We start from the raw sequence: 288,358 nt of genomic DNA, 5'->3' as shown, positions 1-288,358 counted from the left end.
TAATTTCATTATTTACAAACATTTTGTGTATCCACAGACAAATTCATTGTTAAACGTCTGCTGTGATGGGAACAGTTTATTTTATCTCTGTATCTCATCAACCTGGAATGCACAACATGGATACACAGATATCATTGTAGTAAAATGATTTAATAAAAACATGTAAAATAAAAAAAACATTGCTGGTGATTGGAGGAGCTTTTCAGTTAATCATTTAAAAAGCTTTACAGTATGTGTCATTGTAAAATGCATTGTCAAACATTCAAATGAGTTGGGAAAAAAATATACTGACTTGATTGTAGGATTTGGGAAATTAGGAATTTACTTACAGCCACATTGATTTTAATTTCTGAATTAAATTGACCTTTGATAGATCTTCCCCCATAGACAAGAACAACAACGTGGTTTGGTGCACAAGTAACAAACCAAAAAGTCACTACCATAAGTGATAATGAGAAATAAAAATAATCAGGCAAAAGAAACAGGAAGATGCTGGGTGCTATAGCCCAGTGATCGATCTGATTGGCCACCGATTATTGACATGTGAAGCTCATTGGGGGAAATTTAATTCAGTGCGATACCACAGCAATGTTTGACTCTCCACATTACAGATTCATATTTAATAACTGGCCATTGCTAAATTTACTGTGCATCTCTATTGGAAATGAGGGAAAATTGGTGACATTACTGGTGGCTTCATCTTACCTTTGATGACACTTTGGATCCCCTCCTTCTCCTCCTGTAGTCATTACAAATCCCTTGGAATAGTCCGCCCAGTTGAGCTGGGTCCCTGCAACATGTGTACAGGCAATCGGCTGGGCGCCCGTACATACCAGCAGATGTACCGATATACCTGAAGACATATCGGCCATCTGCTGTGCTGCACAGTCAATGCGATATGTCTGTGAAGGACGTCTTCCACAGACATATAGCGGATACACATCCGCCGACGAGCTCGCAATATATCAGCCGTTCGATGGAGTAGCCTATATATCGCCCAATGTGTACCCAGCTTAAGAACTGCAAAGGTGCCCCAATGGCAGACGCACAAGACAAAGGACCAGCAATACATAGTCCAGGGTCTTTGGTATTATGCCCATGCTATCTAATGTGAATTGTATAGCTTTCACAATATTTCCTAGTGATCAGCTGCTAACCACTGAACTCCTTGTACTGTACATTATTCCACTTCTCTGTGATTGACTGCTTTCCTAATGTATGAGGTAAACTATCCTTACTACACCCTAACTAAGTAATGTAATGTAATCTGAATATGAAAGGCAAACAAGGGATTGGAAAACTCTAGAAAGTGCGGAACTTGGGTCTGAAAATGAGATGAGCAAAATTTTCAAAAACTCTTCCACAAAATTTTTGCCTTAAAATTTGCCATTGTGTTTGTTTTTTACAAGTTGTTTATAATAGTCAGATAATTATTTTTCATTTTACAATATATATTTCATAAAATATTTCACTTATCTCGACCTGCTGTACCGGCTCTAATAACGACACTATAATGACTTAATAACTGAGCTATTAAGGATAATTTGCTTAATTCTGGAATGGTTCTGGCTATATCAGATCCCAGTGTTGCAAGTTTTCTTGTGGTCTTGGTTGCCACACCACCTTGTGCAGCAAAGATAATCTCTCAGGAAACATTGAAGATTAATGGTGCTTCACGAACACAAAACGAAAAAGCAAATAACAAGTCATATTCACACAGCAAAATGTGTTTTCCTTTCTGGTACAGAGTATATTTATGTCAATACACATATCTACAAGATGTATTATTATGCTTGTTTATGAAGTGCATTGGAGCTTTATTTATCCGTGGTGCAAGAAGGTACTCTGTAAACACGAAACTCTAGTTACATATTAATTAATGACGATGTACACTCCATTGGCCTACAGATATAGCTCAATGTGCAAGGTATTATTTATTACCAGTTATGTATATAGCGCACACATATTACGCAGCGATTTATAGAGAATACCGCTGAGAACCTCTTAGAAAAACTCAGGGAAATCATTGCTAAATGGCTTATCCCACTTGGGCTCTCCTCGGGATTTGTGATTTCGGACAATGCCACCAATATAGTGAGAGCATTACATCTGGGCGAATTCCAACACGTCCCATGTTTTGCTCACACAATTAATTTGGTGGTGCAACATGTTTTAAAAAATGACAGTGGCGTGCAGGTGATGCTCTCCGTGGCCCGCAAAATATCCGGACATTTTAGACATTCGGCAAACGCTTGTCGAAGATTGCATGATCAGCTGGTACAGTTAAATTTGCCCTGCCATCAGCTGAAGCAAGAGGTAGTAACTCGATGGAATTCTACCCTCTATATGCTTTAGCGGATGGAGGAATAGCAAAAGGCCATCCAGGGCTATACAACGGCCTATGACATAGGCCGTGGAGGGGGAATGCACCTTACTCAAGCACAGTGGAGAATAATTTCCGTGTTGTGCAAGGTTCTCAAACCCTTTGAACTTGCCAAATGTGAAGTTAGTTCAGACACTGCCAGCTTGAGTCAGGTCATTCCCCTCATCAGACTTTTGCAAAAACAGCTGGAGAATCTGAAGGAGGAGGTGAAACGGAGCGATTGCGCAAAGTATGTCGGACTGGTGGATCAAGCCCTTGATTCACTTCACCAGGATCCAAAAGTCGTCAATCTATTGAAATCTGAAAAATATATTTTGGCCACCATTCTGGATCCTAGGTTTAAGTCCTACCTTGTGAGTTTTTTTCCAACAGACCGAAATCTAAAACTGTGAAAAGAGATGTTGGTAAAAAAAATTGTCAGCTGCAGCCGCACGTGAAATGCCATCATCTCCTCCTTCAGTTTCAACAGCTGCCAGGGAAAAACTCAATTTTCCTTACAGAATGCCTGCTGGTCATGCAGATCTTTCACCAAAAAATTACATCTGGTCGGGCCTGAGAGAACTACCTACTAGTGACATGTCTTCTACCGTGACTATGTGTAATACGGTCTCCATTCAAAGAATGGTGGAGGACTATATCAGAGATAACATCCTAATAGGCATGTCAGACAGTCCCTTTCAGTACTGGCAGAAAAAAGAGGCAATTTGGAGTCCCATACACAAACTGGTTTTACATTACTTAAGTTAAAAGTTTTCAGTGCAGCTGGCAACTTTGTCAGTGATCGGCGTAGGAGGTTACTTCCTCAAAATGTGGAAAAGATGATGTTCATTAAAATGAATTACAAATTCCACAAGGAAGACCTCTATCAACAATTACATGAAAAAATTACAGAGGCACCTATGGTGGATTCCAGCAGGGACAAATTAATATTGTGTGAAGAAGAGGATGTACACACTTTTGGCAATGACGAGGACGAGGATGATGACAACTAGTAAGGTAAAGTCAGTTTGTGTATGGGATCATTTCCATGTCCATATCACATTGGCAGCTTGTTTTATGGGGGTCCAAACAAACCAATAATTTCAGCCACAATTGGCAGTCCTTGTCACTGAAATGATTGGTTTGTTAAACTGTTCTGTTTCGTATACAACATAAGGGTGGGTGGGAGGGCCCATGGACAATTCCATCTTACACCTTTTTCCATTCCATTATATGCTGGTTGGGGCATTGCTGTTTTTTAATTAATTTATTATCAATTGTACAGCCATGGGCTGCACCAATGAATTGTTTTTAATTAATTTATTAGCAATTTTACAGCCCCGGGCTGCACCAACTATCAACTGTCAATTCTTCAATCCTCAAGGGTATCCCAACCATCATCTTTGCACAGTCCTCAACTCTATTAATAATTATATCAATCAGTTTTGAGCCAGCAAGCTGGATGCAACCTTTTGGCCCTATAACCAGATGAAAAAATCAATATTGTCAGCTGTGAGGTGGTCAAAACTGACTGTAAACAAGTGGAAATAAATGTTATTGAGGTTATTAATATTGTAGGACCAAAAAAAGGCCCATTTTATGTGATTTTAGCAGTTTTTTTATTTTTTTAAGAAAAATTCCAGATCCAAAACCAAAACACGAAAACAAAACACGGAGGTGAGGTTTAGTCAAAACCAAACCGGATCCAAAACCAGGGGAGATAGAGATCCAAAACCAAAACACGGGGGTCGGTGCACATCTCTACTTTTAACCAATTTGTCTGAACAACCATTTTTGGCTATTAACAAGTGTTTGTGAGCAAATGGACGATAGTCATTTGCTCCCATACATTACCAGCTTTCAGTCTAACCAGCCAGATTGGACAGATATCTGACATAAAATTGTATAGTGGATGGCCAGCTTTAGTTTTGTGTTTACATCAAACAGCTGATCTGTGTTTATTTACACACAGTGGGAGGACTTAATTTTGTTTTCTTCCATAAGGAATCATTGCGGTTCAGCTTTATTTTTTTTGCAAAGGATCATTTGTGGTTGCACAAATAGTGCCACCTTGTTGATGAACAGAGACTGTTATAGAACAGCTGACACTTTTTAAAAAAAAATATATAAATCAGGTTATAAAAACAAGCAATTATTGGAAAGCTAATCGCTACATAATTTCATAGACTGGTTACTAACAACTCAATTGCCATTTCTTGCTGAAATCTTTATATAGTAGTGTAAGCTGTGTTGTGAGGATTGAATATATGACCTTGAAATTAAGGAGCTTTCTCTGTACATTTAACACAATATATTATAAATTTTTTGGCAGGACTGCTGTTTGTTTTTTTTATGTGGAATATGTTTTATTACGTATGTGATTACATGTGAATTAAATACCGGTATATGCCATCTAAATGTGTAATAATTGATAGCGCCTTGAATACTTGAGGTTCTTCAAGTATAAATAAGGCAAAGGAGGTGAGGACATAAACTGAAGCAAGATGGGCCATGCTCATGAGACCTTGCAGTCTAGAGAGAGGGGGTGTTAGTATACAGCATGTCATTCCCATTGAGCCACTGCATACAATCTCTGGGTCTCAGCCAGTTGTCTAGCGACACTCATGTGTGTTTAGCTTCTCATTGGATCACACTGGGATAAATAGGCAGTGAGGACTCATTATCGGTTATAGCTTTAGCTTCAGTCATGATTCCCTGATTTAGGTTATGGTTGTACTGTTCCTATGGTTATGACCTCTGCTGGCTTGTGACTAAGATTGTTTGCTGCCTGTCCTGACCTTGGATTATTTGACCATGCAATTTAACTGGTGTTTTTGACCTTGCTATTGTTTGCTCTAACCCAGTTATCTTTTATTCTATACTACATTTTTATACTGTGGTATTATCAGACTAAGGGCAGAATGTAACATGCATCATATATTGCATGCGATACATCCTGCCGCTTATCGCATGCATAGCTGCGTTTATTAACGCTGTGCAGATGAATAATTGCAAATATAAATTCAAAGGACAGCTCTTCCATAACACAATCACATCTGCAGCAGGTTACAGAGTCTCACCTGCAACAGACAGCAGGGGTGTAACCAGAGGTATGGGGGCCACATAGCAAAATTTCCTCAGGGCCGCTATAGGTCTATCTATGCCCCCCATCAGCCCCCCATCACCACCCTCCAGCCTTCCACTACTTACCTCCTCCTGAGCCCGGCGCGCTGCTCCATCTCTCCTCACTGAAGCTGGGAGGAGGAGTGGCCATGGTCCAGGGATGTCATCATTGCCATGTCTCCTCCCAGTTTCTCTTAGACGTATCACAGGAGAGCTGATACCAGTTTTAATCAGGCGTCGGTCGCGAGCCAATCGGAACTCGCGGACCAGCAGCTGTTGCTGATTGGCTGCTGGTCCACGAGTTCTTATTGGCTCACGACCGACGCCTGATTAAAAATGACATTGGCGCTGTACTTGGCAGGGTGCAGGGTTGCTGCTTGCTGGGCTGGTGGGCCCCCTAAGCCGCCAGACCCCATAGCAAACGCACAACTTGCAACCTCTATATAGTAGTTACGCCACTGGCAGACAGTGGGATGAAATCTGAATCAGGTCTATTACTGAAGCGCAGAGAATACAAGGTTAAAATAGAAAGTTAAAATAATAATAATTATGAAATAAACAAATGTCAATGTAACAGTCACTTTGTCAGTCCTGACATCCAGTGCAGTTCAGTGTTTGCAAATAATAGGTGAGACTGCGGGATCATGTACAACCTGTTCCCAATGCACACAAACTGTAAAACACACAGGCTAAAGTCAATGGAAAATGAAAAATGAAGTGTTGAGTTTCTCATTGGTACGCACGCTATACAGTATGGTAAATATAAGACTAGCTGAGAGTGGGAAATGGATACTTTCAGGATACCTCAATCTTTAGGCTAGCATGGCAACAATAGGGGAAAGGAAAACACATAAAGAAATGTGAGCAAATCCTAAAAAGAATATCATATGCTGTAACCATTAAACTTAGTGAATGAGAAATTTCTCACTTTCTGAAAGTTAATTCGATTAAGCATTAAAAGAAAAAAAAAAACCTCTTATAAAAGAAGATGCAGCACAGGAACATTGAAAGCAATAAAACACTGAAGCTGAACAGGCATTTAGGGGCCAGAAGAAATTAGGGGTGAGCGGGTTCGGTTTTACTCGGATCTTTTTATTGGCTATCGCCGAACACGTGTTTTGGATAGCGAATGAAATCGAGCCGAAATTGCGGTAAAGTGGCGATAAGAACCGAGTAAAACCGAACCCGCTCACCCCTAGAAGAAATGTGTATAGTATGTGTACACTGGACCCGATTCAGACCCGCTCGCTAGGCTGCGTTCGCACGTAGCTGCCGATGTTTCGCAATGTGCACATGCATCACAATGCGCAAACTAGTCCATGCGATCGGGAAGCGTTCACTCGCTGCGCATAGCCAGCTCGCTAGAATGAGTGACAGGACAAACCGTTTATGGGAGGTGACAGGGTTGGTCGATGGAAATGGGGGAGTGGTGGTGCGAACGCAGGCGTGTCTGAGCATCTTAGCGCCATTTCAGAGGCGTGCATAATTATTATGGAGCGTCATAGTACACGTCACTTGGTTGAATTTCACACTGAAGCACTCACAGTGCTTGCGGTAGAGTATGGTCAACCACAAGTGCTGCGTTTGCTTCCGATGGTAATCGATGTTACTGATGGTTGCATACACTTCCTGGAGATGACGTGCATAGGTGGGCATCTTAAGACAGGCTGGTGGGCGTCTAAATAAATACACACCACGATCGCACGCCAAGACATAGTGGGCGTCCTAATGCCTTGCTGTGCGATCGCATACTTTGGCTGCGTGCGAACACATCTAGCGAGCGGGTCTGAATCTAGCCCACTGGCCCAAAAAGAGGGAACAAAGGAATTAAAGAGAGCCAAGGAGATAGAGGTTACATTAAAGATAGGCAAATCCCATTTTTCCAATTCACCCATAAAAAATGTGCTTTAGCAAACTCAGGGGGTATTTCAGACCCGGTCGCGAGCGCTGAGCTGACCGGGTCGATGTTCCCGCACTGGGCATGCGCACGTCGGAGCTGGCTCCGACGTGTGCATGCGCGAGACCCGGCTAGCGACGGGAGCTCCGTCGCTAGGGGTCTTGCACCAAAGGGGGCGAGCTGTCGATGGTGAGTGACAGCTCGCCTCATTTGGGAGGCGGACAGGGGGCATGGCCAGCCAAACAGAGGCGTTCCCGACGGAACGCTTGCCGTTTGGTGGCGGCCCCACTGATATCAGCAGTGATGTCAGTGGGGAACTTCCTGCTCGATCAGAGCAGGAAGCTCCCTGGGGCTTGCGAGTGCAGAGACCCAACCTTAGGGCCTCGTCGCAAGCCCCGATGGTCGCAATGGTCTTGACCATCGCGACCATCACCCTGGTCGCTCGCTAGAGCTGTGGGTGGTAACCCACAAGCTTAGCGATCGACCAAGAGGCGGCACTACAGGATGCAAGCGGCCGCCTTCATTCAGAGCGACCGTTTGCATCTAACGACCGCCTCTGAATGAGGTCCTCAATTTGTCAGTTATCATCATCATTACCACCTGCAGGAGATATATATTATCACTGATATACTGTCCATCATGTTTAATAAAATAAAATCATTCCAAATGGACAATTTTCTCTTTCATGCTTCTTAAATGAAGTACAGTATGAGATTAACATTATTGGCACCTGTTTAACTGGCAGTTGTGGCAGCTTTTATGGCAGGACCATTTATATCAATTGTCCAAAGTGGCCTATTGGGCCTGAATTAGAGATGTATGTTACTGTATTTCAATGTTTACACAGTTGAGCAATAATCGTCAATCTTCGCACATGCATAATAGCAGTTCAAGCATTATTCATATTACGTCCTGTTCAACCAAAGCACTGACATGATAATTACAATATATTGCGCTGTTTTACAAGTACAAAGCATAATCTACATACAGTATAAGCCTTAACAGGAGAAAATGTTGGTAACAATTGGTGTAATGTACAATATATTACAATAATTTGAACTACCTGTTGTAGTATTAATTTAAATTTAAAAAATAAAGTTTTACAAAAAAATAGACACATTTTGGATGCAGTTAGTTAGTTATTAAACTAATTTAAACCACATTTTTGTATAATCTCAGGTATACAGTATATACAGAAGGTGTACAAATTGGGACTTATATAGACATATGTAGAATGGGATGCATTTGCACACTGAAATACCTAGAAAAGACGCATGCAAAAACAAAAACCCTCAGTTGCATGCATAGGTTTAGTTGAACACATCTCAACATGTGACCTGTTCAAACAAAGCAACGTTTATGATGGACAAAGGTACAAGAGTGTATACTTACTCCCCATTAAAGCTTAGCAGAAGAAGCGCTGAGATAAGACTTGGATAGTGTTATTAGAAAGGGCTATATTCACATTACTCTACTTGTACATCAACATAATTTATTTGTAAGGCACCTGTCACGCTGGGCTCTAAGTGATCCCTTTCTGAGGGGTTGAAAGCTGAGGTCCCTGGGCGAAGAAGGTACCGGAGGCGAGGGGCCTGGATATATGTTCTCCTCATCCACAAGTATCAGATGTTTGCAAGACCCGACCAAAGACCCGGAGTTTAACCTGCCGAGAGATGTTCTCCAGTGACCCCTTCAAGCAGGATATGGGTTTCGCTGCTCCCGACAAGCAAGTCGCAGTCCTTTCATCAGGTATCTGATACAAGTGGGAACTGGAGAAAAGTTCCAGTGGCCCAGTGAGGCACTTAGGAGAAGTACACAGGATAGAGTTTCCAGAGAAATTATTAGAGTCCACAGAGAAGGAGGGAACTTCACTGACACTGGAGGTGGATGGTGATTGCACCAGAGGATGGTGTGGTGATTGTACACAAAGTTTTGTTCCAAGTACACAACGTGCGACTCCTGACGCACCAGAGTTTAGTGAGGTGATTGTACACAGAGTTGTGTATAATTTACACAACTTGCGACTCCTGACGCACTAGAGGGTAGTATGGTGATTGTACACTGAGTTGTGTACAATTTACACAACGTGCAACTCCTGACGCCTTGGAGGGTATTGTGGTGATTGTACACAAAGGACGTTTGGATGCACAGATGTACTCAGGAAATGACACTTGTAATAGCACACAGGCAAGATGTTAGACGCACTGTTGCACAAGGAGATGGTATTTGTATTTGCACACAGGCTGGATGTTAGACGCTCTGTTGCACAAGGAGATGGTACTTGAATCACTGGAAGGATTAACAACAAGGGAACCTGGAACAAAGTGACGGCAAGCATACACTAGAAGTACAACGTTGTTCAGGCAACTTCCTGGTGTCCTGGGGCCGGTATATACCCAGGGGTAGCAGTTGATAGGAGGACAGCGTCAGCTGACCCAGAACATGCTACCATTGGTTAGAGGTACTGTCACATGAGAAGGACTGTCATGACGGCGCCCATGACGGGAACCACAATACCCAAGACACAGGGCCATCCATGGAAGTCCACAAGCACCTAAGGCAGAATCCTCAGCGCGTCACCGGCCGCCGCACCTGACATCTGACTGCACGGGAAGTCAGGGGAAGCCGGTGCAGAGGTGAGCAACAGCTGATGCTAGGCTAATCCCTGACAGCACCACAACACTCCACAGGGCCGGGCAGTCAGAGTTACGAATCACCATACAAAATACAATCATTTATATAGATCTGTCCTCATACACAGTGGCTTCAGTCAGGCCATACAGCCCATCTCGGAGCACCAGGTCAGGGGTGTATCTAGGGGTCCGAGCGCCCCTGGCAAAGTAATGGACTGGCGCCCCCCCTCCCCCCCATATTTTCTGAATAATTACTCTGTACTTCTAACGTCTCTACAGCCAGCCCTCCTTCTGTATCCCTAGCCAAATGTTTTATCAGCCAGCACCCCCTTCTGTTTCTTCAGGCAGCCCCCTTTTTGTCTCCCCAACATCCCCATCCTGTCTCCCTAGTCCCACTATCCCACTTCTGTCTCCCCAGCCATCACCCTCCTGTCTCCCCAGCCATTAGCCTGCCTGTAATACTGGGCTCCAGTCCCTGGCCCCCCGGATTCAGGCCCCTGCTCCAGTCCCTGACCCCCCGCATCCAGTCCCTGGCCCCCACCATCCAGCCACCAGTCACCCGCAGCCCAAAAATTCTTACAGACTTCTTCAGCTTGCAGTTTGGCGGCTCCTCAGTGCAGCAGCAGAGATGAGGTGCACATGATGTCATGACGTCACGCGCGCCTTGTTAAAAAAAACAAAAGAAAAAACTTTATTTATTCTATGTACCTACAAGGCCTTGACATCTAGGAAGTTCCTAGATGTCAAGGTCCGTGCAGCTGCCATCGCTCGCCAGTGGCTGCCTGGTACATAGAATAAATAAAGCTTTTTTTTTTTTTTTTTTAATAAGGCGCGCGTGACATCATTACGTCATGTGAGACTCATTGCTGCTATTGCTGCTGCACTGAGGAGCCGCCGAGCCACAGACGGCCCTATCTTGATTCTACCCACTGGCAACGGATGGCACCCCCGGATGGTGCCCCCCATTGGCTGGCGCCCCTGGCGAGTGCCATCCTGGCCAATGGGTAGATACGCCCCTGCACCAGGTCCCAGATAACTCGGCCATCACGAGCGTCTTTTACACTATAAATGTACGCCTTATTTGCATAAATAAAGCAACTCTACTCTGCTAGATTTCACTGATCAATTTGTTGTGTGACATTTGTACAGTGTGAGTCTGAAGGGGCTATTTATCAAGCAGTGAAAAGCGTGGAAAAGTGAACCAGTGGAGAAGTTGCCCATAGCAACCAATCAGCTTTGAAGTAGCATTTATCAAGTACAGTCTATAAAATAATAGATAGGAGCTGATTGGTTGCTATGGGCAACTTCTCCACTGGCCCACTTCTCCATGCTTTTTACTGCTTGATAAATAGACTCCTGAATCTGTATACAAAGTGCTACATTGCAGCGGCCACGGCTTTTTCTCACACCAAGTTCCCCTGTGCTTCATCTGCGACTTTATACATGTTTATAACTAATTCCTGTGTGGTTAAAGTCGCAGTTCTGTGTCTCTAGTACACTTTGTGTGCCATCACACAGGGGGCAGGAATCAGGCATACTCACCCGCAGCCGCAACCTGTGCCCTGCTCTGTATTTTTGGCTCCTGCACTGTTTGTGGAGAAACTTCATGACATCTCTAACAGTGCCAGAGGATCTGTCTTTAGATTTCCAACCACCCACCCCCTGAGGGGAGCAGGGTTATGATGGTATAGTTGCTGCTTAGGGGCCGGGTGCAGCACAGAGAGCACCGGTGCCTTGTTACGGGGCTGCATCTACATGTCTTTGAATTTTTATTTTAGACAGTATGGATTATATTTTAGTAACAGTAAATGTATTACGAAATGGGTTCCATTTTGAAGGTATGTTATTATTATCTTTAATCACGTCACCCACATCTGTTTGTTTTGTGCACTTGCAATATCATGGCTTTTTAATGGCACTTCCAGTAAAGATTGTACAAAACAATAGTGCTATTTCCCTCATGTTTTATTATGCTTAATGCTTGCAGAAAAAAAATCCAGTCTGGATATGAACTAGCACAGAGGAATTAAGATAAGGAAAGCTTTTGTGTCCAGGAACAAACCAAGGCCTTACAATAAGGAATCATTATTAAAATGAGAGTCTGTTGTGTAAAATGAATGTACAGTTTGAGCCAACTCTTTGCTGTTATGTACTTAGTGTAACCACATACTCCATGTTTACTGCGCAACCTTAATGTCCTACCCCGAAAATATTTACTCTACTGTGGAAACTAGCAACACTTAGCCCATTAAAAACTTGTTGCAAATTGTCATGTGTATATATATATATATATATATATATATATACATATATACACATACATACATACTGTATATATATATATATATATATATATATACACATACATAACAGGCAGTATATATATATATATATTGTGATATAGTTGGGGTAGGGGGTTCCTCTCCTGGGGTAGATGGACACCACCTTACTCACAGCAGCCAGGAAACGGCACATCAGTCCAGGGTTTTCGTGCAAGCTGGTCGGAACCAGTTTTATTGTGCAATATAAACAACAAAATAAACAAAACATAAAATAAATCCTAGCCCGTCTGGGCACTAACTAGGCAGGTTATTCTCTCTGTACAAGTGGCAGGGCCTACTGCCTTACCACAAACACAGCACTTCCAAATATCACAGTGTCTCTGTCTGAACAAACCTCAATGTCTGTGCTCCCCAGGGTATGTGAGCCACTGAACCAAAACCTTAACACAGCTATATGAACCACTCGCAGGTGCAACTACTAATCAGCCTGCTCCCAGACTGAAAGGCAAAACACCTGAAATTGCCTGTGGATGGAGCCCTCCCTTCTCTTCTCACATCCACACCCCTAGGGCCCATTATCAGGCTTTTACCAAAAGCCGACACTTCTGGTCTGTTAGGCATAACAGACTTTTCCTGGGGTTTTTAAAACACATATGATAGGAATCTGGGACACACATATATGCCATCCCAGACTTCTCCAGTGCTTCTATCACATATCCTCCCCCTTTGTTTCGACCTGTGGGGCGTAACAACTGCAGCCCCCAAACAATGAACACGCGACAAAGCACCTGCATTGGCCAGCTGGCTTCCTGACCTGTGTTCGACTGTAAACTTAAAGTTCTGCAATGCCAAGAACCACCTTGATATTCTCCCATTGCTCACTTTGTTCTCTGACATCCATTTCAAAGGGGCATGGTCAGTGATCAGCCTGAACTTCCTTCCCACCAAGTAGTACCTGAGAGTTTCTAATGCCCACTTTATGGCCAATGCTTCTTTCTTGACCGTAGCATAGTTTCTCTCATGTACATGAAACTTCCTGCTTAAGAAACAAATAGGGTGTTCTTCACCTTCTTTACTCTGGGACAGGATCGCTCCTATGCCACAACAAACTCCCTGTGAAAATCATGGGTCATCAGAACTGGTTGGGTACACAATGCAATTTTTAACCCCTGAAAAGCCTTCTCTGCTTCAGGACTCCATTTAACTATGACTTCCTGTTTGCCTTTGGTAAGGTCAGTTAGTGGGACTGCAATGGTGGAAAAATTGGGTATAAATCTCCTATAATACCCAGTAATCCCTAAGAAGGCTCTCACCTGCTTCTTATTCAGGGGTCGTGGCCAGTTTTGTATTGCCTCAGTTTTATTAAGCTATGGGTTTATCAAACCTCTGCCAATGGTGTATCCAAGATACTTTACTTCTTCCATCCCTAGGCAACATTTGTTGGGTTGGCTGTCAATCCTGCCCTAGAGAAGGAGTCCAACACTGCTTGCACTCTGGGCAAGTGAGACTGCCAATCAGGACTATGAATGACCATATCACCTAGGTAAGCAGCAGCATACGGTCTATGGGGCCTTATAATTCTATCCATCACCCTTTGAAAGGTAGCCAGTGCACCATGTAACCCAAAGGGCAACATCTTGTATTTGACCAACCCTTCTTGTACAGAAAAGGCTGTCTTTTCTTTGGCATTCTCAGTTAACAGCATTTGCCAATACCCTTTGGTTAAGTCTAGAGTGGTTAAATACCTGGCTGTTCCTAGTTTTTCAATTAGTTCATCCACCCTAGGCATAGGGTAGGCATTGAACTTTGACACACTGTTCAATTTTTGTAAATTGTTGCGGAATCGCACACACTCCCGTCAGGCTTTGGAATAAGCTCAATGGGACTTGACCACTCACTATGCGATTCTTCAATTACACCTAATTCCAAAATTTTTTACATTTCTTTATATACAAATTCTCTTTGGGCTTCTGGTATCCTATAGGGCTTTAGGTTAATCTTAACTCCTGGGTCAGTGATTATGTCATGTTTAATGACTGTGGTTTTGCCCGGTTTATCTGAAAACAACACTCTATTTCTGCTAAGAAATTCCTTAACTTCCTGCTGTCGAACTGCCGACAGGGTTTTAGCTACTGTCACTTCGGGAACCAAGGGCCCTGGGCTTACTGGAGGGGCTGGGATGGCTCACAGAGCTGCTCTATCCTTCCAAGGTTTTATAAAATTTGCATGGTATATCTGTTCTGGCTTTCTTTTCCCCGGCTGGTAAACTTTACAATTAACCTCCCCCACTTTTACATTTTCCCCAGCTTTTACCAGAGTAGGGTAATTTAACTGCTCCAAGGCAAAGACCTCTTTTCTGACTTCAAGATCAGGCAGACGACCAACTGGCTTAAAAACGTTTACCATCTCAGTAGGAAGCACATCACTTGGTGAGCCACCATAATTCAAAAAATATGGTAGTTGCTCAAATCAGCTAAATTACATACCACAGGTGCTTGTAAAGGGCGGGGTTTACACTGAACACAGAAAAAAGGGATTTGCCCCCCAGCACACTGTAGCAAAATCAAAAATACTTAAATCCTACATGATAATAGAGATTCAGAGGTATTAGTTACATACATTTGTAAATATATGAATAAGCGCCAGGCCAATCGTCAAGGCTCCTCTATACTGGCGTCCCTAACATTAAGGGGTTCACAGAATCTAACAGAGCCTACTTGGTTGCCTTCTACAGTAACTATACACATTTGCTTATCTGTCCCAGCCTGTCGATCAGCAGCACAGGCTGGTTGTGCAAAGAAAGACATTCTGCGATTGACATAAGTAGTATCACATTGCATAGGTTCAGAGGTAAGTGAACAATTAGCAGAAATATGGCCCAAACCACCACATCGGAAACATTGAATCATACTATTATCAAGTCTATTACGGGGTAGGAACCTTCCTGGCCTGGCTGGCCTATCTCCAGATTCCAAACCCTCAGTCTTAAGTGCATTCCACCGCCCAGAACCGTTCTCCCCTGGAACAGTCTTACCAGTGATCATGGGAGATTGCCGTTGTGGAATCAGGGCTTGGTGGGGCACACTCAACAGTTCCTCAGTCGCCACTTACCTCTCCACCAGTTCAACCAATTGGTCTGCTGTTTTAGGGTCTGCATAGCTCACCCACTTGCGCAGAGTTGCAGGTAGAGACCGCAGATATCGATCCATAATGAATCTTTCCACGATCTGTGGTCCTGTTAGAGTCTCTGGCTGCAGCCATTGGACAAGGTCATGCATTTGCGGGCGTGGAGGCTTTTCTGTTTGGAACTCCCGGCGATGGACTCGTTGGGCGCGAACAAATACTGTGACTCCCAATCGAGTTAAGATTTCCTGTTTCAATTTAACATAGTCTTTCACATCAGCCAGGCATAAGTCATAGTATGCTTTCTGTGGTTCTCCAGACAGGAAGGGTGCCACAAGACTTGCCCACTGCTCTTTAGGCTAATTCTCTCTTTCCGCGGTTCTTTCAAGGCCGTAAGATACGCTTCCACATGATTGTTCTGGGTCATCTTTTGCAGAAAGTGACTGACCTGTATGGTGTGAGTGTTAGTTGGAAGAACAGTGGAGGCATCTCCAGACCAGACTACTAGCTGTTGTACCACCTCTTTTAAGGCCTGGCGGGTTTCTTATATGGCGACTTGTTGTTGCCTCTGGGCTGTCTCCATGGCCAATAGTTGCACATTGGTGGATTCCTGCTGAGCCCCGGTAGCTTCTTGCTGAGCAGCCGTAGCCTGGAGCAAGGCTTTAACAACGTCCTCCATGTTGTCTTTCGGTGTAGGTTGGAAGCAGAATCTGGCTTCTCTAAGCATCTGTTGATGCCACCTTTATGGATTCCATACAAAATTAGTTTATATCCAAAATAACAATTTAGTGTCTGTCCCTTTAAATTTCCAATGTAAAACTTTTCCTCTTGCTGCAATTTTCTGTGTGTGTTGCCCCCATTCTCCACCACTTGTGATATAGTCAGGGTAGGGGGTTCCTCTCCTGGGGTAGATGGAAACCTCCTTACATACAGCAGCCAGAAAACAGCACACCAGTCCAGGGTTTTCATGCAAGCTGGTCAGAACCAGTTTTATTGTGCAATATAAACAACAAAATAAACAAAACATAAAATAAATCTTAGCCCATCTGGGCACTAACTAGACAGGTTATTCCCTCTCTACAAGTGGCAGGGCCTACTGCCTTACCACAAACACAAACACAGTACTTCCAAATATCACAGTGTCTCTGAATAAACCTCAATGTCTGTTCTCCCAAGGGTATGTGAGCCACTGAACTAAAACCTTAACACAGCTATATGAACCACTTGCAGGTGCAACTACTAATCAGCCTGCTTCCAGACTGAAAGGCTAAACACCTGAAATGGCCTGTGGATGGAGCCCTCCCTTCTCTTCTCACATCCAGACACCTAGGACCCATTATCCAGCTTTTACCAAAAGCCGACACTTCTGGTCTGTTAGGCATAACAGACATTTCCTGGGGTTTTTAAAACACATATGATAGGAATCCTAGACACACATATATGCCATCCTAGACTTTTCCAGTGCTTCTACTACAATATATATATATATATAAGAAAGTGTCAGAGAAGAGGCCCAACTTATCATTATTCCTTTAATTTGTTCACCAAAATGCCCATTAATGTTTATAGATGTAGTTTCCTATTAATGTTGTAAATGTTTACTGTGTAATCCTATATAAATAAATGGTAATAAAATATGATTGGAAATGTTGCTACAGTAAGCTAAAGTATCCCATTATGGTTCACAGTTGCAAAACCATTCCACTAGATGTAACTAATGCCGCGTACACACTTGGTCAATTTGGTGTGTATGCAGGTGTGCATACACACTTAATGACCGACTGATGTATCTGGCCACAAGAACTGGTAGGGATGTCATTGTTGACGGCTCCTGCGTCCAGATGTGGTTCGTTCAGATGGTCGTGAATTCACACAGATGAATGTGCATGATATATCTGAAAGTTATATCTCATCTGCCGTGCTGCACAACCAACTTGATGATAAATCTGTGAAAAACTTAGTTCACAGATATATCGGCTGTACACACTGGTCGATTGTCAGATGTATGAACGATATATCGGCCAGTATGTACCCAGCATTACACTGCTTAGCTTCATCCTCTTCCTCTGTTCCTAATTTACTGTCAATCCTCTCAATTGCACCTCAGTGGGCAAGTTGTGGAAAGCTCCAAACAAGACAAATGCTGTCTTGGCCCCAGCTGAAAGCCCCAGTGTTTTTGTGCAGTACTAATAGGGAGAGCCTGGTCCTGGGGTCAAGAGGATAATTGCCCCCTGAGCTGTTCCAATTAGCGGCTGTTTGAGCAGATCAACTCAGCCCTTATGTAACTTACTCTATGGTGGAATCAGTCATTATAGTTCTGTCAGGCCTTGACCTAGTTAATCGGGAGCTTGAAGGGATGGACAGGGCTAGATGGGCTTGTGCAGCCCCAAAGACATAATGGATATAATGACAGGTGGACATCAACAAGGTGAGAGGGAGAGGCTGAGAACTTTCTGCCCCCACCACCCCACCACCGGCACCCAGGACACAACTCCTGCCAGTTCCCCTTCCAGTTTCACCTCTGCATGAGTCAGACATTTTGAAGTGCTTGGTGTCAATGTGGTGCTTCCCTGAGGCAAAACAATTGTTTTGTTTGTATGTCTATACTCATGCACAGGGACGGACTGGATACAATAGGCCTTGGCATTCTTCCAATGCGAGGCATAGGCTCACGGATGAGGAAAATAGTACGTGGCGCACGTCAATTGGGCATGCCGCTGGTCACGGGTATATGGTCTTGCATCACGCCCCGAGTAAACATGCCAGCTGACCAGATCTCAAGGAGGAGGAGCTGCTCGACCAGGCCTCCAGATGGCCAGAATGGCCCATCAGCCCTTCTGGGATTTGCCAGAATTGCTAGATGGCCAATGGGCCGTGCTTATGCACTGTTAAACAGAAAAATACAACTCTTTGATAGAATAATATTGCAATAGAAATTCACAAATAGTTTCATACTTTAATCTCATGGATACATTGTAGTTATTTGCTGTTTGTAATACTGAATCATGGCTATCAAATAGCAGCCTCCCAGATCTCTGAAAGGACACTTGGGCTCTGGCTTGTTTATTACATGGGAAACCAATTTAATGTCAGAAGTGGGAACACTACTCCCTTACAACACCCAAGCCCCTTTACCAGTATACAGTTCCGCCCAATCTATGTGGTTAATTTTACCAAGTTTTGTGCCCGGTCCGTTTTTAAACACAAGTAGGAATGATCAGGATTGCGATGTTTTTAAAATAAATTTGGGAATTTACCAAGCTTCTGTGTTTGTCAGGATCGTTATTTCCGATGGTGTACATGATCATTCCTACCCGTGTTAAATTCCCATGTTTCCTGCCTGTGTTTCCCTCCCGAACAAGCAGACTGTAGATATCAGTGAAATACGTGCATGCTGCTTGTGTGTGTGTTATTTATTAAAGGGTTAAAACTTAAAAAAAAAATTGATGTGGGCCCCCCTCCCCCAAAAGCATAACCAGCCCCGGGCTCCTTACCCAGTCCTAGATCTTTAAATACGGGGAAAAAAACATGAAGGTTCCCCCGTATTTTAGGAACCAGCTCTGGGCTCCCAGAGCCAGCCCTGGTTTTAAAAAATAGAGGGAAAAAATGGCGTGGGGTTCCCCCTATTTTTAAAACCAGCACTGGACTCAAATCTAGCCGGGGTGTAATGCCACAGCCAGATGACCTTTTCACCGGGTCACCCCGGCCAAAGTATTAACACCCTAAGCTAGTCAGCACAAGCTGGAGATCTCAGGGAAGGTGGGGGCACCCCTTTCTCCTCAGCAACCCAGGCTTACGCTGAAGCCCGGGGCTCTTTCCTGCACCCCTGACCAGTGGGTGCAGGGGTAATAGTGTGAAAAATAGAATTATACTATTGTTTTTTTACAGTGGAACTACAGGTGCATTTTTTTCCCCTATTTTCAAAACCTGGCTCTGGGAGCCCAGTGCTGGTTCCTGTTTTCCCCGTATATTTAGAACCAGCACTGGGTCAGGAGCCCGGGGCTGGTTATGCTTGGGGGGGAGGGGGATCGCCTCAATATATTTTTTTTAATGTAACCATTTATATAACAACAAAAAGCAGAAACATACATGGATCACACTGATCTCTGTATGTTTCTGCTAGACACACTGCTCAGGAGGGGGTCTATTTGTAAGTTCTGTTTTTACACCTTGTCTGAGGTAACTTTTCTGACACCTCCTGCTTAAAACCCAAAAAGTCAGATTGATCGTGATTCTAGTCATGTTTTTAGGTAAATTCCTGTGTTGTATTCCTGTCTATGGGAAGTACTGCCATGTTCACACCATGGTGTATTCAATTCTAGTTGTATTTTCGGGTGCATTTTAACTTCAAAATCGGCTGTGATCACCTCTAAAGATACAGAAAATACCCCCGTTTTTTTCTATGTAAATTCCCATGTTTGGAGAAATGACAAAATACTTCCGTACATGCAAATACGGCCAAACACGAATCTTAGTAAATATACCCCTATGAGGGAAGTGAATATAACATACCCTTGTCGGGAAGAGGACAAGAGGGAATTATTATCAATATTATATTTCTTGGTGTCACAACCTTTTTCTCAGTAAATATAAAAGGGTTAAAAGCAAAACGAGGCCAGTATTTTATTTACATAAAGGCAGTCAAACAGATAAAATGAGGCTTTACTACTATTAGTACTCTGTGCACTGTCTACTGTAGCTAATGCATCCTTATCTAGGCTTTTAGAAAATAAATCTATTTTGCTAAGTATTATTCTTCCAAACTACTCTACAAATAGGGGGTATATTTACTAAACTGCGGGTTTTCAGAAGTGGAGATGTTGCCTTTAACAACCAACCAGATTATGGGCAGGATCTACTAAGCATCGCATACGCGATGCGGTATATCCACCGTCTTTGGGTACATACATACATACAAACAAATCCCCCCTGTCTTCGGGTACATACATAAATACAAGGTATGTACTAAGAATATCACAAAGGACAGCTCTACTGATAAGAGCTTTACTTTACGATGGCTTCGGACAGAGGGACTTCTGGGTTTAAGTAGCCCATAGGCTTCTATTGGGTAATGCCACCTGAAGGTGGCCTTACCCATCCAGACGAAGCACCGGTATGCATCAAATTCCGGTGATTAGTACATTTGGGGAATGCAGTAAAATCCCAGATAACGCAGTTTTACCACATTTTCGCCTTCGCCCTCTAGATATTATGTTCTAGATGGTGCTAAATAAATGTTAAATAGAATCCGAACATCCCCACTTCTAAAAATCTGCACTTAGTAAATATACCCCCTAAGAATCTGTTCACAACTAATTCTACCATAACAGCAGTAAAACATCTCTCCATTTCAGAAATCCAATCCCACCTTGTATTTATTTTGTATTCACCCGTATAAGGTTATTTTCTGACGGACACAGATGTACAAGGTCAGCATTGTGCAAGTCACAAACTAATGTTATAGGATAAGCAGCTCAGACAGGTTATAAGAAACGTTGTTCAATCTGACATTGAGAACTGCGCTATTGTTAGGGAACATGTTGTGTGGTTTCTTAAATGGAAAAAAAAAACACTTTATTGTATCATTTACATAAATGATTACAAACTTAAATAGACTTTTCCATTAAAGGATAAATAGGCATTTTTTTGTATATTCGTGTTACAATATATTGCATCAATAAGAAATTTAAATTAGTTATCTGGCAAAGTATAAATAAAATACATGTAATGGACATGTGTAGGAGCCGTCCAGCGAAGTGAAAAAAGTTCCTGCTGTTTTCTGCTGCTCCGGCCCAGGACTCCGGTAATGTAAGAATAATATAAAGTATGTGTGCAGGCCCTAGGGTGTGTGCTATGGGCCCCCCTGGACCATTGGTGTATCTATAATGGGTGCAGAGAGTGCAGAAGACACAGGTCCTTGGGTCCAGGAAGGCCCACCTTGCAAACCCTGCACCCATGTTTAATAGTTACTTCTCCGGAATCCCGAGTCGGCGCTGCAGCAGCCGCACAAATCACTGGGAAAATGGCGCTGTGGCCATTTTCCTGGAGATTTGTGCATTTTCAGTAGAGACGTCTACGGGATCATGGAGCGGGCACCATGTTAACGGAGACCTACACAAGCGCAGAGTCTACTGCACTGCAGAGAGGAGGGGGCAAGCACAGTGTCTGCACATGGGCCCCCTCCTTTTTTAAACACCCCTGCCTTCGATCCAAGGGCCCGTGTACAGAGCATACCGTGCACCCATTATAAATATATCCATGACATACTTACCAACATCTGAGATTCCCTTCCCTGGTGAGGAGAAGCAGGTGGGCGGTGTAGGGGGCCGGACAGATCACGTCATTAAGCCCCACCCCTCACTGGGATTCGCAGTGGATCCATATATTTAATTAGGGGGCCAGGCATTTCATTGCATCATAAGAAACTGCCACTTATGCATGGACCCGCAGATCCCCATTCTCCCCACTTCACTAGGAAGTGGGCAGAATGCAGGAGAAGTCCCTACACTTCGGGGTTGCGGGGGGTTACCCGAAAAATTGGGAGCCTCCTGCAGGTCCCGGGAGGGTAGGCAAGTATGTGTGACTTGTTAATATATTTTGTACTTAATATCCTAAAAGTATAGCCCATGACTGGGGTGTGACTGGTTAATATATTTTGTATCTAATTATATTCATTTATGCAGAAATGTTTGTATACTAATCCAGTGGTTCCCAAACTTTTTTGAATCATGGCGCCCTAGAGTATCAGCACTGTTTTCACGGCACTCCTAAGTTTAACGTTATTATTGATAAATTCAGAAACAAACAAAATAAAGTGGTAAAGTGAAGTAAATTGTGCTTAAATGTCATACTTAGGCTCAGTTATGTGGTTGTGGACAGGTTTGTGCTTCTGTTTGTCCACATATTTACATTACATTGACGATAAATAAGTTGATTTGGTGTTGGACCACCAACCTGAGGCACCCCTGCAAGTGTCCTGAGGCACCCCAGGGTGCCGCGGCACACAGTTTGGGAACCACTGTACTAATCTATACAGTAAAAAAGCATTTCTCCTCACATTTATGACAAATAGTGACCATAGTTTTAGCAGCAGTAGCCGCAGTCTCTCCACTGGCTGTGCAGGGTGGGAAGTGGGGAGCAATCACACTGATTGCGCTCACCCTGGATATGCCCCTGTCTGAGGGGCATAACGGCACCTCCCTACATTAGGCCATGCCCCTTGGCAGTCCCCGGGCCTAGTTAGGCTCTCTACGGTCCTGCACAGAAATCCAGAAGCCATGCTAGCCCCAAAACAGCATGCTAATGGTGTACAGATTGATCCCTGCACATAATGTAACAGTTAAAAAGGGAAAATTACTGTTTCCTCAACTTGCTTATACGTTCCTTGTAAATGCTCCCTTTATATTTATCTAATTCTGAAGAAATAAATGTACTAAGGCATTTTTAAGGTTTGCTTGGAAGGGCAAAAAACCCAGAATAGCCAAGACCAAATTGATGCAGCCAAAAACTAGACGTGGACTAGGTCTCCCTGATATACAGACATTCTCTCAGGCCGCTGCCTTTCGTTATATCTCTGACTGGTGTCTGCAATCAAATCATTTTACTAATTTGAAATTGGAGGAGGCACTGTTCGCCCCTTTTTCTCCAGCTGCCCTTCTCCATACTCCGCGTGCCAAGATCCTAAAGGGAGTAATGTCAAACCTATTATTTAGGGACACGTACAAGGCTTGGCTTACTATACACAAACGTATGCATACTGACCCTCATTTAACTAAATATTTGCCTCTCTGGGGTAATCCTGAATTCTCCCCTTCACTCACCATCTCCCACTATGTCACCTGGAAAGAGAAGGGTATTACTGCGATTCGTGATATTTTTGACCTGGGAGGCAATCTTTATTCATTTCAACAGCTAAGAGACGATATCCCACATTCCCAATTCTTTCATTATTTGCAGGCTAGGCACTATACATACAGTCAATTACCACAACATTCCCATTGTTTACCTATGACCCCATGTCCCCTACATTCTCTGTTTGCACTATCCAGTTTAACTCAATTCAAACTCCGTATTCTTTACTCTGATTTGCTACCCAACAATGTTGATCACCTTTGGACCACAGTCTGGTCTTCTTGGACAAAAGACTTCCCAGATTTCAACTCAGCAGATCACCTGTTGAACTCTTTACCAGCTACAATTAAATATTTGGGCTCCGCAAAATTACAGGAGGTCCATATAAAATGTATAAATAGGGCCTATTTCTCTCAAGCTCAAAGAAAGCATGTGGTTAGCTCGGAAACTGGGATCTGGTCCAAATGTAAGGCAACTTCAGCAACCTTTGCGCATAATGTCTGGTATTGTCCTAAGATTAAACGATTCTGGTCTAAATTCCACTCTTTCATTAGACAAATAACAGGTATTGCAGTGTCTGTTGCCTGGGAGGGGTTTTTCTTTTGACTGACTTTCATTCCTGGTCTATTTCTTCTACACCTCCTACTGACCTCCCATTTCTCACCACCCTAGTTACTATTGCTAGGAAGGCTATCTTGCATTAATGGGTTTCCCCACAGGTTCCTTCCTTAGGTATAGTCAAACAAGATCTGCTTACAATTCTATACTTTGATAGACACTTAGTGTCAATAGATATTGAGAAGGGAGTTGCTAAATCTTATGATCGCTGGGGTACTTATATTAATTACTTACCTAAGTCTCAATCTGAGCTAATCATGAAAGTAATTGAAAACACGACTTCAGTAGTATAGAGGGTTGTTTATGGCACCACTGCAAACGCGCTCTCCTTGGATATCCACAATATATTTGTAGGCTTCCTTTCCCCCTCTTCCCTCTCTTCTCCCTCTCTCTATTTTCTTCTTCTTTCTTTTCTCTTTCAGTCCATTGCTATTTCTCTAATAACTCTAATGGTCTTATTTACATTTTTGTATGTTAATTAAATATAAAATGGAATGTATTATATTGAGACGACAACTGTTCCACTTTTTCTATGTTGCATTATTTATTTATGTATTTATTTTTCATTGTCATATCTATTCTTGACCATACCGTATTGTATGTGTTATTTACTCTACACAATTTATACTTTACAGTAATTAAGGATCTTTGCAACTCATTGTAATCATTATGTACTATCTCTGAGTCATGTTCTAGTATTAACCTATTCATTGTTCTTTTATGTGCATTTTGTGATATATATGGTTGTCCTCACTTTGTACCATTACATTTCCTAATAAAATTGTATTTAAAAAAAAAAACAAAGGGAAAATTACAAGAAAAAGTTTTCCAAAAACAGAGCTAAGAAGTGTCTAGACTTAATTCACACAGATGTATGTGGTTGTGTACCAACGAAAAATGGAACCCTAAAACATAATAAATATTTCCTCACATTCATCGATGATTACTCAAAATTTGCAACGCTGTTACCTGATGCACAGTAAACAGGAAGTCTCTGAAATACTTGAAAAATATCTTGCTCAAGGAAACAAGTTTGGATGTTTTTCCAAAAACACTACGTGCAGATAATGGGACAGAATATACACGTGGCAAGACACAAGCCATTCTAAAAAGATATGGAATTATGGGCCTGCTTCAGAGCTGTACGCAAGTGGCTTGAAAACGAGCGAGAAAATGTAAATTCAAGCGCTCGCTCGTAAGTTCGCTCGTAGCTAATCTTCCGCCCCAAAGTCTCCCAACCCCTCCTATAGCTAACGAACGAGCAAAATTGCGACCGTCCATCTCCAAATTTGGTTGCAGGGAACGCCCGCACAAGTCCAAACCGGAAGTGGGCCTGTCAGATTTCGATTACCTGCTCGTTCATTCTGCATACATACTTTAATCGTATCATGCCAATCAATATATTAATTAGCTTAATTGCTCTTCACATGTTTGCAATCCGTTTTTTTTTTCATTTTCAATAAACTTTATTGTTGTCCGTGTGTGTCATTTTTCCCGCAGAATACGTACGGTTTCACCAATGGTTTACTTTATCAAAAATACATGTTGTAACCAATTATCCTATTGTTTTCCTGTGTTTAGGATATTCCTATTTTCAGATTTAAATTTCTTTATTTAAATTAGCTTACGCATGTCACTGCATGAAGCCTATCATAACTCACATTATATTTTGGAGCCTTTAGGACACATGACTCATACAATAACTAATACAATGGTTCCTGTTAATTTACAAAGTACATTAGCCAATCAAAAGTTTTCTCTGGCCTTTATTAAAACTGTTTGTTGGTAAAAAAATCATTGCCATCATGAGAGCCTCCGCATTTACCACACGGGAGCTGTTGGTCCTCACCGAGGTCATGGACCGGAGGATCAACAGCCAGCCTCCCCCCATCACCAACCGGGCCAAGCGATCGGCCTATGCGGAGGTTCGCCACCACCTGCGCTCCTTCGGCTCACGCCGTAATATCAGGCAATTAGAGCGCAGGTGGTCGGATCTGCGGTGCCGCACCCCCCGCTTGCTGGCATGTTTTCGGCTGCGGATCGCTGCAAGTAAGTGTTTTTTTTTTTTTTTAGGATTTGTTTTCGGCCCTATCTGCGTGTGCTTGTTTCCAGTATAGCCCTGTTTGTTTATTGCGGCCCTATCTGTGTGTGCATGTTTGTTTTCAGTATAGCCCTGTTTGTTTTTTGCAGCCCTATCTGCGTGTGCATGTTTGTTTTCAGGATAGCCCTGTTTGTTTATTGCGGCCCTATCTGCGTGTGCATGTTTGTTTTCAGTATAGCCCTGTTTGTTTATTGCGGCCCTATCTGCGTGTGCATGTTTGTTTTCAGTATAGCCCTGTTTGTTTTTTGCGGCCCTATCTGCGTGTGCATGTTTGTTTCAGTATAGCCCTGTTTGTTGATTTTTGACATGTCTGTGTGTGCATGTTTGTTTTCAGTATAGCCCTGTTTTGTTTGTTTTTTACATGTCTGTGTGTGCATGTTTTCCTTTTTTTGAATGTTTGTAATTTTTTTGTGTTGTAAATTTGTGTTCCACCCCCCCTCCAAAAAAATAAAAAAACATTTTTCATTAATCATTTAGGGGCTGAACGCAGAAGCCGGCCTCGCCGCAGACTTCGCCGCCGGGCTCGGCCCCTGACGCCGACGACCAGTCCCAGCCCATCTCCCAAACCTTCCCCCAATTCCGCCTCCACCCCTGCCCGGCCAATAGCTGAGTCCCCTCCCTCTCCCAATTTGCACCACCCCCAAAATTCCCCCTCCCCTCCACCCCCCCTCTCTTTTCTTCCCCCTCCCCTCCACCACCCCCTCGATTTTCCGCCCCGTCAACCGTTTCCGCCATCTCCTCTCCCTCAACCCACCAGCACAGGCCCACCTCCGAGGAGGAGGAGGATGGAGGGCCTCCAAGACCATCAAGCCCAATGACCGGTATGTTTCCCTTTCTTTTGTTGTAAAAATACATTTTGAATTGGATATACAATGTCTTGGATATTTTCCACTGATACATATCACACATTGGGGTTTTTTGGTTTACCCTAACAAGGGTACTTCGTCCTTTTTGGGTCGCCTTTTTGTGTGTTCATTTATAATTTAGTATTGATACCATCTTAGCATTTGCCAGTACTTGGTACTTTTCCGCAAAACTGGATCTTGTTTGCAACTAGATTTATTTGTTTAGTTTGTTTATTAAACTTATAACGTATGGTGTCATTTCATTAAGGATCCCTTTTTTTTTTATACCAACAGAGGACCAGAGGCGGATGCATGGTATGCAGGAGGGCTTGGCTGCCTTGCGTGGCCATGTCATTGCCATGCTAGTGGTCCTGGACCACATGGCGGCGCTCCTTCGGAGCTGATTTTTTTTTTGTTTTTAATTCTGTTTTGTATTATTTATAAAATAAAATAGTATTCTATGTTAACGAGTCTCATTTCTTGACTGAAAATATTACATTGTTTAACCTTCCATAAGTCCACTATTTGGTCATGTTCTTTAAAGTAAGGTAAATTAGATTGTACAAAGCGCTAGAAAGTATGTAAGCTGCCACATTAAACACCTCACCATACCAATAGGTTTGTTGAAAAACCAACAGTTTGTTGATGGGTAATGTAAATAGAAACTGAAACCTGCTTAGGCCTATTTTTAACAAACTACTGATTCACCCTAATACTTTTGTTGTTTTTTCAAAGCCACAAAGCATGTTCAAAGACTTAACCATTTCACACATTACAGGATTCGGCATTATGAAAGGTGGCATTTTTTGAGCCAGGTTACACGTGCTTGTAATGTGTAAATAAACAGTCTTTTTAACGGAAAATAAAACTTTAATACACAGCAAACACAAACAGAAAGTGAATTGTGACAAGCAATTCACACAGTGAAAACACACTACAAAAAACAACCTACACCAAACTCAAAAAAAAAAAAAACAACACTCAAGAACTGTTGAAATAAGTAGCAGGCCAACATGAATCCACAAATGCGGCGATGAAATAATTTTTCCACAAGTTAGTTCCAATGTGGCCACATGTAGACAATTTAGTGGATCAGGTAGTAGGCATCGTTTTTACATGGTTTGAAAAGGAAGACAAGAAGAAAAAAAGGAAAACAAGATTAAAAAGGCACATTACAATCGTATATGTAGACATTGGGACAATTCAGTAAATGTTTGTCAATAATTACCTGAAAAATCTGGCCACCACATCATCGCGTATGGCCCCCACATACTGACCTCCGACCAACCTCGGGGGGGGCCATCCTCAGGTAAGGCATCCTCTGGCTGCATTGGGACACCACTCCTTATGGCGATGTTGTGAAAGATCCCACACAGGACCACAATTTTCGAAACCATAGCCGGCAAATACATGAGTTCGCCACCAGAGCGGTGGAGGCATCTGAATCGGCCTTTTAAAAGGCCGATACAGCGCTCCACCACCTGCCTGGTGGCTGTAAGTGCGGAATTGTGGCCCTGGTGTGGGAGCCAAATAAGGAGTGAGCAGCCAGGGCGTGCAAGGGTAGCCACTGTCTCCTGTGAAAAAACAAATACAACAATCAGGATCACTGTGTATCAAGCTTTGCATTGGTTTCAACTAAAGGACTCCACTTACCCAGAAGCCACGCATCACCAGCTTGTAGGTTGTCTAATTTATGCCAAATCCCTGATTGCCAGATGATGAATGAGTCATGTGCACTCCCGGGTAATTTTGCATTCAGGGACAGGATCTGGAGGGAGGCATCACATACCACCATTACATTCAGTGAGTGATAGTGCTTGCGGTTCCTAAAAATTGCCTCCAGCCGTGCTGGAGGCTGAAGTGGTATGTGAGTACCATCCACAACCCCTATGATGTGTGGGAAGCCAGCTATTTGGTAAAAATTGGCCTTCGCCACACTAAGGGAACCCATATCCAATCCAATTAATAAAATGATGGAGGTGCTTGAAAAGGGCCTCCATCACTGCCCTCAGGATCCTTGAAAAGGAGGATTGGGAGATTCCGGCCACTATTCCCACCGTGGTTTGAAAGGATCCTGAGGCACAGAAATGTAACACCGCCATTAATTGCGTAAGTGGTGGTATTGCTGTAGGACTGTCAATTTGCCGCTCCAGATCACTCTCTATTAATGAGAGTGTCTATGATGATTTGTGGAGGAAGACAGTATCGTCTTAAAACCTCATCATCGGGCATTCCAAAAAGGGTGACATGTGTTCTATATATCTTGGGCCTTGCACGCCTATGATGCCTACGCCTGGGACGAGGTTGAGGTTGGTCGGGTTCCGGAAGCATGGCCAAAATAAGACGACCAACATCAACCTGAAATGGTAAGCCAGGTAGTTAATGTTTGTTGAAAATGATCTTTCCAAAAAATACTTATCTTTGCCGCAAAATCCAAAGATGCTTACATGCCGGGGTATTGTCATGAGTGCAACAACCTACAGTTCAAAATTAGAAATTCGTTTTAGAATTTTGGGGGTCAGATTTGAATTTTTTTAAATTTGGCAAAATGCGTTCAAAGATAGGGTGGAGCACACATTATTTGGAAAATGCACCCTACATTGAGTGGACAAACCAGAATGCCCAAATTTATAATATAAAAATCATTCTTGCGCTAAATATTTCGCATTTTTACATGGGGAATAAGGAAACATTAGTGCGCTAAATAGTTCGCATTTTTACATGGGGAATAAGGAAACATTAGTGCGCTAAATATTTCGCATTTTTACATGGGGAATAAGGAAACATTAGTGCGCTAAATAGTTCGCATTTTTACATGGGGAATACGGAAACATTAGTGCGCTAAATAGTTCACATTTTTAAGGGATAAACAAAGGAAATATATTTGGCTAAACATTACGCTATATTTAGTGTTAATACATGATTGTTAAACTTAGAAATAAAACAGTAATGTACAAAATATATGCAAAAACCAACACATCAAAATTGGAAAATCAGGAAAAAAGATAAACTTACAGAAATTTGACTAAGAAGTCACAGTCCAAAAACTTCAATGGGGCCCAGCCAAAATAACTGTAAAAAAGTAAAAATAAAATAAAAAAAAAGAACATTTGGTTTGTTGATCCCTTATTTTTTAAAGGAGTTGTAAAAAATACTTACTCCAAAAATAATCGACAAAGAAAATAACCGCAATAAAAAAAAGCGAACGGAAAATAAGGAAAAAACAACAACAACCAACTCCTACTCCAAAAACCCGCCTCAATCCACTAATCCCGCCAACAATCCACGACTACACACGAAACCTCCAACAATCATCACCCGCCACCTCGACTCGAGTCGCCCAAAGCCATAAATAGTCTTTATTTTCCCGCTCAAATTAAGGACGGATCATAGGAGCGCACAATCAATGATGCGGACGAATAATAAGGACGCATGTATAAATATGTCACGGAAAAATCAAAACGGTCTGCTGTAGTTCAAGTTGTTGTTCTCAAAATGGCTAGAGAGCAGCAAAACAATGGCCAAGAGGCGCCCGGTAAGTATTTGACTCTTTTGGCTTAAATGATTATTTTGAACCAGAATTTAAAGAAAATTGAACATCTAAATTTAAACAATGTTTTGGCAAAAAGGTGTTGAGGATGCCATGGAAGAGGCTGCTGGGCTGAGTAGGCCCACAAAAGAAGCCAAAAAAAAAAAGGCAGCCACAGTTCACAAGAAAGGAGATGGAGGTTTTGGTCCAAATGTGTGTTGACATCCTGCCACAGGCAGATCGGGATATGGGTGCAAGCCAGAAGTGGAAAATGTGGGAGGATATAGCCAGTGCTGTCAATAGGGTGGGTGAGTTTGAACGTCTACCCCGGGATGTCAAACGCCGGTACGTAAAAACTAAATTTTTTGAAAAAGTGGTTACAGGGCCAAATACTGCAGGAATAATGCCAGACTTTGCGGCTCCTCATGTTGTCCCAGGTAAATGTTGTTATGTTACCAACTCTGAAATGTGTTTGTGACAATATGTAGATTCTAATGTTACTCTTTTCTCATTTTTCGCACAGAGACACAGGCGGAGTCTGCTCCAGAGGGGAGCCTTGGCCGCAGAATTTCTGCTGGCTCTGCAGGGGAGGAAGCAGTAGATCCGGCTGGGGACCCTGCAGAAGCCAGTCCAGGGCAATCCCCCTCCCAGGCAGTGGCCCTCCTCACGGATCTCAATTTTAAATCGGATCACCACATGGAGATTCTGCTGAGGATGGACGCCAGTCTGCTACGGGTGGCGGAGGCCATGAAGCAAAATGCTGCGGCCAACGTGACCATTGGTCAGGCCCTGGCAGAAAATACCAGGGCCAACATCCGAATTGCTAATGCCCTGGAGCAGCTCGTTCGCCAGCACATGGTGGAGCCGCCCTCCCTTCCTGCCGGAACATCAGGATCCTCCACCTCTGGCACAACAACAGCCATCCCTCCAAATGTGCCTAGCCCTCTGCCTACTCCAGAGGCCCCAACATCTGCCTCTGGAGAGGCCAGCCAAAGAACATCCCGGACCCGGTCAGGCTCCCACCCTACCCCAGCCAAACGGGGCAAAAAGCCTTAAGGGCCAAAACTTCCCTCTCCTTTCTTGTGAATTGTTTTTAATGTGTGTTATTTTATTTTTGCAAAATGCCACTAATTTTGTGGTTTCAATTTTTGGCACAATTATTGACGTAAGCCAGAACTGCAAACTGGCAAATGCACATGAAAATATAAAAATGTGTGTAAAAAATAAAAACAATTCAAAATCTGCTCCATTGTAATGTGACATTATTCTCAATATGGTTTTTAGGTAATCCCGGCCCCAAAAAATAAAAAATAAATAAAAATAAAACAAGATTACAAAGGGTTAAAAACCATTTAGGAGTTTAAAGGAACCCTTTGCCCAAACAAAATGGATAAGACATTTCTGGGACCATTAAAAATGTTGCTAAAACACAAACATGATGACAATATTGTGGCAATAACACAAAACCCCCCAAAAAATAAAAAATAAAAATAAAAATAGAAAAATTGGTACTCTAATTGATTGTCTAAGACAGAAATTAGCAGCTGAGTACTTCACCTGCGTACGGTTTTGTGCTACTAAAAAAGAAATAGTTGCTAGACATATTACAAGCTTGTTTTCAATTCTAAGTTGATTGCTTTTCTGGCATGAAATGACAAATCGAAGAAACATCGAAGAGGCACAGGAAGGAGGACGAGACCATCGACATTGTGGTAGAGTATACCAGACCACAAGCTGTGCGAGCAGTTTGAACGAAAAGTGGATCAGACAGTGACGTATGACTTGTTCCGATCACATTTGCCGTTCGCATGAGATAATTTAGGGACGCCCACAAAATGCCTCACCACGCCTGCGTTTTCGCATCTCCACCCCCGTCACCGCCCAAAAACGGCCTGTTCTGTCAATCACATTTGACATGTCACTTCCTGTTCGCTATTCGACGACCGACTTAAAAAAGCTCGCAATCAGCCGTACGCACATGCGCAGTGTAACATCGGCGCATGCGTGGTTTCACAACATCGGAACGTCCCTGAGAGGACGGAGCTTAACCCGACCCTCCGGTCCCCATTTTTTATTGGCCCACGGCCTGCCATGCCCCTCAGCAGCGGTCGTCATCAAGGGGTTGCAAACCAACAAAGGTTCACCATAGATGGTTTTTGTGCTGTCAATGATAGTCACTGATAGGCCCATCAATGGTGACCATCGATGGACACACCACCGATGGCAACTCCAACCCTCCCCCTAGTGCCTAACCTTAACTATCCCCTTTCACAGCCTAACCCTAACCCTCCGGCAAGTGCCTAACTCTAACCCTAATCTTTAAAATGTTGAAAAAACATGTTGACCATTTTGTGTCAAGCATTTGTCCCTGTCGACCTTTTGTACTGTCGACCATTTGTGAAGCATCATTACCTTCTCATTCTAGTGGAGCAAGATGTGATTCTGCTTACATATTGTGAGACTGAAAATATGTTGGCATATGTTTTGACAAAGCCAATTCCAACGCCAGTTTGAGGACATTAGATCCAAGATGGGACTAGTTTGGGAAGCAGTTGTTGAGTGTGGGTGTTAGACATGCGTTATTTTGATATTGAAACCACGTTCTCAACTGTGTTTATTGTACATGCAGATGTCAGTGTTTGGCTGCTGATAAAGGCCCTCATTCAGAGCCGTACGCTCTGAGCAGAGCGCACGCTCTGAATGAGGGCCGGGCTCCATTTTCATGGAGCGTCCTCCTGGACGCTCGTATAGCTGTGGGTCACCACCCACAGGCTATACGAGCGTGCATTTTGATGGCCGCGATGGTCGTGACCATCGCGACCATCGAAATTGCGAGCCGGAGCCTGCGGTTGAGGTTTTCAACCGCAAGCTCCGGAGTGATTTTGGCTCTATCAGAGCCAAAATCACTCCCACTGACATCACTAGTGATGTCAGTGGGCCGGCTTCTGACGGGAGGCGTTCCCGTGGGAACGCCCCCGTCAGGGAGGCACGCCCCCGGCACGCCCACCAAAGGGGGCGTGCTGTCAATCAACATTGACAGCACGCCCCCTTTGATCGGACACAACGAGCGAAGGAAAGTCCTTTGCTCGTCGTGTCTGGCGCATGCGCACGACGGAGCTCCCTCCGTCGTGCGCATGCTCAGTGCAGACCATCGACCCACTTGCGAGCGGACAGCCGCTCGCGAGTGGGTCTGAATCAGGCCCAAAGTTAGATAAAAAAAGAAGATAGCTCTGTATAGAAGGATGTGTTACCTTCTTTTCTCCTACATGTAGGGTTGGCCATCAATGATTACCATCCATGGGTCCATAGGTGATTACCATTGATGGCACAAAAACCATCTATGGTGAACCATAGATGGTTTGCACCCCTCAATGGCCCCCACTTCTGGGGGCATGGTGGGCCATTCAAAAATAGGGGCGGGGCTTATTGGTCGCTGGGACGGGGCTATCCTCCATCCTGTCAATAAAAATATATTCCCATCGGATCCCGCTTGTCCATCGATGGCAGAGAACTATTGGCTCTTTGCCATCGATGGCAAAACCATCAGCCATCTCTATTCCATGTTGAAAGCAGCATGTTAAGTTTGTAGTATGAGTTTATTCCACTTTATACATAAAAAGTTCATGTTTTATTATACTATCTGCTATTCCTCTATAGTGTATCTGCTAACACTAATAAAGTTTGTTTTGTTTTGTTTTTGCAATGATAAATGGCAATTAATAATTTTTAGCCAACTCGGTAGTAAAGATAAGAGGTCCATGAAATCATGTACCATTATGCAAATACAGTAATATAATGTAAATACAAACTCCCTGAATCCTCATTCACCAATGTATTTATTTTCAAGCTGATCTTCTTATTGTATCCTAAGGGGTATATTAACTAAAGGTCGATTTTAATTGATTTAAAAATGATCAAAATTTATCAACATTGATGTTGTGCTTCTGGGGCTAAATCACACATTTACTAACACTTAAAGAACCATATCAAAAATTGTCTTGATCAATTTTGATTAATTAAAATCGATCTTTAGTAAATATACACCTAAATATAATATTTTTGTTATCCACCGAAAAATATTATTAAAAAATCCTTAATTCATAATCCAAGTAATTCTCTTGATCTTGTAAATCACAGGAAATATCCTTAATTTGTAATCCACGGATATTCTTGTTGTTGTAGACTGTAGGAAATCTTCTTCATGGAATCCACAGGAAAATCTTCTTGGAATTCATGGGAAAAGAAAACTGTCATAAAGTAAGACGCAGACTGCTGGACTGAAAATTGTGCTGCAGAATGAGTGAACTGTTTGACCTGGACTCCCATTGCCGCAGTTTCCCACCCTTCCTGCAGTATGATTGGCTGGTATTATGGGGTTTTTCACATACTTCCTGTTTTTAACTAATTGAATCTCTATTGATGTTGAACAAAATAATATTAACAATGCTTGGGCATTCCATTCATGTAGATGGTTCATTCATTTCAATATTCTATTCACACTGCACCATTGAAATAAGTGGGCCATTGCCATAAATAGGAAGATACAGCACAATACTTATTAAACTGATTATTTTGAACCCCAGTTGGTGTGTGCCTAATGCACTCTCATAGAGATCAATTTACATATCCAAGGGCCTGATTCAGAGATGGACGCTGGACCAATTCAGTCACAGCTGTCCAAAGGCATCTCCTTGTATATTGTTGTACAGCTGCTGTGTACGAAGACAGCGGTGTCAATAGCGTCCATCTTTGAATCAGACCCTAAGTGAGACGGAAATGAAACTAAGTGCATCCATAAACGGTTCCACAATGTAAAAATCCCTGGACACAAATTATTATGCAACATAGCGCCGTATTCAATTTGAGGCGTTAAGTCCGGATTTGCGGTAATTTACCGTCGATGATGTCATTATCGCCTGTTTTAGTTTTACCCCGTATTCAATTTGAAAGACTTTCCGCCTAGGCGTTAAGTCAATGCAATGTAATAGGCGGTAAAGTATCGCCTATGAATGGCAGGCGTTAAAAAGTGCAGAATTGGGGTTTTGGGGTGCAACATTTCGGGAATCCCCGTGCAGCCTTCAAACAGTCCCCCAAAGGTAATCTGTGTCAAAAAAAAAATTAAGGACACCCCAAAAATTGACTTTGAAAAAGGGGGCGAAAAAAAAAAAAGTTGGGCTACAAACTTAAAAAAATAGCGAACAACACATATACTGATAGCTAGTGCGTGGATCGGGTAAACTCGTTTTTTTGTTTTTCCAAGTCCCGGGGATGCTGCGGTGACCAGCGCCAGGATATAGGTGAGCATGAATTCTTCTTTGCAGTGCCATGTTTTAAGGATATTCTACTGGAGAAGGGGACAGATTTATCTGGTATAGGTAAGTATGTGTGAATGGGTAGGTGTGTGTAATAAAGTTATACTGTCACAGTGTGTGTATTTTGTCTTTTTTTAACTATTTATTTTACAGTGAAGTTGCAGGTGCCACATGTCTGCTGGCACTTGTTGTTCTACAAGTGCAAAATGGCAGACATGCTGGCACTTGTAGTTCCACTGTAAAACACAATAGTTTTACATTATTTGGCTCCCCCATTACCTCCATACCCACCAAGCCAGGGCTATGGGGAAGAGCCCCGGGCTTCAGCGTTAGCCTGTGGTGCTCGGGAGGGGGGGGACCCTTTTTTGGGGTTCCCTGACTCCCCTGAAATCACCGGCTTGCGCTGACTGATTTGGGGTGCTAATGCTTAGAACCTGTAGCCCCCGTGATTGGGTCTCTGGGCTGTGACATTACACCCCGGTCGGTTGGGTCTGGTGCTGGTCTAAAATATAGGGGGTACCCCACGTCTTTTTTGCCCCCTATATAGAACTGGTCCCTGCAGCCTTGGGTTGGTTTCTAAAATACGGTGGAACCCTACAGTTTTTGTTCCCCATATTTTTAGAAACCACCACTGGCTGGCAAGCCTGGGGCTGGTTTGGCTTTTGGGGGTGGACCTTATGTAATTTTTTTTGTCAATTTTTACTTCTTTTTTTTTACAGGTACAACACAATGAGAATTTTCGGGAAATATTCTAGGGACCCCCATAAAGATGTGTAGACATGGGGGATCACTATGGGTACCCCCATTTTTAACTCCTGAAGGAAGTCGGGGTTTCAAATAGCCGTGGCAGGTGCATTTTTGCAGAATTTAAAAAAAATGCATTTTGGGGCTTAAAAATATGCTAGTACCCATTTTCATGTACCCCAAATTTGATGGGACCATTTTTAAAAATGAAAAAAATAAGCTAAGTGCTCTTCTGCATCACTTCTTCAAAGTCGGTAAAAAAAACACCTGCCGCTGCTATTTGAAAACCCGACTTTCTTTTGCAGCCAAAAACGGGGGTACCCATAGTGATCCCCCATGTCTGGACATCTTTAGGGGTGTCCTAGGATTATTTCCCGAAAATTTCCGTTTTTTACCGCCAATCCAAGTATCACCAGGTTCCGTTTTCGCCTACTTTCAAATTGAATACGGGGATACGCGGGCACGCGCGCAATACATTAATGCCTGGAAAACAGGCAAAGTCGGCATTAAGTCCGGGCCGCGTTAAGTTAACGCGGCACGGCTCAAATTGAATACGGGCTTATGTATACAACAGACTTTCTTATATTCACATTTTCATGTGCTTGTATGCATTGGACTTATTTTAAGACTGCAAGACAGGAGAAGTGCTTACATACCAATGGCTTAAGCCTTACAGACAAACTTGACCCTATTTTTGCATCACTACACAAAATTTCAACAAACAAAAGTATATTTGCTTGTGAGAGATGTAGGATTAGCAGCATATTCTGCAGGTTCCACTTGCTGATCAATGTAGATAAAGTTGCACATTTACACTCTTGTCTTGTTTCAAAAAAGAGGCTATTTAATAATTATCCAGAAGTCTGCCCACATAGGGATGAATAACTTTGTTTTAGGAAGTGTTGGGATTAAAGAGAAACAATGTGATTTTGCTGATAAGCACCGTTCGTGTGCGTGCGTGTGTGCATGTGAGTGTGTCTGTGCATGTGTGTATGTGACTGTGAGTGTGCCTGTGCATGTGTGTGTGTGCATGCGTGTGAGTGTGTCTGTGTATGTGACTGTGCGTGTGTGACTGTGAGTGTGCCTGTGCATGTGTGTGTGTATGTGACTGTGTGTGCGTGCGTGCGTGACTGTGTGTGTGTATGTATGTGACTGTGTGCACGTGTGTGTGCTTGCGTGTGTGACTGTGTGCGTGTGTGTGCATGTGACTGTGCGTGTGTGTGTATGTGACTGTGTGTGCTTGCGTGTGTGACTGTGTGCGTGTGTGCGTGTGTGACTGTACGTGTGTGTGCATGTGACTGTGCGTGTGTGTGTATGTGACTGTGTGTGCTTGCGTGTGTGACTGTGTGCGTGTGTGTGCGTGTGTGTAGGGCCTGACTCAGAGCTGTACGCTAATGGGGCCACTACTGCAAATGTATTCGTAGCTACTGTGTGAAAATATGCAGATGTCGCAGCCACCGGGAGATGCATTGAGAAGCCGACCTGCGGCTTTGCAAATCCAATCATGTGAGTACAAAGACGCAGCATTGGTCACAGATTAGTCGATTATCGCAATCCTGCAGAATGGTCGCGTGAACTGGGATGCCGGAACCCTATGTCTTGCGTATGGGATGGTGACACACCACTGAGACAGTTGTGACACGTCTGCATTCTTTGCCGCCACTCCCAGGGGCATATTAAGAGCCCTGTGTTCATTCCCAGTCTGGGGCCCCCTCTTCTCTACCCAGTGGCTGGCAGCGCACTGACGAAGCAGTAGACTGTGGGCACTAGTCTGTGCCCAGAGTCTACTGCATATGCGCTCCCGTGCCATTTTCCCAGCAATCTCCCTACTGCACATGCGCAAAATGACAGAAAAATGGCATCCGCAGCCATTTTCCAGGGGTTTTGTGTAGCGCTGCTACAGCCGTCGCCAGAGGTAAACTAAGTGGTGACAGGTTACGTGGTGGACTGGTAAGTTTTGACTGAACAAGTGCGTTTCTAGCGTCCGTTTGAAGGACAATAGTTTTGGTGGTGTCCTACGAGAGGTAGGGTCGGATGTGAGGAATGTATTACCTAACATTAAAAGCATTTGCAATGGGATATTCTATAACTATATGTCCCAAATAAAGAGAGTTGTGCTGAGTATAAGGTAAATTGATCATTGCAAATAACATAAGGAAATGAAACTTTCAAATACTGTATACCATATTGCCATCTATTTCTCCTGATATATCTATAGGCATTGTCGGCTGCTGCCATCCAATATACCTTGTTAGTAATCTGCCTTGGATTGTGGAGGAATGGGAGTGGTTAGAGATTTAGGGGTCTATTTACTAAGCAGTGTTAGGAGAAGTGAAGAGTGAAATGCGATAAGGTGCCAGCCAATCAGCTCCTAACTGCCATCTCACAGGCTGTGTTTGAAAAATTACAGTTGGGAGCTGATTGGCTGGCACCTTATCACTCTTCAATTTTCACTTCTCCTAACACTGCTTAGTAAATAGACCCCTTAGTGGTCTATTTACTAAGCAGTGTTAGGAGACAGAGTGAAAAGTGATATGGTGCCAGCCAATCAGCTCCAAACCAGTGGCGTAACTAGGGCAGGGTGAGCGGGGCACGTGCCCTGGGCGCCGTGGAACCGGCGTTGCGAGGGGCCCCCCCGCTGCTGGCCACGGTACCGGCCCGCCCTAGTTAGCCAGTATAGCGCCGACCGCAGTGAGTGCGGTCAGTGCTACACATTTACACAGGACTGGCGCTAGGCTTCCAGCGCCGGTCCTGTGCTGCACAGCCGAGCCCCTTTCTTCCCCCTGAGCGCTTGCCCAATAGCGCCAGGAGGAGGGTGGCAGGTGGGCTCAGGCTGTGCTAACACACACATCGCCGCCAGTGCGGGGCACTGCATTATATCGTTATCGTTCAGTCGTCCACTTTATCGCCCAGTGTGTACGCACCTTAACACTTCTTAGTAAATAGACACCCTAGTGATCATAGGGCCTGATTCAGCAACATGCATGTGCACTGCTGAATGCAGATTCCAGATTATGGGGAATCTACGTATGCGCAGGACCCATTCTGCGAGTGTGCTATGGGCAACATCTCCACTTCTAATAACTCTCACTTTAGTAAATATACCTTTAGGGCTTTCTCCAATAGCACTTTTTACAAATATTGGTTGCTCACAGTTTTTAATTAATATTGTTCTTTAACCTCTTAGCTGACAAAAATTTTTTTCTAAAAACGCCCAGAAATTGTTGTTTGTTTGTTTTTATGAGTGAATTAGAACATCTATTTCAATTTATCCAAACTGATTTAATGAAAACAAAAAAATATATATATTTTATTTATAAAAAAACAAAAAAAAATTTTTCCTCAAACATCGGAACATCGGGCCACCACCACCAGAACATTGGGAACATCGGCAACATCACGACCATTGCGACTTTCCATTTCACAGTGGCTTCAAGCACCATTTACACTTTAGGGGGTGAGGGGGGAGGTTAATTTACTTTTTCCCAGTGGCTGCTGCTCTCTGCAGCCACTGGGTGGGAGGTCCTGTTGTGCTGACCAATCAGCAGTGATTGGCAGCATGGCAGACACTGGAGGAGGCTGCAGGCTAGCAGAGGGACCTGCAGCCACCCACACTGTTTGTCTGACTGGTCGAAATATTGCCAGGCAGGTGGTTAATGTGTATGTGAATTTATTATACAATATTTTTTTATGATCTTTTAATAATAAATGTATTTCCTTATTAAATAGCAGACTCCTATGTTTTGCATTGCCATTGCATAAACAGATCAGCGCAATTTCATTTTCTTTTGTTTTTCTCCAGCAAGTACTGTAGGTGAGGAAGAAGGAAAAATTTGGGAAAGTGCCACAAAGGTGTAATACCAACAATAATATAACTTATAGGATGTTTCCTTAACTTGGGAGGAAATGGAGCTTTTAGCTATGCCTAATCTGATATCTTCCCAGAGCTCCTTAATGAGAGGGGACCATACTCTCTCTTTCCCATGCTTTTTTCATGACAGTTTTGTTTAGGGAGAGCAGCATTAAGGAAGATACCATAAACCTCAGAGATCATTAAGGAAGATACCATAAACCTCAGAGATCATGCCTATAGGGTGATGTCTACACAGTGGTTCCAAAGGAATAAGTTCTCGAAAGAGCAGAGTTTGGGGGAGGAAGTTCAGAAAATGTTGTGTTTGGAAGTATTGGTAAGCAGTATTATTAATAGGGGTGTGCACCGGCCACTTTTCGTGTTTTGGTTTTGGATCTGGATCTTTCTTCGTGTTTTGGATCTGGATTGGTTTTGCCAAAACCACCCTTCCGTGTTTTGGGTTCTGGGTTTTGTGTTTTGGATCTGTATTTTTTTTTAAAAAAGCATAAAAACAGCTAAAATCACAGAATTTGTTGGTTTCTCTGCTCCTATGCTATTATTAACCTCAATAACCTTAATTTCCACTCATTTCCAGTCTATTCTGAACACCTCACACCTCACAATAGTGTTTTCATGTCCAAAAGGTTGCACCGAGGTAGCTGGATGACTATGCTAAGCGACACGAGTGGGCGGCACAAACACGTGACCCATCTAGGAGTGACACTGCAGTGGCAGACAGGATGGCAGTTAGAAAAACTAGGCCCCAAACTGTACATAATGCAAAGAAAAAAAAGAAGTGCAAGATGGAATTGTCATTGGGCCCTCCCACCCACCCTTATGTTGTATAAACAGGACATGCACACTTTAACAAATCAATCATTTCAGCGCCAGGGTCTGCCACACAACTGTGGCTGAAATGATTGGTTCGTTTGGGCCCCCACAAAACAAGCTGGCAATTAATGTGTCCCTGCACAAACTGGCTCTACGGAGGCAAGATGTCATCCTCATCCTCCTCATCCACCGATTCCTCACCCTCTTCAGTGTGTACATCCTCATCCTCACAAAGTATTAACTCGTCCCCACTTGAATCCACCACCACAGGTCCCTCTGTACCTTCTGGAGGCTGGTCTCCCTGGAAGAGCTGATAATTCATTTTGATGAACATCATCTTCTCCACATTCTGTGGAAGCAACCTCCTACGCCTTTCGCTGACAAGGTTCCCGGCTGCACTAAACACTCTTTCGGAATACACACTGGAGGGGGGGCAACTCAGGTAAAATAGAGCCAGCTTGTACAGGGGCCTCCAAATTGCCTCTTTTTCCTGCCAGTACAGGTATGGACTGTCTAACATGCCTACTTGGATGCTGTCACCGATGTAATCCTCCACCATTCTGTCAATGGTGACAGTATCATATGCAGTGACAGTAGACATGTCAGAAATTGTTGCCAGGTCCTTCAGTCCGGACCAGATGTCCAAACTTGGTCCTGCCTGCCCTGCATCACCGCCAGCGGGTTGCTTAGGATACCTAAGTTTTTTCCTGGCAGCCCCAGTTGCGGGAGAAAATGAAGAAGGAGCCGTTGACGTGTCACGTTCCGCTTCAGCTGACAGTGTGTTCACCAGCAGGTCTTTGCACCTCTGCAGGCTTGTGTCGGCCGGAAAGAGAGACACCACATAGGCTTTAAACCTAGGATCAAGCACGGTGGCCAAAATGTAGTGGTCTGATTTCAACAGATTGACCACCCTGGAATCCTGGCAAAGCGAATGAAGGGCTTCATCCACAAGTCCCACATGCCGAGCGGAATCGCTCCGTCTTAGCTCCTCCTTCACTTTCTCCAGCTGCTTCTGCAAAAGCCTGATGAGGGGAATGACCTGACTCAAGCTGGCTGTGTCTGAACTGACTTCACGTGTGGCAAGTTCGAAGGGCTGGAGAACCTTGCACAACACGGAAATCATTCTCCACTGTGCTTGAGTCAGGTGCATACCCCCTCCTTTGCCTATGTCATAGGTGGATGTATAGGCTTGTATGGCCTTTTGCTGCTCCTCCATCCTCTGAAGCATATAGAGGGTTGAGTTCCACCGCGTCACAACCTCTTGCTTCAGGTGATGGCGGGGTAGGTTCAAGAGTGTTTGCTGGCGCTCCAGTCTTCGGCACGCAGTCGCTGAATGGCGAAAGTGGCCAGAAATTTTTCGGGCCACCCAAAGCGTCTCCTGCACGCCCCTGTCGCTTTTCAGAAAATTCTGCACCACCAAGTTTATTGTGTGAGCAAAACATGGGACGTGCTGGAATTTGCCCAGATGTAATGCCCGCACAATATTGGTGGCGTTGTCAGATATCACAAATCCCCAGGAGAGTCTAAGTGGGGTAAGCCACTGGGCGATGATTTCCCTCAGTTTCTCTAAGAGGTTGTCGGCGGTGTGCCTCTTACTGAAACCGGTGATACACAGCGTAGCCTGCCTTGTAACGAGCTGGCGTTTCTGAGATGCTGCTACTGGTGACGCTGCTGCTGTTGCTGCGTAAGGTGATACATCTACCCAGTGGGCTGTCACAGTCATATAGTCCTTAGTCTGCCCTGTTCCACTTGTCCACATGTCCGTGGTTAAGTGGACATTGTGTACAACGGCATTTTTCAGGACACTGAGGACACTTTTTCTGACGTTTCTGTACAGTCTCGGTATCGCCTGCCTAGTGAAGTGGAATCTAGACGGGATTTGGAACCGGGGACACACTACCTCCATCAATTGTCTAAATCCCACTGCACTAATGGCGGATACCGGACGCACGTCTAACACCAACATAGCAGTCAAGGCCTCAGTTATACGTTTTGCTTCAGGATGACTGCTGTCGTACTTCATCCTCCTCGCTAAGGACTGTTGGAGGGTCAATTGTTTAGTAAAAGTAGTGGTGTTCCTACTTCCTCTCTGGGATGATGAACGACTCCCAGCAGCAGCAACAGCAGCAGCGGCAGCAGTAGGCGTAGCAATGCAGGATCCTCCAGAGGAATCCCGGATAGGAGAGTCAGTCATGCCAGTGACATGGCCTGCAGGACTACTTCCGATCCTGACTAAGGAGGAAATTGACGAGGAGGGAGTTGACGGTGTGGTTTGCAGGCGCTTGGATACAACAGGACAACGGGATTTAGGTGTCCCTGGACTGCTTACGGTCTTAGCCAAAGTTTCTGAACTTGACAGTAACTTTTTATGAATGCGCTGCAGGTGCCGTATAAGGGAGGATGTTCCTAGGTGGTTGACGTCCCTACCCCTACTTATTTCACCTTTACATATGGTACATATGGCAAGACAGTTGTTGTCCGGATTTGGATAGAAATATTGCCAGACCAAAGAGGTGGAATGTTTGGTCTTCTGCCCAGGCATGACCGTGATGGGCTTTTTCATCCCACGGACAACAACTGTCTCCCCCGGAGCCTGATTTAAACAAACCACATCACCATCAGAATCCTCCTCGCCAACTTCCTCCTCAGCGCCAGCTACACCAGTATCCTCATCCTGTTGTACTTCAACAGTGACATCTTCAATTTGCATATCAGCAAGTGGACTGTGGGTGCTCCTTTCAGCACTTGCAGGGGGCGTGCAAATGGTGGAAAGAGCCACCTCTTCCCGTCCAGTGCTGGGAAGGTCAGGCATCGCAACCACCACCACACTTGGACTCTCCTTGGGGATTTGTGATATCTTCTTAGAAAGCACAGTTCTTCGCTGTGCTTTTGCCAGCTTAACTCTTTTGATTTTTTTAGTGGGAGGAGGGCTTCCATCGTCATGTGAAGCTGAACCACTAGTCATGAACATACTAGGGATCGACCTTAACCGTTCCTTGCCACTCCGTGTCGTAAATGGCATATTGGCAAGTTTACGTTTCTCTTCAGCTGATTTAAATGTCTTTTTCAAGGTCATTTTCCTGAACTTTGCCATTTGGGATTGTATGTGCCCTCTACTATGACATTGGGCATCGGCCTTGGCAGACGACGTTGATGGCATGTTATCGTCTATGTCATGACTAGTGGCAGCAGCTTCAGCACTAGGAGGAAGTGGTTCTTGATCTTTCTCTATTTTATTTTTATCGGAGAAAGTTTGGTCCTCCATTTATGTTATATCGATTTGATATATACGTGCGGCTAAACCCAGAAAATAATTTTTTTTTTGGTTTGGACTGGAGTGTACTTTCAGGGGTTACAGCACCCTTTAACGGTCAAGCCAGCCGGCCCTTTACTTATGACACAGGCGCACGCTTGGCACTACTTTGTTGATGCACGTGCGGCTACTGCGCACACAATTCACAAACACAGAAAATAATTTTTTTTTTGGTTTGGACTGGAGTGTACTTTGGGGGTTACAGCACCCTTTAACGGTCAAGCCAGCCGGCCCTTTACTTATGACACAGGCGCACTCTTGGCACTACTTTGTTGATGCACGTGCGGCTACTGCGCACACAATTCACAAACACAGAAAATCATTTTTTTTTTGGTTTGGACTGGAGTGTACTTTCGGGGGTTACAGCACCCTTTAACGGTCAAGCCAGCCGGCCCTTTACTTATGACACAGGCGCACGCTTGGCACTACTTTGTTGATGCACGTGCGGCTACTGCGCACACAATTCACAAACACAGAAAATAATTTTTTTTTTGGTTTGGACTGGAGTGTACTTTGGGGGTTACAGCACCCTTTAACGGTCAAGCCAGCCGGCCCTTTACTTATGACACAGGCGCACTCTTGGCACTACTTTGTTGATGCACGTGCGGCTACTGCGCACACAATTCACAAACACAGAAAATAATTTTTTTTTTGGTTTGGACTGGAGTGTACTTTCGGGGGTTACAGCACCCTTAACGGTCAAGCCAGCCGGCCCTTTACTTATGACACAGGCGCACGCTTGGCACTACTTTGTTGATGCACGTGCGGCTACTGCGCACACAATTCACAAACACAGAAAATAATTTTTTTTTTGGTTTGGACTGGAGTGTACTTTGGGGGTTACAGCACCCTTTAACGGTCAAGCCAGCCGGCCCTTTACTTATGACACAGGCGCACTCTTGGCACTACTTTGTTGATGCACGTGCGGCAACTGCGCACACAATTCACAAACACAGAAAATAATTTTTTTTTTTGTTTGGACTGGAGTGTACTTTCGGGGGTTACAGCACCCTTAACGGTCAAGCCAGCCGGCCCTTTACTTATGACACAGGCGCACGCTTGGCACTACTTTGTTGATGCACGTGCGGCTACTGCGCACACAATTCACAAACACAGAAAATAATTTTTTTTTTGGTTTGGACTGGAGTGTACTTTGGGGGTTACAGCACCCTTTAACGGTCAAGCCAGCCGGCCCTTTACTTATGACACAGGCGCACGCTTGGCACTACTTTGTTGATGCACGTGCGGCTACTGCGCACACAATTCACAAACACAGAAAATAATTTTTTTTTTTGTTTGGACTGGAGTGTACTTTCGGGGGTTACAGCACCCTTAACGGTCAAGCCAGCCGGCCCTTTACTTATGACACAGGCGCACGCTTGGCACTACTTTGTTGATGCACGTGCGGCTACTGCGCACACAATTCACAAACACAGAAAATAATTTTTTTTTTGGTTTGGACTGGAGTGTACTTTCGGGGGTTACAGCACCCTTAACGGTCAAGCCAGCCGGCCCTTTACTTATGACACAGGCGCACGCTTGGCACTACTTTGTTGATGCACGTGCGGCTACTGCGCACACAATTCACAAACACAGAAAATAATTTTTTTTTGGTTTGGACTGGAGTGTACTTTCGGGGGTTACAGCACCCTTTAACGGTCAAGCCAGCCGGCCCTTTACTTATGACACAGGCGCACGCTTGGCACTACTTTGTTGATGCACGTGCGGCTACTGCGCACACAATTCACAAACACAGAAAATATATTATTTTTTTAGCACTTGGGGGGAGCACCCCTGATGGACAGAGCACCCCCTGGACAACACTACAGCACTCCTTTAGGACTGGGACACTGCACAGGACTTTGGAGTGGACACAGCCCCTATGGAGAACTGACTGCACAACACAGTCCAGCCAGCCCCTATGGACTTTGAAGTAGTGGACACAGCCCCTATTAACAACAGCAGCACAGCACAACACAGCCAGCCCCTATGGACTTTGAAGTAGTGGACAACAGCAGCACTACACTACACTACACAGCCCTAACTCCCACCCTCCCTCTTCACTGTCCACAGCCGAGTGAGAAAATGGCGCCGACGCGGGTACCTTATATAGGATCCAAAACCCGCGAGACTCGGAAGGCGGGATGATGACGTTTTGCCTCGATTTCAGATCCGAGTCAGGCGGGAAAAGTCGAGCCTGACTCGGATCAGACTCGGATCGGGGGGGTTCGGGGGGGTTCGGATTTCAGAAATCCGAACCCGCTCACCCCTAATTATTAATATACCTTAACCGGATGACCTCACTCGCTGGCTGATCAAAGATTGGGTTTGAGCCCCACTGGATCTTGGGGTATCATGGATTCCCGCTTACCGTCATTAACCGCATGTTACTGACACCGCCCACTGCGCCGTGAGCATATAACGATGCTGCCACCACCAAACTCTACCATCGGTGTTTGGAACTGCTTCTAACATACAACCAAGCTCCTACCGCCGGCACCTGGAACTGCTTCTGCTGCGTATGCGTTGACGAGCTGCGGACGCACCTCCTGATTGGTGTTGACTGATTCCTCCTGATCCCTCTCAATGGACCAGGCTCTGCATGGTAGCTGGCAGAGGGCTTGAGCTTTGGAGACGCTTGGCTCAATCCAGAATAGCTGCAGAACGGAATAGCATTTTGGCAATTCTGTTGCTCACAAGATTCATATGCAGTCGTAAAGGCAAAGATGTTTATTTCTCAGTAGTCTTGAAAAAGACCCTTCCCCCCAGCTTCAAGGGGGTACAGCATACAGATGTTACAGCAGTTGATGTCCACAAAGATACACACAAAACCAGACTCACATGCTTTCTTTTATGCCACTCCAATACACATTATCACAGGCAGTGGCGGTTCTAGGGGTGGGCTAACAGGGCCGTCGCCCGGGGCGCCGGCCCCTAGAGGGCGCCACTGAGTCCCCAGAAGGTAAAAAAATAATAATCCCATAATAAAAAAAAAACAGCTCCGGTCCCCCCGCGTTGCCGGGTGCCCGCTGATATTTGTTATCAGCGGGCACCTGGCTCCTTCCCTGCAAAGGCAGCCGAAGCTCACTCCAGAGTTCCGGCTCTAGCAGAGAGCACTATGGGAGGGATGTCATGACGTCTCTCCCATAGATCCGTGGTGGAGCTGTGGTCGGACCGGACAGCAGCGGACGCAGGAGCAGGGCCTAAGGTAAGTATTGTGTTTGTATTTTTTATTTTCAGAAGGGAGGCATGGGGGCATTACTACTAGGGGCATGTCTATAAGGGGGCATTAATACTGGGGGCATATCTATAAGGGGGCATTACTACTGGGGGCATGTCTATAAGGGGGCATTACTACTGGGGGCATGTCTATAAGGGGCATTACTACTGGGGACATGTCTATAGGGGGGCATTACTACTGGGAGCGTCTATAAGGGGCATTACTACTGGGGGCATGTCTATAATGGGCATTACTACTATTACTACTGGGAGTATATATATACAGGGGCATTACTACTGGGGGCATGTCTATAAGGGGGCATTACTACTGGGGGCATGTGTATAGGGGGGCATTACTACTGGGAGCATGTCTATAAGGGGGCATTACTACTGGGGGCATGTCTATAAGGGGACATTACTACTGGGGCATGTATATAAGGAGGCATTACTACTGGGGACATGTCTATAAGGGGTCATTCCTACTGGGGGCACTACTATAGGGGGCACTAATGGGGGCATTCCAACTTTGGGCACTACTATAGCGGGCATTCCTACTGTGGACACTACTATAGGGGGCATTACTAATGTGGGCACTACTAAAGGGGCACTACTACTGTGGGCATTGTACTAGGGGCACTACTACTCAGTACTGTGGGCCTTGTGTATAAGGGGCACTAATTTGGGCATTGTGTAAAAGGGGCACAACTGTGTGTCATAACATGAATAAGGGACTAATGTGTGGCGTAATTTGAATTGGGGATACTGTATTATAAAGGGAATTACTGCATGTGGCATAATGTGCTATACAGGGCATTACTGCATGTGGCATAATGTGCTATACAGGGCATTACTGCAAGTGGCATAATGTGCTATACAGGGCATTACTGCATGTGGCATAATGTGCTATACAGGGCATTACTGCAAGTGGCATAATGTGCTATACAGGGCATTACTGCATGTGGCATAATGTGTTATACAGGGCATTACTGCATATGGCCTAATGTGTTATAAAAGCCATTACTGCATGTGGTATATGTGTTATACAGGGCATTACTGCGTATGGCATAATGTGTTATAAAGGCCATTACTGCGTGTGGCATAATGTGTTATACAGGGCATTACTGCATGTGGCATACTGTGTTATACAGGGCATTACTGCGTGTGGCATAATGTGTTATAAAGGTCATTACTGTGCGTGGCATAATGTGCTATACAGGGCATTACTGTGTGTGGCATAATGTGTTATACAGGGCATTACTGCGTGTGGCATAATGTGTTTATAAAGGGCATTACTGCGTGTGGCATAATGTGTTATACAGGGCATTATTGCGTGTGGCATAATGTGTTATAAAGGCCATTACTGCGTGTGGCATAATGTGTTATACAGGGCATTACTGCATGTGGCATAATTTGTTTATAAAGGGCATTACTGCATGTGGCATAATGTATTTATAAAGGGCATTACTGCACATGGCAATTATTTGCCACGAGGGGAGAGCTTGGGGGAAGCCCAGCACCTTCATAAGTGCTGGGCACGCTCCACAGTGTGATGAATTGGGGGTGTTCCACAAGGACACGCCCCCTTTACGGAAGCGCGTGTGCATTCAGCGCGTGCAGAGGAACGTCATCTACAAAAAGTTGTTTTTGTTTTTCTTTTGGGGGGGTAGGGGGGGCGCAACTGTGAACTTTCGCCCTGAGCTCCACAATGTCTAGAACCGGCCCTGATCACAGGGGGTAAGTCCACCCTGTGCTCCTTTTACCCAATCATGCCATCTCACAAAAAATAAATAAACACATCTTACAATTTGAAGGAACTAACAAAATGTCCTCGTTACCACCCAAATAAAATGTTGGTTTTCCTAAAGCACAAACGGAGTCAGCATATACTGCCTCTGATAAGGTAAATACAAATGCAAATTTTCAATGGCATTTGTCCTTTCACATGTCTATTACTAAAACCAGTTTGGCTTATTTACAATCTTAACACTTCTAAGTTCTTAGGAAGTTCCACCCAATAGGAGCTTCTTAAGCACAAAGAAATTGTTTTTCCTAAACTTGATGGGTATTTTACACACCAGAGACCTCTGCAGTGCATTTCAATGAAAGTGCTGTAAACGAAGGGTTTGGCCATTACGTCAGGATAATTAACGTATCACTAGGAGGTGAGAATGTCTCAAAAGCCATTTGGTTCTAAATGTTACAGCCTTCTAAAACTAAATAACTTATACATTCCTTATAAGTGGCTGTACATTAAAAGTACATTTCCACAACTGCGCACAGCACATTGAATATAACATGTTCAAAAACATTACATATACATTCGCAGTACGTGGCGCCCTGCGCCTAAAGGTCCTTTTAAAAATGGTGCCACAGCATGAGGGTTAATCTTATACTAATAATAACTACACTGAGACAGATGTTGCGTTTTAATTGTTCGGCCTTTTTATTAATTATCAATAAAAAACTTTACTATGGTGGCAACCGAAAGAAACAGCAGCTGTCAGGAGTCAGTGACTACCAAATCAAACGACTAAAAAAAACTTGCAGGGCTAATTGCCCACTCACCAAGTTCATAAGTTACATGAGACTCCCCCATACCTTAAAATGCCCGGTTATCCAACCAGGGGCTGGTTTCAAATAGGCCAATTTTTGCCGATTTGTTTCGCCGATGTTATCGCCAAAAAACAGGTGAAAAGTTTTCTCCATTTCAGACCAGGAGAAAGAAAATGCAAAATCCTATTGTTGCCTAAAAATGTGGAGATTTCTTTTAAAACCCATTGGGCACCCCGCCCTAGCGATACTTGCGAGATCCCGCGCATGCTCAGTGGAGCCAGCCGGGACTAATACACAGCACATCAGCACTAAGCCGATGCGCTGTGTACTCAGACAGGGATCGCCGGAGGGGGGAGATAACACTCCCCTGCTCCGGCCGATGAGATGTTCATACATCTCATTGTTAGTGCTTCCTGCTTCATCTCGGTAAAAAGGCGAAGCAGGAAGCGATATAGCGGCCCTTCCACTCCCCTGCTCCGGCCGATGAGATGTTCATACATCTCATTGTTAGTGCTTCCTGCTTCATCTCGGTAAAAAGGCGAAGCAGGAAGCGATATAGCGGCCCTTCCAACCTTTCCTCCCTGTGGGTACACTACAGCCAATGGGTGGGACAGAACCCGAAGAGCAGGGCTATCATGATAAAATCAGTATGGTTGGGGGTATGCATACATATACAGTCACACACATAGTCACACGCATATATACATACAGTCAGGGGCGTCTTTAGAGAGAAGGGGGCCCCCTCCTCTCACCCTGGCAGCTGGCAGCCCACTGATGCGGCTGGCCGCCTACCGCAGAATTAGTAGAGTGTGCCCAGAGTCTACTGTGCATGTACAGATCGCTGGGGAAATGGAGCGGCTGCCATTTTACCGGCAATTTCCTCACAGCGCATGCGCAAAATGTGGGAAAAATGGTTGCGGCGGCCATTTTGTAGCATTTTGAGCAGCACTGAGAGACATGACACGGGACCTTGGAGAGGTATGTTTTAGATAATATGGGTGCACCGCACACCCTGCACCCATTATAGATACGCCCCTGCATACAGTCACACACATACTTTACATACAGACAGACAATATACTGTTCCCCACCCTGAGTCCCTTTTACCTTATAGAGTGGGTGCTGGATAGTCATCATCACTCTGGGTATACTGTTTGCAGCTGCTCCTCCCCTCTCTCCTATGCTGTTTCCACTGACTGTACAGTGCGTGCAACCCCGCCCCCTGCTTGGACTCCACCTGCCTCTCCAGCTCGCAGTACAATCTTACTCTGCATATGCAGCTGTAATTAAAGCTTGGGGGGCTGAGAGAGGGGGACCCAGGGCATGTGCCCCCTGTGTCCTCTTCTAATCCAACTCTGCTACTCTTGTATATATGAATGTGTGTAACTTCTGAAAAATGTGCCACTATTTATGACATTGGAACATTGGAATGTATATACACACACATATATATATATCTTTTGCGGATCTCCCTGATTTACCTTTAGATTGTGTCTTATGTTCGGTGGACGTATGTAGCCTATACACGTGTATCCCCCATGGGGAAGGTTTACATGCCACCAGGAATTTAATACATGATTATCCCTTATTCAAGGGCATCAATGAGGAATTATTTTTACAGTTGTTAGAATTAACACTCACTAGAAATTACTTTATGTTTAATGGCGCTTATTACTTGCAGCTGTCTGGTTGCGCTATGGGGTCTAATGTGGCCCCTTCATATGCTAATTCGTATATGTTCGCCATTGAACATGAAGTATTTTTTTCTGATCCCAATATTTCTAAAAACATATTGGCTTTTTACCGATATATCGACGATTTGTTGATTGTGTGGGGAGATACCACACAGGCACTTGTCAATTTGATTGAGCAATATAATAATTTGCATAGACCTGTGAGATTCACGTACCACACCAGTCTCACTTCGGTGAATTTCTTAGATGTTACGGTTACCAAGTGTGGAGGTAGATTAGTTCCCTCTTTATTTACCAAGGCCACTGACAGGAACAACATGTTACTGGCCAGTAGTGCACATCCAGCACCATTAAAAAAACTCTTTACCATTCTCACAGTTTTTACGTGCTTTGCGTATAGCGAAAGATCGAGAGGAAGGGATCAAACAACTAGATAGGATGCTGACTAATTTTTTACAAAGAGGGTACAGTTTGGCAACTTTGAGCCAAGCCAAACTTAAAGCGTTGGCAATTCCAGCAGATAAACTGCTTGGTGTTCCTAGTACCGTTAAGAATGCTCAGTCTAACACGCATATATGGGTTAACAACTTTAACCACATGAGTTCCTCCATCAATCGACAAGCTAAACGTCTGTGGCCAATCATCAGCACAGATAAGTACCTTCAACCCCTCATCAATTCATCTCTTATGTCTTGTTATCGCAGAGGTAGAAACCTCAAAGACCTTTTAGTGCGTAATGACATCACCCAATTGGGTAAATCCAAGAAAAGCAGCTTTTTGGGTAATCCTAAATTGGGTTGCTATAAATGTTCCAACTGCACCACTTGCAGCTATTTACAGACAGGGCCTTCGTTTTTCCATCCATTCACAGGTGTGAAATATAATATACGCTATCACCTTACATGCACTAGTTCATACATTGTTTATGCGATTATCTGCCCTTGTTCCAAAATGTACATAGGGAAGACAGAGTGTACACTCCGAGTCCGTATGGCGCAACACAGGTCAGCTATTAGGGCTGCTATTGTTAGCGGCACCAGTGAACAGCCTGTAGCCAGACATTTTTCTGAGGCCAAACATAGCATTGCGACGTTACGCTATCGCATTATTGACCATGTGCCTCCTCTACAGAGAGGTGGTGATCGTGGCAAGAAACTGTTACAGTGTGAAGCCAATTGGATAATGAGGTTAGAGACATTGGCTCCTCGTGGTTTGAATGAGACTTTAGGTCTTCAATGCTTTGTATAAACATCTATAGAGTCTATCATTTAACAGTTAGTGGTGCTTGCCGTAGCGGTTAATAGATTATTGCTTCCAAGGGGGCTGTTTGATATGTTCGGACACTATTTTACATCTTAGTGTAGTCTTTGTTAATTTTTGGGCTTGATTATAGTCATAATAAGTTTTTTGTGGGTTGATACAAGGTGGGTACATATCTGTTGCTGTTCGTCTGTTTATTGTGTGCATTAATATTTTGTTGTACATTGTAAATTGACATCGTTTTATGTGTCCAATGTCATATATGTTAAGGTACGTCGTGTTGATGTTGTCGGTCATGTATGTATAGGTGTAGGTAGTGGTCATGGTGCTTTTAGCATAATTACGGCAGTCTGCCGAGAGTAAGTTTTAGAGTATTGGTGTTTTCATTCATTTTCACTTAATGGTGCATATTCTGTTTCAGGCCGCTTAGCGGTTTTGACACAGAGTTTGCTTTTATCTTATGATCATTCGATGAGCAGTCACAGTGAGTATTAGTGTGCATTCACATCACTATGGTTACACCAGCGGCTGACCATGACGTCATGTCCTGTGCGACTGCTGTCTGGCAGCGCACGTGTGCTACATCGGAGGTTTGGCCTGCTGGGTGGTGAGCTATTTAAGTCTGTTATTCACATTTGTATTACTGTATATGCTTGATAAAAGCGCTGATTAAAGGCGCTGAAACCAGCTAAGTGTCCGTATTGTTTGTTATCCGGAGTGCCGCCATTGGTTGGAATATATATATATATATATATATATATATATATATATGGTTTGTAAGGAGTGTATAGACCGGCGCACTGGTTAAAGTCTTATAAATGTGTTGCACTGCTTGTGCTATAGGTGTGTTTCAAGACAAAGTACAGTCCATATAGTGCTGGCACATATGACACTTTTAATCCCTCTGGTGGAGGTGGCAGCAGTCTTCCCAGGTTCCTGAGCGGCGATCAGGATAGATAAGATCTGAAAGTGGAATTGGGAAAAAGCATGCGCCTAATAGTGTAGTATTTAAAAACAGTGATGTACGTGCTCAAAATGAAATGTGCGTACCAAATAATAAATCTTTAAAGCTTATCTGTGATTTCTTTACTGGGGTTCCATATGGTGGGGTGTGTATGGTCCTCCAACAAATCAGGAAAACCTTAATAGGAAAGGCTCAACCAGAGCCAGATAGAACACAAATATAGTGTAGTATTTTTGTTTAAATATAGCACATATAATTAAATATATATTGCGTACCAGAAAGATACTTGGACATCTGCATGTAATACTCTGATATTCCTCTAGGATCCCATGGACAACCTCATGGTCTGTGCACTGGTGGATAAGGTTTAGCCTCAAATAAGCAAAAAATTACCCTTATCACAGGTGTGCTTTTCCACAGAAAGGGGGGGTTTTAATCACATTTACAGGGATACAGAGTAAACAGGGGTTAACACAACATAAGTAATAGGAAAAGTAAAAATGCTTATCTGCAATAAATTCAGCAGAGTGGAGAGATGCTGGAGCAAGGTCCCAACGCGTTTCGTCTATTCAGACTTCCTCAGGGGTGTTGGTGAGGTTTTTGGGGTGCCCTTTATATACTGTACAGAGCAGGGTATTGATTAGCGCTATTTTCGGCTTTTTGCCGTTCTGCGCATGCGCATACCCCCGCGGCCATCTTGTCTGACGTCATCAATGACGTCCGGTATTTCCCATAGAGCCGCGCAGTAAGGAGTGCGCATGCGCAGATCGCGGCGGCCAGTTAACAGGCTCTGCCGCGATCGCGCTGCTTAATAATATCAGCGAGATAGGATGTTTAAACCGGCATTCTATTGCAATGGGTAATAGGTGCAGGAAGCCAAGCCACCGTGTTTAGATGGCAAATAAACAGCGGCGGCCATTTTTCTGGATTCCTGAATAGGAAGTAGACGGGCGGCCATTTTGTTGGTGGATAATGCCCATGGTGTGACATAAAGTGGCCATTTTCTTCAGAATAAACGGGGCATATACATAAGTCTAATGATTAATCTTAGTACAATAAAACAGTCGATAGATAGTTACAGCTTCTATGTAAGAGGGTTATATACAAAAAACATCTCATGACATAATATAATGATTAATACTGTAGAAATGTCTCATACATGGTGGCAGCCATCTTTTTGGTTGTAAACACATAATAAGAACAGGCGGCCATATTTTTTGTATTAGATTTCCCACAGAATGGTTATTGTAATTTCCTAATACAGTTAGAGACAATGAGACATATACAGTAAACAAGATAAGTAAAAAGAGCAGCATAAGCAACAGTGCATGGAACCATAAAATAGCATTAATATCATATAGGTCCTTAAAATTAAAAATTATTAAAAAAAGGGGTTTTTTTTATTATTACAATAAAATAATGATGGCGGAGGCATGATATATAGAGGGAGAGCAGGAAACAATACGGGGACTAAAATGACTATTAGAAAACTGAGATGCACTAAAAAATAAGCTGAAAAACAAACTAAAAGATATATAAATCTAAAAGAATGTTTAAAAGCCTATAAAAACGGAGCAATCTCGTAACTATCGTTAAGGCCATGTGGTAAACACGTTAATACCACATGGCCTTAACGATAGTTACGAGATTGCTCTGTTTTTATAGGCTTTTAAACATTCTTTTAGATTTATATATCTTTTAGTTTGTTTTTTAGCCTATTTTTTAGTGCATCTCAGTTTTTTAATAGTCATTTTAGTCCCCGTATTGTTTCCTGCTCTCCCTCTATATATCATGCCTCCGCCATCATTATTTTATTGTAATAATAAAAAAAACCCTTTTTTTTAATAATTTTTAATTTTAAGGACCTATATGATATTAATGCTATTTTATGGTTCCATGCACTGTTGCTTATGCTGCTCTTTTTACTTACGGTATCTTGTTTACTGTATATGTCTCATTGTCTCTAACTGTATTAGGAAATTACAATAACCATTCTGTGGGAAATCTAATACAAAAAATATGGCCGCCTGTTCTTATTATGTGTTTACAACCAAAAAGATGGCTGCCACCATGTATGAGACATTTCTACAGTATTAATCATTATATTATGTCATGAGATGTTTTTTGTATATAACCCTCTTACATAGAAGCTGTAACTATCTATCGACTGTTTTATTGTACTAAGATTAATCATTAGACTTATGTATATGCCCCGTTTATTCTGAAGAAAATGGCCACTTTATGTCACACCATGGGCATTATCCACCAACAAAATGGCCGCCCGTCTACTTCCTATTCAGGAATCCAGAAAAATGGCCGCCGCTGTTTATTTGCCATCTAAACACGGTGGCTTGGCTTCCTGCACCTATTACCCATTGCAATAGAATGCCGGTTTAAACATCCTATCTCGCTGATATTATTAAGCAGCGCGATCGCGGCAGAGCCTGTTAACTGGCCGCCGCGATCTGCGCATGCGCACTCCTTACTGCGCGGCTCTATGGGAAATACCGGACGTCATTGATGACGTCAGACAAGATGGCCGCGGGGGTATGCGCATGCGCAGAACGGCAAAAAGCCGAAAATAGCGCTAATCAATACCCTGCTCTGTACAGTATATAAAGGGCACCCCAAAAACCTCACCAACACCCCTGAGGAAGTCTGAATAGACGAAATGCGTTGGGACCTTGCTCCAGCATCTCTCCACTCTGCTGAATTTATTGCAGATAAGCATTTTTATTTTTCCTATTACTTATGTTGTGTTAACCCCTGTTTACTCTGTATCCCTGTAAATGTGATTAAACCCCCCCTTTCTGTGGAAAAGCACACCTGTGATAAGGGTAATTTTTTGCTTATTTGAGGCTAAACCTTATCCACCAGTGCACAGACCATGAGGTTGTCCATGGGATCCTAGAGGAATATCAGAGTATTACATGCAGATGTCCAAGTATCTTTCTGGTACGCAATATATATTTAATTATATGTGCTATATTTAAACAAAAATACTACACTATATTTGTGTTCTATCTGGCTCTGGTTGAGCCTTTCCTATTAAGTTTTCCTGATTTGTTGGAGGACCATACACACCCCACCATATGGAACCCCAGTAAAGAAATCACAGATAAGCTTTAAAGATTTATTATTTGGTACGCACATTTCATTTTGAGCACGTACATCACTGTTTTTAAATACTATACTATTAGGCGCATGCTTTTTCCCAATTCCACTTTCATATATATATATATATATATATATATATATATATATATATATATATATATATACACACACATTATATATAAAATATTGTACTGCTCTATTTATTCACACCATTATCAAAACCTTATAATTTGTCCTACTTTCAAATAGTGTGGCAGTACTTTCCCTGTTGAACTGCTTATGGCTGGTATTCCCATAGCTATTACTATATATTAAAAATTAACTGTTGTACCCGAGTTTGAAATAAATCTTCAAATTATTACATTTTATTATGTGATGTTGTCCAGATCCATCCAGTGGAAGGCTCAGAACAGGCTCCTCAGTTAAAGTTCTGTCCAGCGTACCTAAACCCCCTAGTATATCTTCTGGGATCCAATGTTACCACTCTGTAAAGTTTTCGTCCAATTATGTGATGTTGTCCAAATCCATCCAGTGAAAGGCCCAGACCTGGGTCCATGACTCAAAGTTCTGCTCGGCGCACTCCGCTGTGAGCAGGGCCGGATTAAGCCTTCAGGGATCCCGGGGCAGCACCGCCCTCCTGACTGTGTCTGCTACGTGTGTGCCTCCTCCCACAGCACCTTCATGAGGTCCTACTTGCACTCCTGCAGTGGGGTCGGACTTCATAGCCTCCACTTGGGCAGCGCGTGGCCAGATTCACCAGGAGTAAACACAGGATTTTAAGTGGGATATATATATATATATATATATATATATATACACACACACACACATAGGAAAAGTAATGCACACTGAGGCTGCCTACAAGTATGAAGATAAGACACACAATTATCTCTCTATGCAGTTCAACATCTTCCCAGGTCAGTGATATAGGAAATTCTGCACCACATCATAGTATAATAGTCAGGAGGAGAATTATGGAGTATATTGTATGTAGTGCAAAATGCTGTAGTCATTACCCTGGATGGACATCCATTTCCTAGACAGTGACAGAGCTCACTGTCTGAGAAGCTGCCGCACATGCGCATGCACCACAGCCCCCGGCCAGTGTTGAGAAGGAGATGAAAGTGTCTCCGTTGTCTCAAAAAATAAAATTATCTGTCACTGCGTACAGCAGCACCATAACTAGGTAGGAGCAGCTCAGGCCAGGGGGCCCCTAAGAGAGGGGTGCCCGGGGGGACTCCCACCCTTCTTAATCTGGTTCTGGCTGTGAAGTCTAACTGGGACCCCAACCATTCCATTAGGCATTCCAGACCAGTTGCCACCCCTCTGTGAAGTTTTCATCCAAATCCATCCAGTGAAAGGCCCAGAAGAGGCTCCCCGGGTCAAAGTTCTGCCCAGCGTCCAGCAACGGCCAGGACCTCAACCCCCTAGTATGTCTTCTGGGATCCATTGTTACCACTGTGTTAAGTTTTGGTCCATATCCAGCCAGTGGAAGGCTCAGAACAGACTCCCCGGTTCAAAGTTCTGCCCAGCGTACAACAAAGGGAGGTCTGACCACGACCTAAAACCTGGCCAGGATCCCACTGGACCACCTTGTATTGGTTCTGAATTGGTGCAGGGGTGTCCAAATGCGAAACCGTACAAACAATCAAAAAACAAACAAGACCAATGAATTTTATATATACGATTATATTCCCTTCATTCCTTTCCGCACTTTTGTACTATACAGCCTCTGCCATCGTGCCATGCATAGTCTCATAAACATACCCCCTCTGGGCAGCTCAGTGTACTATAGGTTCCACCTGTGGTACACTACATGTCCTATGGCACTAGACATGCCCCTTGGGCTGAGAGAGACATGCCGCCTAAGTGGTACATGCACAATCTTCCTGAAAGGATTTTTTTAAAGTAAGCAAGTAAGATATAAATGCTTTGATGAGTGAGTTACCCTGGTATTTTGTTTTTCACCAAATTAATTTTTTGAAAACCGCTAAAAAACACTTAAGTCATGTAACTTTGAGCTGTCTTTTGTTCCCACGTTAGTATTTATATTATTTCCATGCATTCTCCTACTAAACAGACTATTTATATTCTCTGTTAACTGAGGGACTTCCTGTTTATGCCAATTTCTCGCATTGCACTACTTTGATGACAGCAGCAGTAGTATAGCAATATATATACGATTGTGACTCTTATCTTAATCTATTTTCATCATCAGAAATATCCCAGCATTACACACTGTAAACACAGGTAAAACACATCAAGCTCCTGATTCAGAGTTAGGAGCAAGTCAAGAAGGAGACATTTGCATTTTGGCAAAACCATGTTGCACTGCAGATAGGACAGATTGAAAATGAGAGATATAGAGTTGGGAAGGGGTGTTGGAAGGGGAATGTGCCAGCTTAATTCTAAGTTTCACTGTAAAAACAGAGCTGCCCAAGGTTTTCGATCCTGGAGGAAATTTATGTCAGTTCTCTGCACTTAAAGAAAAGTTTGATCTCCCACAAACTAATTTCTATATACAGTATATTTGCAAACTCAACATTATCTTAATTCTCTCCCCTCATCAGGGATGTGCAACTCAAAATCTACACCAGATCCAGTAAATAACATTCTTATTCTTTGTGAACGCTTTTAATACAGAATTAAATATGTGTATTCTTTATTGAATGATATCAACCAGAACAATAATTGGGATAGGCTACTGGTGCAGTGGCGCAGATATATTCCTTCCCTTTCGGAGGGTTCGCAACTACTGAAATACTATGAGTCGACAATGAAGATACTTGGGTCCTGATTCAGACCCACTCGCGAGCGGCTGTCCGCTCGCAAGTGGGTCGATGGTGTGCACTGAGCATGCGCACGACGGAGGGAGCTCCGTCGTGCGCATGCGCGAGACGCGACGAGCGAAGGACTTTCCTTCGCTCGTTGTGTCTGATCAAAGGGGGCGTGCTGTCGATGTTGATTGACAGCACGCCCCCTTTGGTGGGCGTGCCGGGGGCGTGCCTCCCAGACGGGGGCGTTCCCAAGGGAACGCCTACCGTCAGAAGCCGGCCCACTGACATCACTAGTGATGTCAGTGGGAGTGATTTTGGCTCTGATAGAGCCAAAATCACTCCGGGCCTTGTGGTTGAGAAACTCAACCGCAGGCTCCGGCTCGCAGTGGCGATGGTCGCGATGGTCAAGACCATCGCCACCATCAACCTGCACGCTCGTATAGGCTGTGGGTGGTGACCCACAGCTATACGAGCGTCCAGGAGGAAGCTCCATAATTATGGAGGTGGGCCCTGATTCAGAGCGAGCGCTCTGGTCAGAGCGTCCGGCTCTGAATCAGGGCCTTAGTTCTTCCTATCTTCAGGAGGTACATGTCACAACCCTGGCTAGTGTTTCACCTTTTGCCTTGAAACTTACCACTGTCAGCTGTCCCGTGGATCTGTGGGCCTGATTCAGAGCCGGACGCTATTTGCGGACGGTCGTTCAGGAAAAGGGGGTGGCTATTCAAATGAACCGTTCGCTCTTTGCGGTCTGTTCACGCCTCTATGTCTGAACGAGCGAACAAAACTTGCGGTCATTTTTTTGATAACTACGCCCCCTGGCCACTCGCATCCTACGTCATGTCCGCTATTTATTAGATTAATCGAGTACATCGACCAGCGTATGAACTGCTCGCTATTGTTGTGGTTGGTTTTTGCTACCACAAATTTGCGAGCAGTTCTGACTATAAAATAACCCAGTGACGTGGTCAATAACGCTGCTGTATTAATTATGCACACCCATAAAACGCCCGTTTTGACCTTTAAGCACGCCTGCGTTCGGATCTCCACTCCCCGTTTTCAAGCACCTTCCCCTGTTACCACCCACAAACGCCTCATTCTGTCACTCAAAGTAGCAGGCATTCGCTATATAGCGAACAAACGATTTTCGGCCGCACTGACTGGTTCGCGCATGCGTATTATAAACCGTACGCATGTGCAGAAGTGCGAACATCGCTCGGAACGAGAGTACTGCCGCTTACGAGTGGCTCTGAATCAGGGCCTGTGTGTATAATTTGCCTGGGAGACTGTCCTGGTCATGCTGGCTGCAGCAATTCTGTATATGCATTTGGATTGTGCTCTCCTTTCCACAGTGATTGTTCACCTGGGTCCTCCTCTGTCTGTGAACACTGCTAGCCTTCATTGGAATCGCAGGTGTGGTTCTGACTCTCAGTACTGCAGAAATGATCGCTCCCTCTGCATGTTGTGCCCTCCACCACTCAGAGTGCTACTACCAGACCACCTGTCCGTATCCACCAATTGCTGCCAGACCTAGGGTATATATATCCTCCTCTGATAGCATTCTGGGCCTGAACATCTCGTTACTTCCCATGGTGTATAGTTTGTGCTACTTCAGAGTACAAGGGTATCCCAGGCTCCTGCTCCTACTGGTTCCTAGATCAGTTCATGTGGAAATCCAGCAACCCTACTAACAGCAATACCTGGTATATCCAGCAACCCTGCTAACAGCAATACCTGGTATATACAGCAACCCTGCTAACAGCAATACCTGGTATATCTAGCAACCCTGGTAACAGCAATACCTGGTATATCCAGCAACCCTGCTAACAGCAATACCTGGTATATCCAGCAACCCTGCTAACAGTAATACCTGGTATATCCAGCAACCCTGCTAACATCAATACCTGGTATATCTAGCAACCCAGCTAACAGCAATACCTGGTATATCCAGCAACCCTGCTAACAGCAATACCTGGTATATATAGCAATCCCACTAACTGCAATACCTGGTGTATCCAGAAATCCTGCTGACAGCAGCAGTGGCGTAACTAGGGTATTTGGTTTGGAGCCCTGGGCAAATGTAAATATGGAGCCCCCCCTATGTGCGCGCACGGCGAAAAATGGGCGTGGTCACCTAAAAATGGGGTGTGTCAACAAGACACACCCCTTTATCATCGCATTACTTTCCATATGCACCTTAACCCCAGTAGTGCCCCTTAAACAGTACCCCCAGTATGCAATGTCCCCAGTTGTGGTCCCTCTTACGCAGGCCCATAGTAGTGCCCCTTATACAGTACCCCCAGTAGTGGTCCCCCTTATGCAGCCCCTCATTAGTTCCCCTTATTAAGTGCCTCCAGTAGTGGTCCCCCTTATGCAGACCCCCAGCAGTGATCCCCCCCATCCAGTGCCCCTTATACAGTGCCCCCTGTAGTTGTCCTCCCTATTTAGTGCCCCCAGTAGTGGTCCCCTAGTAGTAAGCCCCTTATATAGTGCCCTCAGCAGTAGCCCCCCCATGCAGTGCCCCCAGTAGTGGTCACACTTATGCAGGCCCCCAGCAGTGATCCCCCCTATCCAGTGCCCCTTATACAGTGTCCCCTGTAGTTGTCCTCCCTATTTAGTGCCCCCAGTAGTGGTCCCCTAGTAGTAAGCCCCTTAAATAGTGCCACCAGTAGTAGTCCCCCCCCAGTAGACATTCCCCCTCCTGATGCAGTGCCCCCAGTAGTAGCTTACCCCAGTAATGGTGCCCCCAGTAGTAGCTCCCCCCCAGTAATGGTGCCTCCAGTAGTAGCTCCCACCCAGTAATAGTGTCCCCAGTAGTAGAAGCTCCCCCCAGTAATAGTGTCCCTAGTAGTAGTAGCCCCCAGTAATAGTGTCCCCGGTAGTAGTAGCTCCCCCCAGTAATAGTGTCCCCAATAGTAGTAGCCCCCCAAGTGATAGTGTCCCCAGTAATAGTAGCCCCCCCAAGTGATAGTGTCCCCAGTAATAGTAGCCCCCAAATGATAGTGTCCCCAGTAGTAGTAGCCCCCCAAGTGATAGTGTCCCCAGTAGTAGTAGTAGCCCCCCCAAGTAATAGTGTCCCCAGTAGTAGTAGCCCCCCCCCGTAGTGCAGACACACAAGTTACAAAAAAATAAATAAAAAAAATACACTTACCTGAATCCACGCTCCTGCTCAGGCCACCGCTCCCACCACGGCACGTCAGTCCTCCCAGGCTAGCGCGCTATGCATTATGGGAGAGACATCATGACCTCATGACGTCTCTCCCATTACCCCCTGCAGGAGCCAGACGGAAGCCCGGCTCTTGCAGTGGGCACGCATCAAACAATGAGAGTCTATCTGACTCTCATTGGCTGCTGATTCACACACATCTCTGCCAGCGCTGGCGGAGGATGTGTGTGCAGCAGCAGCCAATGAGAGTCTGTCTGACTCTCATTGGCTGCTGAATAACACACACATAGCTGCCATGCTGGCGGCGATGTGTGTGTTAGCACAGCCTGAGCCCGCCCGCCTGCCACCCTCCTCCTGGCGCTATTGGGCAAGCACTCAGGGGGAGGGAAGGGGCTCAGCTGTGCAGCACAGGACCGGCGCTGGAAGCCTAGTGCCGGTCCTGTGTAAATGTGTAGCGCTGACCGCACACACTGCGGTCGGCACTACACTGGCTAACTAGGGCAGGCTGGTACCGTGGCCGGCGGTGCCCCCCCGCGCCACCGGTCCCACGGCACCCAGGGCACGTACCCCGCTCGCCCTGCCCTAGCTACGCCACTGGACAGCAGTACCTGGCATGTCCAGAGATCCTGCTGCAGCATGACATGTGTTCCTGAGCTCCCCGTGTGAAACCTTTGCTTCCTTGCACTACAAGTTCATTCCACGCTACTCCAGTGCGGAGCCAGTTCCAAGTTGCAAGTTCATTCCATGCTACTCCAGTGCGGAGTCAGTTCCAAGTTACAAGTGTATTCCGCGCTACTCCAGTCTGGAGTCAGATCCAAGGTCCAAGTTCCAAGTTACCCATTCCACGCTACTCCAGTGCGGAGTCAGATCCAAGATCCAAGTTACCCATTCCACTCTACTCCAGTCCGGAGTCAGATCCAAGATCCAAGTTCCAAGTTACCCATTCCACTCTACTCCAGTCCGGAGTCAGATCCAAGATCCAAGTTACCCATTCCACTCTACTCCAGTCCGGAGTCAGATCCAAGATCCAAGTTCCAAGTTACCCATTCCACTCTACTCCAGTCCGGAGTCAGATCCAAGATCCAAGTTACTCATTCCACACTACTCCAGTCCGGAGTCAGATCCAAGTTACAAGTTACCCAATCCACTCTACTCCAGTCCAGAGTCAGATCCAAGATCTAAGTTCCAAGTTCATTCCACATTACTCCAGTCCGGAGTCAGTTTCAAGTTCCAAGTTCATTTCACATTACTTCAGTCCGGAGTCAATTCCAAGTTCCAAGTTCAATCCACATTATTCCAGTACAGAGCCAATTCCAAGTTCGTTCTCCATACGGCTTCCCAGCCACACCAAGTCTAACTACTGATATCCCATCCAGCTTAGCAAGCCTTCCTGCCGGTCCCAGTTCGGTTCCTCCAAGTGTTCTGCTGGTTCCACTCCAGTGTTAGATGTTCCTGTCATTTATCATCAAAGGCAGTTCTCACTGCCATACAATTCTTATGCAAACTGAGTTATTTACATTATCCATGGTTCCAGTCAAGCTGGTCTCCACTGAATCCAGTTCAATACCTGAATCATGTAACACTGAGAAGCCAATCGTGACAGTATGTTCAGGCCTAACGATGGTGGCAGATCAAGCATCTAATATTGGACCAAATGCTTTCCGTAACCTGGTCACTTGCTTGGATTCACAGGAGGCCGTACAGCATCAAGTGCTACAGCTTTTGCAAATTCTGACTAATCGGCTAGATGATACTCGAATCATACCTGAACCCCTAACTACCTTCCATCAACTGCTGGAACAGCTACAAGCTCTACTCATTAAAATTTTTCGGATCATTCCAGAGTTTCTTAGAGCTACCTCTGTCTCAACTAAAATCTCTGCTTTGGAATCCCTCAGAACCAAAGATTCTTCCATACCAAGTAAAGTGAGACATCGAAGTTACCCACGCCCCAAGCTCTCTGTGGCTGAACGCCAGCGGCGCAAAGATTTACTGCTCTGTCTCTATTGTGGGGTTCTGACCATTTCATTAAAGACTGTTCCCTTTGCAACTCCAACAGTAAATTCCAAGTGTCAACGTCTCAGTGCCCGTTGCGGTTCCACCCCGGACTCTGCCCATTCTGGTTCCAGCCCAGATTCTGCCTGTTCCGGTTCCAGCCCGGGTCCTGCCTGTTTCGGTTCCAACCCAGATTTCCCCCGTTCCGGTTCCAGACCAGATTCTGCCCGTTCTGGTTCCAGCCCGGATTCTGCCCATTACGGTTCCAGCCCGGATTCTGACCGTTCTGGTTCCAACCCGGATTTTCCCCATTCCGGTTTCAGCCCAGATTCTGCCTGTTCCGGTTCCAGCCCGGATTCTGCCCGTTCCGGTTCCAGCTTGGATTCTGCCCGTTCCGGTTCCAGCGGGGATTCTGCCCGTTCCGGTTTCAGCCTGAATTCTCCCCATTCTGGTTCCAGCCGGATTCTGCTTCTCCCAGCAGGGAACCCCAGTCGGCAACCCCAGGAGGGGTATCTAAACCACTGATCCCAGAAAGGGTCTCCAGAGCCTCAGCCCCAGGAAGGGTCTCAAGTCTCACACCCCAGGAAGGGGTTTCAAGTCTCACACCCCAGCAGGGAGCCTCAAGTCTTGTAACTCAAGAGGGGGTTTTGAGTCACTCACCCCAGGAGAAAGTCTCTGTACTCACATCCCAAACGGGGGGTTCATGTTCCATACCCCAAAAGGAAAAGCTGAGTCAGCTTCCCCAGAAGGGGATTTTAGGTCCCATACTCCAACAGGGAGTGTCAAGGAGGGGAACTTAAGTCTCTCACCCCAGGAGAGGGTTACAAGAATTACGCCCCAGGAAGGGGTCTCAAATATCTTACCCAATGATGGGGTTCCCAGTGTTATACCCTAGGATGAGGTTCATAGAGCTATTCCCCAGCAGGGGGTTTCAAATCTCGCACCCCAGGAGCGAGTTTCAGAATCCAGTCCCCAGGGAGCAGTGTCTTGTACTTCTAATTCTGATCATGGTTCCTGTTCTGCATCTCCAGAGAATATCATTCCAGTGGATAACAATCTCTGTAGTCTGTTTTCAGCTGTGGTTGTTGGCCCTACTGTCTCTAGCTCCTCTGGACTCCTTCCAGTTCCATCAATTGGTCCAAATACCATCATGGTTAAGTTGCTTTTCATGTCCTTTAGAGGTAAGGCATTGGACTGGGTCAATCCTATCATCAAGTCTAGTGATCCAATGCCTCTAAATATAAAGACTTTCACTGAAGCTGTTATTAAAGAATTTGGCCCTAAACCTGTGAAATGAAATTCTACTATTTTCATTCTAGTGAAGTTCCCAGTTCCAAAATTCTATCCAAGCACTCTGTTGGTTCTGCCACTTCCCTGAAAACTGAACAAGGTCAATCTTCCAAGGGCCATTGTGATGAACTCCAAGTATCCAAGGAAAGCAATGTGATAGAATCGGCATCCATGAATAGGAGATGTGCACACACCTCCGTGTCCCCTTTGTATGACTGTACATCCCAAAAGAAAGACTCTGATAAAGTTTCTAGTGAGAAGTGGTCACCATCTGATGTTATGCTCCTATATACCGCTTGTATGGTACAGAATCAAACACTTAGAGAGAAGAAGTCTCAAGGCACCTTTAGGAACCAACCATCTAACACCATCAGAATTAGTCATATCTCGCTTAGTTCCTCCCAGGAGTCCTATCAGTCTTCAAGCCATATTAATTCTTGTATTCTACCTTTAGATAGTGACTCAGAATCTGAGCTCGATCATGCATATGATAATTCTCCATTCCCTGAAGACCATCTGTCATTTGGCTCTGTCCTTCCCAGTCACGTATTTCCTCAGGAGCTACCCGAGAGAGCTACAGCTTTCCGGGGGAGACGATCATCTTTCCACCAGCTAAATAATGTCGGCTCTACATCTTCTCATACCAAATCTTTGTGTACTACATTTCCAAGAGAGTGTCCTCATGTTGAGACTACTAAAGACTTCCTAGGTGATGAAGGTTCCACCTGTAGTGAGGAAGAATGGTCTACTTACTCTGAGGATGAAGATGTCTAAAGAGATGTTTCAAGAGTGATGGTGTCCCTATGTTTGAAGCTCATGGAATGTCATGTTTGGAAGAAAGTTTTCTGGTGTATAATTTTTCATGTGCTCTTATATATTTATTTGGGTGTTCAGAGTCCACCCATAAAGAGGGGGGTACTGTCACAACCCTGGCTAGTTTTTCACCTTTTGCCTTGAGACTTACCCCTGTCAGTTGTCCTGTGGATCTGTGTGTATAATTCGCCTGGGAGATCTGTCCTGGTCACGCTGGCTGCAGCACTTCTGTGTATGCATTTGGATTGTGCTCTCCTTTCCACAGTGATTGTTCACCTGGGTCCTCCTCTGTCTGTGAACACTGCTAGCCTTGATTGGATCGCAGGTGTGGTTCTGACTCTCAGTACTGCAGAAATGATCGCTCCCTCTGCATGTTGTGCCCTCCACCACTCAGAGTGCTACTACCAGACCACCTGTCCGTATCCACCAATTGCTGCCAGACCCAGGGTATATATATCCTCCTCTGATAGCATTCTGGGCCTGAACATCTTGTTACTTCCCGTGGTGTATAGTTCGTGCTACTTCAGAGTACAAGGGTATCCCAGGCTCCTGCTCCTACTGGTTCCTAGATCAGTTCATCCGGAAATCCAGCAACCCTACTAACAGAAATACCTGGTATATCCAGCAACCCCGCTAACAGCAATACCTGGTATATCCAGCAATCCTGCTAACAGCAATACCTGGTATATCCAGCAACTCTGCTAACAGCAATACCTGGTATATCCAGCAATCCCGCTAACTGCAATACCTGGTATATCCAGAAATCCTGCTGATAGCAGTACCTGGCATGTCCAGAGATCCTGCTGCAGCATGACATGTTTCCAGTCAAGCCGGTCTCCGCTGAATCCAGTTCAACACCTGAATCAGGTAACGCTGAGATGCCAATCGTGACAGTACATCTTCGCTCTATTCAGAGGGCATATATCTCTCCGGCACAACACGCTCGTTTTAATCCGTTACAGAATGAGAATGTTACAAATGTCATGTTAGTTCAGCTACCTTTTTTCATTGCATGTGGACCTGTAGGAAAATCAAATATTTCTGGAACAAAGTAATAGCATTTGTCAATGAGATTTTTGCAGTTAGAGTCACTCCCGACCCGATTGTATGTTTATGTACAAACTTCACTGATTGGGACTTGGGGTCAGCTCGAAAATTACTGATACCTATACAGTACTTACCATACTAATTACTGTTTCCAAAAAAATAATTCTTATGCACTGGATACCTTGCTCTTCCCCTTCCCTGGCTGAGGTGAAGAGGGAAATGATTCAGATATTGTATTTTGATAGGAGAACTGCTCATTCTGACTCAGATAGAGGAGTTATAGGATTCTATAAAAAATTGGGCCTCTACCTAGAAAAATTAGATCATTCTACACAAACTCATTTAGTATATTTGAAAAGACAGAATGGTATTTGCACAGACAATTGTTACAGGACTCTTAACTGGATTTATTTGGAAGTCTCATGACTATTGTAAAAAGATCATGACACTACAGATATTGACTATATGGGAACCAGAAGCAGGCAATTTTCCCAACTCCCCGTCTTCCCTCGTGTGTGATCCTCCCCATACCCCCCCATCTTATTTTACCTTTCTTATATTTTTATTTTTGTTCTATATTGATTTAATGTAAAATTTGTGCTATATGTATTATGTGTAATGGTCCGAAAGACCTCTTTAATGGCACAAAACTCTCTATTCCCTTGGACTATGGGCCTGATTCAGACCCGCTCGCGAGCGCTGAGCGCTCGCAAGCGGGTCGATGGTGCCCTAGTGCGCATGTGCATGATGGAGGGAGCTCCGTTGTGCGCATGCGCAAGACCTGCATAGCGATGGCCAAGCCGTCGCTATGGGTCTCGTAGCAAAGGGTGCGTGCTGTTGATGGTGAGTGACAGCACGCCCCCTTTGGTGGGCATGCCGGGGGCGTTGCTGCCCAGACGGAGGCGTTCCCACGGGAACGCCTACCGTCTGGGGCTGGCCCCACTGTCATCACTAGTGATGTCAGTGGTAGTGCTTTTGGCTCTGATAGAGCCAAAAGCACCCCTGGGCTTGCGGCAGTGAGACCCTACCGCAGGGTCTCATCGCAAGCCCGATAATCGCGATGGTCTTGACCATCGCGACCATCATTTTGGCCGCTACAATTTTAGGTAGGAGGGCCCCGATTCAGAGCGAGCGCTCTTGTCAGAGTGTCCGGCTCTGAATCAGGCCCAATGTGTATACCCCTTATTATACCTGTTTCGAGGCTATGGTAGCCAATTGTTTGATGTATATTTGTTACACCTATCCCAATGGATTGCTTGATACTTGATATTTCATTGCCATACTTTATTGTTATTCAGAAAATGCTAATAAAACAGCTGCCCAGTATTTATTCGCTGCATGCGGAAGCAGTCTGTATTTTCCTGCAGGCAAAAAACATAAATGCATTTCTACCCCTTGCATTGCAACGTGGTTTGTTCCAGGTGAAAATTGCTCCTCTTCATCTCCTTTATTTATTTGCTCCTTACTCTACATCAGGCCCCAAATGTCACCATCATAAATATATTACAGAAGCACAGTTATTTCACATTGTATTTTATCATCATCACCACCATCACAAATATCCAAATAGTCAGTATTACATACTGTAAGCACAGGTATATCACATCAAATGTCATCAACAACATTACAAATATCACAATAGTCAGCATTAAATAATATAAGTACAGGTATTTCACATCAAATGTCACCGTCATCACAAACATCACAATAGTCAGTATTGCCTACTATAAGCACAGGTACTTTACATCACGTCATGACCATCATCACAAATATCCCACTAGACAGCATTACATACTGTGCACAGTTATTTGACATCAAATGTCATCATCATCACAACTATCCCACTAATCAGCATTACATACTGTAAGCACAGGTATTTTACATCAAATGTCATAATCATCACAACTATCCCACTAGTCAGCATTACATACTGTAAGCACAGGTATTCCACATCAAATGTCATCATCATCACAACTATCCAACTAGTCAGCATTACATACTGTAAGCACAGGTATTCCACATCAAATGTCATCATCATCACAACTATCCCACTAGTCAGCATTACATACTGTAAGCACAGGTATTTCACATCAAATGTCATCTTCATAAGCACAAGGATCCCACTAGTCAGTTCTACATACTTTACGCACAAGTATTTCACATCAAATTATGTCATCATCATATCGTCATCACAAATACCACAATAGTCAGCATTACATACAGTAGGCACACATATTCCACATCAAATGTCATCATCATCACAAATATCACAATATTCAGCATTATCAGTGGAGGAAAAAAAAACAAAAACTGGTGCATACAATTGGCCAGATTCAGAGGTGGACGTAGTGACGATGTTTGCGCAGCTGAGCTATTTTCTACTGCGAATGCGCAAAAAGTCCAAGGAACCCTAATCGTGCATGCGTACCACTGAGTGTACGCAGAGGCCGTTGTTGCAAAGGGAGTTAATTATAACAGAGTTGGTGGCGGACAGTCATGTGCATCCTGGGTGGTAAACAATAGATGGCTTGCAGTGAACAAAACAAACAGGCCATTTCATGGGCGTATCATGAAAGTGTCAGAGCGCGTGTCAGTGAATTCGGCTGTGTTCTCAAATGCAGAGCCGCAGCCACAGAGCCCATGATTAGAGAAAGTTCAGAAGGAGTCACTGCGCCAGCCATAGGGAGTCATATGTGTCGATGGTCATTGCGATGGTAGGCCAATGGTGGAGCATTTAGGACACCAGAAGATTTCCACTGTCCACGGGCACTGAAAGTGGGCACCTCAGGGCTTGCAATCTCTGGCACTCACAATTGCAGAAGGGAATGGCTGAGACTAGCATTTGCATTGTTTTTCCGAAAGAAATCACAGCCACGCAGGCATTAGCGTCCACCTCTGAATGAGGCCCAGTGTTACTAATATACAAATGTATCAATACACTCATCATTTTTCTAGGTAAGGGGAAACTGACAGTAATTGTGTAAGCACGTCCGCTCTATGGATTACTCTCAGAAAAGAAGGGATAAAATTTAGAGGTCACTGTGTTATAATATCAATATAATATACTTACAACAAATATACTATAAAGTTAATCAATATATAAATGAGTAATATAAAACCTCTACATTCAATATCCACCGATGACTCTGTGGATAATGCACTTAGAGGTTGTATATCACTTGTCAAGAACTCCAGCAAGTATTCTTGATGGTTTGCCCCCTGACTATGGCAGGAGGAAGTAATTTGATTCACCTTGATTGTATCACACTAGTGTCAGGACTGCGATCGCACAGATCACCACATGATGATGCAGTGAGGGCAAAGACAAATATAATACTCAAATTGAATATTTTATCTATCTGCCCTTTGTACCATAAACCTCTCTTTTCTGTCACCACCCCTAGTAAATACACAAAGCGGCCTCAGGTCCCCAAACGCACAATTGTGCAGACTCAACAAAACAAACTACCACGCAGTTAGTCTGGTCTCCCCCTGTTTCAAGTAATCAATAACAGTTAGAGAGTACACTTAATCACAATTGCGCAGGATCGGTGACACAGACTACCATGCAGTTAGCTGGTCTCCCCCTTCTAGCAACAAATAACAGATAATGTATAGAGTTACCTTAGTGATCTAGTTTCTGGACCATATACTAATAAAGAACATTTTATACAAAAGAAGTACAATGCTTAGTTACAGGAATGTTATAAAGAAAAATGGTTACAAGTTACATAGATGTGTTTCAGATTAAGAGGAAAATATACACAGAACAACATGCAGCTAATCTCCCTTGGAGGAATGACAGGAAATGCAGGTACAGGCTTCATTTTAGAAATTGATCCCCCAGTCTGAACATAGAACAAAGGGTGCTCATAACTGACCACCTCACCCCATGGATGATGTCACCTAGGTCTCTGATGACTGGGTAACAAGTTAATTAAATCTGAGACACATAACTTTCCCCTGCATAGTGGCTACATAAAATATGGTATGTACACAGTAATCTCCATGATTTAAGTTATGAGTTCATACGTGACTGCAATGTGATGTGGGATTGTTTAGCTATCTAATTTCTCTAAAACCATACGTACTAGGAGTTTCCAAATCGCCCCTAACCTGCGTGCAGACTTCCAATATTTTTCTATGATTTTGAAAGCTCCTAGTGGTAAATGAAATATTAATTTTACATCAAACCCATATAACATATGATGTGGCTTTGATATCTGCTTGTGTTTAAATACCTTTTGCAGGCAGACAGCTCATTGTTTCAGAAGACAAGACTACATTCTTACTTCATTTATATGCTTATATACAAGAAAGGATTACTTACCCCCTGTTGCAGGCTCCATAAAAAGATCAAATATTAGTGGGGAGAGGGGTACCATTAAATGTGGTAAAAGGTTCTCTGGGATTAGAGTTATTTCCCGGTCCCTGAAGATTGGCCCTTATGCCAACGATGTTCTTTAAAATATTTCTAGGCCCCTGATGTCTCTGCCCACGAACTTCAGAGATCATTGACTTCTTCCTTTACTTTTCTACAAATCATCTTCTAACCCTTAATTTTCCTTTTTACCTGGCATTCCTATCACCAAACATCTTCCCTCTCTCTATAAACTCAACTTTTTCCTGCTTCTTCAAGCTGACCTTGCCTCCTGGAGCAAGCTATTTATATCTTGGATTGGTCGCATCTTGGCTGTGAAAATTAATGTGCTTTACCACATTCTCTGTTCATTACAAACCCCTACCTTCACTATAACCTCCCCTACGTTCACTTGCCTGAAGACGTTGGTTTCCTTCTTTATATGGGCGGGCAGGAGACCAGGACTCTGGGCCTCTGTCCTCTACTGGAGGTGGACTGGGGGTTCCCAAATGAAAAAAAAAATGTTATGCTACTCAACTGGCGGAATGCATTTTTCTAGTACTTCCCCTCAGGTCTAGTGTATTGGTGGATATTGAGTTGTCTGTCCTCTACTCTCTGGCAACCTCCTCAATTATTTGTTCCCCTTTCTCCAATTGGCCATCTTCTGATTGTGCTCACCCAGTAATTAACCTTTCACTGACATTATAAAACATATTAAAATTAATTCTATAGCCACTGCCCCCACTCCTCTTATGCCTCTTTGGCAAACTCCGGCGTTCCCTCCTGGTCTTATCCCCTCTGCCTTTCCCCCTGGATTGCTTCTGGTATTTGCTACCTTCACAATATTACCCATAGGGGTTGGTTCCCACTTTTACCTCTCTTAAAGAACGTTATCCTTTGCCCAGCTCTTCTCTTCATCAGTTTCTTCAAATCAGGCATTTCTACCATTCCCATCCTTCCTGACTACCCTGCTTTTTCTTAGTCCAACTGCTGCTTGTATTACAAGTCTAAAGACCTTGTTTCGCTTCTGTATAACTCTATCCTTGTTCCAACCACCGCTTCCCTTCTATGCCTTCATGAGAAACATTGGGAGATGGTTCTGGGTGGGTCTCTAGATGCTGAGGATTGATCAGACATATTGTCCTGCTGCTAAATCCTTAATCTGTGCGGGCATAATTTAGTATTCATTGGTACTTAGTGCCAACTCAATTGTATAACATTTTTCCTTCTATCTCTCCCATTTGTTGGAGAGGGCACAGGCAGGGGCGGATTGGCAATTGAAAGTGGCCCTGGAAAAAACTGTGAAATTGTCCCTTGGTGCGCGCGTGCTGAAAAGTGGGTGTGGCCTCGTGGAAAGGGGTGTGGCCTAATGTGAAACACCATGCCCGCAAGCCACTCTCCCTGTTTCAGTCAAGCTGGGGGCATGCCTACCGCTCCAGGAACTGATGGGTATGCCCACAATCCCTCTCTCCAGTGAATAAGCACAGTGAGCATGTGAATGAGTATTTTCTTACCTTTATGATTTCTCTGCAATGGGGAATCTCTGAAGAAATTGATCCTCCCTGGACAGGGAGTGTGTTGAGTTGGTATTTGCTATTTATGCACGAGATCCCATGATCTGGAAGCCGCCTGTATGTGTCCCAATAAAACCAATGTCATTATCATGCAACAGAGGTTCAACCAGATAATAAATGTGGGTTTCCCATATCAAAAATGTTATATTAATAAAATATATTTGCTCCTTTGGTACCATTTGCATCAGAATATGGTTTCATTAGAATTGTTATCTTACTGAAGATTACTGTGCCCCAGTGTTTTCTACTAATAGTATCAGCGTTCCTACCATCCTATATGTGTGTCTCCAGCACCACCGCCTTGGTGTGTCTCCAACCTATCCCCCCTCATGTGTTTCTTCAGCGTTATCTCCCTGAGCCTCTCCAGTGCCACCCCCAATTCTCTCCAGCACCATCCACCCACAGTGCCATCCTCCTGCGTCTCCAGAGCGCCATCATCCTATGTCTCTTCAGTGGTGTCCTCCTGCCCTAGCACAGAATAGCCCTTCTTTCTCACACACAGATCATCTCCCCTTAGCACAGAATACCCCATTCCCCACAGACAGATCAAACCCCCCCCGCCCCCACAGACAGATAATTTCCCCCGCCCTTAGTATAGCAGACCCCCACTTAAACATGACACTTCACAGCCTGGGGAGGGGAGAGTGGAGAGGATGTGATTAGGCTGACAGACTGCTCTGACTGGCCCCCCATCCCCACAGTAACTTACGGTTACCGCGGCCACGCTGTCACCGGTGGTCCCGCGCCACTTCACCTCACTCCTCGATGACGCTGACTGTACTCTGGCTAGGGCTTTAATAGGCTGCTGGCCGCTGGCCTCTCTTTTCGTGAGAGAGGCTCAGGCGTGGCCAGGCAGTACTGACAGGCAGCCGGGCTGCTTGTGTAAAACACAGAGGAGCCAGCTGGGTGACGCAAATCGGGGGGCGGGGCCTCAAATAACAAGTGGCCCCACAACCAATCGACCCTCCCGGAATTTTCCCCGCAAAAAGTAATGCCCAATCCGCCCCTGCCTACAGGGATTCTGAGTAGAGGTTCACTCTCTACTGACTTCTTTCCTGGGTTCCGCAGTTTCTTTCCACCACAAACATGTTTTGCTCCCACTACTGTTCCCTGATCTGTCCAAACAGCAACCAGACTTGCCAGACATGTCCTTAGCACTGCCAACTGCCTGATAGCATCTTTTTGGAAAACTCTAAACTCTCACCCACTATGTCTGCCCTCCTCCAAAAGATCTGGTTTCTTTATGAAATGGATCGTATGACCGGTTTTCTAAGAGATTCCTCAGGCTCATTTGTTAAAGTGTAGGCCCCTTGGTTCTCTCATGTTGGTGCCACAGCTCCCTTCCTTTATTGTGTATCTTCCCACTCCGGTCCTCATTGCACATTTGTGTTCCACTTCTTCCATGCATACACTTGTTCCTCACAGGATACTCTTCTTTCTTGATTACATTGATTTTGTTATGCTTCACTGTATTGCCTATATCTTTTCTTTTTTTTGTTAATTACATCCATCCTCTGTGTGGGCAGCTCAGTTTATTTGTCTTTTTGTGCTCTGTCTGTCTTGATCATGATTGGCACTCTACCAAATTCTATTAAAAAAATCAAACATACAAAGGGGCGACACAGTGTCACAGTATTAGCTTCTGTAGTCCACAAACATATAAATACAGGGCTGATGCAGGACAGAGCTTTGGAAGTGCTGTGCAGGCACTGTGGCCTGGATGACGTTGCACACTGAGAAAAGGCGCATCTGACTTGAAATATTGGGAACTATGAAAACATCACTTCTTTATGGCTAGCTCTGGCAGTGAAAGTGTTATTGTAAGTAACGTGAAAGACAAGCTCAATCTTCCTCTTTACAATCACTACTACACTATCTCACGTGATGATGCGAACTCTACAATCTGCATAGTGTTTGTGTGCGACTCTTCTCCAGTCTACTTACTTTTGACATAAGAAGGGGTTGGGAATAGTGGGAATAATTAGTATGTTTTCCATGGTACTCAGAGACTGTTCCCAGGGTTTTCTAATGGCTTGAAATGATTCATCCCAAAGGATTGTATTCAGAATGTAGAACATAATACTGTGTAAACATGGACATGGGAATTTGAAAACTGAAATAAAGGATGAAAATATCGTACTCCCGGATAGATAGATAGATAGATAGATAGATAGAGCAACTGGAACCCCCCCTTTTGTGTTTCCCAATCTCCGTCATACAGTCCAGGTTTTAAGGCTATCCATGCTTAAGCACAGGTGACAGCCCAGTTACATAATCAGTGGTATTGGTTTATTGAAAGCTAGTAATTACAGCCGTACTCACTGTTACATGCACACTAGTGATAGAGCAGAGAAGGGCTTGTGAGCCGTTGAGTCATACTTACCTACTTTTTTGTAATCCCTTCCGGGAGCAGCCCTCCCTTCCGGTGTCTTAGAATGAGATAGCTGGCGGACACTAGTAACTCAACTAAGAGAGGTTTGACCTCTGACATGTGTTACTGCACATGCGCGGCATCTTTATGCGTCTTTACTCCGCAGCATTCATGAGCACAGTTCAGACCAGGAGACTCTCACCACCAAAGAGCCCTATATTACCCTGCTGTAAGCTCTCAAGAACACTATTCCCCCACCGTTATACACTAAACTGCCAGTGTTGCTATTCACTTGGTGTCAGAACCGCAATCGCGACAGGCGCACTATAATGCCCAGCTATACCCTGAACTCCATGCTGCCACAAACAGTATATTACAGTACATCTACCGCTGTTACACCTGTGTAATTCTCTGTGTCACCTGCTACATGTTGTTCTATCTGATATAAAATAAATCTAAGAACTAGTTAACCATACCACGTGTGGACTAACTGAGACCAGCACCAAGTACTGCATCATACATCAAATCAACATCACCCACACACTGGAAAATTGTATTATTATACCTTGGTGTATCAATTCATCTGGAGAACTACAGCTCCCAGAAAACTCTGCATGTGCATCATTGTGACAGTTTACACTATCACCTATCACACTATCACCTCCTGTCACCACCATCTCTGCTAATAGGTTATGGGCCCATTAATAATGTGCTAGCTGTTACTATCTTCCCCAGATTATTAAACATCTCTCTAATCACCAGGCAAACACAAGTGGGAGCTGTTCCAAGGCCGTCACAAATCTGGCTGCCGAAGTCCAGATATCCCGGGTGCGGTATTCTGTACTCTGATATCAAGATCAACAAAGATACCGAGATCAACAGAGTCACAGACGACATGGCTTATAAAGATAAGTGTGAGTCATTTGAGGTCTGAGGTATGGGAGGCAAAGTCTTATATACTACTCATGTCGGGACAATAACACTATGCCCAAGGATGAGAGGCACAGAACACAGACGTCGCCACTGTACCTAACTTAGGAACCAATTTGATTGCTGTGAGTGTTCTTGAGCATAGAGGATACAGATAGCAGTTTGCAAAAGGTTGGTTTGTTGTGTATAACCAAAGTTGGACTGTTATTGTCACAGCTATTCGGTACCAACAACTTTATACCGTTGACATTGTGGAGTACCATGCAATGGTCGCTTAGGAGGCTTCCATCCAAATAATGGAATTGTGACACAGGCGGTTGGGACATCTAGGCTATGGTTGATTACAGAAGCTATACTATACCACCACTGTAATACACTACTAGACCATCAGTTCTACTATCAGCTGGTGTCAGAACCGCAATCACAACGGCGCACTATAATGCCCAGCAATTCCCTGAGATCCAGGCTGCCACAAACAGTGTATTACATCTACTGCTATTACATCTGTGTAATTCCCTGTGTACCATGCTACCTGTTGTTCTACATAATATATAATAATGTGGGATGGAGGTCAGTCCACACGGCAGATAAACATAACCAGGGAATGATTTACTAACCGGTAGAAGTAGGTAGTAGGATAACACAGGGTTAATATTAATGCAGCAAGTACAGGGTGCAGAGATATCCATTTGTAGCCAGGAACGTACAGGTCGCCTGCACAGTACACACATGCTGTATATACTGGAGAAATGCAGTCGGATTCATTATATGTATAATACTGCAGTGGAGTTAATTGGTGTCACTGTGGGGCCTCCCATTAATAGAGGAACTCAGGGACACATCCGCTATGGACGGAGCTAGGAGAAAGATATACGTGGTGACTTGCGCTTGTGCAGTAGTTCATTAGGTATGTCGGGTGTAGCACGTCCGGAGTCTCTGGGTCCTAGTTCCCAAGAGCTAGTAAGAGAGACAGCAGCGGGAGCTTCCCACCAACAGTATATATACACACACACTTGCACAAACGCCCAGTTTGCAAAAGTATTCAAACTCCTAAAAAGTGGACCCCCTAAAAAGTCTGGTATATATGATACTTACTGAGATTGTTCCTGGCAGTATTTTTTATTGTGAACCAGTAGGCTCTTTAAGTGAATTTTAGAGCTCATAATTAATTTTTTGTTTGAAAATTTAAAAAACAAACACCACCAGCAGAGACGCTGGTTTTGGTTAGTCCACACATGATACAGCTTAAACAGGTCTTAGGTTTATTTAACCAGGTTCAAAAACAAGTGGCATATAGACACAGGGATGAACAGGTAGAAACACAATACTGGGTGCAGCCTGAAGTATAAGGGTATTGCTGGGCATTGTAGTACGCATGATGTCATATGCCCGGGTAGTTAGTTGCAATATGCTCCTCTACACAAGCGATTGTGGTATAGGGCATTTGCGGTGATTACTGTGCTCTGTATGACTGGGCAACGCCAGTCTGGACAGCTTTACATCTGTTGGGTAAGTTTCTACCAGGTTTGAGCACAGCTTGGGAGTGATTTTTCTCATTACTCCTTTTATTATTATTATTATTATTATTATTATTATTATTATTATTATTATTATTATCCTTTATTTATATGGTGACACAAAGATCCTGCAGCGCCTTACACAGTACATAAATGAGCACACAAGAAGAACAGTTAATAGTAGTAATGCAAAACAATTCAGGACAAGGACATGGTTTATAAACATAGCTGCATAACACAAGCAGCCCGGCGTCAGCAACCAGGTGTTAGGTGCCAATTGAGGAGTTAGGAGTAAATGATAATATAAGTAGGGGGAGGAGAATCACGTCAGCTTACATTCTAAAGGGGAGGGGCAGACAGGGGTGTCACAGATGGGGTAGATAGTGAGGAAAGAGCGTTGGGCAGTGGGTTAGGATACGTGCTGCGGAATGTGTGTGATTAAGATGACCTGAAGTTATGTCAAAATTAGGTTCTTTGTTCATCTATCTCTATAACCAAAAAATAGATTTTGTTTATGTATTATTTTTTACATGAGAGATGTATAAAATAAAAAAGTTGCACTTTAATTTTTGTCTGTTACATTTTAGCATCTAAATATATCCTGCTAAAAATGCAGCTATTATGGGACTGTCCTGCCATCCTAATAGTGACTACTTTAGTCCCAGCTGCTAGGTGCTATGCCATGCTCCTGTGAGTGGGAGCATCTCACATGCTAGACCGACCCACAAATGGGTGCAGCCATGCCCAACATGATGTGGTCCCACGGGATGTTGCTGTACCCGGGCCCAGCATCTCTTTTGGCAGTCCTGGAGGTGACAGGCAGAACCAGGAGGGAATGGGGCTTAGTGGTGGGGTAACAAGGCCATGGAGGGAGGGAGGTGGATGAGAGTGGAGGAAAAGGAAATGTGGGGGAAAGAAGCAGAGGGTTGGAAGGGAGGCTGATGAGAGAAAAAATGGGGAACAGCAAGTGGAGGAGACAAGAGGGGTGGGATAGGGATGGTTAAAGTAAAGGATTATGTGGACACTGAATAAGGGGGATGTTTGAAGTAAGGGTGTCCATGCTGTGGACGAGGTAATAAGTGAGATGAAAACTGGACTGAAAGTTGTATGATGTAGAGACAGTGTGGATAAAAGTTGTTAAATGATCAAAAATACAAGTAAAAGAACAGTGCTGCTAATGTATGAGCGCAGCTCCTAAAGTGATATATAAAGAGAGGTATGTGAGTAGTGAGTGCAGAAATTAGTTCTTAAAATAAAGATTGAATAAAGTGGACAGATGTGATGCAATGGAAAAAGGCAATACAAAAAGGATTTTCAGTAGTATGAAGGCAAAAATTACAATGTACAGAGCCGATCCAGTCAGAGGTGTTTTGAACAACAAGATCAGTCAACAAGAGCAGCACGCAGATAGGGGAGTACTTGTTATGTCCAAGCCGTGAGTGCAGTAAGAAGTTTCCTGCTTGGTTTGCTCCAGGTTGTTCAGGTTGGTTGGACGATGCATGTGGACTGCGTTCAAATTATGCCACAGATTCTCTACTGGATTTAGATCTGGACTTAGACTTGGTCCTTGTAGAACATTCACTTTTTTGGCACACCAGTGCCTGTATGCCTTTTAGAATCTCCCCGTATTTTTCACCATCCGTGGAGCCTTCAATTTTAACAATATGCCCAGTCCCTGCTGAGGAAAAGCATCTCCACAACTTGGTGCTGCCACCCCCATACTTCACTGTTGGAATGGTGTTTGCTGAAGAATGGGCAGTATTAGGTTTGCAGCATTTAGAATTGTGGCCAAAAAGCTAAATTTTTGCCTCATATGAACACAAAACCTTGTCCCACACTCTGATGTTTCCTGGCAAACTCCAACGTGGTTTCATGTGGTGTTTCTTCAGTAATGGCTTCTTTCTAGCAAGCCTCCCTATATAGGACAGCTGTATGCAGAGCCCTGATATGGGTGACTGGTGCACATTCATTCCAGTCTCAGCCACTGAGCTCTGTAGTGCCTGCAAGGTGATAGGTGGCCTCTCTGGGCTTCCCTCACAAGTGCCCTTCTTGCTTTGACACTGAAGGTCCCATTTAGCACTCGCTAAAGGGGTTATGTCATCCTCTCAGTATTGAACAAACAGTGGTAATCTACTGTAAGATTTATACACATCGCACTCGTCATCTTTACACCACGAGTGATGCGGTCCCCATTGCCACCAATGGGAACCCGGGAGCAGCCTTCACGGCTTCAGTGAAGCCTTCCTGGCACTGCCATGTCCCTGCCCGATGAGCAGCTCTCCCTTGGCCATCTTCCTGTAGCCTGCGTGCAGACTGAGGATTGAGGATGGAGCAGCTATACATTTGCGGTAGCTCCAATTTGTAAGAACAGGGAGATGAGACAAAGTTGTCTGTGTCTAAGTAAAATGTTTTTGATCCTTTATATGGGGTTTCTGGGTACTCAGAAAAAACCCCTGCGTGCGCCAATGGTATATGAATTTTATTCATAAAAGATGACCTTTAATGACTCACAGGTAGAGGCTAATTGAAAGCCAGTTGTTAGAACAATATCTTTCTTCTGTGTAAACTTGAAGCTTCCACAGCAAGGTGTTGAATACTTATGCAATCAGTGTTTTTTCCTGCTGTCCTCTCCATTGTTACATTTCCTTGACAAATCTAATATTCACTTTCTGATAATTTTTATGTATAAATTGTGTCATTCTTAGCCTACATAATTCCTGACCTGCAACATGTTTCCCAATGTCAGAGTTACTGTATAACAAATTACTGAGGTATAGCAAACTGTGCTCACTAGCATTCCAATCATTCTCCTTGTATGTTTCTTGTCATATGAACTCTTTCACAAACAATGCTGTAAATGAATTTATACTATACAGTAATTTATTAAAAACATCAATAGTAGTAGGACTCTCCTCACTGCCATATTTCACGCATACTACCTACATTGTGGTCACTCACTAATAAAAAGTCCTAGTGCCAACTATTGAATATCACTTGAAATTAGTAATATGTGTATCTTTACCTAATTATTGTACCACATGTAACCTTTGCTCATCTCAGATAGGTTTTTCATCTCTGCTCCTTATCTCCAAATAATTGACAAAACTACTTAATATTGGTCCAAAATAGGTAAAGTCTAAATTCATCAGGAAACTACTGCTAACTAGCTCCCACTTCATATGCCGTGTCAAAGTAACATCCACATAAATGGCAAGATCCAAAACATTGCCCAGAGCATCACACTGCGGCCACCAGCTTGCCTTCTTCACATGCTGGTGCCATTTCTTCCCCAGGTAAACGACACACACACACTTGGCCGTCCACTTGATGGTAAATAAGTGATAGAAAAGGTGATTCATCAGACCAGGTCACCTTATTCCATGGTCCAGTTCCAACTCTCACGTGATCATTGTAGGCATTTTTGTCTGTGGACAGGGGTCATCGTGGACACTCTGACCCAGTAACGTGCGGTGAGGTAAATGGCTGGGACGGCACTGCCTAGTATCAGAGCCAGGTTTACACATACATATATGAAACCCCTACAAAGATGTAATTATGCAGGTGAAGTATTGGCAGATAGGTAAGTGTCCGGCAAAGCACAATTATCCTCTGATGTTTTTTTTGCTTCCGTCAATTATTGCCCCCGGATCTGCCGACCTCTGGACTGACTTGACTATTTGCTTTAATGCTGGGCATACCTCCATCGGCCGCCCCTTAGAGCACCCGTGGATAGATCTGACTAATTACCGCTACAGACCCGGAGGTCTGAAATCTGAGGATCAAAATTATACTTACCTTTGTGGAGATGTCCGTTGATAACTGTTTTTTTTGGACAGACTACTTCAATTAGTATGCTGATGGTTCCTTTGGGGACTTTCAAGATTTTATACATATTTGCAATTTAGTTGTTTTTGTCACTTTCTATAGATATTAATCCTTAAAGATAGTGTGATTAATGTAGAATGAGTATTGTATAGTGTTTTTATTTTGTGTAATTATTTAATGTGACACGAGTTTATATAAAGGATATATTTATTCATTATACTAAATTGGCACTTTGATCTTTATTTCTGGCGTGTCCAGTGATTATAAAGTTTATTAGAGATTCACTAGCACAACACTATTTGTAGATTTTAAATTCTGGAAATAAAAGTATGATCTGGATTAACAGAATGCATTGTCAAAGCGATGTGCTGTCGTACATCTAATAATATACTAGTTTTCCTAATAAACACTGTAATTATGATATTTTATTATTACACCTTTTAGTGTGCCAGCAGATACCTGGGCTTGTGTTACCTTGAAGTGCCGACCACACTCAACCCAGTCTGTAATGTGTAAAAATTGAAAAAACACATATTCTGGCACCACAACAAATGAACACATATAAATCTATGGATACAATTTGATCTTGGGTATGAATTGTCTATCTTCAACAAAATGATTTGTGAGTTTTTTCCTGATGGACCTTCCAAATTAGCTCACTCATCTCACATCAGATCAAATATGGGGCCTGATTCTCAGTTGGGAATAGAGAGAGAGATAGCACTTAACTGTGTACCTGGACAAACCATGTTGCAATGCAAGGGGTGAAAATAATTTTTTATTTTTTTTGCATGTAGGGTAAATACTGGCTGATTTTACATATAGCCCACAAATACTGCACAGCTTTATTTTTACACTGCAATTTAGATGTCAGTTTGGACACCTCACTCCCAAATCTAAATATCTGTGCACATTTTAAATCTGCCCCACCTGCAGTGCAGCATGGTTTCACCAAGATGATCAGTTGAGAGAGATATCGCTCTCTATTCCCAACTCTGATTCAGGCCCATGATGTTTCCATATTGGATTGTACATTAAAAATAGAAAGAACATATATAATGATGTAGAATCTTAAGGCGCACATCCACTAGACAATTTAATTGAGCAATTGAACGATAACTATATCGTTATCGTTAAATAATCGTTTGCACATCGTTTAAAAAAATGTCTAAAACGACCAGCGATGCGCGCTCCCGCTGGTCATTTAGACATCTGTCATCGGGCAAACATGCTGGACAACCTGACGATAATGTCAGGTTCAGCATGTTTGCAGATGATTGATGCTCCTACACTGAACGACTGCTCATTCAGTGTAGGCACATCACAGACTGACAAACGACTGCATGATTACAATGCCGTAATCGTGCAGTTGTTTTAATGTCTTTAAGTGGATGGGCACCTTCAGGTTCCATTGAAATAAACAACTTGTGGATATGGGGCTATAGTGAAGTGCACTAGGATATCCTACGCTTACACCATGCTATCCCCTGTAAATTTCAAACTCACAAGATAGAAGATCAAACAGGCATATCTCAGATCCCTTTGTCGCCTTCAGTCGTTGCTTTTGTTGAAATGTTTTCACACATATATGAAGGTGGTGCCCAGAAAATAATTTCATCCTGTAATTTTGTTTTAATAACATCTAATCATCCTCCCCTATCCCCCCATGAAGGAACTTGGAAAACAGACCTTGGCCGCTTGCTGGGGCCAGGCACAGGGACCTGATCCACTCTAACACTGGTTTGTCTCATGAATGGAACATATCTCTGGGCTCCTCAACAACAGAGTTGTCTGGTCCCCTTGGTTATCTCACCATGCTAAACAACACCGTTTAATGAACTATATCAACCCTCCAGCCTCTCTGTACTACCCCATTATGTCCTGGCTAGTTCCCTCCTACCCCCTGCCTTTCTTCCTTCCCTACTGCTCCACCATCTAGTTCCCTCCGCTGGTCCTCTGTAGCACCACTCCCTACCTTTTACACTATAAAGCCTATCCAATATCCTCCTGTTCCTCCCCACTTCCTGGTACCCATTTACCCCTTGCAGTTACTACCACCTACCTGCTTCTACCCTGTTAATGTTTATCTGTTTCACAACTGTTGGGCTTCTGACCCAATTATTGTTAAACGTGTCATGTCTTATTGTGTGTAGCTATTTTTTTACTCTGTCACAGATTGTTGGTTTTTATTTTTTTGAAAATAAAGAAATTTCAAAAAAGAAAAAGTAACATCCAAATCAATAACAAGCAATAAAACTTGTAAAATCAGGTCAAAAAATTACCTGTTTTGCTCTTTCATTTTCCCTTTTGTCAGTCTTTAAGATCTGGTGTACCTATATTGATGAACTTAAAGTTTATAGTATTTGGTTGTCATTGTACTGTAAACTGTGCTTAACTTTTAGAATTTTAAAGGTTGCAAGAGTATAAAAAAGCAAAAGAAATTGTGTTTTTTAAATGATAAAATAATCTGGCGTCTCTCTGGCCTCCATTCACACACATCACACAATTCAGTGTTTCATAAATCCACAAGGGATCTTTTTATGTAAAGAACAGTTAGTGAGCATAGGGAGCACACATATATCATAATTCACAATACAGTTATATTTTACATAGCTACTGTACAAATAAAATGCATATTTTAATTTACTAGTATAAATAAATATACTGATTTAATGCACTTCGTCAGCCTTGGAATCCTACACGTCACACTATGCCATAAGACCTCCAGCAATGCATACTAGTATACTATAATGTGTCCGTGTACATGATGTATGTTAAAAACAAACACAAAAAAAAAATTAATTACAATATGAAATGTAAAGCAAATGACAGTTTCGTAGTTGGTAATAAAATTGTATCAGTCGAGAAACTTTATAATGCTTCATAAAATGCAAACTTTGCGTTACTGGTATAAATACGCTGGTTTTACGACTTCCATCTACCTTAGTGCTCTAGAAAGCAGGTAACATTACTGCCACAGGGGGTGCGGTTCCTGTAGAGATTACCAGGCAGGGTATACAAAGGAAGTCTTAAAATAACTTTACTAACAAATGGCAGCCACACACTAGCTATGTTTTTCTGCAGAACAGTATTATGACAGTGATTGGGTAACAATGGAACAGATTCCAGATGTTCGGTTTAAGACAATTCTGTTTTTCCTCCCACTGGAAATCTGTAGCTCAGAATAAATATTACCCTATAATTGAGTTTCCTATTATATCTTGACAACAAGATTTGTTTCCCATAACTGCTGCAGATGTGAGTGAGTGGTGTCTGTTATGGACTGGGAGAACTTTAAGTTGCATGAGAAGCCTAGTTTTCTGCTTCAAAGTACTGTTTATATGTGCACTAATCACTGATAGCACATCAATACATCGTTATAATATAGTGTTAGCATTATGCATCTGATACACTGTACACATCAATCAAGAGGAACAGAGGGGTGTACTGTCCTGTAGTTGTGTATGCGAAGAGAGGTCCAATTGTTCAAGCCAACTGCCGGCACCTGGTCTGTCCTTAGTTCTCATGTCCACCAAGATTTTGAAGCCATGGAAGCAAAAAACACAGTCCAAATCCCCTGTAAATGTGTCTGTATTCTTTATGGCTTCTGCGACAAGTTTTTACTATATTATATTTATTGTCCATATCTGTATCTTCTTCAGTGTTGCCTGTTAACATACATCTTGTCCAGTATCTGAACTTGGCGAGCCAGGCAATGCTGGACCTTGCATGACTGATAATGGATGTTTCTCTGGCTCCTCCAGAACCTCTGGACTCTTTTTCCGCTGCCCTGTGCACCTCTGGACCCATAACTTCATTTCTCGTTTCACATTGTTGTTTAGCAGGCCATAGATGACCGGGTTAATACATGTAGAGATCACGGCAAGCAGGTGACACAATGAGAAGATCAGATTGTGGTAGCAGACATTGATTAGATTGTGGTCCCAGTCCACAATAATATTAAAAATTTGAAGCGGCAAGTAACAAACTGCAAATGCTGAAACCATAGATGCTAGCATGAGGTTAACCCGTCTCATATTACTGTAGCTTCTTCCAAATAGACCCTCCCTGTGGCGTAAGTGCACAGAGATACGACAGTAGCAGCCTGCTATGAAACACAGTGGAACCACGTACTGCAGAAGCAGTAGAGTCATGGTGTAGGCTCTCCTATGCTCTTCTGACTCCCAGTACTCAATACATGCAGACTTGTCCGCAAGGAAGTCAATGACCATTGAAATATTTTTGTGAGGACTGTTAGTCAAGTCTACTGAGTAGACTAATGGCAAAGCTAGAAGGCAAGCTAGACCCCACGCAAGAACTACCGCCGTGTAGGCCTGAGGGACACTGGGCTTCCAACCGGTGTGGTGTAGGATAAGTTGGTGCCTCTCTAAGGCAATTAGCACTAGGATCATGACGGAGACAGTGAGCGATGCACATTGTACAAAATTAGTGATCTTGCACAACCACCGACCAAAAATCCAATAGTCCATAATAGTGTAAACAACGGAGAAAGGCAAGCAGAAGATGCCTACAAGGATGTCGGAGAAGGCCAGGTTAGCAATGAGGATGTGTGTGACATTCCCCTTCTCCTTTTTCCGGCAGATGACATATATCAGGCAGCTGTTTCCTAGCAAGCAAAGAAATATCAGCAGACTGTATGACGTCCCCAGGAAGGGGGTTATGTCAGGAGAATGCCGGCATTTATTCTTTATTGAATTCTCGAACAGGAGGGCAGCAGAAGACTTGTCGAAGAAAGCTGTATGGTTCATTTCCTCCTGAGCACTGTGTAGAAAACATAAAATGTATTAGGTGCAAGCTCACAGTAACATTTCTGTATATTTCACATCCATCCTGTAGCAGCATTCTAGTGCGATCAGCCATGCAACATGGATCTTGCACGAATGATTAAATTTATATTTGAAAAAAATCAATGTACAGCAAGATTAATGTTGCACGGTTGATCCCAGTGCTCCATAAAACCTGATAAATTACTTTTAGGCTGACAGAAGACCCTCATCACATTTGTTTTTTTTCATTTTTGACCTGCAATGGTTTATTAGTTCGCCTAGTGAATCCATCACTATGGCCCAAGCACTACTAGTTGCAATAAGCACAGGATAAAGAAAAAAGTGGCTTTATTTTCTCATTAAGGGTGTAATTTACAATACTACATATAAATTCGTGTATGTTTTGTATCTTAAGATACATGCAATTTTAAATTTAACATATAGATAGATACAGTCCTCAGCGTCATCAGGCCTATGCAAAGATTGGCGTTGCTTAATTAAAAGTTGTGCTAATTTCTAACGAGTGTTGTTGGGCTGTGTCTCCATTCCCTACTGTACTGGGCTTTCACAACTGACGGCCCCGGTTCTGCTTTTTCATGCTCAAGTGAGTATAAGACACACATGTGGATTGACGTATAAGGTCAGAATGGTGACTCCAGAATGTCGACAGGTTCTGAATGTCAGCAGTCAGAATGTCGACAAGCAATATGCGACATTCTGTGTTTGGTTATTTTTTAGGGTAAGGGTTAGGTTTAGATTTAGGGTTCTGGTTATATTTAGGGTTAGGTTTAGGATTAAACTAAAGTAAGCCAAAAACTGTATGTTGACATTCTAGTGTTGACATGTTAAATGTTAACATTATGAAAATGTCGACATTTAACCATGTGACATTTTTAAAGTCCATGTCAACATTCTGACTGTCGACATTCAGAACCTGTAGACATTATGAATGTCGACCTTCTGTATGTCAGCTTTGCATACCACTCCCATTAAAATTATATGTACTATGTTAAAATAAATATATGGAGTCATAAAAATAATTGGTTCATTCAGTGGTGCCCAGAGCTTGGACAGATCCCAATGCAGGACGGGTGCATGGTTAAGTGCCCATCAGTTACCTCCATCAGGAGCCCTTTCAATAAGTGCCGAATCACGGGGTGTGGTCAAGCCATTTTGGGGCAGCAGTTATCCCTTTCAGCACTTCCTATAAACAGTGCATAACTCATTGAAGTAGTGCCACTGTTCGTGCTGTCTCTGCAGATTTCATCTTCTCCTTTATGTGTGTGTTAAAAATTCCAGCCCCCCAACTTCCTTCGTCTGCACCATTCTCCTGCCATACTGCAGACAGACTAACTTTACTTTCTAATGACAGGTTTCCTAGGGGAGAAGAAAGAAGGAAGGAACGTAAGGGACCACTCCTGACTGTCTGCTGTATGTTAGCAAACTTACTATAGTCACTTATGAAGGTCTGACCTCCTCAGCACAAATGCCATTTGTGCCTTTGTGCATCTCATTTTAAGCAGTGCTGAAATATGTGAATTGATTGTTAATGAATTCATAATTCTGCATGTCTGACAGTAGGAACTGAGGGCCTGATTCAGAGCCGGACGCTCTGAACGAGCGCCCGCTCTGAATCAGGCCGTGTTTTTTTTATTTGCGAAGCGGCCTCTTGGACGCTCGCATAGCTGTGGGTTACCACCCACAGCTTATGCGAGCGTCCATGATGATGGTCGCGATGGTCAAGACCATCGCGACCATCGGGCTTGCGACGAGACCCTTGCAGTAGGGTCTCGTTGACCGCAAGCCCTGGAGTGATTTTGGCTCTATCAGAGCCAAAATCACTCCCACTGACATCACTAGTGATGTCAGTAGGGCCGGACCCAGACGGTAGGCATGGGAACGCCTCCGTTTGGGCAGCCACGCCCCCAGCACGCCCACCAAAGGGGGCGTGCTGTCACTCACTATCGACAGCACGCCCCCTTGGGTGCGAGACCATAACGAAGGCTATCCTGTCGTTATTCGGGTCTCGTGCATGCGCACGACGGAGGCGCCTCCGTCGTGCGCATGCGCATTTGGGCAACATCAACCCGCTTGCGAGCGCTCAGCGCTCGCGAGCGGGTCTGAATCAGGCCCTGAGCTGACAGCTGTGCTCCTCACCTAAAGACCCTCATACATCAGCAATTGATTGCAGCAACTGTGCAATTTGCAATCGATTGTGTATAAAAATCTTTCCCTTTTTCAATCGATTGTGGCAATTCTGCAATCGATTGAAAAAGGGAAAGATTTTTATACACAATCGATTGCAAATTGCACAATTGCTGCAATCAATTGCTGATGTATGGGGGCCTGTACTGATACATAATGATAATGATGACTATCAGCAGCTCCATGTAACCACATCTGATTGGCTAATTGACTTCTCCATCTGATTGTACTTACATCATTAGCAGCTACATTATATGAACCCGCTGCCATAAGGTCACATTTCCTTCATTTACATTTGGCTTACTGCAGGAAGATTCCCATTCACTTTTTAAATGGAAAAACAACAGTTGTTTGTATTCAATTAAATATGTATTTGGTTTGTATTTATACTGTCCAGGGGCGACTCTCACTTGTGCATCTGCCGAACATGTTATTGTATTTCAGCTGAACTCATTTCAGCATTGAGTATTTTCCCTAAGTACCTTCTGAGTTCATCTGTAACTGGGCCCCTGAATGTGGGTCGGAAATGCGCCTACTTAAACTGTACATGTGCATGGAAAACCCCTATTTTGCTTTGTATAGAGAGATTACTTATGTTCAAGCAGTAGTACATAAAGGAGACACTTTGTACATGCAACACACTTAATGAAAGGAATATTGTAAGGTTATTGATTACAGTACTGCAGAACGGGATCCGGTCACAATCCCGACAGCCGGGATGCCATCGCTTAGAATGCCAGCGCTGGCATCCCGACAGTAAGTACTGGGGTCAGGGGAACGGTTAGGCACTAGGGGAAGGGTTAGGTTTAAGGTGCGGGGAGGGGGAGGTTAGGTTAGGCACTAGGGAGTGGTTAGGCTTAAGCACCATGAAGGGAGGGTTCGGAGTAATGGGGCCCATCCATCAGCGATGGATTGCTGCGATCCCGCTATGCGGCAGCCCGGGATCGCAGAAATTTAACATGTTGGATTTTCCCGATTTGCCGATCGCGACAAAAAATAATCGCGATCGTCAAATCGCCGACATTTAACATGGAAAATGTCTGCGATCTGGTGACGGATTGCACAACATTAATGGTGGGAAAGGAAACGCCGGCACTTCACATCGCATCACCGGATTGGAAAAAACGGTGTCTGATGTATGGCCAACCTAAAGGAGAGGGGGAGAGTTAGGAATCTGACCGACAAGACATCCTAGCCCTGTCGGGATGCCGGCCTTGGGATTCTGAACGACGGGATCCTGAGCACCGGCATCCCGTACCCAACCCCATGCCTGTATAGGTTATATACATTCCACTGGAGGATGCATGTAATGAATGATTTGCTGTAGGGTCTAATTTCCAAATGTAAACAAAATCAAGAAATGTGGAGATAATCTTTAAAGCTGCATACACACACAACGATTTTGTTACCAACCATTTTCTGAACGATTTTGTGAACGATTTTCTGTCAGATTTTTTTAAAGTGTAATGAACGATTTTTTGAACTACAAATGACTTTTGTAACTTCCCTTAATGAAAATCATTCAGTTGGTCAGTCAGAATGAACTACAAACTACAAACGGGAACGCGAATGAACGATAATCATTCATCGTTATAACTCAGAAAATGAACGATTTTTTCAACGATTGCACAATAACGACGTCGTTATAGTTAGATCGTTCAAAAAATCGTTACGTGTGTATGCACCTTTAGACTGACTATCAGACCACCTAAAAACAAGTCAACTGCTACTAATTACATGTTCTGCAGGGGTTGGTTATGGGACAAACTTAAAAACTAGCGAAACAGACTCCAGGAGGTCTCCCAAGTATGTCCAAGCTGTTTTTTTGATTCCAGGTGCTTGCTGAAGGTGTTTTTAAAACCTCACTTTAGCGACTGTTAACCATGCTTGCACCCATTTTCATGTACCCCAAATTTGCTGGGACTACTTATTTTTGCAAATAAAAACCTGCTAAATGCTATTCTTCACCACTTGTGCAAAGACGCTAAATAGCAGCTATTGAGAGCATTTCAGCACCCCAAATACCTTCAGCAGGGCTATTCTTGGGTAACCATACTGATCCCCCATGTCAGTGCATCTTTTGGGGGGTGTCAGGCTGATTTCCCCAAATCTGACAGCACTTTTCACAGTTTTGCCAGTTTAAGTTTCACTGGGATGCGAATAGGGCAAAAAGCGGCCGTGTGCACGGAAAGTGTTTTCTCCTAAAACACGCGATGTAGGTGGAGAGTCCGGCATGCGAAAAGGATGGGACTTTTCGCGGTTAATTAAATACGGCTCATAGTGTTTTATTTTGCATTTGTTGAATGCATTCACAAATAATATTCTTTCGTAAAAACAAGCTTGCCGACTTTCTGGCTGCCTAGTCTGAGAGGCAGACGCTGCAGGAGGCATGGCGGCAGCAAAGGTGGGCGGCATGGAGGCGTGATTACATCATCGCAGCCCCGCTCCCAGCTATACAATGCAGAGATTTCCGGCATTGTAAAGCAGGGTGTGAGGCTACAATGAAGCGATTCAGCGCAAATCGAGTCATGGGACCTCTCTGGCACCCCCCCCACCACTTTTGCCAGGTAAGTGGTGGGGTGGTGCAGGGGAATGCGGGGGGGGGAACATTGCGGGAGAGTCGACCAGTATTGGCAACAATCACCTGTTACCGCCACCGACTATTTTTAATAATCAAACTCCAAAATCTGCACCCCCAAGTCTATTCTACACTATGTAGACAAAAGTGATTGGACACTGACAGCAAATAGATCAACAAGATTTTATTGACGTCAGTACTATGTAGGTCCACTACGTGCAGTTATTACTGCAGACACCCTTCTTGGTAAACTGTCCACAAGTTCCTGGACAGCAGCAGGCGGTATGTTTTGCCATTCAGTCTTATGTACACTGACCAACTGTGACACTGAAGAAGATTGAATCTGCCTAGAATGCACCCATCACTCCAATTCATCCTAGAGATTCTCAATGGGGTTAAGATCTGGACTCTGAGCACGCCAGTCCATCCGGGTTACCAAATTTTCTGTATACCAGTCCAACGTCACCCTGGAAACATGACAGGTGGCATTGTCGTCCTGATAAAAACACGTGTTGTTTCTGTAGAACTACAAGTACATGGGCCTCCTTACCAAGTGTTCTTGTCAAAACTGCCATTTGGAACTCATGTGCATGGTTTTCATTTTGCTTGCGCGGGGTTGTCCAATCACTTTTGTCTACATAGTGTTTATAACTAATGTAGGGGTTTGTCCTGATGATGAATGGTTGACCTTATGACAGGTTACAGTCTGTCTGATCTGATTCAGGGTGGGAAGTATCAAACCTTGGAGAGAGTTGCCCAAAGCAACCAATCAGCTTCTAACTGTCGTTTCAAAAACTGCTAGATAAATGACAGTTAGAAGCTGATTGGTTGCTTTGGGCAACTTTTCCACTTTTTTTTTCTTTCTCAGAGGCTTGATTCATCTCCCCCTCCAGGTTTGTATGTATATTTGCTAGCATAATAACAGGTAATCTTCCAATAAAGTAGTCATTATTTTTATTATCGCCATGTGAATAGTTTTTCTAATTTGATTGTTGACATTCTAATCTGTTTGCATTAATTGTATTCTTCTTTTATCATCAGGCAGCCCATGTTCCCATGTGATACAGTGTATCAGAGTACAAGGTAACAGATTAACATTGCCCCAGCAGCATGAGAGAACACAATCCTGGATGTCACCTGGGTGACTCATGTCACAATCTCCCTTCAAAGTAACAGCTGATTTAATTATACTATTATTATCCGACCAGCTTCCTCTGAACCCTTAATAAACATGAGTAAATATTTTGCAGTAATCACAAATGTTAATAAAAAGGTTTTTGTACCTAGATAGATAGAGCTTTTATTCTTTTAATTATAAGGTAATATCCTGTAATCAGTGTTTTAAAAATAAAATGGCAAATGAATGGTATTCTTATTTTCCAGGCCATCCACAACTGAACAATGAGGACTTCATTCAGAGTCGGTCGAAGCAGCCGCACGGTCGTAGGCAGCCGATGTTCGCTAAACTGCACATGCGTACAGTTTGCAATGCGCGTGCGCAAACTAGCGGCTACGATCAGAAATTTCTCTCTCCTTGAACACAGCCAGGTCGGTAGTTTGAGTGACAGATTGCGGCGTTTGTGGGTGGTAACAGGGGAAGGTGCTTGTAAACAGGGGTGTGGAGATCCGAACGCAGGCGTGCCTAAGTATGCGAACGGCGTTTTAAGGGAGTGCATAATTAACAAAGTAGTGTCATGGCACACGTGACAGGGGAGGTTTTACACTGACATGATCGTAGAGCTTAAGAGAGGTTATGGTCAACCTTAAGCTCTACGACCAGTTCCGATGGTTTACGATGCTCGCAATTAATCCTTATATAGCCGGAGATGACGTGTAATGCGTACGAGATGGGGGCATTTTTTTAGCGAACCCACCGCATCCTCCCCTTAGTTGGCCAGCTAACGATCCGACCTTAGGGATGCAACATGCGTGTGCATCATTTGCATATCCGGCCCCTTTTCCTATACGACCGTACGGCCGCAACGACCGACTCTGAATGAAGTCCTGAGTCCTTAAAACATTTTCTTTGGGTTCTTTTTTTTTTTTTTGCTTAACATCATATGACTGCTTTTGCTCATTTACTGCATTACTCTTTTTATTGCAGTAGTAGAAGAAGAAACACGTCTGCACGGGTTGATTTACAGACAGTGGGACAGATTTTGGCATACATCCCAACATTTACAGTAGATATCTGCTGCAGTCCCACGGCACAGCAGTCTACAAAGATCTCATGGGGTGGCCAGGTGACCACGTGAAACAGCTTGGGCCTGATTGCTAACGGCATCTTTAGATCAGTGGCAAATGTCCCACTAGACACCTTTCCAAGGACGTTAGCTGCTAGGGGCTTGAAGGAGGTACGGGAGAGGTTGGGGCTACCTGCCCAATTGCTGAGAGGCTTTAGTTTCGGGACCAGCCGGCCCTGGACGTCGTAAAGTTGGTGGAGCCTGAATGGGCAGTGACACTATCATGATGTCTATGCAGAGGCGACTGTCGCTGCTTCTAGGTGGCTCTGCAGCTAATGCTTAACTGCCTGCGAATGTGGAGGCTGTGAGCAGTTGTGAAAGAGGGTACGGGCCCAATAATGTCCTCCGATTGGGGCATTCTGACCCCTAAATCCGGTTTTGCATTTGGTGGTGTTACTTTGCAGCTGATGGCCATGCATGCACATTTCAACCAACGGGTCAGAGACCTGGAAGTATCTGCATCACCAGGACAGCTGTATATCGCAAAAGAAGAGGATCATACATGCTAGGGGACACAAATGCCGATAAGTAGTTTATGACAAGGGGAGATGATTTCAAGATGATTGTAAACAATTATACATCTCTTCCATAGGCATATTTACAATTTGTACCGGGTGGGTGGTGCAGAGTTTTACTTGCCTTCTTCTCAGTGACATATTTGGGAAGATACTGTAGCTCTGCTTAGGGAAAGCAAAGACTCCGGCACCAATGCCAGAGCCTTTTCTTGCTTGTTTGCATGTGCCATCTTCCCAAATATCACTGGAGAGGTGGGACTCGCTTGCCGGCACAAGGTATATGTGGTGCTGCGCGGTCTGCAGTTCAGAGAAAGCGGCCTGCTATACATGGGCCCCCTCAGCGATAATAAGCCCCTGAGCTCCTCCCTTGTGCCTGCAAAGGAGGATCCTTTGCTCGCTAAGTGGGTGCAGGGTACGGCGGGCATTCCGGAAGACTTATCTACTCTTGCGGGGGGCACGGAGCGGCACACGATTTTCAGGATGCTCCCGTCAATCTCGGGAGAGTAGGCAAGTATGGTGCAGGGTGTGCAGTGCACACGGGTCTCTGGGACCAGGGGGGACCACACCGCACACAATGCACCCATATATAGTTATGCTTACTTCTCCAGAGTCCTCCTATGCTAGCGGCCCGGTGCTACAGAGCAAAAGGTTGTAAAGGGAGAAGATATAATTGTGTTTTAGGTTTACATATTATTTTATTTTATTCTCTCTGGACTAAGGGGGTCATTCAGACCCGGTTGTTAGCGCGATGCGCTCGGACCGGGTTGATGGCCCCCCACAGAGCATGCGCATGAAGGTCGTAGCGGGTCTCGATCCAAAGGGGGCAAGCTGTCGATGTTGATTGACAGCTCGCCCCGTTTGGAAGGCGGGCCGGGGGGGGGTGGCAGCCCAAACAGGGGCGTTCCCATGGGAACGCCTACCATTTGGGGGCGGCCCCACTGACATCACTAGTGATGTCAGTGGAGAGCTTCCGGCTCAGACAGACCCGAAAGCTCTCCGGGGCTTACCACAAGGGAGACCCTACTCTAGGGTCTCGTCGTAAGCCCCGATGGTCGCGATGGTCTTGACCATCGCAACCATCACCTTAGGCGGTCGTAAGGCTGTGGGTGTTAACCCACAGCCTTACCACCGCAAAGGAGGATGTCTTGAAAATTCAAGACGTCCTCCCCTCATTCAGACCGACCGCACGCTCTGTGCGACCGGCTCTGAATGAGGTCCTAAGTCATGGAAGAATATTACATTTAATAAAGTGGTAAAACAGGATTTCAGGGAGTCTTACTTTTAAATAACGGTTTATTTGACCCTTTGTGGGTGTGTATTTGTTTTCTCTATTTCAGTAATTGTTAAACTTTATATTCCACAGACATCTCTTGGAATGCTGGTGATTATGGTTCTACAAACTCCAGCTTGGACTTCAGTCAATGAGGGCTAGCACATCTTGGGACACAAGATAAACCAGATGCACAAATTCAGCTTAACAACACCAATATATTTATACAGATAAAACATTTAGCAGGGCCATACTGGCTGCATATAAAATAATATAGGGCTTAAGTTATGAAGCAGCAGCATTTGTAGGCCACTGCTCCTAGCGGGTTGTAGCTGAAAATTTTAAACGGCATCCACAGTCAGTATAAAACTTGCTGTGGCTTTACACTGATTGCGGGTGCCGTTTTAAATTTTCAGCTGCAACCTGCCAGGAAACAGCAGCTTCGCAAATATAGCCTATAGGCAGGGGTGTATCTGCCCATTAACCAGGATGGCACTCGCCATGGGCGCCGGCCAAGGGGGTGCGCCATCCCAGGGGTGCCTCCCGCGGCCAGGGGTAGAATCAAGACAAGGCCACTAGGACTGCAGTCCCATGTACACCCCTGGGATAGCAGCGATGAGGTGCACATGACGTCACGCGCGCCTTGTTCAAAAAAAAAAAAAAAAAAAAGCTTTATTTATTCTATGTACCAGGCAGCCGCCGACAATCGATGATGGCTGCTCGGACCTTGACATCTAGGAACATCCTAGATGTCAAGGTTCGGGCAGCTGCCATCGCATACCGGTGGCTGCCTGGTAGATACATAGAATAAATAAAGCTTTTTTTTTTTTTTAACAAGGTTCGCGTGACGTCATGCCGTCTTGTGCGCCTCATCGCTGTTGCTGCACTGAGGAGCCGCAGGCTGAAGTTGGTAAGTATTTATGGGCTGCAGGGGAGTCGGTGGCTGTATGGTGGGGGTCAGGGACTGGGGGGACAGGGACTGGAGCACCGCATTACAGGCAGGCTAATGGCTCGGGAGACTGGAGGGGGGTGACTGGGGAGATAGAAGTAGGATGGTGGGGCTGGGGAGACAGGAGGGTGATGACTGGGGCGACAGGAGGGTGATGGCTGGGGAGACAGAAGTAGGGTGGTGGGGCTGGGGAGACAGGAGGGTGATGACTGGGGCGACAGGAGGGTGATGGCTGGGGAGACAGAAGTAGGATGGTGGGGCTGGGGAGACAGGAGGGTGATGACTGGGGCGACAGGAGGGTGATGGCTGGGGAGAAGGATGGCTGGGGATGGTGGGGCTGGGGAGACAGGAGAGGGATGGTGGGGCTGGGGAGACAGGATGGGGATGCTGGGGAGACAAAAAGGGGGCTGCCTGAAGAAACAGAAGGGGGTGCTGGCTGATAAAACAAGGGGGTTGGCTGGGGATACTGAAGGAGGGTTGTCTGTAGAGACGTTATTAGTACAGAGTAATTATTTAGAAAATATGGGGGGGAGGGGGCGCCGTCCATTACTTTGCCGCTCGGACCCCTATATACACAAAGCTGATTGGTTGCTATGGCCACTTCTCCACCTGTCCTAAATGTGACACTTTTGCAAATTCAGTGCAAAATGAAGAAAAAGAAAGAACAGCAACGAATGAAGTTATAACTACAGTATATTGACAGTTAAATATAAGTAGAATGTAATTGCAACCATCATGTCCTGCCCTTATATAGACTAGAAATCCCATATCCCTTGATTGCCATTTCTTTGAGCACTTTCTTCTTGCATGTAAATAGCCGCTGGTACCAGAAGAACACCGGCTGGCTATTTCCATTGGAGCCGGGTGCCTGGCAGGGTACAGAAATTAAGATTTTATGCCAATGGCAGCAAAATAGTGAGTGTTTTGGGCACAGTCTGGAAAGAATGCAGAGAGGAGACCTAAGACTTAAACATCACCCAGGGGCAATAGCAGTTTCAGTTTGCCACTGACGGCAGAAGCTACTCCCCCACATTTCCTGCCCTTTCTGTACTACAGTATAATGTTCCAGAAGAAGATTGATATGAAGGATGTCCTGCTGTAATACAGCACAATCTCCCTGCCCGTGGAGCTTACAATCTATGAGGGAGATGTATCAAACCTCAGAGAGAGATAAAGTACACACACACATATAAACATGTCTACTACAGTATGTTAAAAGGTATGAAGCGATTGCAACAAGTAAGGATTCTGCAACTTTATCATTCTGGATGTGAATCAAGGCTGAGACTATTTTCTCTGTTAATATGTACAAGGACAAGGGGAGAGGGATATCCTAAGCACTTGTTGGACTGCTAACAAAATCAGGTGTGGTAGGTATGTTCCAAGGTAAGTTCTATATATGGATCAAATCCAGTAAGATCTCATTATGGAGGTGCACCCATGAGAGTAAAATATATATGAGAGGGGAGAAAGAAGGAAAGGTACTCTTTTTGTGGGGCACTCAACCTACTACAGATATAAAATGTAACTTTTAATCATATGCTAATAAAATAGTATAATAATATTGAGGACAAACATCTTTACATAGACCACTGAACGAACAAAACAGACAAAACATATAATCTGGACCAAGGTAGGTCCAGTAGTAGGTGGCTGAAAAGAGATAGGGCCAACAATGTATCTCCAATCTCTAGGTCCCAATGATTATGGGTCAGACACACTAGTTATGACACTATGGTCAGATTATTGGCGAAAATAATATACAGTAAAGGGATTAAAGGATAAATAATAAATACATACCCACCCTCCACTGTAGACGTTGGTGGCTACCTAATTAACTCCCTGAATTTCAGGGTAGTTCAAAACGGGCTGTCCCTTTAGATAAATTTCACATATGGGACATTATCAATGTGGGGATACAAAAGAGTATCATTATAATACCGTACGCGAGCAGAGAATTACACAAACAGATATATCACATTAATGACAGTAGTTCTCCTATGATGACTGATAATCAATTAAGTAAGTGATAAACAGGAAAATACAAGAATTAATGTGCGAGCAGCAAATTAGACAGATAGATATACCATATTGGTGGCAGTTGTTCTCCTGAAAGAGTGATAGATTATAATTATTGATAATCAGGTGAGTATCTTAGTATAAGTCATGTGTACTTTATAGACAGGTTCCAATGATATCCTGACATAGCAAATGTGATATAATATATTCACTGGTAAGGATTCTGCAACTTTACCATTCTGGATGTGAATCAAGGCTGAGACTATTTTCTCTGTTGTAAGAAATGATATCATATCTATACAGCACCATTACAGGAAAACGCTGACATGGATTGAGTGTGCAGCCAACAAGTTAAGTATTACACCGACCTAGTTTTAAAGTAACAAAACATTTTAAAAAAGTGCTCATTTCCTTTGCCCTGACCACCAATTCCTGCCTTTACCTTCCTGATGGCCCTTCGCTGTCAGATCCCTATCCTAATAAAAGCTTTGGCAATTGGCATGTGAAAGAAGCAAGACTGGATCATCCAATTTATTTCATTTCCCTATGGAAGTTTACAATCTGTGTAGCAATTAGGAATAAAATCATTCAGTAACACATATATAATAATAACTGGAGATGTAGGCAAACAGCTCGGTCATGGTACTGCGTGGTTTTTCATGCAGGGTAAGGGCACCATGAGAACGTGCCTGAAGTTATGTTGTGCTTATTTTCATTACCTGACTAGCCATAACATCTGCCTATTCCCACATATACAGTATATGAGTATGTTCTCCGGCCGCTGGTGTAGTGCAATCATGTAGGTCCTGCTAGTTGGGCTGACCATGTCCATTCAAGATAACAGTACAAATATTATTATTCTGGTACAGGGTTCTCTGTAATAATTTGATTTTACATCCTGCCCTTTATTTAAAATTCACTTTGCATCCCAATGAGACGTGCATGTATACACACACACACACACACACACACACATATATATATATATATATATATATGTATATACAGTATATATATAATAATTGTTCTGCATTATGACAATATAGCACCTATAATACATCACATATCTGATTTATGTTCTGAGAGCTATGCCTATATGAACTGCTGTCTTATCAACCTGAGCATGGTAACACTGCAGATAGGTGAAACGAGAAATTACAAATAATTCATAGCTATATTAACAGTTATAGTGCCAGCATATTCCATATTATGCTTTCCAACTGACAGAGCACTGGTAGCATAAGGACAAAGTTTACTTCTAGGCTTAAGGAGCATATGTATCAAAGCTTGATGTGAGATATATATCACCAACCAATCAGCTTCTAATTTACCTTTTGCAGGCTGTGTATAAGAAATGATAGTTTGGAGCTGATTGGTTGGTGATATATATCTCACATCGAGCTTTGATACATATGCCCTTAAATTCAGTAAATAAAAATTACCAAAAATAATGCTCACTACAGACTCATCGCAGCACAGCTACATGTTAGGGTGCTAGGACTTTTTCAGTTAAATACAAAAATTGCCTGTATGTAATATTTATTTCTCTTACCTTGTACTTAGACCAGTGAATTGGATTCAGAAGACAGAAAACTGGAGCAGAGTCTGTGAGATTGCTGACTCCCTGATTGTGTGTTTGTTTATACAGTGCAAGTGGGCGTAGAGCTATCAATCCCTGTCCATCTCCATCTATATTATTTGCACAGTGGTAGAGCACTCTCTGTTGGTGGAAAGACAGCATGTGTGTGTGTGTCTGTGTGTGTATCTATGTGGCAGTGTGTACAAGCATTCCGGGGACCCACTGCTGCTACTGGATGATCTGAGTGTGGGAGGCAGGTAGTGCCATTCACCAATTTCCGAGCAGGTGTCTACATAATATTGATCCACAGGGTGAATGTATAGAATTTTCTATACAAAGTACAAATAAACAAAGAATGTTAACCCACAAAGTCCCATATTCGATCACTAATTGTGCCTGTCTGCCACTTGTATTAGTCTGCAAGCGTACAGCACTGACGTTGCGCATACATTCACCATAAACCTTGTGACTGGAATTAAGACAGGAATGCAAAATATTTAATTTGTAATTAGCTGAATATGAGAACATTACAGAAAAACAAGGGCACCGTGATATAAATAAGTTGCAATAAATATTTGTGTTACTAGTTTGTTGATGGTTTTATAGTATGTATACATTATATTACTAATTGATATCAGCGGTTCTCAACCTGGGACACATGTACTACCGGTGGTACAATTAGCAAGGCTGGGTGGTACTCAAACCCAGGTATCACCTACACAGCCTTGGGACCTCAACCGCCTGCTTCCAATCTGGCAGGAGCTGCTGCCTTTCACATTAGCTTCATGCAGTTAAAACAGGGGAGATATGCCAGACAGCAGTAGTCACTAGATCCCTTTTTTCGGAAGGACTTGGTGACAATAGGCGCTGGGCAGAGCCACAGGCAACATCAGAAATGGTGACTGGAGTGTACAGTATCAGTACAGAATCTGATGTGCTACGTGCTGCACACAGTGGCAGATCTGGGGGAAGTGGTGACGTCTCACATTCAGACTAGCGCAGCCACAGTGACACGTCATGCAGGGAGAGAGGGGAGACTAGCATGGGGCTGTTACAAGCCCCAATGCTGCTTCTGATGGTTGCGGCCACAGACACTCTAAGTGGGCATCATAGGACTTACACATTCACACTTGTACACCAGTATCCAGTCCAAATATCAGTCAACCAATGCGTTTTATCCTGAGGAAGTCATACTGCACACGTTGGTGTGACAAGACGAAACGCGTTGGTTGACTGATATTTGGACTGGTGAATATAGTTGTCCTACATCAGATGTTTTATCAGATAAGCCTTCTATATTTTAATTTATTGTACATATTGAATTAGCATACCATACATTAAATGGCAATTTTTTATGAGATGAGCTATGTTTCCTTCTCTTACTTTTGAGCATTGAAAATCCACTTTGAAGAACTATGGGATGATTTGCTGTCTTATATTTGCCTACTAATATAAGCTATAAAGTTTTATTTTTTGGTACAGGGCTAATTTAGTGTCACATTTGCTTATATTTATTTTATATATTTTCACATTGTTGTATTATTTTGAAAATATTGCACATGGAGGCACCCATTGTTTTTTGCATTGCAGATATATTTACACTGAAGTGCCAAATGTCATGGGATAGATGACTAGTATCATGTAGAACCCCCTCAAACCCAGCGAAGTGGACCAGCTCGACAGGGCATCGATTCACAAGTTGACGAAAGACCCATGCCGTCTGGAAAGCTTCCCACAGCTCCCTGATATTTTAAGGTGCAGGATCTTTTAGTGTGAATGGACATCTTCACCAAGTCCCATAAATGCTTGATTGGGTTCACGTCGGGTGAAAGTGGTGGTCACACCATTTGTCGGAACTCTCCAGAATGCTTCATGAACCAATTCTGGACAACTTGGGACCAATGACAGAGCACATTATCCTGATGGAATATTCCATCATTGTTGGGGTATATGAAGTCCATGAAAGGCTGCAAATGGTCATCAAGCAATGCAGCAATGCAGACAAGTGGCGTAAGTTCATCCCAGATGCCCGAAGGCAAGTTATAATTTGGTGCCCCACCTTCACAGCCGCTGACACTGTAATGTAGCAATTCGCATGCAGACAGGCTATAGATAGACGAAGGCAGCAGCTGATGGTCTGACATGGAGCTCTCCACTAGTGTATGGTGGCTTCTCAGGTGCCGGCAAGGGGTGCCATGTATTGGGCGGCCATGACGGTACACTTCGGGTACATAGTTACAGCCCTAAGTGGGGTGAATATGTTGTTGGCAATGTAGGATGTGCCCCTTCAGTGCTGGAGCCCAGTGGCAGGTGCCTCCATTGTCTCCCATAGTTCTGCCCCTGGGCCAGACACCACTGGTCATGATCATTAAACACCCATGGTTGACCACTGTGCTGTCCACGGTGAGTGGTAATGCCTTCCATGAGGTATTCCTGGTACACATGTGACACTGTAGATCAAGGAATGTTTAATGTCTGCAAAACTTTGGAAATGGAATGTCCCCTCCGTCGGGCATCCACTATAATGCCCTGTTAGAACTTTGATCACGTCACCTTGCCATGAGCAGCCTAGCCGGTGCTTAAACTGGCTCACGAAAAGTCAGATTAGAACTGATGCAGGTATAAGCATTTCCAAGACGTCGCAGTACGGTTACGCCACCTACCATTACCTTTACACACTGCTATCTCATGACTTTTGGCATGGCTCTTATATGTATGCATGTATATACAGTTATACACATATACATACATAGATTATGAACATTTACTTATATAGGACCAGTATATTCTGTTGTCTGTTATGCTTTACAATTGTGAACAAAACAGTAAGAAGACAAGGTTACATATAGAGATTTTATTATGAAAACCTACGTGTAGATTCTGCCTTTTGGTGTTTCGGAAGGGTGGATTAATCATACTTGCCGATTTTCTTTATGCCCCCTCCAAGAGAGACCTAGAGGTGGCAAACCTCCGATAGGTGAGCCACCTTCTCCTTCTTCACCTTCTCTGATAGGTGTAGCCGCCACATTCTCGTCATTGTGGCTTCACCCCTCATTGCTCAAAGCCGCAATTTGCTGCACTTTACAATGGCGGGATCGGGTCTAATATGACATAATTCAATGCAAATCGCACCAGCTAACCTCCTGGCCAACCACTTCAGCAGGTAAGTGGGCGGCAGCGGGAGACTGTCTAATTCTGTAGGGAGGCTAAGAACTCTTTCCTGGAGAGTTGGGAAGTATGGGATTAATGTCAAAGCATGGGCCAAAGTATTTATTTGTGGATATTATAATAATTTTCTTACAATATTTGGCTATTGTGGGTAGTTTTTATTTGTGAGGATGTATTAAATAATTTAAAGATATTTGCTAAATATTCAAAATCTTCTAAAAAATACTGCGGCCGCACCATTTTCCCGGTGACCTGCTCACGCACAGTAGACTCCGAGCACGGACTAGTGCCCGGAGTCTACTGCTGCTGTCAGTTCGCTGGCAGCCGCCGGGGAGAGAGGAAGGGATTCCGGACGGGGAATGCACACGGGCCCCCTTCTTTCCTAATACTCTGCTGCCCTGATCACACCCTATAGAATATAGCATCTTATCTCTGACCAATAAAATACAAGCATTTAAAGTCTTTCCACTTATTGGAGAATGTTGAAACTTCCTTACTCATGTAGGGCCTGATACAGAGAGCCGTATTCAATTTGAGCCGAGCCGCGATACTTTTTCGCGGCCCGGACTTTCCGCCTGCTTCACCTGTTTTGTAGGCGGAAAAGTATCGTGGCCGAGCCGGCTTTACCCCGTATTCAATATGGAAGTACGCGACAACGGTACCCGGAAAAACTTGAACAGGTGGAAAGTACTGTCAGTTTTGGGGAAATCAGCCTGACACCCCCAGAAGATGCTCTGACATGGGGGTTCCCTATGATACCCCCCGATTTGGCTTGCTGAAGGTATTTGGGGGTTTTAAACGGGCTCAATAGCTGCTAAATAGCGTTTTTGTACAAGTGGTGAAGAATAGTATTTAGGAGTATTTTTTCCTGAAAATAACTTATCCCAGCAAATTTGGGGTACTTGAAAATGGGGGCCAGCAAATTTAAAAGTTGCTAAAGTGAAGTTGAAAAAATCATGAAAAATCCACCTGGCGCAAGCACCTGCAATCAAAAAAACATCAGGGGCATACTTGGGGACCCCCCCAGAGTCAAGTTCGCTAGTTTTTAAGTTTGTACCCCCACATTTTTTTTCCGCCCCCTTTTTCAAAGTCATTTTTTGGGGTGTCCTTAAGTGGTTTTTTTACATTTTTGACACAGTTTACCTTTGGGGGACTGTCTGAAGACTGCACAGGGGTTCCCGCAACGTTGCACCCCAAAACCCCAATTTTGCACTTTTTTCCCGCCTCCCATTCATAGGCGAAATGTTTCCGCCTATTACATTGCATTGACTTTCTGCCTAGGCGGAAAGTCTTTTAAATTGAATATGGAGTAAAAGCCAAACAGGCGAAAATGACATCATCAGCGAAAAGTTTCCGCCAAAAACACGTGAAAACGGACTTTTCGCCTCAAATTGAATACGGCCCAGAGTCGGAGAAAAGCTGAGTAGCAAAACGTGCCTAAAAAAGTTGCCTTCTTGTAACCTATTCCAAGTTAGTTGTACTCCCAAGTCTGTAGCTGCGGTTCCCTCCCCTTCTTATACCTGAGTGTGATATGTCTGGTCTATGACTGGAGGTGTGGGTTCCTTGTGAAAACTGAAAATGCTAAAAATCACAGTGCACAGTGGATACACAGTACAGTTAATGACCGGATAATGTAAATAAAGTACCCCAGTGGATTGGTGCATCTGATATGTTAAGTGAAGCAGAGATACAAAAAGGAAATTTTACTCAGGGAGCTTCGTTTGGGACTTTTCAATGCTCATTTTATTTGAATTTCCTGACTATGCTCATACACCACGATCTTAATGTACTTTGGTCACTGCTGCAGGCTTACTGCTTGCATCTGTATGCCCATTTCAGCCGCGACCCTGGCCCCCTAGTCATATGCAGTGGAACATCTGGCATACGACTGAAAAAGGACACATATTGCTAAAAGATGAGCTCACTACTCACTAAAAAATAATTCAACTTGGGGCTGAAAAAAAAGCCACAAATCGCGTGTCAGACGCTGAATAAAAAAGCCAGAAATTTTTACATTATACATGTACATCGCCATCTTGTGGTACCAAAATGTATTGCAACTTTAACTCATTAAATTAGGTGCCACTTTTTTAATTTGATACAAGAAGGGGGGAGAAATGAGCTTTACGTCGTCCTCATCTGTTGAAAATGTAATTTATGTGTTCTATTTTGGTTATTGTCTGGTGGTCAATTGGTGTTCATCTTCCACAGCGAAGGGGTTAATAACAATTCTCATTTCTTTCAATAAAACTTTGACGTTTAATACCATATAATTAATTATAGATAAGGAGTTTCTCATATATTATTGATTTTAGCATGCACCTGTCACTATGCATTTTCATATACAAAAAAAACATTTATACATTATTTATAGATTATTTTTATCATGCTCCTTTTTTGTTATTTATTAAGTTATTTCCTATCTGGGAGGTGCACGTTACATTTTTGGGCAGTGCCAGATTAAGGTCCAAATGGACCTATTGTGTGCTGCTACATTGGGTGTGACCAGAGCTGTGTTGGTTTGACGAGTGATGAGGGGGCGTGGCCAGTGCTGTGTGGGTGTGGTCTGCACAATAGTTTAGGTTATTAAAAAATAAAAATTGTCCACTGTTGCCATATTTTTTATAAGTGTTCACCCCCCTCATCTCTAGCCACTGTAAAAAATTAATAAACAGCCTTCTTAGCTGTAGCCTTTTAAAAAATAAAAAATAAATAGATGCAATCACAATACTGGACCAGAACAGTAATGCTGGGTACCAGTGACCGAGGTGAGCAAAAAAAAAATTGTGGGTCCCAGGGACCCCTCACTTTAAAAAACTGGGGTTCTACTCCACAGTTTCTGGGTCCCATCACATATTATGGCAGGTGAGGGCAGTCAGCAGTTGGGACACTGCTGGGGGCAGTCAGCAGTTGGGGTAGAGCTGTGAGTATAGGCAGGAAGAAGTTGGGGTAGAGGGGAGTAAGGGCGGTTAGTGTCATGGGTAGGTGCAGACAGCAGTTGTGACAGTGCTGGGAGGGGCAAGGAGGGGGCTAGGGACAGGCAGTGCTGGGGGAGCAAGGGTAGAAAGCAGCTGGCGCAATACTGGCGGGGCAAGGAGTTGGTTAGGGGCATGCAGTACTGGGGGTATGGAGTGGGCAAAGGTTCCTAGCAGCTAGGACAGTACTGGAGGCAAGAAGGATCAGTGCGATATCATGAGCGGCAGGACCTGGTGGGTTGCATACACACTTGCCGATGCTGGCAGCAATGGAACGAGAGCGGTGACAATGCTGCATCCGGCAGCAAGGCCCCCACTGACGATATCGCCCGTCGGACCTGACCGGCATGCAGGTCCGACGTGTGGTGCCGCTGACGATGTGCGGGAACGCAAATCATCAGCGACATAGCTGGTACACACTGCCTGATGTGGATATGTTGTCTGGTCCGCCGGATCGGATGACATATCATCTAGTGTGTACCCGGCTTAAGAGTTGCCTGCTATGGCCTGTATTCAATTAGTTTCACACCCGTGATACTTTTTTCGTCTGCCGGACTTTTTGCCTACATCGCGGATTTTAGCCACGGAAACTTATCGTGCGCGTACCCGCGATTTGCCCTATTCAATTCCAAAAGACACGGAAACGGAGATATGCGATGTCAGAACAGGCGAAAAGTGGTGTCAGAATCTGGGAAACCAGCCTGAACCCCCCATAAAGATGCAGAAACATTGGGGATCAATGTAGTAGTGCCCGATTAGCCCTAATGAGACAGTTTGGGGTACTTAAGTTTGCACAATTGCCACTAATTAGCGTCTTTGCACGAGTGGTGAAGAATGGCATAAAGCAGTTTTTTAAGGAGAAAATAAGTATTGTATTCCTTTCAAATTTGGGGTACTTGAAAATGGGTGCTAGCATATATAAAAGTTGCTAAAGTGAAGGTATAAGAAACTTAAAAAACATATCTTCAGCAAACAAATGCAATCAAAATAACACCTCACCCATACTTGCAGACCCCCAAAAGTCTATTTTGCTGCTTTTTATGTTTGTACCCCCACTTTGCACTTTTTCACCCCTTTTTCAAAGTGCTTTTTTGGGGTGTTCCTCACTTGGGGGGGGGGGGGGGGGTTGACACAGTTATACTTTGGGCAGCTGTCCCAAGGGTGCTGAGTGGTTTCCCCACATTTGCACCCCAAAATGGTGATTTTGCACTTTTTTTCTCCACCTATTCATAGTTGAATCTTTTTAGCCTATTACATTGCATCGCGTTTTTGCGTAATGGGCTATGCTTTTTAGCTGATTCCAACTTTTCGCGGCTAATTGGTTACGGGCCTATGTTTTAGAAACCATCAGAAAAATGTTATGGTTGCTGTCACCTATACACATCCATAGTACCACTACAGGGATGCTGAGGAACCATTGCTGCCCACACGATACACTGACAGAGGGAAGCCAGAAGGACCATGCTATACCCTGTCTGCTCACAGTGAGGAGGGAATGCATACAGGAGAAAAGTAGCAGGAGAAAGTGTTGCTGATCTTGCAGAAGTGCTCCCTCTCCAGCCTCTCCTTCTCCTCTGGGCTCTTGTGCTGCCTTTGCATGGTGTGGGGTGTGTGAGCCAGACACCCTGTGGTCGCCTTGCTGCACTCTGCTCCCGGCTCTCACCTGTTCCAATGGTGAGTGGCCACGTGTGGACATCGCTCGGAGTCCGGCTTAGCAGCGGGGGAGGCGCTGCTTCTGCTCCCAGGCAGTGGGCGGGGGCTGGTGGTCCCGGGATGCAGCAGCCTGCTGATTGGATGAGGATCGCTTACCCTGTCTAGTACCACCTAGTGCAGGAGGAACACTCCCCATTGTCCAAATTTCATAGGGAAATTAAACTGCGGGGTCAAAACTAATAAATTTTTTTTTACTTGTGCTAACTCCTTTTCTCTTCACTAGGCTCCTCCAGTCCTCAGGTGGCTGAGTGGCTCTGCTTTACAACTGGAAGCTGTGTCGATTCAGACAAGGACAATCGGTAGGGCTTCATGTAGGAGGGGCGGGGCTTAGGGCACCCAGCGGGGAGGGCGGAGCTTCGGTAAGGGGGGGTTGAATAGGCAGAGCTTCGGAAGGCCAGAGGGACTGGGCTAGGCTTAGCAAAATGAGTGGGTGGAGCCATGGTTGGGCTTAAAACATCCGCAAGTGAGTGGGCGGGGCTTTGGAAATCCGGCAGTGTAAGTCACAGTGATATTTTTGAATTGGCCAGGGATGAATGGGGTGGGCTATAGATGGCCGCTGGTGGTGACAGGAAAACATTTTTTTCCTGACAACACCATCTGCAGGGGATCCTGTGGGCCTATTTTCAATGGGGGCCTGGAGCTGCAGCTCCATCTGCCCCATTGTTAATCCAGCCCTGCTTGTAGTTCCATATTGGAGGACCCTGGGGTGCCTCCAGGTGAGTTGTCTCTCAATTTAAAATACATAAATGTATGACCAAAAGTGTTGCTAATATCATGTAGTGTAGGATCACCAGAGCAGAGACACCTTGACATGACTTATGGCTTAACATATATTTGTGCCAATGTATGTATTGTGGTAGAAGCACTGGAGAAGTCTGGGATGGCATATATGTGTGTCCCAGATTCCTATCATATGTGTTTTAAAAACCCCAGGAAAAGTATGTTATGCCAAACAGACCAGAAGTGTCGGCTTTTGGTAAAAGCCAGATAATGGGTCCTAGGGGTGTGGATGGGAGAAGAGAAGGGAGGGCTCCATCCACAGATGTTGGGCCTTTCAGTTTGAGAGCAGGCTGATTAGTAGTTGCACCTGGAAGTGGCTTAGATAAGCTGTGTTAGGTTTTGGTTCAGTGTCTCACATACCCTGGGGAGAACAGACACTGAGGTTTGTTCAGAGACACTGTGATATTTGAAAGTGCTGTGTTTGTGGTAAGGTAGTAGGCCTTGCCACTTGTAGAGAGGGAATAACCTGTCTAGTTAGTGCCCAGATGGGCTAGGACTTATTTTTATGTTTTGTTTATTTTGTTGTTTATGTTGCACAATAAAACTGTTTCCGACCAGCTTGCATGAAAACCCTGGACTGGTGTGCTGTTTCCTGGCTATTGTGTGTAAGGAGGTGTCCATCTACCCCAGGAGAGGGACCCCTACCCCGACTATATCACAAGTGGTGGAGAATGCGGGCAGACACACAGAAAACTGCAGCAAGAGGAAAAGTTTTGCAATTAAAATTTAAAGAGACAGACACCAATTTGTTGTTTGGATGTCAATCTGTGTTTCGTGGAATCCTGCTTAGAGAAGCAAGATTCCACTTCCAACCTACACCTAAAGACAACATGGAGGACATTGTTAAGGTGGATCTCGCACTGATTTACAAATCCTTGGCAGCGTCTGGGGTTGCCGTCAAACCTCTCCGATGTTGCTAGCTGAAGGCAGAGTTTGGTGATCGGAGCCCCCTGCAGTAGAACCGGAGGAGGGGGAGCAGGAGCTGCAGCCGGAGGAGCCGGGAGAATAGAAGCCAGCGTGGTTTGAATAGAAACCAGCTGTCTCAAGAGTTCCTGTAAGTACTGAGCCACTTGCTGTTGGGCCACCTCTTGGTTGTCCATCTGAGAGGTCAACTCTTGAAGGGACCCAGTTTCTTGGGACCCCGCAGCCTCCATTGGGCCTGAACAACCTGTCACGTCTGTAGCTGACGTATGGGATGTTGTGGGTCTTAGTTGTGGGAGGAAGCGGAGTCAGGGGACCTGGATATATGTTCTCCTCATCCACAGATCTTGGGTGTTGGCGAGACCTGGGCAAAGGTGCGGAGTCTAACCCACAGGATGGTGTTCGCCAGTGACCCCTCCAAGCGGGATTTGGGCTTAGCTGCACCCTGTGAGCAGGTCGCGGTCCTTTGACGAGGTACCCAAGCCCGTGGGAATAGAGACACAGATAACCATGGCCCTGAGAGAGAAATGCCTGGAGTAAGGCACTAAACAGTATCACCATTAATGAGGTTTAGGATGTAGTTTAAACACTTGACACGGAGATCACTAGGAATGTTAGATACACAGGTAGAGATGTAACGCACGGTTGCACGGAGGGTCACCAGAGACGTTTGGGCACACAGGCGGAGGTGGAAACAACACTGCTGCACGGAGAATTCACCAGAGATGTTAGGGCACACAGGTGGAGCTGAAAACACACTGCTGCACAGAGAATTCACCAGAGACGTTCGGGCACACAGGTAGAGATGGTAACACACTGCTGCACAGAGAATCACCAGAAAACGGAAGGCACACAGGTAGAGATGGTAACACACTGCTGCTGCTGACGAGATAGATCAGGAACCTGGACCGGGAACTCAACTAAGGCACTAGGAGACAACCGTTGTTCAGGCAACTTCCAGTAACCTGTGGGATCATAATATACCAAGTGGAACCCTGTGATAGGTGCATAGCATCAGCTGACCACTCACCTATCCAGGGACGAAGATACTGTAACATTGGCCGACTGTCATGGCGGCGCCCATGTCAGGAACCTGGACCGGGAACTCAACTAAGGCACTAGGAGACAACCGTTGTTCAGGCAACTTCCAGTAACCTGTGGGATCATAATATACCAAGTGGAACCCTGTGATAGGTGCATAGCATCAGCTGACCACTCACCTATCCAGGGACGAAGATACTGTAACATTGGCCGACTGTCATGGCGGCGCCCATGTCAAGAACCGCGATCCCCAACACCGGACCACCTGCAGACCACTGCATGCGGGGAGAATTATCAGCTTCTCCCCCGCCGCCACGCCAGCCGCTCGACTGCCCGGGATGTCAGAGGAAGCTGGCGGGACGGTAAGAGAGAGCCGATCCCCGTCTGAGCCCTGACATAAGGCCTTGCTCTAAGCTACGGCAGCTCAGCAGGAAACTAACAAAGCTCAGCAAGAAGTTACCAGAGCTCAGCAAGAAGTTACCAGAGCTCAGCAAGAAACTAACAAAGCTCAGCAAGAAGCTACCAGAGCTCAGCAGGAAACTAACAAAGCTCAGCAAGAAGCTACCAGAGCTCAGCAGGAATCCACCAATGTGCAATTAATGGCCTTGGAGACTGCCCAGAGACAACAATAGAGGAAACCCACCATAGAGGAAACCCGCCAGGCCTTCAGAGAGGTGGTACAAAAGCTAGTAGTCTGGTCTGGAGATGCTTCCCCTGCTCTTCCAACTAACACTCACACCATACGGGCCAGTCACTTTCTGCAAAAGATGACCAAGAATGATGATGTGGAAGCGTATCTTACGGCCTTTGAAAGAACCGCAGAAAGAGAGAATTGGCCTAAAGAGCAGTGGGCAAATCTTTTGGCACCCTTCCTGTCTGGAGAACCACAGAAAGCCTACTTTGACTTGTTAAATTGAAACAGGAAATCTTAACTCGATTGGGAGTCACAGTATTTGTTCGCGCCCAACGAGTCCACCGCTGGGAGTTCCAAACAGAAAATCCTCCACGCTCGCAAATGCATGACCTCGTCCATCTTACTACAAAATAGCTGCAGCCAGAGACTATAACAGGACCACAGATCATGGAAAGGGTCGTTATGGATTGATATCTGCGGTCTCTACCTGCAACTCTGCGCAAGTGGGTGAGCTATGCAGACCCTAAAACAGCAGACCAATTGGTTGAACTGGTGGAGAGGTATGTGGCAGCTGAGGAACTGTTGAGTGTGCCCCACGAGCCCCGATTCCGCAACGGCGATCTCCCGTGATCACTGGTAAGACTGTTCCAGGGGGGAGAAGGGTGCTGGGCGGTGGAATGTACTTAAGACTGATGGTTTGGAACCTGGAAATAGGCCAGCCAGGCCAGGAAGGTTCCTACCCCGTAATAGACTTGATAATAGTATGATTCAATGTTTCCGATGTGGTGGTTTGCACCATATTTATGCTAATTGTTCACTTACCTCTGATCCTATGCAATGTGATACTGCTTACGTCAATCACAGAATGTCTTTCTTTGCACTGCCAGTTGTACTGCTGACCGACAGGCTGGGACAGATAAGCAAATGTGTATAGTTACTGTAGAAGGCAACCGAGTAGATGCTCTGTTAGATTCTGGTAACCTGGTTACACTTGTGAAAGCTGAACTGGTGAACCCCTTGAAGCGTAAGGGAAAAACTGTTGGTGTGACCAGCATACATGAGGATACTCGCTATTATGTTACTGCAGAGGTCAACATAGAAACACAATGTGGTTCCGCAATAGTCTCTGTGGGTTTGGTGCATGGCTTGATGTATGATGCAATCTTGGGGAGATACTGTACTTTGCTCACTTGTGGAAGTTGTGGGAAAGCCGATTTGTTATAGAAGTAAATAACCCTGACCCATTTGAGAAGGTTACTGATGCAGTAGCAGAGGGAGTTTCTTCAGTGTCTGAGAATGATGGTGGCTCACCAAGTGATATGCCTCCTACTGAGATGGGAAACGTTATTGAGCCAGTTGGTCGTCTGCCTGATCTGGAAGTCAGAAAAGAGGTCTTTGCCGTGGAACAGTTAAATGACCCTACTCTGGTTAAAGCCGGGGAAAATTTAAAAGTGGGGGAGGTTAATTATAAAGTTTACCAGCCGGGGAAAAGAAAGCCAGAACCAATATGCCATGTAAATCTTATAAAACCTTGGAAGGATAGAGCAGCTCTGTCAGCCGTCCAAGCCCCTCCAGTAAACCCAGGGCCCTTGGTTCCCGCAGTGAGTAGCTAAAACCCTGTCGGCAGTTCGACAGCAGGAAGTTAAGGAATTTCTTAGCAGAAATAGGGTTTTGTTTTCAGATAAACCGGGCAAAACCAAAGTCATTAAACATGACATAATCACTGACCCAGGGGTTAAGATTAACCTAAAGCCCTATAGGTTACCAGAAGCCCAAAGAGAATCTGTATCTATAGAAATTAAAAAAAAATTGGCATTGGGTGTAATTGAAGAATCACATAGTGAGTGGTCAAGTCCCATTGTGCTTATTCCAAAGCCTGACGGGAGTGTGTGTTTCTGCAACGATTTCCGAAAATTGAACAGTGTGTTAAAGTTTGATGCCTACCCTATGCCTAGGGTGGATGTACTATTTGAAAAACTAGGAACAGCCAGGTATTTAACCACTCTAGACTTAACCAAAGGGTATTGGCAAGTGCCGTTAACTGAGAATGCAAAGAAAAGACAGCCTTTTCTGTACCAGAAGGGTTGTTCCAATACAAGATGTTGCCCTTTGGGTTACATGGGGCACTAGCTACCTTCCAAAGGATGATGGATAGAATTTTAAGGCCCCATAGACGGTATGCTACTGCTTATCTAGATGGTGTGGTCATTCATAGTCCTGATTGGCAGTCTCACTTGCCCAGAGTGCAAGCAGTGTTGGACTCCATCTATAGGACAGGATTGACAGCCAACCCAAAAGGATGTTGCCTAGGGATGGAAGAAGTAATGTATCTCACATACACCATTGGCGGGGCTTTGATAAAGCCACAGCTTAATAAAATTGAGGCAATACAAAACTGGCCACAACCCCTGAATAAGAAGCAGGTGAGAGCCTTCTTAGGGATTACTGGATATTATAGGAGATTTATACCCAATTTGCCACCATTGCAGTCCCACTAACTGACCTTGCCAAAGGCAAACAGGAAGTCATGGTTAAATGGAAGCAGAGAAGGCTTTTCAGGGTTTAAAAATTGCATTGTGTACCCAACCAGTTCTGATGACCCCTGATTTTGACAAGGAGTTTGTTGTGCAAACTGATGCATCAGATGTAGGCAAAGAAGCGATCGTGTCCCAGAGTAAAGAAGAAGAAGAACACCCTATTTGTTGCTTAAGCAGGAAATTGAATGTACATGAGAGAAACTATGTTACGGTCGAGAAAGAAGCATTGGCCATAAAGTGGGCATTAGAAACTCTCAGGTACTACTTGATGGGAAGGAAGTTCAGGTTGATCACTGACCATGCCTCTTTGAGATGGATGTCAGAGAACAAAGTGAGCAATGGGAGAATAACAAGGTGGTTCTTGGCACTGCAAAAGCCAGCTGGCCAATGCAGATACTTTGTCGCGTGTTCATTGTTTGGGGGCTGCAGTTGTTCTGCCCCACAGGTCGAAACAAAGGGGGGATATGTGGTAGAAGCACTGGAGAAGTCTGGGATGGCATATATGTGTGTCCCAGATTCCTATCATATGTGTTTTAAAACCCCCAGGAAAAGTCTGTTGTGCCAAACAGACCAGAAGTGTCGGCTTTTGGTAAAAGCCGGATAATGGGTCCTAGGGGTGTGGATGTGAGAAGAGAAGGGAGGGCCCCATCCACAGACCATTCCAGGTGTTGGGCCTTTCAGTCTGAGAGCAGGATGATTAGCAGTTGCACCTGGAAGTGGCTCAGATAAGCTGTGTTAGGCTTTGGTTCAGTGGCTCACATACCCTGGGGAGAACAGACACTGAGGTTTGTTCAGAGACACTGTGATATTTGAAAGTGCTGTGTTTGTATTTGTGGTAAGGCAGTACGCCTTGCCACTTGTAGAGAGGGAATAACCTGTCTAGTTAGTGCCCAGACGGGCTAGGACTTATTTTTATTTTGTTTTTTATGTTGCACAATAAAACTGTTTCCGACCAGCTAGCACAAAAACCCTGGACTGGTGTGCTGTTTCCTGGCTGCTGTGTGTAAGGAGGTGTCCATCTACCCCAGGAAAGGGACCCCTACCCCGACTATATCACAGTATCTAAGGGGCCTTTTTTCAACGAGTTTTAAAATTCATTGCATATGATAAATGGTGCTCAAGCCAATCAGCTCCCAACTGTAATTTTTCAAACAGATGACAGTTAGGAGCTAATTGGCTGGAGTACCATTACCATAGGCAAATCACTAGTTGCTTATGATAAAACTCTTTCATAATGGGCCCCTAAGTCCTCTAGGAATTAATTGGAGTGAGCTCACCCACTATAACTAATCAGAGCGCTCCAATTCATTTCTATGACAGTGGCCGGTGAACTCACTCCGTTAAGTGTAGTCCTTTGTCGCCAATGTGGTTTTTATTTTGCCAAGATGCAGTGGATACATGGAATATAGAGGACTCTTCCCAAAGGAATTAAGTTAAATAAAATGGTGATTAAAGGTTCTTGGAGATTTTTTTTTTTAATAAAGCATTTACTTATTGCAAGTAAGTTTGTAATCTTGACAAAGGTTGCATATGGGGATCAAAACTTTGATGTATACCTTAATTGCTGGTGGTATGTAATGAATTGAAACTATTTTCTATGAACTCTGAGAGTGCCTATATACTGTGTATATCACACCACTGTAGCTTTGAGAAATGTAGAAATAGACCAGTGGTAGAGCAGCACTCTTGAAATTCCAAAACCAGCAAAGAACCAAATTCTTCTATAAAAAAAAAAAAAAAAAACAGAACAAGAAGCTCTCGTGGTGTAAAACCATATGATACAATGGGAACAGGGGTATAGATTAATACTGCGTACTTTTATATGAATGATTATTACTTATCTGAATACATAGACTCCAGAAGCCAGGAGAATTCACAGCATGGGGAGTGAAACAATTTCTTCATCCACATAAATGGATTATTTATAATAAACAATGCAGGCCACATGTAACATCTTAATGATATATATATTAATGTGGGATCTCAATAAATACACATAAATAGACATAAAGCAGTTATCTATAACATCAGCAAGGATTAGTGGACACCAGTGTCTCAGTCATCCATGTCTTTGGTCCTAAGCATGTGCTGCAGGGAGCAGACCAGGGGTACAAAGGACCATTACAAAAACTGTGTATGGGGAGGCCATCCAACAAGTTTAATTTTGGAAAACTTTGTCAGGTGTGTGTATATTCATTGTAAAAGTTTTTATTGAGATCCTATATAAAGGGGCCTATTTATCAATGTTTTTTTTTTTAATAACAGCAGTTTCTACATCATTTTATGCATAATCACTATACATTATTTGTGCCAGAAGACATCGGTATACGGAAAATGTAAGGATACAGATACAGGCAGGGGCGTGGCTACGGCGGCGAGGGAGTGAGACGCGAGTGTGACGCGAGTCCGGAGAGCTCCCCGGCTTAACTTCCTGGGAATCTATCCTGACCCCACTGTCCCGGTGTCTGCAGGTCCCCCTGGACCTTTCTGTGTACCTGATACCTGTAGCCACACTCCGGTCTGGTTTCTGACAGCCGCTGCTGTCGAGAGCCGCGTACTTGTGTGCCTGCTGTGTTGGGAGACTGTGCGCCTGCGTCAGGGCTCTGGCCGGGGTTGCAGTGTTCCCTCCTGTCTTCTGTCCTCCTGTCAGCTCGCTGTGCCCAGGCTGACAGCGGGGATATCGGTGGGGAACCCGGGGACTCCTGAGGGCAACCTGCCTGTCTTTGCCTATGACCCTCTTTCTCATCTCCCATTTGTAAAATAGTGGGCGTGGCTTGAATGACCCGGCGGCCATCTTTTCATCTTCCTCCACTCCTCCTTGCTTGCATATATCTTGTCTTCTGCTGGACTCCTGCCGTGACTGTGTTATCTAAGTGTTGTCAGTATGGGGAAATCTGGGCAAGCCGCTGATAGAGCTAACTGAAAAATACGCACGCACTTCTACCTCTCAGGCTCCACAGCCCACATCACCCAGTGAATCCTCTCCTCCAGATGCTACAGATAATCCGCAGGGGACGACCTCTACTGCCCCACATGTGGTCACTTTGCAGCAGGTGCTAGAGGCGATAGCGGCTAGTGAAAAGCGCCTTTCGGATAAAATTGAAAAGGTACAATGAGATTTGTCTCTGCTGTGGCAGGATGTACAGCGGGTCAGGGAGCGTGTGGGTGAGGTGGAAACTCGTATATCCACTTTGGAAAATTCGCATGGTTCCGTGAAAGATAACGTGTCTTCTATGAGTCAACAAATTTCCACTATACAAAATAAATTGCTGGACATGGAGGGCCGTCTGCATCGAAATAATGTCCGCTTCGTTGGGCTACCGGAGGGGGGGAGGGTTCCTCTCCTGAATCATTCCTGGAAACATGGCTAATTGAATCTTATGGCAAGGACTCATTTTCCTTACAATTTGCTGTGGAAAGGGCTCACCGTGTCACCACTCGCCGTCATCCACCTGGCGCTTCGCCTCGTACCTTAATAGCGAGGTTCCTGCATTATAAACACCGGAATGCAGTGCTGCGTCTGGGATGCATTAAAGGCCCCTTGGTCAGAAATGGCGTGAAGATCTCTGCTTTTCCAGACTTTGCTATGGAGGTCCAAAAGGATAGGGCCCAATTCTTGCCTATTAAGCGCACTCCGAGACTTAAATATATCGTATGCTATGTTTTTTCCATCCAAGCTCAGGGTCGTGGCAAATGGAGAATCAAATCTTTTCTCAACTCCGCGGGAGGCGGGTGCTTGGCTTTACCAATATGCTCCTGGTGGCCGGCAACTGGCTCCAGCCTGAGCTCCTTTGTTTATATAATGCCGGTATTATATTCTGTTTATCGATGATACAGGTTTATATTTGCTAAGTCACACAATTCTAACATTTAATATGTGTTCAGTGTTTTTATTTAATATTTTTCTGTTGCGAATGACACCGGTTTTTATTGCCGGGGGGCTCCCCTGCAATGGTAGTTGCTGCAATATATTGCCCTGTTGTTGTATTGCTATTAGTTTAGTTACATAAACTACAATACTGTTGTATTTCTGAGTTTGGGATATAGGTATGCCGAAGTTGGGGGTGGTATACGGGGTGGAGGGTGAGGGTGGATTGGGGATTCTGGGAGGATTGGTTACTGTTATTATTTATTTTTTGTTTTTGTGTTATTTCTTTTCTTTTCTTTTATGGCCACACCTGGATGCATTTTAAAGTATTATTGTGTGTTGGGTTCGAGGGAGGAGGTTACATGTACTATACTGCTATGGTTTTTTTTTTAATTGTTGTATGTCTCTCTTAAATTTTCTTACGTGGAATGTCCGCGGAGTGAACGATAAAGTGAAGCGCTCTTTAGTATTAAAGCTGCTTAAACAGTATAACTCTGACATTATTTGTCTCACTGAGACCCATTTAGTTGGTAGTAGGCTTCTTTCTCTTAGGCGGCCGTGGGTCGGATGGGCGTATCACGCCTCCCACACATCATCGTCGAGGGGAGTCTCGGTTCTTATTAAGAAATCTGTCTCATTTGTACTAAACTCAGTTAAGTCAGATCCCTATGGTAGATATGTATTTCTGGATTGTAAAATACATTCTATGCCGCTATATACAGTATACTGGCCGTATATATACCTCCCCCTTTTACCTATGAAGTGCTGAAGCGTGCAGCTGAATTTGTGGCTGTGTCTCCTGGTACTCCAATAATCTATTTAGGGGATTTCACCAATCTTGTTGATCCTTCTTTAGATAAATGGCGGAAACCTCCAGTACACAGTTAGGTGGAGGAAGGTCGGGCTTTGCTAAATTTATAGATAGTTTAGGGTGGGTGGACGCTTAGAGGGTTAGAAATCCAGGTGTGCAACAGTTCTCATGTTTTCTGCAACTTATCATTCCTTTTCTGGCATTGAATTGGCCCTAGTTTCACCCAGTTTGCTCCCTAAAATTTGTCATATGACCTATAAGGCTAGAGGGGTGTCAGATCATTCTCCACTTCTGATGTCTTTGGAGGTAGCTAGTTCTAGGGGGCAGGTATTTTGGAAACTCCACCCCTTCTGGCTTAATCATACGAAGGCGGGCTCTGAGTTAGAGGCCTTGTGGGATGGCTAATTTGCGGAGAATGTTGGATCTGCCTCGGCGCCTATTGTGTGCGATTCATTTAAGGCATATATGCGTGGTACTCTGATTAAACGTGTAGCTGAATTGAAATTATTCTACAGGAGGAAAGAGACTGAATTAGAGTCAGAAACCCCGTCGTTTGGAACTTGTTTACTTGAGGGACAAGTTGGATACATCTAGGGTACAGTGGTTAGCAGCTCAATCTACATGGAAAGCTCACCTATTGGATAGCAATATGCGGAGTTTATTGTTTAAACCACATGCACATTATGCGCATGCGGATAGGACAGGCAGTTATCTGGCACATTTAGTACACGCTGATCGCCCAACTGTGACCGTTGCTGAGCTTGTACGGCCGGATGGTACGGTGGTCACGTCTACTCCAGATATAGCTGATACTTATCTCACATTCTATAAGAATATATATAGTACACAGTTGTCCTGTTCCATGGTTGAACTGCAGTCATATGTTTCTGCTATTAGATTACCATCACTCTCGTCTGAGGCTCATGCCTTCTTAGATGCCCCATTCTCCCTAGCAGAGATAGAGGCTGCTGTCAAATCCTTCCCGGGTGGCAAGGCTCCAGGTAGTGACGGCATACCGATAGAATTATATAAAAAACATGCTGGGATATTTATGCTTAGATTGCTCAAGTTATTCAGTGATTTATATTAGGATGGTGTGTTCCAGTCTTCTATGTCTGAGGCTGTCATTATTGTATTGCCAAAACCTGGGAAGGATCCTAGATTCCCTGAAGCTCATAGGCCAATCTCACTGATTCCCACAGATGCCAAAATTCTAGCCAAAATTTTGTCTTTAAGACTTAACCAGGTCATAGCCTCAATAGTGCACCTGGATCAGACCGACTTCATGCCAGGTAAATCGACCTCGATAAATATTAGACGTTTATTTACTCATTTGCAGGCTTCTCATGAGGAGGAATCGGCCTCGGTTGTTGTGTCTTTAGACGCAGCGAAAGCCTTTGATTCTGTAGAGTGGGCCTATCTTTGGGAAGTCATGAGTGGTATGGGTGTGGGACCTGTTTTTATCAAATGGGTGCAACTATTATATGATAGACCCAGTGCTAGGATTTCTGTTAATGGTTTTATTTCCCCCTTTTTTTCCCTTTTTCGTGGCACTAGACAGGGTTGCCCGTTATCCCCTGCCCTGTTTGCCATAGAACCACTGGCTTGTATTATTCGGGCTCATCCTGATATTATGGGGTTTCAGTTGGGGAACAAAGTGGATAAAATTGCTTTATACGCAGATGATTTATTATTGTTCCTTAGCGATTATAAGGTGGCAATGCCAGTAGTTCTAAATATAATTTAGTAGTTATTCAGGCTTTACTACTAATTGGGGTAAATCTTCTATTTTACCTTTGCGGGGTGCTCTCCCTACTGTGTCGGTGTTTCCTTTGCATCTTTGCTGGGTCCCAAGATTTATATATTTAGGGGTTTGGAAATCTAATCGATCAGAAGAAAAGGAAAAGATTGGTTCCTGGAGTAGACTCCCTCTTACAGTTATGGGCAGGGTGAACCTAATAAAAATGGTAGTACAACCCAAATTTCTCTACATATTGCAACAATCCCATTTATATTCCTGCAGCTGTATTTCGTAAATTGAATAGTATGCTCTCATCTCTTATTTGGGCAGGTAAGCGGCCTCGTTTGAGATTTTATGTACTTACTAGGCCCAGAGGGAGTGGTGGTATGGCCCTTCCTCATTTCCGTTTATATTACTATGCTGCTCAGTTGGCTCATGTTCGGTCTTGGATACAGGATAGCCACTTTGACCCCCTGCCTGCTTTTCTTATTTCACAGGCAACGCCAGGACATAGGACCTCATTCAGACCCGCTCGCAAGCGGGTCGATGTTTTTGCCGTGCGCACACGCAGTGGCCGCACTGCGCGCGCGCAAGCCCTGGAGCGAGAGAAATTCTTTCGCTCCGGGGCTCACTACAAAAGGGACGGCTGTCGATGTTGATCGACAGCTCGCCCCGTTTTGTGGGCGTGGCGGGTGGTTTCACAAACGGAGGTTTCACATCGCAACCATCATCCTGGTCGCTCGTTTAAGCTGTGGGTGGAAACCCACAGCCTAGCGAGCGGCCAGGAGGCCGGCTCAGAAAATGGAAGCGGCCGCCCTCATTCAGAGCGAGCGCTCGCTCTGAATGAGGTCCATACTCCCTTACAGGCGCTGTTAAGTGGTAAGATTTCTAGGGGTGGTCCCCCATTGCTTATTCAAGCAGTTAAAATATGGCGGGAAATACATACATAAATCCAATTTACTGATATAGACCCGGATACCCCCTTGTGGTATTCGTGTCGATTTTCTGAACTGGCCTCTCTTCCTTTAAGACAGGTTTGGGATAAAAGGGGAATTGGTACAGTAGGGCAATTATACTCCAATGAAGTTTTGAAATCTTTTACTCAATTAATGAATGAATTTAAACTTCCAGCTGCTTATTTTTGCAGGTTTTTGAAACTCAGACATGCGCTTGAGGCCCAATTTAAGGATGGTCCTCAGTCTGTTGCCCTATCCCCAGGGAAAGAGTTTGTGTTAAAGTTGGGGCCTGTAAAATCATTGTCTCTAGCTTACCCCTTTATGCTGTCCTCATATCATAGTGAAATCCTGTCTACTCTGCATTGTGGTTGGGAATCTATGGTTGGTATCATTAGTGATGAGGAGTGGGAAGCAGCTTTGGAATTTCCAAGTAAGGCTACCGTGTCTATATGATTTCAGCAAACACAGCTATTTATTTTACACAGAGCATATTTAACCCCCGTTAGATTGGTACGTTTTGGAGGCAGACAGTCTGATATCTGTCCCAAATGTGGCAATGTTCAGGGGACTTTCTGGCATTTGTTGTGGGAATGCTGTGTGATTCAAGTATTTTGGGCCAAGGTTAGGTCCGCTCTGTCCCATACCGGTATTCCACTTCCAATACTTACACCTCAGTTTTGTAGCATAGGAGCTAGAGAAGATGATGAGCTGGACCGTTATAGCACTCAATATGCTATTCATTTATGTGCACTTGCCAAAGTATGCCTGGCTCGATCATGGTTGGCTCCTACTGGCCGGACTTTCAAGAGTGGGTTTCTTTAGTAAATTTGACTGTGGACCATGAGCGATATTTGTATCTTGCCCGTAATGCAGAAACTAAATTTGATAGTATATGGATCAGGTGGATAGAGTCAAATTATGCATCCCCTCGACCTTATAGTAATTGGTGTGAAAACAAACATTTACTTTTAATTTGTTTTTGTTTTTTCTGTCAAGTATATACCAAGTGTGGCGGTTGTTATTGTTTTAATTTAATTTTATTTTTATTTATTTTTTATTTTATGTGTGAAAATATAATTGGATTGCGGTTTTTCTTTTTTATGCTTATGTTATATAAATGTAATAAAAATAACTTTATTTAAAAAAAAAAAAAGGATACAGGAAACCTGTGGTGCTACATGCTCTTGTGGCCACAGATTGACAAATAAAGTCATAAAACTTGTTAATTTAAGTTCAGAAAAACCGCTAACAATTCTGTTAAAACATTACATCTCCCATTGTCCTTGTCTTAGCCTGATGATATAAGCCAGGACTTCCAAAATCTGTGACAGGCCGTAGTGCTGACTGATCTTCTGATCATTGCGCCTGAAGCCTTACGCCATTACTTCCAGAATTTGTAAAAGTCCACCTACAGAAAAAGTCTTCCAATAAAAAACATATGGAGCATAGGGGGTGATTCTGAGGTAATCACTATTGCAGTGAGGACTGCATTTTTTGTTGCAGCCACTAGTACATCTTTATTCTAATGTTACGGCTGATATGCGTCCTACTGAGATGCCCACCGGCTGTAGTGCGATTCCGCCGATGTGAGTACAAAGATGCACTATCAGCATATCATTGGCCACACCACTGGACATTGTATCAGCCCTATGGCAGATGCAGAAAGGCCAACTGAACATGGCTGCCGGTGTCAATACAACTGTGTCTTTAGACACAGTCGTTGACACCAACACACCCGTGTCTGGTAGCTACACCCCCACCACCCACTTACCACTCTGAAACACTCATCGAAATTGCATGAAACGCCATGCAAATTTCATTCTGCGCCTCTGTGCGGCATCCATCAGGATCAGCAGCAGCTCCTGCCCTCTTACCTAAAGGGGGGCTGCCACTGCTTCTGATACCGGTGCCTGCGCAATAAATGTCAGGCACCGGACTTGCGCATGTGCATGAGCGTAACACCAGACCAGCTTCTCAGGGCTGCATTGGTAGCAGCCCCGAGAAACCCTGTAGGGCTGCCTGAAAGGCAGATCAGCGCTCTCTGCTTATGGCAGGCCGGACTGTCAGTCCCAGGGGGAGGACAAAGACACCTTCCCCAGGGGCTGTCTGTCCTGTGCGTGACTGGCAGTTGGTGCTTCCAATGGGAAGCCACCTCCAGTCACAGTGTAGCCAGTGCAGTCAAGGACTGCATTGGCTCACTGAAGTGGCGGATTTTACTGGGGGGGCTGCAGCCTAGCAGCCACTAGGTAAAAGCTGCCACTGATCAGGATGCAAGCACAGTGCGACCATCGGCCACTTGTTCCCACCTCTGACTCCCATATAGTCTTCTATAACACTAGACATAGGGAGAGTGAGATACACAGATTATACAACTATCTCTTCTGTGTTGTAACATGAATTAACCGCATGATAAAGTAAAGCATCAAAGCAGTCTATGTTTTGTTGTAGGTGAAGATAACACTTTTACAAATAATGTTGCATATTTGTTTTTTTCCCAGGAACCTTCAAATAGTGTTCCAAGAGTATTGACACTATGTAATAATGACAGAGCCATAAATGATTCCAGCATCTTTAGTATTTACATCTGACTTATAATAATATTGTGTCACAGTGATAGAATAGTGTACAGTATAATGCAGTATCTGATTCTATTATTATCTTCCATTTATATGGCATGACAAGGGTTCCATAACATCATATACTAGATAGGCATGCAGCAAATATTACCATTATATTATCTAATAATAATATAGTAGCAATATAGAGTGCCAGCAATTTAATTGTCTTTAATCTTTCACATCAGTCCCTGCTCCAGTGGAGCTTACAGTATAAATTCAGTTAGCTCATGCCCCTTTCACACCAAAATCCTGTATCGAATCCGGGATTATGAACACAGGGCCAGATTCAGACCCGCTCGCGAGCGAAGGACGCTCGCAAGCGGGTCGATGTTGGCCGAATGCGCACGACGGAGGGAGCTCCATCGTGCGCATGCGCGAGACCCGGCGAGCGACGAGGAATACGTCGCTCGGGGTCTCGCACCAAAGGGGGTGTGCTGTCGATGTGGTGAGTGACAGCATGCCCCCTTTGGTGGGCGTGCCTGCCAGACGGAGGCGTTCCCACTGACATCAGTAGTGTGATGTCAGTGGGAGTGATTTTGGCTCTGAGAGCCAAAAGCACTCCAGGGCTTGCGGCAGCGAGACCCTACCGCAGGGTCTCGTCGCAAACCTGATGGTCGCGATGGTCTTGACCATCGCGACCATCATCATGGACGCTCGCATAAGCTGTGGGTGGTAACCCACAGCTATGCGAGCGTCCAAGAGGCCGCTCCATTTTTAGGGAGGAGGGCCCTGATTCAGAGCGAGCGCTCTGGTCAGAGCGTTCGGCTCTGAATCAGGCCCACAGGTCAGACCCCATTAATACCCTTTTCACACCGTAGCTAAAATCCGGGTTATTGATGATGTCATCTCCAAGCGCCGCCAGAACAGTTCCACAGTGTGAGCAGTGTGTACGACGCCAACCCAGAAATAACCCAGGTCAGCGCAGCAGTCTGAAGGGGGTCAGCCCCGGTTTGGTACTATGTTCCAAATACTAGGTCAAAACAAGGACTTTAGTGTAAAAGGAGTATTACAGTGCACCTTCGGCCCGTGTGAGGTCACTGCTCCACAGCCGCTAATCAGCTCATTTTAGGCATGACCTTGGTTGGACTGTACATACAGCCCCATAGCGCAGGTCGTTACTGTGTCCAACCCTGCTCGCTACCCAGTTTGGATTAGTGGGGCAGTAAACCCGGGTTATTTTTCAAGGACCCTTTTACCACTTTTACACTAAATCCCGGGTCTGACCCGGTATTTGGAACATGGTTCAGAACTGGCAGAAACCAGTGGGACCCAGTTACATACATCTACTGTTCGGAGAAGTCTGTCCAGAAGTGGTCTTCATAGAAGAATTGCGGAAAAAAGCCATACCTTCAACATGGAAACAAGGCCAAGCGACTCAACTATGCACGAAAACATAGGAACTGGGGTGCAGAAACATGGCAGCAGGTGCTCTGGACTGATGAGTTAAAATGTGAAATATTTGGCTGTAACAGAAGGCAGTTTGTTCGCTGAAGGACTGGACAGCGGTACAATAATGAGTGTCTGCAGGTAACAGTGAAGCATGGGGAGGTTCCTTGCAAGTTTGGGGCTGCATTTCAGCAAATGGAGTTGGGGATTTGGGCCCTCATTCAGAGCCGTACGCTCTGAGCAGAGCGCACGCTCTGAATGAGGGCCGGGCTCCATGAAAATGGAGCATCCTCCTGGACGCTCGTATAGCTGTGGGTCACCACCCACAGGCTATACGAGCGTGCATTGTGATGGCCGCGATGGTCGTGACCATCGAAATTGCGAGCCGGAGCCTGCGGTTGAGGTTTTCAACCGCAAGCTCCGGAGTGATTTTGGCTCTATCAGAGCCAAAATCACTCCCACTGACATCACTAGTGATGTCAGTGGGCCGGCTTCTGACGGGAGGCGTTCCCGTGGGAACGCCCCCGTCAGGGAGGCACGCCCCCGGCACGCCCACCAAAGGGGGCGTGCTGTCAATCAACATTGACAACACGCCCCCTTTGATCGGACACAACGAGCGAAGGACTTTCCTTCGCTCGTCGCGTCTGGCGCATGCGCACGACGGAGCTCCCTCCGTCGTGCGCATGCTCAGTCCATAACATCGACCCACTTGCGAGCGGACAGCCGCTCGCGAGTGGGTCTGAATCAGGCCCTTGGTCAGGATTATCCATAATCCATCACTTATCCATCATGCAATACCATCAGGGAGGCGTATGTACCTAGAAGAATTGATGCTGTTTTGAAGGTAAAGGGTGGTCACACCAAATATTGCTTTGATTTAGATTTGTCTTCTGTTCATTCACTTTGCATTTTGATAATAAAAAACTATTAACACTTCTTTTTATGAAACATTCTTACTTTGCAGCATTTTTTCCACACCTGTCTAAAACTTTTGAACAGTACTGTATAAAAATGTAGGGACATGCAGTCAGAGTAGGCAAAGCCTACACTGTCTTACTCCTGAGATTTGATATAAAATTGATTAGAATAATACAAAGAAGATATTTATAACTTATAAACATATTTGTTTATTGTAATAATTTTTTTCAGTTAACTCTCACTAGCTTTGTGGAGCTCCCTGGGACTGCAGGGAGATGAGAGAAAAGGCAGCAACAGCTCAGCCTCGCTTCTGTATAGTCAGACGCTACTTGTAGAACTGGGGGCAGGGCCACCCCACAGGCAAAAAACTGCACAGAAAGAGAGCTAATAGAGGCATGCCTCTGAGTATGGGGGGCCGTACCTGCACTGATAGTCACCTTGGCTGTGTCATGTGACCAGAAAATGCACTGCAGTGTTCAGAGATCGGAACTCATTCAGCAGCAGCAAGAGAAGACAGTGATGCAGGTAGGAGAATCAAGTAGGGGGTGAGACAGGCTCCCAGCACTCAGACCAATCTCCATATGTGCCTCCACAAAGGGGCGTCTTTAGAGAGGGGGCGCGTGTGCAATCCCCATCCGAGGCCTCCACCTCTCTTCCCGGCGGCCAGCAGCCAACTGACGCGGCTGGCCGGCCACCTGAGCATTAGTAGACTCTGGGAACTAGAGTGTGCCCGGAGTCTACTGCGCATGCGCAAAACGCCAGAATAATTGCCGCGGCTGCCATTTATCCGGCTTTTTGCACAGCGCTGACACCCAGCACGAGACCTCAGAGAAATTTTAAATAATATGGGTGCAGGGTGTGTGATGCAGGCCCCCCGTTAACCCAGGGGCCCATGTGCATCGCACACCCTGCACCCATTATAGATAGCCATTGACTTCACCGCACGTCACTGTAAACTGTACATAAAATTAATGTGATATTTGAATCCTGTTCTAAATTAATGTAAGATTATTTTTTGACTGAACTAATCCATATGCCTTTCCCTCGAGTCTGGTTGTGACTGTCTGAGATACATAGATGGTCACTGCCTAAGTATTCTGCCATGTATCCTTAATATTATATGTACATACTTTCCATTTTATTTACTATATTTGTTTAACTGAATAGAAAAGAGCGGAAAGTAGAATTTTTTTTCTGTGGCAGTAAATAATATCATTTGACATTTAGAAAATGAGGGGAATTAGAAAGTCCAGGCCTCACTGCCAGTGTGAGCTTACCCATACTTGCCAACTCTCCCTGACTGTCAGGGAGACTCCCTAAAATAGCAGCAATATCTCTGTCGAGTCAGCAATCTATCTGATTGCATCTTACCCACATTATAATGCATACTTACCTACTCTCCCGATTTGGTCAGCAGCCTCCTCTCGGCAGCCGCCAGGACCATCAGCGCCGCCCCCCAACCCAGTGTAATCACCTGGCGGCTGCTTTTCCTCTCTGCAGCTGCTGGCACAAGGAATGTACCGCTCCCCAATGCCTGGAGCAGCTTACCTGGTAAGGGAGCGCAGGATGGTGGACATAGCCCTGAGATCCTGGCCTTATCCTTGCTCTGGCTGCAGCCTGGATCCGCCGGTGTCAGTGCGCGGTCTGCTGTGTACACACACGCCGGTCACCTGGTCCCAGTATTATATAACAGTGCAGAAACCCCCACCCTTGCGCGACTGCCTGCAGCGCTTCCCCCTCCCTCCACTGTGATGACCTTCAGTGCTGGCCTCTCCCCCCCCACCTGCGTGTGTGAACCAAACATCGATGTTCGAAACATCGATGGTTGATAGATGCTGGCAACCATCAATTGTTTTACGCATCAACTGATGTTGACCGATGGTAACCATCGATGTTTCTAGAAACATCAATTGCTGATTGATTTGGAACAACCATCGATGTATTTAAGAAAAAAAAATCAATTGTTGATGGCTGTCAACTACTTTTGCCATCGGTGGCAGAGAACCAATGGTTCGATGGTCACCCTGCCAATGGTCCCTAACTCCCACAGACCAGTCCCAATCATTGTTAGTATCGATTTTCCTGATACATTGGATTCAGTTATGTGGAACTCAACCATCGATTGTTTAAAGCAATCAGCCATTGATGTTACAGCCGTCGATGGTCATTACTACAGTATACCATATAAATTGCTATTTTTATGGTATACTGTTTTTAAAAAAATATATATATTTTTTATATAAAATTCTGTTGGATAAGTTTTAAATAGATCTTCTTGACCTAATTCAATCATTAAAAAAAACTACAATTTGTGAGCGGTTTTTGGAAAAAAAAATTGTCAGTTAAGTGGTTAAATAGAAGCTGATTGGTTGCTATGGGCAACATCTCCAATTCTAAAAACTCGCACTTACCCCATGGACTCAGCTGCTATGATAGCAACCAATTAATAGTGAGCTCTTGGTCTTCTCTTCTTAAGTTCTGTTGTATCAGGCCGGAGTATAGTATAGATAAAGTTTTCTCCAGATCTTTCTCTTTCAAACACTAGAGTTATTGTTGTCACACACAAAAAAACAGCTTGCCGGCCATTTTCCTGGAGACCAACTGTGCCTGAGACACACTCACACTCCTGCAGCAAATGGCGCCTTCACGAAAGACAGCACGAAACCACAGTCTATCCCCCTCTGAAATCTCATGTGTCAGGTACCGGGAAGCAGTGTCTGAAGCAGATGGAGGAGAGTTTTCAGTGATCTGCTCACTGGCATGTCAGTCTCGTCTGAACCTCACGGAGTAGTCACACAGGAGACAGAGGCTGAAATTATAGAGAAGGTGTGTGGTCTGTATATAATGTACATGTGTGCTGTGTATAATGCTGGCTGTAAGTCAGGGGGGGCGCTGCTGTACCTGTATATAATGTGCTGTGTATAATGCTGGCTGTAAGTCAGGGGACGCTGCTGTATCTGTATATAATGTACATGTGTGTTCTGTATAATGTTGGCTGTAAGTCAGGGGGGCGCTGCTGTACCTGTATATAATGTCCATGTGTGCTGTGTATAATGCTGGCTGTAAGTCAGGGGGCGCTGCTGTACCTTTATATAATGTACATGTGTGCTGTGTATAATGCTGGCTGTAAGTCAGGGGGCTCTGCTATACCTGTATATAATGTACATGTGTGTTGTGTATAATGCTGGCTGTAAGTCAGGGGGCTCTTTATACCTGTATATAATGTACATGTGTGTTGTGTATAATGCTGGCTGTAAGTCAGGGGGCTCTTTATACCTGTATATAATGTACATGTGTACTGTGTATAATGCTGGCTGTAAGTCAGGGGGCGCTGCTGTGCCTGCATATAATGTACATGTGTGCTGTGTATAATGCTGGCTGTAAGTCAGATGGTGCTACCTGTATATAATGTACATGTGTGCTCTGTATAATGCTGGCTGTAAGTCAGGGGGCGCTGCTGTAAGTCAGTGTTCCTGTGCTGATTTAGACTGTGACATCTGATAATGCAAGTGACAGAAACAATTATCTTTTTCATGTCTGTGTTGATCACACTGACCAACATTCACTGATATATACAAACATTTACATTTACCAACTGGTGGCACAATACAGGATTAATGATTGCATACTGTCATTGCTCCTACACAGCCCCTAATGATAGTGTGCTCATGCTGTAACTGTACGCTGCTGCTGAAATGTACCATACAACAGAATCCAAAATACACATCACAGCAGACAGATCTACTGAATTAGTCCAATAATAATAAGTTCTGTCTTCTATTGTGTTCATAGGTGCTGAAAATCTATTTTCTGACCTTTTGTTTAGTTACCACACTGGGTGATGTTTATCCAGGACAGGCTGGGGCTATGGATGGTTCATATTATGGGTTTGAGCTGCTATAGTCCCATATTAGGATTGTTCTGTACAGTCTTTTGTTATTGTGCAACAAATAATTGCTGCTTTTAATCCTGCATAATTGCCTAAAAATTAGCGCTTGTACTAACTTGGACCCTATTACATTTCTCCCCCAAGGGGCTGGTGCAGATTTCTTTTGAAGACCAAAACAAAATAAAAAAACAGGTTATTTCAACACGTATGCACAGCTGTACACATATTGAGAAGCCTATGCATCTGGTTCATCTATTTATCATCATCGTGCTGCATTTGTTCTCATCTGCTCTAAAGCAGGCACAATAGATATTTTCTGGTCATGTACATATCCTGTTCACGCAGTATACAGTACACAAACTGGCATACGTCTCACACTGCATTGGGGAGAGTCTGTGATTGTTTTCCCTTTTTGTTTTTTCTTTCCTTCATTCTTTCCAGTCACAGATTAGTGTAGTTTCCCCAGCCTTCAGTTTTGGGGGTAGATTTACTAAAGCTTCTAAAACAGACAAGTGGAGATGTTACCCATAGCAACCAGTAATATTCTGCCTATCGTTTTCTAAAATGAAGTAAAGAAATTCTAGGTATAATCTGGTTGCTATGGGCAACACCACCACTTGTCTGTTTTAGAAGCTTTAGTAAATCTACCCCTTGGTGTCTGAAATTGAAATATGTTACAAATAGAGAGTGCTTGTGAATAAACATGTATAAGTGTAACGCAATACCTGTAAAAAGAAAAAATTAGTAAAGATGTTTAAAACCCTTTTTTAATATTTAGGAAAGTCCATGATTGACACCAGGGTTCCGATTAAATACCGTGCGGTGTGATAATGGAGTCAGAAGTGAATACTAACTGTCTCTCCCTATTTCTGCCTACCTTTAGCGGCTTCCGCTCCGTCCGGCTGGTTCCTTGCACGGGGTGATCGTCTTCTTCGTCCGTGTAAACGGCACGATGCTGCAAAGGTGCAGTGTTATGACGTCACTCTGTCTCCGCTGTGTGTCAGATGTGCGCTAAAACCAACGCGTTTCAGGCTCCTGGCCCTTTTTCAAGGATAGCGCTCCTATCCTGTGTGCTCCATTTTATTGAAAGATTTAATTGATTCAATTAAAAACCTAATTCTGTAATTAGGTATAATTTCCTTTTAAAAAGTAATTGAGTCACTGCTGCTGGGATACGACTGCAACTGAAGCAGATATGTTGGATGGTGTTTCTACTAATGCAGTGGTTCTCAAACTCGGCCCTCAGGACCCCACACAGGTCACATTTTGCAGCTCACCCAGCAGGTGCACAGGTGTATTCATTACTCACTGACACATTTTGAAAGATCCACAGGTGAAGCTAATTATTTCACTTGTGATTGTGAGGAGACCTGGAAAACATGCACCGTGTGGGGTCCTGAGGACCGAGTTTGAGAACCTGTGTACTAATGAAATAAGTCTATAGGGTTGAGCTACCAAAACAAAGTAGAGCTATCATTTTCTAGTACATTATAGATGATAGCTAAAATCTGATTTGTTGCTATGGCCAACATGAAGTTCCGACAGAACCGAGGGGGAGATGTATTATAGCAGCCGCTATAACTCTTCCTATTTCACCTCTTTACCGAGGCGAAGCAGTAGCGATGAGATGTATGAACATCTCATCTGCCGGAGTGGGGGAGTGAAAACGCGTCCCTCCAGCGATCCCTGACAGAGCTTACATCGCATCAGCCTAGTGCTCATGCACTGTGTCTCACCTGCTGGCCGCTCCACTGAACATGCATGAGATCTCGCAAGGTCTCACATGCAGCCGCCACATCTATGAACAGTGCTGTAGCTGTGCACTCTGGTGATAGGGCAGCTGCCGGAACGGTCAGTGAGACTGTTCATACATAGCGCACCTTTGTGCCAGGCAATCTTGTTATTCCAGTTAGTGCACATATAATACAGTTAGCAAGGTTATATGTATTATCTACTTATTTGGGATTATTATATAAGGTTACTGTTCCACTGGATTTAATGGGTTCAGGTATATCAGGCACAATCATCGTGCACCTGTTAGTACAGCCTGTAGAGCTGCGCACAGAAATCAGTGAGTCCAGGGCGAGATCGGCCCACAAGGCGGGAGTTCGGCATTTCTACAACATTTTGAACAGCAATTCGCCCCCTAGCATACAGAGGCGAGTTAATTGGGTTCCCCCCCAATGTTTGATAAAAATAAAGTTAGAAGCCTATATGTAAGGAAAAATTTCCATCTCTCTCATGAATAATACGATTATTTTTTATAATTAAGAGCTTGGATTAAAGAGAGCATTGCACGGGTTGACATTCTCTAACCATTATCAAGGTATCGCTCTCCCTTCTAATGGGTTCATTATAATGAAGGTATCACACCCCCCTTTGGTGATGGTCAGCCCCAGGATGCACTTAGCAGAAATCCTGTCCATATCTCATATTTTCCTTGGTATTAAGACCATGATAGGGCAGAAGTATCTACATTGTGCCTATATTGTTGGTTGGTTGCAACATAAATAACCCACATGCAGCACTGACACTTATTATAACACTTTGATCTAAATTGAATACAAAAAGTATATATGTATTAAATAACTTGGATATGATTTGGCCTAATCCTTATTTCTGTATTTGCAGTGGTTCCCAGCTTTAGCACCTAAGAGCTACAGAGCTGTCGGCGACAAACATGGGTGCAGGAGTAAAGTGCATTATTACCGGAGCCAACATTAAGGGTGAGCTGAATGATACTTGTATCTCTGTGTGTTCTGTGTAAGGCAGGCCTGACCTAGTACCTGACTTCTCTGTCTTTTAGCACTTGGACGCGCCATTCACTCCCTCTCGCGAATCGGAGAAGAGTTATATTTTGAACCTTTAGATGATGGGGTAAGAAACATTCCATCTCCTTTATACCCTAGAGTCAGTGGTGTCTACACTGAGGCAATGTGCAGAGAGAATACGTATGTGTAGTTGGGACATAACACCCTATTTTACAATATCTAGTTTTATCTATTTTTCTATCATTGTTTAGTAAAACTATTATTCTGACATTTTGGCTTTTAGTAACCTGAGCTGTTGCTCTGCTGAAATAAAATACATTATTATTATAAAGAGGCAGCAATGGGTCAGTGTGAGCACATATTGGTCACTATGACAGGCATCGCTAGCCCAGCAGAAAACCGTGTATTCTAGACACCAAGAGAGAAAGCAGGAGGTATCGGACATAAGTGCTTCTTTCCAGTCATCAGCTCTCGCAGCAGCGTCCGCATAGTTTTCTTTGGGGACAGTATGTAAGAAGATCTTCAAAGCGTAGCTTTTCTGATATTGCCTGTGTGGGCTTACGCCATCTTCAACTCCCGTTATCCTGTTTACCGCAATGGGGCAGCCCAGCTGGGGAGGGATCTTGCGATCCCTCTCTAGTGAGCTGGAAGTGATCATGATGCCAAACGTGATATTTTACATGGTGCACGCTCAGTTGTGCTGCAGAGGGCTGAAACGGGAAGTAAAGTGGACAAGTATGTATCAATAAGGACAATGTGCCTTTAAGGGGCTGAATGTATTAGAATACACGCTCAGGGGCGGTTCCTGCGGTGTGTTAGCAGTAATGCAATCACTTTGCTTCTCCTCCAAGTCCCCGCTGCGCTACTGTACATGCGAGGTCTGCTGACCATGCATGTGCGAGTGGCCATTGCCCACAGGTCCCTCTCCCGGTAAATGTAGTGATGTGTAGCCTATAGGCTACAATGGCTGACGCCATATGAAGATAGCGTTAGCTACCGGGGCCAAGCACCAGAATGTTTTGCATTCTGGAGCTTGGTAAAGTCAGCTTTTGCAATCGGAAGGGGGGAACACAGAAGCAGCATATCTCCTATATCTGCTGCAGTCCCCCATAGATATAGTCAGGTGGTAATCAATCAATATCTGTATCCTACAAATCTGCTTTCATAAATAGCCCCGGAAGAGAGATCATCATAGTGGCTGCCCGGTAAGTGCAAATTACCAATTTATCATTTTCATGTATGAAATGCTTACATTTATTATTTTATTTCCACTTTAATGACCACATAACCTTAAAATAAAATTTTCTTTATTTGAAGTAGCTGGATCTGTGCTAAGCATGTGTCACATGGCCTTAATAATGAGTTACAATCTTAAGGATATCGCATGATAGAGTGCACAATCAGTTATTAGCAGCGGTATGTTGAGGCTGTATATCCTGTTCATACTCCTTGTATTGTCTCTTCAGCTCTGCCTGCGCTCGGTGAACTCCTCGCGGTCAGCCTACGCCTCTTTCACATTTGCGCCACTCTTCTTCCACAGCTATGAGGCAACGGGAGGAGCCGTTCACTGCAAGATCCACATGAAGGTAACTGGCGCTCCAGTAGTGGCGCTCCAGTAGGCACACACACAGGCAGCAGGGCATTCCCCTGGGGATGTATCTGAAAAAGTGCACCGTGGTTGTATAGTAGGTAGTATACATATTGCCAGCTCATTTACTCCTTGTTTTTCTGCCAGTCAGTGGTGAGTGTCTTCCGCTCCCTCCCATCTCTGGAGAAGACGGTAGAAAAATGCCTGATTAGCCTGAATACTGCCCGCAGTCGCTTAGTCATCCAGTTACTCTGCAAATATGGTGAGTATCCCACAATCTGTACCTGCATTTATTAGTGAAACAATCTAACAGTGTATATTGTTCTTATAGCCTACAATACGTCATGCTGGGTGGCCAGGACGTTGGTTATCATTATACTTACAACCCCTTACCGATACCCCTGTGATGGTATTGCAGTAGGCTTCCTATACAGTACTGCAAATGAGCTGCATCATGTATTTCATGTGCGAGCAGAGCGCGTGGGCATGTAAGCTAAGAGTGAGTGATCCATTTGTAGAAGTGAGGCCTGTACAGACAGGGATTAATGACAATACATGGATGGGGAAGAATGGTGCATGATGCTTCCAGGCTCTGCTTGCAGCTTCTATCCAGCCGTCAGAGATCTGTAATTAGATGTGTACTGGGCTACACTTATCAGTGATACACAGTGAGGTTCATTGTATAGTGGACAGCACATTATATGGCTACTGATTCATTTAAAAAGCAAATGGAACTATTATTGGACATTGAACATATATGCATCTATTATATTGACTTTAGAATATTTGTAAAATAACTATGGAGTTTATAAATGAGTAAATGTCTCCGCCATGCTCTCCTTCACTCCTCCTGTAGGCTGCTGTAACAGGAGTGTGGTGGCTACTAATGGAATAGACAGATGGTGACTAGGCAGCTAGTTAAATGTACAGTAGAAATACTATGTGGATTGTTTGCTTTATGCATAAAAGCAAGGCCAATAATCACACAGTATTGGAATCTCTTAATGTCTCTGTTTTTTCACCTGTATAAGATCCCATTCGGAGACTGTCCTAGAGATTTGGGGGAGATGAAACTTTCTGTAGTGGACTGGGGTTGGTAATACTTTAGAATGAAAGCTCTTATGAGCAGGACCCTCTACCCTCTTGTGCTTCTCTTTACTTTATTTTCATCTACTCCATACTCTACACTAGGGCACCTAACACTTGGTTGCTTATGCTGTTGCTATTTGGGTGTTATGGTCACCAATGTAGCAATGTATATTATCCATGTCCTGCACTGTATTGTACGGTAAGTCATTGGTCCCTTATTTTTTTATGTTCTATGTAAGGCGCTGCGGAGCACTTGTGGCACCATATAAATAAATGGTAATGATAATATTATTATTATTATTAACAGCTGTACTAGAATTCAGCTGTTAATAATAATAATAATATTCAGTTTGGAGCGAAAAGCCGTTTTCGGCGCAACGTGTTTCCCGATGACGTAATTTTTGCAGATTTCACTTATCCCCGTATTCAATTTTAGCGTCTTTTCTCCGGTGCGAAAACGCAATGCAGTGTAATAGGCGATAACGTTTCGCCTATGAATCCCCGGCGGAAAAGAATGCAGTTTTGGGGTGCAGAGGTGCGGAAACCACTCTGTACCCTTTGTACACCCCCTTGACACTAGCTGTGTAAAAAACGCTAAAAAACCCCACAAAGGACACCCCAAAAAAGCACTTTGAAAAAGTGGGCGAATAATTTCAAAGTGGGGGTGCAACTTCAAAAACTAGCGAAATAGCTTTTGGTGGGGGGGGGTCTGCAAGTATGGGGGAGGGTTTTTTTTTTTATTTGCAGCTGCTTGCTGAAGGTGCAGTTTTTGGTGCACTTTAAAGCTTTATTTTAGTGATTTTGTACTATGCTTGCACCCATTTTCATGTACCCCAAATTAATGAGAATACTTATTTTGGCAAAAAAAAAGTTGCTAAATGCTATTCTTCACCACTCTCCCAAAGACGCTAAATTGTTCCTATTGAGACCATTTAAAGAACCCAACCCCCATGTCAGAGCATCTTTAAGGGGGTGTCAAGCTGATTTCCCCCAAAATTACAGGACTTTTCGTCGATTTAGTTTTCACCGGGTCCTGTTTGCACCAATTTGGAATTGAATACGGAGATACGCAGGGACGCGTGCGATAAGTTTTTGACAGCAAAACCTCCGATAACGGCCAAAAGTCCGGCAACGGACTTTTCGCTCCAAATTGAATATGGCCCTAAACGTTGTATTTTACCATAATGGGTCATATTTTAAAAGTTCAGTTTTAGGGTTTAGCGACATTTTAACTTATTTGAAATGAATTATTCATATTTTGGAAAGATCCTTTAGCAACAAATATTGTGTTCTCTTTCATGACATTAGAGGGCTGTCAGCCTTGTTTTTACTTGTAGAACCACTAGATGGCACCGTATATTTGTCTTATGCTGGAAACCTGGGTACCAATGTGAGGTTTGTGTACACCTTTATTGTCTTTTACCTGCTGTATGTAAGCATAGAAACTGAGCCTTATATAAGCTTCAAACCCAACTTCCTTTATGTTTTTATGAAGTATTTGCGTAGCTGGATAATTCTGCATGGTCACACAATCTGTTGTGGGGTAATCCTATATTCTGTTGGATGTAGGCCTAATCATTTCTTATTTATTTTTTGAGAAAAGTGTACTGTGGTGACACTGACCGATCATTGATGCCATGAAATAATATGGTTTAAAATGTAAAGAACCCTGTCAGAGAAATGAATCCTTTCTCGTATGTACACAGGTACAGTCTCTAAAGTCTGAGGGTGCATACACACGAGGACGATATCGGCATGATGCACGACAAATCGTGTATATCGCCTAGTGTGTATGCACTATTGCACGCTCCATCTGGTCGCGTGCGTTATCGTGTGATTGACTGTGCTGCACAGCCAATCACACTATATCGCATACGGCGCCATACATATTAATGAAGGACGGTACAAGTAATTGTTTCGTCGTTCATTAAATTGTGCAGCGTGTATCGGCAATCATGCCATGTCCAGGGTGAAGGCGAATCGCCCTGAACATCGGCACAATTACCGGTCGTTTAGCTGTGTACCCAGCCTTGGGGCAAACTGAATTAGCCACTAGTGTTCATTGGAGCCTTGTGCACTGTGTGCTTGCCCTCACTTCCCAGTGCTGTGATAGGGAAGTAAAATGAGCAATATTTTACCTAGCATTCCAGAGTACTTACCAGCCGCTGGCACTTACTGCTATGTGGCATCTGTAAAGGGCATTGCTGTGTGGTATAATGTGTAAGGGGCATTACTGTGTAGTGTAAAGAGCATTACTGTGTGGCACAATGTATAAGGGGCACTACTACTTCATGGCATAATGTGTATAAGGGGTACTACTGTGTGGCATGGGCCCTGTGTGGGGGCAAATGTATGCGTTTTTGTTTTACCTTCAGAGGGGGGGGGGGTCTTTTAAGATCTTTCTATGTAGCCCCCAAAGTTGTAGTAGAGGGCTGACTAATATATATGGTCACTTTAAAAAGGACTAACTGGATTTAATATGAACTTGCATGAGCCATAGATGTATATTCACTAAAGTGAGCGTATTTAGAAGTGGAGATGTTGCCCATAGCAACCAATCTGATTCTAGCTATTATCTTCTAGAAGGTGCTAGATAAATGTTAAGTTGAATCTGATTGGTTGCTATGGGCAATATCTCCATTTCTAAAAACTCTCACTTAAGTAAATATGCCCCATAAAGTTTGAAACTTGCTCAGACTGAGGTTTAAAGAATACTTTTGTAGCTTTGATACAGGTTTTTTGGCAGACTGCCAATTACCACTTGAGCCAGCCCCAGAACCTGTGTAATTTAAGTGTGTCCCCATTTTTAGGGATTGTGTGACAATGTGTGGCCCCGACGAAGTTCAAACAGACATGCTTTCTCGCTTATTATATCCGAGGGCGAGTCAAAAATTGTCTGCACTATGGCTGTAGAATTTATTTAAATCAACTCTCAGACAATTGCATTATTTTTTCACATAACCTCCCTGCTTTTCAATACACTTTGTCTATCTGTCAACACGCTTTCGTATTCTCTCATTACAAAATGGTTTAGGCTGAGCTGCGAGCCACGAATGCACCGCTGTCTTCACATCTTCATCAAATGTGAATCTGCGTCCTCTTAGTGCTTCTTTCAGGGGATCAAACAGGTGATAGTCTGATGGGGCAAGATCAGGACTATAGGGAGGATGCTTTAACACCTCAAAATGAAGTTTTTGGAGAGTGTCGACAGTATGAACAGTGGTTTGTCATGCAACAACACAACACCCTTGGATAGCAGTCCTCTGCATTTTGTTTGAATTTTAGGCTTCAGCTCTTCAGTGAGCATCTCACTGTAACGAGCACTGTTGATTTTTGAACCTTTTTCCTGATAATGTTCCAATACTGGCCCTTCCAGAAAACTGTAAGCATCAATTTTCCAGCTGATGGTTGACTTTTGAACTTTTTCTTGGTCGGCGATTGAGGATGTTTCCATTCCATACTCTGCCGTTCTCTCTTAAGGTGCGTACACACGGTACGATATCTTTGAACGATATATCGTTCAGTTTGTATGCAATGGACGATATATCAGTATATGCAGGCCAGTATGACGATATCGTCAATAATTGCCTATTCAGAGATGTGGCAGGATGACTTCATTGAAAGATATCTGTCAAAGGTATCTTTCAGTGTCTACCCCCAATATTGTTTGTCCTGCACTACAGAAAGTTCAAGGGAAATCTTTCAACAGTATCGTTCATACAGCACATCGTCTAGTGTGTATGAGCCTTTAGGCTTGTAGTGGTGAATCTATGTCTCGTCGCCAGTAATGATTCTTAATAAGAAACTTTCATCTTCCTTAGTGTTTGGTTAAAATTTTGCTTGCAGATATCCAAACGCTTCTGTTTGTGCTCTTCGTGAGTTGTTTCGGTACCCATCTCACGCAAACCTTTTGAAACCCAAGTCTGTCGTAGATTATTGCAAAGGCAGAACCATGGCTGATTTGCAACATAATCCACTGTCACTCATCTATCCAAAAGAATCAGTTCACATGCACGCTCAATGTTCTCCTCGGTCGTGGACTGGTGTCTGTCTCCTTCTTCATGGCTGACACTTGTGTGACCTTCTTTGAACTTCTCTATCCATTCATACACTTTTTTGCAACAAAACACTTAATCCATACTGTGCACAAAATCTACGATAAATATTGGCACCAGACACAAATCAGAAGTGGCACAGCCATCACTGCAGTCACAAATGAACTGACGTAACACGTTCATACCTGCACAGCAGTGACTGGTGAGACAGCGACTTAGTACAGAAAGCGTTGATAAGACAGTGCGGCCAACAGAAGTTTTAAAGTGCAAATAATTTCTGACTCACCCTCATAGATATATATTTTTTAAATGATGCATAGTTATTGAGACATTTTAGCTTTGTACTTGAAGTTGAGGAAAACTTTAGCACTGTATAATATATATATATATATATATATATATATATATATATTATACAGTGCTAGAGAGGGCAACCATGTGCGTGCGTCTGAAAAGGGGCGTGGTCATGAAAAGGGGGCGTGTCTAAAAGACGCGTCCTCTTTTCGTAATACTTGGGGGCGTGCCCGGCACTTACGGACACGCCGGGCAGCCCCCAAGCGCTGCAGAGAGGGAGAATAGATGCCGGGCGCCTATTCTCCGGCGGTGACCGGGTCACCGCACATTTCTCCGCCCGCGGGACGGCACCCGCAGGCTGTAAGGGCAGGGTGCTTTTTGCCCTCCAGAAGGAGGGCAGGGCGCCGTGCCCCGCTAAAACAGCCTAGCGGGAATGCTGTGTGTGTGTGTGTGTGTGTGTGTGTGTATACACACACACACCTGAAGCACCATCAGGGGAAGGTGCTTCAGGCAGGGGACAATGATATAGAAAAATCATTGTCCCCTGCCTGAAACACATTCCCCTGATTCAGCGCTGGATTGACAATACGTAGCATAGCATATATTTGTGAGCACATTTGCACAGTGGACCCGATTCAGACCTGGCCGCTAAGGAGCGATCGCTCGCTGCAGGGCGATTGTTGCTCAGAGCGCATGCGTATAATTCGCTGTGCGCAAGCCAGTCTCAGTGATGGGGAATCGTGCGCTCGTAGCACACAGACTGCCCACTACTTTGAGTGACCGTGCCGTTTGTGGGTGGTAACAAGGGAAGGTGCTTGTAAACTGGGGAATAGTGTTGCGAACGCAGGCATGTCAGGCCAACAAAACGCAGTTTAAAGGACGTGCATAATTAGCAAAGTAGCGTCATTGTACACATCACCTGCATGTTTTTCAGCCAGCGCTGATCGCTGTGCTTGCGGCGGGCTAAGGCTACCTCAAGGGCTGCGAGCAGCTCCGATGGCTCTCGATGTTACTGATTAATCAAACAATTCCAGGAGATGACGTGTGTTGCGAGAGTAAAGGAGGCGTCTTTATACACTTGCAAGCGCTCAGGGCCGTAGCTCGCTCAGACACAAAGGGCGTCCTTATGCCACGCAGTGCAAGCATTTAATTTAAATATCCAGGCCCCTTTTTGCCAGCGAGCGGCCAAATCTTGCAAGCAGGTCTGAATGAGCTCCTGTGTCCATTAAATTGGTAGATTACTTTGGTGCTCCCTGGATTATCAGTCATTGAATTTTGTTGTTTGAACCTGACTCTACGATATTCAAATTCCACACTCAATAAAATATACAGGCAGTCCAATTACCCCCAAAAAATAAAAAAAAAAAAGCATTGATTTTAACATTCTGTTGTAACATGTACTTTAATACTAACATAACAGTCAAAAATGATCCACACTCCAGGTATCCACAACAATTTTAAAGAAAATAAAATGGATATAGAACCAGGTTACACTGAATCTAACAGTGAGCATAGTGGTGTTTGAAGCACTTCTAAAGGAATCCTGTAAGATCATGGTGCCATTGCTAGGTTTCCTAGCACTCTCCCTGTGTTTAATGCTAAAAGCTAATTTTGAACACTGCTCTCATGTTGAGTCGCGTGTCTCTGCGGATGGAGGGGCTGGATCCAAGTCAGGAGACAGGCACAGCTTTTTCTTACCCGCCAGTGAGATCCAAATTAATTTCTCGCTGTGCAGATCCGTAAATAGCGTCTCCAGTCCCAACAGAAATAGATTCTTCTTAAGTCTCACAAACCAATATTAACATTGGATGGTAGGTGGCAGTAGTTCTCAAAGTATAAAATGTGTATATATTGTTAAATGATATAGTTGATAGCTTTATATGGTGCTTATTTGTAATGGGGGGGGGGGGAGACAATCCATAGCCCAATTCAGTTTTATTTCTAAGTGGTTTTATAGCATTTTTATTCTGACCTTTGTCTATAAAACAAAAATATATCCAATCTGAAACAAAATGAATTGACCATGGGGCTGTTACTGTTACCTCAGTACAAATAATCAAAATATACAACTATGAGCACATATCTGACCCATGTTAATCCATGTATAATCCAGGTCCCAAAGTGCTTTATAATGGTAAGTATATAACAAATGTATTAAATCTGCTTAAATATACATACCATACAAAAACATGTAAACATAATCCAACTGCTGTACACTTTCCTATTCATTTGTATAAAAATAACTGTTGGTGATACGTTTTGCATATGTTAAAAAAAATCTGTGAATAAAATTTCCCAGTAACTTTATGGTATTTCGCTCACATTCGATAGAAGGGGATGGGCCCCTTTTAAGAATTCCTTGGTCATGAGCTGGAAGGATTTAGGTCCTTCTAGAGATTGGGTGTCTTTCCTGCTATACTCTACACTATGGTATTCCTGTAAACTAGGGACACCAGGGATGTATCAGTCGGCATCCCTACTGTCTAATCCCGGCAAGGGTCTAATGACAGGCGTTGAAATCCCGACGCCGGGAGTCCGACGCCCGGCATCCCGAACGAAGGTAAGCTGGGCGCAGACAGCCGTGGGTTAGGTTAGGGGCTCCCGGTGGGGGATTTAGGGTTAGGCACCCCCCCCCCTCCGGGTGAGTTAGGCTAGGGGAAGGGGGGGTTAGGGTTAGGCACCCCTGGGGGGAGGTTAGGGTTAGGCACCCTCCTCGGGAGATTTAGGTTTAGGCTGCGGGGAAGGGGGGGTTAGGTTTAGCCACTTACAGGGGAGGTTAGGGTTAGGCACCCCTAAGGGAGGGTTGGGGGGGTGTTAGGTAAGTATTTTTCTATTCACTAACCTTTCGGGATTAGAACTGCCGGTCTTCCAGCGTCCCCAACTCCCTGCTTAATAGGGTCTTTAGGAGGCGGGGATGTTGGCGCCGCCCGGCCATTAGAAGTTAGGAGGGGCCAGGCCGCGGTTGAGCCAATACCAGCTATGTCAGTATGATGCAGGGAGGGAGGCCACACCATGAGCAGGGACCGGTGAGAGGGCTGGTGGCCACGTCATACAGCAGCCTGGATTACTGCTGGCTGCTCTCCCTGCTCTGGGCTAGTGGGCCCCTCCTCGCATATCACCCCTGGCACCTTGCTTCCAGGCATGAGAGAAGCTGTCCTTCCTGTGCCTGCAATGCCAGCCCTCACGGTCACATCAGCGGCTGCATTCTGTAAGGTAGGCACTATAGTGTGTATAAGGGCACTACTGTGTGTGGCTGTGTCTAAGGGCACTACTGTGGTTGTGTATAAGGTCACCACTGTGTGTGGCTGTGTATATAAGGGCACCACTGTGTATGGCTGTGTATATAAGGGCACTACTGTGTGTGGCTGTGTCTAAGGGCACGACTGTGGCTGTGTATAAGGGCACCACTGTGTGTGGCTGTGTATATAAGGGCACCACTGTGTGTGGCTGTGTATATAAGGGCATCACTGTGTGTGGCATAATGTGAATTGGGGGCATTATACTACAGTAGTGTTCACGCTAGACCATTTTAGTAGGGTGCTGCGCCCTGCCCGATTTTTAAAGGGCAAACTGCACCCTGCCCCTTTTAGCGGTGCCCAGCTAACACAGCCTGGCTGCTGTAGTTCTTCCGCCACGTCATCTATTCACATTAAGGAACAGGGAAGCCCAGCACCTCCTATTAATGATGCCGCTGGCTTGTCACGCCTCCATCCAACAGTGATGTCGGCAAGGCCGTGCCCCCTTCACCGGCCAGCCAAACCCACTTTTTCTGGTGCGTGTTAGTGCCCCCGGTCATCGGCACCATGTCCACTGATCCTAGCGGGAACATAATTACAGTACATATAATGTAACATGGACCTGGCTTTTTCAATGTATTTTATGTGGATCACGGGGCACACTAACCTAACATATGTAAACTCCTATAATATAACCTAAGTAAACTTTACTATATGTCTATATAGTGCTGGGCACGTTCCCAAGAGTGACATATTGGGTACGTGTCACAAGGCTACGCCTCCTCCCAAGTCGGCCATGCCCCCTTTTCGGGAGCGCGCACAGGGAAGCTCTGCCCGCACCTCAGCACCCTGCCCCCGGTCTGCCGTGAACACTTATTGCGCCATTTTTTAATTTGCCCTGGGCGCCAAAAACCCTAGTTACGCTTCTGTGGAGCACCCTTGTAAATGTCCCCTCTCCACTCATTGAGTATCATCAATAGCTTCAAAACAAAATATTGTTTTTGTCTGCGTTGAGGTCACATGGGTACATGGTCATCAACGCCCTGATTGCGGGGAGTGTGTTTGTCATAAAGCCTGTAGCTGGCTTCAAAATAATTTATTGTGCCAAGTTGGCAGATAAAAGAGATCTGATGCAATGTATGTGCCTATTAGCATGTCATACAGAGTAAGCTGACAATGTAAAGCAGCTGTTACTAAGACAGTAGGTGGCAGTAGAACTACATTCCACACAATGTTTAAAGTGTCTTTACCCTATATCTTAATCATAAGTTATTATATCTATCACGGGTCACCCTTCCTAGGATTCCTGCAGCGACATATATTTTTGGGAGACATAGCTTAATATTTGTCATATATCATAATAGGGGATTAAGTCATGTGAGGTCACCATCTCGACAGCGGAATGCCGGCTAGGGATTTCTGACTGACGTCGAAATACCGACGGCTAACATATTCCCGACGCCGAGGATGCCATCCCGAACGAAGGTAAATCCGGGGAGTCCTTAGCGTTAGCCACCGGGAGGGGGGGGTTAGGATTAGGGAGTCTAGTGGGGTTATGTTTGGGGGGGGAGGATTAGGGTTAGGCACCCCCAGGGGGGAGGGTTAGGGTTAGGCACCCCTATGGGGGAGGTTTAGGGTTAGGCACCCACCTGAGAAAGTTAGGTTTAGGGAGCAGTAAGGAGGTTTAGGGTTAGGCACCCCCGGGGGTAGGTTAAGGTTAGGCACCACTAAGGGAGGCTTAGGGTACTTACCTGCCCCTGTCTGGATCTTGATCCTATCGGGCATCCACTGCCGCCGGCATTTCAATCCCATTCCCATAAAAGAGTGAGGGGTAATCAGCTGTCATCTATAGGCATAATATATAATGAATAACATTCCCATCCTTTCTACTGTTTCCTTCCTGGTAACTAAATTAATTATTTTTAACTTTTCACAGCATATATGAAGATAAAATGGCATATATGATTTTTTTTTATCAATATCTAATGGCATGCCTAAATATACAGAATGTATCACCATCAGCAAACTCTACACATGTTTCATAAAAACAGACACATTCATCAAAACCCGGGAACAAACAGCATTTGCACTAATTTTTGCGCTCTTTATTAGTGTTCTTACAGTAACCTTCAAATTGAATGATTTGACTAAAGTGGCTGGAGCCTGTGCTCAAGTTCATACCGTTCAAGAGAGCACAACAAGTATTTTCCATATAGCGAGCCATACCTAAAAATGTTCCCATATAACAAAGACTCAAGTATCTTGCAGACGATCTCCGTCTACCAATAATTTCCTTCCTAGTAGAATGGTGACCATTATTATTATTATTATTTTTATTATCATTTATTTATATGGCGCCACAAGTGTTCCGCAGCGCCTTACAAAGTACATAAACAAGAAGGTGACCAGTGACTTACAGAACAATACAATACAGGACAAGGATATTATACATAGCTACATTAGCAACTATAACACCCACCTAAGCAGCCGAGCATAAGCAACCAAGTGTTAGGTGCCCTAGTGGTGAGTAAAAAGTAGATGAAAGTAAAATAGGGAGAAGCAGAAGAGGGTAGAGGGCCCTGCTTACATTCTAAAAGGGAGGGGCAGACAAACAGGTGTGACACAAATGGGGTAGACAGGGAGGAAGGAACATGTAGCAGCGAGTTAGGATGACAGCTGGAAGGCTGTGATGAAGTAGTGGGTCTTGAGAGCCTGTTTGAATGATTGTAGAGAGGTGAAGAGCCTGCTGAGGAGAGGGAGAGAGTTCCAAAGGTGGGGAGCATCGCGGGCAAAATCTTGGAGGCGGGAGTGGGAGGAAGTAATCAGTTGGCATGAAAGGTGGCTTGCAAATCCAAATCCGTGATAAGAAGCATACATAGGTCCGCGACTATTCGTGAGAAAATCGGCAATTTTTTGGGCGTAAAAAATGGGGTTTAATTGGATGCCGCAAAAAACCCAGTTGTTTTGCGTCCTACAAAATGTCACTGCTAATAGGGTACCAGCCTTATGCTTGGTACACACCTAACAGATATATCTGCAGATGATGGTTGTTCATAAACACTGAACAGCCATCATCTGGCTGGGGGGCATATCGCGGCCACTGCAGCAAGTGTACGGGCTATTGGCTGACCACCCATACACATAGCACGATGCCCCAATATGTCTGCAGATATATTGGGCATCAGCTGTGCAGCACAGCCAACGTGATATGTCTGTGAACGACCACGTTCACAGACATATCGCTAATACACACTAGCAACGCACACAAGATATATTGACTGATTAATTGATATTGAATGTACGGCTGTTTGCTGAGTGCCTTCAGCACTGCACATGCTCCAGAGTGGCATTTATACTTGCAAATGAGGAGGCGTAACTGGGAGTTCTCATTTAGTCAAAGTTCGGTGAGGGCTTAACGACGCTGATTGGTTGCTATGGGCAACATCTCCACTTCTAAAAACCTGCACTTAAATAAATATGTGTGTTTGGTGACAGTAGTGAAACAGAAATCCTGGAAGTGTGAGTTAGGGTGGATGATCAACGAGGAAGAGAAAATGTAATCGTGTAGAGCAGAGGTGCTACTTATTACTATCATTTATTTATATGGTGCCACAAGTGTTCCACAGCACCTTACATAGTACATACACTCGCCTAGCTGTCTGGTAATACAGCCTGTCCACTGTCTTTCTCAGCTGAATATGTGGGTTAGTGGAGAAATGTTTGTCTGGCAGTGCTTCTGACAGCATCCCGGCTAGGAGTGTAGGGGACATCTTAGGAAGGGGGTATTTTAAATACAAATATTTACTAGCATTTTAGAGGGGATGCAGTCTGGATACCGACGGGCGCTATTCTGCCCGTCGATATCCCAACACTGGCAGCCCGACAGGGGATGAAAGATAGGCGTCGAAATACCGACGCCTATCATTAGCCCCACTACACAATACCGAATGAAGGTAAGCCGGATGTCTTATCGTGTAGCCGCACGGGGGGAGGTTTAGGGACCCCTGGGGGAACTTAGGGTTAGGCACTCCCCTGGGAAGGTTAGGGTAGGGAAAGGGAGGGTTAGGGCTAGGCACCCCCCCTGGGATGGTTAGGTTTATGTTGCGGCGAGGGGGGGTGGGGGTTAGGTTTAGGCACTAATTGGGGGGAGGTTAGGGTTAGGCACCACTAAGGGAGGGTTAGGGGGGGAGAGGAGAAGTTGTGTCTGTTTGTTCCAAGTTTGCGCAAAGACTACTGAAAACCACATTATTGTGTTGTGGAAACTCGTAGAAATAACCTGCACTTTGTTTCATCTCGATCCGTCAAGTTAAAGCTGAGCAATAACAAAAACAAAATGTATTGACATCATCAATGTAAGAGATAGGTGTGGCACCATGCGCGCAGCTGGTAAGGGTTGGGAGGAGAGGTGCTTTGGGCCCACGGTCACTTGTATAGGATAGGTTACATAGCAGTCTGTGCACAGAGCACACAGTTACATTGGTGTGAGTGGTGGGTGAAGGTGCTGCTGCCACCAGTCTGTATAGCGCTGCTGGGGACGTGGGCAATTCCCGTGACACAGCCCCTGTGCAAAGCAATACAACTAGAACACCTTGTTTTATTTTTACTTCTACAAAAGCTGATGAACTACACTACACATTTAGTACATACTAGTTGTAGCATATTTACCACTAAACCCCCAAATTACTCCATGTACACCATACCCTTCCATCCACCTGTCCACAACTTATTCATATTTAGTGACAAAATACTAATGTAACCAATGAAATCAATTGGCCATATAATAATAATCTAGCTTTTCATGCCATTATAACTGGATTGAGAGACTGTACTGGTTAATCACGTAGGTTGTATAACAAGGAACGCTAAAGCAGCCCATACACGGTGCGATTTTTCTTGCACGATATGGCCGATTTAGATCAATTGTATTGACAAATCGTGTATATCGTGTGCGGTATTTGTACGATTACAATGACCATGCACGTCCCCACCGTCGTAACTCTGCATTGTAGATCTTATGGAAAGCTGTAAGATTTCGACCTATCGTGTGTGTGCTCGTATGTACAATCGTGTACACCATTTGATAAATCGTATAGAGAATTTCAAGGGAGATCGTTCAAGACATCTGAACGTTAGGAAATTGCACCGTGTATGTCTGGCTTTAGTAATCAAACAAGCATGTTGTCAGTGTCCTGACATAACCAGCAGGGGACCTAACACTTGTTTAATGATTGTACTGTGTGGTTAAACATGTATTTGGTTTTTGTGCATACACCATTTCCATTTTAATGCTAATTTCTTATGTCTGTTTCAGGTGTTACAAAGACCCATAACTTATCGTACCAAGACTGTGAGTCCCTACAAGCTGTGTACAACCCAGACAGCTGTCCTAATGTGCTCAGAGCACCAGCCAGGTAACAGCACTAGTCATCTAGGAAAAGGGGAAAAGGCAGTCACTGCAAGAGGAACCTATATGGACTTTATGCTCATCATGTTCCATAATACAGTAATCAACAGCCATGACATGTCAGATATGCTGGGAGTTGTAGTCCTGATATTGCACAGACGTCTCATTAGTTACCATTAAAGGCATTCACAGAGGTGTATCTATAATGGGTGCAGCTTGTGCGGTACATATGGGCTCCACCACATACCCTGTACCCACTTATTCAATACTCACCTCTCCAGAGTCCCGCATTTCCCGCCGTTTTGCGCATACGCAGTAGGGAGATCACCGGAGAAATGGCTGCCGCGCCATTTCCCCGGTGACCTGCACATGCAAAATAGACTCTGGTACAGACTAGGGTAGAGAGGAGGGGGCCTCGGGTCGGAGACTGCACATGGACCACCAATACGCCCCTGAGCATGCAGTCTTTTGTCTGAAACCTTGCTGTACAAAGTGTTTCTTCGAGAAGTCATTATGATGACTTCTACTAAATACAGTATGTTAATAAGCTGGGAAATGCCATAGGGCAGTGTAACAAAATATTGTGTGTTTTACCATGTTTTGTTTTCTCATGCATATAATTGGGGGACACTGGACCTTGGGGATACAGAGCCTCATTAAGGACTTTGGCACTTTCAGTAAAATGAATATTGTTGAGGTCCTTCCTCTCCTGCATTCCTATCCTGCAGAGAATTTATTTATTACCAGTTATTTATATAGCGCACACATATTACGCAGCGCTTTACAGAGAATATATGACCATTCACATCAGTCCCTGCACCAGTGGAGCTTACAGTCTATATTCCCTATCACATGTACACACACTTACACACTAGGGGTAATTTGTGTTATGAGCCAATTAACCTACCAGTATATTTTTGGAGTGTGGGAGGAAACCGGAGTACCCGGAGGAAACCCACGCAAGCATAGGGAGAATATACAAACTCCGCACAGGTAGGGCCGTGGTGGGAATTGAACCCCCGACATCAGTACTGTGAGGCAGTAATGCTGACCATTACACCGTCTGTAATGCCCGACAGGGCAGGGTGCTCCTTTCTGCGCTGCTCCCATTGTCTGAATTCTTGGTTTATTGTTTGTTTAAGTTGCAGTTTGGCGATTATCTGGAGCTGACCATACCTCGGCCACACACACTAGGTACAAATCAGTCAGAAGGGGATCAGGACAGTGTTTTTTGGTGACCTCGGTAGAAATGCATTCTCTGGTAGTATTACACCTCTTCCTTGGCAAGCTTTGGTTCATAGACTGAAGCTGCCAAAACAGAGAATATTGCAACCACAGTTCTACCGTTCCTCTCCAAGGTTCATTTATTTTGTGTGTCCTCTATCTGCCTCATACTCCTACTTATCGGTCATGACTGTGAAGGGAAGTAATTCAAGGTCCAAGTTTGGAGATGTCTCATTAGTAATTTTTTATACTTTTGTAAAATACCAGTCTGAATGGTCCAGTGAACAGTTGGGCACTGTGACGCTGATTTGGTAGAACTGGCTTGGACTAAATCCCTGGACCAATCTATATCTGAGTTCATACCGCTCATTGTGCATTCTCAGGAATCGGGTGAAGGAATTCCACCTTCCGCATCTTTTGCCGATGCTTCAACTACAGTACTGAGCCTTGCATCTGAGTGTGTTTATCTGGTCTCTCAGTGGCAACACTAGTAAAGTCTGTTTGGGTGCGAGATCTGGTCAGGTCCGTTCAGGGCTTGATTAACGTTTCATCCTTTCCAGAGGGATTTTTGGAGAACTCCATCAGGGGCTATGTATACCTTCCAGGAGAGGGGTGAAGTAGTAGTATACAGAGGACTCCTTGTGTTTGACGAGAACGTTACAAAATGATATGTTGGCTAATTCACATACAGGACAGCAAAGAGACTGCTTAGCCTGACAGTATCCTGCTGAATAGGAGGAAGGAATCTTTTTTTTTTTTTTTTTTTTTTTTTTTCCTTCGTCCCTACAGTCAAGCTGGGTACACACATAAACAATATCGGCCCGGGTTGTCGTTCCGGGCTAATCTGAAGGACAAATCGGGCATATCGTTAAGTGTGTATGGCCGATTTGCGCGCGTGGTCACATGAGTATCTTCTGGATGGCCGTGCTGCACGGGCAACCAGAAGATATCGTGTACGATGCCATGCTGCCAAATGCAGCATGGCATCCTACATTGTGCCGCTGCCCCCTGCATTGTGCAAGTGTGTATTCACTTGCTGATGCAGGGTCCCAACGCATCGGCCGGCTACACATCGTTCGGCTTCAGATTCTTTGTTCTGAAAGAAAGTTTACAGTGTTGGTCTTTGAAAAATATATTAAATAGATATGGACTAATCCTGAACAAAAGTTTACTCATCGATTTATTGTCTTTATCCTCCCCTTTTTAAGGGGGTTGCAGATCAATAGTAGATTCCACCTAACAAGGATGAGAGCGTAAGTGCATTTGTCCAAAGCTATCACTATTCTAATACCAAATGCCACTTAAGAATGGCGCAGACAGGAAGATAGAGCCAGTTTTATGTGGCAGCAGGTCCTTTCCTGAGACCTATATTAGTTTTTGCTTGAGTCAGCTAGTCTGTAGTGAAGTGGTTGGAGCAGCTCCTGGGGGGGTCTGAGGTCAGGGATGCATAGGTCAGAATTAGTCATGCTCACTGAGCACATCCGAGAGGTGTCAATAGGATGCCAGTCTTATTGGTTCTAAAACTTCAGCTTCAGTGGCTTCTGTTCACAGAACTTAGTGCTTGGGTGGTGGCTTCGGAGACTGGAATTTTTGCCTTTTTCTGGTGATGTATAATTTGGCCCAGGACTGGAGCGGAAAGATTCCATCCCCACCACTGTACATTTAACTGAGGTAAAATTCAGATGTCAAGAAAATATATTCTGTCCCTCAGGCTATGCAGCATCTAGAAACCAGACATGGTCCACTAATAAGCACCCAATTAAGCACTCATGACAGGCATTCAGTCTGCTTGGTGGCTGTCGTGGCAGCTTGTTAGTTTTTCTACCAGGTTCAGTGATTCAATTGCTCTTCAGATTTCTGTGAGAGGGATAATACGGACCAGGGATGTAGTGAAACCAGACCATTCATTTCACATAACTATAAACCTCCACACCCTCAACTCCTTCCGTCAGATGGACAAGTTCTAACTGGAATCATTGAGATTTGTCATCCGCACCATGGAAAGGGGTAAGTTCATAGTGTCCATGCATGTCAAGGATACATGCTTGCATGTCCCAATTTTCTTTGGGTTGTGGATTGATTCCATCATTTCCAGTTTCAAGCTTTGCCCTTTTGGTCTGACCACGGTCCCATGAGTATTCATGACTGTTTTGGCTACCATGGCCGCACTTCTGAGGTTCAAGGGGAGTAATGATCACCCCCGTACTTGGACAAGGTGAACTCCCTGACTTTGCTTCAAGCACATTTCCAGGAAATAGCACAGATATTTGAGTCCCATGGTTGTATTATCCTTTATCAGTTCAATCTAGTTCCTACCTAGAGCTGGTCTTCCTGGCTGTTTTTCTCTAGGAGACTAAACAAACAGACTGTTAAGGTGTGTATTGCCTCGATGGATGGATCTTTCTTATATTCTGTATGAAGTTCCTTTGGAAGGTGGACGTTGAGGCTGTGCAGTTTGCACAATTTCATTCAAGGGCATTTCAGATCAAATTTGTAAGTCTCACTAGCACTTGAACACACAACAGGTTTATCCCTGTGAGGATGCCTTGCTCGCTTTTCTGATGGTTGTAGGTTGTCCTATTGCCAGGGCAAACTGAACAATTATGATGATGGATGTCAGTCTTTAGGGCTGAGGGGCTGTCGTTCTCTGGGACTGGTTTAATGGTCTGTAGTCCCTGGCAAATGCCAATCTTCCATTAAATGTCCTAGAGTTAGGGGTAAAAAGCCTCATCTCTTGTGTAGAAAGCTCTTTATAGTTCTGTCAGAGAATGCCACCTCGCTTATCTGACTAAAACCATTAGTGATTAACCATCAGGCTTGCAAGAAAATCAGGATCATGTATTGGGGAGAATAAAATGTTCTGGCAATATTATCAGTTCTTAAACTGGGAGTCTAGCTGGCACATACCTCATCCAGAGGAATGGTTTCTCAACCAGGACACATTTTGAAGTATTTATCTTTCCCTGCCAATGATGATGCTGCCACACATTGTTAAAAAGATAAAAAGGGAAGGATTTAATGTACTGTTGGTGGCACTGAACTGACAGTCATGGTACATGGACACTTTCAGAATGTCAGCGAGTCTGACTTGGTATCTTCTCTTAACCTCTTCGCTTCGGCGCACCCTGACTGCACCGATCTGTAAAGAAAAGAAAAATGCATGAGAAAAGTGATTGGAGGGACTTTTAAGTCTGTCTGTCTCCCCCACCATATAAGATACAAAGATAGGGGTACTCTTGTTTGAAAGAGGGTAATAATTGCTCTCAAACTATGTGTCAAACTATGTGCCCCCATAGAAATTTATGCCTGTTGATCAGTGTCATTCCCAGACATTAAGACTTGCACTACAGAAAAATGTTGGGAGCCCTGGGCTGGGGGAAGGTCTCCCCCCAACCTGGCAGTTTTTGAAAATACAAAGTCTCCAAAAAAAGGTATAAATTATGTGGGTACTGCATAAAAAAAAAAACATTCATATGGATGTTGGAATGGGAAAAGTGCAAATGTGAAAAAATGACCTCAGCACAAGGGTGATAAAACCCTCAGCAGTAAACAAAGGGTCTACTAATCCAGGCACTGTTTTACCATAAGATCTTAGTGTGACTGGTAGCTGAAGCCATGATTCCTAAGAAGGGATTCTCTCATAGGGTAATGGAGACAATGTTGAGGGGGCAAAATCATGGAGTCTGGAAAACCTTTGTTTGTGTAGTAATAGGATGTTTCTAATCATCAATGGTCAATGGCCATCCCTACAAGTGTCGCATTTCAAATTAATCAGCACAGTCTTCTGTTGCTTCCTAGTTGCGCCTTAGAGGCATTTCCTACAAAAAAGACGCCCAATGCAAGCAGAGTATCACTGGACCTGGCGCATCAAGAGGGACATTGTAGAATGACTGCAGCAAATATATCTAAGGCCACATCTATACTTTTTAAAAATCAAGTGTTTTACATCTAAGGACGCCATTTGGCCGAAAAGTGCTGCGCGACCTCTCCTCGGTGAGTGTACCCACCTGGTGGAGCAATATGCTCCAATGCCCATCATTGGATGATTTTCTCTGAAACCAATGGGAGCGCCAAACACTTTTCCACCCTCGTTCTCCATTCAAAAATATACCAGAATTCAATTATTTTCCGTTTTTTCTTGGTTTTGTTTCTTCCTGGTTCTGTCCTTTGGATCTTTGTTCCGTGTAGGATGGGGATACAGAGCAAGGAGGAGCTTAAGATGTTTGGTTTTATTTAAAGTGCCAATGTCCTGGCGGATTCTGTATCTCAGTGGTAGTGTGGACCATTGGATCAAAAGTAAAGGATTTAATGTAGGTGTCAGGACCCCATATTAGGCATGGTGCTGCAAAATCTCCCATCATACGTTTTCTGTATAGATCCTGTACATATGCTTACACACACATACATAATGGGAGTAAGGATTCCTATAAGACTTTGTTGGTATTAGGGTATTACAGAATCAGAAAATGAGTGGCTGATTACAGATGTTATGCAGACTGCATAGTACTTGGGATGCAAAGTCTATAGCATAATGTAATGGAAAATCAGAGGGATTACAGTAATCAACATGGGAGCAAATCTCTTTTCTAGATTGGATAACTGGCAGGGGATGTCTCTGCACTGATCTGTTCTCTTCATATATGTCTGTGCAAGATAACCATTGTATTGCTGGTGACCTCTTTTCCCCAGGCTGCTGTCAGATGCTGTGGTGCACTTCCCGCTGACCCTTGCTGAGGTGACGCTAATGGCAAGCCCCTGTGGGAAGGTCACTCTGAGGAATTATGTGGAGGAGGTGATAGGTAAGCAGAAGAGCCCCATTTAGAGGAGAGGACATGTCCATTTCCTGGTGCTGCCCTGTAATACAGCATTTCATTGCTAATTATTTGGCAATATTCCAGCTGTCACATTTTATTAAATCATTGATGTTCTCCCTTTTATTGGAATAGAAACAAAGAGACTGGAAAATATTTTTTGTGTATTTTAATCCATTAGTGTGTAGTGCATGTATAGTAATATATTATATATAATAACGTATGTATATTGTGCTATTTGTGCATTTGCATACACGTTTGTATCTAACGTCCTTACAGTTATTCTATATCAGAAGAGAGAAACTCCGTATTTTCAGTTCCGTCGTTATAATTTTTTTTCCACGGACCTGTCGCATGCCCCCGTAGAAAGAAACGACTAATTTATAATTGCAGGTCTTTCCACATACACACATCACATCACAATGGATGTTTTCAGTGATAAGTTTTATGTTAACGCTTGGTTAGACTGTTAATACAATTATACCCCTTCCACACCGCACCTTGAACCCGGGATATTGCCAGGGCAACCCGGGATGTTTGTCCCGGGACCCCGGCTGCTAATTCCTGGGTCTGATCTTTGTGAGCCGGCAAAAAGGGCCACTTCTAATAACTCACACACTTGGCAGAGCAGACACGTGTCCAGTGTGAAAGGATTGACCTGGGAACAACCTGGGTCCAATTTGCGATGTGAAAGGGATGTGAGCAGCTGTAACTGCTTGAAACAGTGTTCAAAAATCCGGGGTGGACCTGGGATTTTGGTCTGAAAGTAGTATGTCAGCTGTTATAAAATGGTTTACTCGTTACACAATTACAAATAGACCCTACCTATTGTAATATCGTGATTAAACCTTGGTGCAATCCTGCCTATACCTTCTAAAATTGTTGCTATTAGCGTAATGAGTCATACAGTAAATAAATGCCTTCAGACTTTGAATGTGTTTCCAACGCACAAAAGGTTATTATTCAACATAAAAACAGTAGGTTACACGCTGTGATCTAAAGACAATTTAGCGCACATAAATCATTCAGATCCAAGGTACAGTTATATACACACGCGCTCTGGCCCAGATACCGGCATCAGCAAGAAACCTCCGTCAACAGCATCAGTAAGAAGACTCCCGATTGTGGTCAGAGCGCACATATATATCCTTACAGAGATAGGCAATAAAATAGGCAAGTTTGGCATGATTCCATTGGTTCTCCGTCATGTTGCTTCTGTTACAGGACATTTAACAGGTCACTTCAAATGGACACAGGTCAGCCTCCAACAGCCTTTTGTCTCCTTTTTCTTGGTGCATGCAAATCTAAGCTGCTAACATTACATAGTACATTTTAGTGTTTTAACTCTCTACAGTCCATATGTTGCGGACGCATGTTGCGATCTTCTCACCAATGACACCAGGAAGTTGTTGAGACAGAGTAGATCAGTACAACACCAAACACGGTCTGCTTATCATGTACTAAACCCTAGATATCAAATAACCTTTATTACACAACATTAATAATCCCTGAATAAACCTTGAATATTACACTTTAGTACTAGGGAACCTTTCATGTAATTTGTGTAAGAGAATATTGCATAAAGTTGCTAATATGCGTGGTGCGTTTATTTGTAGAGTGAAACAGCGCAACTGTGCGTAATGTGCGGTGTTTATGCATGTGCGTCTATTTATGATGGATTTTATACACACACACCATACCCTTCCAACATATGTTTTTTTTTTTTTAAAACTACAATGCAAGATGTCATGAGCAGTGAGTTTCACTCTCAAACAGGGTGGAGGCCCCCAGCTGACTGCTGGTGCCATCTTGTCTGACAGTGAATTCAAAGGTTTTCTTCTGCCTATTTAGGATACCTGTGTCAGTTCTTTTTTTTAAGCAGATTTCTTACCATTGTTCATTCAGCCAAATTCAATTGTGCAGATCAGTGTCTGCGCCATATTTCAATTGCCACAGCTACACCTGCCTACATGTGGGGTCTCTCCATTTACATTCAAAAACACCCACAGTATCCTGGTGTATTGTTTTTCTAATTACTTTTCTCAGGAAGCTGTTTTACTAAACCCTGTGTGAATACTGTTTGTTATGGTATTTTTTATGCAAGGTTGTCCTTAGAATGGGCTTGTATACACCAGGGTATGGTTTCTGAAAGGATTATTAAAACATTGCCATATGTACTTAGCTTGTGAGTTGTAACTTAAAATGGCGCTGGGTGATCAGTTGCAAAATGGCGTCTTGCAGATTCCGATTGTAAACAGATTCTGTCTCAGTCAATCATCCGGCATCGACATTATCCATAGTAACAGGATTAAGAAAACTATACTATGGGGTTAAGTTCCCCAGTAATGGTTGCTATATATTGTGACTACAGTATATAATATTTCTTATAATAAAGACAACCCGTGTTTTTCTCATTCTGGGACTAATAAATTGCTGTCTATCTCTTGAAACATAAGCCACTTGGATTTTTCTCCAGACATGTTTAAGAATTTCTGGTCCCTCTTTTCTTGGTATGCTGATGGGAAATGAGGGGCTATTGATACTAGAACATTCTTCTGTTCACAATGGTGGGAGAAAAGGGCGATGAGTTATGTAGAGGAAGCGTTGACTGGTCTTCCCACTACTTCTGTCTTTTTTTTATTTTCTTACCCTGGAGCTTGGATGGCATTTATGGGGTACCGTTTTCCCTTGTGTTTAGGCATTGTGTTATACTGTAATTTTTTTATATAGTTTATTTTCCTCAAGTCGTGTGCAAATTGTTGAATGTGTTAGGGGGTTTTCAGCAGGGATCTAATTTTTAGAGGTGTTTTTAATTTTGGCACAATAATTGGACTCCCCTCTGCTGAATATTCCCATAATCCAAGCTTTCGTCTTTTTACAGTATCATTTTAAATGTGCTTTTAATCCCTGGAAAATGCATCCACTTTTTCTTTTTAAATAAAGGTCGAGCAGTTCTTGCCAATTTTTGTAAAATGTTAACATTATGTGCCAAAATTTTGGCCAGTCCTTTTGGAACCCTTATTGCCAGACATAATCAGTTATGACCAAGTGGGATTTGTCCTTGGAGTGGACTGGAAGTCCAGACCAGATAAATTATCTTAATATATTGTTGATTTTAAAATGAACCTCTATATACCCCTGCCTATACCTTTCTAAAATCCTTCCTATAAACCTCTAAGAATAACACCAATTTGCGTACGTAGTCTGACCGCAAATAAAGACAGTAGTGGAATCTGTGGTTTCAAAACACAAGTATTATTCAGGTAAAAGTTCAGTCAGTTACACGCAATTGATACATACACAATTTAGGCGTAAAAGGAAATTATACAGACCCAAGTACAGTATACATACGCTGCGCCTCCGGACACGGAGATAGGCATCAGTAAGAGACCTTCAGTTCATACAGCATTCAGCATGGACTAAAAAACCAGTATCCGGGCACACACATTTATCCCCCCCAGACTAAAACAGGACAATGGGGAAGTTTCTTGCTGATGTCATTGGTTCCCAGAGGAGAAGCATATGTTACAGCACATTTAACAGGCTGGTTCAAATAGACTCCCTGCCTCTAACAACAGGGGAATCTTTCTAGTAACGCCCTCTGTAACATTTAAACATTTTGTTGCTTGTAAGTTCTGCGATCCATAACTTGAGTTTGCATGATGCGATCTCTCCACCGATAACACCAGAATACTGTAAAAAGCGTACGCATCAGAACAAAACCAAACACAACTTGCTTATCATGTATAATACCTTAGTTATCAAATACCTTTATTTCTCAGCATTTAAACTAACTTAACCAACTTAAATCATACATTTTGATGCTTATTGAACCTTATGTGTGAATATGAAATGTGTGAGTATTCGAGGTTTGATATAAAGACATATTTAATGTGTGTATGAAGATGAGTGCATTTGTCTCTAACATTTTCTAGATAGTTCTACATGTCCTGTCAACAGGCCCTCCCACCTTTCCTGTGTTCAAAGGAAAGATACCTCTGTCGGTCTCTTGTGTGAAAATGCAAAATATCCCAACTACAAGAGACAGACCCAAGGTGACACTACAGCCCCCAAAATCATGTCATTGCAGGAAGCCTGCTTATTTATTATAGCCAGACCACCCGTAGTGGGCAAACACTATGCAGGAAGCTTATCTACACAAGCCAGTTGTCACCTGGCCACTTGCTTAATGCAATACTGTAAAGCCATTTCTGGAATATATCCCTTATAATACGTAAAGTAATGAAATAGGCTTTTAGTGAATCGCCGCAACATATGATGATGGTCACAGATGCATTCGCATTACGCGAATGGCACCATCGCCACATATACTAAAATGTGAGTCCATCCAAAATGGCGTCTTGAGGCCAGTCGCAAGATGGTGTCGCTGCGATTCAATTTTAAACTGATCTTGTCTCAGCCAATAATCCAGCTTCGACAATATCATACAAAACGGCAAGGGGAATACATTTATCAGTTGGATTTTTTTCAAATAAATAAGGACATTTGAGTTGATTAATTGGAACTTTATTTTTCAGGGTCCACAGGGATCACCATGGGGGTATGTGGTTGGAGTGACCCAGGCACCAAACAGTTAAGCTTTTAGCTCCCAGGATGCCTTGGTCCTCCTCCACATATACCGTGCCCCGCCACAGGCATTCAGTTTTTGGTTTGGTGCAACAGGATCAGGCTGCACTTTTTAACAGGAGGGACTGCTTTGCAGTCCCAAGATTTTAATTTTATGATTTATTTTATTTATTTTTACTTCAGAGCAAGCAGCGCTGGCCGTCCTAATGGACGCCGGGGCTGCTGCTACATCTACATCTGCCAGCGCCGCAACACCAGTAACTGGACTGGTGATTTTGGCTGTCCCCAGTAGAGCTCCGCTAGCGGCGATGCTGGGACACTGAGATGCAGGTAATTGGGACTTTTCGTATGGTGTCTATAAATTTTGATCTCTATTGGATAATTTCTCTTTACAATGCTCTTCAACTACAAACCAAATTATTAGATAGCTACTAAAAGACGCCACCATACAGGTGGTATGTAGTTTAAATGTCGGCGCCGGAATCCCGATATCTGTCAGAATCCCAGCGCAGGCATCTAAGTAGTGGGGTTAACGGGAAAGTTAGGGTTAGGCTTTAGGGAAGGGAGGGTTAGGTTTAGGCTGCGGAGCGGTAAGGTTAGGATACTTACCGACAGGTGTCTGTATCCTTACCGTGTCGTGATGCTGGCGTTGGGATTCTGACCGCAGGGATCCTGATCACCACCATCCCGTACCCAACCCATACAATTCTGTTAGTTTTAGGTGTTACCAATAAAATTGCTGTTTGTGTCTTCTTTTACAATAATAATATAGCTGCCCAACATCATTTGGAATTTGATCATTTCGGATACTGATCTAATTTTAAAATGAATGCCATTAAGTCAGAGATTCTAAACCAGTAATTTGTGACCAAACTAAAAACAAATTTCCCTTGTTCAACTGGATTTACCTTACATTAGTCATCTGGAACTAACCTCTCAAGTGATTTGTCTTAGCTGAAGGAGTAAAATTTTGGCCCATCTTTGACCTCATCAAAAATGTTTAGTCTATAAAAAAACATTAAAGTTTCCTGGATGGGCTCTGAACAATGTTGTAAATATGAACCATGGAGCTTGCCCTGGGGTAATTTACCTATCAGATGATGCCATAATTTTACCCATAGTTATACGTAGCTATTCGCAAACAATGACTACATATTCTGTTTGGGCAGATAGGTAACCAAGACTAAATACACCATCCTTTCATCTTTTAAACTTTTATTTTATTATAAAAACTACCCATATAAATCTATGTGTAGATCTAAGGGTCTATCAATCCTCATTCTAAACACTGGATTACATAAGTGGTCTTTCTTCTGGGTCCATAGGGGATCCACAGGGATACCATGGGGTATGTGTGGTTGGAGTGTCTGGGCACCAAACACTCAAAGCCTTAGCTCCCAGGATGCACCTGTCCTCCTCCACATATACCCCGCCCCCAGCCACAGGCAAATCGTTTCACGTTTGGTGTCTGCAGGCCTGGTCTCACCTTTTGACGGGGACTACTTGGGCAGTCCTAAACCTTGAGTTTCTTTACTTTATTGTTTTCAGAGCAAGCAGCGAGACGTCCTGATGGGCGCCTGCGCTACTGCTCCATCTACCCCTGCTGGTGCCGAAACACCAGTGAGCTATCCTGTGATTACGGCGGGCGCCAGCGGGGCTTGGCTAGCCTCTCCACTGGATACCAGGGCTGCAGCCGGATAAACGGGGAAGACCGGTAAGGCTATTCCCCGCTCGCGGGGAATCGCGTGTTTATGCAGTCCTTACCTCCGGTTGTGGAGACCAGCCTGAGGACGCTGTAGTGAGGCATCTGGTTCGTCCACACCCCCACTAGATCACCGTGGCAAGTTAAATCTGGTGTCCAGGACCATTTGAGGCCAGCGGTACCAGGCGGTTGATACAGCAGTGGGGAGGTAAGCTCTCCCCCAGTCCAGAGCGCGATCCCTCACAAGAGGTTTCCCGTCTCCTCCTCCTCACCCTCCTCCCTATACGAGATGCTCAGCAGCCATTAATCAGGGCTTTTCTGAAGCTACAGGTCTCAGGAGATTCGGGTCCAGTCTCCCTAATCTTACCAGCCCTTTGAGGCTTGATTCAGTGCCCATTATAAGTATATTTATATGCATTGTATGTGACTTCTGCTGTTGTGATATACTGTACTGTCTTAAAACTTTCTGACTGTCGGTTATATCAATCCCTGCTGTTTATTATTACTTCAGTTACCTGTATTTGTGAAGGATGTCACACTGCATTACTAACAATACACTGGCTGGCTGGTTATTACTATGTCTTCTAAGGGTAAACAGGAGTCTGCTGGTTACTTGAAGATCCTGTCCACCGGGCTTGTGACCCCAGGATTCCGTGCAAGACTTTCTGTGTGCTATTTGTTATGTACCACCTCTCCAATACACTGTACCAGCCCCTGTCCAGGAGCCACCTTGGGTGTCCTCCTTATCCCAGGTTATGACGCAGCTAGTGGGTGGCATATCAGCCCCCATGCTGCCTCCCACCATGGGGTACCCACAGCTGTTACAGCCTACTATGTTGGTACCCCCATGCACCCTCCCTGGATGGATATTTATGTCTCAGTTCAGAAAATGGCTCAAACGTCTGCCGCCTATCAGCAACGGTTACAGGTGGACAAACTGTTAGCCACCAAGGCACTCTCAGTCCACCCAGCTTTTCTGTCGCATCATCTGAGGAGGCAGATGACACACAAGGTTCTCTCTCAGAGTTTCACTCGGGCGAGGAGCACCGTCATTTAACAGTGAATGTCCCTTTAGCGAGGGCGGTTTAAATTAATCATAAATATAGAGGATGATGAACCGGCCCCTAAGCCTAAAACCCTGATGTTTAAACTTCAAAAGGTGTTTATGGGATACAGCAGATGTTGCCTACTCTACGTCTGCTTCTTCGCCATTGATGCTATGGTTTAAATGGCATGAATATGTAACTGTTGGTGAGGGTGCAGACCTTCTGCTTAGAGATATGCCCTCTGTATGAAAAACATTTCTATTATTAGATTCTACTCTGATTTAGGTATTTTGAATATGATATAATGTATATGCATTGTATATTTTTGTGTATTGTGGTACTTTCCCTATTGTTGTTTTGGTTTTATATTTATTTTCTCCCCTTGTTTTATTTTATGTTACATATTCGCAACTATTACAATTGTCAGTATTGTGATTTTATTTCTATTTTGTTACTGTAATTGTGTTTTCTTTTTGAAAAATTAATACAAAATTATTGAGGAAAAAAAAGGGGGTTTATGGATGAATTTCCTCAATCAGAACAGCTCACTTAGCTCATGGGAGAAGCTTGGGGGGAGAAGTTTGCTACCTGGCAAACTGTTCCAAGTAGCAAAAAGACTAGCATTTTTTACCCTCTCCCTACTAAGGAGTGTACGAAGTGGGAAGTCCCTCTCACTGTTGATTTGCATGTGGCACATGGCACACTAAGAAGCTCTATGCTGCCTTTACCGTCTACATCCTCCCTTAAGGATGCCAAAGATAGAAAACTAGATACTTGTCTCAAGGTAGTCTACTAGCTTTCTGGTGCTATCATAAGGTCGGCTATGGCTGCGGCCTGGGGACCTGGGTGGCTAAGGCTATCGAAGGATGGGCAGAGACACTGGAAGAGAGACTGCCATCAGACACTACCAGGGAACAACTGGCATACATCCCCCATATTCAGGAAGCGGCCTCTTATTTGGGAAAAGCTGCATTGGATACTGGACTCCTTGCCTCTAAGGCATCTGCGACCTCGGTAGTTGCCTGCCGGGTCCTTTGGCTATAGTCCTGGAAGGCGGACACGGGATCCAAGAAGGCATGCGAATCCTTACCTTCTGGAGACAGGCTGTTCGGCGCAGAATTGGACAAGATTGTGGCTACTGTGGCAGTCTCAAAATCTGCCTTTCTGCCATCAGCACCTGCCGCTACCCTAGGCTGTCCTCATCTCGGTCCTTTTGCCCCCAGGATAAGGCAAGAGGACAGTCCATTCCCAGGCAGTCTAGTTCTCACAAGACCATCAAGCTGCGATCCAAGCAGTCTTGGTCGGCCAGGCATCCAGCTTCCATGTCTGACGACAAAACCTCTGCCTGGGGGGTCCCAAGGTGGGAGGCAGACTTCTTCAGTTTTCCGACACGGCATCAAACAACAACAGATGCCTGGGTCCGAGAAGTGGTCTCTCAGGGGTACGCCCTCACTTTTCTGAGGCGTCCTCCCCAACAATTTTTTGTACAGGTCCCCCATAAGACCCTATCAAAGCCCTGGCCATCCAGGAGGCCATTCACTCTCTGCTGCGTTCAGGTGTGATTATGCCAGTTTCTTTGGCTCAGAGAGGAACTGGTTTTTATTACACTCTTTTGATTCAGTAGTTGAATGGGTCTCTTTGGCCTTTTCTGAATCTCAAACCCCTCAACAAATTAATCAGAGTGCCCAAGTTCCGCATGGAAGCTCTATGTTCAATTGTCTTGACATTGGAGCCTGGGGATTTCATGGTTTCTCTGGACATTACTCCAACCCACCAACGACTCCTACGGTTTGCTGTTCTGCAGCAACACTACCAGTTTCGGGCTCTGCCATTTGGTCTGTCAACAGCCCCTTGGGTCTTTACCAAAATAATGGCAGTTATGGCGGCCCACCTCAGGCCCCAGGGATTCAGAATCCTACCATACCTAGACAGCCTCTTAATCACTCACCGGTTGTGTTACAACGCCATCTCCAGCTGAACGTGGACTGCCTGCAGACACACGGTTGGCTCATCAATTGGAAAAAGTCCTCCCTATCTCCGACACAGCGGATGGTACATCTGGGAGTACTCCTGGATTCTCTAATGCAGAGGATCTTTTCTGCGAGTGGACAAGGTTTTGACACTACACTTGCGTTTGCGCAACTTGCTCCACAATCACAGGGTATCCATTCACACAGCAATGCAGGTCTTGTGGTCGATGGTATTCACCTTCGATATGGTGGAATATGCCTAGCTCCACTCCAGGCCCCTTCAACAACTGATTCTCTCCTGGTGGACCGGGCAGTATCGTCTGATCCGGTACCAGACGATCCTCCTCTCTCTGGAGGTTTGGCTTTCCCTCGCATGGTGGCTGTGGACGTTCCATCTGGACAAGGGATGCCCCTTCTGGATTCCAAATTGGGAGCTTCTCACTACAGATGCCAGTCTGTGCAGATGGGGCGCAGTAAACGGTTATCATACCTTTCAGGGACAGTGGACAACCCTGGAAAGTCGCCTGCCCATAAACATTCTGGAGCTTTTAGCCGTGTACAGAGCACTCACTTAGGCACAGGATCTCCTCCAGGGCAGGCTGGTCCAAATCCAGTCCGACAATGCAACTGCAGTAGCCTACCTCAGAGAGGCACGCAAAGTCGGGCAGCCATGTGGAAAGTGGCAAACATTCTGGTCTGGGCTGAAGGTCATCTCCCAGCAATATCGGTAGTGTTTATTCCCAGAGTCCTCAACTGGGAAGCGGACTTCCTAAGCCATCAGGACATACACGCTGGAGAATGGGCTCTCCACCCGGATGTCTTTCAACTCCTGGTGGACAAATGGGGCCTGCCAGACGTAGACCTCCATGGCCTCACGTCACAACCACAAGGTCCCCAGGTACGGGTCCAGGACCAGAGACCCCTCAGCAGCCTTCATGGACACTCTGGCAGTGAGGTGGAACTTAAATCTCGCATACCTATGCTATGGATAACATCACTTCTTAATAGAACTCCCATCTTAGTAAATTTACCCCTTTGTAAAGCGAGGCTGGCCAGCTAACAAACAGACTCTGGATCGGTGGCACTCTCTCAGGCCTACATGCAAGCTAATCTTCCTGTTCCAAACAGGGTTACAGCACATTCTACTCGATCTGTGGGACCCACGTGGGCAGTTCGACGTGGCGCTTCTGCTGAACAACTGTGCAAGATGGCCACGTGGTCTTCCGTCCACACCTTTCTCAGGTTCTACACCTCCTTTGATACCTTTGCCTCTCAGGATGCACATTCTACTCGGACTGTAGGGCCATCGTGGGCATTTAGTCGTGATGCCTCTGTTGAACAATTGTGCAAGGCAGCCACGTGGTCTTCTGTCCACACTTTTATTAGGTTTTATGCCTTTGATACTTTTGCCTCTCGGGATGCTTCCTTTGGGCAACGATTTCTCCTTTCTGCTTAGGAGCGTCCCCACCCTTAGGGGAAACTGCTATGGGACAACCCCATGGTATCCCTGTGGATCCCCTATGGACCCTGAAGAAGAAATTAAGAGTTATGGTAGACTTACCTTTTGTTAACTCTATTTCTTCGGATCCACATGGCGCCCGCCCTGACGCACCTGGCCTCATTGGGTATTTTTTCTCTTGATCACTGATTCCTTCATCTTCTGGGAGAGTGTTTCTTGAGTGTACTGTTCTTCCTTCTCCTCTTTCCCGCTCCTGCCTTGGGCTTGTTTACAAAACTGTCTACCTGTGGCTGGGGGCGGGGTATATGTGGAGGAGGACCGGTGCATCCTGGGAGCTAAAGCTTAGACTCTTTGGTGCCCGGTTCTCTCCAACCACACACACCGCATGGTATCCCTGTGGATCCTATGGACTTAATTTTAAATGCACAATTATATTTTGTTGTCTGTTTTGCTTATACTTTTGGGAGAGTGGCTCTCTAAAAGGTTTTTTTTTTTTTCTTTATAACTTTGAGTGTTCTACCTTGTTTATGTATGTGTGTGTATTTTCAGCAATGTCTGTCTTTTTTTCCCTCCAGACCCCAGTAAGGCAATGCTGACGGAACTGTCCCTGAGCAGAGAGGAATTCCTGGAGTTTCAGCTACAGAAGCAAAGTGAGATCACATTTTGTCTTCGTGAGTTTAGGGTGAGACATGTTTCTGATATTATCCCGATATTAACCCCTCACCACCCTGCCATCTCTCTTAATGGCGTATGGGTCATTCAAAATCACCCACTGACTTGGAATCCCACAGTGTCACAAATTTCATGAGTGTCTGATAGCAACCATTATTTTAGAAGACCATCATCCTTTTATTTATTTTTCATACAGTGCAAGACTTATAATATATTTGCTAAAGTGCAGGTTTTTAGAAGTGGAGATGTTGCCCGTATTAACCAGTCAGATTCTAGCTATTCTCTTCTAGAAGGTGCTAGATAAATGTTAAGTAGAATCTGATTGGTTGCCCTGGGCAACATCTCCACTTCTAAAAAAGACGAAACAAAAAAACAGCACTTTAGTAAATATACCCCTAAATGTTCTTTTAGTTTGTGTATCGGATTAACAAATGTACATGGAAAATACATTTTAAGTGTCCGTAGCCAGTCGTTTTCCCAGCCACAGTGCAAGAAAAAAAAAAAGTTGCTTTAAGCCTGTAAAGTCCTAAACCAATCCAGGCCTCAAGCACTTAGGCTCAGCCACATACCTGACCAGTGTAATGTCATCTGGTTAGTAACATTCTCTCCCTGTCAGTGTTTGTATATCTTCTGTGATATATCAGGGTCCTGAATCTCACTACAAGCTTCTACTTTTATACACGTTTACACTTGTAAGAGACAGCCTTTCCATAAATAAGCATAAAGGACCCCAGTTGTCAGCACAAATGTCAAATTAGGCAGAAAAAATGTGACTTTCTGCGTCTACAAACCTACAGACATTATAATGACTTTGAAAACTTCCCAACATTAAAGTTTCAGTTCTAGTCTCTTGTACCTTCAGCCCAATGCAGTGTTATACGCATATCTATACTAATGATTGTACCATTCCCTTAATTTTTTTTTTATTCTGGTTCTCAGGGTCTTCTGGGTTTTGCAGAGTCCACCAGCCTCCCCATCTCTATACACTTTGACCATGCCGGCTGGTGAGTCTGTACGTTAGTGTGTGTGGAACCCAGCGCACCTGCTGATGAAATGTGATCGCTCAGTTGGGTCACAGAGGGCACTGGGGTCACGGGCTTAATGAGTAGCTGCACTTTAGATCCTGATCATTCGTGGCACATAAAATTCAAAGTCTTTAAACATTATGTAAAGGTCACGGTAGAGTTAAATAAAGATTAAGTGGTTATTGAAAGTCGGTTCGTTCAAGTTGTGCATAAAGGTTAATGGGTTATTAAATCTGTGTCACAGTGATCATTTAAGCTATTAACGCAGATTTAAAACTCGCTCCATCAAATGGTTCAATGAATTATATAATGAATGACCCTTTCCACATAGATGCAAGTGGGATATGTGATCCACACCTACGCAGAGTATATGTAAAGCCTGCTGAAGTGCATTAGGAATACATTAATTTACATGGCTATCTGTGTCTCATTGTACTGCAGAAAGTGCCTCCAAACCCATAGGTGTGATATTCATCCAAGAGAGAGGCTCACATATATACTGGTGATCAGCATCCTCTGGGTATTCAGTCACATGTCCTAGGCAGGGAGAGCATGGAGAAGCCACAAGACTAATTTGATTGTATTACATACGGACAGTGGCACTGGCAATATCTCCATTGAGCGATTGCTGCATTTCTGTGCAAGCACCCAATCCATGGGTCGTCCTGTTACACACTTATCAGGACATACTGTACATGTGCTTTCATTGTTTTGTGTAGATTGAAGGGGGGGGGGGGGGGGGGGAGTAAACTTTTTTTTAAAGGGGGTTTCCACTTTTCCAATCAATCCAATGGATAACATTGTCATTCATTTTTCTCTGCCCATATGTATGTCTGTCCGGTTATGCATTCGGACACCCCTGCACCAATTGGGATAAAACGAACGCGAGATGGTCCAGTTGGATCCTGGTCAGGTTTTAGGGGGTTTAGAGTCCCTGTCGGACCTCCTGTTGTGTACGCTGGCCTGAACTTTGACCCGGGGAGCCAGTTCTGGGCCTTCCACTGGATTGATTTGGATGAAAACTTCACAGTGGTAACATTGGATCCCAGAAGACATAGTAGGGGGTTGAGGTCCCGGTCGGACCTCCTGTTGGTGTACGCTGGGCAGAACTTTGGCTTGGGGAGCCTGTCCTGGGCCTTCCACTGGATTGATTTGGATGAAACCTTCACAGACGGGTGGCACTTGATCTGGGATGCCTGCAACCAGCTGTGCTTCAGCTGACAAGATCGCATCCCATGTGACCCGCACCGCTGTGCATCCCCTGTCTTTTAAAGAGGAGAATCTTTCTGCACATGTGCCACAATCGTGCCCCAGAGATCAGCTGCAGGGGGAACATCTGTACCCCCTGTCACATGCTCCACTTTGATTTAAAAATAACCAATTCTGTCCTTGTATTTAGCATTACGTTTACATTTTTATATGTGTGAATTATTTTATTTTTATTTTTTTTTTGCTCAGACATGGAGTAAGATCATTTGGTTTGCATCAATTTATGACCAATGAACTCTTCAGTGAAGCACAAATCTTTGATGCATTCTATAATACTGATCGATAATTTGTCAGAGACAGAGTTTTGATGGGGTTTGATACAACATATTACAATGAGAGTGAAGTGGTGATTGCGTCCAGCATTGATCAGTGTCTTCTGCTTGTCTTTCAGCCCAGCCGTTTTTAGTGTAGACGACACAGTGCTTGAAGTGCACTTTGTTCTCGCCACCCTATCGGATACAGATCGTACATCGCAGTCCCAGAGCCAAAGGTAAAGGTACAATTATGTTAGCCTTGAAGCATGTATGTCTATTCTTTGCTAGTTTCCAGTGCTGCTTACCCAGGTCTGACGGTGGCAATGATGGAATGCGACTGCACAGAACGATAGCTTCCCATTGGTCTGCGGAGTCATGCCCCTCGTACACTGTTCATGTAGCACCAGTTTCTGTCAAAGATACGCACGCAGCCTAGGGTGATCGGTATATGCCAAGGCTTTGTGCAGTGCGCGCATCCCTCAGGGTGGTGGTCTGCATTGGGGCTCAAGAATGCAACATTAGTTACTTTAAGTGATGTATGAACTTTAGTTACTATTATATTAACATTTATTTATTTTTTAATTGCACTGTTTTTGTTTGTTTGCATTGTTTTCTCAGGAAGGAGATTCATTCTTTCTGTAGTTACCCCTTTTGCCTTAATATGTTCTGATGATTGGTTATGGAAAGTAACTAGCATTTGACTGTTAGTTAAAACCGGGTTATTTTCCATTAGAGTAACATTATATCTGTCCATTGTTTTGCATTTACCAATTCCAATTTAGTGGAGTGAAACCATTAAGGCCTGATTTTTGAGTATATATGGACAGACTGATGGATCGAGCAGACATACAGTGTGTGTATATATATATATATATATATATATATATATATATGTATATATATTTCTTTATCCTTAAATACATTGATAAGTCATAAAATAATAAACCAGGTCTTATAAGATCAGAGTAGAGAGTGGATTTTTCAATCTGACAGCCCACAAGCAGTAAAATCCACAGATCATAGCAGGACTGGTCCTAATTGCGATATCAAAAAAGAGAACTTATAGTTGATTTCTTTCAATATCGTCCTAGACCTTGCTTACCCAACGATGATGATGACTTTCTGGGTGATGACCTTGACTACATGATCGCCATGGAAACTACTCTTGCAGGACCTTCCTCTCCTCCACACAGCCCGACCTTCTGCAGCCGCCCGCTCCCAAGTCCTGTACAGGAAGAACCCGCTGTGTCCTCTGCAAGTGAGGATGAGCCAGAGTTAGAGGTTCCCGGCACTCCCCCTAACAAGAAGGTAGAATGCAGAATGCCTCTTAGGGGTATATTTACTATTTACTGCGGGTTTTTAGAAGTGAAGATGTTGCCCATAGCAACCAATCAGATTCTACTTAACATTTATCTAGCGCCTCCTCAAAGATAATGGATAGAATCGGATTGGTTGCTATCGGCAACATCTCCACTTCTAAAAACCTGCACTTTAATAAATATACCCCTTTAGAGTATATTTAAAGCTGGGATGGAATGATCAGAATAATAGAGATTTCTGGCACTTCTATGTCACACAGTGCTTGTTGCACAAACGTGCTTGTGTTTCTGCTCTCCAGATTGGTTGTTTTTACCTGCCTTATAAATACAGGGATAAAGCCAGAACTGCCCTGCCATCCACATTACAAGTTCAATAAAGAAAATTAAGGTCACCAATCAGTAGGGCGAGTTGCGAAAAGAATCAAGTAACATCCCCAAATGATTGTGCAAACTGTTAGTCATTTGGCAATACTTGATTTGCCTGAAATCTATTCTATAATGTGGTATGGTGTGTGTGTGTCTAGTGCACGCATCCTGAGGACTGTATACACGCTCCCCCTTGCTGGTGACCGGTATCACACTTAAAAGTGAGTGTGCCCGCCTGCGAATGTCTGCCCTGTCACTGCTGTGGGAGCCTTTGGCCTCTGAGTCACGTGCCCCAGCTGTGCATGTAGGATAAATAAATAGGAGGACTAAAGCTGGCCACACACTAGACCAACTTACATCCAACCAGCCAACTAGTTGATTGGTTGGAATGAAAATCTGGTAAGGAATGGGAGTAACTGATGATCAGCAATTTGCTCCTAAATGCCAGAAAACAGATGAAAATGGTCGTTTAGACAAGTTTGTTAAATGTTTGATTTAAACTATTTGTTCAAACAACAGTTTTCCAGCATTTGGGAGCAAATTGCTGATTGTATTCCTTACCAGATTTCCATTCCAACCAATCAACAAGTTGGCTGGTTGGATGCAAGTTGGTATAGTGTGTGGCCAGCTTAAGACTAGAGGGAGAGATGAAGACAGGTGACAGCAAGAGGAGGAGACAGAGAGATGAGTAAAAGAGGAGGAGATGGGGGGGTGGGCATGGGAGTGAGTTGGGAAGGTGGGAGATGAGAGGGAAAAAAACCAGCAATACCAGGTACAATAGCTAGCAACCTGGCGAGTAACTGGTCCAAAATACTAGTTGTACATGCTGTTAAAATTGAGCATTTCTACAATATAGAAGTTCCTCTTCTTAAATTGTAAAAAAGAATACAAGTTTGATGGCTTAATTATTAAGTATTATTTATTAAGCCTTATAAAGCTGCACTTTACAGTTGGGAACAAACACACAATAATGAATCAATACAGGTTCTGTTCAAACGGGTAAAGAGCACTGTATGTGCTAATTGTGGCTGAGAGCTCAGTTGTGCCAATCTTGTACTTTCACTGATTTCAAAGACATATTATTTGCTGCCATTATTCATTATACTTTGGTTCCATAATTGTCCTGTTCTTTTTTTTTTCCTTATCTAGTTTCGGTCTCTCTTCTTTGGATCTGTCCTTCAAAGCTCAGGTCAGACGGCAGAAGTAGTTCTGGCTGAGGACAGTGATGGATAGTGCCGAGAAGGAAAGCCACCATTGTCACCCATGATATGGACTGATTCCGCATAGTAGACTGTTCCTTATGCGTGACGCCATGGCCATACAGTGATCACTGAGACACCTGTATGCGTACTTCTCTTACCGTCTCCCGCAAGTGTCCGAAGGAATCGTTAACCTTTGTAGAAACAGACTAAAGCAACCGTATGTTCTATTTATTCTCACCTTCTGATTCATTACATGGCTTCAAACTCCAAATCTATACATTTGCTTCTGGACAATTATGGCAGCTCTTCCACATTGTACAGTATGTAAAGAATTAGTTGGACTAGTGGAGACATAACCCGGAGTAATAGGAGTTCAGGGCATGATCTGTGAGTGGAGGTAGTTGTACCACTAAAGAACTTGTTGAATCATGAATCTGCCGGGAGAAGAAGTACTGAGAGGACATGAATGAAAACTGTGTTTGATTTTTCTATGTTTAGAAACTTAAGAAGAGTAAATTTGTTATCTATTTTATACAGATGCAGTTTCAGTCAACGCCCAATATTTCATCATTTTATCTTTGGAATAAATGACCCCACAGAGTGGATCTGCTGTTGTAATATCCGTTTTATATCTCCGTCTTAGTGAGTCAATTGCAAAGCACTAGGTAGGCCCTATTACACGTAGTTGTTCTGAATGTTGTTTGTACATTGGTGGCAGCCCATTCACTAAATAGAGCAAGAAGTGTTTTATATGTTGACATTTTCCATCCCATGCACTTACACATAGCAGACAAAGAATGGAAAGCCAATCAAAAAGCACACACAGCCAAGCGCAGACCTTAATTGGCAATGAATCAATTAACTGGAAACAGCAGCTTCCAATGTGAGGGATTACTGGAACCCGCCAAAGAGCATGGGACAAAGAGAAAATATTAAATTTTTTCCATATAAAATGTACTTAAAAATAATTTCATTAATAACTGCATCTGCTCTTAAAACCATTTAAATTGATACAGTAATCTAAAAATTGTAAATGCAGTAAATGATCACAAATTCACAATCATAGCAGCATGGGGATGGGTACAAGATGCCGGCGCTTGGGATCCTGGTGGTCAAAATCCCGACGCCGGCATCCCGACAGGGTGAGGATATCGACACCTGTTGGTAGGAATCCCAACACTACCCTAACCCCCCCACCCTCACCCACTACTACCTAAACCTAACCATCTCCCCCGCCCCTAGTGCCTAACCTTAACCCTCAGCCCAACCCCGCTACTTACCTTCGGGATGCCGGCGCCGGGATTCTGGCAGGTGTCGGGATTCGGGAGCCAGTTTTTTAAGCGCCTGCATCCCCTGTGTCGGGATACTGAACGTATCCTGATTATGTCAGGACACTGACAACGTGTGTGTACTTCCTAAGCGTTACTTATTATACAACCGTCACAATTTACCAGACACTCTTAAATCGAGTCGTCATGGCACAAAAAGCTATATCATTATATGGCCAATAGTATTACATTGGCATCATGCCACTAAATATGAGTTATAAAAAAAAAATAGCCATTAGAGAGAGAGAGAGAGAGAGATAGATAGATATATATATATATATATATATATATATATATATATATATATATACACACACAAAACTATAGTCACCTATACTAATAGTGATTGCTAGATTGATCCAGAGTAATCCAAACATTATCTTTTTGTTGTTAGCAAATTCACATAGAAATGTATAATCCAAATGAATATTAGTTGTTAATTAGTCCCAGATTCAACCAATCGGTTATGTAGTGAATATCTGATTCATGCAATTAACAGTTGTTCATAAACTCAAATGTAAGATGATAATCCATAGACATTATGATGTTAGTAAATTTAGTTTGCTGGATGTTAGTCCAAAATGCATTCAAAACTCCTCCAGTTGGCTGTATAATGAGCCAGTCCTAGAATGAAGAGACCTGGGTAAACGAGGGACAGCATACATCTTAAAATTAATGCCCTCCACACAGGCAGTAATGTGATCATTACAAAAATAGCTTCCCAGTATGGTCAGGGCCATGTATAAAACTGCTCGACTTCCCTGATACCTCTGACTTTTAAAGATGGGTAATTACTGAAGCGAGTTTAGCATGAACTTCAATAATTAAGGGGAGATGTATCAAAGCTTCTAAAGGGGAGAATTTTCCCATAGCAACCAATCAGCTTCTAGCTATCATTGATCTAGTAGATTTATCTAGTACATTAGATAAAATGATAGCTAGGACCTGATTGCTTACTATGAGCAACTTCACCTGCCCTCCCCCTAAGACCGTTAAACTTGCTGATGTTTCACAGGCAACTGTCTAAACGTTGCAACCTGGGAGGGACATAAGCAGTAACGGAATCTGTATGTAATGCCGCCAGAACTGTTCCTGGCGGGCGTAATACCGACGCCGGAAGCCCAAACAGTGGAGATCCCGACTGGGGCTGGTAAGTACCCTAACCCTCCCTTAGTGGTGCCTAAACCTAACCTCCTGCCGGTGGTGCCTAACCCCAAGTCCCCTCGGTGGTGCCTAACCCTAGCCCCCCCTTCCCGCACCCTAAACCTGTCCCTCCTGGGGTGGGTGCCCAACCCTAACCTCCTCCGTGTGGTGCCCAACCCTAACCCACCCTGCCCTTAGCCTAACAGTCCCCGCTTACCTTTGTTCGGGATGCCGGGTGTCTGGATTTCTGCGTCTGGCTAAAGATAGGTGTCGGGATTTAGACGCCTATCTTTAGTACCAGGTCGGACTTCCAGCGTTGGGATTCCGACGGCCGGCATTCCGGGCGGTGGTAAGTTAACCGCATCCTGCAGTAAGGTGCAACTGTAGGTGGAAGCGTGTACTTAAAAATGATAATACCCATATACTAATTTTGATTGTGCAAGGCAAAACCTGTGGTGCGTGCAGGCTTTTCTTATAAATCAAATGTGTTTTATTAGATGTTTAGTGAAAACAGGAACATTTACACAGTGCAATCAATCACGTGGAAGAGGTGTAGGCATGAGAACCAAACAATCCAACATAGTTAAGTTGGCCATATAAACGTAAAAACTAGTTAAATATTACATATTAAATCCAAAGTCATCGTGAAACTGTATAGCAGGCAATACAGATTGAGGCCCGGCCCAGAACACACCCTCAGATCACGCAAGCTATACAAGAATTAATTCCAAAAATTCCAGTCCTCATATTTAAGCAGACAATTCTTTCCCCTATACATGAATCGTTTCTGTTCATTAAACATCTCCAGTCATGAAAAGTGGGTCCACTAGTGGCCAACCAAGTTCTTGCTATGCATAACTTAGCCAAAGAAAGGCTGTGTGTACCCAGCGACTGGACTATGTGATGGAATGATACTTTGCGCTGTCCGTACACACAGCACAATGCTGTGTACGATGGCGCGATGTGCCGATCCATGCAACATGGTGTCATTCTTACATCGTAAGATGCGATGAACGACCAACGTGAAGGTGCAATTAAGGGTACATACTGTCCGATCCGAAATATGTATTGTTAGAATTCACTTCAAAACTATATATCGTGCGAGGGATCGCCTATTGTGTACCCATGGTAAGAGTATTAATAACTAGCTGGAGTACCCGGCGTTACCCGGGTTTAAATCATCAAGTTATTTACGTTTTATTATGTGTCGTCCAAATCGATCCAGTGGAAGGCCCTGGGGAGGTGAGGACCCCCCCTCAATAAAGGGGTCCCCTCTTCAGGGGCTATCCCTGGCACCACTGGGTGGTGGGTGCCGAGTTGAAAGTGTAAAGTGTAGTGTAAAAATAGATGTAAAGACAATGTCTTTAACAGTAGAACTACAGTTCCCAGCAAGCCTCCCCTGCATGCTGGTATTTGGAGAACAACAAGTACCAGCATGCAGGGCATTAAGGGCCCGCTGGTACCTCTAGTTCACCTGTAAAGAAATGTTAAAATAAAGACACGACACACACTCTGTGACAGTATAAGTTTATTACACACACATACTCACCTACAATACCTGGACACATCCTCTTCTCCATGTAGGCATCCACCGTCTTCTTAAAACAAAAAAACGAGGATCCCGAACCACGAACTGTACCGTACTCTAAGGACGGTACTTACCGAATGACAGGGCAGCCGCTGCATTTCTCTTAGAATGCCAGCGCTGAGCATTCATTGGCTGAGAGGTGTAAGCCCTCTGCCTCTCACAATGAACGGCTCCCACTATTGACTTCAATGGTGAGAGCCGCAAGCTAACCTTTAGTAACCTTGCGGTACAGTAATGGAGTACTATAATGACTTGTTTGCATAATTGTGAACACATGCAGAATGGCAACCACGCACATACTATATATGTACATATTATGTGCAGGGAGCAGGTGGGGTAATACTGATGTTCCCCAGCACTTAAAATTGGCTGATAGCAGATGCAACCCAGCCTGAAATCTTTTAAATGGTCCTTAAAAGTTTTCAAATTAATTTCACTTTCGTGGGCCCAGCCTGCCTCTGCCCACATTCTTACTACATGTCATCTCTCCTTGTCTCAGCACTCAAAAGTGAGATGTTATCGCATCCAGAGCAGAGTAATGTTAGTGTAATTGCAGACTAAGGGCCTGATTCAGTGATGGACGCTAATGCGTTCGCAGTTGCGATTTGCACGGAATGCAGCTGTGAAAATATGCTAATAGTTACCCGAGCATAAGGAGGCCCACCACTGCCTTTTCTACTCCATCCAATAGGGGACACAGGAGCTCAAGACAGTGGTAGAGTACAGCCTAGCACTTTAAATAATTTAGACGTGACTGGCTCCTCCCCCTCTACGCCCCATCATCTCCAGTTTAGAAAATGTGCCAGAGAGAGCCGGTAGCACATCAGGCTGTCTCTAGCCTTTTTCATATATTTTAAATTTTATTAAACAATACCAGGGCTGGGGGAAGGGCTTAACTGCGGCCGTTCGTTGCTGCACCGGTGCTTGTATGAGAGAAGCATCGGCGCCGGCTTATGCACAGAGCCTACTGTTAGTTAGCATCGGTGCCGGCTTTTACAATGTGTATGGTAGTTCCCCCAAGTAGCAGCGCTGTTTTCAAGCATGGTCAGACTTGTCTGCCTATTCCAGCCAGTGTTAGAGACAGTACACTGGCTGGATACCGGGGAAAGCGCCCGCCCGCTTTTTGCTAGTAAGAACTGAGCGGGCGAAGTCAGGGGGTCCGGTTACTGCTGTCGCTCACTTTACTAGACTTTCACAGTCTCCCGCGTTCAGTGTTGGCAGCCTGATCTCCCAGAGTGTGCGATTCCGGGTGCTCTGTTAACAGCGCTGGGGGTGGGGCTTAGCGGCAGCGTAGCTCTCCTGTATCCCCGCTCGGGATACAGGAGAGCTACGCAGTGAGGGCCACACTGAGGAGCTCCTAATATCCGCGGTCATCCCTGCAGCTATTTTATAAAGCAGGCTCCTCTCTATTGCAGCTGCTTTACATAAAGGTGAGACACAGCTATGTTAATTCCGCTATTTTTAGATGGATCACTCTGGTTGAGTCTGACATCTCTAAGCCCACCTCCAGGCTAGGTGCCTACCTGCCGGCGCTATCCAATTTCAGCAATTAATAGCACAGTCGGTGCAGTAGTTAGCATCTTAGAGTCCTCCTGGTGCAACTTCATGCTAGCCCATGCCTCTCAGCAGACTTAAGATATATTTTTACACAGATATTAGTATTTTTCTATGGTGTACTCTTGCCTGGGACTCACTTCGCATCACACGTACTTCACATTGGAGTTGTGTACTTTAAGTTCCCACCTGGGACGCCGCACAGATTCAAGACCAGTCCCAAGAGGAGCGTCTCCACATAGGTAAAGTACAGTTGCCAGTGATCTGGTATGGGTTGTCGAAGCTGGATAATTGGCTGAGACAGATCAATTTAAAATGAAATCGCAGCGACGCCATCTTGCGACTGGCCGCAGGACTCCATTTTGGAAATGAGATCGCAAGACGCCATTTTGCGAATGGCCGCCTAAGCGCTATTTTAGATAAACTTACCCTTTAGTACATGTGGCGATATTACTATTAGCAACATGCGATTGCATCTTTCATCATTTCTCATACACACATTAATACGCACAAGTGCGCTGTTAACTAGTCGCATATTAGCGAATGCATAGGACTTTGTATGAAACCGCTGTATTATTAGCTTAATGCGCACGCATCTGCCCCAAGTTAGCTAGCGTCCTTATATCAAACCCCGAATACTCACACATTACATATTCACACATAAGGTTTAGTAAGTTTTAAAATATATGATTTAAGTTGGTTCAGTTAGTTTAAATGCTGTGAAATAAAGATATTTGATAACTTAGGTTCTGTACATGCTAAGAAAGCAGTGTTTGGGTTCGTACTGATGCGTACTCTTTCAACAGAATTCCGGTACTATCGGTGTGGAGATCGCATCATGCATTCGCAACTTATGGACCGCAGAGACTACAAGCAACAAAATGTATATTTTATGAACAACTGTTAGGATGCAGCATTGGGGGCGGGAGGGAAAGACCCCCAGCTGTTAGAGGCAGGGAGAGTCTATTTGAACCAGCCTGTTAAATGCTCTGTAACAGATGCTTCTCCCCTGGGAACCAATGAAATCAGCAACAAACTTCTCTATTGTCCGTTCTATTCTGGGGGGTATAAATATGTGTGCTCAAACGCTGGGTTCTTAGTCTTCTTGCTGAATGTTGAATGACGAGGGGTCTCTTGCTGATACCTATCACCGGGTCCGGAAGCGCTGCATATGTATACTGTACTTGGGTCTGTATATTTCCTTTGTGTCTAATTGTGTCTGGATCAATAGCGTGTAACTGACTTTACTTTTACTTGAATAATACTTTGTGCTTTGGAACCACATGTTCTAAGTCTGGAGTCTCTATTTGCTGTATGATTGCGTATGCAAATTAGCGTCATTCTTAGAGGTTTATAGGTAGGATTTTAGAAGGTATAGGCAGGGGTATATAGAGGTTCTGTTCCAGTATCGTTAGTTGGGGGCTTGTCGAGTGAAGTCACTTACCTACTCACACGGCACATACGTCTAGCGATATCTCAGCAAAGGGTTTTCCTGTAACCGCTTTGTGCTGAAAGATCGCTATCCGTTTTCGTGTGAGCCAAGGAAGCTGACAAGAAAGGAAAAAGTTTGTTTTCCTTTGTTGATAGAACCTAACGCTTAGAGGGGTGCCGCAGTATTGATACAGTAGCAAGAAAAACGGGAATTCTTATACAGTGCTACACCTGAAAGTGAGCAGCTAACAGTCAGATCTCAGTCCCCCCAAGGACTAATAAACTTTGAACTAAAAAATTGATTGAAAAACTGACACAAGCGCTACCTCTTTAACCAAAAAAGTTCATGATAGATGATGATAAAGATGGTAGAATTACTTATGTAACTATGTCTGGTACATTGAAAACAATCATAGGGTGTACACTATTTATTGACATGGAACATATAAGTATAAAACACAATATATATGACACATAAAAACTTCAGCTTGGTAACTCTGATGTAAATAACTATGTCACCAAGAAATCACAGATGCATGACATATATAATACATATAAGTCCAATCCCGGTGTTTATAATATAAGGTGGCTGCTTTACCAGAATTATGCAGGTCATGGGCATAGGTGTAAAAAATTGCGGAGAGGTAGTCCGGGTCCCTCAAATCCACAGGTCCATTGATTCTCCACAATCCTGGTGCTGCAGTGGTTCTAACTCCCTCCTGCCAACGCGTTTCGGTACTCCGTGTACCTTTATCAAGGCCTGGAGGTGTAGATGATTGGGCTCTCTTAAATACCCCTTTTGATGATGACTTCCGGTTATCGCGGACCGGAAGTGGTTGTCCGTTTCTAATTGCAGTCCCTCTAAAACATTCTGTATATCCTCCCAGCTTGAAAGCAGCATGTAGACATGTTCTTGTTTATTCCGAAGATTCCCTTTATTTATTTTCTATAAACGCTTGTTTATAGCGTCAAACAGGAAGTTCGAGTCGTCAAACCGGAAGTAACGTCATCGAGGGTTACGGAAAAACATGTCCCAGGAAATATGGAGCGTAAAATTAGTTCCACATCATAATAGGCTGGGACAGCAGCTCTGAATTACCCACATTCTGGTGGAATCAGCTCCCTCCAAGGTAGCCTGGAGTGAAACCTGTGCGTTCTGCGGAGGTGTGGAATTCCAGGTTTTCACATTTACACAGACCCAGCCGCAGTATTGAGTACGCGGCTGAGACGCATTTTTGCATACGCAATTAAAAAGTCATTATACAGTTGTGTGGTAGTCGCATTATTGTATATGCGGCTGGTCGCACAATAGCGTATACGCATTTCCGGTTCTGCTGCCACGTCTTTAAACAAAGCCGTCGAGGTTTACCTTTTTCAATTGTTATCAATATCTGGGTTAACGTGTATTTTTCTGCGCAGGAAAAAAGTGTGTAACAGTGAATATTTGTTGGACAAAGTTAAGGATATCGTATGATCCTTAAGGGCTAGGTGCAAGGGTTAGTCCTGCCGCTCGGTAATTAGCTTTACCTTTCTATACACAGTAGCAGGTGTACATGTCTTTGTTGTAGAGAGGTGCGTGGGAGCGGCCGACATATAAACTCCTATAGGTGTGGAAGTTGCCTTACTAAATCTTATCTGGGTGTGGAAATTGCCTTTTTCAAATCTTATCCAGGTGTGTGGGCACCGCCGACTTAAATCGTCCACAGGTAAGTGAAAGTATCTTGATTTGTCTTTCACCAGTTTAAATCTGTATTGAAAAGCGTACGATTTTGTCTCAGAATGGGAGCCATGCAAACCGTAGAGATGTTAGACAATGATGTGCTGCTAATGGAGGCGCCGATTGGATCGGCCCGTCGTATTATGCATACTAAGTACGGTACTTATGCAATAAGGTATTGTGATGTATGGTTTAAAATGACTGAAGAGTGTTAGACCGTTTCCCAGAATTGGTAGTTTTGATAAGGATGTATTAGATAATGTCCGAGATCACATCAGTCTGATGCGCTCCCGAGAGAAAAAGGTCAAATATTTTGAATGTTTAAAATTGTGGCAGCATGAGGGGGATGCGTGGCTTAAATATGTGCAAGCGACGCAAACTAGCGTTGCAAGCGCATTGCCAGAAAATACATCCGCGACGCTAAATTGCAATACGGACGAGCCGCAAATTGGCGCGCACGTGCGGCAAGGTAGCGTTGTGGAGAGTATTGCCAGTAGTTCACACTCACCTCCCCCACCTTATGTGGATGGAGGTGCAAGTACAGTTACCAAAAATACCCATAAAAATGTAACAAGCAATTTGTACCCCCTCTTAAGCAACCATAAAGAAAATGTTTATGATGTGGATGATGAGCCTATTGTAATGTCTGCCAATTCCCATGCTGTGCAGATGATGGATGCTGCATCACCACAATCACGAGTGGTGCCGCCATCTCCATCGGTAACAGCAAGGGAAGTGTTAACACACTCTGCACCTGTAGAGGAAGTTGTTAATACCATACGTAGCAGCAGCAGATTAAACCCCCAGCCAGGTAACCAGGTCAGAGGTAGCAACGCTACCCGTCTGCATCCCATTCGAATGATAACTGTTCCGAACGGAAATGCAGATGCGAACGGTGTAGTGCCCATGAGGGAAGTGGTAATGCATTGCCCTTGGACAAGAGTAGAACTAAATTCCATCATAAATGATTTCCCCAATCCCAAAAAGGAACTAGCCAAATGTCAAAGATTTTTGAGAAATTTGGGTAGTTCTCATGAGCCAACTAATAAAGATTGGCGTGTGGTGTTAAGGGCCTGTCTGCCACACAATACCGACGTGACAAAATTTATCACAGATTGGGAATTGGATGGTGACGTTCCCTTAACAGACCAAGTAAACCAAGGTAACATTTCTCGCCTTGTGACTCAATTGGGTATATATTTTCCAGTAGTAGTTAACTGGATCAAGATTTTCACAATCAAACAAAAGGAGAGTGAAACTGCAGAAGACTATTGCGACCGGGCTCTGCAGGCTATCACCCAGTACACTGGGATAGAAGATATTAAAGATAGCACTCACCACAGGGGAATGATAGTCACGATACTCATGGACGGTCCGAAAGAGAATTTAAAGACTCGGGTTCAGACCTCACAGCCTGGCTGGAGGGGACTTACAATAGATAACCTCATAGAGTCTGCCATAGAGCATGACTAAAAAACATCTAAAAAAAAAGAGGGAGATCCAGAGCGAAAAACTAATGGCTGTCAGTATACAAGCTCTGGAAGGAATGACTGTAACATCACAGCCAACAGACACACTCGCACCTGCACACACACACCTGCCCTCACTAACCCCACACAACAACAAACACAGTTCTACTCCACTAACCCAATACAACCACAGGTCCCATACTCATATCCCCCACAATACCCTTACCCTCCCTATCCTTACCCATATCCACCACCTTTACCCTCTGCTGAAACTTCACAACAACACATGTTTTCACCTGAATCACGGACATGTTTCAATTGTAAACAAACAGGACACTTAAGTAGAAATTGTACAGTAAAACGAGTAGGAATCCCAAATCAGGGGAGATCTGGATATCCCCATAAGGGGTATGCACAGAGACCAGCAAATGTTCAACAGGCACCAGCTCCAATTGTGGCCGTAAATGCTTTATTGGAGAATGGTAGCCAACGCTAGGGGGTCAGGTCATACCTGTAGTCTACAGATAGTCAGGTTAACGGGAAGAACCGGTCATGATGGTTGATGTAGCTGGTACTGAATATCCTTTTCTTGTAGACACATGGGCGACCAGGTCAGTGATGAAATCTCCCGTTAATTTACAGATGACCAACGAGACAGTACCAACAATGGGTGTAACAGGTAAAGTGGTAAGTTATCCTTTAACAAAGTCCACAGAGGTTACTATTGGGCCGTTGCATACCATTTCCTTCTGGCTGCTGCGACTCCTACTAACCTACTGGGAAGAGACTTGTTATGTAAAATGGGATGTGTTATATATTGCACCCCTGATGGTGTATATTTGGATATCCCAGAGAGAATGGTATACGAGGTGCGGGATATGTTAGACACTCCTCAAAGGATAATGTATCACTCTACAGTTTTAAATAAAAATCCATCACAGGTAGATGAAATGTTGTCCCAAATTCCAAATTCCCTTTGGACTAAGGATGTACAGGACACTGGATTAATGGCAAATGTAAGCCCTGTAATGGTAAACTTAAAAAGCGGTAGGCAAGCTCCAAAAATTCCCCAGTACCCACTAAAACAGGAGGTAGAATTAGGGGTGTTTCCAATAATTGAGCGATTATTGCAACAGGGAATTTTAGTTTGTACAGCTAGTGTAGCCAACAGTCCCATCTTTCCAGTAAAGAAGAGTGGTGGGAGGGGTTATAGGCTGGTGCAAGACCTTAGAGGTGTTAATAAGGTAGTAGAGAGCCAATTCCCTGTAGTGCCAAATCCAGCTGTCATCCTGATGCAGATCCCACCAAATGAAACCCATTTCACTGTCATTGACCTCTGTTCTGCTTTCTTCTCTGTGCCTCTCCACCCTGACTGTCAGTACTTATTTGCATTCACATACAGAGGTGTACAATATACATGGACAAGATTACCCCAAGGTTTCATAGACAGCCCCAGTATCTTCTCCCAGGCATTGCACGACTGTTTACAATCTTTTCAACCTGCCAATGGATCTGTTCTAATTCAATATGTGGACGATTTATTGCTATGTTCTGACTCGTTTGTCATGTTTGAATGATACTAAACTTTTGTTACTTCATCTCTCGCATACAGGACACAAGGTGGCTAAGGACAAGCTACAGCCTTACCAATTCAGAGTCAAATATTTCGGACACTGCCTAACCCAGGGGTAGAATCCAAGCCATACAAAACATGACACTGCCGCAGAATCAACAGCAAATTCGTACCTTCTTGGGAATGTGTGGATATTGCCGAATGTGGATCCCAGGTTTTTCTATTCTGGCCTTGCCTTTACAGGAACTAGTCTCTTCCTCAAAGCCCGATCGTGTCATACACACAGAGGAATCAGAGCAGGCTTTCCTTAATCTTAAGGATAGCCTGACAAAAGCTCCTGCATTGGGAATAACCGATTATGAAAAACCTTTTGATTTGTATTGTACGGAAGCCGATGGTTGTGCTGCAGGTGTCCTCACACAAAAACATGGTGATGCCAGTAGGCCCGTAGCATACTACAGTGCCCAATTGGACACGGTAGCAAGATCACTCCCCACTTGTTTGAGAAGTGTAGCAGCTACCGCTCTATTGGTGAGTAAAAGTGAGGACGTAGTATTGGGCCATGATATGATTGTCTACACTCCCCATGCTGTATCTGCTCTGTTGAACTCAGCTCAAACCAGACACGTCTCTTCAGCTAGGTTTACCAAATGGGAATTAGCCCTAATTGCACCCGCAAACATCACTGTTAAACGTTGCAGCACGCTGAATCCAGCAACATATCTACCATATGTACAACATGATGTACAAAGGGTGGAGGGAGACGAGTTGCTGGCGGGAGGCGAGTTCAGCGGACATAATGATACGCACGATTGTATGACATATCTGAATCAGACCTTTACTGCTAGACCTGACATACATGACACACCTTTAGAGAATGTGGATGTGACTTTTTATACGGATGGGAGTTGTCATAGACAAACAGACACAGGTGAATTATGTACAGGTTATGCTGTTGTAAATGACACAGACATCATGGAAGCTAAACCTCTTGGTCCTCCTCACAGCCCAGGTGGCAGAGTTAGTAGCACTAACTAGAGCGTGTGAATTGGCAGAAGGCAAATCTGCTAACATTTACACTGACTCGAGGTATGCGTTCGGGGTGGTGCACGATTTGGGGGCTCTATGGCGTCTGAGAAATTTTATGACAGCAGCAGGCACACCAGTTGCACACTCCCGACACATAAAACATCTTTTAGAAGCAATCCAACTGCCCAAAACAGTGGCAGTAATTAAGTGTAAAGCCCATACATGTGAGGATGACCCGGTGTCATTGGGCAACAACAGGGCTGATGAAGCTGCAAAATGGGCAGCAGGGTTGAAAATGTTTTCTCCATCTGAAAAACTTATCTCATTCCAAACAATTGACATGCTGAAATTAATTGAGATGCAAAATTTGTGTTCAATTCAGAAAAAAATCCATGTGGAAGTCCAAGGGATGTGGGCAAGAGTCCTCCGGGCTCTGGAGGGACAGACAAGGTAAACTAGTAGCCCCCAAGGCATATTACCCCAGCCTGGCTGAGGCAGCACACGGTCTGACTCATCTGGGAAAACAAGGTATGTGCAAGTTGGTAAGGGCATCCTGGTGCGCACCAGGTTTTTCTTCACAAGCAGAAAAGATAGCAATGTCCTGTCTGACCTGCTTAAGGAAGAACATAGGGAAAGCGATCCCTACCGAACCGTCCCACATTCCACCGACTGATGGACCTTTCCAGGTGATACAAATTGATTTCATCCAATTACCACCCTGCAGGAACCTTAAGTATGTATTAGTGTGCACCGATGTATTTTCTAACTGGGTTGAGGCCTACCCAGTGGCCACTAATACTGCTGCGTTTACTGCCAAGAAAATAGTCCAGGAATTTGTATGCAGGTACGGTATCCCTAAAATCATCGAAAGTGACAGGGGTACTCATTTCACAAGTGATGTTTTCCAAAATATGTGTAAGCTGATGGGTATTAATAGCTGACTTCATACCCCCTACCGACCGCAAGCCAGTGCCAAGGTAGAGAGGATGAATGGGACTATTAAAAATAAATTAAGTAAAATTATGGCAGAGACTGGACTAGGATGGCCAGAAGCGTTACCTTTGGTCCTACATAGCATAAGGACCACTCCTAGACCCCCTCTAAATCTGTCCCCATTTGAAATACTGTTCGGTAGACAACCTCATTTGATTATAAGTCCTCAGGAAGACTTGAAGGGTAACAACGAGGTAACTGTAAAGTATCTTATATCAATGAGTAAGCAGTTAAAGCAACAGCAGCAGAAACTGAAATTGTTGTCTAATGATATGCCTGAAACTAACTGTCATGATGTTGAACCAGGAGAATATGTTATGATCAGAAATTTCTTGCGTTCAGGTTGTTTGACTGATCGGTGGGAAGGTCCATACCAGGTGCTGCTGACGAGTACTACATCTTTGAAGGTGGCTGAGAGAGATACCTGGGTCCATTCCACTCACTGCAAAAAGGTCAATCAACCGGTGGAGAAACAAGTCGGAGACAAGGCTGATAGTGTGGACCTGTCGCTCGCGAGCTTGTTCCGGGAGGATTGAAAAGGTCGTAGTGAGATACCTGAACTGAGAGAAATTTTGCAGGACTTGTTGTTAAAATGGACGGGCCTGCATTGTTCATTTTCATATTCTCTTTTAGAGTGTTCACCATCCTGTTCAGTTCGGGGATATCCAGTGTCTGTGATGGGGGACCGATTGAGGAAATGGGAGCTGATGGCAGTGCTGATAGAGTGAAGTCAGGAGGAGTGCAATGCCAATCGGGAGTGTCTGACCAATCTTAGTACTGTTATTGTTAAGAGAGCTGTCATTCCGGATACTCGGGGAAGGTGTGGAGGATTATCGTCTGAAGATTCCTGTATTTGTGAGCTTTGTGGGTCCCTAGTTGATGAAAACTGTATCCAACGGTGCCAACCTAAATATAATCCGTACTGGGGTGGGTATCCTCTAGAGTATTATCATAGCATGGTAGGCAAAGTGTTAAATCAAGCTGATTGCTGGGTGTGTTCACATGTGCCACAGGGACAGCATAACGTAGGGTTGGTGCCATTTCCGCTGAATACCACGGAAATTTTAGAATTGCAAAAAGGGAAAACCTTGGATAGAAAATTTCTCTCATCCAAATCCCCTCATTTCAAACTCTATCAATTTCAAGTAGATAGATCACTTTTGTGTTTAAACATAACCAACCCCAATAAACCTGGAGGTTGGGAAGTGACGGGGAATAATCAGACGATGACCTTCTCACAAAGAGCTGATAATGAGCCCATAAACTATGATCTGTTACGCGCAATTAAATCAAGTGGGAAACATTTTAGGTACCGGTATACATTGAGTTCCACCAAAGAAATTATTGGTAAGGTACCAGATGGTTATTGTGCTAAAATAATACAACCAGAAACTTGCACATACCAGAAGGAAGAGCCTGAGATAGGATAGTTTGCAAGGGAAATGTGTTTAATGATAATGATGCATACCATTCCTTATGTTCTCCCCGATAATGTATAATTTATATGTGGAAGAAAGGCGTATAAGTGGCTCTCCCCGAGTTCCGAAGGTTTGTGTTACCTGGGAAGAGTAGTCCCAGAAGTTATGACCCTCACACATGTTGAAATGCTTGGTATACATAAAAACACACCATCACCATACCTTCACACGCAATATGAACACAGAGACAAACGAAATATGATACCTGGTGACGTGCATAAAGCCACTCAGTTAATTAGTGAGACAACCGGCTTTCAAGTTTTAGTGGCACTAGATCCCACCAGGATCGCTCGGGGAACACTAAATTTGAGATATATTCAGGAACTTGCTAAATTGATAGATAATATCACCGAGATGTACGATGACACATTCAGGTACACAGGGAGAGAATTGCAAGCGTACAAGAAAGAACTGGTGCAACACAGGCTAGTGTTGAATTATTTAAATGCTGTTACTGGAGGGTATTGCGTAACGTTAGCCACCCAATTTGGAGTAAAATGTTGCACTTATGTCACCAATGATACCAGCGACCCTAAGGAGGTGATAGACTGGAAGATGGATGAGATTCTGCAGCTAAAGTGGGAATTTTGTAAGAACCATAACGCTTCAGTGGCTGAAGTAGGGGAAAAGATAGAAGGATGGGTGTCATGGCTGAACCCAGTGAAATGGTTCTCAGGTCTAGGGGAATGGGTCCAGGAAGTGATCGCCAGCATAGGCAAATTCTTGATCCTTATACTAATTGTCATCATAATAATTGGCATATGCGTCCGGTGTGTTCCTATTGTGTTGGAGTGTGGAAAATGTAAAAATAGAGTGAAACGAAAGAATGAAATAATGATGGTAGCCAGTATGAATACCGAGGTAAATACAGAACTGCATTACAACCCTGAGCTAGGAAGTACCATCATTTAATGTATTATATTTAGACATGCATAGAATATATTATTGAAATGTTATTTTTAAAACACCTCAGGTAATGTCAAGTCTCAATTCCCCTTCAAGACTGCTTTTATAAGACTGGTGCATCCCCACACCTTTCATATGATCTTCCAAGATCCGCGGTGTGCGTATAATAGTAGTTTTATGTCCCCACTCAGAGACACATTATTGATGGAGTAAGAACCACCTTGTGCCATCCCATAAGAACACTAAATAATATGTAAATGTAAGCCTAAGTTAAAATTCCAACAACAGATTGTGATAGCAGGTTGTTTGCTATCAAAGGGTGGACTGTCGAAGCTTGATAATTGGCTGCGACCAGATCAATTTAAAATTAAATCGCAGCGACGCCATCTTGCGACTGGCCGCAAGACTCCATTTTGGAAATGAGATCACAAGACGCCATTTTGCGAATGGCCGCCTAAGCGCCATTTTAGATAAACTTACCCTTTAGTACATGTGGCTATATTACTATTAGCAACATGCGATTGCATCTTTCATCATTTCTCATACACACATTAATACGCACAATTGCGCTGTTAACTAGTTAACTAGATATTTGATAACTTAGGTTCTGAACATGCTAAGAAAGCAGTGTTTGGGTTCGTACTGATGCGTACTCTTTCAACAGAATTCCGGTACTATCGGTGTGGAGATCGCATCATGCATTCGCAACTTATGGACCGCAGAGACTACAAGCAACAAAATGTATATTTTATGAACAACTGTTAGGATGCAGCATTGGGGGCGGGAGGGAAAGACCCCCAGCTGTTAGAGGCAGGGAGAGTCTATTTGAACCAGCCTGTTAAATGCTCTGTAACAAATGCTTCTCCCCTGGGAACCAATGACATCAGCAACAAACTTCTCTATTGTCCGTTCTATTCTGGGGGGGTATAAATATGTGTGCTCAAACGCTGGGTTCTTAGTCTTCTTGCTGAATGTTGAATGACGAGGGGTCTCTTGCTGATACCTATCACCGGGTCCGGAAGCGCTGCATATGTATACTGTACTTGGGTCTGTATATTTCCTTTGTGTCTAATTGTGCCTGGATCAATAGCGTGTAACTGACTGTACTTTTACTTGAATAATACTTTGTGCTTTGGAACCACATGTTCTAAGTCTGGAGTCTCTATTTGCTGTATGATTGCATATGCAAATTAGCGTCATTCTTAGAGGTTTATAGGTAGGATTTTAGAAGGTATAGGCAGGGGTATATAGAGGTTCTGTTCCAGTATCGTTAGTTGGGGGCTTGTCGAGTGAAGTCACTTACCTACTCACACGGCACATACGTCTAGCGATATCTCAGCAAAGGGTTTTCCTGTAACCGCTTTGTGCTGAAAGATCGCTATCCGTTTTCGTGTGAGCCAAGGAAGCTGACAAGAAAGGAAAAAGTTTGTTTTCCTTTGTTGATAGAACCTAACGCTTAGAGGGGTGCCGCAGTATTGATACAGTAGCAAGAAAAACGGGAATTCTTATACAGTGCTACACCTGAAAGTGAGCAGCTAACAGTCAGATCTCAGTCCCCCCAAGGACTAATAAACTTTGAACTAAAAAATTGATTGAAAAACTGACACAAGCGCTACCTCTTTAACCAAAAAAGTTCATGATAGATGATGATAAAGATGGTAGAATTACTTATGTAACTATGTCTGGTACATTGAAAACAATCATAGGGTGTACACTATTTATTGACATGGAACATATAAGTATAAAACACAATACATATGACACATAAAAACTTCAGCTTGGTAACTCTGATGTAAATAACTATGTCACCAAGAAATCACAGATGCATGACATATATAATACATATAAGTCCAATCCCGGTGTTTATAATATAAGGTGGCTGCTTTACCAGAATTATGCAGGTCATGGGCATAGGTGTAAAAAATTGCGGAGAGGTAGTCCGGGTCCCTCAAATCCACAGGTCCATTGATTCTCCACAATCCTGGTGCTGCAGTGGTTCTAACTCCCTCCTGCCAACGCGTTTCGGCAAATTAGCGTCACTCTTAGAGGTTTATAGGTAGGATTTTAGAAGGTATAGGCAGGGGTATATAGAGGTTCTGATCCAGTATCGTTAGTGTATTTCAAGATATATATGAATATACGTGTGTTATATGGCCGTGCATACCTTAGGTGTATGTATTTGTATAATAGATATATTAGCGTTCCCGCTAGGCTGTTTTAGCGGGGCGCGACTCCCTGCCCTCAAGGAGGGCAAAAAGCGCCCTGCCCTCACAGCCTGCGGGTGTCGTCTTCTCCCGCAGGACGCAGTGTCCCGCGGGTGGAGAAATGTGCGGTGACCCAGTCCCCGCCGGAGAATAGACGCCGGGCGCATGCGCCCGGCATCTATTCTCCCTGTCTGCAGCGCTTGGGGGCTGCCCGGCCTTGTCCGTTAGTGCCGGGCACGCCCCCAAGTATGACGAAAAGGGGACGCGTCTTATAGACATGCCCCCTTTTCATGACCACGCCCCCTTTTCGGACGCGCACAAGGTTGCCCTCTCTAGCTTCGGCGCCCTGCCTGCTGCCGGAGCTAGAGTGAACACAGTATATTGATTAATTTTATTAAACTAAATCACAAGTAAACGATTGATCGTGTGATGCCCTGGGAGTGGTCCTTGCCTGGGTTATTTTGGGCTGCTCTGCGCCTCGGACGTGAACCCCTTAATGTTAGGGACGCCGGTATAGAGGAGCCTTGACGCTGACCCGGCGCTTAATCATATATTTGCAAATGTATGCAACCAATACCTCTGAATTTCTATTATCATGTAGGATTCAAGTATTTTTGCTAATATTGCTGCAGTGTGCTGGAGGGAATCTTCTTTTTTCTGTGGTACTATGTCTGAAGGCCTGAGGTCCACCCGCCAAGTGGGTAGGCAGGGTCAGGCCTGGGTTGTATTATATTGTTTCTATATCCGTCTCGTTGTGACCACTATAAATGTCAGGGGTCACTGGTGGGGATCCATTGTCAAATATGTGATATTTCTATGTGTACTTTGACCGGTACAGGGTCTTAGTTAAAATCTTATGCTATCCTGTGATTCTGCCTCTTTAGCTAATAACCTATTCACCATTATAACTGGAAATATAATGATACTTACACTGTTCTCGTGGGTAAAGACAGTTAGGAGGTCCTGTAATGATTGGCCTCTCTATCTTTTGTACATAGTGTGTTCAGGCAGACTTTTTTTTTATATGTATATTCTCTATATGAGTACACATCCCTAATGGAACACTCTCAGGTACAGTCATAGAATGTGGTCCTGTTGTATGACCTACATGTCCCCACTAACAATTCTGCTAGTTTCTACAGCGTTTTTCTAAGGCAGCATGAAGTCTGCTGCGGTCTGAGCTGTAGAACATTGGGTGTTCGATAACCGATGCGACTCTTTAAACCGGACAAGGCGGGTTGCCATGACATGAAAGAGGTCAGTGACATTCTATGTAGCGTCCAGAGGGCTTCTGGTCGCTCCCAGGTAAGCGGGCTTACCCACTAATGCCTCGGAAGATGCTCCTGATAATGCAACCTGACATTACACTGCTGTTATTCTCACTTCTGCATCCAAGCTGCTGTCCTGGCAGCCATCCGCCCAATTATGGTACCTGTTCACGTCAGTTGGCTCTACATCTTAGAGCTTTCCTAGAGTGTCGGTTCATAGTTTGAGCATGGAGATTAGCGACACTATTTTACTAGAATCGGTGGGGGTTATGCTACATTCTGGACTATGGTGCTTCTATGAGCTAGTGCACATGCTTACTGCGTTAACGTATGACTGTCACCGGTAAAGTTCCTATGACCACAATGTTCCATGTTGGAGGCTTTGCTTGAGTTTCTGTTCAGTGTCTCTTGATACTTTCATTACACTGACAGGTACCTTCTTGGTTGTCCTCCTAGTACTCTAGCCTCGCAGTATATAATGCTTCCCTATTGGGTAGCTTGCTCTCCCGGGGTGGCTGTTGTATCCGTGATTCTTAACAGCTAGGGTATCCCAGTTGTTTTCATATTATGCTCGGGCCAGAAACTTACATGCTTCCATCACTTTGGAAGTCATCTGTTGTTTGGGGTTTTCTGCTGTGGTTTTCTTTTCCGCTGTTGCCGGAGGTTTATTGCTTTTTTCCAGGTGAAGTGGACGCTGGTCTTTCCCTGGACTCGCTGGAGGGCTACAGTTGCTGTGTTATCCCTCTGTTCCACAAGGGGTTGTTCTCCTGTCTGAAGTCTCTGCCTCATGCCCAGTGGGATCTCCACTATTTGGAGACTTCTACGATCTTCCGCTGGTTGAAAACCCCCCTTATTAGTTGTACCTCAAGTATGGTCCTGGTCGACTGTTCTGTATTTGGCTTTGGCCTTCAAGTCTTTGTAAGAGAAGGCTGTGGACGGGTTCAGCTCTGAATATATATATATAATTTGTTTATGAATATATATAAATTGTTTATGCCCGGCAGTGCTGGGATTCTACTGTCTGCGACTGTTGCACCTTCCTGTTTTAACCTCTGGTACGGTTTTCTCAAGTTTTGTTCTCGTGTTACCGCCCTTCTCCTCTGAATTCTTGTTGGGGCTCTCTGCTCCCAACAGTCTGGGTTGGTCTGTTTTCGGCTGAGATTAGTGTTCTGACAAATCTCATCTGCTGTTGTCCACTAGATAGCTGCTTTCCCGTTCCATTCGACTTACGCTGTATGTTGTGGAATTTTCTGTGGCTATTCTTCAAGGATTCTGATCGTGTCCTGTGCTCTACGTCGCTTGATCCTCAGCTCTTGCTTTTCCATTGCGGTCCCTGTTTCGGTTGGCCAAGGGGTCGGCAAGTTTTCAGCACTTCCCATCTGGGAGGTTAGCTTTGGGACGTCCACACTGTCTTGAGCTCCAGTGTCCCCTAGTGGATGAAGGAGATAACAGGATTTTGGTACTTACCGATAAATCCCTTTCTTCGATTCCACAGGGGACATAGGACGCTCGTAACTGCTGTTTATTTGGTTCGTTCTCTGGTTTTGTAACTGCATGTGTTCCCTGCAGTGGGTCCTCTGTTCTTTCAGTCGGTCTTGTTCTGTTCTGTGGACTTCTCCTTCTCCTCGTTTTCCTGTTGTCCTCAATCTCCTCTCGGGCTCAGTTTCTTAAACTGGGGCTGATGGGGCATAGAGGGGGAGGAGCCAGTCACAATTCTAAAAGTCCCAGGCTCTACTCTACCACCGTCTATACCCCACTGTCTTGAGCTCCAGTGTCCCCTGTGGAATCTGAGAAAGGGATTTATCGGTAAGTACCAAAATCCTGTTTTCATAGGCGTACAATCTCGCTTACCTGCGTAAATATCTGTAACATCGAAGTACATCGAGTGGCCATTTTGCCCTTTTGGCAGGTCTGACGAGCCCTAGACTCGGCAGCTCTCCTGGCACACCGAGGGCTCTTATGCTGCATAGGGGATAGCAATGGCTAATTTATGCACACCCATGTAACGGCGTTTAACCTCTTCAGGGACAAATTTTTAACTGTTATAGATATATTATAATTTATTTTTTTAATACATTTTATTGAACAGATCATAAATAACAAGTTAACAAAAAAAATTTATTTATATATAAGCCGGAAAAATGAACTGGCCACATATGTGTATATTGGTCTGTGGTGTTTAAGTATGAAATGATTCCATACATTCTGGACACCCTGAATCTTTGCATTTTCCGCAGATGCAGCGAGTGCATCTTGTACAGTTTTTGTCGTGGCATCGTGGAGGATTTTTAAGATCCATTTTTTTGGATAATGTCCAGCTCCTTCCAAATTTATTTCAGGTACAAACTCCTGCCAACTTTTTGCTTTTTTTGTAGGTGTTTCCATGTTAGGGCCAGATTCAATTAAAAGTTTTGCCTATTGCCCCGTTTCGCCTGTTTTCGTCTTATCTCCAAATGCAATTCTGGGACCAATTCACCTAAGCGGAAACTCAATGCACTGAAACAGGCGGAAAAGTTTCTCCATTGAATGGCAGGCGGAAAAAAGTGCAAAATCTCTATTTTGAGGTGCAAATGTGGGGAATTGATTCAGAACCCTTTGGACACCGCCCCCCCCCTCCCCCCCAAAGGACAAATCAGACAAAAAAAATTACCATAGAACACCCCCCAAAAAAAAAAATAGGTTTCTTGGGGGCTGTATGGATGGGACAGGTGTTTTAGGATTGCAGGTGTATGCAGCAGGTGAATATTTCACATTATTTTAACGTGCACTTTAGAGACACAAAAATATGCTAGCGCCCATTTTCAAGTACCCCAACTTTGACTGCACAATTTATGTTCACCCAAAAATACTGTTTTCCATAATTCTTCATCACTTTCACAAATATGCTTCTAGAGAGCTTTTAACACAACTCAAGGACACAAAGTACTTTTATTAGGGCTAATAGTACACATCTGTAATGATTTCCAGTGTCAGAGCGTCTTATTTTGGGATACAGACTGATTCCACCAATCTATTCAGTACTTTCCGCCTGTTATGCATTCGTCTATTTGCGTTTTCACCTGTTCTGTAATTGAATAGAGCGAATCGCGGGGACGTGCATGCCGCGATTTCAAGTCTCAGACAGTCGAATGCAGCGGAAAGTGCAATAGGTGAAGAGTATCCGACTTTTCGCCTCTAATTGAATACGGGCCTTACAGTTAAGAAGGCCTTCCCCTTTTTTTGTTTTTTTTTCACCTATTTGAATTAATGTGTGTTCTACTGTCCACTGTGCTTTTAAGAGATTATTCCGGAAGGTGAAGAAGCTGCTGACGGGACCTCCACTGAGAGAAGCCGCTCTTTACGCTATATAGACCTTATGGGAAACAAGAAATCATCCAATATATGAACCAAGGCTGGAATACAAGCAAATTTTGGGAGTGTTCTTGTTTGGACCACCTAATAATTTTCAGGACTAATATTTATGTAAGAGACTTCCATATTCAATAGCTAGCGCAGTGTGGTTACTCTGTATGTATATTTTGGCTGTTTGTTTGAGACTTGTAAGGGGTCTTTAGAGGCACCATCATCTGCAGCTTCTGTTGTGCAAAACAAGAACTTTTTTTACCATATCAATTAATGTTGCTGCAATTCCCACTTTGAATTCTAGTAAACTCATGTTTGATTTCTCGCCATATATGAACGCAATTCTAAGGTAAAATTTTAGCTTTTCTTCTTCAGAGTCCATAGGGATCCGCAGGGATACTATGAGGATATTATGGTTGGAGACCAGGAACCAAAAAGTTAAAGCTTCAGCTCCCAGGATGCCTCGGGGTCCTCCTCCATATATACCCCGCCCCTAGCCATAGGACTTCAGTTGTTCGTTTGGGGCAGCAGGATCAAGAAGCATTTTGTAAAAGGGGACTGCTCTGGCAGTCCTAAGCTTTTATTTTATGTTTTTGGGTTGGCAGTACTAAGCGTCTGAATTAAGACATATGTACTGCTACTCCATCTACTTCCACCGGACTGCAACACCAGTAACTGGGCTGGTGATTTTGGCGGATCGCAGCTAAGCTTGCTAGCCGCAATGCTGCGACCTGGACTGCAACCGGATACACGGAGATGTCAGGTAAGGCGACTCCTCGCTTATGGGGAATCGCGCACGGCAGTCCTTGCTCCTGGTATCAGAGACGCACCAAAAGCCGCTGCTGTTAGGGCCCAGGATTGTCCGCCTCCTCACTCTTCTGCTGCCACGAGGGCAGCATGCCCGGCTGGTTAACGCAGCTTAGGGGAGGTAGACGCTCTGTCGGCAGCTCCTCCCCCAACCCAGACGTAGTCCCTACAAAGGGTTTCGCGCGTCTGGGTTGCTCCGCCTACTCTCCACGTGTTTATGAGACGCTCACGGTCCATGCGCCCTGTAGCTGTCCATGCGCCGTCCAGTGCGCCCTGTAGCTGTTGGTCTCAGGAGGGTTTGGGTCAGTCTCCCTGTATATCGCTCCATGGTTAAAGTATATAGTGCTCTATATCCTACCATTCCTTTGTGTTTGTGTAGTTGATTTAGAGTCGATTGTAATTTTATTACACATGCATGTTTGCTAGCTGTTGTATTGACACTGTCTTTTATTTCTGTCTGTCAATTATAACTATCACTGTTTTCTCTCCATCCTCTTGGGGTGGATGTTTTTCTCTGAATACTTCACATTCATTTAGATTTTGTGAAGGCTGTCACATAACATTGCAATTATTGCCTTTACTGAACATGACCAAACATAAAGGGATACAGGAGTGGGGAGCCCTCTGTGCTGGTTTTATTTGAAGCCTGTATGTATGTATTTATCCCCTCAGGACATTATGGATGGTTTGTGTGTTGTCTGTCGTAAAGAGCCACCTAACCAGTCCAGTGTACATGTTCCTGGACAAGAACCTTCTTGGGTAGCCTCTTTTTCCCAGGTAATAAAGCAGTTTGTGGATCGTATGGCTGCTCCCACTATGCCTCCTTGGATGGGGTGTCCACAGCATGTTATGTTTGCACCTCCTATGCATTTTTCTTGGAAGGATGGTGATGGCCATTCTAGTCAGAGTATGGCACCATCTAATGCTGAGAGCATACCGGTAGTAACTAAGGCGCCTAAGCGCAAGGTCAGATTTTTATCAGTTTGCTCAACATATGAATTTAGACGCATCACCAAAGGATTCAGATGATGCACATAGTTCCTCTCCAGGGTCTAGCTCGGGGCAGGAGGACCATACATCTACAGTGGATGTTCCGTCTTTAGTGAAGGCTGTTAAATCAATTCTAGACATTCGGGATGATGAACCAGCTCATCGTAAGAAGGCTCCAGTGTTTAATCACCACCTGAAGGTTTTCAAAACGGCGTTTCCTGTATCTGAACAGCTCACTGAGCTTATGGATGAGGCATGGGGTAACCCTGACAAAAGTTTTTTTGTGAATAAGCGAATTACTTCGTCGTATCCTTTAAAAGATTCCATGGATAAAAAAATGTAGGCATGTCTTAAGACTATCTTTTAGTCATCTGGAGCTGTTACTCATCCAGCTATGGCTGGAGCCTGGGTAGCCAAAGCTGTTGAAGAATGGATGGGAGCATTGGAAAATGCTCTACCAAATGTTACCAGAGAACAGATGATTAATAACTCCCACATACAGGAAGCGGCTTCCTATCTGGGCAGAGCTTATGTAGATGATGGAATTTTAGCTTCTAAAGCAGTGTTGGCTAACCTTGACACTCCAGCTGTTATGGAACTACATAACCCAGCATGCACTGCTACAGTTTTGCTATTAGGGCATGCTAAAACTGTGGCAGGGCATGCTGGGATATATATTTCCACAACAGCTGGAGTGTCAAGGTTAGCCAACACTGCTCTAAAGCATCAGCAGCTTCAATAGTGGCACGCAGGGCCCTTTGGTTAAGATCCTGGAAAGCTGATACAGGATCAAAGAAGGCGCAGGAAGTTTTACCTTTCTATGGAAAAGTACTTTTTGGAGCAGAGTTGGATAAAATAACAGCTACTCTGGCAGCTTAAAAGTCAGAAGGTCTGCCATCTACGGTAACGGTAAAGTCTATGCAGGTTTCTTTTCGGTCCTTCCGTTCTCAGGGACAAGCAAGGAAACAGCCTTCCTCTAAGACGTCTAGTTTTCGCAAAATATATTCTAAACCAGACCACAAAACTTCTGCCTGATGGGGCGGACCTCCTCCTGGGGGATCCCAGGGTGGGAGGCCGATTTCTTCAGTTTGCAGATTGTTTGACGTCAAACAACAACAGATGCCTGGGTCTGAGTAGTGGTCCCTCGGGGGTATGCCCTCATGTTCAGGAGGCATCCTCTCCAGAAGTTTTTTTTGCACAGATCCTCCAGCAGATGTGGAAAAGGCTTTGGCCCTTCAGGTAGCCATTCACTCCCTGCTGCAGGAGGGGGTAATAGTCCCGGTTCTTGTGTCTCAACAGGGAAGGGGTTATTCCAATCTATTTCTGCTTCAGAAACTGAATGGGGCCTATCGCCCTATACTAAATCTAAAAACCCTCAACAGATTTATCCATGTACCCAAGTTTCCATGTACCCAACTCTCCAAGCAATTATATGGTTTCCCTGGACATTCAGGATGCATATCTGCATGTTCCTATTATATCATCCCACCAACAATTTTTACGGTTTGCTGTCCTTCAGCAGCATTACCAATTTCAGGCTCTACCCTTTGGCCTATCTATGGCGCCCCGGGTATTTACCAAAATAATAGCATGACGGACTATATCAGGCGTCAGGGAGTCAGAATTCTGCCATATCTGGACGACTTTCTGATGATGGCACAGACTCCGGTTGTTTTACAAAACCATCTTCATTTAACCATAGCCTGCTTACAAAAGCATGGCTGGATTATCAATTGGAAGAAATCATGACTTGCTCCAACACAGCAGATGGTACATCTGGGAGCTCTTCTGGATGCTCGGGCACAAACGGTGTTTCTGCCAGAGGACAAGAATGTGGCCCTATCATTGCGAATACCCATGCTGTTACGCAAGCAAAGGGTGTACATTCTGTTAGCAATGCAGGTCTTCGGTTCAATGGTATCCACTTTCGACATGGTGGGGTTAGCCCAGTTTCATTCCAGGCCTCTGCAAGTGGAACGGACAGTATCATCTAATGGGATGCAGTCAGGAAGCCGACGGTCGAAATGCAAACCGCCGGCTTCCCGACTGTCAAATCCCGGAAGGGATACTAATGACAGGCGTCGAAATCCCGACGCCTGTCATTATAGCTATGCCGGGAGCCTGACACCCGGCATACTGAATGAAGGTAAGCCAGGCGCGGACAGCCGCAGGGGGGTAGGGTTATGTTAGGGGCTCCCAGGGGGGACTTAAGGTTAGGCATCCCCCCGGGAGGGTTATGGTTAGGCTAGGGGAAGGGAGGGTTAGGCTTAGGCACCCCCCCGAAGACTTAGGTTTAGGCTGCGGGGACGGGGGGGTTAGGTATAGGCACTTTGGGGGGGGGGGTTAGGCACTAGTTATGGTTAGGCACCTTTGGGGGGGGGGGGGGTAGAGTTAGTTATACTTAGCTAAATCTCCTGTCGGGATCTTCACTCCTGCTGGTCTGCCGGCGTCGGGATTTGAACCACCGGCCCTCATACGGATTCCCATGGAATAAAGTCCCAGAGGATTCTTTTTACTCCAGAGGTTTGTCACTCCCTCCTGTGGTGGCTGAGAAACGATCATCTGAACAAAGGACGTCAATTCTGGATTCCAAATTACGTGCTACTCACCACAGACGCCAGTCTTCGGGACGGGGAGCAGTGACAGGTCATCACACCTTTCAGGGAAGATGGACAAATCAGGAAAATAAGGAACAGTGTACAAAGCACTTGTCATGGCACAGGACCTGCTCCACGGCAAGCCTTTCCAGATCCAATGCGATAACAGTGGCCTACCTCAATCATCAGGGAGGCAAAAGAAGTTACGCAGCCATGAAAGAACGTCATCTTCCGGCCATCTCGGCAATATTCATAAAGGGAGTACTCATTTGGGAAGCAGACTAAGTCGCCAGGACATACACGCCGGAGAGTGGTCTCTCCATCCGGGAGTGTTTGAGCTCCTGGTAAACAAATGGGGTCCACCAGAGATAGATCTCATGGCATCACGTCACAACCACAAGGTCCCCAGGTACGAGTCCAGATCCAGAGACCCATCGGCAGCCTTTGTGGACGCACTGACAGTAAGATGGGACTTAAAGCTGGCGTATCTATCAAGCAGAAAGGCGGAACAGTAATACTGGTGTTCACCGACATACAGAATCTGTCAATAGACAGTCCCTATCCTCTTCCTCTGTGGCAGGATCTGCTAACGCAGCGCCCCTGCCGGCATCCGAACTTACCTCGTCCACCCTAAGAACAAAATGTTTTTCCAATTCTGTAATTCACATGATACTTAGGGCACGGAAGCCTGCTTCTGCCCGCATCTATTACAGAGTTTGGCATTCTTTTGGTCAATGGTTTCCCACATAAAGTATGATCCTAAGGTGTTTAGGATTTCCAGGACTTTTCTCCAGGCAGGTTTAGACCGTGGTCTCCGCCTGGTTACTTTGAGAGTTTCTGCACTGTCTGGTTCCAGAGGAAGATTGCCTCATTACAAGATGTTAGAATTTTTTTCCAAGTTCTGAAAGTTCAGCCTCCTTTTTGTTCCACCGGTAGCACTGTGGGATTTGTCTTTGGTTCTTAAGGGGCTACAAGTTCCTCCATTTGAACCTCTAGACTCTGTAGATTTGAAGTGGTTGACAGCGAAGACACTTTTTCTTCTCGCTATCTTTTCTGCTCGCAGAGTCTCTGATTTGGCAGCGCTTTCTTGTCAGTCCATTTTTGATTTTTCACCAGCATAAAGCTGTTCTTCGTACAAGGGATGGTTACCTTCCTAAGGTAGTGTCCTGTTTTCATGTAAATTAAGAAATTGTAGTTCCAGTTTTTCAGGCTCCAGATCTTTCTGTAGGTGAAGCCTCCCTGGTTGTAGTTTGTGCTCTCCATATCTATGTGGAGCGTACAAACTCTGTTAGAAAATCAGATGCTCTTTTTGTATTATATGGTTTTCACAAACGAGGATGGCCAGCTAATAAGCAGACTCTGGCGAGTTGGCTACACATGACTATCTCTCAGGTGTACACACAGGCTGATCTCACTGTCCCAAGCATGGTGACGGTACATTCTACTCTGTCTGTAGGGCCATCATGGGCATTTAGTGGTGGTGCCTCTGCTGAACAATTGTGCAAGGCAGCCATGTGGTCTTCTGTCCACACTTTTCTTATGTTTTATGCCTTTGATACTTTTGCCTCTCAGGATGCTTCCTTTGGGCGACGAGTTCTCCTTTCTGCTGAGGAGCGTCCCCCCACCCTAGGGAGCCTGCTTGAGGACATCACGATGGTATCCCTATGGACCCTGAAGAAGAAAATGGTAGACTTACCTAGATAACTCCTTTTCTTCAAGGTCCATAGGGCACCCACCCTGACGCACCTGGCTACATTGGGTACTTTTTATTTAGGTCACAGATTCCCTCATTTTGTGTGTGTTTCTGGTGTACGATTGCTCTTCCTTCTCCTCTTTCCTTCTCCTGTCTTGAGGCTTGTTAACTAAGCTGAAGTCCTATGGTTAGGGGTAGGGTATATATGGAGGAGGACCCCGAGGCATCCTGGGAGCTGAAGCTTTAACTGTTTGGTGCAGGGTCTTCAACCACAATATCCCCATGGTATCCCTGTGGACCCTATGGACCTCGAAGAAAATAAGTTACCTAGGTAAGTCTACCTTAACTCAAATTTTTGATTGAATGAGGGTAGTGAGCAATCATCCTATCGCACATATCTACCCCCCCCCCATAACTTGTATTGGTTGGCAGCAAATGGCCTTGTTACTCGGGCATACTCCTTATATTTTCTGTCCTATCTGGAGGTTACATCTTGTGGTTCTATTCCCGCATATGTAGAGATCATCCCATAGCCAGCTGTACTGTAGGGGTATTGGGCATGTGTAAACAGGGTTTTTCGCACATGCGCAAATCATATGAATACTATTTTCCATCAAATTTTTTTATTGTGATGGTTGGTTACCATCGCATCAGAAGTTTCAATGGTGGAAGCCCAGCCATTATTTGATGGTGGGCTTCCAATTTCCGTCTCTAGCAAGAATCTGAGAGTGGAGACTCGTGGCACAGAGTGGGAGTGTCATCATCAATATGTGCCAGCAGATAGAACCACTTCCACAAGAAATACATATAGAATATACACTGACACAAAAATTCCCACGAGCGCTAAATGTCCACAAATGTTGACGTTTATTATTTACGCTGAATTGTATAGACACGCAATAAAAAAAATTGTTAGCTGAATACAATCACAATTCCTAATCATATCTAAAGTAGGTAAAGTAAAAAAGAAAGGACAAGCGCCCAATAGTGTGGTATCTCGTGATACAATCGGACAAAATAGAGAACAATTGGCTACTGCCCATACCCTATGTACGCTTGTTATATAAGCATATAATGCAGAATCCCATCATCCAAACACAGTTCAGAGTGATGAAGCGGCCTCGGGGAAACCTCAGACTCCAGAACGCCCCACGTGTACCCTTGGACAGCAACCTTATGAGTGTATGGTGTCACAACGTGATGTAATTAGCATCCAGTTTTATTCATATAAATGTGAAACACAAATATTACATACGATTTAAAATGAAAAAAGAAAAATGTTGCTTATCTGAAAGGGGTGGAGGCTGGTCTTGCAGGGGGGACCCGTAGGCACACAACAGGTAAGTAGTGATAGTTGTAGCAGAGGGGCATCAATCTACCACGCGTTTCACCAATATAGGCTTCCTGAGGAAGTGCCTAGATTGCTGTGTGCCTACGGGTCCCCCCTGCAAGACCACCACCACCCCTTTCAGATAACGACCTTTTTTTTTCATTTTAAACCGTATGTAATATTTGTGTTTCACATTTATATGAATAAAACTGGATGCTAATTACATTACGTTGTGGACACCATTCACTCATAAGGTTGCTGTCCAAGGGTACACGTGGGGCATTCTGGAGTCTGAGGTTTCCCCGAGGCCGCTTCATCACTCTGAACTGTGTTGGATGATGGGATTCTGCATTATATGCTTATATAACAAGCGTACATAGGGCCTGATTCAGAGCCGGACGCTCTGACCAGAGCGCTCGCTCTGAATCAGGGCCCTCCTCCATGAAAATGGAGCGTCCTCCTGGACGCTCGTATAGCTGTGGGTGACCACCCACAGCTATAGCGAGCGTCCATGATGATGGTCGCGATGGTCAAGACCATCGCGACCTCCGGGCTTGCGACGGAGACCCTGCGGTAGGGTCTCGCTGCCGCAAGCCCTGGAGTGATTTTGGCTCTATCAGAGCCAAAATCACTCCCACTGACATCACTAGTGATGTCAGTGGGGCCGGCTTCAGACGGTAGGCGTTCCCATGGGAATGCCTCCATCTGGCTGGCACGCCCACTAAAGGGGGCGTGCTGTCAATCAACATCGACAGCACGCCCCCTTTGGTGCGAGACCCGGAGTGACAGCTTGGCTGTCGCAGTCCGGGTCTCGCGCATGCGCACGATGGAGCTCCCTCCGTCGTGCGCATGCGCAGTGGGGCAACATCGACCCGTTTGCGAGCGTCCTTTGCTCGCGAACGGGTCTGAATGACCCCCATAGGGTATGGGCAATAGCCAATTGTTCTCTATTTTATCTGATTGTGTCACGAGATACCACACTATTGGAAGCTTGTCCTTTCTTTTTTACTTTATCCCTAGATTATACCACCTAACCTAATGGTGACTAGGACTGAGCTGCCACTTCTTATAAGGATTCTAGTATGAAATACTAATTGTATTGGAATACGAAACCGGAATTAGGATCAAGCGCCACAGTTCTATCTTCTATCAATATCTAGAGTACGTACCTGTTTTTTATTGCACAACATTTTTATTGTATTATGTTGAAAAAATACACCACTTTTCTGTTGTAAATTGCTGTTGAATATATGTGATGTGTCCCAATCGAGTTTTGTAATTAAAATTAACCGTTGTTTTTAAATAAAAGTAAACGTACACATATATGCCAGTATCCCTGAAGAGGTTAAACGGTCAGACATGCCTGCGTTTGTCACCACCCCCAAATGCTGACTACCTGTCACTCACTTTGTGAATGGATCCTCTGTGCGTGTAGAATCACAAGACAAACGCAGCATATGCGCAGTGTGGCTTATACGCATGCACCATAGCAAACAGTCGCTTGATCTGCGTAAATATCGCATTAGCGTCCATCTCTGAATCAGGCCCTGAGGCAGTCCTTTAGGGTGACGCAGATAAACTGGTAGCTGAGAGCTGGTGAAAATACACTGATGATCGGGATCTACCCCCGAAGCATTCCTCACTGCTTGTGCTTATATGATTTGTGGGCGTTTCTGTTGTATATTTTTTCTTATTGAAATAAAACATAATAATGGATGCATTATTCAATATCAAATCAAACATAAAGTGTTCTTGTATGTCTGACCTGGCCAGTACAGTATTAACAACAGGGCAGGTAGGATCGTCACCCAGGTGCCCCCACACATAGGCCATAGTGCCCCTACATTGGTGATATAGCTATGTAAACAGAAAATTTTGCAATGGGGCCCCCCTTGGTCTAGTTACACCCCTGGTCGGAACAATGTGGTGTTCCGTCCTTCATTAATATGCACTGCACCGCATGCGATATACTGTGATTGACCGTGCAGCAAAGCTAATCAGACGATAACGCATGCAACCTGTGGTAGCACATACACACTGCACGATATGCCCCATTTGGCCAGATCGGGCCAACTATCGTGCACCCTAACACATTTGTGGTGCAGAGGGGGATGTACTAAAAATGAAGACAGTCAAAACTTAGACAATCAAAAGATTAACAAAATGTCGACTATCATAATGTTAATATGGTCAAAATTACGACAACCAAAATGTCGACATGGATATAAGTGTTGACTGGCAAAATGTTAACTCCACTAAAATAACTAGTGGTCACCAATTAGACTGATTGCTATTAGCAACTTAGATGATACTACTGTACCCTTCATATTGTATGCTAACTGCAATGAAACTGTAATTAGCATAATGCTATGATTCCAACAGATAGTGTCCCACTGAGAGCCTGCTGAAACTGTGACAAGGCATGCTGGCCTGTGCAGTTCTACAACAGCATACATTAATTGCCGCAGCCTGAAACTGTAGCAGGGCATGCTGGGCTGTGCAGTTGTACAACAGCATACATTAATTGCCGCAGCCTGAAACTCTAGCAGGGCATGCTGGCAGGTATAGTTCTACTGCAGCATACATTAATTGCCACGGACTAAACCCCATCATGATAGTGCTTCTGCTAGGGCTTGCTGAAACTGGCAGGGCATGCTGGCATGTGTAGTTCCACTCATCTGAGTTGCTTATTGCAAGAAATGTTCCTAGTAGCCACTTAGCGATTTAACCAAGCGATTGCACGATAACGACGTCGTTATCGTGCAATCGCTTGCAAATCGTGCATGCATTGGGCATGTTTTGGTCGGAAGCGGCCAGCGATGCGCGTGCCCGCTGGTCGCTTCCGACATCGCCCGTACATGCTGGTCAACCTGACGATCTCGTCAGGTTCAGCATGTGCGGGGATGAGGGATGTGCCTGGACTGAACGAGTGAACGTACAGTCTAGGCACATCACTAGATATACAAACTAGAGCACAACAGCAATGTCGTAATCGTGCTCTCGTTTGTATATCTATAAGTGGATACCCGCCTTAACTCATGCTGGGAGTATTTTCTCATTATACTTTTTAATAACATCTCCAGCATATCCTATTGACAGTTTTATTGGTAGGGGCCCCCACAAACCATAATCCGGCCCTGGCTGGGTGTAAGTGTATCTGGGTGTAATTATGGCTGACATAAACCTGGGGCATATGCTACTGATGCAGAGAGGATTAGATGTATTTGTATTTGCTGCTTATTAGATCTTACATTTTGGGTGTTTATGGGGTATATTCACTAAAGTGCGGGGGTTTTTAGAAGTGGAGATGTTGCCCATAGCAACCAATAAGATTCTACTTAACAGTTAACTAGCACCATATTGTAGATGATAGCTTGAATCTGATTGGTTGCTATGGGGAACATCTGCACTGTTAAAAACCTGCAGTTAAGTAAATATACCCCTATGCGTCAAACGCCATATGAGTCACATACTGTGTATGTAGCATATTAAAATAGGAGAAATGAATGTAAGGAAATACAGTATGTTACAGAGTAAAGGCCCCCACACGGTGCAATTTTTTAAACTATTTGGATGTTTTCGACCGATTGGAACGACAAATCATTTAAAAAGTGCCGTGTGTGGGCATGATAATGATGCCGATGCGCGCTTCGCTGTCGCTGATCATGGTCGCTGGTCAATTGAACCTGCAGAAAGACATCGACCTAATTTTCACGATTTGGCACACATCGTTTCGTTTGTGCGCATGATGAACGTTGCGATGGACGATTTTTTGTCACTGATTCTGGCCACTCCCCTCCACTATTTTTAAATGTTCCAGCAGATGCATCGTGAGGTTGTTTACTGCCAAACGATATATCGTTAACGAGTTGCAGTCCATCTATATCGTTTGGTCGTTTGTACTATAGTTCCGTGTGTGGGGGCCTTAAGGGAATACATAGTAGTGTAAGTATAAGCAAATATGAAAATAGTAGTGTGTGGATGGGAAGAAGATCCCAATGGTGTGAGAAAAGAAACCAAACTGTCCAATATGTAGAGGACTTATTAATATAGGGCCTGATACAGAGTTGTACGCTGAATCGGCATGGTGTACAACTGTGAATCAGGCCCCCCCGAGTGCCGGCATCTCGTACCCAACCTGCAATTACTTGGTCAAAGTTCTTGAGTGATGTTTTGCTACTGCGCATGTGTGAACTAATGTGAGTAATGCTTTTTTGCAATTGCGTACGGCATTGCTAAGACTTGAGAAGGGGTATGCGATCTCTGGGTGTTTCAGGGTGGAGACTGGGAGGTAATCTAAAGCACTCGCACAATAGATGCGTTATGGGAGCATGTTACGAGCATGTCTGGGAATGCTCCTGCGTTTCCGATTGCAAATCCACAGCTTCAGAGGCCATGTTTAGTCGGTAGTCCTAGAGTAGTCCTTGGGTTACTGCAAATGTCGATGGTGCGACTAATGTTGAATTGATGTTGGAGTGTTTACAATGTCCATCACAAATGCACAAGACCACACAGTCTATACGTAGCCGTCTCACTGCTCAAACACTCCATTGCATCGGCCTGCACAAAGGGAGGCTGAGATTAGCATTTACATATTCCCACAACTGCTTGTCACGTCTGTAGCAGAGGTATGGGGCACAGTGGGCCTTAGTTGTGGGAGGAAGCGGAGACGGGGGGCCTGGATATATGTTCTCCTCATCCACAGGTCTTGGGTGTTGGTGAGACCTGGGCAAAGGTGCGAAGTCTAACCCACAGAATGGTGTTCGCCAATGACCCCTCCAAGCGGGATTTGGGCTTAGCTGCACCCTGTAAGCAGGTCGTGTTCCTTTGACCCAAGGCCCGTGGGAATGGAGACACAGATAACAGTGGCCCTGGGAGAAAATGCCTGGGATAAGGCACTAAACCAGGGGTCTTCAAACTTGGCCCTCCAGCTGCTGTGGAACTACACATCCCAGCATGCACTGCCACCTTTTTGATATAACAGCATGCTAAAACTATGCAGTGCATGCTGGGATGTGTAGTTCCACAGCATCTGGAGGGCCAAGACCCCTGCACTAAACAATACTCCCAATAATGATGTTTGGGATGTTTGTAGCATAGGAAGCACGCTGGTAACTACACTCTGACACGGAGTTCTCTAGTAATGTTTGGTACATAGGCAGAGATGTAACTCACGTTTGCACGAGGGTCACCAGAGATGTTTGGGCACACAGGTGGAGGTGGTAACACACTGCTGCACGGAGAATCACCAGAAACGTTTGGGCACACAGGTGGAGGTGGTAACACACTGCTGCACCGAGAATCACCAGAGACGTTTGGGCACACAGGTGGAGATGGTAACACACTGCTGCACGGAGAATCACCAGAGACGTTTGGGTACACAGGTGGAGATGGTAACACACTGCTGCTGATGTGATGGAACAGGAACCTGGACCGGGAACTCGACTATAAAGCACTAGGAGACAACCGTTGTTCAGGCAACTTTCTGTAGCCTGTGGGCCAAATATATACCCAGGGGAACCCTTTGATAGAGGTGCACAGCATCAGCTGACTACTCGCCTATCCTGGGACGAAGATACTGTCACATGGGCCCACTGTCATGGCGGCGCCCATGTCAGGAACTGCGATCCCCGACACCGGACCACCCGCCGACTACTACATGTGGGGAGAATACTCAGCTTCTCTCCCGCTGCCGCGCCAGCCACTTGACCGCCCGGGATGTCAGAGGAAGCCGGCGGGACGGTAAGGGAGAGCAGATCCCCGGCTGAGCCCTGACGCTGCTATTGCGAGAGAGGCTGCTTCATTACCAAATAACTCTGAATCAGGCCCTGAATCCGATACAGATGGTTGATTTCGGAATACTAACTACTGTACTTACACATCTTCTTTAGCTTTGAATTCTAGCATTTAATCGCCTCTAGTCCATGGGCGTTGATCCTTGATTTTTCACGATTTCTGCTTTTGCAGTTTGGCCATTTCCTCACATTTTGCCGTTCCAGTATTTTTGGAAAACCTTTAAAAGGACATTTATTTATGTCTTTATTTAACTTAAAATTCTCTAAAAAGTGCAACCTGCGTTTTTCTACAGATAACTGAGAAAATGAAAAAAAATTGTCACAATAAGCTACGTTATACATCTTATAACAGTTTTTCTGGAATACAGCATTTTAAGATTTAAAACAATGAAACATTTATATTTTTTCTAATAAAAATGCATCATAATATGCATTCTTAGTTACAATATGATTTGTGCAATGCATATATTAACTGTGTATGTATGTATATATGTATGTGTATTTATACATTTTTTTTATATATATATTCCTTTTACAACCCGTTTCTCTTACTTTACAAATATCCATCATCTGTAAATGTGTTTTAACAGACATGAAAGTGAGGGATCTATAAAAAAAAAAATCAATAACCTTATCGAACAGTAAATAGAACGCACCCAGTGCATCATGCTGTGCAGCCTACAGTAAATCCACCTTCTGACAACAATACAATCACTGTAGACTAGACTGTAAGCAGGCGGGCACAAGGCCCATCATCCTTTTGGTTCTTACCCTGCTCCATCCTTGTCTTCAGCGCACACCCCACTCAGTCAGCAGCTCTGATCTCCCAGGGCATTATGTCGCTAACTGCTATTGTTATCTGTCACTATAGAAATCTGTCTGTCAGTTTCCCTCCCTGTACAGTCTGTTTTTTTTAATATATTGTATTTGTGTGTTTTATTGTCATTTCTCTGTACGGCGCTACAGATTCTTTGTGACGCCATCTAAATTGATGTTGATAATAACGATAACCATATGTTCTGTTAAGCAAAGTATTGTAAAAAAGAAAAAAATAAAGAATGTTATTGGTGGTTGACAGTAAACGTGTTGAGTATTGCATATTTACACAGCAGATACTGCATGTTATAGGCCATCTATTGGCATACCTCCCAACATGACCCTCTCCAGGAGGGACACAACGCTCTGGTCCTGGACTTCCCTGGTAAGAGTTGGGGCTGCAGCGCAGTTCAAAAGTCAAATAGGGGAGCCACACCAACTGTCATTTCACACGCTGCCAAACATCACTGGCTGGGACTCACTGGCAGTTGGTGTGACTCCCCTATTTGAATTTTGGACTGTGCTGCAGCCCCACCATTGGAGCCGCCACCAATCATAAATTACCAGGGAAGTCCAGGACCAGAGCATTGTGTCCCTCCTGGAGAGGGTCATGTTGGGAGGTATGTATTGGTATTAACAAAAACACTGATAGCAAAGACCTGGAAATCTAGGAGAGTACGGCACCTCTTTTCATAGAAAAAAAGTACTGGGTAAATCTAAAGTTACAAGATTTATAGTAGGTTCAATATTCTAGATAAGGGTGCAGACACATATTTTATTCATTTCCGAAATTATTTCACTGATTTCTTCCTGTTCGGGAACCAGGGCCATTTAGACATACAGAGGGACCAGGTACTGAGGGGCGAGAGCCGCTTGACCATATCCGGAAGGGGTGGACATGCCCTTCCTCCCTACAGCCAGGTCAGGGCTGTAGGGAGGATGGTTGTGCCATAACAACTCATGCGTGCAGTTGGCTGAATGTGGCCTGGCGTTATCAAAGGCAGTGCACCAAACCCACACCTTTTCTGTGACATGAAGTTATCGTCTTACACCTCGACAAGTTGGTGATGAATTTCAGTTGCTGATGTGCCCTTTAGATGCAGAAATGTGATCACACTACGCACCTCAATGTTTGACCGGAATGTAGTCAGTTTACAGCCGCATGGGATGCCGGAGGTCGAAATCCCGGGGTCGGAATCCCAACCGCGGGCCACAACACCGGCACCGGAATCCCGACATCAGTTGAGATGCTGACGCCGGAATACCAACAGCCAGCATTCCGAATGTATAGCAGGCTTGGTTAACTTGAAGCCGCAGGGGGGGGGGGGGGGTGAGGATAGGTTTAGGCACCACAGGGGGGTTAGGGTTAGGCTTAGGCTGCGGAAGGGGGGAGGGAAGTTGGGTTTAGGCACTAAGGGGGAGGGTTAGTGCCTAAACCTAACGGGGATGGTTAGGGTATGGGGGAGAGGATTAGGGTTAGGATGCAAGAAAGGAGGGTTAGGGGCTGAAGGGGGGAGGTTTAGTATACTTACTGAGCCCCTATCTGGATTTTCAGCATCGGGATGCTGCTGTCGGTCTTTTGACAGCCGGAAATCTGACTGCCGGTCTCCCATACCCAACCCGTTTGACCATGCTTCTGCCATCTTACAACTGATGTTGGGACAGTATGACTGATATGAGGCACAGTCTAATGGCTGTGAGGGGAAGCAGTGGTCTACCTGCTCTGGTCTGGTGGGAAATTTAGATGAAATGGAGAACATTACATCGGTGAGTCGTCTTGTAACCTTAATGAATCACCCTCATACTATGTGTGACACAGCGAATGCTGCAAAGTGGGACATTTGTCAACCCCAGCTAACTCGCTAATGAAAAGCTTGTGAGCTAGGGGTTATTTCTACATTACTTTTTTTAAGTTTTCTGATTTTGTGGAAGTATGACTACGTACATATGTAATACGTCATGTATACCTCTTCCCTTCTTTCCTCCTTTTTTTTCTGCTGTCAATAAACCTAGTAACGGCTGAGGTGTGCCCGGTGTGTGTGATCGTTATACCATAACAATATAAACAAGCAAAAACTTATCTAAGAATAAACACACGGAGACCGTAATGGATTTTAAAACAGGTCGGCTATTTAAGGAATTTACTTTAAGTTATTGTATGGTGGCTGGAAACTCAACAACCAAAAACACAGCATTGCGGGCGGAGTCCGCCCTGTGGATATCAAACCCTGCACTTGGGTATTAAGCATAACCTTCTACCAAACACAATACCATCCTTAGATGGCTGTACTGTCCCCGTAGAGGTGGTACAGTACTTCTATACACTTAATAGAAGGTGAGCACACCCAATGCGCACACACTACACCCGGGCTGATGATAAACCATACTTCCCGCCAATGCAAGATTCTACCTCAGAGAATAGAAGCCCGCCACCATACAAAACTAAACCACCTGACCTATGTCAGCGAACAAACTCCCCACAAACAAGCCCAAACCAGCCTCCGTCAAATGGACCCCATCAGGCCTATAGAGATGTTTATCATGGTACCGTATCAACGGATGCGTAACAACAAAACCTCTATGAGACAGCATAAATTTAGCCACTGCACCATTGATCTTCTTACGAGCCTCGTCCAAAGCTTTAGGACAATGAGTGCCACGCCACTGCTGCCTAGGAGTAATGCAGGATCACATAACCGTACAGAAAGGCCAAGCATCCATGAGGAGGAGGTCTGACACAATGTTAAGCCGTAAATCGAGGGCAATCCTGGACCAAGATCGTTCCCACCGAGATGTATTACCAGCACTTTGGTAGCCGCGGTGCGGCAATTTGGTATCCCCAATCTGGGCTTGAGGAACTCCCAACGCAAACCCCTAAAACCCAGCCATCGATTCCTCGCTGACACAGGCCATAACATCTGGTACTTGGCATGAGTGGACTTAGCTGCCCAAAATACGAAGGAGTGACCAACAATCCAGACATCCATAACATCAAATGTCAAACCCATAATGGTAGACGAGGAAGGAATGTAAAAAAAAAATTAGTAATTTAAGATTTAGAGTAAGTAACAGGAAAGTAACAGACTGGAGCGTAACACAAAATGTTTAGCATACAGAGAAACCTGATTGATCTAAATCCTAAACTAAGAAATAATTAATGTTTAGTTTAAATAGACTAATCAACTAAAAAATAACAAACTTTAAATTATAAACTTAAAATTAAGTAAGTTGTTTAATATCCAGTTTAGCTGACTAATGAAACATTGAACGAACAAATTTTAAGTTTAATCTAAATTGGCGTGGACAACAGTAGAGAATGATAAGGAAAAACGAGGGAGGGGAGGGGAAAAAACAACTCTGCAAGAGGTAAACCAAAAACCTGCTGAGAGACTGTATGGTTGGCCGAATTAGTCCGTCTAGTCAGGTAAAAAAAATCCCTCAAGACCCCCACTCGTTACAAACGACAAGTGGCAAGTATTACCCGAGAAGGATGGACAGGGGAGACATAACAAGACAAACGACCAACAGTAGATCAAGAAAAGAAAAACGAACAAACACTTGACACATAGGCAGAAAAAATGGCAAGAAAAACACAACAGCCGTTTCAACCAGTGGCATACGGCCTAACATAACGCTTATAACAAGCCGATTTCCATCGCCCCAGAGCCATAATCTGCGGAACCGACTAGCCAGCCACGGCAGCAGAAGTAACAGCGCCAATCCTAAAAGAATGGGTACCGAAATCGCCTGGGGAGAGGCCAATGTGGAGCAAACGGCGTCTAAAAATTAAATAGAATTGATATTTGGTAAGAGGCAAACCATCAGCATGAAGCAACCATGCGCCGCCAACTACAGTCCGCACTGCCAGGTAAAGTTTTGCCAGATGGACTGGGCAAACACGGTCGTCTTCGCAAGCCGTCAGGGAGACCCATCGGCCACGACCCATTTGATCAGTTTTAGAAAGCCGGATTTTGCACAACACAGCCCCCTCCCCAATACTGACATCCGAACGGGCCATGGGAGAAATCGCTAATTTAGAAGGGGCAACTAGTTCCGATATTCGGAAGGCGCCATGAAATGCCATAGAAAATGCCAAACAGAAAAGATTAACCTCGAAATGGGAAACCACAACCGCAGGCACCGCAGCTAGAAGCTTAAGCAATAGGGGAGTATCGATCGGCCGTCTCTTATCAACTGGCCGGGGGGAGGAGCGAGCCCACCCTTAAGGGCCTTAATAACCGCAAAGCTCTTCGTAAGGTCTGGACACTCCTTAAGGCGTGAAATGAAAGAAATACCTGCCAGAATATGCGAAGATACGGCCCAGGACCGACCAGAGACACAAAGACTCCAAACAAAAGAAAGCATTGAGCAATGCGTGCTCTCACCTCTGCGTCTGCTTTGATGGAGGTAACTTTCCCATTCGGACCAAGCCTTCTGATAGGCCCGCAACGTAGCCGAAGCAAGGGATTGCTCAGCTAGGCCCTCTATGCCGGCACGAGACCTGCCAAACATAGGGGGGGCAAGGCTCACCAACTAAACAATCCTAAGGAGCAAGCGACCTAAACCTGTCCCACTGGAAACGGGAGCGCACGTCAGCAATGTTATTGTCCGAGCCCGGAATGTGAAAACGATGTTAAATTGTAAGCAACGCAGCACTAACTGCGCAAGCAAGCGTAAGGCTGGCAACGAATAGGCGCGTTGTTCATTAACAGCGTGCACAACGCCCAGGTTGTCACATCTAAAAACAATACTCCTATTGCGCAACTCAGGGGCCCACAGTTCCAACGCCACCATAATGGGAAACAATTCCATGAGTAGCAGGTCTTTAGTTAAACCCCTGGAAAACCACTCCAACGGCCAAGGGGCAGCGCACCATGCCCCTCGCAGGTAACACCCGAGCCCGACGAGCCGGCCGCATCAGTGAACTGTAACTGATAGCTGGGGGCCGGAGGAGGCAGCCACAAGAGAACACCATTAAAGTCTGCTAGAAAAGAGAGCCAAATCGATAGATCCCTTTTTATTTCAGCAGAGAGCCGAATGAAATGGTATGCCCTACGAACACCTGCGGTGGCTCTCTGGAGCTTCCGGGAAAATACCCTACCCATGGGAATCACCCAGCATGAGAAATTTTGCAATCCCAGGAGAGATTGCGCTTGCCACAGTGTCAACTTCCCCTCAACCAGGCAATCCTGAATGGCATGTTTTAATTTGAGAATTTTATCAGCCGGAAGTCTGCAGCAGCCATCCTAGGTATCGATTTTAATACCAAAATAGGAGAGCCGGGAGACAGGGCCCAAGGTTTTATAGCGGGCAATCGGAACTCCAAAAAAAGAAAAAAGCGCCTGAATGGACTCTAACAAAAGCACGCAACGAGGGGAATCAGCAGGGCCGATGCACAGAAAGTCGTCTAGGTAATGGGCTATGCTGTGCCCATACCAGCCTCGACGCACCAATGCAGAAAAGTGCTGAACATTTCGAAATAAGCACAGGACACAGAACACCCCATAGGCAAGCACTTGTCTATGTAGTATCCGTCATCCAAGCGAAAGCCCATGTACCTGAACGAGTCGGTGTGCAAGGGCAGCAAGTGAAAAGCCGACACAACATCTACCTTGCCCATCAATGCGCCGGGACCGTGCGCCCGGACTAGCTCAAGCGCTTCAGCAAAGGACTGACAAGACACGGAGCAATGCTCCTGCGGGATGGCATCATTAACTGATCGGCCGGATGGGCAAGACAGATGCTGAATGAGCCTAAAAGAACCCGGCGTCTTCTTAGGGACTACGCCGACGGGGGATAACACCAAGTCTGCTATTGGCGGATCGAGGAAGGGACCAATGAGCCGCACCTCCTGAAGGACACCAGCATGACTGAAGCTATCGGCAAATGGAAACCCAACTTGAAATCAAAAACTGCGCCGCAACTGTGTCAGGGTACCATGCGAGCCATTTGGCCATGGCATCCAGGTTAACAGGGGAAAAAGCTTTAACTAGCAGGCCCGGGGCCAGCAGCTTTCTGGGGGCCGGGGAAGCAACAGGTTTTGAGCAGCCGGAAGCTGGGTGGGCATCACCGCATCTGCTACAGAGGTGACGAAAACGACACCGCTAGCCAAACGAACACTGAGTTGAGTTAAATGCGAAGCACTTACCCTTACTACTGGCAGCCGGACCCGTACGGCAGGCGCCTAACTTACGCCGCTGGTTAACCACAGCTGGGGAAAATCTGGGGCCAAACCTCAACGTCCTTGCACCCAAAATCAATAATAATAATCCTGCTTACGATGAAATTCTTCGTCGTAAACATGCCAGGCAACCCCTAACCCGGACCTTTGCATACTATGTATAAGGTGAAAGTACCGAATGATATTGGGGTGTTCGACGGGGCGAGTTTCCAAATAGCAGGCTGGGAAGACAAATATCCCGGCCTGCCAATTAGAATATGTCTGGAAAGCCTCCAGACCAATACCGCCTTTGCGCTTAGCTGCTCGCAATTCTTTGCGCATGTTATCTGTAAGGGAGAATACATCAACATAACGTCCCTTCCGTATTTTGTCTTTAATGCTAGGGCGGAGGCCTCTCAGGACCGCGGTGTTCACGCAATGTACCACCCCTGCGTCGGCACTGTCAGTGGGCGCCTTGTCATCACGGGAGGTGGGGCGATTACGCCGTAGCCTCCGCAAGAGCCTGTCAGCCTCAATCCTAACAAACTTTGCTACGTGTCTTGCGAGCTTTCTGGGAGGGGCTAGAGTCACTGGAGTCGTCAGAGGTGGAATAACTGACGTCGCTAAACGAAGAATGAGAACTGGACTAACACTCACCATCCGCCTCGGCTGGGGGATCAGTGTGGCTACCAGATTGAAAACCACCGGAAGTCATCTCGGCGCCAGCGTCCCATGAGGGATCATTGGAACCTGCAAAAGATGGAGAAGGGCCCTCTGGGGCCAGGGCAGGTTGTGGAACCCCTACAGCAAGAGGTGCACCAGGCGGACCACCCAACAAGACGCCGTCAGACACGCTGACTGCTGTAGTGTCAGCTGTCTGCATCAGCGCAGCCCGGGACGTGAAGCTAGCAGCCTGGGGAGCGACTGGGTTCAATGACGCTGCTTGCACAGTAGGAGGCATCATGGATGCAAACATGGGGGCCAAGGCAGTGGCCATGTTAGCAAAGAGACCCATAGCAGTGGGGTCAAAGGCTAGGGACACAGCTTGGCCAGCCAAATGCAGGGGTGAGGGAGCTGCAATACCAGCCACAGAAGCCCGTGGCCCAGGGTCATCAGCAGCCAAAGGCACAGGGGGCGCAGCATGCTGGGAAGAAGCCCCCGGCAGCACTGAAGGGGTTTCTACAGCGGGAGCAATAGGCCACGCCCCCTGCCGTGCACTAAAATGGCAGCTGCTTACACCACCATTAGAGGCAGGGACAGCAGCACCCTCCACGCCACCGCTGCGGCCCGCAGTGAGACCGGGAGCAGCCGATGAGGCGGCCGAAGCTGAGGTAATAGAGCGCCGGATCTGCAGACATATCTATCCATGGCAGGTGTGCCGCCCGTACACACAGAGCGGCAGCCGCTAGGAGGGGGGCGGGACACACCCCCAACCCGCCCTCTAGCCGCTGGATGCCACCCCCCGGCCACCAGGACTCGAGGGCACAAGCAGATGATGACCGTCCAGTGTGTATGAACGACCATCATCTGTAGATATATCTGTCAGGTGTGTACCCACCTTAAGTGGCGAGACACATTCCAGGACTTAGATTACTTGAAAGCAAGATTAACTGATAACCATTGTATGCTAAATTTTTATTTATTATAGGGTATTCACCAACTCTTATTGCTGTGAATGTAGTGAGCCGGAGGCTGACATCCAGCCTTGCCTATGGTCATGAAGTAAATGAAGATACTACTGGACATGTGTTCAAGATTACGCATGCTCTCAAGATTTCATTTGTCATTGCGTGCGAATGGATGTTTTGGAGTTCGACCGACAGAACTGGTTGTCTGTCAGATGGGGTAAAGGCAAGAAAGCAGCAGCTGCAAAAAGGCTACTTGTCGCAATGGCGATCAATAGATACCCCTAATGTCACTCTGATGTTTTCCAGAATCTCCTGTTTGTTTAATATGTACTTAGTAGAATTGTCTATAAATAAAGAAGGCCTAGCTGATTGATAATTTTCCATCTGGCTTCCATATATTCCTACGCTGCAACCTCACGTAAAGCTTTCTAATAGATTGCGCTTCCAGGTGACCTTGTGGTATAATTCCCGGACGTTTTGGTACTTCAAAAATACCCAGTGTTATAATCATTACAGGATTTCAAGCACATTACGGATTGGGCCGGAGGACAGTAGGATGATACCTTCTCAGTTTTCGGCATGTTGTCAGGACTCAGGTCCTCTCAGGCTCTCCCAGCTGCCTGCTGTAAAATAGATAAAGTCTTGTGATACAGCTGCTCTCAGTCACTTATAAGATGGGAGCGCGCCGTGCAGTGGGGTCTTCACTGCACGACACACTCCAAGCCAATCAGTCACTGAGAGCAGCCACATAACAGAACTCCAGCTCTTCAATTGCAGCTGGGCCTGGGGATGACCGGACAATGTACCCGCTGATGACAGAAGCCCCTTCTGGGTGCCACTATGTGAATAAGGTGAGTGAAAGGGGAGGGGGGAAGGATAGCATGGAGGACAGGAGGGGGGAGATGGATGGCAGAGAGTACAGGTATGGGAAAATGGGTGGCAAAGAGGACAGGAGGGGGAAGAGGGATGGCAGAGAGGACAGAAGTGGAGGTGGATGGCAGAAAGGACAGAAGGGGGAGATTGGTAGCAGAGGTCAGAAGGGGGAGTATAGCATGGAGGATAGGAATGGGGGAAGATGGATGGCAGAGAGGACAGAAGTGGAGGTGGATGGCAGAAAGGACAGAAGGGGGAGTATAGCATGGAGGACAGGAATGGAGGAAGGATAGATGAGAGGACAGGGGGGGGGGGGATGGAAAGCAGAAAGAACAGGATGGGAGGATGAATGGAAGAGCAGTCAAGATGGGTGAGGAGAATATAATGTCTGTGTTTTTTACAGCCCTTTACCCTTAATTCCAATCCTAAAACTAATCGCGAGATTACAAAATTATTTTGGGATTTGAATCTGTAGGTAAAATATGGTATTACGTACAGGGAATAATCTTTTTTTTTTACATTTTCTTAAATTTTTTTTTTTTTTTTTTTTATTCTTTTCTACGTCTGATAATCCAACATTCTCCCCTATGCAAGGACATTTTAGGACTCTCGGACATATCCAATTAGCCGCAAGTTTTTTTCCCCGCAATGCAAGGTTTTTAGTATTCAATTAAACGCAAGAATTGCAACCTCGGTAATTTCCTACAGGAATTAGCGCAGCTTTTTTCTCCCAGGCGCAAATTTGGGGAAAACTGTCAGTTTAGGGTAAAATATTGGGACTTTGTTTAGATGTTTTAAACATTGCAGGTGGGTGTTTAAAAAATTAAATTTACTTAAAATTACCCCCATATCAACGTTTTCATTTTTTTATGCAACCTAAAATAGTAAAGTATTTATTTAAACAATTGCTGTTTTATAATTTTTAACTTTTTAAAAAAATTTAACAAAGCAGCCATTTTAATAATTTTTAAAGCTCAAAATATTTTTCTTTGGGACAGTAATTAACATCTATATGGTTACCCAATACTTGCTTTTAGATTTTTGGGGTACAGGCTGATTTCCCCATAAAAAAAAAATCCCATGGGTTTTTGCTGGAAAAATCACAGCGCCCAATTTTTTTTCAATTAGACAGCATGGGGATTAGGAGTGAGTATAGCTGCAGTAATTGCAAAAAGGGCATGATAGCTGCGTACAGTTTTTTGGCAAAAAAAAAACAGGTCAGTTGGATATGCCCCTACCAATGGGTATTAACACAATACACCTACATATAAGCGATCTATATTCACAATGATGTTTGTTTATATGGACTACTTTGCTGTCTTGTGATTCTAATGCTATAAATCAATGTCTCTCAACCCCAACCCTCAAGTTTTCCCAACAGGTCATGTTTTGAGGATTTCTGTCTGTAGAAGCAAGCGGGAAAATTACTGTCCCAGAAGAATAGAATAACTCACCAGTGCATGATTACATAAATCCACAAAACATGACATGTTGGTGGTACTTGAGGACTCGACTTGAGAACCCCTGCTGTAAACTATAATTTAATATTTATTTTATTTCCTGTGTCTTCGGACTTAACTCTTTAGGTGCCAATAAAATATGTTTAAATATAAGAAGCAAAGACTGTAAACAAAATTTATGTCAGGTATATTTCTTTGATCAGTATTAGGGATGTTAGGGACCCACCTGATGAGGTTCACCGTGAAGTGGTAGGTGGGCAAACATCTTTGGCCAAACATGTACTAAGAACCTCTATATAACACCATGTTAATTGATAGTTTATTATATATTTCTACTGCAGGGTCCATAGGGTATCCACAGGATACCTTGGGGTATAGGTGATGACGTCAGGCATCGGGCACCACAGAGTTAAGTTTCTTCATCCTCCCAGGATGCACTGGGGTCCCTCTGCCATACCCTGCCCCCGAGCCTCAGGCATCTCAGCTTTCGTTGCTGCCCGGCATGGAGTCAGATGCACCTCTACAGCGGGGGGTCTGTCAAGGCCCCTGAAGGTTTCCGTGGGCAGCTGTGGCTGCATACTAAGAGTGTACAGCATGGACAGTCAGTGCTGACGTCCATGTTGTCACTCCTCCCCCCCTGCCGGTACCCACAGTCCTGAGTCCCCAGGCAGGGGGCTCTCTGGGGACTGGTCACAGCGTGGTGCCAGGTTCTAATCCTGCACTTCCACTTACCCCCTGGGACAGCGGGCTGCGGCGGTGAGAATATGCTCCGGCGTCCTGGGGGTTAACTGCAGGCCAGGGGAGCGTGCCTTCCCTGCACAGTAGCCGGCACCTCCCCCGCTGCACACGGCCTCTCCACAGCGGTCTGAGCCAGTGCAGCTGCTCCTCCCCAGGGCCGGCCTCCTGCTCCTTGGCGGCCATTTTAATTACATGGCAAACGTTGCTGGATGCGGTGAGCGGTGGCTAGCAGTCCGGGTCCCCCCTGCATACCTCTCCTCCGTGGGCACAGGTCTGTTTCCTACCAGGCTCTGTGTCCTGAGTAGTTGATCACAGCGCTAATAGTGCAGGGTTGTTCTGCATTGTATGTGACTTAATGCTAGTACTGCTGTTTGTACTTTCACTTTCTACTGTCAGCCATTTTAACTGTCCCTGTCTTCTCTGCTCAAAGCCCTTGCGGTGTGGTATTGCAGGGCGTTATTACCTCACTTTACACAGATTGTTTGGTGAGGTGGGTCACATACAGCTCCGTTCACTATGTCTGATAGCGAGCGCGATTTTCCTCTGCGGCCAAAGTGTACCATATGTCATGTACAATTGGTGGAGGGTGATGGCAACTCTGAGGGGCTATGTAAGGGATGCTTTTTAATGTCGCGCCCTATTTCTGTCACTGCACCTGTGCGGGAGCCACCATGGGCTTGTTTTGCTAAGGCACTTTCTACCCTGGTGGGCCAGCTGGCGATGCCGCCTGCGTTACAGCAGAGGGGGTTCTCACAGCACTCAATGGTGTCGTCTCCCATGCAGGGGTTCCCTAGGCAATTGGTGGTACCCCAGAGTCTCCTGCTCTCCCCCCCTCAGGTCACACCTGAGCCTGCGTGGGTCAGCTCTCTGTCCAATACGGTGCAACACCAGTCGGACGTTTTACAGGGAGAGTCTTCATTGCGGCCGCACAAGCGACCTTTGCCGTCTCAGACCACACAATATGATCAAGATGATGTGACCACTGATGACGGTGAAATGTTAGACCTTTCTGACCAAGAGACTTTCCGTTTAAGAGAGGCGGAGTCTAAGGTATACATACCCGGCCATATACGTGCAGTTCGTACGGCAATGCCAATGCCTGACGTCATCACCTATACCACAAGGTATCCTGTGGAACCCTATGCACTTCGAGATAACAAGGGTAAGTTCTTACCATATCTCTTATTTTTTTATATTTATTATTCTTAGTACTTACAGTGTGCATCAGCTTCCCCCCTTTTTTCTGCAATAGAACTACAGGTCTCAGCATGGTAACACTTCTGATAATGTTGTAATTAGGGGTGTGCACCGGCCACTTTTCGTGTTTTGGTTTTGGATCTGGATCTTTCTTCGTGTTTTGGATCTGGATTGGTTTTGCCAAAACCACCCTTCCGTGTTTTGGGTTCTGGGTTTTGTGTTTTGGATCTGTATTTTTTTGAAAAAAAGCATAAAAACAGCTAAAATCACAGAATTTGTAGGTTTTTCTGCTCCTATGCTATTATTAACCTCAATAACCTTAATTTCCACTCATTTCCAGTCTATTCTGAACACCTCACACCTCACAATAGTATTTTTATGTCCAAAAGGTTGCACCGAGGTAGCTGGATGACTATGCTAAGCGACACGAGTGGGCGGCACAAACACGTGACCCATCTAGGCGTGATACTGCAGTGGCAGACAGGATGGCAGTTTGAAAAACTAGGCCCCAAACTGTACATAATGCAAAGAAAAAAAAGAGGTGCAAGATGGAATTGTCCTTGGGCCCTCCCACCCACCCTTATGTTGTATAAACAGGACATGCACACTTTAACAAACCAATCATTTCAGCGCCAGGGTCTGCCACACAACTGTGGCTGAAATGATTGGTTCGTTTGGGCCCCCACAAAACAAGCTGGCAATTAATGTGTCCCTGCACAAACTGGCTCTACGGAGGCAAGATGTCATCCTCATCCTCCTCATCCACCGATTCCTCACCCTCTTCAGTGTGTACATCCTCATCCTCACAAAGTATTAACTCGTCCCCACTTGAATCCACCACCACAGGTCCCTCTGTACGTTCTGGAGGCTGGTCTCCCTGGAAGAGCTGATAATTCATTTTGATGAACATCATCATCTCCACATTCTGTGGAAGCAACCTCCTACGCCTTTCGCTGACAAGGTTCCCAGCTGCACTAAACACTCTTTCGGAGTACACACTAGAGGGGGGGCAACTCAGGTAAAATAGAGCCAGTTTGTACAGGGGCCTCCAAATTGCCTCTTTTTCCTGCCAGTACAGGTATGGACTGTCTGACATGCCTACTTGGATGCTGTCACCGATGTAATCCTCCACCATTCTGTCAATGGTGACAGTATCATATGCAGTGACAGTAGACATGTCAGAAATTGTTGCCAGGTCCTTCAGTCCGGACCAGATGTCCAAACTTGGTCCTGCCTGCCCTGCATCACCGCCAGTGGGTTGCTTAGGATACCTAAGTTTTTTCCTGGCAGCCCCAGTTGCGGGAGAAAATGAAGAAGGAGCTGTTGACGTGTCACGTTCCGCTTCAGCTGACAGTGTGTTCACCAGCAGGTCTTTGCACCTCTGCAGGCTTGTGTCGGCCGGAAAGAGAGACACCACATAGGCTTTAAACCTAGGATCGAGCACGGTGGCCAAAATGTAGTGGTCTGATTTCAACAGATTGACCACCCTGGAATCCTGGCAAAGCGAATGAAGGGCTTCATCCACAAGTCCCACATGCCGAGCGGAATCGCTCCGTCTTAGCTCCTCCTTCACTTTCTCCAGCTGCTTCTGCAAAAGCCTGATGAGGGGAATGACCTGACTCAAGCTGGCAGTGTCTGAACTGACTTCACGTGTGGCAAGTTCGAAGGGCTGGAGAACCTTGCACAACACGGAAATCATTCTCCACTGCGCTTGAGTCAGGTGCATACCCCCTCCTTTGCCTATGTCATAGGTGGATGTATAGGCTTGAATGGCCTTTTGCTGCTCCTCCATCCTCTGAAGCATATAGAGGGTTGAGTTCCACCGCGTCACAACCTCTTGCTTCAGGTGATGGCGGGGCAGGTTCAAGAGTGTTTGCTGGCGCTCCAGTCTTCGGCACGCAGTCGCTGAATGGTGAAAGTGGCCAGAAATTTTTCGGGCCACCCAAAGCGTCTCCTGCACGCCCCTGTCGCTTTTCAGAAAATTCTGCACCACCAAGTTTATTGTGTGAGCAAAACATGGGACATGATGGAATTTGCCCGCACAATATTGGTGGCGTTGTCAGATATCACAAATCCCCAGGAGAGTCTAAGTGGGGGTAAGCCACCGGGCGATGATTTCCCTCAGTTTCTCTAAGAGGTTGTCGGCGGTGTGCCTCTTACTGAAACCGGTGATACACAGCGTAGCCTGCCTTGGAACGAGCTGGCGTTTCTGAGATGCTGCGACTGGTGACGCTGCTGCTGTTGCTGCGTAAGGTGATACATCTACCCAGTGGGCTGTCACAGTCATATAGTCCTTAGTCTGCCCTGTTCCACTTGTCCACATGTCCGTGGTTAAGTGGACATTGGGTACAACGGCATTTTTCAGGACACTGAGGACACTTTTTCTGACGTTTCTGTACAGTCTCGGTATCGCCTGCCTAGTGAAGTGGAATCTAGACGGGATTTGGAACCGGGGACACACTACCTCCAGCAATTGTCTAAATCCCACTGCACTAATGGCGGATACCGGACGCACGTCTAACACCAACATAGCAGTCAAGGCCTCAGTTATACGTTTTGCTTCAGGATGACTGCTGTCATACTTCATCCTCCTCGCTAAGGACTGTTGGAGGGTCAATTGTTTAGTAAAAGTAGTGGTGTTCCTACTTCCTCTCTGGGATGATGAACGACTCCCAGCAGCAGCAACAGCAGCAGTGGCAGCAGGAGGCGTAGCAATGCAGGATCTTCCGGAGGAATCCCGGATAGGAGAGTCAGTCATGCCAGTGACATGGCCTGCAGGACTACTTCCGATCCTGACTAAGGAGGAAATTGACGAGGAGGGACTTGACGGTGTGGTTTGCAGGCGATTGGATACAACAGGACAACGGGATTTAGGTGTCCCTGGACTGCTTACGGTCTTAGCCAAAGTTTCTGAACTTGACAGTAACTTATTATGAACGCACTGCAGGTGCCGTATAAGGGAGGATGTTCCTAGGTGGTTAACGTCCCTACCCCTACTTATTCCACCTTTACATAAGGTACATATGGCAAGACAGTTGTCCGGATTTGGATAGAAATATTGCCAGACCAAAGAGGTGGAATGTTTGGTCTTCTGCCCAGGCATGACCGTGATGGGCTTTTTCATCCCACGGACAACAACTGTCTCCCCCGGAGCCTGATTTAAACAAACCACATCACCATCAGAATCCTCCTCGCCAATTTCCTCCTCAGAGCCAGCTACACCAGTATCCTCATCCTGTTGTACTTCAACAGTGACATCTTCATTTGCATATCAGCAAGTGGACTGTGGGTGCTCCTTTCAGCACTTGCAGGGGGCGTGCAAATGGTGGAAAGAGCCACCTCTTCCCGTCCAGTGCTGGGAAGGTCAGGCATCGCAACCACCACCACACTTGGACTCTCCTTGGGGATTTGTGATATCTTCTTAGAAAGCACAGTTCTTCGCAGTGCTTTTGCCAGCTTAACTCTTTTGATTTTTTTAGTGGGAGGAGGGCTTCCATCGTCATGTGAAGCTGAACCACTAGTCATGAACATACTAGGGATCGACCTTAGCCGTTCCTTGCCACTCCGTGTCGTAAATGGCATATTGGCAAGTTTACGTTTCTCTTCAGCTGATTTAAATGTTTTTTTCAAGGTCATTTTTCTGAACTTTGTCATTTGGGATTGTATGTGCCCTCTATTATGACATTGGGCATCGGCCTTGGCAGACGACGTTGATGGCATGTTATCGTCTATGTCATGACTAGTGGCAGCAGCTTCAGCACTAGGAGGAAGTGGTTCTTGATCTTTCTCTATTTTATTTTTATCGGAGAAAATTTGGTCCTCCATTTATGTTATATCGATTTGATATATACGTGCGGCTAAACACAGAAAATATTTTTTTATTTTTGCTGGAGAGTAGTGCACTTTGTGGGTTACACCAGCCTTTAAGAAATGAGCCAGCCGGCTCTTTACTTATGGGACACAGGCGCACGCTTGGCGCTGCTCCTTTGTTGATGCACGTGCGGCTACTGCGCACACAATTCACAAACACAGAAAATATTTTTTTTTTTGGTTTGGACTGGAGTGTACTTTGGGGGTTACAGCACCCTTTAACGGTCAAGCCAGCCGGCCCTTTACTTATGACACAGGCGCACGCTTGGCACTACTTTGTTGATGCACGTGCGGCTACTGCGCACACAATTCACAAACACAGAAAATATTTTTTTTTTGGGTTTGGACTGGAGTGTACTTTGGGGGTTACAGCACCCTTTAACGGTCAAGCCAGCTGGCCCTTTACTTATGACACAGGCGCACACTTGGCACTACTTTGTTGATGCACGTGCGGCTACTGCGCACAGAATTCACAAGCACAGAAAATAATTTTTTTTTTGGTTTGGACTGGAGTGTACTTTGGGGGTTACAGCACCCTTTAACGGTCAAGCCAGCCGGCCCTTTACTTATGACACAGGCGCACGCTTGGCACTACTTTGTTGATGCACGTGCGGCTACTGCGCACACAATTCACAAACACAGAAAATATATATTTTTTTGGTTTGGACTAGAGTGTACTTTGGGGGTTACAGCACCCTTTAACGGTCAAGCCAGCCGGCCCTTTACTTATGACACAGGCGCACGCTTGGCACTACTTTGTTGATGCACGTGCGGCTACTGCGCACACAATTCACAAACACAGAAAATAATTTTTTTTTTGGTTTGGACTGGAGTGTACTTTGGGGGTTACAGCACCCTTTAACGGTCAAGCCAGCCGGCCCTTTACTTATGACACAGGCGCACGCTTGGCACTACTTTGTTGATGCACGTGCGGCTACTGCGCACACAATTCACAAACACAGAAAATATATTTTTTTTTGGTTTGGACTGGAGTGTACTTTGGGGGTTACAGCACCCTTTAACGGTCAAGCCAGCCGGCCCTTTACTTATGACACAGGCGCACGCTTGGCACTACTTTGTTGATGCACGTGCGGCTACTGCGCACACAATTCACAAACACAGAAAATATATTATTTTTTTAGCACTTGGGGGGAGCACCCCTGATGGACAGAGCACCCCCTGGACAACACTACAGCACCCCTTTAGGACTGGGACACTGCACAGGACTTTGGAGTGGACACAGCCCCTATGGAGAACTGACTGCACAACACAGTCCAGCCAGCCCCTATGGACTTTGAAGTAGTGGACACAGCCCCTATTAACAACAGCAGCACAGCACAACACAGCCAGCCCCTATGGACTTTGAAGTAGTGGACAACAGCAGCACTACACTACACTACACAGCCCAGCCAGCCCTAACTCCCACCCTCCCTCTTCACTGTACACAGCCGAGTGAGAAAATGGCGCCGACGCGGGTACCTTATATAGGTTCCAAAACCCGCGAGACTCGGAAGGCGGGATGATGACGTTTTGCCTCGATTTCAGATCCGAGTCAGGCGGGAAAAGTCGAGCCTGACTCGGATCGGGGGGGCTCGGGGGGGTTCGGATTTCAGAAATCCGAACCCGCTCACCCCTAGTTGTAATTAGGTTGTGCAGCCACCCCCCCTTTGTTCCCATGTATGTGTATTTAAGGTACACTTGAAGGTGCGAGACCCCTTCTCTCTTGGGCTAGCATGCCTCCTACCTGCCCCAGGTGATTTTAATTAGTATTGGTCCTTGCATTGCAGTACACACATGTAATGGGTACTATTACAGGTAAGTCCTAGACAAATTTATACAATGTGTCAGTATTAGGGATGTTAGGGACCCACCTGATGAGGTTCAACGTGAAGTGGTAGGTGGGCAAATATCTTTGGCCAAACATGTACTAAGAACCTCTATATAACACCATATTAATTGATAGTTTATTATATATTTTTTATATTTATTATTCTTTGTACTTACAGTGTGCATCAGCTTCGCCCCTTTTTTCTGAAATAGAACTACAGGCCTCAGCATGGTAGCACTTCTGATAATGTTGTAATTAGGTTGTGCAGCCCATCCCCCCCATATTTCATTGATCAGTTTGATATTTAAAATACAACATTTTGGTAAAGTTCTCTATTATAGATTTCAAATTTAGAGCACGATTGTTCTGCCGATGCTCATCAGCGGACATCGATGATTGGAGATCCATCGGCGACCTTATTGACTTGGATTACTAGATCCCAGCCTTAATCTGCACCCCAAAGCAATTCTCAAGTGTATATAAAATATTTGTTGGCTATTGTGTGAAAAATAAAAACAATCATTGATCAGTCGCTAAAAGAGCAGCAATCTAGTACTAGTGCTGCAGCTGCTGCCAGTCATGATAGTACTTCAACATTTACTAAAGGTGGTCAAGGAAAAAGGCTTATGAAAGGGCACCTGAAATCTAAACAACAATTTAAAATGTTAAAGAAAAAAAAACATAACCTCTAACAATAATAAGAAAATTTACTGCCAAAAAACGTGAAGTTGCCAGCATGCCATACAACATACGCAGTGGCAAGGAAGGGCTCAGACCATGGCTTTTCTTTGTGAGTGGTGGTCCTGCTACTGCTTTTGTTTTTTTTTGTTTTTAAGATACATTTTTATTGTATTTTCCATGGGTACAGAAGACCAAACACATTGTCAAAAGATCCAAGTAATATGGCAAAATACTGCCATGAAACAGGAGTAAAACAACGGATAGCACATATGCGTTTCATTTACAGAAAACAAAACAGACCCATATTATTTTAGAATGTATAGAAGAGCTAAGGTAAAAAAAGATGGAAATGAGAGAGGAATTCCATGAGAGGGGGAAAGCAGGGGAGTGTTAGTAAGGAACAATAGATGGGGAGAGGTGAAGGGAAGAGTTGGCACAGTAAGCGTCTATAAGGGATCTAAATTGAACCATGGTAAGCTATCCAAGGAGCCCATGTCTCAGAAAACTTATGGGCCTCCTCATGGAGTTGACTAGTAATAAATTCAAGATTATATGTGCGCCAAATTGAACTCTGAAGAGCCGTCATAGATGGAGGGTCTATTTTTTTCCATGAAGATGCTATAGCACAGTTAGCGGCTTTAAGAATATGTCTGATAAGGGATTGGGTAGGTTTATTGCCGCTTCTAATAGGTCGCGGAAGGAGGGAAAATTATAAACAAGGAGGAAGGGAGACATTGGTGACCTGAGATATTAATCGATGGACTTTCTCCCAAAAACTTTCAATTTTAGGGCAGTGCCACCAAATGTGGGCCAGGGTCCCCTCTCCTCCACAACTCCTCCAGCATCTATCCGAGGCCTGAGGGTAAATAGCTCGAATGCGAGTAGGCACTAGGTACCATCTGTACATTCTCTTATAAGCATTCTCCTTGATTTTAACACATATTGAAGATTTCAGCGTCAGCTCGCGAATCCTGGACCACTCTTTAGGATCCAGAGAGACTCTCATATCTTTCTCCCAAGCCAGCTCATGCAGTTCCTTCAGAGGGTGATTATGAGCTATTAATAAATTATAGAGAGAGGAGATAAGTCCCTTGGATCCGGGGCGGAGAAGACAGAAAGATTCCAGAAGGGAGTATGTCGGGTGGGATTTGGAACCAATTACTGTGGTAAAAAGATGACGTAATTGAAGATATTGATGGAAACACCATGTCGGAATGCCAAGTCTGTCTTGAAAGTTAGAAAACTCAGGGAGCGGGCATAAGGGGGCAAGATCCCTCAGGAATTTGATGTTACCAGAGAGCCAGGGAGCAAAGGGCTTAGGATCCAGACCGGGGACAAAACCCTTATTATTCCATAAGGGAGTCATGGAGGAGCGATTTGGAATCAAAGCAAAGGTTCTATCACAGTAGTCCCATATAGACAGGGCGAAGTGAAGAGAAGGAGGAATGGTAGAAGAGGGTGGTCTATGCTTGTGTTCCATCCAAAAGAGAGAGTAAGGGGAGTGAAAGCCGAGTATGTGAGCTTCCAGATCCACCCATCCTCTAGTATGAGCTGCTGCATGTGCTAGGATCGCCTGGGTTAGCTGGACGGCTAAATAATATTTATGAAGTTGGGTAAACCCTCCTTCCCATGTTGACATAGAATGCGGAAATGAACTCTTGGCTTACGACCTGCCCAGACATATCTGGAGATCAACCATTGAAAGTAGCTAAAAAGGCTGCGGGGACCCTCACAGGAAGTGTTTGGAAAAAATAGAGGAATCTCGGGAGTACATTCATTTTAACTGCGTTTACACGCCCTATCCAGGAAATATAATGGGTATCCCAAGAATTTAGGTCACAACAAATTTTTTCTAATAGAGGTGGAAAATTTGCAGCAAATAGCTTATCATAAGTATTAGTGAGATGAACCCCTAAATATTTTATTGATTGAGGGCCCCATTGGAAAGTATAAGAGGCACGCAAATGGGAAACCGTAGGTGGGTCCAATAGTATAGGCAAGACCTCTTTTATCTTCATTTATTTTAAAGTTCGAGAGACGACCATATGTATGGATTTCCTCTAAGACTGCCGGGAGAGCAGAGGAGGGATGGGCTAGGGTGATAAGGACATCGTCCGCATAGAGGGCCACTTTATGATGAGATTGCTCCACTTTAATGCTAGTAACGGCAGGGTTGTTACGAATACTAGCAGCGAGAGGCTCCATAATGAGGGCAAAAAGAAGCGGTGATAAGGGGCAGCCCTGCCGGGTGCCATTGAGTATACCAAAAGAAGAAGAAGCAAAGCCATTGGCCAGGAGTAGGGCAGAGGCGTTGAAATATAAAGAGGTCACACCGTTCAAGAAGTTTCCGCGGAAGCCAAAAGCATGGAGAGTAGATCTCAGAAAGGTCCAATCAACCCTGTCAAAGGCCTTCTCAGCGTCTACAGCCACCACCAGGGCCGGGAGTGATTTAGAATTAGCAAAATTAATAAGATCAATGATCTTGCGAGTATTGTCAGAGGCCTGACGACCCGGGACAAATCCCACTTGATTATAATGAACCAGGGAGGGGATTACATGAGCAAGACGTGAGGCAAGGAGCTTAGCAAAGATTTTTAAATCAACATTCAAAAGGGATATCGGTCTGTAACTGGCACATAGGCTTGGGTCTCTACCCTCTTTATGTACCACCTGCTACTACTTTTTAATGCACTAGAATGCCTATTGCAGTGTTACAAGTCATGGTCACGACTTGTCTCCCTCTAGCAGTTTACGTTCTCATGACGCTGTTGTTCCAGTTCCCACAGTTGCTAGGTGATGTGCATGCCACAGGAGGTCATGTGTTATCCACAGCAAGGTGTGATTGGTTCCTCCTCCTATTTGTGCACACTGGCCTTTTGCCACCTCGCCAACTATAGCGTTCCTGTGGGTACTCTCAGCTCAGCTGCATGGTCAGCATTTTGTGTATCCTTGTGGTTTCGTATTCTGGTTCTCCAGCTGAATTGCCTTGCCACCGGCTCCCAAGCCTCTCCGTCGGCTCCCTAGCCACACCAGCAGCTTCCATGCTGCCATCAGCTCACCAGCCACTACATCGGCTTCTCAGCGGCACTGACAGCTTCTGTGCTGCCACCGTCTCACCAGCCACTACATCGGCTTTCCAGCCGCACACTTGTGTACCGGCTCCCTAGTCACACCATCGGCTCCCGAAGCCGCATTGCAAGTACACCAATTTGTGTACCGGCTCTCAAGCCGCACCATCGGCTCTCAAAGCCGCATTGCAAGTACACATACTTTTGTACTGGCTCCCTAGCTGCACCATCAGCTCTCAAAGCCATATCTCAAATAAACCAAGTCCTACTACTGGCTCAAAGCCACACCATCGGCACCTTAGCTGAACTATTGGTTCTCAAAGCTGCACTATCAACTCACTTATTTCTGCTACCGGCGTCTGCTGCACCATCGGTAACTTCTGTAACCTCACATGCAACACCTTCTCACTTTAAGTCTAGAGGTGTCACCTTTAAAACAGGTAAATCAGTGCACAAAAAACACACTAAGGTTGAAGAACAAATGGTGGGCCTAACTCATCATGGATTGCAACTGCAACAGTGTACACAGATTGGTCGATGGTGCATACTGCGCATCCTTATGCTTTGCAGTGCACGTGCGTGAGATAGCATTGTGATCGCTCATGCAGAAAGAAAGCTATCACAGAGTGAGAGACGGGAGGTCAGTGTTTGGAGGTGGTGACGTGAGAGTGGTCAGAGAAATGCAGGTGTGCCTGTCTGTTTAAACACCGTTGCATGGGCATGCATAAATTAGCCACTGCGATGGCATACGCAGCTTGAGTACTCACTGCGTGCAATGAGGTTAGCAATTTCTGAGTAAGGTCAGAACTGCTGTAATTCTGCATGAGGGGTTGACATTACCGATGTATACGCAAGACTGCAAGGTGTACGATCGCAATAGCGATCCATAGTGAATCAGGCCCTGTGTTCATAAACATCACAAATTTGTGAGGAGAGTCATGTGTGAATATAACATTTCTGACACTGTAATCCTAGAAAAGGTTCCTTCCACCATTTCTGCAGCATCTGCAAATGTTAGGATGAGTAACAGTAAAAGTAAAGATGGTGACATAGAAATTGAGGATACTACTGTGGAAGTGCATCAGGATAAGGGGGGTATTTGTGTATATGACGCTACTGAGGATGTTTATGATGAAGTATTGGACAAGAAGAAGTTGATAAAATTCAGGAGGAGGTAGAGGTAGGGACATAAACCATCTAGGAACTTCCTCCCTGTTACCTCATTTGTACCGAGTTCATGCTAATTATTTGGGACAATCTCAAAAATCCTGTAAAATAATAACAAGCAGTCCAGCATTAGCTACCAGCAGCATTGATAGATCCCAGCACATGCAATCTCCACCGCCAACACGTTCATCTTCAATCTCCTCATTAATGTTTGGAGGTAGTCCTCCTGCATCCAATTGGCTAAGGCTAACTGACTCATCCCCTATCCAGGATTCCCCAGAAGAATCCTTGAGTGCTAGTGCTGCTGCTGGGGGTGAATCTTCATCACAGAAGGGAACCAAGAGGACTAGTAGTTTCAAACAACAATTGACTGTGTGAAACAATCCTTTGCAAGAGGAAGCAAGTATGAAAGCTGACATCCAGTTGCACAGCGGATCACTGACGGCTGTGCTAGCATTAGATCTGCATCCAATATCAACCATAAGTGCATATGGTTTTAGACATTGTGCCAAGTATCCACTTAACTACATATATGTGGACAAGCGGTACTGGTCAAATGAAAGATTACATTACTGACAGTCCACTGGGTGGATGCATCGCCTTCACCAGCAGCAGCAGTAGGATTTAACACACACAATGCCAGCTCATTCACAGGCAGGCTACTCTCTATCACTGAAATACTCAGAGACAGAGCCGTAAATAGACTGGTGCCCTGTGCCAGAGAAAGCATTGGCACCCCCCCCCTCATATTTTTAAATAGGGACATAAGAGCACCTGAAAAAGGGCCATGGCCTCATTGGGAAGGACCAGGGAAGAGATAGGGGAGGGCAGGAGATGCTGGGGAAAAAGAAGAGGAAGCTACAAGTGAGAGTGATAATAAACCGGAAAACTGTCAGGCCCAAACAGAGCCCCCTGCCCTGCGGTGCCCTCTGCCATGGCATAGGTCGCACCACCCTACTTACAGCCCTGCTCAGAGATGTGATAGCCAAATGGCTAACCCCGCTAAGATTCTCCTCAGGGTTTGTCATTTCCAATAACAAAGTAACATTTTATGTAGAGATGTGCAGTTTGGTTTCTCCTGAAATACGAACCAACCCGAACTTAAGGGTTCATAGTCGAATCTAGTTCCAGTTTGGAATCTTTTTGGGTTTCTTAGTAGAACCGAGTGCCGGCTTGGGGCTGCAGATAGTTCGGAAATGAACCCAGGTTTCAGATTGCGTGAACACAGGGTCTGATTCAGACCCGTCCGCTAGGCTGCGTTCGCACGTAGCCTGCTGATGTTTGCAATCTGCGCATGCGTACAAGACGTAGTGCACGTGCGCGAACTAGTACATGCGATTGGGAAGCATTTGTACCCTGTACACAGACGTTCCGCTAGCATGAGAGACAGGACGTGCCATTTGTGGGTGGTGAGGGGGTGATCGATGGTAACGGGGGTGTGGTGGTGCGAACGCCATTTCAGGGGCATGCATAATTAAGACGCATCGTCAGCATACATGTCACAAGGCTGAATTACAGTGCTTGCGGTAGGGTATGGTCAACCACAAGTGCTGCGTATGGTCCGATGTTACCGATTGTTTTATACACTTCCTGGCTGGTGGGCGTCTAAATACATACCGCGATCGCACGGCAAGACTTAGTGGGCGTGCTAATGTCTTGCTAGCGATTGCAGGATTTGCATACTTTGGCTGCTGACAGCTGCGTGCGAACGCATCCTATCGAACGGGTCTGAATCAGGCCCACAGGTCCAAATGACATGATTTTAGCTGTTTTATCAAGTTTTTTAGGAATCCAAAACCGAACCAAAACACTTGAGGGTGGCTTTACCAAAACCAAAACACGACGATGAATTTGATAAATTAGAACCAAAACACGAGGGTCCACATACATCTCTAATTATGTAAGCATTAAAACTGGGTGAATTTCTGGACATTTTTGGAATTAAGTAATTGCATGTTAAAGATTGCAGCAGCTGCAAGAACAGTTCAATTTGCCATTTCACTAACTGAAGCAATAGGCAGTAACCAGCGACAGCAATAGGCAGTAACCAGCATGCCTCAGCGACTGGCGGAACAGCAAATAGCCATCCAAAACTACACTACAAGCCATGACATAGGGAGAGGAGGGGGAATGTACCTTATTTCAGTACAGTGGAGAACAGTCTCCATTTTCTGCAATATACTGAAACCATTTGAAATAGTAACCAATGAAGTGGGCATTGTAATGGGCTATAGTTACGTCTCCAGTTAGCTTTTTACAAAAACCCACTTGTTCTCAACTGTCTTGCGATGACTCGACCTGTTAACAACAGTCCATGTATCGCTGTCATCAAATGCTGCCATTTATTTATCTATTGCTGCCATTCCTCCCAGTCACTGCTTCACTTTGCTTCTTGGATATTCTGTGGTCCATAGAAAGCTATGTCAGGAGTCAGTGTTTTGCTTGTGTTGGCACAGAGACTGGGACCACTGGGTGGTATTGATGGAGCTGACATGGGGGATGACTGTATGGGGTGCTCAAACTGTCGAATGAATAGGAAAGTCCTTTATTAGAGTAACCAGACTGGAACCGGTATTGGATCTGGACTGGACCTGGGAGATGACCAGACTGGGACCAGTAGTGCAGAATGCCAGCTTAGAAACGGTTAGACAATACGGATGCTGGGCTGGGACCTGCTAACGCTCCCAGGTAACGGGTTGAGACCAGTTAGATAATTTGAGTGCCAAGCTGGGACCAGCTAATGATCTCGGGTACCAGGCTGGGACCGGTGAGACAATATGAATGCCAGACTGGAACCAGCTAAGGCTCACAGGCATCGGGCTGGGACCGGTTAGACAATATGGATGCTGGGCTGTGACCGGCTATGCCTATGACTGGGCTGGATGCCAGGCTGGGATTGGCAATGCTGGATGCCAGGCTAGGATCGGCAATGCCTCTGACCAGACTGAGACCGGTTACGCTGGATGCCAAGCTGGGACTGGTTTTGCCGGATGCCAGTCTGGGAATGGCGATGCTGGAAGCCGGGCTGGGAACCGGAATGCTGAAAGCACGCTGGGACTGGTATGCTGGAAACAGTAGTACTGCAGAGCTGATAAATGCTAGAAGCAGTAGTGCTGCAGAGCTGATAAATAATGGAAGCAGGAGTAACCAGACTAGGGGCAGAATTTACAAAGCAGTGGCTTCTGTATGCCGCTGCTTCCAGGCGGGTTGCAGGTGAATATTTTAAACGGCACTCGGAGCCAGTGTAAAGCTCGCCGGGCTTTACACTGACTTCCGGTGCTGTTTTAAATATGTACCTGCAACCCGCCGGGAAGAAGCGGCTTACAGAAGCTGCTGCTACGTAATTTCTGCCCTAGGACCGGTATTTGTTGGAAACAGTAGTGCTGTAGAGCAGGTGAACGGTGGAAGCAGGAGCAACAAGACTGGGACTGGTATTTGCTGGAAGCAGTAGTGCTGCAGCGCACGTGAACGCTGGAAGCAGGATCAACCAGGCTGGGAGTCTCTTGCAGAATTATCGGGAAGCAGGCTGATGGATTAGCTAGCTCCTCAGGTGGACAGCACTATTAGTAATTAATCACTGAAGCACTCTGATGCAGACACCAGAGTAGATCTGTGGATTGAATCCCAGCAAAGTAGGAACACATAAATAACAAGGATTAACTTGCAGAGCGAATCCAGCAGTACTAGGTAAAAAGGAGTAGAGGAACCATGAAGTCAATAATGTGACTTGTTGATCTGGCAATGTGCAGGTGAACTGGAAAGGTCTGTCCTAGGAGCGGATAGGGTGCAGAGATCATGTGGAGAATTGAATGAAACAGCTTGGTGTAGGAATGATCACATGACCAGAGTCAAGATGGCTGCACCCATACTGTTAGGCCTAGTCACACAGTCTAACTGGGACCAGAGGCAATGCAGGAAATTACACTCACAGGGATATCCAGGAGACATGACATGCAACAGAATATAACAGGACACATTAATTTGATCGTGACAAGATATTTGCAAACTCTTCATAATATCTTTATTTGGGATTTTCATTTATTATTTCTCACAGAACTCTTGCTCTGTGATTGGATGTGAATACTGGCAGTCTCTAACTCAGACGCGCTTCCAGCTGTTTTAATGTCCAGCATAACAAACTTCTGTTGCCACTCTTGTTCCTGCTTCACATTAGGTGACAATGTTTCTTGGAACACCAAGTCCCCTGGATTTTATTAGTTTTGTGTTTGTAATGTCCCATAGTATGTACCTTTACTTTATTGGCAATATCCAAGCATAATACACTCAACAAACTTCAGATCCAGCTTACGTCTCTTCTCTTTAGGTATGTGTGCATATGCTTTGTACCCAAACACTTGAAGATGATTGACATTTGGCTTACTGGCAGACAATGCCTCTAGCAGTGCTTTGCCTTTCACAGCTACTGCGGGTGCATGTATTTTCAGATATACTGCGGTAGGCGCTGCTTCTGCCCAAAAACTCTTTTCTAGGTCGCGTCACTTAGTATAGTCCTGGCTCTCTCCACAATTGTGTGGTTGGCCCACTTGCTGACACCATTCTGTTCGTTAGCTGGTGCTCAGTGCCATATTTCTTCAGAAAGGTGGCTACAACTTTATTTTTATATTCCACCACCGATGTCAGATCTCAAGGTGTTCAATTTCTGACCTGTTCGAGTCTCCACTAAACTCTTGTAGTCTGCAATTTAGTTTATTTTGGCTTTGATAAAGTAAAAGTGTGTGATTTTTTTTTTAAGTCATTGATAAATGTCAAGTAATAGCGATATACACTCACTGATTTCACTTCCATTGGACAACTGTCGAAGCCAAATGATTGGCTGAGACCAGATCCTAAAATTAATATCTGCCAGACGCCATTTTGCACTGTTTGCATGACGCCATTTTGTAGCACCTACATGATACCTCCGTGTACGGTGCTATATGATTATTAGCGACTTTTGCCCTATGTCAAAAGTCCTCAGTACACAAATACATACATTTATTAATACATATAATATGGACAACCCCACAAAGCATGTTTCATAATGTACTCCACAAACACGTAGATGCACAATGCATACTAGCGTCTTTTCTTAATTTCCCTATACTTATACATTGCACACTTACACTGAAAGGTTCCCTAGCATTAAGGTTAATATTAAAGGTTTTATTCATGATCAATTATGTTGTGAAATACATGTATTTGATAACTAAGGCTTAGTGCATGATAAGTAGACCATGTTTGGTGCCATTCTAAACTACTGTTTATTTGCAGATCTCCGGTTCCATCGGCAGGGAGATCGCAACATGCGTCTGCAAATTATAAACCATAGAGAGTCAGGCATTGAAATGTACTCTGTAATGTAATGTTTACTAGCCAGTTTAGACTTGTTCTTCGGCGGGAAAAGATACACAAAGGGCCGTTGGAGGGCTGAACTACCACTGTTTAAACTGACCTACGAACTACACCGTAACAGAAGAACCAAGAAGAAGAACCAATGGGATTATGCCAACTCATTTCTATTGTATTGCCCACTCTCTATACGGTATATATTCAGGTGCTCTATTTCTAGTAGGCAGTCATTGTGTTTTTTCTTTTGACGGAGGCTTCACCTTTGATGCCGAAAATCTGGATCCAGAGCGCCTGCGTATGTATCGACTGTACCTTGTTTATGTATAATCTTTTGCGCTTATTGTATTTAGATCACAGCGTGTAACTAAATGCTTTTTATGTGAATAATAACTTTTTTGTGCTTTGGAACCACACTCAAAGTCTGGAAAGCAATTATTTATTGTGCGACTTACAACGCTAAATAGCGACATTTAGGTATATAGATCATAAGGTATTCATAGTTGGGGGCTCGTAGAGTGAGATAATGCTACCACAATTTACACGGTAACACACGTTTATCGATCTCTCATCAAAGGGCGCCATACGCAGGAAAGGACGCACTGTGTCCGAAAACCTGCTACCACTTGATGTTGAGAGACCGATATCCGTTATTGTGTGAGTTCAAGGAGCGCTGATTAGAATCCAGGGACAAGGAAGGAAAAGTTTGTTTTCTTTCATTGATAAAAGTTTGTGTTAGGGAGGGTAAGTCGCACAATAGCATACGCATATTTCCTGTATTGCTGCCACGTGTTCAACCAGTCTTTGTATTCATAGCGTGATTACTTGATAAACCTCTGAATTATACTACTATATTTAGGGAAAAATTTTGAATTGTTTTCTGCGCAGAAAATGTGTATGTGTTTGAAACGTGTGATTGTAAAGTGGAGGCTACTGTCTGTTAAGCCAAATTGTAGAGGCTACTGTCTGTTAAGCCTAGGTTGAAACTCAGTAGGTGCCTGACGGGGCCATACAAACTACTGGGCCAGTGTACAAAGCAGGTACATTGTGGTTATCGAAAAACTAAGGGGTTTCTTTGTCCGACACCCATTAATCGCAAAGTCCATTGATCAGTTAGGTTCTTTGGGCAATGCAATCGAACCGCATGGTTATATAAACTGTGATTGTGAAGTGGGTTGTTGTGGGAGTGAAACTGCTGGCAATGTTAGAAGTTATTGGAACTCCTAGATGCTACCAGCTGGGAGTAAACTCAAAGTAGGAAGCCAAGTGGTGCTGCTTGAGGTGCATTCACCACAAGTAAAGTAATCAGCTAGGCGATTATTTTACTCCTCGTTTATGCACACGGACCATATCGCTTATCGGGAAAGTGATGCATAACAGGATGAAGCGAGCGGCTGAAGATTGTTTGAATTCGCCACAGGTAGAATAATTTACAATAGGTGATTATTCTGCTCCTCATTGTGCAAGCTGACTGTAATGCACCAATCGAAATTCTCTAGAAATTGCTAAGCATTTTCTCAGATGGGTGCGAAGCAATCTCTGGAAATGGTCGATGATGTGCTGCTGATGGATGGGCCGACTGGATCGACCAGGTATATCATGTTTAAAAAGTATGGTACATACGCTATGGCATACTGTGACATATGGATCAAGATGACCAAGGAATGTAGAAAACCTTTTCCTAAGATTGGTAGCTTTGATTCGAAGGTACTGAATAATGTTAGCGATAGTATATGTTTAGTGAAATCTCTAAAGAAAAGGATAAAGTTTAATGATTGTTTAAAGTTGTGGCAGCACGAGGGGAACATGTGGCTTAGCGGTGTGCATGCAACGCAAACTAGCGTCACGCTGCAAGGGAGCGCGCACGCAACGCAAAATAGCATTGTGTGCTTACCGCAAAAGAGCACGCACGGCAAGATAGCGTTGCAGAAGGTGATGTTAGTAGCGCATGCATACCACCTCCACCCTATGCGGATGGGGGTGAAGGTACAGTCGATCTCAAAAATCATAAAAATTTAACAAATAACTTGTACCCTCTTCTGAGTAACTATAAGGAACATATTTATAATGCAGATGATGAACCTGTTGTAATGTCAGCTCTTTCCCATGTTGCCCAAATGTTAAATGTACCATCACAGCAAGCACAGGTAATTAACCCACTAGTACCAGTGATGGAGGTAGCCCCACCAGTGCAGGAAGTCTTAACACCCGCTGTAACAGTAGCGGAGGTTGTTAATACCATACGTAGTAGTAATAGCCTGAACACTCAAGGCCAAAGGTAGCGGTGTGGCAGGCTTCCCTCCCGTCTGGACAATAACTGTTCCCAATGGGAATCCGGACGCAAATGGTATAGTGACCACAAGGGATGTAGCAATGCATTGTCCATGGACGAGAGCGGAGCTACATTCCATAATGACAGATTTCCCTGACCCTAGGAAATAACTAGCAAAGTACCAGAGATTTGTAAAGGATTTAGGTAATGCTCATTGTTCTTCGGCGGGAAAAGATACACCAAGGGCCGTTGGAGGGCTGAACTACCACTGTTTAAACTGACCTATGAACTACACCGTAACATGAAAAACCTAGAAGAAGAACCAATGGGATTATGCCAACTTGTTTCTATTGTATTGCCCACTCTCTGTACGGTATATATTCAGGCGCTCTATTTCTAGTACACTGCGCTCTAATAACTATGTTGGGACATAGACAATAACACATATATGTGTGTATAGGTCTGCACTGACCAATTTAATCAATCTTAATCAAGAATATACACATGAATAATGTAATAAAAAGCTAATAATTACATATAGGACCGGAATTGATCAGATTCCTAGTCCACAAAATATAAAAATATCAACACTCAACATGTAAAACAAGCTCTGATTGTAATTATTGAAATCAGCAACAAATTGAGTAAACTATTAAAATAATAACAATTATAAATTGCATAGATACATTAAATTGTTACATTTATCACAAGTGTAAGCAAGTAAATCCAGACACATGGAATCACAATAGTCCTGAAAAATTCCAATTGAAATCCTTGCGGATATTAGGGACTCCCGTTGGAAAAACAATAATAGCTAAATGGCAATGGAGTCTGAAAGATGAAATAACGTATTCTAAAAGGTCACAATACGGCTTAGGTACCTGCCGCAGGAAGAGACTCCTGTCTCTAATCAAGCCAAAATGCTGGGAGTCATATGGTTCCGTGCCACAAGCAGTCGGGCATTTGACTGCACATATAGGCGGCTCCGTGGAACAGGAGAGATCAGCCAGAGGTATCTGACGGGGCAGCTGAAAATTATGCGTGGTTAGCGGTCAGTAGTCCCGCATCGCTCACCTAAACACAGTCGAAGACCATGCAGTGAGCAGCAGCCAGCGGCACCTCACACACTGATCCGCCAATTGTAAAGTAAGATCAGGTGGTGCTTGCTGATGGAAATAGCCGCATAGAGTAAGTACCAAATCAGCGCTCATCTCCGTCACAATCTTCACTCTCTCTATCAGAATCTCACGGAATCTCACGCCAGTAGATAGTGAATAGGTCCAAATAGACAGCAGGGCAGGAAACCAGGAAATCCTTAGGAAAGGACAACAGCAGCAACGCGTTTCGGCTACACTGTAGCCTTTTTCAAGATTGACGTTATTTCATCTTTCAGACTCCATTGCCATTTAGCTATAATTGTTATTCCAACGGGAGTCACTAATATCCGCAAGGATTTCAATTGGAATTTTTCAGGACAGGAGTCTCTTCCTGCGGCAGGTACTTAAGTCGTATTGTGACCTTTTAGGATACGTTATTTCATCTTTCAGACTCCATTGCCATTTAGCTATACAGGTTGAGTCTCCCATATCCAAATATTCCGAAATACGGAATATTCCGAAATACGGAATATTTTTAGCATGACTGAAATAGTGAAACCTTTGATTTTTGATGGTTCAATGTACACAAACTTTGTTTAAGGCACAAAATTATTAAAAAATAAAGTATAAAATTACCTATAGGCTGTGTGTATAAGGTGTATATGACATATAAATGAATTTCATGTATCTACACAAACTTTGTTTGAGCCACAAAATTATTGAAAATATTGTATAAAATAACCTTCAGGATGTGTATATGAGGTGTATATGAACCATAAATGCATTCTGTGTTTAGATTTGGGCCCTATTCCTAAGACATTTCAAAATGGTATGCAATTATTCCAAAATACGGAATATTCCGATATCCAAAATACCCTTGGTCCCAAGCATTTTGGATATGGGAGTCTCAACCTGTAATTGTTATTCCAACGGGAGTCACTAATATCCGCAAGGATTTCAATTGGAATTTTTCAGGACTATTGTGATTCCATGTGTCTGGATTTACTTGCTTACACTTGTGATATATGTAACAATTTAATGTATCTATGCAATTTATAATTGTTATTATTTTAATAGTTTACTCAATTTGTTACTGATTTCAATAATTACAATCAGAGCTTGTTTTACATGTTGAGTGTTGATATTTTTATATCTTGTGGACTAGGAATCTGATCAATTCCGGTCCTATATATAATTATTAGCTTTTTATTATATTATTATTTTATTGTATTATTCATGTGTATATTCTTGATTAAGATTGATTAAATTGGTCAGTGCAGACCTATACACACATATATGTGTTATTGTCTATGTCCCAACATAGTTATTAGAGCGCAGTGTTCTTTTGTTTTGGTATTATTAGTGAGGTTGGCAATCATCTTTTTTTCACTGCTGCATTGGTAACAGATCGCTCTAGCTTATTAGCGCTGGAGAGGTTTTTTTGTGTGCTCTATTTCTAGTAGGCAGTCATCGTGTTCTTTCTTTTCACGGAGGCTTCACATTTTGATGCCGGAAATCTGGATCCAGAGCGCCTGCGTATGTATCGACTGTACCTTGTTTATGTATAATCTTTTGCGCTTATTGTATTTAGATCACAGCGTGTAACTAAATGCTTTTTATGTTTATAATAACTTTTTTGTGCTTTGGAACCACAGTCAAAGTCTGGAAAGCAATTATTTATTGTGCGACTTACAACGCTAAATAGCGACATTTAGGTATATAGATCATAAGGTATTCATACAACACACTTCTTTATGCATCAATGCTAGTGGTGCCTCAGCTCTGGTTGCTGACTTTGGGAAGGGATCATGGGTTTGCTTACTCTTTATAAAGCTCTCACATGCCAGTCTGTCTAGATTGTTTACAATTATTCCTGTCACCATCTCTTTAAGATGTTTCTGGACATTAACATCCTTCAGGTGGTCTATGCCACAGCTCCATCGATTAGCTTGAATCAGAAGCTGCCATCGCGCAACAATCCTCAGGATGTATAGTTGCTGGCATTGGGTTGCTGTTGCTATTACAGTCCCTCTTTTATTCTGCACAACACACTTACCCTCTGTGAACTTGACCTTGAATTCTTGGTCTCTTAGGACACTTAAATGTGGTACGAATAACACATCCTTTAATTCTCAAGCGCTCCATGATTGTACAGACTTACATGACTGTAAGGCTTTTGGGCCTGATTCGGAGATGGACAGCAATGCAAACGCAACTGCATACTCTCACGAATAGCAGTTGCTAAATTATGCTAATGCATTCAAAATGCATACCGAGCATATGGACTCCCACTGCTGCCTTATATCCATATAGCGACGTGCAACAGCGATGCACAGCAGGCAGTAATGCAGCATGTAAGTCAAGTCTGACCAGCCACAAACACTGCAGCTCTCCTGCCACGCAGAGTGCTCTCATGCTGTGCAGGAGAATGCAATGACTAATTTTTGCACGTCCACGAAACAGCTTTTAACCGGTCAGACGCACCTGTATTTTTCTAACCACACCAGTTACCACCTTCAAATGCTCACTACCTGTCACTTACTTTGCGAGTGGGCACTGCGTGCATGCATATTCGCAATGCAATCACTGCATTTGCACCTGCGCATTAGCAAACAATTGCTAGATCTGCATAAAAATCGCCATTGCGACCTTCTCTGAATCAGGCCCTTTGACTCCAATCCCTCTGATTGTTATAGGGAGCACAAGTACTCAATGATTTAAACCAGGGCCGGACTGGCCATCGGGCACTTCTGGCATATGCCAGAAGGGCCGATGGCTTAAGGACCAGCTTGAGGAGGGGGAAAGGAAAAGCCCCCCGCCCTCCACCCCATGGTCCCGGAATGACTATAATTTCACGGAGATGGAAGGGGTGGAGGCATGGATGGGCCGGCGGCTGCTGTGCTGGGCCGGGGAGAGACGGGGGTGTGACTCACGGCACGCCCCCTTGATTAAACCATGCCCCCCTTTAAACGCGAATGCAGGGCGGACTGCCAGGGCTGAAATACAGCCCCAGTCCATCCCTGATTTAAACCATTCTTGATTGCAACTGAAACAGCCTCATGGCTCCCGAGTCCATGTACAAGTAATCCTTCCTGCGACTGTCTGTGACATTTAAAGCTGACTCATTTATTTTATAAATTTTTCTGCGCACCACTTGTGTCTCTCAGTATGCATTCGGAGACTTTATGTCCCAATTTGTGACATATGAAAAACTTACATACTTCGGATTAGTATCCTTTGTGAATAAAGCAGAACTCTCAGCATTTGTCTCAACCGGTATGTGTTCTTGAAACTGCATGAGTTTAGCCCTCACAATCTAAGTCAAATTCCGACGTCAGTTTATGCAGCATCACCACTGCAACCTCCTCATCGTTCACCTGACCTCCTACATATGTCAGTTTCTGGGATCTGTACAGTAAAACATCTTGTTAATGTACTCTTTCATTTCTCTGCATGCACTCAGTTTGGTACTGTACAGTGTACGCCTCAGGTTTATCCTCCTCATTAGACCTTTATCTTCATATGCTGCCTGCAGGGCTATCCACATGTCATGTGCTGACACTTTCTTGTGAATTATGGAATACACATGCTGTTTTATAGCTAGGCCAATAGTTTTCATGGCTCTGTCCACTTTATTAGGGTTTGTATCGTCACTTGGATCATTTGTGATCACAGCATCTCTTGCTTTAGCTGCATTTCTATAGCGATTTTCCATGTGGCGTAAATCTCTGAGCCTCTTAATGTTGCAAAACTCATGCTGGCTGCTGCACTATACATTTTCTGTCTTCTTTGCAGAACTTTTCTGTATTCTTCACACTTGGGGTGCTGGGCCCATAACCTATTGGTGGAACCTGAGTGGTCTCAATAGGGTAACGGCAGAATGTGAAATGGAGGTTAGTCCACATAGAAAGACCTTAACCAGACTTGCAGGTTTATTAGTAACAGCTGTAACACAGAGGGATAACAGCAGTAACAGCGATCTATATGGTGATGCAGGGTAACAATGGTGGTCACTGGTAATGCCTATAACAATGGTAATGCAGGCAATACTGGTCACACCTAGAGGGGCCAAATACTGCACATGTGACATTCAACACAGCGGCGTGCTTCGGGTCGCCAATGTGCAGTGGCACCTCAGTGATGTCATCCCACCAGGGTCACTGCACAGAGAAGAAAACAGCCCCGTAGTGCACTCCCCTTTAACAGCAAATGCATAGGCTATTGCACACATTGGTTCGCACGTGTGCATTAAGGGTTTTCTAGACCTTTCACGCATGCACAGACATCGGTGCACCTCTGAATCAGACCCATAGAGGGATATTTACTAAAGTGGAGACGTTGTCCATAGCAACCAACCAGATTCTAGCTATTATCTTTTAGAAGGTGCTAGTTAAATGTTAAGTAGAATCTGATTGGTTGCTATGGGCAACATCTCCATTTCTAAAAACTCTCACTTTAGTAAATATACCCCGTAGTGTGGGACTTTACTCGCTACATTTCTTCATCAGTTTTATGATTTATCATGATCTATGACCATTGCCATCCTGGGTAAATTAATACTACTTAGAATATTACCATACAAACCATATGGATAGACATTGTAATAGTCACCAAAAGCTGCAAGAATGCTGTGTGTATTTAATATAAGCCAATAAAAGTTTTCTCTATTGTATAATAACTAGAGATGTGCGCCGACCCCCGTGTTTTGGTTTTGGATCTGGATTTGGTTTTGCCAAAACCGCCCCTTGTGTGTTTGGTATTTTTTTTTTGTTCCTACAGTATTATTAATCTCAATAACATTAATTTCCACTCATTTACAGTCAATTTTGACCAACTCACAGCTCACAATATTGTTTTCGTCTGGTTTAGGCCCAAAATATACACCAAGCTAGCTGGCTGACTAAGCTAAGCGGCAGCAGTGGGCGGCACAACACATGGCAGTTCAACTTCCAACATGGCACATCAGGAAACAAATGTTTTTATTATTCAAGAGGTCTGAGGGAGTTGGAGTATGTATGTAGTTGAAGGCAGGGACAGGAAGGGCTGATTGGTAGTAGATATAATTAAATATTTTTAGTCCGAAAAAAATTATGAAGGAGGGGAGGCATTTACAAAAAATATTTTACTCATTCACTTCAGTCCTTGCCCCAGAAGAATCCTCGAGTGCTATGCCTGCTGCTGCTGGGAGTGGATTTTCATCCCAGAAGGGGACCAGGAAGACTACTAATAGTGCTTTCAAAAAACAATTGACTGTTAAACAATCCTTTGCAAAGATTCCACTTCACTAGAAAAGCATTTCCCAACCTATACAGGGACATTAAAAAAACCTTAATTAGTGGCCTCCAAAATGCCATTGTACCCACTGTCCACTTAACCACAGATATGTGGACAAGCCGAACAGAGCAAATGCAAGATTTAAGGTTGAAGTCTTAAGATGCCCTGACTTAAGCCCTGTATGCCCTTGGGCATCGGCTTTAGTAGATGATGTAGATGGACTAGTATCGTCATGACTGGTGGCACTGGCAGCAGCTCCAGCACTAGTATGTGGTTCCTGCTCTCCACTGTAAAATGTTTATAACTATTTAACACATTATTACCCCCGTACCCACAGCCCAGGGGTGCGGGGAAGAGCCCCAGGCTTCAGACCAAGCCTGGGGTTTCGGGAGAGGGGGGACCCCTTCTTGGGGGGGTACCCACCTCCCCTGAGATCTCCAGCTTGGGCTGACTGGCTTGGAGTGTGAATGCTTTGGCCATGGAGCCCTGGTGATAGTCTCCTGGCTGTGGCATTACACCCCTGTCAGTTTGAGTCCGGTGCTGGTTTTGAATATAGGGGGACCCCTACGCATTTTTCTCCCTATATTTAATACCAGCTCTGGCCCTGCAGCCAGGTGCTGGTTTCTAAATTACAGTGGAACCCTACTCATTTTGTTCCCCATAATTATAGGAACCAGTACTGGCTGAGCAGTCCGGGGCTGGTTATGCTTTTGGGGGGGGACCCTACGTAATTGTTATTTTTTTTTATTCAACTCTTTATTAATATATACAGACAGAAACATACATGGATCACACTGATCTGTGTATGTTCTGCCAAACTCGCAACTCACAGGCAGGTGAATTGATTTCACAAATTTTTACAGGAGTGTTGTCCGTTCTCATGAGAGTTTATAAACTCTCCTCTTGGTAAATTCCCAAATCCTATTTTCGCTAGTTAAAAGTTACTCGAGTTTAGCCGATGATGAAGTGAAGAGAGTTTGCTAACTCTCCAGTATTTTCCCATAGCAAAGGAGATTTCTCTCCCGAGTTTGTCATTCGTAAATTTGGTAGTGGAAAAAAAGGTCCAAACTCTCCAGAGATTGCTAACTCGACCAAACTAGATTCTTAGTAAGTTTACCCCTTAGTATGACAAGATTAATTATTTATGAATAAGAATAACACACTGCACTACCACTTACACTGTGACAAGATTAATTATTTATGAATAAGAATAACACACTGCGCTACCACTTACAGTGATGTCTTTATGTTTTATATATAATGCATGTTATTTAGCATTTTGTTGTGAACTTGTAGTCGGCGTGTAGAGTAATCATTTATTCACAATTGAGGAAAGAAGTGTAAAGTTGAATATTAGACTGCGCTACCACTTACAGTGCGACAAGATTAATTATTTATGAATAAGAATAACACACTACACTACCACTTACAGCGTGACAAGATTAATTATTTATGAATAAGAATAACACACTGCACTACCACTTACAGTGTGACAAGATTAATTATTTATGAATAAGAATAACACACTGCACTACCACTTACAGTGTGACAAGATTAATTATTTATGAATAAGAATAACACACTGCACTACCACTTACAGTGTGACAAGATTAATTATTTATGAAGCAGAATAACACACTGCACTACCACTTACAGTGTGACAAGATTAATTATTTATGAAGCAGAATAACACACTGCACTACCACTTACAGTGTGACAAGATTAATTATTTATGAATAAGAATAACACACTTGCACTACCACTTACAGTGTGACAAGATTAATTATTTATGAATAAGAATAACACACTGCACTACCACTTATAGGGCCAAATGTAATAGGGTGAGAGTTTAATAAATGTGAGAGAAAACACTCACATTTTTAAATTGAGCCAATGTAATAAAGTCACAGAACAGGCAAACTCGCATGTTTTCCAAACTCAAAAAACTCTCAAGATTTAAACTGTCATCCAGGTGATTCCTGTTTTGAAAATACAACTCGATCATTGTATTAGTGCGAGAGTTTTACTGGTAAACTCACATTTTCTAAACTCTCACCCTATTACATTTGGCCCCCAGTGTCACAATACGTGGACGATAAACTGCAGTCTGCCCGGCAGTGCCACCAAACAATAATAGCGCAGCTAAGTTGCTAACACAAACACAAAAAAAATATATTTTTATTTTGTTTTGTGGATTGATATTGATATTATTAATTTCATTTCACTTTTATTTTTTTCACACTGGGGAAGAACACCCCTGAGTGAGGCAGCTGCCCCTTGATGAACAACATAGACAGCACCCCTTTTTGATGGACAACAAAGCACCCCTTGCCGAGTGCAGACAGACCACCTGCAGAGTCACAAATACATGGATGATAAACTGCGGCAGTGTCACCGTACAATAATAGCGCAGCTTAGTTGCTAACGCACACACACAAAAAAAGGCACTTTTCTTTTTAAACTGGGGAAGACTATCCCTGATTGACAGAGCACTCCCCCTGGACAACACAGCACCCCTTTATGGACTGCAGCCCTAGCCTGATGGACAGGACAAAAACACAGCAGCAGCCACAGTTAAGTGACACAGCAGCTGCAGCACCCACTGAAGGAAGCCCCCTATACTGCAGCCTAAGCCCCTTTATGGACAACACAGCAGTAGCCTTCAGGCCAAGGTCCCAACTGGACACACACACTGAGTGACTGACTATGTCTGCTAGCTTCTCTCTCTACAGCCAGAGTGAAAATGGCGCCGATCGCGGGGACTTTTATATAATCCAAAACCTGCGAGAATCCAACAACGGGAGGATGACATTTTGCCTCTTTTTGAGATCCGAGTTATGTGGGAAAACCCGAGCCTAGCTCGGTTCTTGCCTCGGATCTGGAGGTTCAGGTGGGTCTGGTTCTCAGAGAACCAGACCCGCTCATCTCTATTAATAACTATACTGCTGCTCCCTATATTGTATATAACCATGATCGGTTTGAGAATTTAAAGTGGCCCTGGAGAATATGTGGTAGGTGTGGCAAAATTGTCATGTGGTAAATTATCAGGATATGTAAAACCAATATGCAACTGAATGTGGGAGTAACCAATACACAAGGGGTGTAGCTACACTGTAGGCAGCATTAGGCCATCCTTCAACCATGTTCCCCTCAAACACTGCACACACCACTGTTAGGTGCATGTGGTTCCCCCTTCACACAGAACAGTGTTTAAAAAGGGACATTCTAACTTGGAGAGGGGATGGAAGGAGACAAAGGATGAATCATCCCTGAGCTGATCTATGTGGCACTATTGTAAGGTGTCACCAGGACACACACAAATATAATGGGGGCTGACTCTAATAGGCCTAGAAACAGACAAGCCCTAAAAAAGCGCCAGACTGTGTCCATTAAGCAGGGGCAGATTGGGAATGTAAAGTGGCCCTGGAAAATGTTCTGAAAGTGTCCCTAGGTCAGCTTTCTAGAAGCATGGAATAGCCCACGTCCGGAAAAGGGGGTGTGACCTTGTGGAAAGAGGTGTGGTCTTGCATGAAATGCCATACCCATTAGCTAATTCCCCAATTTTCGTCACCCTGGGGGCATGCCCAGTGCTCCAATAGTTGCTGGGCATGCCCCTAGTCCCTCTCTCCAGTGAATAGACAGAGCAGTGGTTGAGAGGGTGTGGCCTCCCCTATTTAAAAAATAAATAAATAATCTATACTGTTTTTGTGGGTACTACATAAAAATACACCTTATCTATATGGTGGTTTTTATGTGGGGAACCTCTGAAGAAATTGTTCCTCCCTGGACAGAGTGTCTTCAGTAGGTATTCGCTATTCAGATCACATGGTCCGGAGACCGCCTGTTTGTGTAGGAATAAAGCCAATATGATCATCATGCAACAGAGCTTCAACCAGATAATACATAGTAACAAAAGTTTTGGGGCAGGGCAAAATGTGAGTTTCCCTGATCAAACTATTTTATATTTATAAAATATATTTACTAATTTTGGTACCATATATATCAATAATATGGTTTTTTTAGTAGCGGTCCTACCTGTGTGTCTCAAGCACCATCCCACTGTATTTCTCTAGGGTTGTCTCCAGCACTATATCAGTGTGTCTCCACAGAGCCATCCCCGGGTGTCTCCCCAGCGCCAACGCTGTCTCTCCAATGCTATCTCCTCTGTGCCCCCCCTACAGCACATTGATCCCCTCAGCACACACTGAACCCCTTACTGCCCACGTCACCACTCACTGACACCCCATTGCCCCCTACCAGCACACACAGAGTCGGTCGTTGCGGCCGCACGGTCGTACGGGAAAAGGGGCCGGATATGCAAATGATGCACTCGCAAGTTGCGTCCTAAAGATCGGATCGGTAGCTGGCCGACCAAGGTGTGGAAGCGACCGGAAGACAAAAAAATACGCCCCCTTCTCGTACGCATTACACGTCATCTCCGGGCATATAAGGATTAATCGAGACCATCGGGAACCATCGGAACTGGTCGTAGAGCTTAAGGTTGACCATACCCTCTCTTAAGCTCTACGATCATGTCAGTGTAAAAACCTCCCATGTCACGTGTGCTATGACACTACTTTGTTAATTATGCACTCCCATAAAACGCTGTACGCATAATTAGGCACGCCTGCGTTCGGATCTCCACTCCCCCGTTTTCAAGCACCTTCCCCTGTTACCACCCACAAACGCCTCATTCTGTCACTACCGACCTGGCTGTGTTCAAGGAGAGAGAAATTTCTGATCGTAGCAGCTAGTTTGCGCACGCGCATTGTGAACTTTACGCATGCGCAGTTTAGCGAACATCAGTGACGTACGACCGACTCTAAATGAGGTCCACTGACCCTCCTCACAGCACCATGCCAATGCCCCTGCTTCACTATAATGGGGGCCATAGAGGGCATACCAACTCATGCTCCCCTATACTGGGGGTCATAGAGGGCATTCCACCCCAAGCCCTGCTCCCTTATACAAAAGACACACAACCCCATACAACTGCACCACACCCCATCCAGGGGTGGCACCAAGCACATGGAGCTGATCTTAGGGCTCCCCCTGCACCACAATAAATGGAAGCCCACCAAGCACACAACCTTAAAGGGCCCCATACCTTATGAAAAAACAGGTCCTGTATGATCTTCTCCTTCTGGTGGTCGTGTCTCTTAATTGAAACTTCTTCATATTTGTCAAGTGCCTTTGGTCCTCACACAGCAGCCGCCGATCTCCTCTACCTGACACAGCTGGAGCTCCTCACACCCGCTATCACTGGCGATCTCCTCTGCCTCACAGTGCCCCCCAGTGCCTCTCTCCTCTGTCTCACGCTGACACTGCCCCCCGGCAGCGCCGCTCACTACCTGAACCTCTTCACTCAGTGAAGAGTGAAGTTCACTGTATGCAGCCATTGTCATTGCCACTCTCCTCCACTGCACAGAGCCTCCAGTGCCTCTCTCCTCACACTGCCCCCAGCAGCGCTGCTCACACAACCGGAAGAACTCTCCTCTATGCTGCTTGACACAGCCCCCAGTAGCTTCACCTACAAAGCTTCGGAGCTCACACAGCTGCTGCTGCTGCTGCTGGGTAACTTGATCCAGCAGCAGGTGCTGCTGGATCAGCTAAAACTCCACCCCTCTCGCCCCCTCCCACTGACACACCAAGAAATTGACTGACCGACTCCTGGACCAATAGGCAGGAGTCCGTGGCCGTTTAAAAAAAAAAAAGAAAAGGAAAACAAAGAAACATGTTTTCAGTGGCCCTGGCCCCCAAAATGGTCTGGCCCGCCGGGGAGAGTACCATCGTCTGAGCTCTGATTCAGTGGGGTAATCTGTTCCACCTGGAGAGGATCAGCCCCTGCAGGGGCCTGCAAAGGAACTGAGCATATTCCACCATGTCGAATGTGGACACCATGGATACCAGAACCTGCATCATGGAGTGGACTGACACCCGGCGACTGCGGAGACATCTGCTTACTTACCGCTGCAGCATGGAGATCTTTTCTGGAGTTAGATTCTCTGCTGGTGAGAGTCCAGAAAGGCTCCCAAATGAACCATCCTCTGTGAGGGAATTAGGGATGACTTTTTCCAATTGATTAACCACCCGTGTGCTTGTAGACAAGCAACTGTCAGTTGCAGGTGGTGGTGAAGCACTTCTGGAGAATTTGCCAAGAAGAGGAGGTCCAGATATGGTAGGAGCCGGATACCCTGACTCCGCAGGTGGGCTGCCATGACAGCTATCATTTTGGTAAATACCCCTGGAACCATGGATAGGCCAAAGAGCAGCACCCAAAACTGGAAGTGTTGTTGCAGTATAGCAAACCGCAGATAACGCTGGTGAGACGGCGTTATGGGAACATGTAGGTATGCATCCTGAATGTCCAGTGATACCATGTAATCCCCAGCTTCCATAGCTTGTATGATGGATCGGAAGGTTTCCATCCTGAACCTGGGCACCCTGAGGAACTTGTTCAGAGATTTGAGGTTGAGGATAGGCTGATGAGACCCATTCGGTTTCTGAACCAGAAAGAGAGTAGAATAATATCCAGTCCCTCGTTGAGATAGCGGAACTGTACAATTACCCTTGCCTGCAGCAAGGACTGTATGGCTTTCTGGATCTGCGAAGAAGTCGGCCTCCCACTCTGGGGTCCCCCAGGCTGCAGGTTTATCATCCGGTTTGGAAGCCGGGCGTCTTGTGCTCCAAGCCTGTTTCTTAGGCTTGGCAGGCTTCATGGCAGCGGACAGCCTAGGGAAGGACTGCCCTTTGGATTGTCCTTGGGTACGAAAGGACTGAAAGGAGGAGCTTCGAGACTTTGCAGGAGCAGAAGCTGAGGGCAGAAATGCAGATTTGGGTTTGGCCAACGTGTCAACAATCTTGTCCAGGTCTGGACCAAACAAAATCTCCCCATTATAGGGTAAGGCCTCCAGGCCTTTCTTAGAATCGGCATCCGTGCTCCATTAGCGTAGCCACAGGGAACGGCGAGCAGACACAGCTGCAGCCGAGACCCTAGACATCAGTAGACTATCATCCAGAGCGGCCTCACCAATATATGCAGCCGCATCCCTAATATGGCCGACAAGTGACACCTGATTCTCTGGAACTTCCAAGATGTCCTCGTGTTTCAGCCCAACACTCTATAGCCTTAGCTAACCAGGAGATAGCCATGGTCGGCCGGGCAACAGCTCCTGAAAAAGAGTATATAGACTTTAGGCAAGTTTCCACCTTCCTATCCGTAGGATCCTTTAAGGAAGTAATGGAAGGCATAGGTAACGTTGCAATTTAATCAACCTTGTAACGTGTGAATCCACTGCAGGGGGTGATTACCACTTCTTACAATGAGCCTCAGGAAATGGGTAACATGAGGTCAAACGTTTCTAAGGTTGATACCTCTTACCAGATTGCCAGGCCTCAGCCTTGTGATCCAACAGCTGATCTGATAGAGGGAATACTGCCGAAGACACCTTTATCTGTTTAAACAAAAGGTGTTTGGATTTAGGGGCTGGTTCGTCATCCTCTATAACCAATGCAGATCTAACCGCACAAACCAAGGCAAGAATATTAATTCTCGACTTGGGCTCCGCCTCTTGTCGAGGGGAGTCAGGGTTAGAGGCATCAGCCACCTCTCCGTCATCAGATGACATCTCAGATTCTGACAGCTGTGTGGATTGAGATGTTAACACAAGACGTTTAGCTGGTCGTACAGGTTTCTCACTCTGCAACATGGTCTGACTGGCCGTAGAGGTCGTAGCCAGACTCTGTACTGAGGTAGAGAAAACATCCAACCATGGTGGAGGACCACCCTGTAATAATCCCACTGTGGGAATGACCGCCTGCTGTGGTACAGGACGGGTCTGCATAATCAGTGGTAGTCCCTGTGAGTGAGGAACTGTCTGATATGGTACCCCCATAGGAGGAACAACAGCCGGGACCTCCAGACGGTCCACAATGGAGGCCAGCATCTGTGAAAAAAATGCCCAAGGGGGCTCCTGTACTGATGTCGGGGGGGTTCGAGGCACATGGCGGGTTATAATAACATCTCATACATAACCCATCCCGAACCACATCCTCCTCACTGAAAACTGCAGTACATAATCTGCAAGATTGCGACATAAGTACAGGAATGTGTCCATTACCCTTGTCAGACATGTCTGCCGGGTAAATGACGCACGATAACGCACTGTGTACAAAGCAACCATGAGTATGTATAGATACTAACAGGGAGCAATATACTGGTCCTGTCTTATGCTTATGTAAGCTGCAGGAACCTGTTGCCAAAATACGGCACAGTGCAGCACACAACAGTATGTGACAGACCTCTGAAATATTGAAATAGATATATATATGAGGTCGGGTATGAACCACCCTAACAACACCTGTATTAGGGCAGAATGAGAGAAAGGGTATAGCCATAAGCTGACAGTAGAAAAAGATAGATAGACAGCGCTAGCACAAGTCACATACAATGCAGGAAAGACGCTGCAAAGCGGCACTATACTCAACTGCACAGACGCAGTGTCTGGTAGGAAATAGTGCTACATAAGCTGACCCTGGGGAGAGGTATGCGGGGGGACCGGACCACGCTGTCCTGGGAGAACTGCGACTGCACCAGAGAAAATAGCCGCCAGAGCAACTCAGGGAAGCCAGACCACAGTGGAAAGGCGCGCTGAGCTGAGGGGAGGAGCCGCTTAGACAGGGAAGCTGTCTCCTCTGGCCGGTTATTAACCCCTGGGACGCTGGTTTCCTGCACCAATAAGTCCCTGGTGGTCCAGTGGAACGCGATGGCTGGAGCCTGCGTCCACACCCAGCACCTCCGGTCTGTCCCCTGAGACCAGAGGTAACGACTGCCATAACATGCGGGTCCCCGCGAGCGGCAACCCGTCTTACCTGTCCCCTGATGTCCGGGTGCAGTCTGGGTCCTCTCCGGGGGACTAGCCCTAGCTAGTACTGACCCCCGGAACGCCCGCTGACATCCCCAGATCAGTACTGGCGTCTCGGCACCGGAGGGGTGACGGAGCAGTAGCACAGACGTCCCACAGACAGTCTGCTGCTGCGAGCCCTAGTCTTTGTAAAACTAAAATAAATAAAATAAGCTTAAGGGGCTGTCTAAAGACCAGGCACCAACGAAACTGAGGTGCCTCTGGCTCGGGGGCGGCGTATAGGGAGAGTGGACTGGGAGCTGAAAAGCTTTAACTGCGTGGTGCCCAGATTGGTACCCATCACCTACACCCCCAAGGTCTCCCTGTGGAGCCTATGGACCCTGAAGAAGAAAGAACAGTGGGCCTAATTCAGAACCGCTCGTGAGCGCTGAGCGCTCGCAAGCGGGTCAATGGTGTCCAAGTGCGCATGCGCGAGACCCGAATAACGATGGCCAAGCCGTCGCTATGGGTCTCGCACCAAAGGGGGCATGCTGTCGATGGTGAGTGACAGCACGCCCCCTTTGGTGGGCGTGCCGGGGGCGTGGCTGCCCAGACGGAGGCGTTCCATGGGAACGCGTACCGTCTGGGTTCGGGCCCACTGACATCACTAGTGATGTCAGTGGGAGTGTTTTTGGCTCTGATAGAGCCAAAAGCACTCCGGGCTTGAGGCAGATGAGACCCTACCGCAAGGGTCTCATCGCAAGCCCGATGGTCTTGACCATTGCGACCATCTTTTTGGCCGCTCGCATAAGCTGTGGGTGGTCACCCACAGCTATGCGAGCGGCCAGGAGGCCGCTCCATTTTCAGCTAGGTCGGCCCTGATTCAGAGCGAGCGCTCTTGTCAGAGCGTCCGGCTCTGAATCAGGCCCAGTGTTCGGACGGGCGCTGGATGCAGGGAGAGTCAGCTGATGCAGAGCTACTGGGAGGTGTGACCTGACCGTCCCTCCCAGCAGGCAGGAAACACTTCTCTGTGATGCATTTGAGTCTTGTGAGGTGAGAGCTTGGTGCAGGGGAGGCGGGCCTGGGGGCACGGCCGGGCCACGTAGAGGCTGCACCCCCTGCACCTATGTAGCTGCGCCCCTGCACATTTATAGTAAAAAGATAATAAAACAATGCCACCATATTAAGTAAAACAGTATTGCCTCCATTTAATGATGAAAAACGTCCCTAAAATTAAAATTAGTAGATGAGATGGTTTGTGTAATATAGGGTTACCAGCTCATGAACACGTCTGTGTGATTCTACTGTACATGACTCAGTCTATGTTATGTAACACGCAGTATGGAACTCTTTTGAATAAAACAAGTATCTGTCCAAAGTAGATGATAAGACAGAATCTCAGCAGTTGGTGTGCCTCCGCAGTTCTTGCCCCAGTTGAGCCACATACTTCACATGTGACTGACTGCGACCATGAAGTAAATGTCCACTTAAGTTTATCTCCCGAACATGAAAGCATAGGATGAACAGCCAGTCTTTTTATTCTTTGTATAGTTGTAGTCATGAACCAACTGACTAATGAGTCTGCTCCAATGCCTTTATTCTGGGATCCAGAGTACCCAACATGTCAAGAAATGTACGATTGAATAACTCAGGCTGTGGGTCTCCTTTAGGAAGAAAAGAGGGTCATCCTCAACTTTTTAATCTCACAACTATCAAATAGCTGCTTAATGAGACTGCTCTCTACAAGCCTTGGGGCGGGATGCATGACGCACTGCATTCGGGGTTCGATGCAGCCCGCCGCTCTTCCCGTGCATGCCGACATTGATTACGGTGGTATGTATGAAGGAAAATGCAAAGGCCAGCTCTATCGGTAAGTGTGAATGAGGAACTTCCGGGTCTATGACCCAGAAGTCCTTCTGGTGTCATTCTGCACATGCACAGAATGTCACATGCGCCGCGGGGGGGTGCTGGGAAGGATCCAATTGGATCCCTCTCACAGCACTCTGCGGAGAGAAGCCCATAGGCATCCAAGCCCCGGAGTGCATCACATTCAGAAGCTTGGTGCATATGAGAAATGCGGTCAAACTCGCATTTTCGGGGTTTGACCACATTTCTCACATTGCTGCATCCCGCCCTTGGTCAGAGTGGATGTCGGCAGAAAACACGTACTTAAACTTTTCCCATAAAAACTTAGAAAAAGTCTTAGCAACTGTGGATGCCCTCTTATCTCATCTGGTATAAGCTTGAGCATACCATATGTAATGGTCTGTCACCACTAGTACATTGGACCCATTGCCTTTATTAAAGTGAAGATATATGCTAGCTGGACCGACAGTAGCTTGATATTACGCCGGACATCACTTAAATTAGTAGCCCTTCCTAATAGACCATTGCTGCTTGAATTCCCCTAAAGCAGAGGTGGCCAAACAGTTGATCGCAATCAACTGGTCGACCGCGGACATGCAACCAGACAATCGCGTTGGCCTGGGCTGAAATCACTGGTAGGTTGCTGCACTGTGGCTGGCCACCATGTTTCCCCAGTCAGGTGCCATTCACTAGCCAACAGGAGCAAGATGATTACTATTGGACGCTATTCCACGTCACTGCTGGGCAGGAGCAGGCTGGCCCGGGGGGCAGGGTGGCATCTGTCCCCTCTGGCTGCTACAATTTTACAGATGGGTGCTGCCGGCCGGCTGCAGTTGCATGCTGCCTCACATGCCCTGTGGCCAGAAGACAAGGAGAAGAAGCTCCCCAGCTGCTCCATTTATGTTACTAATACACTCAGAGCGTCTGGGAAGCGTCTTCTGTCTGTCTCTTGGCCGCCTGTCGGGCCACCGTGGAACACGGGACAGCTTGGAGGTGCCATGGACCGGCCAGTAGCTGCTTCTCTCACCCTCCCTCCTAGCTGGTCCCAATGATGGCAGCAACAGCCAATCAGCCTCCTCTAAATCCACCCCCTCACTTTTATGTTACCAACCAATCAGCAGCTAGTACCGCTGACAGAGCGACCAATAGATGGAAGAAGACCGCTATGAAATGTATTTTTTTTTGCACTGTTCCATTGTGTAAGCTGCAGGTAAACTGGGAGTACTTGACATTGAATCCGTGTTTTTAAATGAACATAGGGCGTGATTCAGCAAGGAATGCAGTTGCTAATACGCACGCAATTGGACGATTGTTGCGCAACTAGCCATTGTGATCTGGACTGTGGGGGTCATTCAGACCCGCTCGCAAGCGGCAGTACGCTCGCAAGTGGGTCGATGTTCCCCACTGCGCATGTGCACGACGGTTGGAGCTCCGTCGTGCGCATGCACGAGACCCGGGGAGCGACGGGCTCTCCATCGCTCCGGGTCTCGCACCAAAGGGGGCGTGCTGTCGATGTTGATTGACAGCACGCCCCCTTTGGTGGGCGTGCCGGGGGCGTGCCTGCCAGACGGAGGCGTTCCCATGGGAACGCCTACCGTCTGAAGCCAGCCCCACTGACATCACTAGTGATGTCAGTGGGAGTGATTTTGGCTCTGAAAGAGCCAAAATCACTCCAGGGCTTGTGGCAGGGAGACCCTACCGCAGGGTCTCCGTCGCCAGTCCGATGGTCGCGACCATCATCATGGACGCTCGCTATAGCTGTGGGTGGTCACCCACAGCTATACGAGCGTCCAGGAGGCCGCTCCATTTTCATGGAGGAGGGCACTGATTCAGAGCGAGCGCTCTGGTCAGAGCGTTCAGCTCTGAATCAGGCCCTGTGATCGCAGTGACTACGCAGACCCATTGCAGAGTGATTGACAGGAAGTGCCGTTTGTGGGTGGTGACGGGGGGTTGGTCGGCCGAATGCAGGCGTGTCCGTGCGTTTAAACGCCATTGCAGGGGTGTGCATAAATTAGCCAATGCAATGGCCTACGCAGCCTGAGGTCTCATAATGTGCAATAAAGTTAGCACTGAGTAAGGTCAGAGCTTGTGTTATATGTGAGGAAATAATCGCACCAGTGGAAACGACCTTCTCTTCTAGTTATACCTAAATCTTAAGAGGTGCTACCCACTAACAGAATCAGATTTAAAAAAGAACATAGGATAGTATCGGGGTGCACTGATCATATAATTTAAAACATAACTTTTAATGTTTCACGTAAAACCTGTGATTTCGTTTTTATATTTTTATTTATTTATTATTATTATTATTATTTTTTTAAATACATTTTATTTGCCGGATCACATGGATAACAGAAATCATAGAAATCAAAAACACTTGAACAAATATTTGTCACAAAGACATTCCAAATCTCACAAAAAATTAAATTCGAAAATTACGATCCATTTACATATTTTCAAAGAAATAGAAACATTCAAAAAAAGGAGAAAAAAACACATAAGTAAAAATAGTCTGAGTAAAGAGAAAAAAATAAGGAGAAGAAAGAGAACAGAGAAGAGAAGAAAAAAATAATAGAGGGGGAATCGAGCTTCTTCCAATCCAAAGCTATCTGACATTTTGTTACATTAACAATATGACGCATCAATTTATTTTGGTGTCTAGTTAACATAGGAAAATCTAAAGGGAGAAGAATATATTTGAAATCATAAGGGATAGGTATATTGAGCAAACTATGTATCAGGCCAACAGCTTCCTTCCAAAGATTTACTATCTTAGGGCATGTCCACCAGATATGAAGAAAGGTACCCTCAGCTGTACAACCTCTCCAGCACCTATCTGATGTACCAGGATACATTTTACTCAATCTAGAGGGAACATAATACCACCTATATAATAGATTGTACGTATTCTCTTGGATCTTAACACAGATTGAGCTGGAGGCAGCATTATCCCAAATCTCTGCCCATTCCTCATCATCTAGAGAAGTACCCAAATTTGCTTCCCACGCCCTTTTGTAAGGGTCACATTGTGGAGACCCCTCAATGAGCATTGTATAGATGGAGGAAATTAAACCTCTGGTTGAGGAGCGTTGCAAGCATAAAGCCTCAAATTTGGTAAGGGGTCTGTTGGCTAAAAGGTGTTTTACCTTAGAATGGAAATGCCTAAGCTGCAAAAATTTGAAAAAAACATTAGTGGGAAGAGCTGTAACCTCCTGGATCTGGGAAAATTGGGGAAAAATCAAATCTTTAGTGATATCGTTTAAATAGAAAATATTCCTCTCTTTCCATGGAGAGAAAGATATCTTATCTTTGCCTGGAAGAAAATCAGGATTGTGGAAAATCGGAATAACAGGAGGACTGGGAGCCAGTCCAAATTTTCTATTAGCATAATCCCATATTGATAGTGAGCGGGAAACAATCGGGTGTGAGACTATATTTTTTGGCCGATGTGATCTTGGTAGCCAAAGGAGAGAAGAAACCATAGATAGACCCAACTCAGCAGCCTCAATAGCAACCCAGACCTTCCCAGCATTCGGGTCACACCATTGCACACAATGAGCTAGTTGCGCAGCTAGATAGTATGTTTTAAAATCAGGGTATTTATTATTTTTTTTATATTTTTATATATTTAATATATTATAATATTTAATTCCTGAGTAAGGTCAAGTGTGCATGAGGCTGCGATGGTACTCGATTGTACCAATGCTTTCGCAGTCTTGCTAAACATTACAGATGTGTGCTAAGTAAAGTGGGCATCCTTGTGTAGTGCTGAGAGGGCATTGCAATGGATTAGCATACTATGGCAGTTGAACCACGTGCGTAATAGCTATTGCATTCGCAGTTACGTGCGGTAGTGAATCAGGCCCCTAGTGTAGTGTTGTCTTATGAGTAATGCTGATTTGTCCCCACATTGATAATTGTTTTTGTTTTTTTTGCAATCTTAGCTACAGTTCTTCTTCCACATAATAGTTGTACGTTTATGTTTTAAATAGGAAAATTGAAATGATAATATTTTATTTTCTTGCACATATACGCTACATTGCCCATTTACTGTTATTGATACTGTTACAAATTCACAAATGTGTTTGACATAATTATGCCACCCACTGTGTCTCCACCTGTATCAATTTTAATTAGTGAATTAATATATTTAGAACTTCAGACTGTACCATTGGCTGGGATAGTAGCGTCCTGTTTCTGTGTATATTAACAATATGTCTATGTGTTTTGTGCAAGTGCCAATCGTGTAAATGTGAGCAGGGAAGTGCAAGTGAAAGCACGTGAAGGAGAACAGCGCCTATGATATTGCCATTTGTTTGGTATGCTGGTTGGCGTGCTTTGTGTGTAACAGGTGATATAAGCAATATGGAATTTTAACGAGGTCTATTTCTCCAACCAATTAAATCTTTATCATGTTCTTATGTTGTTACTGAAATGATTATTGTTAGCTTACGCATATGGCATTGAGACCAAAGTTGAGTCTTAAAGTTGACAATGAAAGAGAAATAACTTGATTAATGTGATGAGCTAAGGATGACAGACACAAGGACCAATCACCAACAGACTGATTCCAAATGACGTACTATGAGTGATTATGAATATGCATTAGCCTAGGTAGTCTGTAGGGGATAAATACAAGAGTCAAGTGAGAGATGTGAGGGATTTAAGTTTGAAACCTCAGTAAATGTCATTTGCGATTTGTATTGCGACACAAAAGGGCTGGCTTGCATGCTGATTTATTGTTAATTTTTTTCTTCTGAATACTTAAAGTAAACTACTTCAGTTATCAAGTGTGAACATTAGTTATTATTATTATTTATTATTATTAATTATTTATACTCCAATAATTGGGTGCTCGTCCATTCTTCTACACTGCCAATGTCCAGGAACCGCTGTCTTTTGTGCTGGCTGATGGGAGAATAAGGCTTTGAATAAGGTAAGCAGAAATTGTAATTTAGATTTTATTTTCACTGTTCCACTGTTTAAGCTGCAGGTAGATTGGTCCCTGGTAAGTGGGAGTGCTTGAAATTAACTTGTTTATAAAGGAAAATAGTGTCGTTTTGTCTTATGAGTAATGCTGATTTGTCCCAATACTGTCATATTTTTTTTGCAATTCTAGCTACAGTTCTTCCACATAATAGTTGTAAGTTTATGTTTTAAATGGGCATAAGTAAATGACAATATTTTATTTACCTTGCACATATACGCTATATTACCTATACTGTTATTGATACTGATATAAATTCACAGGAGATGTGTTCGACATAATTATGCCACCCACTGTGTCTCCACCTGTATCAATTTTAATTAGTGAATTAATATATTTAGAACTGCGGACTGTACCATTGGCTGGGATAGTAGCGTCCTGTTTCTGTGTATATTAACAATATGTCTATGTGTTTTGTGCAAGTGCCAATCGTGTAAATGTGAGCAGGGAAGTGCAAGTGAAAGCACGTGAAGGAGAACAGCGCCTATGATATTGCCATTTGTTTGGTATGCTGGTTGGCGTGCTTTGTGTGTAACAGGTGATATAAGCAATATGGAATTTTAACAAGGTCTATTTCTCCAACCAATTAAATCTTTATCTTTCTTTCGTGTTGTTACTGAAATGATTATTGTTAGCTCAAGGAGGTGACGATAAGACCTTGGTTGAGAATCTCGAAGTTGGCAAATAAAGAGAAATAACTTAAGTGATGTGATGAGCTAAGGGTGACTGACGCAAGGACCAATCACTGACAGCCTGATATGAAATGACGTGCTACTGTATGACTGATTATGAATATGCATTATCCTAGGTATTCTGAAGGGGATAAATATTAGAGTCAGATGAGAGATGTGAGGGATTCGAATTTGAAACCTCAGTAAGGGGTCTATTTACTAAACTTGGATGGTGATAAAGTGGACAGAGATAAAGTACCCGCCAATCAGCTCCTAACTGCCATGTCTCAGCCTGTGACATGGCAGTTAGGAGCTGATTGGTTGGTACTTTATCGCCATCCAAGGCTTAGTAAATAGACCCCTAAATGTCATTTACGACTTGTATTGCGACACAAAAGGGCTGGCGTGCATGCTGATTTATTGCATTATTTTGTTATTATGAATACTTGAAATAAATGTTTTACTGCTTCAATTCTGATGTGTGGACATTCAGTTATTACTACTTATTATTACTTATTTATATTCTATACCATTGTCTGGTTTAGCATACTAGCTCAAGTGACCGGTTACTGGAGATGCCACTCTTTGGGATTTAGACTTCATTAATACACAATGCCCACATGACATGCAGTCATGCTACAATTAAGCCTCTATCGAGCACCAATAGAAATGCCCTGCAACCAAACCAGCAGTCCTCTTTACCTGCATGTGCCCATAACTACCATGAAGCGCCTTATGATTTTCTGCCCATGTTTCTCTGGCAACACCACCTGCACTCAGACTTTTCTGTCCCCTCTCATGATGACTCTAACATAATAATAATTCTCTGAGGATCAGAGACTTTTGCTGTTTCACCATAAATACTGTCCGCTCTTTATTCATGGCATTCTACACAGGTTTTGCTTGTAAACATTGGTTTGCTTGCAACGAGCCACCACTCACAAACTCAGGGCCTGATTCAGACCCGCTCGTGAGCGCTGAGCGCTCGCAAGCGTGTCGATGGTGCCCTAGTGCGCATGCGCACGACAGAGGGAGCTCCGTCGTGCGCATGCACGAGACCAGATTAGCGACGACCAAGCCGTCCCTATGGGTCTCGCACCAAAGGGGGCGTGCTGTCGATGGTGAGTGACAGCACGCCCCCTTTGGTTGGCGTGCAGGGGGCGTTGCTGCCCAGACGGAGGCGTTCCCATGGGAACGCCTACTGTCTGGGGCCGGCCCCACTGACATCACTAGTGATGTCAGTGGGAGTGCTTTTGGCTCTGATAGAGCCAAAAGCACTCCTGGGCTTGCGGCAGTGAGACCCTACCGCAGGGTCTCTTTGCAAGCCCGATGGTCGCAATGGTCTTGACCATCTTTTTGGCCGCTCGCATAAGCTGTGGGTGGTCACCCACAGCTATGCGAGCGGCCAGGAGGCCGCTCCAATATTAGGTAGGAGGGCCCTGATTCAGAGCGAGCACTCTTGTCAGAGTGTCTGGCTCTGAATCAGGCTCACAGAGTCCTGGCCAGTTGTCTACAGGGACATTACTAGTTGTTTCTCTGAAGCTAATTGGCTTTTACACTTCGCACATTACTGTGCAATCAAGTGTTTCATTGTTTTGCGTTGAGATAAATAGGCAATGCTTTCTCACGCTCATTGCCAGCGATAACTTCAGCTTCAGTTCTGCTTCCTTGCTCCAGGAAATGGTTATATCATTCTGTTTAGTTGTGTCTAACCTCTGATTATTTTTTGACTAAAGCCAGGCCCCTACACGATATTGCTAACGATTTGGCCGATTCCAACGCATCGGAATGATAAATCAATATCGTGCAGTGTGTATGCACTACATCGTGGAGTGCGCGCTCCTGTGGGGTCGTCAGCCGCATCGCCTGATCTTTTGTACATGAAGGAGGAACAGGCGATGCGGCTGACAATCCCATGCAGCGCTATGCGGCGGGGGGCGGCATATGGGGCGGTCGGGCACTGGATTGCCCCAGTGTGCACAGACCGCCCAACCCGTCGGCGCTGGGTTTGTGGGTCACATTGCTGGGTACACAATCGTTTAGTGATTACCCAGCTTAAGTTTACTTGTTGCCTGCTCTGACCTCAGAACTGTGCGACTTTGCACATTTTCTCCTAATCTTTTTCTACCTGGATATTGGTTGTTTCTTACCACATTCACCTTTTATTGTGTACTGCAGTGGTTCCCAAATTGTGTGCCGTGGCACCCTGGGGTACCTCGGGACACCTGCAGGTTGGTGGTCCAGCACCAAATCAAATTATTTATGGCCAATGTAATGTAAATATGTGGACAAGCAGAAGCGCAAACCTGTCCACCACCACATAACTGACCCTAAGGATAATTTATAGGGCCCATATACCTAAACGACCAGCATAAGATCAGATGAATGATACGTTTTCCCTACGATTCTCCCGGAGCTCCCTGGCAGTCCCTGCAGCATGTTTGTTGTTTTTCTAGCACAGGATCAGTCGTAAGATCAATCCTTTGTCTCACAGGCTCATAAGGGGCTCATCAGGGAAACAGTTATTGAAATTACTTGAAATGCCACACGATGGATCGCATGAACAAAATAAACGGCACGATCCTCATACGGATACGACGGGCAAGATGTGCTGCACATATGATCAGAAGACACGATTGTACGAACAGCGGGAGCGCACATCGGATCGTAAGTTACTAAAAAAAAGACACGATTTTCACAAGATCCATCTTATGTGCTTGAAAATCGTGTAATCGTCCAGAAATCGTATAGGTGTATGGGGGCTATTAGGGCTCTATTTACTACAATCCGCATATTGAATGCAGATTGTAGTGTCATATTATCGACTGAATTCGCATTGCGAATTCAGGCAACATCACAGGTATTTACTACAAATCCCTTGCAGGGACAGAGCTTGCGAGAAAGCTCTGTCCCTGCGAATCCCATCCGCACACCAGTCACGGTATTTTCGCAAAAAATACTGTGACAAAGTGCCCGCGCATGCGCCTACCGGCCGCCGCTGCTTCACCCCCCGGCTCTCAGCCCCGCCCATTGTTAAGGCCCACCCCCCGAGATCGCGGACCCCCCCTCCCTTAATAGCACTTACCTGCAGTCATCGGTGCTCTCCTCCTAGTACCTAAACCTAACTCTAACCCTCCCCCTAACCACACTATTTACCAGCGGGGAGTCGGTGTCGGGATTCTAACAGGTGTTCCAGATTCCGACGCAAGCATTCTTAGCACCGGAATCCCGACTGTCGGTATTATAACTACATCCCCCTATGTTATACTGGTTTCTTTGTACAGTAGTTTACAGTAATGTTAATTTTTATTTCTAAATATTATGTAAAATTGTGATTATTAACCAATGCTATTTTGGTCTTCTTGGTCAATAACGAGCAACAAGTTTCAAACCGATACAATAATTATCTGTGATCAAGCATTTATTTAATACCAAGCAATGTAGGCCTAAAGCGTGGCATGCCGTGATAGCATGTAAACACATCAGGACAGCTTCAAAAGCACAACTGTTAATTGACCCTTTAATATAGGGACCGTACCATATAACACTTGTTGAGGTTTGATATACTGTGGAAGAAGCATATGTACTTATTGGTATGCACTGGCAGACATATAATGGGTGACATCAGTTCAGAAATAGAAGAGAAGACAATACAGAATGCTTTGTGTGTTCTAGTACACAAAGAACAAGACATGAGGGGGAACAAGTCACAATGACTGTGAGATACCCATGAGGCAATAACAATAGTAGCATGGTACGGGGTGTGTGTATAGCACACAGAGAGGTTGGTGCAAAGAACCACTACCGTCATATTTTGCTTAAGTCATTCATCAAGCTGCATAATAGTATTTTAATAGAATTCAATAGAAGAAAGAGAAAGCAAAATTGAAAGAGCGAGAATTATCGTAAATTAAAAAATAAAGAGCAGAAAAGAGTTTAATAATATAGGGCCTGATTCTGAGTTGGACGCTGCAGTGTGCGCATCTTTTACTGATTAAATGTATGTGACTTTTAGGGCTGCCATCAGAAATTTTGGGGCCCAGTACAAACTAAACAAGCAGGGCCCCCCGCTTACTCAACCCACTGAGCCGTACCGACCAAAGGACGCTTCGGGTGGCACTGCCGCAGCAATACTGACTGCAGGGCCCAGGCACCCTGCTAGCCATAAGCAAGGACCATGGGGCAGCCATGGTGTCGCCCACAATGCCCTGCGCGGTGGCACCGCTAGCATTGTGATTAATTAAAGGAATTATATCTTATATATAAAATTCATTGGTCTGTTTATTTATTTGTTTGTTTGTATGTCTGTCTGGTTATGCATTCGGACACCCCTTGCACCGATTGCGTCGAAATCAATGCGAGGTGGTCCAGTTGGATCCTGGCCAGGTTCTACGTGGTTTAGGGTCCCGGTCGTCTCTCCCGTTCGTGTACGCTGGGCAGAACTTTGACCCGGGCAGCCTGCTCTGGACCTTCCACTGGATGGATTTGGATGAAAACTGCACAGAGGGGTGGAAATTGGTCTGGGATGCCTAATGGAGTGGTTGGGGTCCCGCTCGGACCTCACGGCGGAGTGCACCGGGCAGAACTTTGACCCAGGGAGCCAGATCTGGGCCTCCCACTGGATGCATTTGGACGTCATCACACAAAAAAAACTTAATAACTTGAAGATTTACACCCAGGTCCTTCAGCTACTACCAGTTCAGTGACACTTTTGCCACACTCCCGTAACACGGACCATCTTCATGCCGCTGAATAGCCACCTCCCAGTCACCGTCCAGGAATTGCGTGCAACTCAGGCCCATAGTAGGTATTTGAATAACAGCTTGTCATGGGCTTGCACACAAAGGACCCTGATTCTAAGGCCCATACTGCTGCAGTCACGGCATTGTACTCACTTATATATGCAAATGCTAAAAATGGGCAAACTAAATCGCTAAATTAAAAGTGCAAGCCTATCCTGCCCACTGTTCTAGAGTCTCCAGAGCAACCATCATCATCATCATATTGGAACTTGCAGCAGCCCCATGCTAGGTGCAAGAGATCCGTCAGGAACAGACGTCTCTTCCCTTTATGCACGAATCGCATGGAGCTGTACATACACGTCCACCACACTCCCATCAGATATGGCCACACTGTGCATCTTGATACACTCTGCCCAGTTGCTACCCAGAAACACCTATTTCACACTGGTCTCATTCACACAATATGCAGCGCTCACACACTTGCAATTTCGGTCACATTAAGCAGCGCATGTGCACACCGTGTTTTGTGATTCAGGAGCATGTGCAGATGGCTCGATCCGCCCATTTTCACAGATGTGTCTGACTCAATATTAGGCACTAGCAGGGCCCGCTTGAGACGTGTTCGACCAGTGCGGTCGAACAGGGGCGCCACCATGGCGGATTCCCGATTTTAGCAGGACAGTCCCATTTTTCGGGCACTGCCCCGCTGTTCCACACGTGGGGCGAAGTGTCCAGCGGGTGGTCGGAGGTTGGGCACCTCCACCACCACAGCTGTGTGCTGGTGCCAGCCCCGGAGAATAGGACTGGATGCCGCGCGTATGCGCGCAGCATCCATTCAGTGTATGAAGAGGGCTGGGGGCAGCCCAGCTACTAACGTAGTGCTGGGCTCGCCCCCAGTCTGACGTTAATGGGAGGTGTGCCATCTGGGCATGCCCAAAATGAATGTCATTTAGGGGGCGTGGTCTATTATAATTAGGCCACGGCCCAAGTCCCGTCCTGCACAGGGCACGGCTCCCCTGGAGGCATGCTTAGGCACACTCTAACATTGGGCTCCATACTCCTCATGGGCTGTGCTTAGCGCTGACACCTGCTGGAGTTGGAGTGGAATTGTTATATGATTTTATTTATGATGGGATGATATAATTGTAAAGAGGTGAATGATCAGGGGAAAACATGATGGATGAAATAATATATATATAAGGCTGAAGGTGGGGTGTGGGGATAAAATCTGAGGAAAAGTTCCTCATGTCATTACCAGTACCTGCAGATTGTTAGCTTGTTTAATTCTCAGCTTCCATCCTGTGCCGTACGGATGCTATCCCCGTTTGAACACCTTTGTGTATATTCGATAGGTCGCAAAGGCAACATCTCCGTATACCATTCTGACCCCAACTCCTCCTGATCGGTGAACCTCACGAATTAGCTTTTTAGGCCGATTTCTCAGCCACTATTAATGATAAGGGATGGACCACCATTAGGTCCAGAAATGCAAAGACTTCCATTACTGTGGCCATAAGGAAAACATCTTAGAAGGTATTTACTAAGTGGTACTAGGTACCGTCTGAACTTCACACACTATTTCCATCAACACCAAGTTCCTGCTGGAGACAATGTGGTGAGGACGGCACATTTTACCATACCTGGTGGTCCTGCTCCGTTATTGGGATCAAGTGTGGGATTTCATATTGCAGGTCACAGGACTGTCTGTGACACAGGATGTCTCTGTAGCACTCCTGAATACTCCAGTCCAGTCTGCCAGTAAGCATCAAGATAAGATAGTAGTCCATATTTCTAATGCTGCAAAATCTTTGATAGCCAAGAACTGAACGTCTCCAGTAGCATTCTCAATAGCGGTCCTTTGTGCCGGATACATTTTATGACCTCTATGGAATATATCACAAGCTTACAAAATGACACTGTGGCCACCTTCCATAAAGTCTTGTCCCTGTGGTATTAATCTCAATCTTCTCATCTTCCTGGTTTCTGCTAACCTCTTTTTCTTTTACCTTTTCCTTTATTTCCCTTTTCTAGTTCTATCTTTCTTCTTTGTATTTATTTTTTCTTCTTCTTTTTTCTTCTTTTTTCTGTATTCCCTTATCGTCTTTTCCCTTTCCCCTCTTTTCGGCTGCTTGACAACTAAAGCTAAAAAAAGACGCCCTCTGACCGGTAAGCTACTGGTCTTCAGAGTGGCCTTTCGGTAGTCTTTGCTGTAGGGTTATTTACTGTTATTCATATTGTCTTCTTTCTCAACCTGTGGTACAATACTAGTACTTCCAGTGTTTTCACAGTGACATTAATACTGCTTTTATACCGAAACTCCGAGTCTGACCCGGAGTTTGGAACAGGGTTCCAATCCAGATCAGACCGGAATTTCCCCGGCGTCGACACAGGATATTCCTGAGTTGGCGTCGTTCACTCCGGAGCCGGGTCTGCAGAGACCCGGCATTTCCAGCGTTCAAGTGGACGCTTGGAGTTGACGTCCTCTCCAAGCGCCACTGGAGCCAGCCAATCGGCAGGAATGCTGCACGATCCAGGTTACCGTGACCCGTATTGCGCCGTTTACACTGCAGGGTTTCACGGGTTATTCTCGTGTTAAACCCTGCAAGTTACCTGGGTTGGATTGCAGGTCTCTCGACCCGGCAATCCAACCCTTTAACCCCGCAATAACCCGGGTTTAGCTCTGGTGTAAAACGGATATTAGACATTTTTCTGTAATGGCGGGGGGGGGGGGGGACGACATCCAAATGATAATTTGATATAGAGAGAAAACAATGTCCTAGGGATTTCTAGCCTCCATGCATCACAGTACAACCCTGATAGCGAAGTAAGAATGCTTTTAAAAATAGAAAAGTTAATAGTTTATTTTTAGCAATTGATGAAAATAAATGGTGAACAGAAGAGAAATCTAAATCAGATCAATAGTTGGTGTGACCACCCTTTGCCTTTAAAACAGCATCAATTCTTCTAGGTACACTTGCACAAGGTCAGGGATTTTGTAGGATTATAGTCAGGTGTATGATTAACCAATCATACCAAACAGGTGATAATGATCATCATTTTCATAAGTAGGTTGAAACACAGTCATAAACTGAAACAGCCTGAGGTTTCAAGATATGCTGTTCAAGCACTTTTGAAGAAGCACAAAGAAATGGGCAACGTTGAGGACTGTAGACGCAGTGGTCGGCCAAGGAAACTTAATGCATCAGATGAAAGACACATCATGCTTACTTCCCTTCTAAATCGGAAGATGTCCAGCAGTGCCATCAGATCAGAACTGACAGAAACCAGTGGGATCCAGTTACACACATCTTCTGTTCGGAGAAGTCTGGCCAGAACTGTTCTTCATGGAAGAATTGCATCCAAAAAGCCATACCTTGGACGTGGAAACAAGGCCAAGTGACTCAACTATGTAAGAAAACATAGGAACTGGGGTACAGAAACATGGCAGCAGGCGTTTTGGACTGATTTGGCTGTAACAGAAGGCAGTTTGTTCGCTGAAGGGCTGGAGAGTACTACAATAATGAGTGTCTGCAGGTAACAGTGAAGCATGGTGGCAGTTCCTTGCAAGTTTGAGGCTGCATTGCAGCAAACGGAGTTGGGGATTTGGTCAGGATTAATGGTGCCCTCAATGCTGAGAAATACAGGCAGATACTTATCCATCATGCAATACCATCAGGGAAGAGTCTGATTGGCTCCAAATTTATTCTGCAGCAGGACAATGACCCCAAACACACAGCCAATGTCAGTAAGAAGTATCTTCAGCGTAAAGAAGAACAAGGAGTTCTGGAAGTGACTATATGCCCCCCACAGAGCCCTGACCTCAACATCATCATGTCTGTCTAGGATTACATGTAGAGACAGAAGAATTTGAGCAAGCCTACATCCACAGAAGATCTGTGATTAATTCTCCAAGATGTTTGGAACAACCTCCCTGCCGAGTTCCTTCAAAAACTGTGTGCAAGTGTACCTAGAAGAATTGATGCTGCTTTGAAGGCAAAGGGTGGTCACACCAAATATTGATTTGATTTAGATTTCTCTTCTGTTCATTCACTTTGCATTCTGATAATTGATAAAAATAAACTATTAACACTAGTATTTTTGAAAGCATTCTTACTTTGCAGCATTTTTTCCACACCTGCCTCAAACTTTTGCACAGTACTGTATTTATACGTATGCGGTCACTTCATTCCAAGCACACTGCAAGGACAGGCACCTTTCTGAGATCCTGTCCCTGCGTGTGCTATTTAATACATTCCTGTGGTATAATCTCATCCTGCATTGCGATCATGGGCACTAATATCGCACCCAGATTACATTGAGTATGTGATTCTTAATAAATGGGCCACCATAAATTACACTTTTTCTTAAAATTAAATCTGCTGTTGGGATGGGAAAGCTATTTTATTCAAATAACCTTCCAGGCCAAAATATTGTTTTGAAAAATCAAACTTTCATTGACTATTTAATAAATACATTGGGGCCTATTCATGATGTTACTTATTGGGGTCCGACTGGGCCCCGATAATTAACATTCTAATTCGCCACAGCTACCGGACCAATTCATCATTGCTCCAGCGCGCTGACAGCTGAGGCGAAATCAGCTGTCCCCTCGAGTGGCTTCACTGCACCTTTTCGGAGCAGTGAAGGTCACGCATGTGCACAAGAGCCCCGATGTTCGCCGGAAGGAGCTGGACAGGGGCGGAGGGATCCAAAAGAATCCCATAGGGAAGGAGCAGGTTGTGTTCCCGGAGCAGGAGCATTCGCCATCTGAAGATGGTGAATGCTTCCGCAGTCAAGCTTAGAAAATATTAAATTTTTGGGGGCTTGATGAATTGTCCCCATACTAGTGTATGGGGACAGCGGGCCCTTCCGCCAGAGGAAGGTAAGCAGGAGATATCTGTGATACTAGTGTATGGGGACAGCGGGCCATTCCGTCAGAGGAAGGTAAGCAGGAGATATCTGTGATACTAGTGTATGGGGACAGCGAGCCATTCCACCAGAGGAAGGTAAGCAGGAGATATCTGTGATACTAGTGTATGGGGACAGCGGGCCATTCCGCCAGAGAAAGGTAAGCAGGAGATAACTGTGATACTAGTGTATAGGGACAGCGGGCCATTCCGCAAAAGGAAGGTAACTAGGAGATATCTGTGATACTAGTGTATGGGGACAGCGGGCCATTCCGCCAGAGAAAGGTAAGCAGGAGATAACTGTGATACTAGTGTATGGGGACAGCGGGCCATTCCGCCAGAGAAAGGTAAGCAGGAGATAACTGTGATACTAGTGTATGGGGACAGCGGGCCATTCCGCCAGAGAAAGGTAAGTAGGAGATATATGTGATATTAGTGTATAGGGACAGCGGGCCATTCCGCCATAGGAAGGTAAGTAGGAGATATCTGTGATACTAGTGTATAGGGACAGTGGGCCATTCTGCCAGAGGAAGGTAAGCAGGAGATATCTGTGATACTAGTGTATAGGGACAGCGGGCGATTCCGCAAAAGGAAGGTAAGTAGGAGATAATGTGATACTAGTGTATAGGGACAGTGGGCCATTCTGCCAGAGGAAGGTAAGCAGGAGATATCTGTGATACTAGTGTATAGGGACAGCGGGCCATTCCGCCATAGGAAGGTAAGTAGGAGATATCTGTGATACTAGTGTATAGGGACAGCGGGCCATTCCGCCAGAGGAAGGTAAGTAGGAGATATCTGTGATACTAGTGTATAGGGACAGCGGGCCATTCCGCAAAAGGAAGGTAAGTAGGAGATATCTGTGATATCTCCTGATTTACCTTCGTGATGAATGGCCCGTTAACTTAATTTTTACAATTGCAGGTGAAAATGTGCATTTTCACCTGCTTTTGTGAAAATTAAGTAATGATGAATAGGCCCCATTGTCTTTAAAAATGAAATAAAAATCATTGGGTACACACCCTAATGTAAAGTGCTGGGCACGCCTATGTAGCTTTAGTGCACTGAGATAACAAGAGGAGTAGCATGGTACGGGGTGTATGTACAGTACACATAAGAATGACTGCAGTCATTGAAGAGATAAAAAAGCCATGAGAAATGTATTGCTTAAGTAATTTATCAATGTGTATAAAGAATACTAATAGGATTCTACATGGAGAGGAAGAGAAAAAGGGGCACCTTTATCATTACATATTTGCGGCTTATTCCCTGAAAACACTAGTTTCTGGAGGATATCCGCAAATATTTAATATCCCCTGAATGTATGAAGGAGGGACAGTGGCAGATATCTCCGATATCTGCTGCGGTTCTTCCTTTACTGCCAGCAGCCACAACCCCATAGGTTTCTATGGGGATGCGATGCTGTCAGATGTACTAAGTTCCAGATCTCCGCAGTTTACCCCATTTAAAGATTGAGCAAGCCACTGTAGCTGCTGTAGCCTACGGGCTACTCATCGCAATAGTGGTCAGGAGAGGATTCCATAGGACGCATGCGCTAATCCCCGGCACAGGAGTGAGGAGACCGATGACGTACTCAGATGGAAATGTGATTCTTAATAAATGGGCCTAAAAAGAAAGAGAGTAAAGTAAAGAAGAGAGAGAGTGAAAGGATAAAAAGATAGATGCAAGGGAGAGAGAGAAAGAGAGAGAGTGAGAGGGGGTAAAATGTACTAAGCATCGCATCTGCGATGCGGTACATTCCGCCATTTATGGGGTACATACTGACCAGGGATGTTTCTAGAGAGGAGGGCGCCCGTGTGCAGTCTCTGACATGGACCCCCTCCTTTCTCTCCGGCGGCCGTCAGCGCACTGAGCTGTGCGCGGCCAGCGCCGGAGTTATATATACATGCCCACTCTCATCCCATGACACACCCACTCTCTGCCCTAAACCCATCTATATCACTACTCCTGACACTCCCTGTTTTACGCCCCTTTTTATATAAATGTCATATAAATTTTATATCCTATTAATATTAACTGTATATAAATTTTATATGTGGTTGATAATAATGTGCTATCAAATTAATATTGCATACTATATGTTGATATTAATGGGGTATCAAATTAATATGGTATTTATATAAAATGTGTAATTCGTAATGCATTATTGACAGCGTATAATGAATATTATTAACCCCTATAAGAGTAATAAATGGATTATGTCTACAATAAAAAAATCTCGGCGTGTGACGACGCGCTGCTAGCCGGAGAATGTGGATGAAAAAAGCATATTACACGGTATTAAATCGGGTAGTTATAGTGGCGTTGATAAGTTTTATGCTGCAAATAACGGCTGGTTTAAAAGAACCGATTATTAACCCTGAAACAAACAAAGTATTTAAAAGACCAAAAAACAGAATATGCCTACAATCAAAAACCTCAGCGTCATACGCCGTGCAGCTAGCTGGAAAATGTGGATGAAAAAAGGTGTATTACACGGTATTATTTCCCTGTAGTTATAGCGCCGTTGATAATTTTATGTGTCACATAAAGGCAGGTTTAAAAGGTCTGATATTCAAAAAATAATAAATAAAAATGGTTGCATACATGGATATACAGTCAGGTGCATAAATATTGGGACATTGACAGAATTTTCATATTTTGGCCTCTATTCACCACCACAATGGCTTTGAAATGAAACAAACAAGATGTGCTTTAACTGCAGACTTTCAGATTTAATTTGAGTGTAATTACATCCAAATCAGATGAACGGTGTAGGAATTACAACGGTTTCTATATTTGCCTCCCACTTTTTAAGGGGCCAAAAGTAATGGGACAAACTAAACAATCCTAAATCTAACTTTCACTTTTTGATACTTTGTTGCAAATCCTTTGCAGGCAATTACAGCCTGAAGTCTACAACGCATAGACATCACCAGACACTGGGTTTCATCTCTGGTGATGCTCTGCCAGGCCTCTACTGCAAATGTCTTAAGTTCCTGCTTGTTCTTGGGGCATTTTCCCTTCAGTTTTGTCTTCATCAAGTGAAATGCATGCTCAATCGGATTCAGGTCAGGGGATTGACTTGGCCATTGCATAACACTCCACTTTTTAGCCTTAAAAAACTCTTTGGTTGCTTTTGCAGTATGCTTCTGGTCATTGTCCATCTACACTGTGAAGCACCGTCCAATGAGTTCTGAAGCATTTGACTGAAAATGAGCATATAATATTGCCCGAAATACTTCAGAATTCATTCTGCTGCTTTTGTCAGCAGTCGCATCATCAATAAATACAAGGGAACCAGTTCCATTGGCAGCCATACATGCCCATGCCATGACACTACCACCACAATTCTTCACTGATGAGGTGGTATGTTTTGGATCATGAGCAGTTCCTTTCCTTCTTCATACTCTTCTCTTCCCAGCACTCTGGTACAAGTTGATCTTTGTCTCATCTGTCCATAGGATGTTGTTCCAGAACTGTAAAGGCTTTTTTAGATGTTGGTTGGCAAACTCTAATCTGGTCTTCCTGTTTTTGTGGCTCACCAATGGTTTACATCTTGTGGTGAACCCTCTATATTCACTCTTGTGAAGTCTTCTCTTGATTGTTGACTTTGACACATATACACCTACCTCCTGGAGAGTGTTCTTGATTTGGCCAACTGTTGTGAAGGGGTTTTTCTTCACCAGGGAAATAATTCTTCTGTCATCCACCACAGTTGTTTTCCGTGGTCTTCCGGGTCTTTTGGTGTTGCTGAGCTCTCTGGTGCGTTCTTTTTTTTTAAGAATGTTCCAAACAGTTGTTTTGGCCACACCTAATGTTTCTGCTATCTCTCTGATGGGTTTGTTTTGATTTTTCAGCCTAATGATGGCTTGCTTCACTGATAGTGACAGCTCTTTGGATCTCATATTGAGAGTAGACAGCAACTGATTCCAAATGCAAATGTCACACCTAGAATCAACTCCAAACCTTTTACCTGCTTAATTGATAATGAAATAACGAGGGAATAGCCCACACCTGTCCATGAAATAGCTTTTGAGTTGATAGTCCCATTACTTTTGGCCCCTTAAAAAGTGGGAGGCACATATAGAAACCGTTGTAATTCCTACAACGTTCACCTGATTTGGATGTAATTACCCTCAAATTAAATCTGAAAGTCTGCAGTTAAAGCACATCTTGTTTGTTTCATTTCAAAGCCATTGTGGTGGTGAATAGAGGCCAAAATATGAAAATTCTGTCAATGTCCCAATATTTATGCACCTGACTGTAGCATTATTTCACAGCTCTGAATACTTACAGATATATATATATATACATTTTACAGGACTTCATGTACAACCGTAATAACACATACCGCAGAACGATTAAGTGTACGCCGTGTGAAATGATTCCCTCTAACGTATTGTGAATTTTCAAGGCAAAGAACGGCGAATACTTTAAAGCCAGTAAACACACCCCGCATTGACTGTTTATAATGAATATTGTTAACATTTAGACAAACCGAACATTTAAAATCCATATGAACAGTCGGTAGATGATTCAGGATTTTAGAAGGGTTACATGCGATGAGTTGCTTAAAACATCTTCATGCAAAACTAACCGCGCCCTTAGAAAACGTGTTGTTGTAGATAAGAATGCCTGTGCATATTCAACAGGGTACAAGTAACAAGCAACAAATGAACTTAACTATTTAAGAAACTGTATGATTTGTTTATTACCAGATCAATATAGTTTAACATCCTTTGATTTCAAATGATAATTGTTATAAAATAAGATGTATTTAAACCCTTTATATAAAATTTGTATTTTGTAAGGCATTATTGACTGTATATAATGCATATTATTAACCCTTAGACAAACAACGTATTTAAAAGACCATATGAACATTCGGTGTGTAGGTATAAAAGTACAAAAGCAGAATATGCCCACAAACAAAACCCCAGCGTGTTACGCCACGCGGATAACCGGAAAATGCAGATGAAAAAGGTGTATTACACGGTATTATTTCCCGGCAGTGATAGCGGCGTTGATAAGTTTATGCGCCAAATAAAGGCAGGTTTAAAAGGTCCGATATTAAAAAAATAATAAATGGTTGCATACATGGATGTGGCACAATTTCACAGCTCAGAATACTTACAGATATACAGATGTTTTACAGGACTTCATATACAGCCATAATAACACATACCGCAGAGCGATTAAGTGTACGCTGTGTGAAGTAAATTCCACTAATGTTTTGAGAATTTTCAAGACCACATACGGCGAATACTTTAAAGCCAATAAATCCGCATTTAATCGTCGGTGTACACGTACGTATCTCCAAATATAGAGATATATTTCAGAAAGTAGAAGATTTGCGCTGCTGTGGCTGTGTGATTAATTGTGCTTGTTTGACTAAAAATCACCTTGGCCTCTCTGAATCAAAAATAAAACATTTATTGGACATACGATAACAATAAACAATATGAAATGTAGCTCTTGAATAAGAATAAAATCACGTGATACAATTGTTGCAACAACTCTTGTGGCCATCAAATTGTATCCATAACATATTTTTCCCATTAATGGCCTTCAATCCTGATTATAGTCAATTAATAAATAATGAGATACAATTGCTCACCACCGAAATCCATGTATTAATGCTGAGAATGTCCAGTAGTAGCTTGATGTATAGAAACGTCCAGCTGGAACTTGTAGTGCGCCGGAGCTTGTATTAGAACCAGCGCTAGTTATAGTGGAATCCCCCAGATCCGCGTAACACTGACCAGTAGAGCCGCCGGTATAGCCGGGTGGCGGCTGTAAAGTAACCGGCGTTCATCCAACACCCGGGTGTGGAACCGGTCTCCTGTTTGTGGCAGGCAATCCCCCACACACCGGGCCGGGGAGCGGCTGTATAGTTGCCGGCGTCCGTCCAACACCCAGTAGCATTTGCACCAGGCATATGTCAGCCACATTAACTGTGTATGCATTTTCCTTTACCTCACTATAGTGTAGATATGTGGAATTACTGTGCTAGTAGTCAGTGAAGTGCGGTGAGGTAAATGACTGGGGAGGCACTGAATAGTATCAGAGCCAGATTTATAGATACATATATGAACCTGAAGTAAAAAGTGTATGACAGGTGAGGCACTGCCTCCCCGGTGTACCTTTTTCACACACCCCTGATCAAAACACACCAAATTTCCAGCACTAGATCCTGCTGCACTTTTGTATAATGCCCATATGTACCCTCAGGTTCATATATGTATCTGTATCTTTGGCTCTGATACTAGCCAGTGCTTCCCCAGCCATTTACCTCACCGCAATGGGGGCACACTACAAGGTGCATGACTACTGGGGGCACTTATTCTAATGGGGGCATACTACAAGGGGCACAACTACTGAGGGCACTTATTCTAATGGGGGCATATTACAAGGGGCATAACTACTGGGGGCACTTATTCTAATGTGGCACACTACAAGGGGCATAACTACTGGGGGCACTTATTCTAATGGGGGCACAACTACTGAGGGCACTTATGCTAATGGGGGCATACTACAAGTGGCACAACTACTGAGGGCACTTATGCTAATGGGGGCATACTACAAGGGGCACAACTACTGGGGGCACTTATTGTAATGGGGGCATACTACAAGAGGCATAACTGCTGGGGGCACTTATTCTATTGGGGGCATAACTAATGGGGGCACAACTACTGGGGCATTTGTAATGGGGGCATACTACTAGGGGCACTTGTAATGGGGGCATACTACTATGGGCACTTGTAATGGGGGCATACTACCAGGGGCACTTGTAATGGGGGCATACTACTAGGGGTATACTACTGGGGGCATACTACTGGAGGAATACAACTAGGGGCACTACTAATGGGGGCATACTACTGAGGGGCACTGCATAGGGGGCACTACTACTGAGGGCATTGTGTAAGGGACACCACTGCTGGGGGCATTGTGTAAGGGACACTATTGCTGTGGGCATTGTATAAGGGGCATTACTACTGTAGGCTTTGTGTATAAGGGTCACTAATGTGGACATTGTGTAAAAGGGGCACTACTGTGGGCATTGTGTAAAAGCGGCACTACTGTGTGTCGTAACATAAATAAGAGACACTACTTTATGGTGTAATGTGAATCAGGGGCACTATTTGCGGTGTAATGTGAATAAGATTGTGCACTGTGACTCATTGGGCCGTAGCCACCTGTGTATACAAGTACTGTGACTCTGCAGGCCGTACCCCATTGGTTGGGTGGGAGGGTCCAAGGACCATTATTTCCATCTTGCTCTGCCTTTCATTTCTGCCACTGCTGTGTGGAAATGTGTCATAGATGTGCTTTAAACTATGGTGTCTGTGCTGCTCCTCTGTCGCTTAGTAACCAGTCAGCTCACTGCAGCCTTTGGCCAATAATGGTGAAAATTATAATTTAAACTGTGAGGTGGTCTAAATTGACTGTAAATGACTGGAAATTAATGTTATTGAGGTTAATAATACTCTAGGAAGAAAAAAAACAGCCCAGTTTATGTGATTTTAGCTTTTTTTTGTAAATTTTTGTAAAAAAATCCAAAGCCAGTCACCGCAGTTTGGCAAATCCTAAGCCGGACGACGCATTAGAACCAAATCCGGCAAAAATGGCCTGGTGCACATCCCTACTACTAACACAGTAATTCCACATATCTACATTATAGTGAGGTACAGGAAAAACATACACAGTTACTGTGGCTGACATATGCCTGGTGCAAATGCTACTACTATTGAGCTGCATCTGACTGAACAATAATCGTATGTAGGTAAATATTTTTACATACATCTGACTGCAACTTTATGCAAATACTGCTACAAAGACCTTCCCTTGTGTACATCTGTGCGTCTGAATGTGCAAGGACTGAGACGCCCAATGTCAGCATCCGTACAAGCTGTACTAGCGATTGATGGGTTCCTGTTCAAGTATGGCCTTGTATCTGTGCCGTCATGCACATGTGTATGCAACCACTTTCACCGACATGCTATTATAACACGGCCATAACATGTACCATCTCTTTTCGTGCGCTAAGACACCTCCCTGTCACTACCCAGGAATGCCCATTTCATTTTCAATACACTTCCTGCGTGCGCCTGAAATTACAACTACGACTCTGTAACTGTGCTGTGCTGTGCTGTGAACCACTGAAACAAAGCAATTATAGACCCTTTAATTCATGTGATCCTGGATGCTGGAATCTGCATGATATTTACTGTTGTGCATAAGTGAATCACAGGTAAAAACTACTTATACTCACTCTGAGATCTCCAATAACAACATTAAACGGTAATCCATCTTTTAGCCAAGTAATGTGGGGACCATGAATTCCACTAGCAATACATTGTAAAGTTAATGTTTTGTGCATCAATATGGATATCGGTGATTGCTCAGGTTTAATGGAAGGACGAACTACAAAACTATAATACAAACCAAATTTTTATTTTAAAGCTTTCATACATTTTTTACCCTAAAAGTAATTTTTTATCATTTGAAAAAAATGTGATTTCATGTGTACAGTAATAGAATGAAATACGAGCTAATGAACAAATTATTAATAAATGTTGACAACAATAGACAATACAATGTTAAACACGAAGAAATCAAATGTTTTTGAAAACCATTCAAAAAGGAGAAATCACTTTGACTAAAGGTAATTATTATTCAAAGTAATATACTTTACATTGAAAACTATAGAGTGCATACACTGTATGAACGTCATAATAATTGGTGGCACAGATGGTGTAGTGGTTAGGATAAGATACATTGGTTTATTGCTTCTAACCCTTAACAACCTTGTCTAGCTTATTTAACTTAAACTAATAAATAACGACACAGACAACAAGAGCTTGGCTAAAAGGTCACAGCTTTTATTTATAACTAATTAACCTAACCAGGGTGGCAAAGAGACGCTGCAGACTCAGTTCTAGCTTTTACATTGCTCAAATACTCAGAGGACGACTGAAACGTCCCCCCTCTAGACGCATTAACGCTGCGAGGGTCCCACTTCCCTCCTGGGCCAATCCAAGACAGCTTCGTACAAAAGCGCCCGGGCACAGAGTAGGACAAATTCACCAGGTTCATCGAGGGCAAGTGCCCCCACAACGTATCTTCCGCCACATAAAGCCACTGAGCTGCAGCGTACTCCCGCTAAAGCCGGACTCCAAAGGAAACTGGCCCGCCACCCAACACGACCTAGCCCAGAAGAAGAATTCCTTAATGAGCAAACAGATCCAAGTCATCAAGATGCCCTCCATCAGGATTGAAAATACTGAGTTAAATCACCAACTAAAAGCTATGACTCACAACCAAGCCACCCAGTGACACAGTATGACAGTCTTCTGACACATTCACCTTCTTCCTCACCCTGTCTAACACACCATGCTTACACACCACTCTCCAAGTCAAACTATGCTCCATACAGATCACACAATCCTTCCATTTGGCCTTTATCCCAACAAAACCTCTCACCACGAACGATCACTCCACACCTTTCAGTCAGGCACACCCAATTTAGCCACCGAGGACACAAGAAATCAAGCACGAAACTCTACATCAAACCTCGCACATCATTCTCAAACCAAACTTTCAACTGCTGCAATCCCAGTGAGCAACAAAGTTCTGTACCATGAGTACCACACCAAACCCAACCATCCCGACACAACTTTCAGAAGACACATAGCAACTAACTAGCAGGGATGCATAAGAGGGGAAACAAGTAACCCGAATGAAGGGGAAAAATTAAAAAAACGTACCCGTGAACCAGATTGGGCCAGATCAAGGCGTCCAGGAAGAAAAATTAAAAAATTCCTTCACCACCCCCCAATTGTTGAACGCTAGTCGTTCAACGATTGGTTGGTAAACAACGTTTTGGGTTGGCGCCAGGTTAGCAACTAGCTCTAGTCGCAACGGGTATATGTCTCATAGGCAGCCGCGTTCACACCCCAAACTCTGCAGGAAATGCCCCCACAATTACTGTGCCAATAGCTGCCCCAATTTGAAGGAAATGAGTACTAGAAGCTGAAGCATAGAAACGACCCCAACCAAACCTTGACCCAAACAGCAGAGAACTGAAATGTGGTACGCAGGGTAAGACTGGCCTGTAAACCACCCTTGTGTTCTAACTGAAATGTGGTACTCAGGGTAAGTTTGGCATGTAAACCACTCTTATGTACTACTAGAAGGACGCCACATCTATAATGCACCGCAAGGCGTACCGGGCAAATAAACCTCTGGATGTTGAGAAAAGTAAACTATCCACTCCCACCTGTTTGGTCTCTACTGCCCACCAAAACTGGCAAAGCACCACTGATCTCCTTAAAACAATATATTTAAACAAAAGCCCTGACGATGAAGATGCCTTATTGGAAGCCACCAACTCTCTCAAACTAAACACTCCAAAAATTGCAGCTGAAAAGTTTAAATGTAAAAGAGAGGCCTCACACCCGTCAGAAGCTACCTGACCCGTAACCACAAGCAACGTAATCAAAAGCTGCACATCAAAGGGCCGCAAGGAGACAACGCGAGCGAGGAACCCCTTACCCAACATGTAATAAATGACTGAGTTTGTACATAACTACCTTTAAGCTTACAATAGAATGAGATTCCCGCCGGCGCCGCCACCGCAGAGGCTTTGGACCCACCCTGCTACGAATGGTAAGTAAAGCAAATATTGAAAAACTTACCCTCCGTAGATGGCTGAGCACCATAAACTTGCTAAAATTGCCAGGCAGACGGTTACGTCCGGAGTATCATTGGAATGAGAGACCGCAGCGCAAAATTGTATGGTCGAAATCTAAAATTCGGTACCTAAACGCACAAAACTAAATGACGAAGCAAACGCAAAAGGAATGAGCTTCGGTTTTTGATGGCATGAGCTAAACCCAATTCTGTCACACTAGTAATTAATTAATCCATACACACCTCAGTCGGACTGACCAGATTTATATGGCCACGAGAATTGGGAATGGCTCCAACAGCAACAATTACTCGTAAGACCTCCATCGTAATAACCCGCGCAGAAAAATTTCTCTCCAACTGAAAGCCAAAAAAAAACCTGGCCATCCAGCCGCATTGGTAAAAAGTTGCAGCAACAAATTGCCACTGAAGTCGAAATTAGTTCACCGTTAATTAAACCAGAAACCTGGCCCAAAAACGAATTGCTCACTCTAACTGTGTTTTTTAAATTATTTTATTATAGTGTTTCCACTGAGACTCAAACCCTAAATGTCTAGTGTGATATGCGGTCCATTTCCCACTACGCTACAAAACCTACCAATGTGGTACGCAGGGTAAGATTGGCCTGTAAACCACCCTTGTGTTCTAACTGAAATGTGGTACCAAACAACCATAACCTACTATCGCGACTATCTCGATCTCCAACAAACAAACAGGACACAAAACCTACAATCATGTCATGTGCAACTGGAACCCCCAAAACACGGAAAAAAGGTGACTGCGCAAAAAAGAGGAGGTCCGAACAGACGTCACTCCTTCCTGCACCTATGAAGAGAAATCCGTCCAGATGATGTGCTACGCTGACCTGTTCAGTGCCGGCATGAACACACCAAAGAAAATGGATTTCTCGAAACCGCACCGCCCAAAGGCAAATATTTATTTGCTAATTCACCTGAAACCCACTGAAACCCCATGCATTGCCCGGCCTCCGAGTGCAAGATAACAAACGAAAAGCCGACCCAGAATAAACGTAACCAGAAAGTCAACATAACCAAAACTGTGAACCAAAACCAAAAACTCATCAGAATGTGGAAACTGCTCTGAAGGACCTACGGGGATGGCATAATTAACGGAACTCCACAATGTTTAGGATACCACCATGTATAGGATAAATGCTGCACTAACCAAAACTCACCAGCAACCTGAGTGGGGAGCACCCCACCGGAAAGATAGAGATCCCACAAGGGGGGGAACGAGGAAAAGCACCTCCATCCGCCCCAGCAACACACCCGCCACGACCTTGACCAGCAAACCTCAGTAATAAATCCTGACAGAATGCAAACTATGGGGTGTCCTGTCAAGGAGAGGCTATACTAATGTCCAACGAAAACGAATGAAAAACCCTACAACCACAACAAAAATCGAGACCTATGACAGTGGCAAACGCAGGATTTCCAGAGGGGGGTTTCCAAATGCTTAATTTTAGAGCGAGTGTGTCCAGCTTTAATAAGCATCATACAAAGTGTATTGTGTGTTATAATCCCAGCATATACAGTACCAGCGATCACAGTAAGCCATTAGATGCATCAGTATGGCCATCCTGCCTGAGCTGAATGTATTTATTTTAGATGTGGGCACCATTCCAGACAATTGGAGCAAGTCGGGGAGCCTGGAGGAGCAGCAGAAGAACCTGGCACTGCCGTGGACATATATGTACATATTGGGCTCTATAGCAAGGCATCTGTAGCAGTGCATGTTTTCCAGATCTCCTAGTTGGTGCACAGGTTATTTATTACTGGCTTATACATGTTAAAAGATCCACAGGTGGTGCTAATTATTTCATTTGTGATACTGAGAAGAACATGCAACACTAGTAACATTCTATTATATTACTATTTCTATTGTGGTCATGGTGTGGGCTGGGGAGGGGGGTTTCCAGGCAGACGGAAACCCCCCCTGCGTTTGCCTATGTATGAACAAAACTAAACATCCATTGCTCCCAAAAGGCATAACCACCCTACCGTCATGGTTCCGCCCACACTGGGCATCAAAATCACCCCATGCCAAAATTCTGGACTAGACTAACATGTCAATCACAACACAGATGTATTAATAAAACTACCCATGCTCCGCAATCCGCTCACCAAATAGCCCATGGCAAAGCTGAGCATGCCCTACAACCAAATTATTATATTAACAAAAATTGCGACACTCGTCTATGTAGCCTGATTCCACCCTATGAAATCCCATAATGAGCAAGAAAAATCTGCCAATTTACTTCTACGGATCCTTATTTGCTGAAGTGCAAAGCGCACAGAAAAAGCTGAATTAACACCATGTAAGTATCCTTGTTTCCTAACCTCTATAACCTGCGTCATAAGCCTCCCTGATATTATCGCCTGACCCCCTGTCTAACTGCTGCACAACCCTCCTGTCAATCTTACGTGGGCGCGCCAGGTAAATGGAAGATGAAAAACAAAAACTGGAGTCATAGCAAAAATTGTGACACAATCATACTCACCAGCACCAGGTGGTCCCAGAACCTCCTCTACAATGCTTCTGTGAAGTGCCCTCTTCAATGTTTTCACGCGGCGGTGTCGCCAGCTCGACCGCCATGGCCGTCGCAACCCGCACAGGATCACTAGCCACCGCACTGGAACAGTAGCCGCACGAACTACTGCATCATCTTCAGGAGCCCGCGGAGCCAGGCAGACCTGTAACAGAAACAGATGGTCCCGGAACGTCTTCTTCAATGCTGTCACGCAGAGGATCCGCTGGCACGCCCGTCAGGGTCGCCTCGACGCGTACAGGATCATCAGCCACCCGAGCCATCAAGTCTTCTCCCAACACTCCCCCCGCGACCACGGAACCTGCAACTACAGGAGACTGGTGAGGAAAAAGCAAAGGAGGCACCGCTTCGGGATTCGGGAGTGGTGTGGGGGGCGAATAGTAGAGGTGGAAGGCCAGGCCCGGATTGCACGGGCAAACCATGTGTGAATCAGGAGCTGACAGGGGCAGCAGGTGAAAGGAGGGGACACCTGGAAAATTGAGGTGGGAGCAGCGGGATAATGCAGCAGAAGGGGGGCCAAATGTGAAGGTGGAATAAGGGGAGATAAAGAGGATGTGATGAAAAAGGGAAGGAGCAAAAGGATAAGGGGAAAAGGAGGATAATTGGGGGGGAACCATGGGGGGGGAGGCTACTGGGGCGCAATCCAGGGGTACCAGGAGTCTGGACAGGGAGGTCCGGCCACCCCCTGCGCAGAAAAAGCAGGGAAGAGAACCCGCTGGCAGGAGGGTACAAGGGAGCCAGAGGGGCATGGCATGCAGGAAACTGCCATGCCAACTGGCCAAAGGGAACACTGCAAGTAAAGGGGAACAATTGGGAAACAAAGGGAGAGCAGCCTGGCTGCCCGACAGGGCAATGTAGAAGAAGCATCGCCAAATTGGCCGCCGGGCAAGGGCAGGGCTCCGGGACCACACGCTGCTGCAAGGGACAGTGACAGACGGTCCGGAGACCACGTGGCGGCACTACCCGCCGAGAGGGGTATGTTAAAGAAATGCAGAGTAACCAGCTGGAGCCGCGGAAGCGGGTGCTCCCGCTGGAGCAGCGGAGGCAAGTATGACTGCCGGGGCTTGCACAGGAGGAGGCTCCGGAGCCCAGGAGGAGACTAAGCGGTGGGGAGGGACCCGGACACTAGAAGTGCAAAGCGGAAGGCAACTATTGAGCAAGCGGTGAAGGGGATGGGAGAACAGCGTGGACAAAGTGTAGCTGGCTGAAGGATGTCACCAAAGAAAAGGACAGTACAGGGGAAGCTAGGAAAGTCATGATAAAACTAGGAATATAAAGTAAGCAAGAATATATAAAAAGGGGCAAAGTTATTTAGCCTGATCCTGTTTCAAAGATCCAGAAAAAAAGAGGCTGTCTACATGCAAACAAGCCAATATTTACTGATCATCTGACCACTCCCTCAAGCAATATCATTGGCTCACCCAACCAGCTGGCCAGACAGCATTATAATCTGCCCAGCAACAAGGCTGTCATCAACAGCCATATAGCAAAAAGCGTAGTATTCTTTTTTATTCTCACGCTTATCCAGACTTCACCTACTATTACTGCCTCGCAGCACTGAGGGTTCCATTCCCACTACGGCCCTAACTGTGTGGAGTTTGTGTATCCTCCCTGTGCTTGCGTGGGTTTCCTCCTGGTGCTCCAGTTTCCTCTCACACTCCAAAAATATACTGGTAGGTTAATTGGCTCCCAACAAAAATTACCCCTAGTGTGTAAGTATGTGTACATGTGGTAGGGAATATAGAGGCAGGGGCAGGGACTGAAGTGAGTGGATAAATACTGTATTCTCTGTACAGCGCTGTGGAATATGTGTGCGCTATATAAATAACTGGTAATAAATAAATAAACAATGATACATTTAAATATTATAGAAACTTCTATTATATTTATTTCAAATACATTAAATCAGTCAGAAATGTGCCTACATTTTTAAAATCCAAAAGAGGCTATATTTCTATATATAATATAGAATTAATCTGACAATTCATCATCCTGACCCTGCTCTTGAAATGCCTATAGTTATTTTTTATTTTTTTTCCACGTGTCCAATTTCACACACACATCCCCCATCGATACATACACCCTGTGAAGCCCTATCTGAGCACAAAATCACACAAGCAACTGGGCCAAGGGTTGTATTGTCTTATCCCACCCAAACAGCCACCAAAGTCCGGTGGCATTCTGCAATTTTGGTCTGCTTTGAAGCTCTTTGGTGTAAAAACTGCCTGTTATAGCTTAACCACCCTGTGTATTACAAATATCTCCTCAGAATAATTCTGATCGAAGCCTTTCTGAAATATATCTCTATATTTGGAGATACGTACGTGTACAGAGATGATTAAATGCGGATTTATTGGCTTTAAAGTATTCGCCGTACGTGGTCTTGTAAATTATCAAAACGTTAGTGGAATTTACTTCACACAGCGTACACTTAATCGCTCTGCGGTATGTGTTATTATGGCTGTATATGAAGTCCTGTAAAACATCTGTATATCTGTAAGTATTCTGAGCTGTGAAATTGTGCCACATCCATGTATGCAACCATTTGTATTTTTCTAATATCGGACCTTTTAAACCTGCCTTTATTTGGCGCAAAAAAACTTATCAACGCCGCTATAACTGCCGGGAAATAATACCGTGTAATACACCTTTTTCATCTGCATTTTCCGGTTATCCGCGCGGCGTAACACGCTGGGGTTTTGTTTGTGGGCATATTCTGCTTTTGTACTTTTATACCTACACACCGAATGTTCATATGGTCTTTTAAAACATTTTTTTGCCTAAGGGTTAATAATATGCATTATATACAGTCAATAATGCCTTACAAAATACAAATTTTATATAAAGGGTTTAAATACATCTTATTTTATAACAATTATCATTTGAAATCAAAGGATGTTAAACTATATTGATCTGGTAATAAACAAATCATACAGTTTCTTAAATAGTTAAGTTCATTTGTTGCTTGTTACTTGTACCCTGTTGAATATGCACAGGCATTCTTATCTACAACAACACGTTTTCTAAGGGCGCGGTTAGTTTTGTAT

The 288,358-nt window shown here is 44.6% G+C and overlaps 2 protein-coding genes and 1 pseudogene across 4 annotated transcripts; 2 read left to right on the top strand and 1 right to left on the bottom strand.

Annotated features, from left to right (window-relative positions):
• Positions 1 to 85,405: 85,405 nt before the first annotated feature.
• LOC148522892 (neuropeptide Y receptor type 4-2-like) lies at positions 85,406 to 129,586 on the bottom strand. 2 transcript variants are annotated; one of them, XM_088473552.1, is made up of 2 exons: positions 129,507 to 129,586; positions 85,406 to 87,665 (listed from the first exon to the last, which is right to left on the bottom strand). In XM_088473552.1, the coding sequence occupies exons 1-2, from the start codon at positions 129,509 to 129,511 to the stop codon at positions 86,555 to 86,557; spliced, it is 1,116 nt and encodes a 371-aa protein (XP_088329678.1). In that variant the 5' UTR covers positions 129,512 to 129,586; the 3' UTR covers positions 85,406 to 86,554. The 2 variants fall into 2 exon arrangements, with proteins under 2 accessions (XP_088329678.1, XP_088329679.1); XM_088473553.1 differs by lacking the exon at positions 129,507 to 129,586 and adding an exon at positions 101,002 to 101,085.
• On the top strand, positions 113,580 to 124,702 carry LOC148522893 (uncharacterized; annotated as a pseudogene).
• Positions 129,587 to 129,739: 153 nt separating the features above from the next.
• On the top strand, positions 129,740 to 172,926 carry RAD9A (RAD9 checkpoint clamp component A). 2 transcript variants are annotated; one of them, XM_088473550.1, is made up of 12 exons: positions 129,740 to 129,921; positions 133,616 to 133,710; positions 133,791 to 133,861; positions 135,222 to 135,341; positions 135,491 to 135,605; positions 149,329 to 149,428; positions 155,335 to 155,444; positions 166,796 to 166,902; positions 167,832 to 167,896; positions 169,578 to 169,676; positions 170,532 to 170,748; positions 172,275 to 172,926. In XM_088473550.1, the coding sequence occupies exons 2-12, from the start codon at positions 133,665 to 133,667 to the stop codon at positions 172,356 to 172,358; spliced, it is 1,134 nt and encodes a 377-aa protein (XP_088329676.1). In that variant the 5' UTR covers positions 129,740 to 129,921; positions 133,616 to 133,664; the 3' UTR covers positions 172,359 to 172,926. The 2 variants fall into 2 exon arrangements, with proteins under 2 accessions (XP_088329676.1, XP_088329677.1); XM_088473551.1 differs by lacking the exon at positions 129,740 to 129,921 and adding an exon at positions 131,891 to 131,947.
• Positions 172,927 to 288,358: the final 115,432 nt, after the last annotated feature.

This window comes from Taudactylus pleione, unplaced genomic scaffold, assembly GCF_031769625.1.
Source record: "Taudactylus pleione unplaced genomic scaffold, aTauple2 ptg000136l, whole genome shotgun sequence".
Classification (NCBI taxonomy): Eukaryota; Metazoa; Chordata; class Amphibia; order Anura; family Myobatrachidae; genus Taudactylus; species Taudactylus pleione.
This window is presented reverse-complemented; position numbering and strand designations above follow the sequence as displayed.

Coding starts and splice junctions, on each gene's coding strand:
- RAD9A (XM_088473550.1), top strand. CDS start 133,665: ATGGGTGCAGGAGTAAAGTGCATTATTACCGGAGCCAACATTAAGG. Junction 135,606..149,328: donor CCAGTTACTCTGCAAATATG/GTGAGTATCCCA, acceptor TGTCTGTTTCAG/GTGTTACAAAGACCCATAAC. Junction 155,445..166,795: donor TTATGTGGAGGAGGTGATAG/GTAAGCAGAAGA, acceptor TTTTCCCTCCAG/ACCCCAGTAAGGCAATGCTG.